Source organism: Lissotriton vulgaris, chromosome 6, assembly GCF_964263255.1.
Source record: "Lissotriton vulgaris chromosome 6, aLisVul1.2, whole genome shotgun sequence".
NCBI classification, from domain to species: domain Eukaryota; kingdom Metazoa; phylum Chordata; class Amphibia; order Caudata; family Salamandridae; genus Lissotriton; species Lissotriton vulgaris.
The window spans coordinates 1,626,860,320-1,627,148,677 of NC_141694.1; the positions used below are offsets into that span (position 1 = coordinate 1,626,860,320).

At 45.1% G+C, this 288,358-nt stretch overlaps 1 protein-coding gene and 1 long non-coding RNA gene across 3 annotated transcripts; one reads left to right on the forward strand and one right to left on the reverse strand.

Moving 5' to 3' along the window:
- Positions 1 to 30,153: 30,153 nt before the first annotated feature.
- Positions 30,154 to 213,571, reverse strand: PPM1B (protein phosphatase, Mg2+/Mn2+ dependent 1B). Of its 2 annotated transcripts, none has more exons than XM_086927796.1 (6): positions 213,381 to 213,553; positions 156,913 to 157,772; positions 111,152 to 111,269; positions 98,007 to 98,118; positions 77,925 to 77,982; positions 30,154 to 31,970 (listed from the first exon to the last, which is right to left on the reverse strand). In XM_086927796.1, the coding sequence occupies exons 2-6, from the start codon at positions 157,756 to 157,758 to the stop codon at positions 31,941 to 31,943; spliced, it is 1,164 nt and encodes a 387-aa protein (XP_086783922.1). In that variant the 5' UTR covers positions 157,759 to 157,772; positions 213,381 to 213,553; the 3' UTR covers positions 30,154 to 31,940. The 2 variants fall into 2 exon arrangements, with proteins under 2 accessions (XP_086783922.1, XP_086783921.1); XM_086927795.1 differs by lacking the exon at positions 30,154 to 31,970 and adding an exon at positions 62,575 to 63,733 and having other exon boundaries at positions 213,381 to 213,571.
- Positions 213,572 to 213,963: 392 nt separating this feature from the next.
- LOC147709225 (uncharacterized) lies at positions 213,964 to 215,305 on the forward strand. Its single transcript, XR_015296540.1, has 2 exons — positions 213,964 to 214,929; positions 214,966 to 215,305. It is a non-coding gene; the product is annotated as an uncharacterized LOC147709225 (long non-coding RNA).
- The last annotated feature ends 73,053 nt before the right edge of the window (positions 215,306 to 288,358 follow it).

Below are 288,358 nucleotides of genomic sequence, written 5' to 3' on the forward strand. Positions count from 1 at the left end.
CTGGATGACCAGGCTCTCGGGGGTGGGGTGGGTGGACAGGAAACATGGGTCGCCCGGGGCCGGGCGGTGGCGTCTGGCCACGTTCCTATCTACGGGCGAACCCGTAGCGGACCTGGACCAAGTGCCCAAAAGAATGTCGGTCAAGGCCTCATTAAAGGGCAGCAGAGGCTCGGCCGAGCTTGACTGCGGTTTAAGGACCTCAGTGAGGAGGTTAGTCCTCACGGCCGCAACGGGGAGCTCAAGGCCCAAGGCCTTGGCAGCCCTCATCAACACCACACTATAGGTTGCCCCCTCCTCCGAAGCCACGGTAGGAGGGGAGACAAAACCAGTGTCTGGAGAGGTGTCCAGGCCACTGGCCTCCCCAAGTTCCCCTGTCCAGTCCTGTGACTGACACTCTCGGGTCAGAGGGTCCTCAGACCCCTCCCAATCCTCCTCATCACCCATCTCCTGATACTCAGGGTTTTCAATTAATGGGGCCTGTTCATAGAAGTGAAAATCTCCAAATGGCGTCGAAAGCGGCGCCCAGTGGCGCCGTTCCGATGTTGGAACAGGAGCGAAGGAGGCATCGGGGGCGGCGCCGCCCGAGGACGGCGCCGGAGGCGACACCTGACGGACCGAAGCCGGGGGGGGGGGTCGTAAGGTCCACCGGCGACGATCCAGATCCCGAAGGAGGTCCAGTGGGGTCCCGCGGCACCGGGCCAGAAGGCGACGGGACCACTTGACCCTGCGGCTCCGGGCCCGAAGGCGCTGGCGGTGTCGGGATTGTGGGGCCCGAAGGCGCCGGGCCCAAAGGCGCCGGCGGCGTTGGAGCTGAAGCCCCCGACGGCATCGGGGCCAAAGCCCCCGACCCGCTAGGGGCCCCAGACGTGTCCGCTGGGCCCGAAGGAGCCGCGGAGCCCGTCGGAGGAGAGAGGGACCTCATGGCCACGAGGAAGCGCTCAATCTCCTCCCGCGTCGCGTCTCGCCCAGGGACCGGAGGGTGTGGAGCATGACGCGACGCCCACGACTCCGAAGGAGCCACGTGGGCGGTGTCACCCGAACCCCCCCGGCCGCATCGCGCGAGCGTCGGGGGGGTGGGGGGAGGGGGAGGGAAATTAAGAAGAGCGATGACGCCTCTTCGACTTCTTGTGCTTCTTACCCGACGACGACTTTGACCCGGAGGAGTGGTGCCGACTCTCGGAACTGTGGTGGCTCCGAGCCCGCGACCTGTCCCTCGACCTCCCGTGTGACCGGGACCTCTCACGGCCGACTGCTGGAGTTCGAGTTGCCTGCGGACCGCTCCCGCCTGGCTTTCGAAGAGAGGGCCCGGCAGTCGGAGCAGGCCTTGTCGTCGTGGTCGACGCCTAGACAAGTTAGGCACAGGTGGTGAGGATCCGTGACCGATGTCGTGCAGTCGCAATCCTCGCAGTGCTTGAAACCAGGCATCCCTACGGCACCGATCAGAGTCGTAAGACTTCGAGAAATTATCAAAAAATTATCCAAAAACTTAGTCAAAAATTGACTACGGGTTACTGCTTTTTCCAGATCTGAGTTTGCTGGCACGGAAAAAAGAACTGACGTCAGCACGTGGAGGCGGAGTCTAAGTACTCCGATGACGTCATCACGGCGCCGACGACGGACGCGGAGCCACAGACGGCGCCTACCGACGAGCAAGGGTACTGCTACGCAAAAGTTTCCAGATCCAGTCTGACGCCTGGGGATATTCTAAGGTAAGGAATCTATTCTAAGGTAAGGAATCTATCACTAACGTGTCTCTTTCAGATGGGGTCAGTCAGCACCAGTGAAGGACCTGCCAATAGTAGTTTAGCTGGTGGTCTGTCCTGCCAGTGACAGGCCCACTGCCAAGTCAGAGGCAGATGGCCTCTTTACAAGCCTTTGTGCTGTAGGGGCAGACTATGGTCCAGGAAACTTGGGACCCCATGGGACCAGCGTGGGAATGGGCTCTGAGTTGGAAGGTGTGTGTGAAGTGATGCCCTTTGAATGCAGCCTGTGCAGCTTCCCATCTGTTCTGGAGTGGCAATAGGTGGGACAAATCCCATCAGGCTTACTTTTATTTATGATGAAAGTTGGACATAGACTTAACCAAAGGCTTGGATCGAGATCAGGACTTAGCAAATGAAAGGTCCTGCAATTTAGAGCTGGAATAGCCCTACAAATTGGAGGGGGATTGTTAAACTGAGGTTCTCTTTACGTCCATGCTCCCCTTTCGGGGTACATTTGTCACATAACTTAAAACAGTGACCAGAACCTAGGCACCATAAACAAACATTGTGGAGACTGGTCACAGACCTCTGCTTTCTGAAGTCACAAAGTTTAAATCCTTCAGTCTTGATGGGAGACTGTTTCCCTGATACATAGTCTATTGTCGAAATGTGCCACTGGGGTAACTGGTGAAGTTGGGAGACGAGTTTTGGCTTTGTAACAAAAGGCATGAAAAGGAATTGACCAGAGCACACATTGATGATGCCTATATGTGACTCTTTGCATTAACATTCAGGGTGGTGTGAGGACACCATGGAATTAGATGGCACCACCTGCCAGCAACTGCTGTTCATAATCCAGATCCAGTCTGGTGAATTGTATTATTCTAAAGTTCAGGAATCGTTGGTTAAAGAAATCCTAAGAATCAATCTTCTATTCAGTCCCATGGTTATCACTTCATCCATCATCCTTAACAGTCAGCTGCTTCATTTTCTATAAAGACGACTTAACACTCGAGAATACCAACAAAGCATGATTCAAATAACTGGTAATCTTCCTTACAACTACCGTTATACTACCGCTATAAGAACAGGTATAAGACAAGTGCATAAGAGAGAGAATGACATGACAGATCTTCACTTGCTATGCAGTCTCTCCTACACCATTTTTGATTCAGCTCTTCAAGGGACATCTCCACACCAATTATCAGAATTTTAGCAGAGGCCAGTACGACTTATTTAAATGACTATGCCCCATTGACTCCAGTATATCATTCATATAGCTTTGACTTCTATACAAACACTAACTTTTTATACTACTCATCTACATTATGCATATTAAAGTCACCGCCGATCACAACTGCTTCAAGAGCACCTAGAGCACCAAAAAGTCCGGCTGTGAAGGGCACTGCCTGTGTTTGGTCAAATGTCCCGGGGAACCAACAGGAGGTTTCAGATCAACCACCGTGGACAGATGATGCACTCCAAATACTACAAATAATAAAGAAAAGTAGACAAGACAGTGCACCAGGACCTAACGGCATCCCTCAGGCAATTTATAAGGAGGATCCCCACTACTGGGCCTGTAACTTCAACCTCCTATTCAGGGCAATAAACAACACTAGTCGGCTCCCTGAAAGCTGGAGAGGGGCGATCATTAATCCAATCTATAAAGGCGGAGATCGTAAGAATCCAGCCAACTACCGCCTTATAGCACTTATCGATGCGGAAGCGAAATATTACGCATCCCTGGTATTAGCTGATCTTGCTCAATGGTCCGAAGACAATAATAAAATTCCGATAAATCAGACAGGATTTCGCCGTGGCATGGGCACCGCAGCAAATACAATGGCGCTAAGCTTAATAGCGGAAAAAAGCCTTCAAAATCATCAGGCACTCTACACCTGCTTCATAGACTTTAAGGCGGCGTTCGACCGGGTTAGTAGGCAACTACTCTGGTCAAAACTGAAGCAGCAGGGCCTGCCGGATTCAATCCTAACTCCTATAATGGATCTGTACACTAACACCTGGATGCAGATAAAGATTGACAACGGAAAGCGGCTAACTCTGAAGATCAGCACTTATGATGGTCTCAAACAAGGCTGCGTTCTGGCCCCACATCTTTTCAACTTATTCATGGCTGACATGTCCTCAAGGCTAGACAAGATCAATGCTCACCCACCGCGGCTAGGAAACCTACGTTTAACACACTTATCCTATGCAGACGATGTGGTCCTACTTAGCCAGACAAAAATAGGTCTACAGCGTCTCCTACATGAACTGACCGGTTACACAAAACAGAACCTGCTAGAAATAAACAATAAGAAAACAAAGATCATGGTAATAACAAGATGCCGCAAGCCTCCACCTATCCTGGAAATAGATAGCAACAAATTAGAAGTAGTGTAAAGCTATAAGTACTTGGGGATCCCACTGGACAAGCGCCTCAATTTCTCTACACATCTCAATGCCATCGAAAAGAAGGGCACCGCCCTGTTGCACGCCTTTAGTACCCTAGCCATCAAACTTAAAGGCCCTCTATTTAACCCTCTATTAACCACAATGAAAGCCAAGCTACTTCCAACTATAGCGTACGGAAGCGTGTTACACCACGGAAAGAGCGCACACCTAATAGACAATATTCAAACAAAAGTCTACAAGCGCGCATTTGGTCTACCACACAACGCATCACCTGCGCAAGTGCGACTCGAATTCGGCCTTCAGTCTCAAGTACTGCTGAAAAAATATGAGACTGTTAAATTCTGGTATGGCATCTGGATGAACCTAGACAATGAGGTCTACCGTGCAATGTGGGAAGCAATTCATAACAGCCCGAATTCCCAGTATGCCAAATACCTACGACAATCCCTTGAAACCACTGAACTAGCAGCACTCTGGGAAACCAAGCTTCCTGTACCAACGTTCAAACAGGCAGTAAAGAAGGCAGCCAACAGGCATTCATTGCTTAATGACAAGTTAGCCCTGAGCCATCGCTCACATGCCTGGATGACCATACAATCATATAAAAAGTCCATGCCGGCAGCCTACCTGGAACTCGCATTCTCATCACATATCAAACATAAATACCTTTGCCGAAGGATGGGGAACCTGCCGACCAATGCCGATCAACCCAATTGGAGAACCCCAGTGATCAAGGAGTGCGACCTATGTGGCGCAGCAAAACAAGATTTCATTCACTTGACCTGCATTTGTCCCGCACTGGACCAGGAACGCAGGAACAGGCTAAAAGCGAAGTTTGTACAATATGGTATTCGCACTTGTCGTTCCGTGATCATACAAGTCCTGTGTTCCAGGGACCCACAGTTGATCTGCAGAGCAGTTAAATTCAATACCATCTTTGAGGAAAAGAGAGGAACTTTGGTAAAGATCCAATCCATACCCTGAACTTATAATACTTGTGTAACTATTCCCTCTGTAACTGTCTCCTGAACTTCAAACGTCATCTTTTTTACTTGATTTTAACTTCTAATTCTGTATGTACCTCCGGTTCAGTCTTATTATTCCTTGTTCTTAATATTACGGCATTTTATATTTTGTAATGGTTTTTACTAACTACACAAATAAAGTAATTCAATTCAGTTATGCATATTAAATAGCTACTGGGCCTTCAAAAATGAGTTAGATTTGTAGAATTAAATGGTGTCTGATGAAGTTTTTTAAAACAAAATCCTTGCGGTGAAGTACCCTCCCCCCAACATACAATTTGGATCTGTTTGCCCTTTAAGGCTAGGTCATCTTGAAGCATGACTATATAGTACATCACAAGGAAAAGCAGCAGTAAAATTAATATCCGAAATATAAGGTACTTTTGTCTCCTCATTACAGGCCACCCCATTCCAACATTTCATTTTACTTTCCTATATTTACTTCACATTTTATTTAATTTCTGGCCTATGCCAGCATTAATCCACAAAACCGATCCTAAATATTTATTAAAGGATTTACTCTCTCCACTGGAACGTGCCCGTACATCTAAAGCACTCCAGAACCTTTTCTTTTCAACCTGCTCTTCTCAGTCACTGTAGTCACTCTCTTTGCAGGAAATATATTCTATGTAATAGTCTAAGTATGTTCAACATTTGAACACTTGATTTAACAGGTTGTAATTCACAACTAAGGTTCTTTAACTCATTTGCTCAGATCTTCAAATACTCCTTCCCCAGGAGCCTGCAATACACTCTAGCAATATTATATTTATATATTGTAAACATAATATCTTTAAAAAAGCATTTCTTGTGATTGTTTGGGGAGGGTGTGGGGGTACAGTCAAATTATTAATCAGGTTCCTCGTCCAGTGGTTCTGGTCAATAAGACATTTTATGAAGACAAGGTTTTCCCTTCACATTTTATGGGATTCACAATAAAACGCTCAATAATCTTGCACTCAACTATCCGAAGACTACTTTATTAACATTCATGAAGCAACTGCCAAAGACCAATCGCTGCTTAGATTTTAAAAAAAATACCCTCATTGTTAATTATTCTTTGTTAAGTCATTTCCTACCTAGTTTCTGGTAGTTTTTTTCTCTTTTAAATCTGGTGAAGGTTTTCCATGGTTAAAATGTTTCTTTATATCAGACAAGATTCTGCTGTGGTACTCAGACAACTACTGTTCATTCAGCAAATAGACGATAGCACGAATATGCTGGATGAAATGTGGGGCAGTCTTATTGATCTATGGAGCTCCCAGCAGCTTTAGTCAGTCATGAGGCTCTTCTAGCAGTTGCCATGAGTATTGGAAAGTCTGCCCTGAAGTAGCTCTCTTTCCCAGTGATAGAGATGGGACCTTTCAGGGCAGACTCCACTCTCCACCCTTACGCTTTGTGGGAGCCTCCATAGTTGGTTCAGTCATCAACACTTGTTAACATCAAAATGGAAACTGGCAGAACTTGTGCTCAGGGATGGCATTCCGCCCACGAGTGTGTTGAAAGTAGTTTAGAATGTCATGAATGTCAGATGTGGTCTGAGACTTCCAGTTCCCTAGATGACTTGAAAGAATTGCCTTTCAAAAAGGTACAACTTCATTCAGTATATAACCACACTAACCCCAGGAAGGTCCTGGGGGAGGGAACCAGTGGCTCAGGCAGCCTCCAACATCAAATGTTTAACACAAAATGGGGTGCTCCCAGTATAGTGACCAAGGTGTTTCAAGTATTAAATAGTGAGTGTGGGCATCTCACAAAGTTTCTAGAGGGCGAAGACTGGCCTATGATGAAGCAGGACACCTGGTGGTGTGTGAGACCAGTCCTTCACTTTTTGTGAGATGCCCACACTCACTATTTAATACTTGAAACACCTTGGTCACTATACTGGGAGCGGTCCCATTTGTGTTCAACAACTTCATTCAAACCTGATCGCTTCCTTTGTTTTTGTCCATTTACTAGTGTTTCTTATATCTCAGTTGCTCTAGCACAGTTCACTCTTGAATCTCGCCTCTACCTGTAAGCTTACATTTAGAATCTGGCAGTGTGAGTGCTTTGAGTTGCACTTGTTTAACTACTCAAAGCATTTATCAATTCCAATTTCTGACTGCATTCTAGCCCATGTATCTTCAGGTTGGGCACATATCTCACTTAAGCTGCTCCAGGTTTTAATGGTGCTGAAGGTTGAACTGGAAGGTTTTATAGCATTTCTGATATTTCATAGTCTTTACTTTTTTACACTATAAGCGGTCCTTTACTAATTACTTTCAAGGAACTTACATAGATAAGCTCTATATACTAGAAAAGAATATGTGGTGTTTCATTGCCACATTTTGGTTAGCTGTGTTTTGTTACCTTGAATTGTATAACATGACCAGCATCATTTCACGGTGCTGCATTATATAAACAAAAATACAAATCTTAAGGTCTTGAATGGCAAGAGTGACTGCCATTGAAAACAGCCAGGCAAAAGTGGCTATGCTGGAACATCCAGATGCTAGAATAGTAGTCATCATTTAGCCAAGCTACTATACACTGGCCATACCGGATGGACCCTCATTTTCCATTTCAAAGGCATTCCAGGGATACATACAGCATAACCGTTTGTTAGAAATGGGGGTCTGTCGTTGGCAATGGTTTCCACCTAGTAAGGGTCCCTAGACAACCCCTGCTCACCCCTTTAGTAGCTTGATACGAGCGTACAGGCTTATCTCAGAGGCAGTGTGTAAATCAATTGTGCACACATACAGTAATAACACTACAAATGGACACCACACCAGTTTTGAAACCTAGAGGTCTGAGCTATGCTGCCGGTCGCTGCACGCCCCCTGGACGGACCGTCGCATTGCTCTGTCTGAGATCCCCTGAGGTTCCGGGCTGCCTTGACGATCTGGATTGCCTTGTCCTACGGCCCCCGCTGCCCTACCCTGAGCGATGTCGTCTGGATCCTTTGGACCACTCTGGCTGGGGATAGGCTCCCTTTGACCTGCCCGGATTGTCCTCCTCTCGCCCATGCTGCTGCAGGGAGTGAGTTGCCTGGGCTGGTCTCCTCTGGTGACATCGCACTGAAGTCTCCGCTGTAGACACTGTTGCCGGAAGGATTTCGCCGGCCCACTCATCACCGTCTGTTGCGACGTCTCCGCTGGACTGGGGGGCTCCTTCGCCTGTGCCCGCTGCCCCCCCCCCCCGGTTTGTGCTGCAGTGGTTGCTGGATGCTTCCAATGCTCTGAGCCTCTTTGTAGTGCAGCGGGGGCTCCGGTGCTGGCCCTTGCACGCTGCTCTTCGAGGGTGCCGGATTGCTCCTTTGCCTCGAGCTGCTGTGGCCAACGCTCCGCTTCTCCCCCCGAGATGTGCTGCCTCAATTGCCGGTCCCTGGAGCCGGATGCTCCCCCTGCCCTGGGCCCCCCGTCTGATTCTGCAGGGGCTCCCCCCGAGCCGATGTCTGGCCTCTACACGCTGAGCGGAACTTTCCGCCGCACCCCTCCTGCCCGCATGACGCTGAGGCTCCTGCTTGCCGCTCCTGCACTCGGAGCCTTTGTCTCGGATTTGCCTCTTGGTTGTGCCCCAAGGTTAGTCGGAGTTCTGGGGAGGATCTCTGGTGCCTTCGGCTTCGGCTCTGTTGCAGGCCGTCCTGCTGCTGTTCCCTCCCTCACGCTCCAGCCACTTCCTCTGGCGATGCGCTGCCTGGGGCTCGGCTCTATTTCTCACAGAACCAGACGCTGAGCTGATTTTGCTCCCGTCGCCTGGGCGTGAGGATGGTTTACAATTATTTTGTCCTCTAGTACTGTCAATGTGTTTGTTCTCATGGCTCAGATGAGGCGTGGGGCTAGTTCCCCTTATGGCCCCAAACTTGAGGTTCCCATTTTGTCTCCTATTCTCAATCATTGCTGACCGGGCCTTCATTTTGCCTCTTTTCCCTTGTTGATTCTGTCCCTTGGCCTTGCTGATGAATAGACAGAGAGAAAGGACCCCTTCCTCCTCCACAAACTCGGCGGCCATCTTTTGAAGGGAGCCCTGTTTTTACCAAACATTGAAAAAGACCTCTCTCCTCATACCCCAATTCTGCGGCCATCTATGAAGAAAGCCCTGATTAATAGTCATTGTTAAAAGACTCGCCCCTTCTACAAAAATGCAACCTTACCCCCATGGTACCGGAACCTCGAATTTTAAACTCTCTACTTTTATTGTATATGATGTCCATTTTTCATTTTGTATGTTATTTTGCAAAATTTGGTTTTATATCTGTTCAATATTCTGTCAGAATCATCCCATTTTTCTGTTATTTTTTTGCATAAACTAAATGCACCCACTCCCCCCCCCCCCCTTCCTAGCTCTTCACTCTACTCCTTATGGTGGTCCTTTGCTCAGACTGCTATGTATATAGTTATGTGATTACACCGCCCCTCCATACGTTTGCCATCTGTATAGCTTTACCCACTCCTCTCATTGCCGGAGACTATTTTGGCGAAACATCACCAGACTCCCTTTGGTTGGTCATTAATTAGATTATATTGTATTTTATCTGTTCACTCTGCCCCTCCACACGTTGTCCCGCTGTATGGCTACACCCACTCCTCTTACTGTCAGAATCTGCTCAGACTGTTCTGCTTATTGTTATTGGATTACTCTGCCCCTCCTCACATTTGCCTTCTGTCTAACTTCACCTACTCCTCTCACTGCTGGAGTCTCCTGACTCCCTTTGGTTGTTCATTATTTAAATTATATTGCATTGCACTGCATATTATATTTAGATTATATTGCATTTTATCTGTACACTCTGCCCCTCCACACGTTGTCCCGTTGTCTGGGTGCACCCACTCCTCTTACTATCTGAGTCTGCTTTGGCTTAACGCCACCAGACACCCCCCCCCCCCCACACACTTCCTCATTTCATGGTCCTGTGCCATGGTTTCTATGATCTAACCTGTTTTGCCCATACCTCCTCTCTCTACACTCCTAATCATGCCTTCCCCTCTCATTTTCCCCTTCTATCTCAGCCTCACCCATCTCTAAACTCTGCCCTAACTCTTGGTCTATCTTCTACCCCTCCCATCTCTCCAAACATTGTAAGAAAACCCTCAAGCACAAACTTCTCTGTCTTCACCCTGAAACCTTATTTGCGGACCATCATAATAACCTTAACTCCTCCGTCATCACCAACTACATCTTCTTCATAAAACGCACCTCTAAATGGAAAAGCCTTTTCCTCAGACACCTCCCCATCACTAATTCCCGCAATATCCCATGCGGTCTGAAACTCTCCACCACTCCTTCCCCTTCCTTTCCGGGTGAAATCGATATCTCCATCTTCAAATCTGGAAACATTCTCATCCAAGCTTCTGAAAACCACCTCCTCATCTTTGAACACCACTTCAGCTCTCTATCACTATCCCTTTCACAATCGGTCCAGGCCCCACTGTCTCCCCTCCTGGACTCTCCTCAACTCTCAGCCCTTCATCTCCCACCGTCCCTCCAACCCCACTTTCTCTTCTCCCCGACTCACCCTCCTCCTCTTTTACACCAAACATCATCACCCTTTCCCAACAACATCCAACCTCCCCTGCCTCCATCTCTGTTACAAATATAGACCCCCCCACCTCCCCTTCCATTTTTATCCCCTATCCCCATTTCACACTCCCCCCCCCTCCTCCAATCAAGCTGACAATCCTCAATCACTACTTACCACCCTCGCCCTCAACATTATAACTTGTTACAACACCCTTGTCTCCTTGTCCCCAATTTCTCTCATTTCACGAATATCACCCAGTCCCCTATTTCTCCCAGTCCTTTAATACCTCCCAGCCCTCCAATGTACTTGTCCCCCTTACACCTCCCCTCTTGATTCCCCTAAACTGCGTGATACCATTACGTCCACCCAGGCCCCCTCCCTAACGAACAAGTTACTTACCTTCGGTAACGATATATCTGTAAGAAACATCAGAAAGGTAAGAACCAGGTTCAAGTCCCACTGAGGCATCACAAACGGAACAGGTGGATACATGTGTGTGATGCCCTTCAAGAATCTCGTTACAATCGGGGACTTGAACAAAGAAGGCTGATCAGGAAGCCTTAGGAAGGCTGAAAGGGCAGAAAGGTAGCCCTTGATAGTGCCCAGAGCAGAGCCCTGCTGGGCAAGAGAAAGAAGAAACAGAAGAACCTCTGAAAGAGGGGCAGACAGAGGATCCACAGCCTTTGCTGTGCACCATGCCACAAATCTGTTCCACCGACAGGCGTATACCGACTTTGTGGAGGGACGCCTGGCTGCCAGAATTACATCACAGACTTCAGGAGGCAAGTCAAATGGCCTCAACTGCCGCCGCTCAATCTCCAAGCATGGAGGTGGAGACTGGACAGGTTCTGGTGGAGGACCGTCCCCTGCTGCTGCGACAGAAGGTCCTCCTGAAGGGGCAGGCGGATCGGGGGACCGACTGACATGCTGAGTAGCTCGGGATACCAGTACCTTCGAGCCCAGTCCGGAGCCACAAGGATAACTTGGGCCTGGTCGCGCCTGATCTTCTTCAGCACTCTGGGCAGAAGTGGTATAGGCGGAAAGGCGTATAACAGACCGCAACTCCACTCGCGCCGAAAGGCGTCGCCGTGCGAGTGCCGTCTTGGAAACTCCAACGCGCAGAACTGATGACATTGCGCGTTCTCTTCTGTGGCGAATAGATCTAACCAAGGCTCTCCCCATTGCAGAAAGATGCCTTGCGCCACGTCCAAGTTCAGACGCCATTCGTGATCCATCGAGCACCGACGGCTGAGTTCGTCCGCCCTGGCGTTCAGAGAGCCTGCCAGGTGTTGAATCGTCAAGGTCACGCCCTGACGTTCCAGCCACTGCCAGAGGCGCAGAGCCTCCTGGCAAAGGGTCCACGACCCCACTCCGCCCTGTTTGTTGCAGTACCACATGGCGGTGGTGTTGTCGGTGAACACCTGCACTACACTCCCGTTGACAAAGGGGAGGAATGCCTTCAGTGCCAGACGAATCGCCCACAGCTCCAACAGGTTGATATGGAGCCGGGACTCCGCCGGAGACCAGATGCCTCTGATCTCTGCCTCTCCCAAGTGGCCACCCCAGCCCTGGAGGGACGCGTCCGTCACGACAACGTGCTCCGGTTGGGGAAGGGAGAGGGATCTGCCTCTGACCCAATCGCGGTCCGTAAGCCACCACTGCAGTTGTCTCGCAGTGCCCTCCGAGATCAAGACGTGGTCGGACAAGTTGCCCTGATGCTGGGCCCACTGAAACTTCAGGTCCCACTGCAGAGCCCGCATCCGCCACCGGGCATGATGCACCAGAAGGATGCAGGAAGCCATCAGTCCCAGCAGCCGCAGCGTCAACCTGACCGAAACCCGGGATAGCGGCTGAAAGATGGGAATCAAAGCCTGTATATCCCGGACCCGCCGTTCCGGAGGATAAACCCGAAACTGCGCCGAGTCCAGAACCGCTCCGATGAAAAGGAGCTTTTGAGAGGGACACAGGTGTGATTTCGGTACATTGATGGAGAACCCCAGGTCGTGCAAGAGGTCTGCCGTCATCTGAAGGTGGTGGACGACTGTCTGGGGCGAGCCCGCCTTCAACAACCAGTCGTCTAGGTAGGGGAAGACTGAAACCCCCAACCTGCGCAGATGGGCTGCGACCACCGCCATCACTTTTGTGAACACCCGTGGGGCGCTGGTAAGGCCGAAGGGAAGCACGATAAACTGAAAGTGCTCCTGGCCTACCGTGAACCGCAGGTAACGCCGGTGGGCCGGCAGGACGGGCATGTGAAAATAGGCATCCTGCAAGTCCAACGCTACCATCCAGTCTTGTGGGTCTAGAGCAGCCAAGACCTGAGCTAACGTCAACATCTTGAACTTCTCCTTCCGGAGGAAGCCGTTGACGTTCCTTAGATCCAAGATAGGACGTAGGCCCCCCTTGTCCTTCTTGGGTACCAGAAAGTAGTGGGAATAGCAACCACGCCCTACTTCTGGCCCAGGAACGCGCTCGATGGCCCCCTTGGCCAAGAGGGCCGTAACTTCCTCCTGCAGAAGTGTCAAGTGGTCCCCCGACACACGGTGGTTCTGCGGTGGCATGGCTGGAGGAGTGGTCTCGAAGGGGAGGGAGTAGCCCCTTCGGACGAGTTGCAGCACCCACCTGTCCGACGTGATTGTGCGCCAGTGAGCGTGGTGATGGCGAACCCTGCCACCCACTGGCGTCACATGGGGCCGAAAGCACGGACTAGGAGGATTTGGAGGCAGATGCTGCGGGGGGAGGTGTGGCCTGACCCCGCCGTTGACCCCGACCGCCGCCACGGCGGTTTCCACGGCCGCCACCGCGTTGGAAGGATTGTTGCGGTGCGTGGCTGGCAGCACGTGTGGGGACGCCCCTTCCTTGGCCACGAAAGGAGCGAAACGAACCCGTTTGCTGGCGCTGGGTCGAAAGACCCAAGGACTTGGCCGTGACCCTGGAGTCCTTGAAGCGTTCCAGCGCGTGGTCCGCCTTGTCACCAAAGAGGCGACAGCCATCGAACGGCATGTCCATCAAGGCATTTTGGACATCGGCCGAAAAGTTGGCGGATCTCAGCCAGGCGTGGCGACGAATCGCCACCGTCGTTGACATAGCTCTGCCCAGCGAGTCGGTCGTATCAAGACCACACCGTATTGAATATTTAGCCGCGTCTCAGCCCTCAGCCACAGCCTTGCCGAGCTTCGCCCGCACCTCCATGGGGCATTCTGGCAGCACTTCCGTGACCGTGTCCCACACAGAGTGGGTGTAGCGGCCCAAGAGGCATGCGGTGTTGCAAGACCGCAGTCCCAGACTCAGGGACGAGAAGACCTTCTTGCCATATTGGTCATACCTCTTGGATTCCCGATCGGGCGGGGCCGACGGGAATGCGGACTGGGAGGTAGAGGCCTGGATCACCAGACTCTCGGGAGTGGGATGGGCGGACAGGAATTTGGGGTCGTCCGGACAAGGACGGTGGCGTCTGGCCACGTTCCGATCAACAGGCGAACCTGAAGCGGGCCTGGACCACGTGCCCAACAGAACGTCTGACAAGGCTTCGTTAAACGGCAGCAGAGGCTCCTGTGGGCATGACTGCGGTTTGAAGACCTCAGTGAGGATGTTAGGCCTCACGGCCGCGACGGGGAGCTCAAGGTGTAAGGCCTTGGCAGCCCTCATCAGCACCACTGAATATGCAGCTCCCTCCACCGACTCCACAGAAGGAGGAGAGATAAAACCAGGGTTAGGAGAATCGTCCAGACCACTGGCATCCCCCAAATCACCTGTCCAGTCCGGGTCATACTGGCACTCACGTGACAGAGGGTCCTCAGACCCCTCCCAACCTTCCCCGTATTCTTCATCTTCTCCATACTCTGAGTCAACGATGTAGACCGGCTCCTCGGGGTTCACAGGCCCCATCGGCGTCGAACCCGGCGTCGATCGACGCCGGTCCGACTCCGCGTCCGGATTCGGGGAGGGCATGGGGGCGGCGCCGCCCGGAGCCGGCGCCGGACCCCCGGCGCCGGCCGAAGCCGGCACAGGAGAACCGGCGACGTCATCACGGCGCACGACGCCGACGACGGACGCGGAGCCGCAGGGGACGCCTGCAGACGACGCCTACCGACGCGCAGGGGTACTGCTACGCAAAAGTTTCCGGATCCAGACTGACGCCTGGGGATATTCTAAGGTAAGGAATCTACCACTAACGTGTTTCTTTCAGATGCCTAATTTCCAATGCTCTGCCACTCGTTCTCATCCTGATGATCTCCTCCTTAGTAATACCCCCTCATCCTCCACCCTAACCAACACCTCAGCTACTCCTCCAGCTTCAGCTACCTTCCCCCTTTTACCACCCCATTCCAATATCTCGCTCTCCTCTACCCTCCTCCCTACTTCTGACTCCCACTCCGCCTCACCCTCTGATGCACTTCATCGTCTATCCCCCCCGCTAAACCGTCTACCTCACCTCCCCAACAGCTCCTCCTCATCCTCCACCGACACCCCAAGTCAGACTCCCTTGTCCCCCCTTACATCCCACAATACACCATATACACCAACCCTTACTGGCTTTCCACCTCAATCACCTATCTGCCCTCTTCAATTGAATGACTGCCCTATGTCTACCTCCTTTACACCTCCTACCCATAAAAAAAGTTCCACCACCTCACCTTAATCCCCCCATCCTCCCCCCGCCAGGCTTTCCCCCCTTCCACCCCTGGCAATCCCCCCCTTGATACCACGAACCCTACCAATCTCTTTAACAAAACTGATGCACTTTTCTCCGCAATTCCTACCCAATCACTCCTTAAAGTTGAACTTTTCCTTTCGTCCCTTGGGTTAGAACTCGCCTCACTCAGAAGTGATCTCACTCCTTAAAGCCCATCCCTCAGATCCTGACCACACTTCAATTTTCTCACAATTCACCTCATCGTCGCACGTCGACATCTCAATCCGCCCTCAAACAGACCACCTATTGTCTTTACCAACACAGACACCCCTCCCCTCCAACTACGCCACCCGATCGAACCACATTGAACCCTCCTTAAGCATCCCACCCTGCAATACTAACACGATCTCCCCGCCTCAACGAGATACTCACCCTATTACCTCTGGAGCCAAATCTTCCAGGAACTCCTCTGTCTCTGTCTCTCCCTCTCCAGCCCTGAACACTTTCCCGCCCTTATATCAATCTACTATCCCTGTTCTCTTAAGAACGAACAGACCCCCCACCCTACTTCTCCTAGACCCCCCCCCCCAACTACTTAGACCAATCTCCCCCGCCCCCACCCCACTACCTGTCCCCTCCTCCCTCCACTGCATGTTGATCAACTGCAGACCCGCCTCCTGCCACGCAACTGAGATTGTGAAAACAATTCTCAGCAAAAACAGACATCGCATTCCTTACTGAAACCTGGATATCCGCCCATTCCACTCCTATCCTCGACTTGCTCGTCCCACCAGGCTACACTATTATCAAGAAAGATAGAATTGATCAATTAGGAGGAGGCCTTGCCCTTATCTTTAATGAGAAATTCGATATCTCACTCGTCCAGATCCAAGCCCTTTGAATACCTTTGCACTGACCTCTCTTTTCCTGGCTTTCCCACCACTCGGCTACACACCATTTACCATCCACCTGGAAATTGCCTCCCCTTTACTGAAGAGATGACTGACCTTATCATGCAAGCATCGCTCTCCCACCCCAAGAATCTCTTCCTTGGTGATTACAACATCCATTTTAACAAAAATGATGACCCCGCGGTCACACTTTTTAATTAAAACTTAGACATCACTGACCTGACCCAACTCTGCCTTGCCCCTACTCACATCAAGGGCGCCACCCTCGATGCTATTTTGACGTACAAGGACATGGCCTCTCTCTCGAACATACTTCCTGTAGACTGGTCTGATCACCACCTCATCCTCTTCACCTTGAACACCCCCACTACTCGCCCCGCCCCTATTAGCACTTTACCTATGAAAGCCACTCGAAACCTTCATCTCATTCCTCATGATGAATTGGAATCCACAATTAAAACTCGCCTACTTCTCCCCCCCTCTCTTAGCACCAACAACCTTACTGACCATTACAACAATTCTATTCTTGACGCCCTCGATCTAATTGCCCCAATTAAACAAAAAAAACAAAAAAACATCCCTCCAAGTCCTGGTTCAATGCCAAACTCAACTATGAAAGACGAGCCCTCAGACAATCAGAACGTGCTTGGAGGAGTCATCCCTCCTCTGACAACCTGGCTCTCCTGAGAACCAATAGAACCCATTACAAAAAACATATCTTTAACAAAAAGGCCTCCTTTCTTCGATCACAACATGACCAGGCCAGAAAACGCCCCAGAGAACTGTTTAACATCGTCAAAAAACAAACTTCAACTGGCCCTCCTAAATTAGCAGCCTCTGTAGAAAGATGCGAGGAAATTGCCAGCTTCTTTTCAAATAAAGTCAACACCATTGAACTATCCTTCTCTTCCCCCCTCTCTCTCTCCAACCTCCCCCCATCCAACACACCCTCCTTAATATTCCTAAATCTCCTTTTTCCTCCTCCTCCCTTCACCTCGACCCCTCCCAAACCCCCCTTACTCTCACCCACCCTGACTCATCCCAGACTGAACACCTACCTAAAAACAAGGCTTCATGGAGCAAATTTAGTCCAATCTTTGAAACCTCCATCATCAACATCATCTCTAAACTCAAACCATCCTCACACTCTAATTATCCTCTACCTGCCCATTTAGTTCCAGAACTCAAATACATCATTGCCCCATTATGGACCGAAATCATCAACTCCTCACTCTGCTCTGGCTGTGTTTCTGCCACCCTGCAGCTAGGTCAAATCTACACCAGTCTTAAAAAAAACACTGCTGACCCTAATGACATGAACAATCTACGCCCTATCTTCAACCTTCCCTTCCTCTCTAAAGTCCTTGAAAAATGTGTCATGTCTCAGTTAGACAAGCATATCCTCTCCTTCAATCTCCTTGACACTTGCCGATCCGGTTTCAGAAAAGGATGCAGCACCGAAACAGCTATGCTCAATATTACTGATGACATTCACCGCTCTCTTGACAAAGGTGAATCCTCACTACTAATCCTCCTTGATCGCTCGGCTGCCTTTGATACGGTACACTATCCCACCCTAAACACCCTTAAAGATCGCTTTGGTTTTGAAGGCACTGTACTCAAATGGTTCTCCTCGTTCCTCCAAAATAGATCACAACAAATTAAGCTCAGTAACTGCCTATCCAAACCGCAACCTGTCTCACTCGGGGTCCCCCAAGGATCTATCCTCTCTCCAACCCTATTCAATCTTTTTATGGAACCACTCACCCTCATTCTCAAACAAGCCAAAATAAGCTACCTCCTCTACGCCGACGATACTCTACTATACTACAAGAATAAATCCCACAATGACATCCTTCACCTCATTGACACGCTGATTAAACTCCAAAACTGGTTCCAGCTTAATCATCTCAAACTTAACCCTAAAAAACCGAAATCATCCTTTTCACTCCCAAAAACAATTCCCTGCCCATTCAACTTTGGATCAGTGATATCAATGCACTTAATTGCTCCCTCTCCACCTCCAATTCTGTCAAATCCCTAGGTATCAGCATCAATCAAAATCTTACTCTCATCCCCCACATTAAAAATGCAGCAAAGAGTGCTCTGTTCACCCTACACCACCTCAAAAAAGTTAAACCTTTCATGCCAGCTGATTTCAAAATCGTTGTCCAAGCTCTTGTCCTATCCAGGATCGACTATGGTAACGCCACTCTGGCCGGCACCCCTAAAGTCCACCTTGCACCGATTAAATCTGTCCTCAACCTAGCTGCCAGACTTATTTCGGACTGTAAAAAATGTGACCACATCTCTCCTGTCCTCAAAAACCTAAACTGGCTCCCTATTGAAGGTCGATCCACCTACAAGATTGCCTGCATTACGCATAAAGTTCTTCACCAAAACACCCCCTCTTACCTTTCAAGTAAACTACAAAAAGCAGGGTGCTCTAGGTCCCTGAGGAGCACAAACTCCCTTGTCCTTATCCCTCCTAAACTTAAATGTAAAAAGACCCAATCTTGTGCATTCTCTGGTAATGCCCCGACGATCTGGAGCTCACTCCCCAAAGACCTCCGCTGCAACCCCTCTTTCCCTCTCTTCAAAAAAAGACTTAAAGTACTTCTCCTCAATAAATATTGGGGTTCTTAATGCTACTGACTTTGAGCCTGCTCATTTCCTCTCTGCTATACAGCCCCTCTCCCCCTTCCATCTCACTCTGCCTCACTTCACCCCCCTTCTATAGCTCTAATTTCAACTCCCCCTGTCCCCTCTACTATTCCTCTTTTCCTTGCCCCCATCACTCATGTAACGCAATATTTTTATCTCCTTTTTTAATTTTACTGTTCATTGTCAATTATATATTGTATCTCATTATGTTCATGTTTATCCCTATGTAAAGCGCTCTGAAACTCTTGGGTCCAGCAGCGCTATATAAAACATTTTAAATAAATAAATCTTCTAAACCAAACTAGACCAAAATGACAAAAATCCAACATACAGTTATCAAGATATGACTTTCAAAAGGTAAAACAGCATTGGCATAGCCAATAGGTCTCACTTTTGGGACTTTATACGTATTTAGTTACGCAGCACAATATACTTAGTGCAACAACATCAACTGTTGCATTGCTAAACACTTATAAGGTCCCAAAGGCAAGACCTATTGGCTATGCCAATGCTTGTTTTTTATAGTGCTGGCTCCAATAGCTCTTCCGCAGTAGTATAGATAATAACGTGACTGAAGCACCACATGTAACTGCATTCGAGACCCCTTAGGCAAATAGCACAACACGAGCATTCAAATGATTAAGCTCAACCAAACTGCATTCATGTTAGCATAGACAGAGTTTGAGGGCAGTAGTGCATGTGCACAAGATTATATACAAGCATGAGTTGAGATGGTCCCTCTCTTCAGTGTCAGACTTTCTCAGCCTGCCTCCAAGGAAGCAGCGGCTTTGACAAGTAGTAAGAGTACAGCAAAGGTGACCTAAATATTTCAGGTAAGCATGTAGACCATCATACACATTGCATATGCACCATTCCATCAAATACTGCCTTTGGGCTAAGAGGGGCGGGTGCATACACAGCAGGTTTACGCTAAAAGAAGTCTTAGCCGGTATTCAACAGTCACTGCTACTTCAACACCAAAGATCTAAAACTAGGCAACCATACTTAAACAGTAGGCTACTACCTTTTAGCAAACCAAACAGATTTTACAAGCCAAGACTATGGCTTTTTAGGCCTTTGCTGCCTCACCTTTGAGATCCAATCACAAATTGTGTTCCACGAACCTATGCTCATCTGCAGCAGTTGGAGAACGGCCTAGACCGTAGCTCAGCTGAGTTGATTGTGACAGAAGACTTTGGGCCAGTTAAATTGGACTCGTTCAGCTTGAGAGCCCACCTCTGGCATAAATGGGACTGGGACGCTATGAATTGGGCCTTGCTGAGCTCTCAAGCAATAATCAACTATCTTGCAGGCCTGCTATGCACGTCAGTCACTGGGTCTATATGGCACCAAAATAAAGCACAGCTAATGAGAACAGCCAGTGCCTTAGGAAGGCGGCTGCTGCTCAAGCAGTCAGACACCTGGTTGTGAGTCCACACTGCAATGAAGTCTTCATAAATGTTTGAGACGGCCTTTCTTTCACACCAGTCCCTGAATATAGATTGCGGATAAACTACTTCAAGGCCAAAAGGAGTCAAGCGAAGAAATGTTTAGACAAAAGACAAGATGCTGGGTAGCAAAAGACCGAATGAGGAGAGAATCTGGGTGAAAGGAGAAGAGGAACGACCTAGCTGCAGTGAAAAGGCAGAGAGAACCCATGATGGACCAAGGGGGCCTGGGGAAGTAACGTTCAGACGTGAAGCTTTCCTTAAAAAGGACAGTGCTGAACTGCAGATTAGTATAGGTGCATAAATGTTGATTTACCAAAAGGCCAAGGATAGCAGACTGACCCTGAATGGCCTTTACCTAAAGTTCATCACATGAAATTAAATGTTATGCTCTTGGACCTTGTATCTCTCCAGGAAATTGTCACATGACCTTTGACCCTGATGACAAATTGACAATTAACTCATAAAAAGTGAATTTGTAGAACAGTTAATGACAGGAAATAGGTCTATTTTTAGATACCATCTGTAGTTTAACTCGGGTGCTACCGCCATATGTCAGGGGACCATTAAGTGTTATGCTTTGTTAAAAAAAAAATGAGTTCACAGACGTGGATGTAATTGAACACAAGAACAATGACTGAAAATATCCTCATCAAAAATATCCATGATTTCAGTTGTATGGGCCTCATGGAAATTGTAATGATAAATAGGGAGACGCACAGAAAAACTAAAATGCAGTAATGCCTCCCTGCAATCTATATAGAGCACGACGGCAACGAACTAGGATAGTGGCTTACAAACGTTTGTCATCGTTAATATTGTTAGATGACTTCCGAAGGTCAATCAATAGTTTGAGGCACAAGGAATATTTTGCTCAAACTTGTCAGGACTCAATACCAAAACATCACCAAGTTGTTAAACAACGCGCACGCTTTTCGCTCTGAAAAATACAGAAAGACAATATAAATACTTTATGTATATGTTAAAAGCCAGTGTATTGTATTATCTTCCTATTGGGATACTGAGAACACGTCATTTATGACGTGTGGTTTGAACTAAACTGCAGCTTTTTATTTAAAATTGGCAGTGGAGCTGGTTACATTGTTTCTAGTTGCACGCTTGCAACTTAAAAAAAAAAAAGTATTTACAAGTCCCTGCTGAATGCATTTCAGCAAACTGAAAGCCTATTGTTTCCCATAGGCAGTTGGTCCTCATTAGCTCTGGTTTATATCCCGTGTTCTTGGCTTGGCTCTTGTGACCCAAGGCCCAGGTTCGCAAGGGATAACTGCCCCCCTCCCCTCCCCAGGCGACACCTACATGACGTCAATGAATGGCGTCAAAAGCCTATTAGCCTACTATACGTTGTAGGTTTATTTTTTAGTTCGTTTTGACACTTGGAGCAGTAAAGTCCCACAAGTCACATAATGCAACTACGATTGGTGAAAATCTTTTACACTGAAATTAGGATATTATGCGCTATGAAAACGGAACTGGACGAACTTATGTTGGACTTGGCCGTGAAGGGTAGAAGGCTCCAGGGGTGCACTCGCAAGGGGACCTTCCGAGAGGCCCCTCCTGAGGGCTGGGAGCCTCAGGGTGGCAGGCTCTGCTGCGGCTCACTGGAGTAGGAAATACTATGGGAATTATGATGGAGGGCCCAATCAAACCCCACCAACGGATGACAAGCCTCAGTAAAGCAAGCGAGTCTGCCACAAGCCATTACTGTGGAGAGGGAGCATTGCTGCACACAGACCTCGCTGTCTCGATTCCACTGCCGTGCATGATGTGTTTTATTGCACTTCAGCTATAGCTGGTTTCATTTCAAGTAGTCTCAAGAGCTGAAAAAAACTTTAGCATATCCCAAATGTCACATTGTCTCCAAGAGCTGATCTACCTTCAGCAAAGTCCAAAAGACATGGACAAGAGTTACATGTCATGTCTGCACACTGAAATGCAGCACTGACACAAATTAGTAAAACGACAAACCGGTGCACAACAGGTGTGAACCCTCATCAAAAGGTAATGGCACAACATACCCCTCCGATCCAAGTGGGTATAAGATTGCGCCAGGCTCACCCAGGGGGCTATGCTATGTCAATTTGTGCAGCAGGCCAATCATATTTCAAATTAGAAAAACGGTAAAAACAGCTTGGAAAACGGCACCAAGGGTCAAAGTCATCCATCTTTCAAACTCCGCCCAAAATGCAAGCTGCAAACAAACACGCACCCTCTGTCTGAACATATCAACGCGCGCATTACTTATCCTAAATGTACTTAATATGCAGTTTTTGTCCCTGTTGGTCTCTGAGCCCAGTCCCAGTGCGTCCAACCATTTAAGAAGGTATGCGCAGTCTGGCCTCCTACAGAAGCACAAACGCTGGGAAAAGAGTCTCCGGCACAGCAGGCAGTGAAGAATCACTTAACACAACAATCACTGGCAGTGCGCGCGCCTTGTGTTCAAGGTTAAAAAAAACAAGCCAGGGTGTTTTGTGCGCGCGCTGAAAGAAAAAACAGATGGTAACAGAGAAACTGAACAAATCCAGTCAGCAAGGAAAATTGTGGAGTCAATAGCGCACAAGCAAGGATGGGCTTTAGCTCATAACGGTTTACCTTCGTATCGCCCATGAAAGCAGCTGTCAAAGTGAAAAATCGCACACTGGGCCGTTTAATCCCAGCCCATACACACTTCACGCTGCGGGGTGTTTCAAAGACAAGAATAAAGTTTTAGTAAAAAATGTTGGATTATGCACAGGCTTTTTTTCTCAATATTTTACGTTCCGTACTGTCAAAGCAACACCGGAACTGATGACACAAAGATCTAGAATGACTGCCAGCAAGGAAGCAGCGAAAGATGACACCCGGAAACATCACCCAGCTATTCTGTTTTCTGGCTTAAAAAGTAAACTTTCGCTAACTTACTGCAAGGAAGGCTCACTCTCGCATTTTTAGTTACCCCTTGCACAACAGCATCCTCATGTGGACATTTCCGGCGATATTGTTGGGCCTTATGCACTCGTCCTGGTTTGATTTCTACTCGTAAACAGCCAAGCCACGAAAGTGATAGTGATCGGACGGAGGCAGAGGGGAAAGCGCGTGAAATAAAAACAAGCAACTTAATGACCCATGACGGAGGAGGATGGCGGCTGCACACGTGCACGCTTGAGTGAATGCAAGTGCTAGGCCAGCCAGTAGCACTTTGAAAACTCACCTACTAAAGGTCTCGCCGAGCTGCGCATGCACTGGCTCAGCGAGACCTTAACAGTTCTGTTCATAGCAAACTATAGATGCAACACTTTCAGCACAAAGTACCTTGGATGCGTCAAAATCATAAGCAAAAACAGCCGTAGGGAAGGAGATGCATTGGTTCCCTATGCACATGGAAGGTGATGCATCGGTTCCTTGCTTCAGTGGAGATGATGTGTTGGTTCCTTACTGCCAAGCAAGGGAGGTGATGCATCGGTTTCTTGCTATGCGGGAGGTGACGAGTCTGTTTCATACTGCGGCCCCAAATTTGCTGTTGACTTGCCTCCCCGGTGCGATGCAAGGGGATTCAGGAGGAGTCTGCTCTCAATGCAGCAACGACGTTGCGTTGATCTCTCGAGCAGTAGTCCCCCCGATGTGTCGGTTCTTGCAGTCGCACAGCAGGGCCTGCATTGGAGTTGGTACGGTGATCTCAGACTTCAGAGATTGGTGCATGAGACTCAGCGTGCAGCGATTTCCCCAGGCACAGGCAGGTGCTGCGTCGGTTTCTTCAGCGGCATGGCGGTGTTGCGTCAGAAACTGGTACAGATGCTTAACGCTTTTTAGTTGCTTCCCTTTTCTCAGCTCCTAGCAGCAGGAACAACCTCCAGAGGCCCAACAAGGGGACAGGCCCCTCTTGTTTGGTCAGAACTCACAGCAATAGAGTTCTGTGTCCCTAATACTTCAGAACAGGAGGCAAGCCCTACACAGCACACAGTGAAGTCCTTGTCCTCTCCTTGGCATAAACATCTACAGCAGGCCCACTCCAGACAGCACACAGCAAAAGGACTGTACTTTTCCTTCAACTTTCCCTTCTCTTCGGCAGAAGTTCCTCTTGAGTCCAGAAGTGCTGGGGTCTGTGCCCCCAAACTTACAATGAATTTCTCTTTGTTTTCTTGTGGCAGAGAGGCTCTGTGCCCGGTTAAGACCAGTTCTGTCATCTCTGGCCCAGCTTCCTGGCAGGAGGTGGAGAAATAATTGTGCAAGGCAGACCAGTCTTATTCAGGTGCAGGGAAATCTCCTCCCAAAACTCTAAATGCAGCCCCGGGCTATTCAGCCCAGCCCAGAATCATTCAGGAAAGCCGGGACACACCTCAAATCCCACCCCTTGGCTGTCTGAGAGAATACACATCCCCAGCGCCTGTCACTCCAAAGCCAGACAGTCAATCCAAAAACCAGCAGAGGCACACAGGATGGCCAAGCAAGAAAATACCCACATTCTAAAAGTGGTATTTTCAAACACACAATATAAACATCATCTTTACTAAAAGATGCATTTATATATTCTGAGTTTAGGCTTACTAAAATCCATCTTTCTACCTTGTCCCAATGGGAAGTTATACTTATAAGATATTATAAATAAACTCTCATTCTATCCTATGGGACAGATAGCCTTTCAATAGTGAAAAACATACAATGTACTTCATTATCAGGACATGCCACACACACCAGTACATGTTCTATCTTTCAGATACACTGCACCCTCCCCACAGGAGTACCTGTGGCCTATCTTAGGGGTGACTCACCTGCTTTATTTGGAGGTCACAGTTGGAGATGAGAGGAATGCAGGACATCATTCCTATGAATGATTTGTATACCCGAGCTAAAACGGTCTTTCTTAACTAAATGGAATTTTCTTATTTCATTCTTTATATTCTTTCCTCTCATGGGAAGGCTTTGCATGAGACCGTATCTAGACGTGCTTCTAGAAAATGCTATTGTCTTGATGGGTTGAAGGCAAGAGTTCTTTGTTTAAGGTTAAACTCAGTATGGCTTCAGTTATTCAGAGATCTATTGATGATGTTTTTACATTTCGAAATGGAGGACCCTTCAGAAGCCAGTCGCCCAGACACAGGAAAATCTGCTGAACCTTCCTCTTTAAATCAGCTACAAACGATTCGGTAAAATTTCACGGAGTAGGCTGGAGGGTAAAGCTTTGCACCAACAATGGCATCTGAACCCAAACCGTAGATATTTCCAATGTTTTGAGTGAATTGGGATAAGAAAATAAGCACCCTGGAGGTATAATGATGCCATAAGATCTCCCCGATTTAGCAACTATAGGATTTCCTGCAGTGTAACCATCTGGAACGATTGCTTTAGGAATTTGTTCAGCCGATGTAGAATTTGCCTCTAGTGGCTTAATTTTTTTTCCTTATTAGGAAGAATGTGAAGTAGAAGCCTGCATTTTGCTATCAGAAAGGAACCTCCTTCATTGCTTCATTCCATAGGAGTGAAAGAATCTCCAAATTCAACAAATTAAGATATTGAGGCGGCTACCTCCGAGGTAGAGTTCGAGGTTTATGTAGAAATTCTAGCATGTCACCATAATGAATTTGATCCAGCACCCACTGATCTGCTGTAATACATCTCCAGCTCTCCAAGTAATTTGATAGCCTCCCCCCGCACCCTCGCTCTGACTGGAGGGTGTGGTGGGGTGTAGTAGTAACAGGTTTGGGTGATTTCTTTTTTTTGTTTTTATGTCTTGAATAGGTTGGCAACAGTATTTTCATGACTTAGTCATCAAACCTGTTGCTGTCTACTGTGGATGCTGATTTTGTCGTCTGTACTTTATCTGTAGATGAGAAGGTCAATGTCTTAGACGGCAATACTGTTGTCAAAGTATTTACTGTTAGTCAGTGTCTTTCGTGGCAGTCTCAATTTCTTCATAAACACTTGAATATTCTTCCTCATAAGGTAAACTAACCTCGGATTAGTTTATCTCAGAGGCTAATAACACCATAAGAGTAGAAGGCTCACATCCTAATATTACAGAGCTAGAAAGATTGTTGTTTTCTCTCCTTTCTTACCCATTTTTGAGGCAGGGCTTTTGTCGGCAGACCCTTTATGGGTCTTTTTTGGAAGTTCCTGTGAGAATTCTCTTTTTCCAGAATCATGCATTTGTCTGCAAATCAGTCAAACTTCAGCTAGCTGATATATTTACAGTCTGTGTTTTTCCGTCTCGGTTCTACCCCTTTTGGAAAAAAAACTAATCAATGTACTTGGCCAGAATAGATCCAGACCAATTGGGAGACACCTTTCCTGCCAAAATAGCAAAAACGGTTATTAATAAACCGCTTCCATCCTATATTTATTTATTTATTTATGGAATTTTTAGTGCGCAACTAATACCCTAAGGTGTCTAGGCGCAGCAAATACTCAGGATTACAGCACCAATCAGAGCACGTTCTCATTGATTGAAAAGCCAAGTCTTCAGTGATTTGCGGAAATTAATAAGGGTGGGAGCAGTTTTAATGTGCAAAGGAAGTGAGTTCCAAAGCACGGGAGCTGTTACCAAGAATCGTCTATCACCCCAAGTAGCCGTTCTTGCCTGGGGGACGGTCAAAAGATAGCTAGCTGCTGATCTTAGATTCTTTTTGGGGATGTACACCTGGAAAGCCTCTTTTAAAAACTTCGGTCTGGTCTGGTGAATGGCCTTATAGGCTATGCAAAGAGCTTTAAATTTGATCCTGCTTTCGACCCTTAACCAATGGAGATGGCGAATGGCTGCAGAGGTGGAATGTCGGCCAGGGATGTTAAGCAGGATCCGTGCTGCCATATTTTGGATGGACTGAAGTTTGTTTAAGAGATATTTGTGTGTACCAAGAAAGAGAGCATTTCCATAATCTAATTTTGAAAATACTAAGGTGGTAACTAGCGTTTTTCCTGCAGATACTGGTAGATACGGCAGGAGTTTTTTTATTTTCTTCAGTACAAAGAAAGCCGCCGAAACCACCTTGTTAACATGGCATCCAAAAGATAACCTGTTATCAAAAATCACTCCAAGATTTCTGACCTTAGTGACTGGCACCGGAGGGGGGCCCATCTGACTGGGCCACCATGTGTTTGACCATTCTGGGGAGATCGTGCCAAAGGTCATAACCTCAGTCTTCTCCGCGTTAAGTTTCAGGCAATTACTGTGCATCCATGATTGTACATCCAGTAGTCCCTCCTGAAACTTGGCTGCTACCACAGGGCCATTCTTGTGCACCGCCAACACAAGCTGGGTATCATCGGCGTAGGTGGTTACACGCATCCCATGAGATTTAATGACCCTCGCCAAGTCCGAAACATAAATGTTAAAAAGTGTAGGACTTAACGAGGATCCTTGTGGAACCCCACAAGGCAATTCTGTGGTGGGCGAGTAGTAATTGCCCAGCTTTACTGCTTGTCTACGGTTGGCTAGAAAAGAGGCTATAAGGTCTTTGGCCCGATGATTGATTCCAAGGGTCGCGACACGGTCGACCAAGATGGTGTGGTCGACCGTGTCAAAGGCCGCCGACAGGTCCAATAATATAAGAACTGCAGCTCCTCCTGAGTCCATAATCTCTCTAATTTCGTCCGAGGCTTTTATTAATGCTGTCTCAGTTCCGTGTTCCCTCCGGAACCCGAACTGAGTGTCATCTAAGAGTTTATGATGTTCAATAAACTCTGAGAGCTGTTTATTCATGATTGCCTCTATGACCTTGGACGTGAAGGGAAGACAGGCAATAGGCCTGTAGTTGGACGAAATGGTGGGGTCTAAAGAAGGCTTTTTAATTAAAGGTTTAACAATGGCCTTCTTCCAGCTTGCTGGGTAGACACCTGATTTAAGTATGGAGTTGCATATTTCAGTTAGCGGCTGTGTAATAACATTCTGTAGTTTATTCATTATAGTGGGGGGGCAAGGATCAAGAGGGGAACCTGATTTGATCTTACAAATCAGGTTTGTATTGCCAACAATCATCTTCTAGATGACACCCAATTTGGGTTTTGAAAGCGTCATAGCACCTAATGTGCTCTGGTTGTGGCAACAGACATGAAAGCAGCCCTGGATGGGGAAGGCAACGCGGTTCCGGTCTTCTTAGACCTATCTGCGGCCTTCAACATGGTCAATCACATGTTGCTAGACTGTTTGAAGGGGCTAGGGATCGAAAGTCTCGCCCCGCCTTGTTCTAATCGTTTCTATCCAATAGGCAAAAAATGGAAACAAGAGAGTTTAAGTTAAAAGCATTCCATCTGCCTTGTGGAGTCCCACGGGGATCATCTTTGAGCCCAACAATGTTCAACCTCTATGTAACTCCATTAGCCACACTTATTAAATCACTTGGCCTGTCTTACATGATATGCGGATGACACCCAAATTGTGGTGCTACTTGCCAAGAACTACGCTAAAGGTGGAGATGCCTTCAGGAACTGTATGAATGAGGTCAGTAAGTGGATGGATGGGAATTGCTTAAAGCTTAACTCCTCCAAGAAAAAAGTGATATTTGGGGAAAAAAACGTCTTTTGGAACAACTTCAAGGCACCCCCGTGGGAACGGTCACAAATCTGGGAAAAATGATAGACGGTAAATTGAAGCTCAAAGAACAAGTGAACAAGGTAACAACAGCCTTCTATTACTCCTTATGGCTTGTGAAAATATTGAAAAGTTCCTTCCTTTTGAGCTTTACAAAACAGTGGTCATCTCATTGGTATTGGGGAGACTGGACTACTGTAACAGCCTCTACTCTAATTTTTGGGTCTCCTTTCAAGAAACTTCAGATGCTGCAAAATGCTGCAGCTCACTTCTTACTAAAAATTGCCAAGTCACAGTTAGCTACAGTGGCCATAAAAAACCTACACTGGCTACTGGTTTAGACCACGGATTGCCTTCAAGCCCCTTTGCATGGCTTACATAACCGTTCATGGACAGGGCCCTCACTATTTCAGGAAACATTTAAGATGGTATATCCCAATAGGCCACTTCGTTCTGCCTCCTCTAAACATTTGGTGGTACCTCCCTTTCCGAAAACCACATGGGGAGGGAAAAGCTTTTTAAGGTCAACAGCCCTTCTGTGGAACAGCCTGCCTCAATTTCAGAACCCATTCCTAACTAAGTTCAGGAAGGTTGTAAAAACCTGGCTCTTTGCACTAACCCAGCTGGTCTTTCTGCATTCCTAAACTAATCATTCAGTTACAGGAGACTAATTTACACTAGCGCCAAGATGCCTCTGGGCATTTGCATGTTAGAATTTTTTTCATTCATTCATTCAACCTTCAAAAACACTGCTCTCCTAGCCCTCAAAGTAGACAGGAGTTGCCTAATGAGTGGTTCTTGAACTATTTGCATGTCAACCAGATATCTAAAGAAAAAAAACAATTGTGCACAACATGCACTCCAGGGGCCAAAGCAATGATTACAAAGTGGGAAGGCACAACTGGTGAATGCTGCACTGATTTTTCCAAAGGCTTTAAGATAGTAAATTGTGATTTCTGTAAAACTGCCTCAAATGTTCAATGAAATGGACTGTCCGTGTACAAATCATGTTACCCTGGGATTGCTGGAACTGAAGGCAGTTAAAAAAAATGTGTTTATTTTATTTTTTTCTAATGTTTGCAGATCTGTCTATCTCAGTGACTATTAAAGCGATACTTGGAGTGATGGAATGTGGTAGGCAGTGTTGAAAACGAAAGTATAGGTACTAATGTCTGCCAGTAATAGAGCAATTTGAGATCTAAAATGATTCAAGGTCATCTATTTACAGGTTGACTATTTCAGGAGTTTAAATATCTTTTGAAATTAATGAATACAGTACAAAGACAATCTCCAACACAAGTTTATAGAGGATATGAGCATCTACAATGTTTTAGCAATCCTTTATTGAAGATAACAAGTTGGTTATGTTCACTGTATTGTATGAAACATCACAATATCATACTGAGAAGGTTCTATCAGTACAGGGTTGGACAAGAGCAGACAGTCTGAACAAACCATTTTGCATTCTTCATTCCCAATCTTTAAACAACCCAAAAACCCAGTAACGGGACAAATACCTGTTAACATTATCATTTAGAACACTTTAACTTACAAGGCTAAAATCTAATGAATAAATAAAATATATTGTGGCAATCTTCGTTTGACAGAAAAAGAAATCAAATACACAATGAAAAATGATTGGGAAAGCTGGTTTGCGTACCAGTTTGTAAAAAAAAAAAAAAAGTTTTACAAACTCAGCAGGAAGATAAAGTTAAAGAGGATTATAATGAATTCAATTTCACACAAAACCAGCTGATGACTCATCATAATCTACACACAAGGGCAATAACATCCTCACTGAAAACAGTATAAACAAATTGGAAAATGATTACAAGGCATCCACATCATGTAAATCATGTACAGATGGATACATTCATTGCTACCCCTCCCAAATAGCATCTTTTAGATAAATACTTTACTCTTCTCCATTGTCAGCAGTAACGGGGCTCAATACATGCACAACTCAAAAAGAATAATAAAAAAAGGTTATTGCAAAAATAGAATTAAACTCAGAATCTTCAAGTACCATACGTGACGGCCACTCTGTACCATGCCCATTGCTTATAAAATGAAAGGTTACTGAACCCATGAAAATATCTCTGTAGTATTTTCTAAGATTTAAAATAGATCATTTTAACTGTATTTATAGTAATCTCAATGTGATAATTTAAGCTCTGAAATAATGCATACAATTAAAAATGATACCCATATCACACAAGACCAGTCAGTCTTGGGCTGAAAAATCAAGAGGAAACTATACAAAACCACATTTAGAACAAAATCACAATTTACATTATAATAAAGGCAAGTTTTAGCTTTTTGTTTTTTAAAAAAAACTGCAGTAGTGAGATGTCAAAAGCAAATTACAAGTAACCATAAATTAATCGTTTCAGTATGAAAAGATTCTGTCTAGCAGGGGTTGAAGGACTTGTACATCATGCGTAAAATTTATATGGTTGTATATGCCTTAAATCTTCATGTTATTGCCATATGCAGTTATCATCAAGCAAAGCAGTAGGCAACATATCACAATTTAGACACCATAGAGGAAATTCAGTCTGGTGAGACAGGTGGTACTGTAAAAGGAAAAGGGAAAAGAATGCACATCCTACAGCATATTGCCCGATTTAAATGGCCTCCAAGCCATGTAGCTGCCAAAACCTCCCAACTCAGTACAGTGAAATACACAATGTCTCATACAATCATCTGTTCTGTCCTTTCACATGCTTATGTTGCAGGTTTGGTTAAAAACTAGGATGCATCTTAAGAGTACAACTACTGTACAATTCCATGCATCTCAGGTACACTTTTTGCCATCTGTCCAAGTATAACTTCCTGTGGTTTTCAAAGACTGAAGGTCGATACAGATGTAACCCTAAAGACCGAGGCTGGAAAAAAATACTGCAGTAAAGGCAATGCTAAGAGTGGCATTATCAGGAAACACAAAAATGAACAAAGGAAGGAAAATTCTAATCATTTTGTTCTGCTCATTACATTAGAATGTTGCAGATCCACCAGAATGTTTCCCTTCTATTTAAGAAAACTGTGATTAAAGGTTTTACCCCTCCCCCGTTTGTCAGAATCAAAAACATCTTAGTAGATTTTGTAAGGCTACCACGGATCTTCTAGATCTCCACCACCCTAAAAAGAAAAAGAAAAACATATTTAAAATCTCGCTATAGCAAAAAACCTCTAAAACAAAACTCAAGTGTAAAAATAGAACGTCACTGTGAAAATACACAACACTTTAGCAGTATAGAATGAATGTCCCTAAACAAACAGTACTAATTCATTGTTATAGAACATCGAACCAGAATGAGGAAGAGAGATGATACAAGGCTGACCTAATGTACATGTATCCCTGCCTTAACCACACAAAACCAGCATCAGTTTTACCATTTCTACTCCATACATGTGGTCCAGTGTCTGGTAACGTCTTTCTGAATTAATTTGCTGCTTGTCTCCAGAGAATTTCGGTAACTGCTTACACATTTTTACAAGCAGTCACCCACATACTCTTGGCTCTAGAGATACTCTACCATTGAAAAGGTTTGCCATTCGCACAGTTTATTTTACAATTCTGCATATGCGGTTCACTCTTTCCTCCTTCCCTTTTGAGTTAATATTTTCAAATTAATGAGAGGCGACCGACCCTCCACAACATAACTTGTAAGTACTGTTAATCTCTATTTTGGCAGCCTAACTCAGAATAGAATTCAATCCGTTTTTTTCTTGCTGGATGTTCTCTTCATAAAAGTTCAAGGTACTACAGAAAAGGTGTAGCCAATGATGTGAAACATATATATATGTATATATATTCACTCCGTCCGACGCTACTGCATCTCAGTCACTCTGCTTGGACTGTTGAGAACGAATAAGTCAGACCCAATTCTGGTGCATAATCAGTGATTTATTCCGTGAAGCAGAATAGCACCCAGCAAGCCCGCATGACGCGTTTCGCCTCTAGCCAGAGGCTTGATCACATGATACATTGCTTGAAAGTGATGAGGGTACTTATTGAGCTCAAAAAAGAGGGGTGGCGCTAGTTGTACATGGCCTACCCTTGTTAACCCTGTAGTGATCAGTAATCATACCAATCTTTCTTTGTGTTAAATAAGTGTTAAATAAATGGCGCAGTGCCATTCTATCCAAACTTGGACAATTGTTTGTGAAACATATATGCAGTGCAAAATACGCAAAAATAATTTAACATATTGCATAACTTATTACATTCTTTAAAATCACAATCAGGAGGGAAATATATAAAAAAGTGTGAACAATTATTATATATTCATTATTTGCAATAAAAGACAAAAGGTCTATTTTTAGAAAAAAAAACTCAGATTAAAAGAATTTGTATTGTCCAATCTAACCGCAATTGATGTGTGCAAATTTCCTGATATATATTTACATATATATATATATATACATATATGTATTTACATATATTACCTACTGGCAGTTGCCAGTAGGTATATGAAGATGGCCCGTTCCGCTCCTTCCCTGAAAGTCTCGGGTAGATTAGTCAAGCGGGGGCCCGAGAAAAAAGGGGGGTCCCAAAACGTGTTTTCCCCATGTTATTTTCCATAGGACGATTGGACACGGCTACAGCCCGAACGGCTGAATGGAATTACAAGAAATTTGGCAAAATGGTTGAATCTGATTCGCAGATCGCCCTTTTGTTTAAAACCCTCCAGTAGTTGAGAATATCGAATTTGAAAAAATGTACATATCTATAAGCGCACACCGTGGGAGCACCTTCCAGTGCACGAGCTGCATGCTGATTGGCTGCCACTGTCTGGCAACACTCAAAAACAGAAATTGATGACAGCCATCTTGTGCCTCGGTAGACTGAGGCACAAGAAAGCAGAAAAACAAATGTGTAGAACTCAAAAAGGGGGCAGGGTAGAAGCACCCTAACCCCCTAGGCCTGCCCAAAATAAAAAAAATAAAAAATTATTTTTCAAAAATCGCGGGGTGCGCGCATCTAGCGATTCCCCCTCCAAAAAAAAAAAAAAGATTTGGGTGGGGGCCTTGGGGGTCCTTGTGGGACCCCCTGAGCAGGCTTAGGGGATCAGGGTGATTCTACCCTGCCCCCTGAATGAGTTCTAAAACTTTCCGAGCAGGAGCTGCATGCTCATTGGCTTTCAACACTTCATACCAAAAAGTGTTGGCAGCCATCTTGTGCTCGGTAGACCGAGTCACAAGAAAGCAGATAAACGTGTATAACACAAAATGGGGGCAGGATAGAAACACCCTGACCCCCTAGGCCTGCCCAGGTGGTCCCACAAGGCCCTTCAAGGCCACATTCTTTTTTTAAACCAGTTTATTTTTTTCAAATTACCCCCGGGGGAACAAAATCGCGGGGGCATTGTGATAAAGATGTGTGGGGGGGGGGGCCCCAATCCCCCCCTACACTGCCCCGGGGACCACCACCCCCCGGGGAAAAGCAACGCAGCCCCCTGGTGCATAATGGAGGCTCATGGTGGGTTAGTTGGCCCCTAGGGACCCCCAGTATGCAAGGGAAATTAATCCCCCAATTTAGAACACTCTACAGGCGTGTTTGCACAGTTTAACTTGGGGAATTAATTTCTGGTCAATACAGAGGTCCCCTAGAGGGAACTAGTCCAACAGGTATCTCCAGTAAGAGCCATGGAGCTGCGCTGCAGTGTTGTAAAAAGGGGGCGTGCCCTCTGAACACCTGCCTGCAAAAATTTAGTAAATCAGTATATAAAAAAAAATTAATACATTTAAAAATTGTCATTTAAAAAACCATTGAAATTCACTGAAAAAACCATAGGTTTCAGGCCTTATATAGTTAGGAATTAGCATTAAACAAAACTTGCAAATCCACTGAAAAAACCATAGGTTTCAGGCCTTATATAGTTAGGAATTAGCATTTAAAAAATCTTTGAAATTCACTCAAAAAATTATAAGTTTTAGGGGTGTTATAGTTAGCTGGACATTTCACTCATACAAAACCATTGAAAATGCTCATATATAGTTAGTTGTACTAACTATATTTGCGCGCAGCCGCAATCCACTGCTGATGTCACATATTACATCATTCATGACATGGTCAGTGACATCACTGCGACATCTCAAATGACATCACGGATGACATCATCCACGTGACAATCACATACACCTTTTCATACACTAGTAAAATCTTTTATCACTCTGTAAAATACAGAGTATCATATTTGAATCCATTGACACAGCAATACAAGTATCTAAAAACCCACTCAGTGATTCCTAGATGTATACACACATCTAATCACTTACCTGTAGATTCACGCATACATTCTGTCAATGAAAAATAGAACACTATCAAAAATACTGATACACCTATATCGACATTACACACCAGCACACAACCTATTCACATAAGTAATCCTACTCACTTATAAAAACAATGGATCATACTTGCATACTTACTTAGCTCCACACTTATACAAACACCACTTCATCTATTCATTTAGATAGTAATTCTTAGTGTATTAAAATTCATTATTACAAGTAGACAGTTATCCATACAGTCACTCACACGATCATTGAGTCTTATGTATACTTATTTATAGACAACAACTGACACATACACTGCCTTTTATTTTTGTAGTTTGTTGGACATGTACCATTGAGAAATATATTGGCTCATCAACACACCCATAAAGATATTCACTCACCCAAACAACAGTTAGAACATGTAGTTTTAACTTCCTATATATACTGAATCAACTCTTCACACATCTTTGGGCAGTCACACACCCCCCACCGAACCCCACACACATTCACTCTCCCATACAAACACTCAATTAACTAATCAATAACTAATATAGACTTTCACATACCTAGTAACCAACTGGAGAACCAGTTTACACAACAATTGACAAAGTGATACAGATATTCACGCAGTTTAATCACTATCCACTATATTTAGTGAGACACTATAAATTGGTAAAGTAAACAGTCAATTACACTGCTACTAAATCCTCCATCCAAATATTTATTTTTATATATACACTCTTTCTTCGATGCAAATTGATATATATTATATATATATCTATACTACTATTAAAAAGAGAACTTGCACCTTTTGGCCAGATAAACTCGGGAACCACAGCGCCAATCTACACACCCTATACATCTATGAAAATGTCAAGGTGTGTAGATGGACATAGGCTATTTAAATAAAAAAAAAAAAGTAAATTAAAAAAATTATGTTTGTAAACAAAGTAGTCCCCTGAAAGAAGCGCCTGCCGGGACCTAGCGCTTGCCGCGACACGACGTGCGTGATGACGACGAAGGGGGAGGGCGGTGCAGTGACGAGCGGCTGTGCAGTGAGGAGCGGCGGCACAGGTAAGGAAAGGGAAAGTGAGACTGATGCAGGGGGAGGAAAGAAGGAGGCAGCAGTAAATGAAAATGTCGGGCGGGAGGGGGGCGCGAGTGAGTCTGGGCGGGAGGGGGGCGCGAGTGAGTCTGGGCGGGAGGGGGTCGGGGCGGGTGTACTGGCCCCAGCCCCTTTCTGCACCAGGCAAAGCTGGAGCGGGCTGCTAGTATATATATTTAATGCATATTTAAATAACAAAGCAAACCACATTCACTGGATGATGTCATCAGTGATGTCATTTGAGATGTCGTCAGTGATGTCACTGACCAGGTCATGAATGATGTAATATGTGACATCATCAGCAGTGGATTGCAGGTGCGCGAAATATAGTTAGTACAACTAACTATATAGGAGCAATTTCAATGGTTTTATATGAGTGAAATGTCCAGCTAACTATAACACCCCTAAAACTTATAGTTTTAGGAGTGAATTTCAAAGGCTTTTTAAATGCTAATTCCTAACTATATAAGGCCTGAAACATATGGTTTTCATTGTTTCGGTACCTGCAACAAATTCAATAAGGTAGGCTGGATACTTACCTGTAAAAATATCTTGTGTGGCTTTGTAATGTATGCAGTCGATGTTTATTAAATTCCTAAATTATGACAGTTACTTCCTACTTTCCTATTTCCGGGGTTAAATTATTAATCCAAATACCAGTCTCAATTTCTGGAGCAAAAGCTGGCTTGAATATGTAGTTTTATTATGACCTCCACAAAAAATAGGATCATCATCTGAAATAGCCAGAATTTAAACAGCAGTAGGAACCTCGGCTGTGGCTGTAAAAGAAAATAATGTGGAGGCATTCCTAAAGCCAAATGCATGCAGACAGTCTTTCAAAGATGCTCGCCAGGTTTTGAGCATAGGTAACACCGGAGAATACTGTTCAGCCTACATACTTCAAGTAGGCATTGAGAATTCCTAGGCTTTTCCACTGTGAAGTATCCAGTGTTTATGTCAGGACTCTCGAAATTTCACGAGCAGCACACCGATAGTCCCAAGTATCAGAATCTGTGACAGAGATTCTAGATAAAACCGTGAGGAAACAATTTGAGCATGAAGAGAAAACCAACGTGACAAAACAGATCCTGATTTACTAGTGCTTCACAGATGATAAAAGCACATGACAACCACACTGCACGTAAATAGCCACTAATAGGTATTGGCTGCTAGAGACGACCGTAGTGGAAAAGAGCAAGAAACCACGGAGAACACAATCACTAAAGGCTTGATAGAGGATCAGAAGGTAATTCGGTAGTGGGATTATCATCTAACCTCTTATGGCAAAGCTAACTGCTTTAACTATGCATTCCTAGAAGTTCAGATAATTCTCAAACTAAACAAACCTATTTAATGGCTGCCATGAAGAGCTGTTTATTCAAATAGCTCAAAACTTTCAGTAATGCGAGACCTTTGCTATCCTTTTCCTTCCGCTGGCTATCAAGGAAGCAGAGCGACTCGGACTGAATTTGCTTTTTGTGATATGCTTTCATTGAAACCTACGAGCACTGCTGTGTTTCGGTTTAATCTAGTGACACATAGCTGTTATAAATTTATTGGACAATGAATATCTGTGTGAATTGATATTACTGAGCATTGATTTTAGATATGGTTCTGCAGCTATTCATTGAACCAATGGGATATATTTCAGGGTTATGCGGGTGTTAGCAGTGAATATGTACGGCCACAAAAAGGATGCAATGTACAGTCCTTCCACTTAGATGCAACCCCTGGAACCTGCATTTGAAGAATGCTTTGGAACCATTGACGGCGACACCTATGCTCAGGACTCTGCATCGCATTGGCGGCAGTGTGCAACACTCCAGTGTGGACCTCACACACACAAACCCTAGAATTAGGTTATTCTGGAGTCAGGTTATTCAAGAGTCAGCATTAATAGCAGTGTGGCCCCAGCCTCAGCCTCAGCTTACTGATGCTGCCCTCGCTCAGAGCTGGCGTCACTCCTTCAGACCAGACAGTGTAAGAAGCTGGTCTGACGCTCAGCCTGTAGGGGGCGCAGTCCGCCGCCTCTTGCCAGGGCCACAAGCCAACCCCCTGCGGTGCTTCAGGGTGCCCTTTTTCAGCCCAAGGTCTATGCATGCCTCTGAGGTATGGAAGCCTGAGGGCCCCTCACAATCTTTGCAGGAGGAGCGCAATCATTTTACATTACCTCACTACCTTCCTGCCGTCTGTGAGCTGGACCATGGGAGCTATGTCTTCTCATTTCGTGTTAGAGATGCGGATTTTGCTGACCCGAGCACGCGAGTATGCAACAGGTCTTCTCATTTTAGGTTAAACAGCAGTCAGATCCTGCTTACGCTCCACCCCGCACTCTGTACATGCGTGGAAATACATGTGTTCTTCTTTCGAGACATGCCACTTCCATGCAATAATAGATCGGTGTTGTGGCATGACTATAATGTAAATTTTGATTTTGTTGCTTGCATGTTTAAATGCAAGTTTTAGCTTTATGTTTAAAAAAAACTGCAGTAGTGAGATGTCAAAAGCAAATTACAAGTAACCATAAATTAATCGTTTCAGTATGAAAAGATTCTGTCTAGCAGGGGTTGAAGGACTTGTACATCATGCATAAAATTTATATGGTTGTATATGCCTTAAATCTTCATGTTATTGCCATATGCAGTTATCATCAAGCAAAGCAGTAGGCAACATATCACAATTTAGATACCATAGAGGAAAAATCAGTCTGGTGACACAGGTGGTACTGTAAAAGGAAAAGGGAAAAGAATGCACATCCTACAGCATATTGCACGATTTAAATGGCCTCCAAGCCATGTAGCTGCCAAAACCTCCCAACTCAGTACAGTGAAATACACAATGTCTCATACCATCATCTGTTCTGTCCTTTCACATGCTTATGTTGCAGGTTTTGTTAAAAACTATGATGCATCTTAAGACTACAACTACTGTACAATTCCATGCATCTCAGGTACACTTTTTGCCATCTGTCCAAGTATAACTTCCTGTGGTTTTCAAAGACTGAAGGTCGATACAGATGTAACCCTAAAGACCGAGGCTGGGAAAAAATTCTGCAGTAAAAGCAATGCTAAGAGTGGCATTATCAGGAAACACAAAAATAAACAAAAGGAAGGAAAATTCTAATCATTTTGTTCTGCTCATTACATTATAATGTTGCAGATCCACCAGAATGTTTCCCTTGTATTTAAGAAAACTGATTAAAGATTTTACCCCTCCCCCATTTGTCAGAATCAAACATGATTGCTGGCAATGCGGATTATCCAGTGTCTCTTGGAGCCATGGACAGTCTGATATACTCTATGCATCATCCTCAGAAATATGAAAGGCTACGTGGCCCGCCAGGATACAAACCAGCAACACCGACGTCAAACTCAGATCCCTGCTGTGGATGCTTTAATCCAGGAACAATGGGACCAGGCTACGTGTATATTTGCGATTCCAGTGACACAATAAATGCGACTAAGACGAGCAAGCATCGAACGTTTGCTCTTTAGGGCCAGTGCTGGGTGGAGCGGTTTTGGTCCAGGATGAGTGAGGTCTTCTTGCAGGCCCAGGTTTGTTCCTGTCCTTTCTATGTACAACTCCTTTTAGAGACCAGCAAAAGGACGACTATGCACTGGGCAGCGTACCGGTCCCTTCATGTGCAGACGTGGGTGAGGGCAGTTTTCAGCGGTGGGCACAAACCCTGCCCCTTCTCTGCAGGGGTGGGTTAGAGGAGTTCCCTGCTGCGGGCACCGTACCTGCCCCATCTGTGACTGAGGAGGGTGAGTGGGGCCCCTGCTGTAAATATAGTAGCGGCGCCTTCCTCTTCAGGGGTGAGTCAAAGGGGTTCCCTGCAGTAGGACCCTACCTGCTCCTACCCAGCACAAAGGTAAGGGGGAGGGGCAGGCGGGCCAGCCAGTCAGTCTCTGCAGGTGTTGGTTCGTTCCAAAGTGTGGCGCCTGTACCAGTCTCCCCCGTGCTGTGATTTGGGTAGGGTGCAGGGAGTTCCTGCTGTGGGCACAGTGCCCATGGGTGGGCCAGGCTGCTGACAGTTTGCTCTAATTCCCTCACAACAATAATTACCGTTGGCTCCTCGGGACTTGAGGCAGCCTCCGCCTTGCGCACCTGCGCAGGTCCAACATGGCTGCCAAGATGTTCCATCGCGAGGGGTGGGTGGGGGTGTGCACACCTTGCACAGGGCGTGGAGTGGCTCTTGGGGTCAGGGTGCCTGCTTAGCAAGAAGGGCTGCTGAAAGGGGGTGCATTTTGAGGCACAACGTCCTCGGGTTGAATAGCGACTTGAGTTCTAAAGGTGCAACACAGCACACTCCACACCCACGGCGGCCTCGAAGGAGGCCCCTTGCAAGGGGCTATCCGTGAGTCGCGGCGGGTAGGAGGGGTTGTTGAAGGGACCCTGGGCAGGAGGGGTTGCTCCTCATAGGGATTTGAAGGGCCCTGGCGGTACTGGATAGCACAGGACTGACTAGTCGAGGTGGCTGGAGTGGGGGCGGCGGGGGAGGTGGGTGGAGGGAGAACGGGTCGGGCCATACGTCGCATGAGGGTCTCAGTAGTTTTATCGAAATAGGAACCCTGTAGTAAAATTATGCGGCACAGAGCCTACGTCTGACATCTCCTGCAGGAAAACAAGATTTGCCTCAAAGAGGTGGCAGATGGTTTGTGCAAGTACACATGGAGTCAGTCCCTCCCCCAGTGGAGGGCTGGGGCATCTGTGCATTAAGAGTGCGTGGTTGGGCAGTCAGAATAAGGGAAAACACAAGGACAGCAAATTTAAGCCCGAAAACGTTACTCCTTACGCGTTCATTCCCCTTTAGATCTATGAAAGATTTTCCCAAAGTTTGGACAACGTTTAGAAATAAAATTTGCGCCCTTTCTATTTTTGATAACAGATCGGAATATCGTCCGGGCCCCAGATGGACGAAGCTGTGCCTCACACTGAGCACAGCTGAAGACTGAATGCCCCTCTGAATAAAACAAAAGAAAACCGTGCGGCCACCATGTTTTGTCAATAACTAACAGCACGCTGTGCTCACCAGGTCTTATCGCATGCAGGAGTGCCACGCCATGCAAAACTAAGGCGCATGGTCAGTTTAAACAAGACATCAGCGGTTCTTTCATTTAGTTGCTTCCCTGTGAAATGGAAGCAGAAAAAAGAACAATCCCACAAGCGAGTCATGAGGTTTTAATTATCACGCCCATGTCTGGGCACGATAATTGAAACCACATGACGGCCGTGAGCGGAGCAATGCGCCCGCCTTGGACCTATTGCGTGCTGTCTTACTGAAAAACATGCACGCAAAGACCAATAGCGTGCCCCTAAAGGAAAAGTACACGCTCATGCGTGTGCCATTCCTAAGTCAGCATTTGAAACCCCATTTTTACCTACTAAATGTCTTGCACTGCACGAGCAATGCTGCGCACTGCAACGCTAGGCGCGAGACCTAAAAAGTAAAAGCCCAAAAAAACAGGGAAAAATGTTTTTTGGGGTGGTCAGGTGGGTGTATGAAATTTGTCCTTCCCAGAAAATACAGGTGATCCTTGGGCCTTTTTAACTGGTAGCCCTCAGAACAAAAAAGAATGGAATATCTTGACTCACTACCTAAAATACTAGATGCCCTCCTTGCTATACCAATGTAAATTCTGGCCTCTTCATAAATGTCATTGCGTCCCTGTGAAGCTCTGGAAACCACTCAGCCGTGATTCGAAGAATTCAGAACCACCTACACTTCAGAAGACAGCCGAAAATACTTATTTGCAAGATAACTACATCATCCCACAAGATTGGTAAAGAACACAGAGCAATAAACACTCCTTCAAGTATAATCCATATCTGTGGACAGTAGGACAGCCAATTCTGCAAGCCTGGAGTATAGGAATAGTGCACCTGCTTATAAGCCCTTTACACCATTTGTGTTAACTGAAACGCCTGAAAAAAAAGCAAAGACGCAGCATATCACAGTTACTACAAAAGAGCCGAGTGGTTCAGAGAAAGCTAAGAAACTAGCTCTATCCAACTATGGATTTGGTGAATTGGAGGATCTCTATTCTCCTGTCAAAACAGGTTTACTTGGTATGTGGGTTGATAACATTTATAGTTCAAGATCCCCAAGATTGTGAACAGAAACGGAGAAGCAAAGAAAACTATGGCAAACAATGTAACTGTCAATATGAAAGGAAATGTGCGTTTGGTTCGGAAAAGTATATTAAAACATTCAAGAACAATAGCTTCCCTACCAGCTTTTGGGTTAGTGAAAGAGGTTCAATTTTGTAACTTGGGGTCCTAGCCGCTCAGTCAGCAACTCAGAATAACAACAAAAAGGAGAAGGTGTAGAGGGCAGTTTGACCCCACATGAGAAATTCGAGAGCCCATGTGACAAAAGCATTCACAATGGGACTACTCAGGACCTTATCAATCCCATTAGAGCTAACCAGGCTCTGGGCCTCTAGCACAAGTAGGTGGAGTAGGCAGGGAGTCCGCTTGTGAGGCAGAACCACTACTACTAACTACACTCCATATAGATTTCTTGAAGCAGCTGTCTTTTGGTTTCTGGCGTGTGAGAAAGGAGATGGCTTTTAGGAATCATTATTTGGGTATCTGGACTGTCTGAAGCTTCCATGCAACCAAGTTTATCCAAAGTGGCAGGCCAGCAGAGCTTTAGCAAGGCCTTCGGACTAGTTCTCAACCAAGTCAAAAGGGTCAGCACTACGCTCTATATTCCAGAACTTCCTCAGCAAGGTACAAACAAGTCTATATAAGCTAGTCTGCATTGTAGTACACTACAAGCAGTCAGTGCAGTCAAAATCCAGCATTGAATGTCCTGGGTTGGCTAGTAGGTACAGAACATGCTATGATGAGAAACGTTTTGGAGACCAGGAAAGCAGGAGAGGAAATGGGGTACTGCCATGCCGCTCAATTCCCAGGGGGAAGCAGCCAACCTCCGTCACAAATATTTTGTCTTGTGTGTGTGTGTGTATATATATTCCAACACTTATTGCAAAATCTATGCATATAATGCTTGAAACCAATCCATTCACTAAAACTTCAATTTTACCATATACCTTCAGCTAATTTAAACTGAATGGTAGGTGGGCAGTGCCCTTAGAAGCAGCTGCAGCACCTAAAAAAACAAACGACGTTGCCACCAGTCAGTGGTTGAGCAAGCTGCACAATAACGTGTTGAGGTGGTAGTGAGGTGCCTCATCCCACCTGCCAAGTGTACCATGTGGGCAGACCAGTCAATGTGGTTTCTCCAAACTCTGGGAACACCAAAGGAGTCTATGGGGAGCCCAATATCTGCAGCGAGAATCCGAATCAGGAGCCACAAACTCTTGCCACAAAGGAGAACCTACTTACAAATGGGGAAAAGAATTAAGGGATGGTAGCACCAATGAAGAAGGGCCCTTGTCCCCTCAGCTAGGTAAAATAGGCATACCACCAGATAAAGTATGGATCCACCTTGCGAGAAATCTAACTAAGATGACTGAACTGAGAGGGGACTTGAACTTGCACTGTAGTGGTTTATCAAAGTGCTCTGTAAGATAAAGTTTTGCATGAAGAACCAATCACCCGAAAATCATATGCTTGTCCCAAGCTGGAGGAAGAAAACTTCATCAGAGTTGGTCCAGCTTTTTGAATTTCCTATCAGGTGGAGCGTTAGGGAATGTGCCTTTGATGTTGAGGCTTGGACCACCAAGCTCTCATGGGTGGGAGTGTTGGGAGAGGAAAGTGGGGTCACCCGGTGCCTGCGGGGGCGTCAGGCAATCATCCTATCCACAGGAGCCCCTGTGTTGTGCCCAAAAGGATGTCGGTTGGGGCTTCACTGAACAGCACTAGGGGCTCCAAAGAGCTCGCTGCCAGCTGAAGCACCACTGTCAGGAGGTTAGTCATAACTGCCTCCATAGGTAGCTCGAGGTGGAGAGCTTCGGCCGCCCTACGCAACATAACTGAGTATGAAGCTCCCTACATAGCCACGTGAGGAGGAGGCAACATGCCAAGGTCTGGGGAGTCATCCTGACCACTGGCATCTCCCAGTTCATCTCTCCAGTCCAGGTCATAATATAATTGGTCAGTCAAAGGGTCTCCAGACCCCTCCAGTCTTCTTCACCCTCCTCTGGCTGCCAATCTGGCTGAAAAGAACCAGGGTGGAACACAGGCACAAAAGTACCCAACCGGGCCAGATCCAGCGTCGGTGGACGCTAGTCTGGCTCTGTGTCCACATCGGGGCAGAAACCAGGGTCGATGCCGGCTGGGGATCCTGCCGGCATTGGCTGCGGACATGGTGTCGGTGGAATCTGCGCCCGTGGAGGTGCTAAAAAATCAACCGGCGCTGATTCGGATCCAGACCTGGATCCAAGGGAGCACTGTGGTGCCGAAGCCGTCAGCATCGAAGTCCTAGGGCCCCCAGCCAAGTCCATGGGGCCCGAAGGCGTGCTGGCAGAGTCGGGCTGCCCAAATACGGCATGCATCGCTTCGTAGAACTGACTGAGCTGGGCAGGGACACTCCCGGGAAGGCCGTAGTCGACCCTGTAGGCTCTGCACGCGGAGCCGCGGGAGGGGCACCACCTGCACCCTTCGTCGCGTCAGCCGACGTAAAGCCGAAAAGCGACGATGCTTCGACTTCTTCTTATGCTTCGACTTTCCTGACTGAGTGCGACTACTTGGAAGAGGAGCGATGATGGCTCTGTGATAGGTCCCTCGAGCATCATGGAGCCGACTGCCGTGCCTCGAGTAGCTTTCGGAACTGTTCCCGCAAAGACTTCGGGCCATGGTTTGGCAGTCGGAACATGACTTGGGGTTATGATCGCAATCCAGACAGAGGCACAAGCGGTGCGGATCAGTTGCCGACATCAGTCAGTTACAGGAGCAGCAGTCCTTTAAGCCAGGTATCCCTCGTGCACCAGGAGTCGATGGACTCAAAAAACGAAGTCGAGAAAAATTCAGTCAAAAAGTGACTGGAGGTACAGCTCTCTCCGGATCTGCGCTTGCTGGTGCGGAAAAAGAAATAACCGACGTCAGCGAGCGAGGGCGACGTCTATGTAGCTACTGCAAGGTCATCCCGGCGACCACGATACCGAACGCGAAGTCTTCCAATGCCACCTTTCGACACGCAGTGTTACAACGGACGAAAAACTTTCATGATCCAGTCGGACGCCTGGGGGTAATTCTAAGATAAGGAATCTATAACTAACGGTTTCTTTCAGATGGAAATACCAGTTCGTTTACAATTCTAAATCCACACCTTGCCAACATGACGCAACATTTTCTAGTAGCAAGAGAACATTTTCATGAGGCAGAGACATATCCTCACAATGATATACAAGTTTACCAGAATCACCCTTCCTGAATAAAAATATAAAACCCAATACAAAACACATGTACAGAAACCAAAATTAAAACCTATAGCAGAATTTCAATGCAAAGTGAAAAACCCAAAGCAATTAAATTAATTTTTCTGGTTTCTGGCGAGGTGAGCATGGAGGAGCCAAAAGACCTTCCTGGCATACATAAGGACAGTCAACACGAGGAGAGGACAGAACGCCTCATGCTCTGCAACACTAGACACTCATTAAAGCTGGAGGTAAAGATGGAACGCCAGGAGCCGCTGAGGCAATAAGTCACTGCAGAAGGAAGGAGAGCTGGTGGTCTCTCCACCCCACATCGATTAGTGATTGTTACTGCCGACATTGCTAGGCATTGCCCTAAAACTGATCCCCTGTAAATAGAGCAAGGGTCAACTCAGAGTTGAGTATGAGGGAACGTTCAAAGGGACGCATCAAATGTCCAAGAAAATGATGATCGCCTAAAAAAATGCCTCAGTGCTGTGCCACTACGATAAATCAAAATACAAAACTGTCCGCCATGGCTGGAGAAATGCATTAGTACGGTTATATGATTTCTTGCTACGAATGGCACGCAATTCACCATAGGTGTCACAAACCAATGGGGAAATCCAACTACTCTTCCACTAAATGCACATTCCTCTACCCTTTATGCCCTGTAGTTTAAACCACTACATTGCTGATATTTTGACCTCCCTTCCAAAATGATCAAACGCCTAATTCCAGACCACGGTTCCAGTTTCCCTCAAGTGCAATACACGATTTGCAATGCAACAGGTCTTGCACTTGCGAGAGTTTGAGCTACTGACCTTGTAAATCACAATGCCTTTTATTTAAGTTTTGAAAACCGGCAAGTGGTGCCTAAACATGCCTTTGTACTTCTAGTAGTTGCTTGCGAGATGCAAGGCTGGCAGTAACTGCGGCTCTTTTACTGCCAGCCAAGGACTACAAGTACAAAGTGCATGAACTCCTCTAGCACCACGCAGCTCTGCTTCTCCTCCACCCTGCTGGGTGCCGCCATCGTTGCCCTCACAATACCCAAACAACGTGTCCTGTTTCATTGTCTATATCAACGTCTTCCAATGGGAAGCCACCGCACTCTAGACGGCCCAACACCGTGGCAACAGAAGCATCTGCAACCCGGCTGTGTGGACGCGGTGGCATTTTGAAACAATGTGGCGCTCTGTCAGTGTTATCATGCAGAGAGATATTTAGGCAATAAATGTTTTAACCGCAATTTTTTTTGTGCTGGTGTTTTACGCAGTGTGAACAGTCACTCCTAGGATAAGAGTAAAGAGGTCCAAGTCTCTTGGTGCCCATGTTTTTGTTGATGGGTGTTGTTTTTATTTCCGCTTAATTTAACTGTTACAAGTGAAATAGTAAAAAATAAAATCCATCCAAATATGTTTTTTTGGAGCAAAAAGAGTCTATCTTGGTGGAATATTCATGAGGCTCCCTTCTTAGGTATTCCTACTTCTGTACAAATTTCTCCTCTCCAACATGGCCACTCTTGATGTTCCGTGGACTTCCCGGCTGTTAGCAATACACAGGGGCAGAGTCCAGTGAGTTGTGTAGGCGTCCCAATTGTGAAACTGAAAGTGTGCATGGCGTTTTGAAAAGAAACCGGATTTAAAATCGGAGAGAGACACCATGCTAAAGCACTGCTTTTAAGAGGCAGTGCGGTCAGCTGGATTAGATATAAAAAAGGATGTCATTTCTCTGCCCTCGCACAGAATGTCCTGCCAGTTTCTGTAAGACATTAATTAAGCAAATAGTTCTCCTGAATGGCTAATTAAAGCTACAGAGTAACAACACATGTAGGAAGGCCTGCCCTTATGGGAGGTAACAGTAGAGAAGGAGGTACTAAGGATGGGCTACTAAGCCTATTGACAAATCAAAAGCCATCATTTACAAAGGCCAGGAAGAGGAGCCAATTGTAAAGATGGATGGAACATGGCCGGAGCTTAATCCTATATCCTGAATACAGCAGGTCTCGAAGAGAAAGGGAAAGTGCTGACTAGGCAAGACCTAAAAGCACCTGAGAATATTCATTAGAACAGCTAAGACGGTCAAAATTTCACAAAGACCTTTCAAGATCCCATTAGAATTTCTAGCATTAAAGAGGCGAAGAACATACAAAAGACTGTCTAAAGGGATACTGGCCTTGTGACAGTATGGCCTGAGTATCATCTCAGGATAGGCTCGTGAAGAATCTCATTTAAGAGTACAGTATCAAACTCCCCCTAATAGCGAATAACAGTCCTCTACGGTATATCCAAGATAAATATTTCGAGGAAGACATGGCTGCTTAAAGGGAGAGCTGCTTGAAATAGAAACGGAGCTATGTGATCTAAAGCAACCTCTGGGAGCACAGAAACCCAATCAGACCAAAGTAAGTTTCTAGATCAGCCATCAATCTAGAACGGTTTGAAAATTCCCATAAAGAGCCTTCCAAAGAAGCCTAGGTTTCTAAGGCAGTGCAGAGAAGAGATGGAGAATAGCAAAAAAATAACAGTGGAGATTTTATGGCGGCAACAGGGTCGTACAAGCTCTGGGCCATCACTAAACAAAGAGATTCTATGTAAGGGGGAAATGTTAGGAGGAGGTTAAAGATTTTGTCCTGGATATGTCACAATGGACAGGGTGATGCTTACCTAGCTAGCACAATTCAAAATGCTAAGAGACAGCCCCAAACACACTAACTGCCACAAAATAAAATGTTGAAAGACAACCCACCCAAAGTCCCTAGTTCAACATGAGAGATAACTGTTCCAATCAGAATTAAATCGCCCAAACCCACAAGTCGAAACTAACCAAGGAAATGTGTAAAACTCACAACATGGAGACCTGAGATAATGATGAGAAGAATTACAGTGTCTATATTTAAAAATGTTCTTTGGCAGACGAAAACAAACATACTTACAGAAAGGAATGTCAAGACTAAATTTGACAATGCAGAGCTTCTTACTAGCAAACTAACAAAAACCTTTCAGGCAAGAGCCTAAAAACACTTAAAGAATAAAGTGCGAGCACTGCTTCACACCAGAGTTGGTTGGGGTGTAATTTGGCTGCATGATATTAAAGTAGTATGAAGGTCAGGATAGATGGCTGAAACATCTCTCGGTGGTTTGACAGCACTAGTGTTTATTGCAGAGACAATTTTTCACACTGAAGAGTTTAATCTAGAACAGTCTTTTAAAAAAAAACATTTTACCGAAGGGGGTTCTCTGCAGGAGCACCTCTTGGAACCCAGTCAATGCAAAGGACAGGATTGAAGGACTTAGAAAAGATTTGGACTTCACCAGTACCAAGGACTTAACATTCCGAATTCACCTGTATGAGACATGAGCAAACATTTTGGTATCCTGCCGACATCTTGCTGTCCAAGCAGCCATGTTTTTGAAGTTGTCCTTGCAGACACTTGCTGCCACAATGACAACTCATATGCCTACAAAAGGGAAAACGGCTTTTACCATGCAGCCGGAACCCCACATGCCTTTACATTGAGGGGTTACCATGAAAGTCTTTACCACGCAGGATTTTACAACGAATATGCCTTTACTACCACACATGCCAATACAACAAATTTCGTTGTAAAGGCATAATTGGTAAAGTCATATTTGTTGTAAAAGTTTTAAAGGTAAGTTTTATAGCTTTTAAGTTTTAAATGTTACATATATAATGGAAAGTTTTTTTTCCGGGTGGGTAAGAGTTTATGGGTTTTTGGGATGTAGAAAGTTTTAAGGTGGGTTTGGGGCTTTGGGTGGCAATGGCAATTTTAGAGTTTAGGGAGAGTATGAGTTTTTGGGTGGGAAGGGTATTTTTAGGGAGGGTATGAGTTTTGGGGTGGCATGGGTAGTTTTAGGGTTTAGGGCAGATATGGGCTTTTGGGTAAAGGGTATTTTTTGGGCTTATGGTGGGTATGGGCTTTTGAGTGCCAAGTTGATTTTAGAATGGATATGAGATTTTGGGTGGCAAGGTTATTTTAAGGGTTTAGGGTGGAATGGAATGGAAACTGTTCTTATATAGCACATGGCTACCCAGGAGTATCCCAGCGCATGTAACATAGGGAGGCGGAGTGGGTAGGGTTTTTAGTCTTTTTAAAGGAAAGAGCCAAGTTTTTAGTTTCTTGCGGAAGGGGAGGTGGTTGGTTTCTTGACGAAGGGGTAGGCGAAGGGAGTTCCATAATTTCGATGCATTGTAAGAGAAGAGACTGCCTCCGGAGCTGGACTTCCTAATTCTGGGCACTTCTGCCAGGCGGAGGTCGTTGGAGCGCAGGCTCCTGGACGTTTTATAGGGTTTGATGAGATTGGTGAGAATGGGGGACCTTTGCCCTGCAGATTTTTATGGGCAATGCAGAGGGACCTAAAGTGTATACGTTCCTTTATGGGTAACCAGTGAAGTGATCTTAATGCTGGTTTGGCTGAGGTGCAGTTGTTCGTACTAGTCAGCAGTCTAGCCGCTGAATTCTGGATCACCTGGAGCTTGTGAATTACCGAAGTCGGGGTTCCCAAGTAGATGGCATTGACGTAATCGAGCCTGGATAAAATCAAGGCTTGGACTAAGATTATTTTGGCCTTCTCAGGCAGCTGGGGTAGAATTTCTGTATAGATTTTAGCAGACCAAAGCAGGTGGCCGCTGCTTTCCTAGCTTGGACTTTAAACAAGAGCTCCTGGTCTAACCAGAGTCCCAGACTCTTAATTTAACTTTTTGGAGTCGGTCCTGGGCCCATGCAGGCTGGCCAAAGTGTGGAGGAGTTAAAATTGCCTGCTTGCCTAATAGCATGAATTCGGTTTTGTCGCCATTGAGCTTGAGTTGGGACTGACTCATCCAATTGGCGACTTCTTCCAAACAGGCACTCAGGTTCGTGGGGGACTGTTCTGCTTGATTAAGGGAGACCACGAGCTGTGTGTCGTCGGCGTAGCTGACCAATTGAATCCCACAGGGAGCCACTATCTCAGCCAGAGGAGACATGTAAACATTAAAAAGTGTGGGGCTGAGGGAGGAGCCCTGAGGAACCCCAAACTGCAATGGTAGAGGCGAGGAGTGGGAATTCCCTTCGAACACCTGAAAATGTCTTTCCTGAAGGAACGATTCCAACCAGGTCAGGGCCTTTCCTGACACTCAGTTTGTTTAGACGAGTTAGAAGGATACAGTGATTCATCTTATCAAAGGCGCTAAGGTCTAGGAGGATGATAGCCACATCACCTCCCGCGTCCAGGATCCTCCTCGACCACTTTGACGAGCTGTCTCCGTCCCTTGTCCAGGGCGGAAACCTGTCTGAGAGGGGTGGAGGAGCTTGAAGGTTTCCAGAAAGGAGGACAGTTAGCGGTTTACAAATCTTTCCACCAGCTTGCTTGGTATGGGTTTTTGGATAGTAAGGGGACTTTTAGTGTTTATGGCGGGTAGGGGAATTTTTAGTACTTCGGGTGGGTATGAGTTTTTGGGTGTGAAGGGGTGTTAAGGGTTAAGGTAGGTATGGGTTTTTGGTTATGTAGTTTTTAGTGTTTAGGGTGGGTATGGGTTTTGGGGTGGGACGGTTATTTCAAGGGTTTGCGGGTGTGTATGGTTTTTTTTATGGAGAAGGGGTTTTTAGGTTTTAGGGTGGGCACAAGTTCTTGGATGGCAAGGGTACCTTTAGGGTTTAGGGAGGGTTTGGATGGTAAGGAATTTTTAGGATTCTGGGTGGAGGTATATATATACACATACATTTTGTTTTTAAAAACTTGAAGGCACAACTGAATTATTGTTTTATTTACTAGTCTTTTGAATTCTGTAGTACAGGTCATCTACAGGTTACTTAACTAAAGTGTCTCTACGGCAGTCATTAAATGTGTATACCATGTGTTATTTGACTTTAGTCTAGTTATTTCATAGAAAATTATATTGCTTAGTGTATCTTTTGGCGTGTCTCTCAAATACTTAAGAGTTTGATAAATGCCCCTTGCTGGGCTAACTGTTCTTTAGTTAAGCCGAATTCTAGGCAAATTTAGGCATGCATTTTTGCTAAGCATTAATACAGGTCTGTATGCATTAGCTTGTATAATTTCCAATGTTCTGGTTTTTTTTCCCAGAGAGAATTTTTGTACCATATTTTAAAGTGGATAATAGTTTTCATTTAACAACTTGAAGAAGCAGGTCAAATTTAATATTGCTGGCAGAGAAATCATTGTTTAGGAGGACTGTGCTTCTTTGTGTGTCCTACATATTACAAAATTACTCATATGAAATCCCAAATGTTGTTATTCAATAACTAAAAGCGACAATTACAACCCTCTTATGGGCAGGTGCAACAAGCTGGCAAGGCACAACGCAAACGTGCACTCTCACCATATGAAGGCTGAGATGTTAGATGTATTACCTAGCCAGCCAGCTGATACCGGTGAGTGGCTGGCTCTTCACAGATGGGCACCCCCCGTGCCTTACTTCTAAGCTGGAGATGTTGGTGTATCGAATTTCCTAGGACGATGCGGCTGTGCTGGCATTGGGTGATAATAAATGGGTGGCAGAAAGTCCTGAGTGCAAAGACCCCGCTGTGGCTGGATATGTGGTTACACCATGCAGTGGCCCTCAACAGCTTACGATAATGGGACATAACTGGCATCCCCAAGTTGGGTGACATTTGGGATAGACACCACATTACGCCAATTCAGGCAACTAATGGAATCTTAGGACATGCATAAGTCTCAATTTTATTACAACCAACTATGCCATGCCCTGGATGCGCCCATGCTGAAGACCTTGGCACCCTTGCAGAACATAGCCCATAAGAATCTAACCTCATGACCTCAGAGCATGGGAAGAAGGGTATATGTAGAATGTACGGTACCCTGGTAAAGAACATCCCAGACCCCGTGACACCTACGAAATTAATGGATACAAGAAGTCAGACTCTTAGACGTCGCACTAGGCTGAGGCAAGGATGGCACCTTGAGTATTTACTGTCTCCATGCGTCTCGGACTCACCCAAATGAAGAACCTTCATTGGATGTACTACAGTCCCACTAGATTGAGTAGTATCAAGAAGGGATTAGACCCTCATTATCTCCTATTTACCACACAATATGGGAATGTCCTGTTATACAGAAGCACTGGTCCCAAGCGCATTGCAAACTGTTCAGAATAGGCAAAACAGTTGTGCCGGACCCTAGGATGCCATAACTGGGCTTGGTGGATGAATGGGGAGGCCCTAGAAGAGCAAGACTTTGACATTATATCGTTTTTCCACCAAAAGCCCTATTGCCACAAACACTGGTGCTTAGACAGGGCTATTTCTATGATTGAATGGACACAAGGAATGGACTATGGCGCATAAGAATGTGTATGAATCAAGGGGATGCTAATGGAAGTACCACAGGGTATGGGGCCAATGGTGGGACTACCATATGAGGATTGTCTGTAAACATCCACTATCAAATTGAAGTAATGTTTCAGAATTCTTATACACTGACAACTATTAAGCTGCGCATTGTTGTTAACTGAAAAATGTATTAATAGTGTTATAAAATTAACAAACAAATGGTGTTTAAATGACGGACTGATGTTTACAATTTATGGGTTTTGTACGGCACTACTGCTAGTGACCGAGGAGGCAAGGAGATTGTTAGACGAAGGAGGAAAGGCTGCGATCACTCTATTGGACCTCAGTGCAGCGTTCGACACGGTCAACCATTCCATCTTGATCAACTGTCTCAGAATGAACGGTGTGTCGGGCGCTGCCCTGAATTGGCTCACTTCCTTCCTCAGCAATCGCCAGTTCCAAGTCTTTGAGGGAGACGTGACCTCGTCCACCTAATATCTGGAATGTGGGGTCCCACAAGTTTCAGCTCTAAGCCCAACGCTCTTCAACATATATATGAAGCCGTTGTCAGCCATCATCCATCCATTCGGCATTAAGATCGTCAGCTATGCAGACGATACCCAGCTAGTGGTCTCTGGGCCAAGATGGAAGATCGTCTGATAGGCTGGCAACCTGCCTTGAAGCAGTGGCCGGAAGGATGAAGGACTCCTACCTCCGTTTTAGCGGAGAAAAAACGGAGATTATGTTACTAGGCAACTCCTCCCCCGCCCCACTTATTCCCTCATGGCCCGCATGCCTAGGCCCAGCTCCACCGCCTAAGCCGCATATAAAGAGTCTGGGTGTGTGGCTTGATGATAAACTTAACTTCAATCATCAAGCCACTGTTTTATTATCAACTTGTAACGGCTTGCTGAGGATGATGCGTAAAATTCTTCCCCTCCTTCCATTTGAAGCACGCAAGATCATGATCCAGGCTCTGATTCTTTCTCAGCTGGATTACGGGAACTCTCTGTACCTGGGAGCTCCACTGTCCACAATGAACAAACTACAAGTGGTACAGAACAGCGCAGCAAGATTGCTACTCCAGGTCCCTAGGAGACAATCGGCAAAGCCAGCCCTTCGTCGACTTCACTGGCTACCTATGGGTGCCAGAATTCAGTTCAAGGCACTGTGCATAGCCCATAAAGCTATATGGAAAACAGGCCCTAACAGTCTTCATTCTATACTACCACTTTACCTACCATCTAGGTCTTGCCGCTCCAGTAATCAAGTTTGAGCAACCACCAGGAAGATCAAGAAAGCAAGGTGGGGAGGACGCTCCTTCTAATACTCAGCAGCCAAGTTGTGGAATGCTCTTCCCCAGCCAGTAAGAGATCCGCAGCCTGACTGCTTTCCGCAAACATCTGAAGACTTACCTATTCGATCGGTAGTCTTTGTGAAATTGAAATGGCCACCCCTGATTCTAAGCGCTACGAGGCCTCCGGGTAGTATAGGCGCTATACAAATATTCTTTCATTCATTCATTGTATGGCACATGTATCTGTGCCATGGCTCAGACAATAGATGAACCTTAAAGTTTCCCTTTTTTTTTCCTAAATCAAAAATTCCCCCAAGGTAAGAATAAGTCTGTACTGCAGTTTTTTTTTCTTGGGCAAACCAACCTCCTTCCTTTCTTAGATTATGATCACCTTTGATTTATTAATGTTGATCTCAATTCTGTCCGTTAGGCTGTCCCCCTGCAACGCTACAATTAGCCTCTGTAAGCCAACTGGGGTTTTACGCAATAAGAGGTCATCTCTGTACTGGACACTTGTTAATGGTTGGAGGGCATGCCTTGGTGGATGAGAATTATCTTTGTTATTTGCACCTGTAAGTCTGTGATGGACAGATTAAAAAGAAGTATGCCAGTATACATCCCTGATTAAATCCATCAACTGTGAATATTTTCTTCAATAAAGTATTGCCATCATCAAACTTAATTTGGACCCATGTTCTGGAATAAAATGGTTTTATGGCTCGTATTAGTTTTGATAGAATGCCCCTAGTGGTTCCGTTTGGATTATAAAATGTGCTGTGATATTGTATCAAAAGCAGATTTTAAATTGACGAAATAAGCGAATAGGATTATTTCTGAGTTAAGGAATTCCCCATTTAGAATGGATAGGGCAATAATGTTGGAAGGGCCATTAACTCCAGGAAGAAAGCTTGTCGGATTCAAATGAACAATGTTTATATCCCTCTGCCCATGCCATGCAGTAATAGACCTGCAAAGAATAGGGATTTAACATATAAGAGGGCCATCAACCTGTAGTTCATCCGATCACGTGAGGAGCCCTTTTATAAGTTGGGCAGAGAGCCGAACCACTCAACAGATTCAGCTCATATTCATTTCCAAACAGTAGCTGTACAGAGGAGACAGAAACGTAGCCCAATCATATATGTCTGACTTAGACTGGTAGGAAAAACATTGGGGCCTAATGTACTGCCTAATTTGTTTATTTTTATGATCGGCTGCAATCGCTTACTGTTGTAAATGAGAGTATTCAGAACATCCGGATAGTTGCCTTGCTCAAATAAGACTGGTGTTCTGACATGGTACTGTAGAGGTTTTCTACACGAGTTCTCCAATTAAGCTTGCTAATGTTCGCATTATTTGCCCTCATATCCTAAAAGGTAAGTTGTTAATACTGGTTCAAAACCCCTTTTATTCGTAATCCTGGCAATCTATTAATATAATTCACAAATTTAATTTTTAGTTGATATTTTTCACAGACTGCTTCCTTATAATCTTGTATTAAAACGCAAAAAAACACAAATTGTTTAATATATTGAATGAATTGGGCTTTTGCATCTTTTTTAGTTGCTTGATTTCAGAACTCTTGCCTGCTAGTAAACAGATTGAGACGTGTGGTGTTTTGAGTTTAAGTAACGGTTCGAGGTGCCAAATTCTACCAACAAGTGGACCGCAAAAATGTATCATTCTAAAAAGGTAATTGCAACGTTAGTCGACAGTGTTAATTCTTTTGAATGGTACAAATACTGTAGACTGTCACAAATAAAGATATTGGTTCGATGATCGAATCTTCCAATTTTATATGCATCTTGTTAAGTAAATAGACTTCTTGTGGTTTGCAAAACATTTTTTGATGTTGGATAAACATAAATTAGGGTAAATTACTCAGATTTTTTTATTTTAATATCCTTAATATTATAATTATAATTATAATAATATAAATCCAAAGTGGATTGCGTACTAGCTGAAATATGGGTTGGTAATGATGGGTGGTCCTTAGAAAATAAGTCATTCAATGCCCTCAGTTCTGTGAAATGCAAAAGAGACAACTAATTCTCACGGTTTGGTACTTGTCTTTGATCTCTTAATTTAATTGGGTATATTCAGGCGGTCTTGTAAGTTAACATGATCACTCCCTTCTATCCCAGTCAATAATGTTAAAGTTTCTAGTTATAAACCACGGGACACACAGGAAGGTTAATTTTAATGTTTGCAATAATTTATTCAGCTTTTTCTAAAATAATTATTTAGTGGTTTATTTGTGTATTAATATAAATGATTAACAAGGGTAGATAATTACAGTGATTGATGAGCCTGCTAATTGCGAAGTACTATTCACATCAACCAAGGGGAACTGATGTTTTAGGTGGTTTATTTGTTAAGCCACGTTGGATGCGATATATTTGACAAGTCTTCACCCTGTGGACTGTGAAATTACCTTGTGCCTTGTGTTTGGTTTTCAATATACTAAATTAATAGGAAAGATGACTCACACCAGGTTCTCCTGAAATAACAGGAAGTCAAAGGAAGGGGGTTGGAGGATCGGAAGATTGTACTGGAGGGGGAGGGGGGGTGGGATACTTGCAAATCTTTTTTTGGTGCTTGCTAAAGGCAGGCATTCCCAATTGGTTTTGGGGTGTTGTGATGTTTTGTCATCCAGATGTCAATTCAAAGTGCATTTTCAGACGGATTTTTTTTTAAATGTTAAATTCACGTGGACGAATGGCTCCTTTTCGCACCTGTGCCCCTGGAGAGAATAACAGTGGCCTAAAACTTTTTAAAAGACTTTTCTGTGATGTTGGATTTCAAGTTATACCCAATGTCCTGCTGTGGGAACAATTCCACCTCTCCTTTATGCAAGAGTTCTTACCCGCTGCTGGGGAATGAGAATGTGTTCTTCTGACTGGGAGAACGTTCCTGTTAGAAGCAAAGGGCTTTACTGCAATGTGTTAGATCATTGGTTTGTTGTAATGGTCAGAAACCTGAAGAGGAAAGGACTCCCTTTCATCTACCCTGAACAGATAACTAAAACAACTTTCTAAGTGGTGCCAGGGAACATGACAAGGGCTGCTAAGTCTGCCTGCCCTTTGCCTTGTCCTAAATTTCGCCCAACAGCTGGAATCTGCTGTTTGATGTTCTGCGAACGTTGGCACGGATGAAATGGCAGCCCCCTGGAACAGCCGCAAATCTGCTGCCACTGCCTTGGTTTCCCACCAAAATGATGGGGCTGTAGCCCGGCCGGGTTTGAACATTTCTAGGGGACAGTAAGCTTGTCCCAAAACAGGTGAGATCCATCAAATGGCAAATCCATCACATTTGCTTTGACATCCCACGAAATGTCCATTTAGCAGAGTGAAGGGTGGCATCTGATGGAAAAGAAAGATCTCATGTCTCTGTCCATTGAATCTACAGTGTACCGACCGACCAGCAGGATCTGTTTTACTGCATCCTGTCTGTTCTCCACAACCTCTGCAAAGCTGTCCTTTAGGTAGTCTGAGAGACTTGGTTCCATTTCGGTGCCATTTCAGAGTGAGAGCATACCACAAGAAAAGTCAAACGAAATTCAAGGTCCTCCAGGCTAAACTGATAAAAAAAATCTTGCCCATGACTTCCTGCTTTTTCGACTTGGGGAGTGCATACTGGGGATACAGGCCAGTGTTTTGCTCAGAATAAGACGATGCTTGCAGTAACAGGCTCTCTGGTGGAGAATAGAAAAGAAAGGTCTCCCAATTTCGACTGGGCGAGCTCATTGAGAGTGCTAAAGTAGTTGTAGCTCAAACTGCAATAACTGGCTTAAATTTGGGCTTCAATTAATGGAAGCAAAAGCTCAAACGTGGCAGGGGAGACCTCAAGAACAGATGTTAAGAAGAGGTTTACATTTATTTCTGGGAGAGGCAGCTTTAGTCCCACCACTCCATTTCCGAGTACAGCAGCCAAGAGTTTAACCTTTGCACAGGGCAGCCGTAAAGGGTACTCGGAGTTCACCTCTGAAGAGCCATTCGGGCCATTTGCATTTTGCAGTGCTACATAATATGCCGAATCTGTGTAGGCAAGGGGTACCAAACTGGCCACCTCAATGCAATTGCAGTCACAAAGTTTTACAAGGGGAGTTTGGGTGTCGTCAAAATTGGAACTGAAGAGGTCATCCAAAATCGGTCAATAGTAGTCTCTAACTAAAGGTTTGGTCTGGGAATTACTCCTTATATTGAGCCTCCTTTACCGGTCTGTGGTTCCCTCTGAGTGCTGCAAAATGGCCTTTGTTTTAGGCCCAGACTCCAGTGCCAGTGCCAGAATCAGCAAAGGTGCAACAAGTTGGGTTCTCGGCATCAGTGCAGATCCTGCTATGGTTAGAGGAGTGCCGCAAGTGGTCGTGGAGAGAAACACCTCTCAGCCATATCCTAGACTCCGCCCAGTCTGTTCCATGGGACTCATAGCTGCAACCCAGTGCCACAAAAAAGACAAGCATGAACTGTGTAAAGGCGATAACTTGCACTGGGTCACCAACCAGAAACTCCAGATAGCCCAGAGTAGCATTAGGGTAGAGAAGTCTCTTCTGCTGGAGTAAGAACAACAGTTTCAGCCTCTGAAGGAGGTCTGCTCGATGAGCAGGGGGGGGGGGGGGGGGGGGGGGGACATGGAGATTCACCTCTGTATGGAAACAAGCATCCTGATTTAAAGCCTCTCCACGTGGGGAGGTGGGGGAATCAGAAATGGATCTGTCCATGGCAGGAGTGGCAGGGTTTGAATCCTAGCTTTTTAGCTGAAGGGAAATTGCCTTGAAATGCAAAAAGGTGGAGAGCAGCTCAGGATCATAGCGAAGGGTGCAGAAAAAAAGGGAACAGATGTTAGAGTTCCGGCCTTGGGCTTCCAGGCTCAACAACATGTCTGGCCAGTAAACAACAGAGTGACAAAGCAGATGGCAATGTATTGCCATAGGAACTATTGGAAGGACATCTGGATTGAGGCCGACACCTAGGGGTATTCAAAAAGTGTGGAATCTGCAGGCAGAAGTATCTATCAGATATCAGTGTAAACGTGACTGCTCGAAAGTAAAATACAAAATTTCCTGTGGACCATACATGCTAAATATGTAGATACACTTTGTTGGACCACCAATGACAGTAATATGGATCAACTACAAATGGAAACCGGCTCTAAACTATAATACATATATTCATAAATATCTATATTCACTGAAAACACCAAAGGGTAAAGCAACATAGTTAGGTAAACTTGCCAGTGACAAAGGTTTGACTAAAAACACGGAAATTCACCGGTTATAGTTAGTAGAGCTAATTATAACTTGTGTCCTCGCCATGAAGCGCTAATTACCACATATTCTACACTTAAGGGAGTTGTTTCTATGATGGCATTAACAATGCCTCATTCTTTTGAGATATTTTGTACTTCCTTTCAGAGCTCTAATGCTAAACCCGTTAATAGAGCAATGTGTACAAAAGAAGCTTGGATGATGCAATCAGTGATGTCATCTGCGATGTCAGTGAGGTCATAGAACAGGGAGTTTTTTTAGTTCAAAATGTTAATGTTGCCACTGACATTCACCCGATAATGTTACTCGACCTTTGTTTTATTTCAGTGAATCTACTTTTGTTTTAAAATAAAACTTTTTATCACACCTAACTATAACATTACGTTAACCCTTGTTTTTTTCAGTGAATTTGTAGGTTTTTTTGTTAACATAAAGTAACTTTTTATTACCATACGTAAAGTCAACATCAAGTCACGCACAGTCTATTGAAAATGCATGGGGTTTTTGCGTTTTGGGACCCCTGCCCTTTTTTCTCAGCCCCCACTTGACAAATCCCCTCGAAACTGTCCATGCACAAACTCATAAAAAAATAGCACTTTTTGGAAAGTTTTGTGGGGGAGGGCGTCAAACGTGACAGTTATTAGCAACACAAAAAACATTTTCCTATGAAACAGCTGTGTTAACTAACTAGTGGCGACTGCCACTAGGTAACATATATGTGAGTGTGTGTGTGTGTGTGTGTGTATATTTATATATATACACACACACACATACACGAGAAAACCTGAATGGACAGGAGAGAAGCAAGAGTAGAAAGTAAAAGTGGAGCAAAAAATATGGCACGTCCTGGTAGATAAATAACTTCTGCATTGGAAACAAACTTTTACTTTCTGGGCAAAGTATGTCTACTTACAAGTAACAGTTAAATGCTGAGCAATACTTTATATTAGAGCAGGAGCATGACAAATAGAAAATGCTGCACACAACGCATGCGGAGATGTTGGGCAAAGACCATGTTACAGAAACTTCGAGATGTGGAGGGTGGAAAACAAATTCTATCAGTACCAGAAAACGCTTTGCACTTGTTGCTTCCCAATACACATTTACAGTCTGAAGCATATTGAGATAGTGATTTTACCTCAAACAAAGTATTTTTGTTGGGTGATGTACCAGGATTAGAATCCAGTCTGTCTTCACGTCCCATTATCAGCAACCTAGCTTTCGAGACCAAATCCTGGTCCTATTTAGAGTTCTTCAGTGAAAAGTGAAGCAGGGTAATGTTGTACACAGTTTTGCAAATAAAGGATAGCCTAATTAGAGTACCAAATCTTCAGACAAAACACACATACATACATATATACATATATACATATATACATATATACATATATATATATACATACATATATATATATATATATATATATACACATACACACACACACACGCACGGGTGCATGCACGCATGCATACACACGCATACATACACGCGTATGTATCTATTTCACATGGTCAGTAAAAAAAGTACACATAACTTAACACATATACGTACCAATGGTAACAGACTGTTGTGGCTGACTATTGACTTCCAAGGGCAACTTTCACATATGCGCTTTCAAGCAAGTGGCAGAAGACTGGGGCACCTATGCTGGTCATTCATAATCACTGCCATTAAAGACCCTTGTTTGGCTCATGCTTTGAGGCCTTTATATTCCTTGATCAATTGACAAAAGGAAATGTTGTGCAGTTCCTTAGAGTGGGGCACATCTTTACAAAACACAACAAACCTGCACAGACTCAGGAATCCATAATGAACCTACTTCTTCCATAGGGTTCAAGGTCTGCATAAATTTACTCTCCGATTTTCCTTTCCATGATTATCCTGGTCTCTAAGCAAACAATCCTTTCCCACAGATGCAGTAACAAATGTAAGTTCACATATAGCCTCATCCTGGTAAAAAGGAGGACCCTTGCATGCCAGCACAAATCTGGAGAACGTCCTAATCTCGGAACTAAATAGCACTTCCGCCTAGGTCAAGTCGTTCATCTCAAGCGAAGTGGTAATTACTCCTACTATGTCACGTAGTAGTGCATACACAGATTCAAAATACATTTACTTCTACAGAAAGAGCACCAATAAGCTATACTCTAGTCTATTTCCAATTCAGGCTTCATCCATCAGTGAAAAATAGCCCAGCATCATGTGTAGCCTAGATTCTAAAGCACACGCTCCTCCAAGCGCTTCAAAATAGCAGTAGGTGCACTGCTTCTGTCCGGCTTTAAGTCGTGTACAAGTGCGGTGTACCTAAAAAAAAAAGACTTATGATCCAGATTTTAATGGAGCGTTTGTTTAAAAAATATCTTTTAATTTCAGTAAAAATAAGATACCTTTATGTTATGTAACAGACTGCAAGTAAGCAGCCTTCAAAATCAAATCTAATCCGTAATATCCCCAAGCTTCTCCTAATTAAACTATTTTTCAAGTAAGAGGTTCCCAGTGGCACTGTGAAATCTACAAGAGAGATAGAGTCGAGTGTTTACATTCTCATTGGACATACTAGAGGTACCAGCCAACGCATTTGAATTCCAGCTCTTGCACAATGTAATTTTCGGACCCGTGATTGACCTGCAAACAAATTAAGGCATCTCCAAAAGCATTTTCAAAAGCTTAATGTTCTTGAAATATGTATCATGTACCATAACAAAATAATCTCACTGTGTCTTTCCTTCTCTAAACCCTTTTTTGAGCCCATGTACCCTTTATGATTCTTATCTGGTTAGTTGCAATTTGGGTCACTGCTCCACTGCAAAGGCCTAAATCCTAGAAACTTTGAAGATGCGTTTTCTCTCTAAAAGTTCTCTTGTTGAGCTCTATTGTTGGTTCTTCACTGGTTGTTCAAAGGATAAATTGCTGTTCATGGAAATTATTTCACATACAATTTCGTATTAAGGCTGTCAATTCAAAAATGACTGAGCTGCTTTACTTCCCTGCTGCATTAAGTCAACACAGTCAACTGCATGGCACTCAGGAAAGTGAATTACAACAATACTGTCACATCAGATTAATGCTGTAAATATTACTATATTTCTAAATTACAGTGGTAGTGCGTACACACGCAGATGTCACTACAAAAGACTACCAAGGAAGTCAATCTCCCATAATCAATTCTTTATTTCAGAAAATCTAACCAACAAAGTACACATTGGTTTAGCAAAAGTCACAAGTGTTGGTAGGTGATACAAACTTCAGACTAGCTCTTCAAACATGACACTCAGTGGATGCATGACATCACTTGTGCACGTCTTAGATGAGATTCCTAGGATTGAATAGGTACAGATAAAATCTTGCTAGCTTACAGAATAGTCATTACTCGACCCACTTAATGTAATTTACAAAGTATTAACCGAAAAATAGTTAGCAAAAAAGTTCTCGAGCAAAAGTAAATGGCACAATCAAGCTAACAGTTATTACATCAATATAATAAGCATGAGGTCTATTGATAATAAACCTGGTTACATTTATGGTTTAAACAGTTTAAAACTCAATCTGAACACTGTTACTTGAAGATTTACAAGTATAGTATAGAGAGAATTGTTACTAGAACAGAACATCTTCGCAGGGTTTCCCATTTATCAATTTTCACAACAGAAATATTAGCTTTTGTTTAATATAGAAACAGTTCAACACATCCGAGTGCATATCCTTGATATGGAAATGTGGACTTGCCAGTACATTAAAATAGAGTGAAAAAAGAGATACTTAAAAAAACCAACGTGCATTAAGTCACATCATGCTATGTAAGAATTTAACATTCCAGCTACTGTAAAAAGTCATGATTATTATTGCAACAGAATGTTTTCGTTAACGGGTTAAAACAAATGAATAACATTTCAAAAGTATTTAAAATCTTTATTCTTTCTTTGCTAGGTAGTAATTTGTGGCAAAAAAATTTAAACTAAGCATTTAAAATATCACTATAATGAGCAGATTTAAAAAGACCATGAACTCAAAATGCAGTAAAAAAAACATGTCACTCATTTAACGAGTATCGGAGTCCTTAGTTCAACTCTTTCTCAGCCAGATGACTTTTCGATTCAGCATCACTGCCTGCCGTCGAAGTGCCAGCTGAATTGAGTGGCGCAGCAGCAGTTGGTCCACCAGTATTTTCGTGTCCCTGTACTTTAGCTAGCCTGTAACTAGTCAGCATCTCTTCCAGAAGTTGACGGTAGTTTCCCCTATGATTAACTCTCAGTTCTCTGAGAGCTTCCAAAAGTGTCCCTCGCACTCCATTTTTCTCTGCTCCGCTTGGGTCCTTTTGAGATTGAAGACCCCGGTGTAAGTAAATGCACTTTGATAGCTTGACAAAGATTAACAAACTTCAAAGATCACTGCATTAAAATATCATGTACAATTTTAAAAGCTCAAATCGGCTTAATAAACACGGGCAAATGTAAACAAGTATGCAATCTCCTAGTGCATTGAAAGACTTAGCTGAGTTATGAAAAACGATCCTCAAACAACTTGGTCATACATGGCGATATAAAAACTCAGACCTAAAATACCAAAGATACACAGTTTCTCTGTTCATAGATCCCTTACTATAACTTAGCTTCTTTACACGGACGTAGCCTGGTAAATTAAAAAGTAAACCCACAGAACACTGTGGACATGTGGGAGAGCACATTAACAGGCCATATTTAAAATCCTGTGGGCACAGGCCACTATCCACGGCCTAAAAACGTGCAGCTGGTCGGGTGGAAAGGACTTGGGTGGAGGGCCTGTAGCCACAACTATAGACTATGTGTAGCAGGTTAAAGAGGACGGTGTCCAGGCTTCCTTCCAGAGTCCACTGTGCACAGCCAAAGAGAATGTGCAGCTGGGTTGGTTGGGAGGATGCAGGGCGAAAGACCTGGCCACAGGCCAGCCACGGCCCAGAATGAATATATTAGTTGCTTTGGCCGAGACGATGGCCTATCATTAAAATTCCTTAAAATATTTTATACTTTTGCCTCTCCAGCCAATGCCACTTCCCATACACAAATCACTCATGACATCTTTATTTACACTATAGAATCATACGACATTACTGTGAAAATGAGCCAAGCCCAAAAACACGTTAAATACTAACAATCACACTTAGATTTAAAACATAAAAATAGTCAAATTCCAGGCTATTGAGATGTTCAGAGTATGCTACACTATTACAAATGAATTGTAAATGTACGTTTATTGGTACAGCACAAAGGCAAATGTTCCTGTTATTACCACAGTGCCATGTTATTATGAGAACCCAGCATACGTAACTAAATACGTTTTACAGCTGCCTGGCTGATGGATTCCATGTTACAATCACTTCAAAGAAAAACCATCGTGTAACACTCTGATGGACCATTTAATTCGTTGTTATAATACTATAGAGTTTAAAGCCACCTGTGCATGGCTTCAGATAAAATAAAAATGTTTAACACGACTGAAACCACACTTAATGATAAACTGCATATTATACATACATAACAAACAGATACACTTCTACCGGTGGCAGCACAAATTAACATGTCCAATTGCTTGTTACTAAGAACGAGTGTAGTAAAACACAGATTCCCTAATTACTACAGAGGTAACGTAATTTATAAATTGTAATACTTTAGGGCCACTCAACTGATTAAGGAAAACACTCCTTCAATACCTTAGCTTCCATTAAATTCAAGAATCGCTTTACAAACTAGGGGCAGACGAAATGTTTAAAACTGATTTAACCCGTTATGCTCCGTTTAGGAAAAAGTATCTGCTTATAAATTCTGCACATGGAAAAACGGTCACAAACTGTAGAGGCAGATCCACTGAGAGTATTATGCCACGTATTTCCAAATTTAGGGAAGGAACTGGCTTCATTAACCACCCGCGGCTTTTCCTTTTGCAGCCACGGCCTCTCTCTATAACCATTAATGGTATTCGCGTAATACATTCTGCTGCATGCATAGATTTTATATATTACTTTTACATAAGGTCTAATTTTCTATTAAAAACCTTTAGGCTTTGCCTAATACTGCTTAATAAATCTGCACAAAACTCACTAAACAAATAGCGCTCTGGCTACGTTTCTGCATGCCAAATTTCATGGCAAACCATCCAAGAGGAGGGGGAAAAAAAAAAACATTGGCAAAGTTAAAAGGTCTCGTCTTTGCCAATGCCTTCAAGCCATGCTGTACATCATCGGCATGATACTCTGAGGATAGGTAAAGGGTTAAAGATAAAACAAAAATGGCTCGATGATGCAGCTCTGTCATTTTGTGGGTGCCCACTCTATTTTTTTATTGGATTCATAATTTAATTAAAAAACAACAATTCATGCAAAAGCACTTTCAAGGCACACAGGCCAGCTCTCTGCAAAACAATAGACTGCTGGTGGTGGCAGGAGGTATAAATGGGAGTGACTGGGAGGGTAGGGAAGCATTCGGAAGCGGGTAGGGGTGGGGCAACAAGGGGAGGAGTGAGGGTAGGGCAGCAATGGGAGGAGGGTAGGTGTGAGGATGGGGCAGCAACAGGAGAAGGGCTGGTGGCAAGCAACACTCGAAGGAGAAGCATACAATTGAGGTCGCAATGTGAGGGGGTGGGTGGGAGTAGCACACGAGGGCTAACGCAACAACGAGGGGCAGGGAGAAGGACAAGTGAGAGCAACATGGAGTGCCGAAGGGGAAAGGGGAAGAAAAGTACATGAAGTAGACAGCTGGAAAACACATACAGTATCACGAAGTGCTTAACCAAAAAGAAAAAAAACTGCCTGCAGAGTAGGCAGTGGAAGGACAAGTAATAAGGATTTGCACCCAGGGAGGGGCACCCACGTAGAAGGAAAGTCCCCACAAGCTAACAAACTGAAAGCAAGTAAATGAGTGACAAAGACAACCAATGATAAGCAACAGGCTTTAAGTGGACAATAGGTATTTTCGCAGGACAGAGAGCTTGTGCTATCTGGTAGGCACGACATAAAAAGGGAGGGGGTTAAACAAATAAGAACATTATTATCCATATTAAATTAAAAGAAAAAATGCTCTTTGCTGCAGCAGGAACTGCTGAATGGAATTACACCAAGCCTGGAATCAAAGTAGAACATTCCTCAAAGAGTGTACCTGGTTTGGTATAAATCTGTACATTAGGCTTTCAGATGTTTACTATACAAAAAAGTCTAGAGTGAGCTTCAGTGAGTTCATTACAGGGCTGTCCTGTCAGTTTTTGATTCAGAATTTTTGTGTTTGGCAGATAGGACAAAATATAGCAAACAGTTCGTTTAACTGACTACATGTGCTTTCAATTTCATGCTGATCTGTTAAAGGGGATAGGGACAATGGGGGGAACATTTGCTATTAACTTTAGAACAGTTTGACAAATCCAGACAATGTTAAAGCAAAAATTTAGCTGTTTGACTTGATGCCCATGATCATTCCACATTGTTGTTTCAATGTTAGTTGGCCTTCCATCACCTTACATTCTTGTAGTTTCATAACGTCATCTTCAGTTTTTCAACAAGATTTTCCAATTTTTTTTCTCAATTCCTTGAAAAACGTACTTGGTGCGTTGCTTGCAATACATAGTGTGTTCACTAGTACGTTTCCTTGCAACTTATTATAAAATCCTCAATCATATCACCCTGTTGCAAAATTACAAATGTTGACCCCATTTGCGAGTTGTTCTTTAGGTCTTGTCCATTTAATGTTTTCTTCAATTTCTCCACAATGGCACCATCTGAATTTCTTGTGCAAATTACTGCCCCCATCTGTGTTTGTTACAATATTTCTTTCCTTAGCCAGTTCACCATCTCTATTTGAGTATTGGAGTTCCATTCCTATTTATTCATTCAGTGTAAGAGTATTGTTTAGTTGGGAGCCTAAATATAAACGCTTCAGTGTTGTGCATGATAAGTATCCATATTCTGTCTTGGAATGCACCGCTAAGTAGTGTGCTGGAATTTGAGATGTGAGTTAATGCACAAACTATGCTGACTGTTATGGTAGCTCTGCACCTCCTGTCCCATGAGGACTGTTTAGGTTATCAGTTCAGAACATTAACCCCCACTGTCATTGTAGCTTCGTTACACGAAGATCTCATGGGTCAGAAGCAAGAAAGAGACAAAGGGCTAGGAGAAAATAATGATTTACAAATCTGTCTGGGTGATCTTTGTTACGGCTATCCTATATACAATTCTGATAATGAGTTGTCTTGAGATTGTAATAACTGAACAGTTGGGACCTTTGGTATGTCTATATTACAGTTTACCAATGCCAGCAATGTGGCAGATCTCTCCAGCTACTGACTGATTGTTTGGAAGTATACTGTTGGCAGAGATGGAATATTTGTTTATGTATGGTATAAAGTAGGATAACAGGAGCCCTGTTATGACTTAGACTGAATGTGACAGTACACTGGACCGCTGTGTGTTTAATATGCAGCCTGCACTGCTTACAGTCATCTGTGCTAAACCATAGTTGCTTAGTTTCTTTTGTAGGGCAATTAGCATGTTTTGGCGCCAGTCCAGATTAGAGGAGTGCAAGTCTTCCAAGATGCAGCAAACCATATTTTGGTTGAATGTCCATGCTGCTTAGCAGGTTACCAATGTATTACTTTCAAGCATCTGCCAAGCCTGATTCTGTGTTGTTGTGTTTGAAGGTTAACCAGATCAACAGCTGTTGGTAAGTCCCGCAGTGCAGGAGGATTATATTTGTCCAGGGTTCGTTTTAAGTCATCACAGATGGTTAATGCAGACTGCGTACCTTTACCAGGCTGGAATTCATATTGTTGATCCAAAAGTTAACCTCCACAAGGTTAGAGAAATCACCCTTTCAATAAGCTTACCCAGGAACGGGCAATTTGATATTGGCGCCAGCAATAGACAGGGATAGATGTATCCTTCTTTTTAATGACAATTTGAAGTAGGTTGCCTTCCCAGCTGGTGGGAAAGATCCCCAATCTAATGAATTAATATATTGCTAGTCAATGATCTAGCACATTCATGAGAATGTGAATGTTTTTGAACAGTTTTGCAGGAGCAGGCTCTGTTATTCCAGCAGGGTTGCTTATGGTTGATGTTAGTTTGAAATTCTTTGTTGGTAAGCATTATGAAAGAGGTAAGACGGGAGGTTTTTTAATTTTAGAAAAATTGTCCCTTGAACATGGAAAGGCTAGTGCATTGTACAACCGGTAAAAGGGGGATTATATTGCGGTTAACATACATTTCCCCAAAAGAATATTAACTGCACTTTAAATCAGTGTCCATTTTGATACTTGGCCTACTATTTATGAGCCTGGAAAATCTCCGCCTTATATGCCATTCTTTTTGATTTAGAGATATACATGGGCTAAATAACCATGTCTACACTGATCTGAATCATTTGGAATAGTCCACTAAGAAGTCACTCAACAAGCGATAATTACTTTGTTGGTGTACTTAAGGAATAAGAGATCTGTTTTAACTATTTATTCCTCTTTTGAGTAGGTTGTGTTGGACACAAGAGCATTTGCAATGTTTTGTCCGTCACTTTTCCTTCTTTACTTAGGTCCAACTGGCACTCCTAGCTAGAGTGAGGGACCAAGTTGAACTCCAGAAAAGGATCTTAATACACTAAGATAGACTACTGTTATTGGTAAGCCTTTTTGACGTATTCTATAGCGCCTTTGTTTTTCCTTTTGCCTCTCTTGTAGGTGTATAATTATGTGTACAATTTCCTTACATAAGAGGATTGTTGCCCCATGCCATATGAATGCAGTTTAAATATAAATATTTTTTGTGGTTAATTTCCCCCTTTTTTCTGTAAAGGTTTTCAGCAGGTTCCAACTATGTAAAATACCAATATATATAGTTATGTAAATATTTGTATATATATATAGCACTTTGTGATTAATTGTGAAAACATTGATTGTGTGTTTTTTCACTCTTCTCCTTGTAGGTTAATTATGAGCACTTGTTTTAAACCGTAAATATCTTATAAATCTGTCAAAGTTTTAATCTATACATTGTAAACTTATTTGTAGCCCTGAAGAAGATCTTTTGGGTCAAAACGCATTGGCTACGGTCGTTTTTAAGAAATTTTTTCAATAAAGAAACAAAGAAACAAGAACCTGCCGAATTGATGTGCTTCTCTTCACTTTGCTTGTACTTGTAGAATATACTAATCTTTGCACATGTTGGAGAGGTGCATGATTGTTTTTTTTCGAAGATTTTAATCCATACGTAAGTTGTTCATCCTGAATATGACTCACTACTAGAAGGCTTATGTTACTTACCCTGTAAGCATCTGTTCTTGGTATGCTGAGCTGTAGATTCACATACTTTGCATACTCATGCAATCTAGTGTTGGGTCCGGATGTTTGCAGGTTGTTTTTCTTCAAAGAAAAAGTTCTCTCCAGTCACGAGGGACGGCGACTGCTCCTTTCTATGACAGTGCACATGGGCATCAACTGCACTGTTCGATTGCTTTCCCGCAAGAGGGTGAGAATGGATTAAGTATGCGTTGTAAGAGATGCATGTGTAATGTAAGTAATAAGAACAGCAACAACCATAGGTGTTCGAGGAGGAGGGAGGACGCATGCCATGAACGGATGCTTACAGAGTAAGTAACCTAATCCGTTCAAGGCATGTGTGCTTTACTTAGACTGTGTACCAGTATCCGTCACAAGCGATGGCTAACGAGTGGGAGTTGCAGTTGTTTGAATAAGTGTTTTTAGCCCTGCTTGTACAAACACTGGCTTGTTGACGTGCTAATACAGCCACACAATAATGTTTAGTAAATGGCTGTGGTGTAGACCATGTAGCTGCTTTACAAATGTCATCTATAGGAAGGTTACTCAAGAAGGCCATAGATGTTCCTATTTTACAAGTAATATATGCTCTAGGAGGTATAGACTTCTTTTAGCTTTAATATAGCATGTTTGAATACATTTATCAATCCATCGCGAAATGCCAGACTAAGAACTGGGTTTTCCTTTATGGGAAGAAATTACAAGAGCAATCATCAGGACTCATGGAAAGGGGCAATCATATCCCCAATACATAAAAAAGGGGACAAGAACTCAGCAAGCAGCTATAGGCTGGTGGCTTTAATTGATATCGAAACAAAATATTATGCTGGATTACTCCTGGGCGATTGCACTGCTAGGACAGACGAAAAAGAAATCTTACCCATCAACCTAACAGGCTTTTTCAAGGGCATGATTTACAAAAAGGGGGTGGTGATGAACAGAGTGTCTGAGTTAAACAGACCACTCTTACCCAGTCCAAAGATCAGGGCTTTATCCATCACCGTTATTTATCTCACTGCCCCATCCCAGCTCAGAACCTGGCTATATGCAAATCAGTCTGTCCCTGGCCCAGTGCATCGTGGGAACAGGGCAGACTAAACTACCAAGCCAATTCTTCACCAGAAAGGAGACAAGCTACCGGGGACCGGTTTCTGGCATTTCAGCCTTCTTCGGCCCGGCTTGCTTGAATCCTGATGGAGCAGTGAGAAAGGGACTCATGTCTGAGTATACCCTGCCACACCTATAGTGGCCAAAAACGATTTACAAAAAGGGGGTGGTGATGAACAGAGTGTCTGAGTTAAACAGACCACTCTTACCCAGTCCAAAGATCAGGGCTTTATCCATCACCGTTATTTATCTCACTGCCCCATCCCAGCTCAGAACCTGGCTATATGCAAATCAGTCTGTCCCTGGCCCAGTGCCCCTTGTTGTAAATATTTTTGTCCACCCTAAGCGTGGAAGGGTATTCTCAGATGTGAGACCCTTGCTCATTGCACCATCAGGATTCAAGCAAACCGGGCCGAAGACTGCTGTAATGCCAGAAACCGGTCCCCGGGAGCTTGTTTCCTTCCCAGTGTAAGAATTGGCTTTTGTAGTTTGGTTTGCCCTGTTCCCATCATGCACTGGGTCAGGAACAGACTAATTTGCATACAGCCAGGTTCTGAAACTGGGATGGTGCAGTGAGCTAAAAAACGGTGTTGGATCTAGCCCTGATCTCTTGACTGGGTGAGAGCTTTCTGCTTAATTCAGAGACTCTGTCCCTCACCACCCCTTGTTGTAAATATTTTTGTCCACCCTAAGCGTGGAAGGGTATTCTCAGATGTGAGACCCTTGCTCATTGCACCATCAGGATTCAAGCAAACCGGGCCGAAGACGGCTGTAATGCCAGAAACCGGTCCCCGGGAGCTTGTTTCCTTCCCAGTGTAAGAATTGGCTTTTGTAGTTTGGTTTGCCCTGTTCCCATCATGCACTGGGTCAGGAACAGACTAATTTGCATACAGCCAGGTTCTGAAACTGGGATGGTGCAGTGAGCTAAAAAACGGTGTTGGATCTAGCCCTGATCTCTTGACTGGGTGAGAGCTTTCTGCTTAATTCAGAGACTCTGTCCCTCACCACCCCTTGTTGTAAATATTTTCAAGGGCATGGGCACAACAACAAACATACTTGCCCTGTTCCTAATGATTGACGGGGTGAAATCAGCAAAAAATCCTATTTTTGTGTTTCATTGATTATTCGTCAGCGAATCGACAAAATTGACAGGAGCAAACTCTGGTGCAAGGTCCAAGATGAAAAAATACCACCGTTCTCTTAAACCAGCTAATACTTCTCCACACAAACTCGTGGGTCAAGTTAAACAAGGAAATGGAAGTGCCTGTCCCGGAGAATTCCAACAACTATGGGGCTTAAACAGGGATGCGTCCTGGCGCTGACACTTAATTTGTTTATGTCTGATTTGTCCTCTGAACTGGACTGTTGTAACTCGCATGCGCAAAACATAAAGGGCTGCCACTCTCGAACTTGTTGTACGCAGATGATCTCGTGCTGGTTAGTCGAACCCCTATCGGCCTTCAACATCTACTAGACACAACCAGCAGATATTCACTAAACAAGGGTTTAACCATTAATTACGAAAAAAACAAGATAATGAGTATTGACTCAAGAAAGGAAACTTCCAAATTTCACTGGCACACTGCTAACTCAATAATAAAAATAGTTGAACAATACAAATATCTAGGAGTGATAATGGACAACAGGGGCTCCTACAACCAAAACAAAGACGTCATCAAAAAAAGAGGTAACTCCATTGCTGCAGCAATGAGATCCAGTAAGAATAAAATCACTGGCCCAAACCTTACTCCTTTTTTTAAAAGTTTGGCAAGCAAAGCTCATTCTGGCAATCACTTATGGGAGCGGGTGCATGAGGGGAAGAGATGCGGCCATATTAGATAGCAAGGTTTCAAGAGCGGCCAGAATGATTTTCAATTTACCCAAGTACCTCTCGTTTGTCCAGATAAGACTGGAATTAGGCATACTGTGCCAAGAAATAGCCTGCAAAGGAGCTTACGCCAAGAGCTGGTACAGGATAAAAAATGTCAAACCAGGATCTTTGAACTCATACCTATGGAACGGAATACATCAAAAGACTGTGCAGCTAGGAGCTATCGGACAGCATCAAAAGTGTGTTTAGACATGACCTTGTGTATTGGCTTCAAACAAATTGTAAACAGCCAGTGAAAAATCTATCCCCACTCTCAGAAAGATCCCATGAATGGTTTATTGTGCAATGCAACATTACGCCCTCTCTGCAGCCTTAACTAGGGGTTGGTTTCAACAGGAGGAAGAAAGAAAAATACCTCCACTTTTGAATGGGCATTCTACCAGTATTGCCGCATCTTCCTCCCTGGAAACGACTGCTGGGCCAGACAACTTGTCGTTTATGCGACAAAGCCAATGAAAGTGTATTGCACCTTCTGTGTATTTGCAGAGAACTACAAGTCGAAAGACATCAGCTTCTGTAGCCTTCTTTAAGTAAGGGAATAAGAACCTGCAACAAGCAGTGATGGCATGCCTCGGAGGGGAAGACGTTCAGTTAGCATGCCGTTTCGTGCAATTTATGGAAGCGGCAGGGAAGAAACTGTCGCCCTTGACCGGTATGCTTCATCGCTGCAGCAAAAAGACCTCTTTTAAGTGCGGACTCTCACATGGGAATTAACTGGTAACCCGTTTTTGCACTGAAAGGTTGTAGCCGTTTACCATTGTACCGCACTATACGACAACTATGGACAATAGCCAGTACAATGTACGGATGTTTTATGAGATGTCGTTTTCGCGTATTTTACTTAAGGTTTGAATAATTTGACATATGTTTCATTGTAGCTATTATTAGGAATGGGAGTTTATGAAATGTTATTTTTAATCTGTTTAAATTGCGAATATTGCTGCTATAATTATTTTTTTATGGATTTGTACAGGTTTTAATTAACCAGACAATAAAATTAATTACCTAAAAAAAAGCAGCTCTATCTAAACATTTATAACACCCTAAAGACAAGACCTATTGGCCATGCCAATGCTTGTTGAACATAGCTGTCCTATTGTCAGTCGGAACTAAGACAACTTTCCCAATTGGGTGAGGTAGAAATGCTTTGAGCACTAGGTGAACAGCTAGAAGCTCTAGGTAGTTGATGTGGAGACTTTTGTGTTTGGTGTCCAAGAGACCTTGAACTTTTAGATGATGCTGATAAACACCCCGCACTGTAAGGGATGCGTCCGCTGTGAGCACGACTTGTGGAAAAGGGTCGATAAAGGGCTGCTGTTTTGACAAGTTTTGGGTGTTCCACCACTGCAGAGAGCGATGGGTGCGGCTGTCTACCAACACTAGATCTTTTAGTTGACCCGGTCATAGATTTCATTGTTGGGCTAAGCATTCCTGTAGAGGACACGTTTATTAATTTTGCATGAGGTACTATGGCAATGCAGGACACCATCATCCCTAAAAGTCGCATGAACGTTCTTACTGTTCTATATTGGTTGCTTTGAAATTGTAGTAGCAGTGTTTGAAAATTGTCGATTTTTGGCTGGGATAGGCTAACCCTGCTAGAGTGTTTAGGATGGCTCAGAGATAGGGGTGGCAGCTATGTAGGTTCAAAATGGGATTTTTGTACATTGATTGTGAATCCCAATTGATGAAGATTTATTGTTGCAAACACTTGAGGTGTGTGTTGGTTTTGATGAGCCAATCGTCTAGATATGGGAAGACATTAATTTGTTGTCTTTTTAGATGAGCTGCTACTACTGCTTTTGGTGAACAGGAGCATTTTGAATTGATAATGTTTTCACGCTACCACAAATCTGAGGTATTTGCAATGTGGTGGGTGAATAGGGATGTGAACTTAGAAGTCCTTTAAGTCTAGTGCTGACAAAGTGGTTTGTTATAAAAGGGGAAGCACTTGTTGAAGTGTGACCACATAGAAGTGTTCTGATAGTATGTATACATTTGGAGGCCTGAGATCCAAAATTGGTCTTTTTGGGGATTAGGAAGTAAAGTGAGTAAACAACTGACCCTTGGTGTTGGAACTGGTTCTACAGCTCCTATTGTTAGAAGAGCTTGTACTTCTTGTTTGAACAGTTGTTGACGCTCTAGAGAGCTTGTGAATGCAGGGTGGAATATTGGGAGGATTGCTTGTGAGCTCCATGCAATAACCATGTTGGATAATATCCAACACCCACTTGTCTAATGTTATTGACTGCCAAATGGAAAGAAATTGTTAAAGTCTTCCCCCGGACAGGTGTATGATCATTGTGGGGTGGGGGCAATTGTTATGAAGTCACGGTTTGTTGGAAGATGGAGACAAACGTGTTAGGGTACCTTTACTGCTGCCTTAAAAATTGTTCCTCTGTATTTGCCTTTGTAAAATCCTCTAGAGGGGAAATAGTGATTCTGTGTTGGCATCTGTGGAGGTATTTTTGGAGCCTCCCCTATAAAATGAGCGGCAAAAGGATCCTCTGTTACAAGGTGGCTTAGTGCCTCCATAGACTATGCTACTTCTGTTATCTTTCTCCATTTTCTCAAGTTAATCATCCACCTGAGGACCAAATAGATGTTCCTTGTCGACTGGGGAATTTATTTTGGTTTAAAACTAGAGATTCGTAACCATGCGTGTCATCTAAGGAGAATACAAGTGTTGACTCCTCTAGCTGCAGTATCTAATGCACATCTAAGAGGGAATAGAAATTAGTTCTCTCTTGTATTAATTCCTGCCCTCTTTCTGTGTTCTTCTGGAAGATATTGGAGTAAGTCTTCCATTGCGTCCCAGTGGGCCTGAACGTATCTAGCCAAATGACCTTGTGTATTGGCTATACGCCAGTGGTTGGCTGATTGTGCAGGCACTCTTTTACCCAAGGCATCTATTAGTTTGGACTCTTTGTCCGGAGGATTGGTGTGTGGAGAGCATTGTGGTGCGACATCTAGAAGGTCTACTGGTGGTACAGTAGGTACAGGTGGAAGGGTAGGAGAAATAAGAAGAGGGCTAGCAGCCATGTCCTTCTTAAGAGGAATATTGTATCGAAGTCTATTTTTCTTTTGGAGATTGGTATCACTGGTTTTGTTATGTAGGTCTAGTTTCCAGATTTATATACAGTTTTTTTCTGTTTCGGATCCAACTTTTGCTGCATGGTCTCCAAAATTGGCTCTGGAGGCTTTTCAATATTGTCTTTTTGTTTCAATACCAAAATGTTTGGTGCCAAGCTGGATTTGTCTTTCGGAGCAGAATCTTTAGGTGCCGAACTATCTTGATTCGAACCAGAGAGCTTACCTTGTGCTTTTGGTGCAGAGCCAGAGGGTGGGGCATTAAAAGCAGTCTCTTGGTGCCTACCATGGCCAGATAGCAGTAGTGACCCAGAAGCCTTATGTTTGATGGATGCGTGTTTTGTGGGTAAAGGGGCTTTGGCATTCACAGTATTTTGACCGGCTGGACAGTCTTGGGATTCCAATTCTATCTCCAGCTCAGAATCTGAATCTTGGACGGAGAAAGCCTCTTCTTCCTCCGCTGCCAACGCTTCCATTTCTTCTTGTTCGATATCTTCTCTGAAGATATCAGGGGTCTCATCGGTGTTTTGTCGCTGCACCTCTTTCCGTCATGTCCAGTCGTCTCGTGGGTCTTTTTCGATCAGAATGAGCAACAAGCGTTGCAGGCTTTTTCCTTGTGCTTCGGAGATTAGCACAAGTTAGACTTTGTGAAAGTCGGTGTGTGGATATCTGGAGTGGCACAGAAGGTTAAAGAATTGAAATGGAGTGCATCCCATCTGCAGATTTACTAGATGTTGATCTCGCAAATGGAAATGAAAGAACGGGCTGGGCCCGAAGGCTGCGGTTGAAGTTTAGTCGATCCAACTATGATAGTTTTCTGATTTTCGACACGCGGAGGATGGGAAAATAAGTTTTAAACAAAGATGAGGGTACAGTGGGTTGTGTACCGAGTGGATTGCAATGAAAGCTCTCGCCCGAAGCACAGCAAACCACGCCCGAACTAGATGGCTGAAAAAAAATCTAATAGAGGCACAAAGGAAGGGGTCACCTTCACTCGAGACTGGAAAAGACTTCTTCAAAGAAAAATGCGCTAACATCTGCACTCAACACAAGATGGCAGGAGTATGCAAATCATGTGTATCTACAGCACACATGCCTCAAACACATCTTCACAATTAGGGTGAGCGTTTTAAGGGAAGGCAGTGAGCTCAGGTTGCAATGCTAAAAGTGGCACAGGTATTGAAACGTGTACAAGTGTTTGCAGACATAAGAATTTTTTGTTCCTTGCAATGCCCCAGAACACTTCCTGATTATGTGTATATATTCTTGAATAAGCTGAAAGCAAGACTGGTTTTGTTTGCTTTCAAAATAAAATGTCAACACAAAAAATGTGTTCCTTAAAAAACACATTGTTAAATTATTGTGCACTTTTAGATAAATTCAAGAAATGCTATGTTTGAAGTAAAATGTATTGATGCTAGTCACTACATAAAAAAAAAGAATAGTCTAAAATGACCACCAGCAACATTCTGAAGTAGGGGCCAATTCTTAAAGAAAAACACCAAAAGTGCATCCACAAGTATATGTTCTTGCATGGTTACAGATTTACGATTTTCAGTACCTCACACTTAGGCCTAAAAACCATACTCACAGCAAACTTGGGAATTTCATTTTCATGTACATATTTGCTCATGTAAAAATCTGCTAAGGGATAACAGATTCTACACCCCGCCCATCTTTTTCCTGTCTATGAAAACCCTTTAATGTCTTTCCTTGTCTGAAGTAAATGTCCAATCTTTTCTATTGGGGGACAAGATTACATGAGTTGGAAAATGCCCTTAAATTTGTAAGCTGGTTGGTGCGCACAGATTCACTTGTGTAGTGCAATTTTGTAAATACAGCTTCCCACCTACTTCCAAATCTTTTATGTAGATTCCAGAACAATAAGAACATTATAGGCTCGCTAAAATTCAGACCCTGATAAAATACGATGACTGACAGTCCGAGTCTTATCAGAGCTCTGATACAATAAACACTCACGGCATCTCACCAAAAGAGACAAGTAGACTTTTAACAGGACAAGTAGAGTTCTGAATCATCCTGTAGATATTTCATAAAATTCCATACCCATATCCCTAGTGATGGAATTATTTAAAGTACACCTGATTTAAATATAATTACTTACCCCATCATTCTCTCTGTGTGGATTCAGCCGGTTATAAACGGTTTCGATAATGTTGCGTCTAAAAATGCAAACAGAAAGAAAATGTTACTTTTTTTCTTTATAAACCAAATTATGTATCTGTACCTTGGAAGATAGAAAACCCTCTTTTGTCCGTTGCATTCCTCGGTTACGTTCATTACTTTAGCAGAGTACTAAATGTGAACAGGATTCCATGCCTAATTACCTAGGCAAATAATTTTAAATACGATGTAGTACCAAGAGCTAAATATCTTTCTGCACAGCAGACCTGGCTTATTTTATTTTACGAGGCTTATATTAGAAGCTTGTAAAATCTATGGACTTAAGAGGGAAAGGACTTCAGTGTAGATGTAATGACGTTACGCTGTGGTCAAGGTGAGGGTTGTAACGCTCTTTAGCTTGAAAGCCATGGCTTGGTAACAGCCATCACACAGCCGTAGTGCAACTTACAGTGCCCCCTTCATCTCAATCTATAATTCCATTTTAATAGATGGAAGGTTCACCTTTGCCTGCAGCATTTCCCATTTCGTTTTTAACTTCAGGGGCAGGCCAGGAGGAGAAGTGATGTAAATAATTGAATGGGTTGCAGGATATATCAAACAAAGTTAAACAGGAATAGGAAGTAAGCACCTCACGAAAATATCTGCTGCTGAATAGTTGTTTTACATAAGGCACAAACTAGGTACTGAAGATCACCCCAAAGCAGTAAAATACAAATATTTAAAACAAACCGTTCATTGAAGGAGGAAAATGAATTACAATAGAAGACATGTTTATCAAACAAACATATACAGGAAATAAAAGTTAAAAAAAACAACAACAAAAAACACAAATAATCCCGACTACTAGGACCTACATGCTTACAGGTATTGCCTAAAGAGCCATGTTTGTAATACCAAAAACCTAGAAATCTCAACATAAAGATAAAAACAAGTTACTTACCTGCGGTACACATTTTCCGGTGGATACAGTATCTGTCTGTTGATTCCTAATCTTTTGAATTACCCCAATTTGCAGCATTCCCACGGACTTTTCCTCAGCTAAAAGTCGACGTCACAATGGAATGGCTAGGCACCTGACTGCGTGACGTTATCGAAGCCATACGATCTAGCCTCCATGCTGAAATAAGTTCCACCCATTTTTTTCCGTGCCTTCGAGGCACGGAAACGGGTGAGCTAACAACCTTCTCACAGGTATTCAAACCAAATCCAGACCTGGAAAACAATATCAGACATTTCCTAGTACCAAATAAATCCATGGTTCAATTTATTAATCAAAATATAAATAATTTTTCGGTATAGACCGACAGGAAATTTGGAGGTGGGGGAGTCAGTCAGGAATCCACAGGCAGATACTGTACCCACCAGAAAATAATGTTACCAAGGTAAGTAACTTAGTCTTCTGATGAATATATCTGCCTGTTTCTCACCTTTTGAATGGATACCCCAAGCAGTCATGCTCTTGGAGGAGGGTGCCAGCCCGCCTAGACCAAAAGATTCGGCAACACAGAGCAAAAAGACGGTCCCTCCTCACTTCCGAATCCAAGCAATAATGCTTTGTAAAAGTGTGGAGGGAGGCTCAGGTTGCCGCCTTGCAGATGTCGACCACAGGGACAACTCTAGCCAAAGCCGAAGAAGACTTCAATCTGGTAGAATGAGCACGAATACCTTCAAGAGGCTCCTTTTGGGCCAAGGCGTAGCAGATCTTGATGTACAGGATAATCCACCTTGACACTTATCTTGTGGACAGCCTTGCCCTTCATCTTGCCCACATAACCAATGAAGTGTTGATCGTCCAACCTGAAGTCCTTGGCTATGTCCAGGTAGAAGCTGGCTGCGTTATTTGGGTCCAGATGATGAAGTCTCTCCTTCTACTTAAAAGGGTGAGGATAAAAAGTGGGTAAGATCATGGACTGCCTCAAGTTCCAAAGAGTGACCACCTCAGGCACGAAAGAATCTCAGGTCCTAAGAACCATCTTATCTGCATGGACTTATGTAAAAGGAGGCTTAGAACCAAGACCGTGTAATTCACTCACCCTCCTAGGGAAAGTGATTGCCACCAAAAATCTAGTTTTAAATGACAGAAACCTTAAAAGGACAACCATGCAAAGGTTCAAAGGATGAACCCATCAAAAATGTAAGAACCAAACTAAAATCCCATGCATGCATGATAAAAGGAGTGGGAGGAAACTTATTTGTAAGACCCTTACCCCTACACTGTGCTGCAAATTCAGCCTCAGCCGGGGAGGGGGTTGGTGGGGTGGGGTTGTTAGGGGCTTGGCGTGGAGCTTCGGTGCTTATGACTGCTCCACGCCATCCTGAGCCAAGAGCCCTGTGTGCTCATGACGGCGTGGTGCCGGCATGACCCCGCCCGCTCATTCATTCGCCCGCACAGGCAAGGAATTAGTGTCACGTGGGTGGAGTGGCTGCGCCAAGACGGCAACACGCCGTCATGAGCACACGCCTACCGTGACTCATGACAGTGTGGAGCCATCATGAACACCCAAGAGGTTAATAAATCTTGTAACTATGGGAGATTTAAACAAGGGTTGAGCTGGTAAACAGAAAAGCTGACAAGGCAGATAAGTAGCCCTTAACAGTAGCTACTGCGCAACCCTGTTGCGGCAGGTAAAGAGACACTCAGAACATCAGATAAATGGGCCTTTAAGGGATCAAGCTCTCTCTCAAAACCATTTAACAAATTTGGCCTACTTTAAGAGTAGACAGATTTGGTGGAGTCTCTTCTGGCTGATAAAATAACGTCCACCACATCAGGTGGGAGAGAGAAAGAACTCTGGTTGCCCGGTTTTATCTCCAAGTATGAAGGTGCAGGCTCTGGAGGTGGGGATGTAGAGCCTGCCCCTGTGATTGAGAGCGGTCTGCCACGAGAGGGAGAAGGAGATCTGTGTACCACACCCTTCACGGCCATCCGGGGTGATGAATAGGACTTGGGCATGGTCTTGGCGAATATTTCTCAGAACAAAAGGAATAAAGGGTAAGGGGAGGTGGGAGAATGCGTAAAGAAGTTGTGAGCCCCACTCTAACTTAAACGTGTCCCCCAACATCCCCTGCGTCAGATACTGGAGACTGCAAAATGATGGGTAGTGCGCGTTCGTGGCAAATAGGTCCATCCAAAGAAACCCCCCACATCCTGAAGATGAAAAGAACAACGTCCGGATGGAGCCAAAACTAGTGATCAGATGAATATTGCAAACAGACTCTCCGGATACACATTCAACTCCCCGGCCACCAGATCCCCCAGATAAGACTATCTCAGAAGCGGTCGCTCCTCACGCTGCTCCCTGCTGAAATAATTGGTATTGTAGCGCTTACTACCAGACTGCTCATTGCCATTGAATTGAATTGCGCACGGCTCACTGTAATTAGTTGTGCCTGATTATATCGACATCGTAGCGCTATACTGCTAGACTGCTCGTCATTTATTTTTCAAACTGTGCATTGCTCGCTTTGCCTGCTTTCATTATTTGTGCCTGATTGTGCCGGTGCCACTGCCCATTTAATAGCGATTTCAGGTTGCGCCCCAATCTCATCCTGTTTCGCTTTTGGGCTTGCTGCCATTTTGTTGTTTGTTGTTGTGCCTCCCAGCCCGGCTCTCCACCCCGCTCCCGCCTCCCAGCTGCTCCTCCCTCCCACTGAAAGTTAAGGCTCTACCTGATAGTTCAAGCGATGTGACCGTCCCGACTAGCTCAGAAGCGGTCGCTCCTCATGCTGCTCCCTGCTGAAATAATTGGTATCGTAGCGCTTACTACCAGACTGCTCATTGTCATTGAATTGAATTGCGCACTGCTTACTGTAATTAATTGTGCCTGATTATATAGACATCGTAGCGCTATACTGCTAGACTGCTCTTCATTTATTTTTCAAACTGTGCATTGCTCGCTTTGCCTGCTTTCATTATTTGTGCCCGATTGTGCCGGTGCCACTGCCCATTTAATAGCGATTTCAGGTTGTGCCCCAATCTCGTCCTGTTTCGCTTTTGGGCTTGCTGCCATATTGTTGTTTTTTGTTGTGCCTCCCAGCTCGGCTCTCCACCCCGCTCCTGCCTCCCAGCTGCTCCTCCTTCGCTCCGCCCCCTCCACGATCCATTTATGACAGATGCACTTACGCGCAGCGTTCACGCGCTGCGGGCGCGCCCTATGCGTGCCGAAGTTGCGCCAAAGGTAAGCCAGTCTACGCCCGGACCGCGCCCGATCCCCTGCCCCCCGTAAAACCCACTCCACCCGCATAACGTACGACGCCACAACCCTCTCAGCACTTAACCACGGCCGACTTCCAAACTGCTACCAAGCCGCCCCAGGACACACCCATGGACCCTTCACCTGCAAGTTCGACTGCATCAGGACCCACACCAAATCCACAAACTCCAAACAGAGCTCCGACACTAACCACCTGAAGTGCATCCTGCTCAACACCCGCTCGGTCCACAGACACGCCATTGAACTTTGGAACCTACTCGACACCACATCGCCGGACGTCGCCATGTTTCTTACAGAAACATGGATGAACGCCTCCTTAACGCCCGACATCTCCATAGCCATCCCGGACGGCTACAAGATCATCCGAAAGGACCGCATCAACCAAACAGGAGGAGGCATCGCCATCGTCCATAAGAACACCATCCGCATCACGACCAGTTCCGACGATAACCTCGCAGCCACCGAACACCTTCACTTCCAGATCCACACCGACCCCAAGACCACACTCAGAGGCACCCTCATCTACAGGCCACCAGGACCCCGCACACAATTCAGCGAAGACATCACAGACTTCATCAGCCCACACGCCCTCCCCTCCAAGGACTACATTCTACTGGGAGACCTCAACTTCCACCTGGAAAAGAACAACAACAGCAACACCACCACCACCACCCTTCTGGACAACCTCGCCAATCTCAGACTCAAACAACTTGTTGACACCCCCACCCACTATGCCGGGCACACGCTCGACCCTATCTTCACCTCCAGCAAGCACATCTCCTTCAATCACACATTGGACGGACCACAGCTGCGTTCACTTCAGCTACAAAAAGACTACGAACCACAACCACTCACAACCAATCCCCCGCAGAAACTGGAACAAAATTACCACCGACCAGCTCTTCACATCGCTTCACCAAAACCCTCCTGCCAAATCATCGGACCCAAACAAAGCAGCCATCAACCTCACACAATGGATCACCCACAGCGCTGACGAATTAGCACCCTTGAAAAACCATCAAATCAAGCAAAGTAGCAAAAAAGCCCCCTGGTTCAATGATGACCTTAAGAAATCCAAGAAGATCTGTCGCACCCTCGAGAAAGCCTGGCAAAAAAAAAACCAACCACTGACAACCTGGCCACCTTCAAGAACGCCACCCGCAAACACCACCAACTGATCAGATCCACCAAGAAATCAGCATTCAAGGATCGACTTGACAACAACGCCCAAAACAGCAAGGAACTATTCAACATCGTCAAAGAGTTTACCAACCCCACCGCCGGCACCAACGGCATCACTCCCTCCCAAGACCTCTGAGACTCTCTAGCCTCGTTCTTCCACAACAAAATCGCTGACATACATAACAGCTTTGGAGACCAGTCCACCCACCCACCTCCGAACTTAAACCCACCTCCAACAACCTTTGCGCCTGGAACCCAATCACCACTGAAGACACCATCCGCCTGATGAACTCCATCCACTCAGGATCGCCAACCGACCCATGTCCCCACCACATTTTCAAGAAAGCAGAGTCCATTATCGCACCCCATCTCCGAGACGTCATCAACTGCTCCCTCAACTCCGCGACCTTCCCGGAAAGCTGGAAACATGCCGAACTCAGCGCCCTCCTGAAGAAACCCAAAGCAGACCCCACTGAACTCAAGAACTACCGCCCCATCTCGCTCCTCCCATTCCCTGCCAAAGTCATTGAGAAAGCCGTCAACAGTCAGCTCGCCACCTTTCTCGAATCCAACAAATCCCTCGACCCTTCACAGTCCGGCTTCCGAGGCAAACACAGCACCGAGACCGCCCTCATCGCAGCAACAGACGGCATTCGTACTCTACTGGACAACGGAGAAACAGCCGCCCTCATCCTACTTGACCTCTCCGCAGCCTTCGACACAGTCTGTCATAGCACCCTTATACAACGCCTCAGCAACGTCGGAATACAAGGAAAAGCATTGGGCTGGATCATCTCGTTCCTCGCCGGAAGAATCCAGAGAGTCCGCCTCCCCCTTTTTAGATCAAAGGCCACCAAAGTCATCTGCGGCGTACCACAAGGATCATCACTCAGTCCCACCCTCTTCAACGTATACATGAATCCCCTCGCATCCATCGCACGCCAACACAACCTTAACATCATCTCCTACGCAGACGACACCCAGCTGATCCTCTCCCTCACCAAAGACCCTAACCCCGCCAAAACCAACGTACACGAAGGAATGAAAGAAGTAGCCGAGTGGATGAAGAACAGCCGTCTAAAACTGAACTCGGACAAAACTGAAGTCCTCATCTTAGGATCAACCCCCTCCACCTGGGACGACTCATGGTGGCCACCGGCCCTGGGAAACGCACCCATACCAACGGACCACGCACGCAACCTGGGCTTCATCCTGGACTCCTCCCTCTCGATGACCAGACAAGCCAACGCTGTCTCATCATCATGCTTCAACATCATACGTATGCTCAAACAAATCTTCCGTAGGATCCCCACCGAAACAAGAAAGACGGTCACCCATGCACTGGTCACAAGCTGACTGGACTACGGAAACACCCTTTATGCCGGAACCAGAGCCAAACTACAGAAAAAACTTAAACGCATCCAAAACGCCTCAGCCCGACTCATCCTAGACATTCCCCGCCAAGCTCACATTTCCGGTCACCTGAAAGACCTCCACTGGCTCCCCGTTAACAAGAGAATAACGTTCCGTCTCCTCACCCACGCACACAAAGCCCTCTACGACCTAGGACCCGAATACCTCAACACGAACCTGTCCTTTTACACCCCCACCCGTCAACTACGATCGTCCAATCAAGCCCTCGCCGCAATTCAACGAATCCAAAGATCCACCATGGGGGGGGGGGGGGGGGGGGGGGGGGGGGGGGAAGACACTTCTCCTACTTAGTGGCCAAGACCTGGAATTCTCTCCCCACCTACCTCCGCCTTACACAGAACCACCTCTCCTTCAGAAAACAACTAAAAACTTGGATATTCGATAAGTAAAGTACCCCCCTCCCTCAAGCGCCTTGAGACCCTCTGGGTGAGTAGTGCGCTATACAAATTTTAAACTTGAACTAGGTGGAGGCATCCCTAATCACTGTGGCCACCAGAGAAGGAAGTTGAAACTGCTTCTTAGGAGACAGGTTGCCTAGAACACTCCACCATTGCAAATCTTCTGCATTGTCTCTGGAGATCTCAAGCAGTTCCTCTAGATCTCTGCTGTGGTGAAACCACGGCCAGAGGAGACACCACTGGAGTGCCCTCATATGCCAGCGTGCGCATGGCTGATCAACAGTATGCAGGAAGCAAACCAACTGAGCAGGTGCAAGACCTTAAGGACTGGAATAGGCGCTCCATTCTGAAAAAGTGGACTCATATCCTGGATGTCTTGAATCCTCTATGGAGGCGGGAAGGACAACTCAGTAGTGCCCCTATGAACATGTTGTGCTGAGAGGGCACCAGGTGAGACTTGGGGACATTTATTGAAAACCCCAAGTTGAACAACAACTGTGCTGTTACCTGCATATGATGCAACACCATCTCTGGTGACTTTGCTTTGAGCAGCCAGTCATCCAGATAGGGAAACAGGAAATCCCCGACCTTCTGAGATGTGCTTCTACCACCACCAGCATCTTTGTGAAGACCCAAGATTTGGAAAGACAAAAACGGAAGGACCGCAAACTGGTAATGCTGAGACCCAACAGTAAAACAGAGATACATCTGATGCAACTTCAGAATGGGAATGTGAAAGTACCCATCCAGTAAATCTTTGAATTTCTTCTGTTTGAGGTCAAATTCCTAATGTCGAGGACTGTCCTTTCTGGGGATCGGGAAGTACTGAGAGTAGCATCCCCTACCTCTTTCCTGCTCTGGAACTACCACGATTGCACCAATGACAGAACCTCCTGCTATAGAAGCAGAAGATGCTCTTCCGGGCAAAAGCCTTGACGGGGAGTGAAAGGAGGAGGAACTCCTAGAAGGGTAGGGCACATCCATTTTATACAGTGTCCAAAACCCAAAGGTCTGTAGTAACAGACCATCAAGGAGGTAGAAATGGGACACCCGTCCTCTCACAGGAGAAGCATACTCAAGGATGGCGGAGCTAGAGCGGCTTCCCTGCAACAACAGATGGAGAGACAGAAGAGAAAGAGACATGCCGTCAGGCAGCACCCCGCAGACGATCTCTGCCCTTTCCCCTGCAGGACCTGTACAGGGATTTGCCTGTTGCTGCTGCAGTTGTTGACTGGCACGAAAGGACAAGCTTCTTGCCAAGCCACAAAACCTGAGGAACTGTCAAAGGTTCTGGGTTGGGTCTGAAGTCCTACAGATCTTGTTGTCCTTAAAGAGCTGCAGCGCCGAATCTGCTTTAGCCCGGAACAGGCGGGACCCATCCAAGTGTAAATACAGCAATGTAGCCTGGACACTGTGCGAGAATCCCGAGTCACACAACCAGGCATGTCTACTTGTTGCCACAGACAATGCCATTGCTCTGGCTACAGTTGGCTGTGTCCAGTCCAGACTGGATCACTTGGCCGGCACCAGCTTGGGCATCTGAAGAGCACGAAGCCTGGACCACCAAGCTTTATGGCCAAGGATGGGAGGACAGACATGCAGGATCCCCAGGAGCCACCTTGTATCTCCTAGCCACAGTCCTGGAAATCACTGGAGTGGACTTTGGTTTCTGCCAGACATCCAAAATGGCACAGTCAATGCCTCATTGAAGGGTAGCAAAAGTGCCTACCTCTGCTGTAGGAAGAGGCAACTCCAAAAGGTCTGCAGCCTTTCTAATTACAGCCTGATACGTGATCACCTCAGGCAGTGGCAGGCCTCACTCAGCAGGTGTCCTAGACACTAGCCTCCTGCAAAACCCTCAAACTCAGGGTCAGGATCCAAAATGTCTCCATGGTCAGCCCATCCATGTTCATTCTGGTATTCCCCCTTCCTTCGTCACATTGAGTCTCGTACGGAGCCGTTCCATTGTAATGTCCTCGTCGATGTGGGAGAGATGAGGAGAAAAGGTTCCATGGAATGCTGCGCATTGGGGTAATTCAAAAAGGTGAGGAATCCATAGGCAGATGTATCCATCAGGTCATAATTTTTGCTCTCCCGATTTACTTTTTAGTGGCTACCTAAAGACAAACTGATGCTCATCATAAAGGAATTCAATTAGAGGATGGATGAAGAGGTCTAGTTTCTGGCAAACATTGTTCTCCTAAAAGTACAATCTGACCGGCGGTGAAAGACAGACTGCTCTAAAGTAGTTGATTCCCCTGCTATGGAGCCCGTGGGCTCTTAAATCAATGGACATACACATTGCGGTAGAAACTGATTCATAAAAGTGAGCACTTACACCTAGGAATCAATGCAAGACAACTGGTGTAAAACAACGAATATGCTACTTACCAGTATGCATCTGTTCTTGGCATGTAGGGCTGCTGACATTCATATCTGTGCATAGATCGCCGCCTAGTGTTGGTTCCGGATGATTGCACATTGTTGTCCTGGAAGAGTCTTCGAAGCATCACAAGATAGGTGGCTCCTCCCCTGGACTACAGTGCGCATGGGCATCCTCTCCATCCTCAGATTGTTTTTTGCCATTGTGGCAGAGATGGAGTGTAATACAGTGCGTGATGTCCATGCTACATAGTAATTCTGAATGCTACAGCTGCAACAGGCGCCAGGGAGGAGGGTGGGCGATATGAATGTCAGCAGCCCTACATGCCAAGAACAGATGCATACTGGTAAGTAGCATATTCGGTTCGAGGCATGTGGGCTGCTGAATTCATATCTGTGCATAGATTATATAGCAGTCCCTCCTGTTAGCGGCGGCTGCCGGTGCCAGCTGCAGCAGTCTGAAAGAGTTTTGAGAACAGCCTGTCCTACAGCTGCCTGCTGTTTAGAATGCACATCTACGCAGTAGTGTTTCGTAAATGTATGTGTGGTGGACCATGTGGCTGCCTTACATATCTCTTCTAAAGGATTATTCCCCAGGAAAGCCATGGACGCTCCTAATTTACGTGTGGAGTGTGCTCTCGGTGGAATGGTTAGTGTGCGTTTAGCTTTAGCGTAGCAAATTTGTATACACTTAACGATCCACCTGGCTATCCCCGCTATAGAAATGGGGTTGCTTTTGTGTTGTGGTGAAAATGCAACAAAAAGCTGTTTTGTTTTTCTGAAGTCTTTCGTTCTGTCTATATAGTACATAAGAGCCCTTTTGACATTAATGTGTGTAGGGATCTCTCTGCGACATTTTCTGGATTAGGAAAGAAAACTGGCAGTTCTATGGTCTGGTTCATATGGAACTGCGAAATCACCTTAGGCATGTGTAGGGTTGGTGCGTAATACAACCCTATTTGCGTGGACCTGTATGAACGGCTCTTGAATGGTTAGGGCCTGGAGTTCACCAACTCTTCGTAGTGAGGTAATGGCTACTAGGAAAGCCACTTTCCAGGTTAGAAACTGAAGCTCACAAGAGTGGAGAGGTTAAAAAGGTGAGGACCACATTGAGGTTCCAGACTGGTGAAGGCGGGTGTCTGGGAGGGATCACTCTTGAGTCCTTCTAGAAAAGCCTTAATGGCAGGCACTCTGAATAGTGAGAGGTACTGCCTGTTTTGAATATAAGCTGCAATTGTGGATAAATGTATACAAATGGAACTGTACGCCAGATTACACCTGTATAAGTGCAGCAAATAACAGATAATGTTTTGAATAGATGCATCCAGTGGGTTAATGTCATTGTTGTTACAATATATGACAAACCTTTTCCATTTAGCCGCATAGCATGCTCTGGTTGTGGGCCGTCTTGACTCCTTTATGATATTCATACATTCTGGCGGCAAGTTGAGGTAGCCAAAATCTAAGACTTCAGGAGCCAGATCGCCAGGTTGAGCCGTTGCGGATCTGGATGCTGAATGTCGCCATGGCTCTGCGTCAAAAGCCTGGGTCTGAGGTGTAGCCTTTGATGCGGTACCACGGATAGTTCTAGAAACGTGGTGTACCATGGTTGGCGTGCCCACATTGGAGCAACCAGGATGAGTGTCATCGAGTTTGCGTGCCACCAGCGGTATTAAAGGTGCTGGGGGAAAAGCGTACGCAAATTTGCCTGACCAGTTCATCCATATCGCATTGCCCTGCAACTGTGGGAACCTGTTGGCGAAGCTTTGGCATTTTGCGTTTTCCCTTGTGGCGAACAGGTCTATCTGTGGATGACCCCACTGCTGGAAGTACGGGTGGAGTACTGATGGATGTATCTCCCACTCGTGCATCTGGTGGCTGTGTATGCTGAGCAGATCCGCCATCTGGTTGTCCTTGCCCGGGAGGTGTTCCGCCATGAGGAAGATGTTCCTCTGAATGGCCCACTTCCACATGCTCGGAGCCAGATGAGACAACTGTGGTGAGTGTGTTCCTCCCTGCTTCTGTATGTTGTACATGGCAGTCATGTTGTCCGTCCGGATCAACACGACCTTGTTGCACAAGTGTACTTTGAAAGCTTTCATCGCCATGAAGATTGCCATCAGTTCCAGAAGGTTGATGTGCATCTTCTTTTGGTGTGCTGTCCATAGTCCCTGCACTGTGTAGTGGAGTACATGAGCTCCCCATCCCTGGAGAGACGCATCCGTTGTCAGTATAATCTGTGGCACAGGCTCTTGGAACGGTCGGCCCTTGCAAAGGTTTTGTGGGTTCCACCAATGCAGAGAGTTGAATGCCCGACCGCTCACCAACACTAGGTCTTTTAACTGTCCTTGAGCCTGATTCCACTGACGTGCCAAGCACTCCTGAAGCGGACGCATGTGTAGTCTCGCGTGCGGGACTATGAAGATTCAGGAGGCCATCATGCCTATCAACTGCATGAACACTTTTGCTGGAAGCGAGTGTTGAGGTCCGAATTTTTGTATCAGCAATTGCATGCTGTTTATTCTCGCTGAATTTGGCTGAGCTTTGGCTGCCAGAGTGTTTATTGTCGCGCCCAGGTACTGTCGTACGTGGGCGGGCTGAAGATGTGACTTTGGATAATTCAGCGAGAATCCCAGACTGTGAAGAAGATGAATGGTGTGGGACATGTGGCTGGCACCCTGCTGAGCCGTCTTTGCTTGAATAAGCCAGTCGTCCAGGTGAGGGTAGACATGTATGTGCTGTCTTAGGTGTGCTGCTACTGTTGCCAGGCACTTTGTGAACACCCTGGGTGCCGTCGTTACTCCGAAAGGGAGGACTTTGAACTGATAATGTTGATTTTGAATAGTGAACCTGAGATGCTGTCTGTGTGATGGGTGTATGGGTATATGGAAATACGCATCTTTTAGATCCAGTGTTGCGAGGAAGTCCCCCTGACTGAGTAACAGCAGAACCTGCTGTAAGGTGAGCATATGAAAATGCTCTGACAGAATGTAACTGTTTAGAGGCCTGAGGTCAGTATAGGTCTGAGAGAACCGTCCTTTTTGGGTATTAAAAAGTACAGAGAGTACATCCCTGAGCCTTGGTCTTCTACAGGCACGAGCTCTATGGCCCCTTTTTGCAGCATGCTGACGACCTCCTGCTGCAATAAGTGTAAGTTCTCTGAGGACATAGGACGGTATCTTGGTGGGAGGTTGGGTGGAGTGGATGTTAATTCCAGACAATACCCGTACTGGACAATGTCTCTCACCCACCTGTCTGTGGTGATGGATTTCCAGACTGGCAGGAACTGTTGTAGTCTCCCCCCCGACAGGTGTTATATGGTCGGGGGGCAGTGACAGGGCGTCCCTGTTTGTTATTGGCAGAGGATCTGGAACTGTTGTTTCCTCTGCCCTTGATGTTGTTTCCACGATATCCACCCCGGTTGTTCTTATTGTAGGTGGATTGTGTACTTCCTTTATTGTACTGTGTCTGTTGTGTGGACTGGTCTCTTGAAGGGCCCCTAGTATTGGAGCGACGAAAGGAGCCACCCCGAAACTGCTGCGACTGCAGAGCCCCCATAGACTTTGCAGTCTCTGTGTCTTTTTTAATTTTTTCAAGGGTGGTGTCAACCTCAGGTCCAAATAAGAAGTCCAGGTTAACTGGCTGATTGAGGATAGAAGTTTGTGTTTCTGGTTTGAATCCCGAGATTCTCAACCAGGCGTGTCTCCTTCACATAACGCTAGTGTTGATGGCCCTGGCTGCACTGTCAGCTGAGTCTAGCGCGCACTTGATGGAAGCATTGGTTATAAGCTTCCCTTCTTGGATTAGTAGTTCTGCACCCTCCTTGTACTGATCTGGTAGGTGTTGCAACATTGTCTCAAGGGTATCATAATGGGACCTGTCATATCTGGCTAAGAGTGCCTGAGTGTTGGCAATGCGCCAGATGTTAGCCGCCTGCGCAGCCACCCTTTTTCCTGAAGTTTCCAGAACTTTTGACTCTTTGTCAGGAGGAGGAGCATCACCTGTAGTCTGGGAGTTTGCTCTCTTACGTGCAATAGAAACAACTAATGAGTCCAATGGCAACTGTCCCCTTATATAAGTAGGGTCCGCAGGTGCCGGTCTATATTTCTTTTCAATCCTTGGGTTTAACACCCTGGCTCTAGTGGTGTCCTTAAAAATGTCACCAGCATGCTTAAGGACCCCTTTTAGCATGGGCAGGGTTTTGACTGTTCTTTCTGAAGTGGAAAAGGTGTCGAGCAGAAAGTCTTCCTCCACAGGGTCAGCATGTAGCTCAACGTCATGATTACTGGCTCCCCTTTCAATAAGGGCGTTAAAGGCAGTTGTGTCATCAGTAGGAGATGTTTTCACACTGTACACATGAGTGCCAGGGACAGTCTGCGGATCCCTTGGGTCAGCCGGGTCTGCCCATGGTTGGTTCTGATCATCGGGATCAGGGTCCACATGATAAGGGTCATCTTCATGTTAGTCATCCCCTGCATCCACATCTGAGTATGTTGGTGAAAAATTTTGAGGTTCTTGTCCATAGGAATGGAGGGGTTCCACAAGAGCCGGTGACGTTGTAGAAACCCTCTTCAAGGGAATCTTATATGACTCCATGGGTGTTTCTGGTATTATTTTCCTTTTATATATGGACAGTCTACCAGTTTCCGAGTCGATGAATTGCCTCGACTCCTGTTCTTCAGGCTCCTCTGTAGCCTCCATTTCCGTTGACACTTTTATAATGGCGCCGATAACTTGTTTTGGTTCGAACATCTTCGGACGCACTGAGGGTGGCAACCCGAATTGGATTGGCGTCGACGCGGTCTGAACGTGTCCGACCAGCTTTGGTGTCGGGGCCTTCTTTGGCCCGACCGCTGTAGCCTTATCCTTGATGCGTTGGAGTGACTCCGACACTTCCTTGGCTATGAATGGACTCGGCCGCGTCGACTCGACAGGGTCCTTGGAGCCAGTCTTCGTCTTGTCTGCAGACCTCGACCGAGGATCGATCCCGTCTTTCGGTTTGAGTCTTTTGTGTGTGTCGACTCCCTTCGGCATCGGCCTTGGTGGTTCGACAGCCTTGACCTTGGTCTTCGGTGCCCCCACCGTCGGTTCGATGACCTTCTTGAGCTTTCCGGCATAGACGGCCATTTTCTGTTTCTTCGGCTCGGAGGGGTTTGAGGCCTTGGAGCCGACCAGAGTTTGTTGCACTTTCGGTTTCGGCTTTGGCATTGATGCTTTTGGTTTCGATTTCTTTGGATCGACCGATGGAGGTTTTGAAACCGATGGCTCTTTAGTAATGTTCGAAGCTGGGCCTTTATGCGGGGCGGTAGAACGAGACTGTAGATCTTGGGAACGGCCTAGTGGCGATCCCTTGACCTGATCCCTATTGAGTGCGTCATCATCGGCCCCCATATAGCCGGTTGGGCATAGCTCCTCGCCTGAGCTATCTTCTACGGCCCCAAGGGCCTCTGCGTCGTCTCCTACCTCTTCGACGACGTTTTTGTCTTCTTCTTGCACCTCTTCATCTTCGGCGTCATACTCTGAGTCATGGCCCGAAGCCGGATCGGAGGGGTATTCCTGATCCTCCAGATCAACGACCTCCTCGTCTTCGGTCCCGAAGATGTTTTCAGGAACAGGCGCTGACTTTTTAGACTCCAATCGAGCCGCGCGTCGAATCCGAAGAGTTTTTTTCGACCTGAATCGGGCACAGGCCATACAGTTGGCTTCGTTGTGATCCGGGGACAGGCACTTGTTGCACACCGGGTGGACATCGATGTGCGGGTATTTTACATTGCAAAGTGGACACCTCTTGAATGGGCTTCTTTCCATTGTAGATCGAAGATCGGGTCGAGTGTGGAAAGAAAAGTCTGATTCCTCGATGTCTTCTCGAAACAAAGTTACCGATACCGAACGAAACTATACCGACGCTGTCGAAAGCCTTTTGGCTTTGTAGAAAGCTTTCCTAACTTGAGCTAAGATAGTAACATCCGAACCCAATGGCGGAAAAAAAACAATCGGAGGATGGAGAGGATGCCCATGCGCACTGTAGTCCAGGGGAGGAGCCACCTATCTCGTGATACTTCGAAGACTCTTCCAGGACAACAATGTGCAATCATCCGGACCCAACACTAGGCGGCGATCTATGCACAGATATGAATTCAGCAGCCCACATGCCTCGAACCTAAGTAGTACTCCAACACCAAGTTTAACAAAGGAGATTGAGGCTAATTGGGGACCTTGGATGATGAACCTTTGAGACCATAAGTCAGCATCTTGCCCAGCTTTTCAAGGAAGCCCCGCTTATTAGCCCAATACCTTGACAGGAACCCATTACCTTGATAAACTTGGTCATCCAAGCCTCAGACAGAGCACCGTTTGATCATGGGTCCTACTTCACCAAGCCCTGCAGATGAACATCTTTTGACAAAGGTTCTTGTACTACACATAACTCAGTGTGCCACTGTAAAAAGAGTAATAAGAATACCTGCCATAACCAAAGACAGACCAACACTTCTGAAACCTTTTTCAGACACTAAAGGAAAGGCTAGGACAACCCAGTTCTAGACCTGCCTGGACATCACGTAACCACTAGTGCCTGTTACTGGCAATTGTCAAAGTAGCCTTTTAGCCATGAAAGGTGCAGAGATAGCCATGAAATGTGGCAGGACTGTACACACAATCTCCGCAATGAAAAATCGTAGTACTGCTGCGGAGCGAACACAAACATTTCGTTGGTAGAATATATAGCTGGCTCACTAGAAATAGGTTTGTCAAGGAACTAATGACGTATAAAGACATTATCTAAGTTCACCGAAGCCCAGTCGCTTATCAAGAGTTTGGCAGATGTAGAGATCAGTGGCACAGCTAAAAGATGGCACATTTTGCAAGGACACTAGCCTACTGCGTCTACTTTCTAATTTTGTTCTTGCGTAGTGCATTTTCCTATAAACGTGGAGAAGGACACCCTGATGAAAAAAGAAATCCGTTGTTTTCCAGTATTTTAGCAAGTGTTAAATAACACACATGAAAATGGTTTATTTTCAATGTCTGAATCCTCCAGCCATTCTAATCATACCAAATAGTTTGTCATGTAGGTGGGATCCCGTAAAAACAAGCAGTCCACCTTTAAGTTAGGAACCTTGTCAATACCAAAGACCAACGTCTTCTATTTGGGAGTAGTGTTTGATGATACCTTGAGTTGGGGCCCCTTGTTTATTGTAAGAGAGGGGACCTAGTCAAAGAGACTGCAGCGGTTTTCAACTTTGCTTCTAGAGTTGGGGGGTGGGGGGGGCAGGGGGAGGGGAACCAGTAGGGGCACATTTAAAGATTTATAAAGCGAAATGTATTTCAAAGGCCATCTATGGGAGTGAGGTATGGGGTCATATTGGGGTAGAGGCCCTGCAAATCGCTGAAAAATCCCTTCCTGCGATGGGTCATTTCAGTACAGCAGAGCACCCCGTCCTACGTTGTGCATGAAGAGCTGGGGATGCTTTTCTTTCAGACAAATTGGCTTTCCGTCCACTAGCATTGTGGTTAAAGATTTGGGCGAAGCAAGAAAACTTACTCCAAGATTTTAAAGGATTGTCTCTCTTGACTAAGTCATGCGCATCCGATGGCTTCAGTATATAAGAGCAGCCTCTCCAGGCTAGGCAGGGCAGAACTGTTTGATAACCCTGAGCTTATATGCAAGAGGGACTTTGTCTGGGCTAAAGAGTGTTTTCAAGTAGGAGCTGCTGTGAAAGAGAGGAAACAGAGCTGTGTAAGCCCAGCATGGGCAGGTGCAAACTGTACCAACCACTGAACCATATCTTTGAGGGCTTAAAAGCTTTCATGACCGTTTTATAGTGAGGAGATTTCGGTTTGATCTTTTTCACTATCTCCTGGCACAACCATGTGGCGCTCAGAGGTCAGTGCCTCATGCCCTGTGGCTGTGACGGTCTGTCACCACAGGACATGATGCACTTTTTAATGTTTTGTAGTTTTTATGAGGCTCCCAGAAAGTTATTTATTATCCCTATTCTTAAAAAGGCTTAATTTAGGAGGGTGATATCAGTTTTGATCTTTTTACAACTCCTCTCTAATGATACTGTTTTGTACATGCTTAACTTTTTATGGGTTGCTGTTAGACTGAGGTCAAGTTGTGATTAATCTTGGCAGGCGACAAAGTTGAGACCTTGCTTGGTGAAGTTTGGTATGGTTTCAGAGCTTGTTATGCTCATTGACGTGACTGTCGACGGTGCAGGCCTTACAGGAAGTGATGGATTCTGCCACTGTGTAACCTTCATCTGGATCGTCGATGGGGCCACAGTAGGTTACCGTGCGGCTGCCAACGGTTAAGTTAATTAAGTAATCCACTGTCTTGTAGATGAAGCAGTCATCAACATTTTTGACACCTGAATGGACAGATTGCCTTGTCGATGAAGAAGTCAATATCAAGCAAGATGTCGATAATGCCACTGATATTAGTGGTGGTAAGTGCAGTTGGCAGACTATAATGCTGCAATCAATGTTCTCACAGACACCTTTGCCGTTGACACATCAGGTCTATGAACAGATCCGGAGGCAGATTTTTTTTTTTTATATCTGAAGAAGCCAAAGTAATATTAATAGGTTGACCTTATTTTCCTCATTTTAGAAGACCCAAGAGAGAGGATAGATGTCTAGAACTGTGCTGTGGACGCCTGCAGTTCTCTCCATTTTCTTTCCCATTTGCCAGTTTGTTAGGCGGCTGTTTACAGGATTAGGTTTCATACCTTCCTAACTTTTCTTGGTTGGAGTGAACATTTCTGGCTCATCCGCAGGGACTCCTAATTTCTTCTTCTGTAGCTACAGAAGAAGTTTTGCCTCCCTGTTCTTTACGGTTTTTGCAGATAATGTTCTGCTATACTTAGTCTTTTGCCTTGTGACTAGGATGTAGGCAATACAGACATTCTTTGTGAGGGTCCTTGGAGAAAACCATGTTTTCCACAGGTCCAACAGAATCTAAATAACCTCTTTTTGGACCCTTTTGACATGGTGTAAAATTGTCAGGGAAATCACAGATCCACTGTAATGTGGCATTTAAAGGGCAGGAAAAGTTCAAAGCAAAAGTGGATCAAAGAACTGAATAGAGCTCAGAAGACTCCCTTCACACGAAGTGCTGTTAGAAATCCAAGGTGTGGTGACTCTTGAGGGGAAGGAGTAAAGACATTTCTGACTGGTTGAAGTTTGGTTCTTCCTAAACTTATGTGAATTCACTAACAATGTCACTCCTTTCGACTTTACTGTGTAATGATTGGCTTTCTGCTTCTTTTTGTGACTAAAAGGGGACTCCCAAGTCGATGGGGAAGATTCAAGCATGTGAATCTATGAAAGATCCAATACTGGAGAATGAGTTCTGTAGCATGAGGGAGTGTATAGTAGTGGGATGGGTCTATGGGTTGTGCAAGTCAGTGTGTCAAGGTCATCTAGATCTGGATAGGATTGTGTAAATTGCAAAATAGAGGGTGCTTGCTGAGGCACATAATTAGATCTAATCTTGTAAATTTCAATGGAACAACAGTTATGGTTTTGCAGGCAAACAGGCAATACCCTTATATGAGTCTGTCCCTTGCTGGAAATGCCTGGCGATGAGACACCCTGAAGAGTTAAATTAAGTTAGTAAAAGTGATGTAACTTCCTGTGCAGGTGCATGATGGTGGGGAAATAACACTTTACCTTTGTGGAAGATAACGTGTCAGTGTATTGAGGACGGAGCTTGCAGCAGGATTAAGAGTAGATGCATAAGAAGGTGGAACCCATGGCAGAGAGACTGACTGCTCTGTCGATCTACTAAAGTTCCCGAAAGAGGACACCAACAAAAACTGCTACAAAGTCCAGTGAAGCCCCTTTTTAAAGTTTAGCAAGACTCATTTCTGTAGCTGGTGCACTTGGTATCTTAACAGTAAAAACATGAAACGTCTGACAATACTTGGGTGTGTTCTGTATTGTAAAACACCGATTAATCTTCTGCTGCCGCAGGGTTAGTTACAGTGTTCACGTCACTTTAGATTCTTGTTTTGTGCATTTCATTGTGTAATAAATATTGTCATGATAGAAGACCTAATCAGTTGAGAGAATTCAGAGATGTGCAGGCCGGGGCTACTTGGAGTAATTTTGCAGGAGGCAGCAGTGCATCATAGCTATAGCACAGCAAGCGTCACAGTGATTTAAATCTAAGTGAGCATTTACTGTATAAAGTCCTAGAGTGCCAATGATCAGTACACTTTAAGATGAGGTGCCGAGTGGGCTTCAAGAGGCATTCCCATGATGATAATTTAGAGGGTGGCGTTAGGATACTGACACTACAGAGATCACAGCGATAGCTCAGTCATGATTCTTAGGCACTGAAAGTGCAAATATTTGACTAATAGTTATCTGAAATATTTATTTAAAGCAAATAACAGTGAATAAAAAAAGTTAGTAATTAAAGGAATCAATAGATTATTCACTTACTTGCCAGCTAGACCTCCACCAGGTGGTAAATTGGAGATATTTTCTGCAGATAAGATGCGCATTACATGAGCAAGATCTGGCATGCCTTCTTCACTAGCGCCTTCCATAATTTCTATTTGGATAAAAAGAAGATTTATAAAAACAAACAAAAAAACGAATGTTTATCTACTATTTTCAATACTGTGAAAAAGAACAGCTCATATTGTACATTCTTCCTGAATATACTTGGCTCTTAAGAAGTGCCTATCATCTCTGTAATTTAATCTAGCACCTTAGAAACATCATATGGAACCGCTTATTTCTCACTAGGCAACCCTTTCTCAGTAAAAGATTCCATAACATGGTGCACGTTTGAAGCATTGGTATTTCAAATAAACAGTGGTATTTAACAGTCAACTATCCCATAACAGACCACCAAACGAACAAGTTACTTACCTTCGGTAACGATATATCTGTAAGAAACAGTAGTTAGTATTAGATTCCTTACCTTAGAATATCCCCAGGCGTCAGACTGGATCCTGAAATTTTTGCGTAGCAATACCCCTGAGAGTTGTTAGGCGTCGTCTTCGGCTCCGCGTCAGTCGTCGGCGTCTGCGCCGGAATGACGTCGGAGTACTTAGACGCCGCCCATGCGCGCTGACGTCAGTTCTTAGCCACAGCTTTTCTGCGCCAGATACGCAGAGCCATGCTAGAACCAACACTGGTGCCAAGAAACTAGGGCCCTGAAAGGGGAAGAACCTTAACCCCAAGTATCAGTTCGGAGAACGGGGAGGATGGGTGGGGCGGTAAGGAATCTAATACTAACTACTGTTTCTTACAGATATATCGTTACCGAAGGTAAGTAACTTGTTCATCTGAAAGAAACACGTTAGTATTAGATTCCTTACCTTAGAATAGATACCCCAGCAATACCAACCCCGGTGGTGGGTCTGCGAACCAATACTCACACCAGGAAGTCCTGGAGGACGGAACGGCCAAAGAAGCCATCCCTCCGGACCAGACTGTCCAGGCAGTAGTGCCTTGCAAAGGTGTGCAGCGAGGCCCACGTAGCCGCCTGGCAAATGTCCTGCAGGGGGACTCCCCGACCCAGGGCAGTAGTAGCCGCCGTGGCCAGAGTGGAATGGGCCCTCAGCCCAACTGGAGGCTCCTTTCTAGCCAAGGAGTAGCACACCTTGATGCATAAGACGACCCACCGAGAGATGGTCCGTTTATGCACCGCCCGTCCCTTCTTCGCACCCACGTAGCCAACAAAGAGTTGGTCGTCCACCCGGAACTGGCGTGTGCGATTCACATAGAATGAAAGCGCACGTTTCGGGTCCAGACGATGGAGCCGCTCTTCATCCTTTGAGGGATGCGGAGGCGGGAAGAAGGAGGGTAAGGTTATGGACTGCCCGATGTGGAAAGCAGAGACTACCTTGGGCAGGAAACATTGTTTGGTACGCAACACCACTTTGTCCGGATGCACAGACAGGAAGGGAGGTTTGCAAGATAGAGTCTGGAGCTCCCTCACCCTTCTGGCAGAGGTGATGGCAACCAGGAAAGCTGTCTTCAAGGTGACAAGACGGAGAGGACAAGAGTGAAGTGGCTCAAAGGGAGCGCACATCAGGAAAGTAAGAACCAAGTTCAAGTCCCACTGAGTCATCACAAAAGGGACAGGTGGAAACATGTGCGTGATGCCTTTCAGAAAACGAGTTACTATAGGGGACTTGAACAAAGAAGGTTGATCAGGTAGCCTTAGGAAGGCCGAAAGGGCGGAATGTTGGTAGCCCTTGAGTGCCCAGAGCAGAGCCCTGCTGGGCAAGAGAAAGAAGGAAGAGGAGAACTTCAGATAGAGGGGCAGAAAGAGGAACCACAGCCTTTGCTGTGCACCATGCCACAAACTTGTTCCACCGGCAGGGGTATACCGACTTAGTGGAGGGACGCCTGGCTGCCAGAACAACATCACAAACTTCAGGAGGCAAGTCAAATGGCCTCAACTGCCGCCGCTCAATCTCCAAGCATGGAGGTGGAGACTGGACAGGTTCGGGTGGAGGACCGTCCCCTGTTGCTGCGACAGAAGGTCCTCCTGAAGAGGCAGACGGATCGGGGGACCGACTGACATGTTGAGTAGCTCGGGATACCAGAACCTTCGAGCCCAGTCCGGAGCCACAAGGATGACCTGGGCCCGGTCGCGCCTGATTGCGCTCGATGGCCCCCTTGGCCCAGAGGGCCGTAACTTCCAAGTGGTCCTCCGACACGCGGTGGTACTGCGGTGGCATGGCTGGAGGGGTCGCCTCTAAGGGGAGGGAGTAGCCCCTTCGTACGATTTGCAGCACCCACCTGTCCGACGTGACTGTGCGCCAGTGAAAGAGGTGATGGCGGACCCTGCCCCCCCACTGGCGTCACATGAGCCTGAAAACTCGGACTAGGAAGGTTTTGAGGCGGGTGCGGACTGGCCTCGCCTGGGACCCCGACCGCCTCCCCGGCGGTTCCCACGGCCGCCACCGCGCTGGACATTCTGCTGCGGCGTGTGGCTGGCGGTCCGTGTGGGGGCGCCCCTTCCTTGGCCACTAAAGGAGCGAAAGGCACCCAATTTGCTGGCGCGGGGCCGAGAGGCCCAAGGACTTGGCCGTAGCCCTGGAGTACTTAAAGCGCTCAAGCGCGTGGTCTGCCTGGTCGCCAAACAGGCGACGGCCATCAAACGGCATGTCCAGAAGAGTGGCCTGGACATCGTCCGAAAAATTGGCGCACTGTAGCCAGGCGTGGCGTCTGACCGCCACTGTCGTGGCCATCGCTCTGCCTAGCGTATCGGTGGTATCCAGCCCGCACCGGATAGAGTACCGTGCCGCATCTCGACCCTCCGCAAGGGCTTGGGCGAGTTTAGCCCTGACCTCCTCAGAGCATTGTGGCAGCACGTCCGCAACCGTGTCCCACAGGATGTGGGTGTAGCGGCCCAAGAGGCATGCGATGTTGACTGACCGCAGTCCCAGACTAAGGGACGAGAACACCTTCTTGCCAAACTGTTCGAAACTCTTGGATTCCCTGTCGGGAGGTGCCGACGGGAATACGAGGAACCAGAAGACAGATGCCGACTTCCGGAGCTGCGAGGGCTCCGTCCCCGCGACCGATCCCTCGGCCTCCCATGGGACCGGGACCTCGAATGGCGCGGGCCGACTGTCGGAGCTCGAGCCGCTTGCGGGACCGCTCCCGCCTAGCCTTCGATGTCAGAGCTCTACAGTCGGAGCAGGAACGGTCGTCGTGGTCGAGGCCTAGGCACTGCAGACACCGGCGATGGGGGTCGGTACTCGACATCAGTCGACTACACTTCGAGCAGAGCTTGAACCCGGGCATCCCTACCGGCACCTGAAGAGTCGAGAGCGACTCGAAGAAGATCAAAAATTATCAAAAAGTTTTAGTCAAAAAGTGACTAAGGGGTAGAGCTTCTCCGGATCTGCGCTAGCTGGCGCGGAAAAAAGAAGAACTGACGTCAGCGCGCATGGGCGGCGTCTAAGTACTCCGACGACGTCATTCCGGCGCAGACGACGGACGCGGAGCCGAAGCCTAACAATGCGCAGGGGTATTGCTACGCAAAAATTTCCGGATCCAGTCTGACGCCTGGGGATATTCTAAGGTAAGGAATCTAATACTAATGTATTTCTTTCAGATAAACAATTTAGGGGAGAAACGTCTCTTTGGAAAGCTTTGACATATGTTCTGCCTAACTATGTAAATGATCAGCTGTCCGCCAGGGCTAAGTACATAATGTATAAACACAAGCCAATAAAATAATCACCTATTTACACACACACACATAGCTGTGTTTGCAACACAGAATAATATGAATGCAATCCCACTAAAAATAACTGCGGCAAATAAGTTATTTGGAGCATGTGTACTATGAAACATCCATACATTACAAAAGTAACAAGCATTTGCAATGCAATAGGTCTCGCAGCATTAAAGTTTGAGTTATTGGCATTGTGTATGACAATGCGTTGCATACATTTTTTAGTAAACTTTGAATTGGTGAGCAGTTTGAGTGTGGGCAAGAGTATGCTGTTGCTCACAGCGGTTATTATTCACGCAGCTCTAATGATGCACCTCACCACGGGGCTGACGCAGTTATTATTCACAAAGCTCTGACGATGCACCTCAGGCACGGGCTGTGAGAAGTTGGCCTGATATGCAGTGCTCACTATTCTAGTGATCACTATGTATCAGTCCAAACGACCCTTATTGACGATTGGTTGTAAGTCAACCTTATAGACCAGCTATCCTAGTAGCATGGACAAGAGCAGTCTTTAGGCTAAACTCTAGAGGGCGTGTTAAGCCAGTTGTTATACCATCACATATACCCCTTGAACACCAAGTGAAAGGACACCACACAAGTTGTTATGAAAATAAAAGGATATTTATTTAGAACACAACAGCCCTGGACTCTTTATGAGGACAGGGCGCTAAGCACAATACAAAGCTCTTAAAGAAATACTGAAAGTCGCACAATTTACGCAAATGCCCGAGGGGCACGGAAAACCATATACTACAAAAAGTGGAATGCGAAATTACTAGCAGGTAAGTACTACTCTCAGAGACTTTGGAATCGCTAGGCCTACAATGCTGAACCCTTAGATTAGAAGCAGGAGGTCTAGGAACGCCGTGCGCAGAGTGGGAACTCTCATGCGTAATGCGGGACAAAGTCTATGGATCCTAGTAAATGCAAAAGTTAGTGTTCTCGGGCGAACCCGACTGGGTAGGTCAAAAACTAAAGTGCATCTAGACACTTAGAGAGTTGGTCTACACTGGAGCACCGTGTTACTCTGTTTACCTAGCCCAGGGGCTGCGGCTGCATAGGGTTCAAGTGTCATCGGGAATCTTCGTTGACGAACCAGGAGCCTGAAGTGGAAGTTGCTGGCAGGCGACCAGTGAAGATGTTCCGGACTGATCCAAGGACTGGGTCAGCTGAAGAAGAGTACCTGTAAGCAGAGGGGACCAAGTTCTGAATCACTAGCCAGGGATTAGGTGGGCACCAGGATGGCACCGGACGAGGTCACTCAGCCAGGCGAAGAGGTGACACTGGATTCTGCTGCTGCACGGACCAGGGGCGCTGATGTCGACCAGGCTGGAGGTCTGCGAGCTGTCCCACGTCGGATGTCTGCTGCTGGCGATGCTGGATCCGGTGAAGGAGGCAACAAGCCTTGGCTACGGCAAGCCCACGTGGCGACACAAAATGGCGTCTTGAGTGGACCAGGAGGGTCCGAGGAAGGTCCCCTTCAGGAGAAGACTAGTGCCAGTCTAGAGGAGCTAGACCAGCGGTGAAACAAACGTAGGACGTCGTCAAGAGGGTCACTAGCCAACGGGCAAGTGACCGGACAACGTGGCAAGCGACACAGAAGCAAAAGGGCCACACGCAGATCTGGTGGATGCTGGGGGGCTGGTCTTCGGTGCTCGTGCTGCTTGGGGTTGGGGCTTCTCTTACCCCAATGCACCCACTAGAGGGTCCCTCGGCGGTCGTGCTGGGTCAGTGTCGTGCTGGCTCTGATGGTTGCCGGGTCCACTGGTCTCGTCGCACCCACGGTTCTCAGCTGTGCTGTAGAGGCGGGTAGAGGGCAGGGAGTCCGGGTCTCGTTGTGCTGGTCGGTCTGGTTCCGGAGGAAGGACGTCTTAGCAAACCGCAAGATACTTAGTTGGTGCCTGCTGCTGCAGGGTGACTACTCCTTAGTCACAAGGGAGAAATCTTAGGAAGAATTCTTGAGTTCCTTTTGTAGAAAGTAGTTTCAGGATTCAAAGATGATCTAATTTGGAAGTGTCCCAGCTCCCACCTTTATTCTAAAGAAAGGGGCTGGTACGGGACTAGGTCCTGCCCATGGGTGGGACCAGGAAGGGGGGTGGTTACACCCCTCTCCCATGTCCGGACTTTCCCCAGCTCAGGGGCTGGTGTGCCCCTGGAACTGGTTCAAGCCGGCAGATGCACAGTGAGCACCGGGGTGCCACTTGCAGTCACCTTCCTATTCAGCGCTGCCTACCTAGGATACACAAAACCCTGTCTGGGATGGTGCTAGCACCGCCCCTGACAGGAAACCCTTTGTCCAAGCTCCCCTCGCTGGAAGGACTCCCAGCTGCAGGGGGTCAGACTTGTGTCTGTGGTGGCAGCATCCATTTTGTGATGCTGAGGCTCGAGTTAACTTTAACCGGGGTTCACAGTTACATACATGTCGTGTCCCTCTAGAAGGGTGAAATGCTAACCCCGTCGCCAGAATTGGCGAAGGGTTAGTATTCCAAGTCGTATGACATCTTACTCGACATGTTTTGATAAAGCGATACCAAAGATAGCAAATAACGTGAGGATTATAATGCACTTAAGAGTATATGGTACGCGTTATCATAGAACAGCTATTAGGACTTGGTTCCGCAAGCTGCAGACGGGCTCAGCTCATACCAGAGCACCATCTCACATAATTCCAAGCACTCTGCCTTCAGGATTGTTAAGGCCTGCCATAGGAGTGACTGATAGGAATACATGTGTCCATTTTAGGGTTAGATATAGGTATACTATATCTAAAGCAAAGGGTGTTTACACCACCTTGCCCCAGCTCTCGTGCAGCCAGTTGTGTCAGATTTAGATGGCCAGCCAGGGGTGGCATAATACATGCTGCAGCCCCTGGTAGGCCCTGGGTACACCTATGCCCTGGGTACAGGGACTGATAAGGTGGCCCAGTACCAATTGGTAAATGCACCTAAGGTACATGGAATCCATTTTACAGAGAGCAGTGGGCCTGGGGCCCTGAATAGCAGGGTCCCAGGTCAACTAAGTCAAAAAACCAGCAAAACACCAGGCAAAAAGTTGGGGGTAACCATAGTCCGGTATCCACCCTCCTACACGGGCTCACAGCTGTTATTATTCACACAGCTCTGATGATGTACCTCCGGCACGGGCTCACAGCTGTTATTATTCACACAGCTCTAATGATGCACCTCACGCACGGGGCTGACGCAGTGCCAAGGCAGTGCAGCATCTTCGCTTGCTGCGCTGCGCTGCATGAACTCTTTGCAAATATACCCCTAGTTAAGTATGTTGCGAGGATTATTTGCGAACATCGCCTAAGGCACCATTAATTTGTCAGCTGTTTAAACTGTCTGTGTGCGTGTGTGTGCGACGGCGGAGGGATGGGGTGGGGAAGTCTCTCCGTGCGTGTATGTGCGCTTGTGTATGTGTGTGCGCATGGAGAGGTGTGCCTGTGTATGTTTGCGTGTGTGTGCCACGGCGGAGGGGTGGGTGGGGGGGGGGGGGGGGGGAAGTCTCTCCGTGCGTGTATGTGCGCTTGTGTATGTGTGTGCGCATGCGTGCAGGGAGAGGTGTGCCTGTGTATGTTTGCGCTTCCCAGGAGACAGCCACGACGAGCGCGTTCGCGCGCGCGTGGCCTGCGCCGATCGCCTTTTGCGAGATGCGCGTGGCCAGGTGCTGTCTCCTGGGAAGCAGACCCAGTGACAATAGATCTCTGGCGAGACAGCGCTTATGCGCTGTTCAACGCCACGAGACCTAAAAAGGTAACATTCCATGTTAACACAGTAAAATGACTTGAGAAAACAATGAATCCATTTCTAGAATCATTCACAGAATAAACATGGGGCATACTCACAAGGGCCAGTTGGTGAGTTCTTTCTCACTGTAGTGATTTAACCCCTAGTGATGCTGTTAAAATTATAGGCTTTTAAACTAGTTTGCTTGAAATAACTGCTCAACTGCATGTAAGGTTAATGCCTTGCAAAGTATAATGTGCACTTTTGCAATTGCTGTTGCAGGACGCGAGGGTCCTCAAAATGCACTTGAGATTTCGCCTTGCAAATCAAGGTTTCTTCAAACAGAAAAATTCCAATATATGGCATATTACACTATGCACATTTCTGTACTCTTTATATGTTCACTGACAATTTTTTAGAAACTGAGTTAGGGATCTTTCACAAATGCGCAAAACCACTGAAATTAGCCCTTTCTGCGCTGCAACGCACACCACAGATGACATAACTTGTGCGAGCCACAATGTTGCTCTATTGATAGCTTTTTATTTGTTTTTGTGCTGTTGGCATATTGGTGTTATGAGCATGGTGGGCAGCATAGTTGTGGTGTCTGTTGTATGCCTTAGAAACCATAACAGGCATATTTCAGTGGTTTCATATGTTTGATCCACAACCATAACTCCATTTTAATAGTTTTAAGTAAATTTCAGGTTTTGTTTTTAAATGACATATGTATTACCGGTCAGGCACCACACCTAATTCCTTGAGAGGTCAACCACACAGCACATGGATGTGCACAACAAGGGCTGACTGCAGGGCTCTGGCAGTGGCCAGGCCCTAAACCCATCCGGCAACAGGTAGGTAATCTCCTCCGTACATAGCCAGCAGCCTTACGCAGCAGCAGGGAGGGACTGTATGTAAAACCACAGTTGTGCATAAGCCGTGTCCCAGAATGCCTGCGCATTAGGCAAGATTTTGTTTCCTCCCCACCCCAGATTTGCAAATCTTAAACAGTGGCACTTGCCACAATATACCTATGTTTCAGATGTGCTTAGAATTGTAAAGGTTTTTTTTATTTATTTGCCTACAACTAACTCCATGGATGAATCTGCACCAAATTTTGTGGACTCCGCTAAGGATCAGCATGCCAACAAGGGGTGGGTGGTGTATTTTTCTCCAATTTAACTCCCATAGGACATTTTGCTTATGTCTACAATCAAAACCGCTGGACAGCTTTATATCAAACTTGGCTTGAAATCAGGAATTGACTCAGAAAGTGTGCTTTCATTTGTGTGATATAATCCCCCTTTTTTTTAAGGGCTTACAAAAAGTAACAAGCACTGGCATAGCCAATAGGTCTCGCCTTTGGGACCTTATACGTGTTTAGTTATCCAGTACAATATTCTTGGTGCAACAACATAAACTGTTGCATGGCTAAACACTTGTAAGGTCCCAAAGGCGAGACCTATCGTCTGTAGCGGAGAAGTGGGAAAAGTACTGGTTAGGAGAGGAGGAAGTTGGGGGAATATGACAAGACAGGGAGCAAGGGGCACAAAAGTGGGGTAGAAGGCAGAGCAACATTACCAGGGAGAGCAATGAGAAACACCAGTAACCAAACAAGCACTAGGAGCTTCAAAGAAAAGCTTGCAGTTTTGCTCTCACAGTTCTGCTCCTAGCAAGTGACAGAGTACACACGACCACATTAAAATCAGGACGAAAAAGCAGTATGCACACAAAGGCTTGGAGCTGCTAAGGTAAGCTTGCAGCTCTGTCACTGCAGCTTTGTTTCCACCACGCGATAGAAAACAAATGAATACAGTAAAAATCGGGACCAAAAAAAGTCTCCAATATACACATGAAAGAATACACAATAACATCAATTAAAGGTGGTAAGAAATAAATGCCTTTTTCTATACAAATGTGATACAAAAGCATTTTAAACTGCGGTATCTGCTTTGAATAAATAAAAAATTGAAGGCAATGAAGCTGTTTATGTTTTGAACAAGTTTCCTCTTTTGGATAAGTGCTCAAAAATGTGCTACATAAGTAGAAATATGAAGAGCTGGTCATTTCAAGAGAATACCACTTTCTTAAAAATAAGCGTAAACAAAACAATGATACTTGTTTATCCTTCCATCGCACAATATAAAGGCGACTTCCAATAAAGCCATCTCTTAACAGTCCAGGCTTCAGCTTGTTTCCCTTCAAGTAAGCCAAGGTCACAGTATTTTAATTCAGTAAAAGACATAAAATGTACAAAGCAGAAATGCAGTCAGCTAACATCCGACCAATGAGCATGCAAACTCTCCTAACTTTGGGTTGTCAAATGAGAATACAAGTAGTCTAAGGATCTCAAACATGAATGAAAAATGAAGGATAGAGGCAGAATCATATAGCCACTTCGCCCCAGCCTTAATCTATCACTCATAGTCTATGTTCTACATTTAGAGATTGGATTACTTGTGTTTATCAGTCCATTCTGTCCCTGCTATCAAAGATTCACAATAACTGCTGGGAAACGCAGATGCAGCCTACAGTGTAGAAGCTCGCAAATGGGAGTGCCTATCGCTGAGGGGTACAAGCACGCTAAAAATAGGCTTGCAAGTCGGGCATTAACACGCTTTTCCCTCATCTGGTAACATTCTACCATATCCTCGACGCCTCGGAAAGTGGCAGCTTTGGATTGCGTACCGAATGAAGTCATTCTCAGCAGCGCCCCGAATGAGGGGGCAATGGCGCATATGTTGTACACACAGCATTGGCTTTCCAAATAAGGTCCTTGCACGGAGGCAGGACCACTGCTGGCTACAAATGTACTTTGTCATAACACCACACAAGGGAAATACTTACAGCGCGGACTTGCAGGAGGTGTGATATGATAGTCTGCAGTTCATCGCTGTAATGTTATTGAGAGAGAGGGAGATGAGGTAGGGAGCAGGAGGTGAGCCTGCGAGTGGTGCGTGCGCCTAAACGCGATACTGTTATGAAATTGTTCATGACGGTGCGTTTTTTGTACATAAGAAATGGAAAAAGATAAAGAGGTGAGAAAAAGAGAAGGAGAGCAAAGAGGGCCAGAGGAAAGGAAAGACAATGAGATGAAAGCGAGAAATTAGAGTGAAGTCAAAAGGGGAGTGAAATATCAAGAGTGAGAAAGATAAAAGAAAACGTGTGGGCGAGGAGAGAGAGGGAGATTAGTTAAGGAGCAAAAGGTGAGCCCGCGAGTGGTGCGCGCGCTTGGGAAAGCAGTCTTAATTTTTCAAGCACTGCACTCGTGGGCGCTGCTGCTCGCTCCCGCAAGGTGGATGCGGCCACAAGTACAGTGCTTGAAAAGTTAAGACCGATGGCTAAAGGCCCTCTTAGAGCAACGCATGCGCGCTGCCTAAGCAAGACCTAAAAAGGGCTTGTGGTCTCTTAAATGTGGAGAAACTGCCTTACACCCAATTGGCACCTTTATTTTACTTGTAAGTCCTTAGGAAAGTGGTATTACATGTACCCAGGACCTGTAAATTAAATGTTCCTAGTAAGCCTGCAGTACTAATTGTGCCACCCACTAAAGTAGCTTTTTAAACATGTCTCAAGAGTGCCACTGCAGCCTGTGTGTGCAGTTTTAAAGTGCCAATTTGGGGAAAAGTTTTTTTTTTAGATAATTGCACCCCATTATCAGTGAGGATTGATGGAGGAATCCCTTCCATACCAAACAAACAGTTGAGAACTTTAATTAGATTTCTGCTTTCTACGGAGTAGGTTAAGAAAATTTGACCATCCGGAGAACATATCCAGCACTACAATCAGTTCAGATCGCCTTTCTTGATCAATGATGGGACCCACAATATCCTGCCAAGGACCGAAAGGCAAGTTATTCCTCAACACCATGGGTTGAACCCTTTGTTGCTTTGACTTGTCACTCCAGGCACATATGGAACAATCGCGCACCAAAATGTGCTTGTCCTTGCAAGGCCAACAATATGACATTCACACACGCTCTTTACATTTGGTCATGGCTTGGTGCGTTTCATGAGTAAGATCCAATATTTCACTCCTGAGGTTGGATGGAGGAAAAAGTTTGGCCCCCCCGAAACAACAAGTCATTAACAGACAACTCATCACGCACCACCCAGTCATTTTGACACATATCAGAGGCTTGCTTCTTTTTGCTCCAACCCTCAGTCATGCACCTCATCACCTCAACCAGCACATCATCCTTAACCAATTCTTCACGCCATCTATCTTCAGAAAACGTGCTGACCGCACATACACAGACCACTGCAAACCCATCCGAATCAGAACCACACTCAACACTGGGAACCAACCTGGAAAGAGCATCAGAAACAGTGGTACAAACACCAGGTAGGTGCTCCACAATGAAGTCACACGCCTGTAACGCAATGACCCACTTGGTAATGCGACTGGATATCTGGTCCACACCTTCCTTTGTGAAAGTCTCCACAAGGGCTTTGTGATCAGTCCGTATAACAAATTAAGACTAACTCATTTTAGGGAACAATGCCCTCACTGGACACTATGTGACCAAGATATGTTATGGACTTGATACCAAACTTGCACTTTTCAGCTTTCGCAGTGCGATTCCAATCAGATAGCCTGCTCAACACCTCCTTTAGTCTGGCTTTGTGCTCCACAGAATCTTTCCCAAAAACCAAGATGTCGTCTTGAGAAACAAGGTAAAGGCATCTGTTGCAGGAAAGTACCTCGACTTTCCTGCAACAGATGCCTTTCCTTACGACACGGTTCGTTGAATACATTTGAATAACAACGCATTGAAGAGCATTCTGCCATTCATGCTGGGTATCCATACGAAATTTATCTGTACCGTCCATCAGTGACTATCACGGTCCTGACCGCAATCTCAAGTTTGGGCCACATTGTATGTGTAGGCCTCACCCAAGCTTTTTCGAACACAGAAGGGTCTTTCTTTGCAAAAAACAATTGTCCTGATGGTCTAACGGACTGTCGCCATAAAGACCGAAACGTCGACCTTTCCATTAACTCCAAAGAAATTCACTGTCTTCTAAGTGACATTTACTCTCTTGTGGAGATCTGTTACTTTTCGATTATGTTGGAAGTTGATGTTTGTTCATGAACCGTTTGATTAATTTGATTCTACATCTTTTCATGACATCTTTGCTGATGTGTTCCTTATGTATGTACTCCTTTTAATTTTGGTATATAAAAATATAAATATTTCTACATAATTAGGATTTCTCGTGTGCTCTGTATCATCAATTCCCATTCAGTGTTGTTGTCTCTAGACACTTTGGAGTTTGTTCGTTTATGACTTACCCCCTAAATAGATTCTGAAAAGGACTTCCAGCAGCTCACTTGAGTTTTCCGTATTTGTGGAAGAGTCTCCTTTTAGGATGACAGTGAGCAAAAAAAGAAGCTAATTCGGTTGACACTACAATCCTGCAATAATAACTGCAGACACAAGAGATTTTATGAGAGCAACTGCTTTACAATGAGAGGCATGAACAGCTAGATATCAAGCCAAATGAGAGAGCCAAGATACAGAATGTGAATCCCGTCCCCATCCATTAGATTTAAGAGTTCATTGATGATAAAAATGCATTCTTGGGTGAAAACCGAACAATAATTGCTGTTGCAAACAATTGCTCATAAAATTATAGAAAGTTTACCTTCAACTCTTGATTCCAGATGTTTATCTAATTCTGCATCTTTTTTCACTGCTTCGTCCAAGACCTTTGGGGCATTTGAGAAACAAACTAGTACAATGCTCATGTTATCACGGCTCCCCTGCAATTAATAAGGAGAATGTAGAAAATAAACAACTCAATTGTATCAAGAATAATATATATCGAAACAAAGATTACTTACGCATATATATATATATATATATATATATATATATATATATATATATATATATATATATATATATATATATATATATATGTATATGTATATGTATATATATATATATATATATATATATATATACACATATATATACACATATATACACATACACACACACACACACACACAATTATATACACACACACAAACAATTTTAAATTTAGTTTAAATAAAGGCAATTTGCTTTAGATCCAAAGAAAACATCAACTGCCTAGGAAAGTCAGTCTTCGGCCAGGTTTTGATTTTACCAGCACAGGTGTTTTAATATCCACTAGCATTGAAGGCAGATATGCAACTTTTGTAGATTTAACGGGGAACCAGAAGACTATCAGAGGTATGAAACTGTAAACCAACTGTCCTAAAAAACAAGAAAACCTGTCAATGTCTTTTATGATTGGAATTCTAACCAATAAAAAGTTGATTTGGGAAAAAACCCTGTCCTGTGAAACAATTAAAAAGAGAGTCAAGTTTTTCCGTGCAATTTCTAACTGTAAACGAAACTGATTTGGCTCCCAAATTGTTCTTAACATAATTTTTACCAGTTTCTGCTAAATGTTTATTTTTTAGCTATATATGGTCAACTGTTTTTCACCTCTTTTGTATGTTACACAATACCATGTGTTCTACACCAAAATATTAAATCAATTCAACAGTATTTTTTGTTGCATTTTCTCATGCAAAAAAACCTATGTAAATTGCTTTGTCGCCGAATAGATCAAATTTGTGTTGTACAGGCCTCCAAAAAAAAAGATTCCTACCAGACATGCAGGTTAGTGACCTGAATAATCTACTTGACCCAACTATAGTGTGTTGTATTCCTAAATTGGTCTCAAATTGTGTGATCCTAGCAAATACTTTTTTTTACCAAAAGAGCACCTTCAAAAAGTTCAGCAGGTCTGCTGTATATAAAACACTTTTGTTTGATTTAATAAGCGAAACATTTGCACAGTGGATAATAAGAATCTAACCGACAGCTAGAGTACACATGAACCCATGACTTGCTTTCTTAATTCACAAATATTATGGTCATCAGGACGGGGCAGAAACGTGTCAAAATAGGTTTAAAAACTCACTTTTAATGAATAAATTACTAAAGCATGTGGTAGTGCACTGTGATTTACAGACAACACATTTTCCATTGAAATGGCCATAAACTTTAACGCCAATTTTACTGATAAAACTATACAGCATTCAAAAGATAAATGTATGGAAATAGTTTCAGCAAATATTTATAATTAGCAAATCACAAAGTAGTGTTCGGATTTATTTGGAGCCTATTAAAATCTTTGTTTCCGTTAGACTTCAGAATTACAAAAAGGGTGTACTTTCCTAACTGCCAACATATTTTGAAATATTTGTATAACTAATATACATGCTATTTAAATATTGTGTGCCATCCTACACCCATTTATTTCACATTCCCTGTACCCCAGCAAGATTGTCAGGCGGTTCATTTTACTAAATCTACTAACTTAGCAGGCAGAGAAAGAAAAGCAAATACCAAGCTCCAGGATAAACAAGCATTAAAAATGCAATAGGTCTCGCCTTCGATTAAGTTAAAGCGATTTGATCTGCTTTACAATACCATTAGCAAAGCAAATGGCTTTAACTTAATCAACGTATTTGCAATGCAATAAGTCTTGAATTTATGCGAGTTTGAGCTCTTGACATTGCAAATAACAATGCCTTTTTTTTGTTTTAACTTCTTAGCCGCGGCTTCGGGGTAGTGCAGCGGTTCTGCGAAATGGGCGGGGCCGTGTCGGCCGTTGGACGTTCGCAGCACCACGAGGTAGTACTTGCGACGGCAGCAGGGAAGGGGTTAAAAACAAATAAAAGGCATTGTCATTTACAGTGCCATTAGCTTAAACTCTGGTAACTGCGAGACCTATTGCATTGCAAATGCTTGTTGCTCTTTTCATAGACTCCCATGTACAGCCCACCGCACACAGCCCACTCGTGAACATCTGCCATGTTGTAAGGGATTCAGAAGGCAGTCAGCACTTCCATGGTTAAATCAAAAATCTCCCACTACCTTGTGACGAAAGCAAGTGACGCGAGGAACTGTGGTGTCAAGAAACATGCAGTTTGCTGAGATATTTTATGAAAACCAGACAGTAATATCTCCTTTGACTAAAAACGATATACAATTTATGTGGACGATAGTAAGAACATACGCTTTCAAGAGCTGGACATTCCGCCACATATTCAGATACAAGGGGCACCAGTGTGTTTTCTGAAGTGAACTCAGTCCTTTACATATTTTTTAAAGGGGTCTAATTCCAGGTTCCAAGGCCACAGCGCCTGTATGTACAGGCCTGCAAAACTCAAAGAATGAGACAACCCACTAGTAGATTAATTGAAGTGAGGATGTTATTTAAGCAGGGGCGTGGCTTTAAGTGGTGCAACATGTGCAGTGGCACCGGGTCCTAGAGGCCCGGAAAGTGCTCTGAACCCCGATTACTGATGTATTTTGCAATTCTAAACTTAGCCAGGAGGACAAGTTTCTTCCTTCGCACTAGGGCCCATGACACACTCACTGGCTACGTCACTGTGTGTGAGATGAAAAGATGTTGACGGAGACTCTATGAAGGTATGTTACATTACTCCGTTTGAAGTATTAAGCTTTTGAAGCACGCATACACAGTATCTGTATGGTCCCTACGCACCCATAGAAGAGATGAGGACCAGAAAAAAAGAAAGGTATTAAAAAGGTAGCACATTATGACTTTGTAGCTGGGAACACATCGTTAGAAGGAATATAGAATGCAGGGGTGAAGATGGAAATTAAATAAATACATCTCTTAATAGGGTGTTTTTGAAAGCACTGATAACATACTTTCCTATAGAAGAAACCGATTCAATTCAACAATAGTTACAACTCGGCCAGAATGTTTTTCACCCACTTATTTTAGTACTAACAAACTACTTTCTTTTTTTTCTTAGAGGAGGGTAACATAAAAAAAAAAAAAGTCATTACCCCAGATACTTTTGTTTTGGAAACAAACCGAGGATTCAGCCAAATACGCATTTCCACAGAGTAGAAATTAATTGTTTAAGGCATATTCCCCATGCGTTGACCTCCTGCTGAGTTCCACTGATTGCTGCCCAGCCGCGGAGAGGAGGTATGCAGGAGAAAGAAAGAAGAGAGGCTCTCTTGGCATTTTATTAAAATAAAAAATAAAAGGGACTGAAAGTCTGACGCTGTTACCCCTACCACTTGTATCAGTCCAGAAGACACAGACCAGTAGAGCTCTCGTCGCCATCGTATAGTTCGTGCTTGGACACTTAGCACAGTGACATAAAATACTGGTTAAGGAACGGGGACACACGTTACACTGCTCGTTCTAGTCTGTTTTCTATGTCATTAATGTATCTTAACTCTTCGCAATTCTTTCCCATTGCATGTTTGCTTAAAAAAGCCGCCACAATGTAGAAAATAAATTATTACCAAACTGAGATCAAACAGGTTTCTCTGTGTGTCCTCAGGAGTAGTGGCAGCGCGAGAGCCTTCAGTCTTTCACCCCTGGAGTGACAAGACTGCTTCAAGCACCACTGCCCCTCACCCCTTCCAACGCATAACATGCAGCCGGAGAAACACTGGTCATGTAACATACAAATCTGGCATTACGCGCACATATGCCAGCTACCTACGATCAATACAAGCAGCAAAGCCATTAATTCATTATCTGCACACAGAGCACAGATTATTCTGTTTCTTTAAGCAGGCAACGTACTCAATGACATCCGCATGCGACAAGCAGATCCGTGTTACCTGGTGTATGGGATCCATCGCTGCCGAGAGTGACCAGCGGAGTACGGGGCTCTGGTTGCCAGGAAGAAACAGCGAGGAGCAGAGGAACATGCTGAGGAATCGCCAGGAGGAACTGCGAGGTCAGCGGCTCCAAGCAGGGAGTCGTCATCGGGAGGCCTACGCAGATCGAGGAGCAGCGGCGGCTATAAGTGGCGGGGGCTGTGATCGGCGGCTCATCAGCGAGGAGTGCAGCTGCCTCGAATGTGTTTCCAAGTCCTGCATGGCATTGATGCCAAGCCTGTGGGGTGGGTTGCAGGCGTGCGACTGAGCCAGCAACATGAGCAGGAGCAAAGGAAAAGCCAGCTGTAGCAGGTACGGAACAGTGGTTCAGCCTCGCCGACAACCCGGGAAGTTTGCTGCTCACCAGAAAACCACGAGGGAGGCGGGCTCCTCCTACAGCACGGGAACAGCTGGGGAGCGAGCCACAGGAAGCAGGTACGCGAGGCTCGGATGTATCCTTGTTGCCAAATGGAATATGGGGTATTGAGGAAACAAACAAAAGCACGCAGACAGCGATACTAAGTAGCCTGAACATTTGCACTCAAATCTACAATGAAGGGACTCTCAGTTTGGTACAATGATAGTCTGTCATGAAAGTTAAGGCATCTTGTCTTAATGGATGCACTTAAATACACTCGAAATAAAGCGTGTTCGAGGAAACAGTCTCTTTAACAGATGTCAACTTCGTACATTTTGTAGGCGGTCGTATTTCAGTTTGTCGCAAAAGCTTTATCTTTATGGGGCCATGTGTTTGAAACACATGGCCCCATAAAGATAACAAAGCTTTTGCGACCAACGTAAAATCAGGCGACCTTGTCCAAGTGGGCCGTCTGAAAAAGAGAAAAGAATACATCACACAAGCTCTTTCCCAAAGGCTGGCCACCATTTAGCATAAACGGTGACGCCGACCAATGGGAAAGAGGGGCAGGGCTTAAAGCCCCCTAGAGAAAGCTCCTCAGATCATAAGATCTCGCCAGTGAGACTGCGCATGTGCACAGTCTTGCGCTAGGCTTCGACCTAAAAAGCAGCAATTTGTAAGAAGACATATGCTGACATTCAAGCCCAGTCTTTCAATGCACAACTTATGCGACAAAATAAAAAATAAAAATAATAAGATTTTTTGCTCATTCACTTTTTGAATGAGCAGAATGCCCGTTCTTTGGCAGCACATTTGTCTAGCCAGAATGAGCAAGTAGGCCCTAAATAATAACTTGCCATAGCTTTGGGGGGAGGGTTTCTTTTAAACGATTTTCTGTGGCCTGCTGTATAAATGTGTTAATATAATGGTCCTGATCCTACGTCCTGGGACTCCTGAGGATTTGCAATGCCTACTGAGGTCTGAAACTGCTTATAAACGTAAATATTAACAGAATAAAGTGTATATAAATAAAAAAAATAAAGTGAAAATGTTAAAACATTCCGTAAATGAAAAGAAATAGGAATTTGGAAGCTAAAAATTAAGGGACAGATTAAGATGGGGGGAAGGCCCACCACCACCAGCCGTGTGGTGGCGAGCCTCCGAACGACAATTCCCCGCCGACCAAATTAGGAAGGCGGGGCAAGGGGGCCAAATCAGACCACGACTGCGACGGGCGCAAAAACCGTCTGCCACAGGCAATCATACCGATTGCTTGGCGGAGCAGTCTGAATCTCTCAAATGGTGGCGGTGCCTGATAAAAATATGATGCAGCCTGTTTCCAGCCTTTCCATGGCAGCAAAACTACCATGGAAAGGCTGGCGAGTATTGGTTTTGGAGGCCCATTGCAGGCCTCCCTTGTGTTGGCACCCATGGTACCCCCCCACATTTCACTACACTAAGTGGAAGGTACCGCGTGGTGCCTGGCAAATGGTGCAGTGAAATGCAGGACATGCATTTTTGGGATTGCGGCGGGTGCTGCAGGCAGCAGCAACCGCTGCAATGTTAAAGTGCTGGATGCGACCGCGATGGTGGCTGTCGCATCCTAATGTGGAGTGGGGGACTTCTGCATGACTGGCTGGTGGTCCTAATCCCCGCTACGATGGCGGGCGGACTCAAGTCCACCCGCTATCGTAATCAGCCCCTATATTGTGTTCTCAGATTTGCGGGAACAGTGCAAAAGCAAAAAGAATACAGGATGGGTTGTGAAAGTTGAAGAAATTGATGTACATAGACAGCATTCATTCCCCTTCTTCTCCCACTCCTCTCCCTGTGAGCACCATGAATACCGTAAACTATTGACCGTATCACTCTGCCAGTGAGAGCCCCTACCCCTATACATATGTACAGCCAGTTTAGGCACTATGGCCTTTTTTACCCATTAGGATCCCCGGTTTCCCTCCTGCGCGTATCTTAACCCCCCCCTCTCCCATGCATAGACCATGAAACCCTCTCCCTCTGCGCGACCCCGCTGTGAAAGGCAACTCTCCCACTTGACTCGCACAAAACCCCCCCCCCCCCATCCCTTCTTGGAGAGGCATCCTTCGCCTTAGCTGACGCTGCCCTCCCCAGCTGCACCTGACTGCCCCCGCTCTCTCATGTACGGGTCATAAGATCTCTCTCTCTCTCTCTGTGTGACCCTGTCCCTGTGTCCACCCTGGCTACCCCTCCCTTCTCCTCACGTGGGCAAGTCATAAACCTTTTTCTCTTGCAAGACCCTGTCCTTGGGAGTCACGGCCGCGCCTGACCAACGCCTCCTTCCCTTCCATGAATGCCCCTCTGTTGACAAGCCTTCCCTCCGCGCTCGACTGTCCACGCGGCATGAATACCACTCCTTTGATAACCCCTTCCCCCGAGTCCGGCTGACCACACATGTCCGAGGCCATCGCCTGAGTCAGGAGATACCATTTACTGCCCTTATTGTATGCCACTATTGATCCTAGCCACCCCACCCCCTGGGCTATGATCAGGCGTACACATCCTAAACAGTTGACGGAACACTCAGCTGCGTGATTGCCCTCCCCCCTTATCAGCAGGTCAAGGGTCCCCATTGTGAACACATGTGGGGTAGGATCACCACGAGGATTATAGGGATGTCCTTCTCTTGCGTCATACAGTCCTGATTGTGTTATCGAGTGTTCTGTAAGGTATAAAACCAAGAGTCTCAGCTCACTTGTTAGAGCACCTCCCGATGGCACCTTGTTTCGTGTCTGACATGACAGGCTCTCCTCATGAGAATTAAACTCTGTTCTTGATTCCTGCTTCCAGCGCCCGTCTCTTTATTTTGGTAATTATTCAGAATGGGAACTAAGAGGCGTCTTGCGCCAGCAGCCTGGGCATCGATGGTAATATGGGCTCCTGTTCCACAATTGGCGTCCCAACGCGGGGTCCATCAGTGACATAAGGTCCAGTAAGAGAGATCCAGACGATGAGGTGAACATCTAAATGATCGGAGTATACCTGCCTTGAGAGGGCCCTCGCCCGGCTGCCGATTGAATGAACTTCACCGATTCTGAACGGACCTCTCTCGAGTGACCTACTGTCCTGACTGGAATCCCACAGGACTGCTGCGGTAAAATCATGGAGTAAGAGAACGATCGGGCGCTGGAAGGAGGAAGGCGAAGAACTGCCCACACGGTCCGGTCCGGGTAAGGTCGCGTAAATGCGACAAATTGTGAAATGATTGTTTTGGATAATACTAGTATTACGCTTTGTTGAAACCTCTGGAGATTCACCGTCTGCAAACGGAGAAAACAACAGGCTCTCCCTTTGCAAGCAGTGAAGGATAGGTAACGCAGACTTTTGTCCCCGTTGTAATCCGTCGTGCCTATCTTCCTCCCCCACTGTTTCCCGAACTGTCGTTCGTGGATTATTGTCTGGAGATTCTTTGTCTGCAAACAGGGAAGAACAAGGTCTCTCTTTGCAGGTAGAGAAAGAGTAGGTAACGATAACTTTTCGTGCCCACTTATTCTCCCCACTGATTGTTTGATTGACCGAACATTGATTGTTCGATATTGGTTCTTTTGAGGTATTCACCGCCGCCAAACAACGGAGAATAGAAATATTCTGCCTAGTCTTTGCCCGCTGTGATAAGATAGGTAATGCAGACCTTTGTCCCCGTTGTAATCCGTCATGCCTATCTTCTCCCCACTGGTTGGTAGCCTGTTTAGCCCGGACCGCTTATTAGAGATGAACCATCCAGCTCCACTGGAGGGTACACCTAATAAGGACATGTTCATTAAGTGTGGACTAGTCGCTATAGCTTATAATAGGTTATGGCATAAAAATACAAGAAAAAGAGTTGAGCGAAATCAGTAGGCCACTGATGAGTTATCGACTTCACTAAAAATAAGAAACATTAGACACAGTTCGTAATAAGAAATATGAAATGGCGGAGATTTGACAGCAAGACAGCCACGCGGTAGCTAGGTTACGCTGCCTACTCCTGCTCCAAACATGTCTGCCTCATTGCCCACCACGCCCAAATAACGGTCACATGAAATAGAAACAATTCAATAGGTACCTACCCCCATTCCGGAAGCTCCCGAAGTGCAGCGGGTCCGCGGTTACGCCCATCCGGAGGGCGAGGCCTCGAGGCATGCGGGGCTCGCCTGGCCGCGGTCAGTAGGAGATGCTGTTGGGCAGGCGGCCCAAAGAATAATAAGGACCTCTCCACCTTTCCCTCTTCTGCCGCCCTGCAGGCCACGGGGAGAGAGGGGGCTGTCTTGCCTCGGCCACCGACCACCCCTCTCTCTCACCTGATCCGGCTTTCGTCGAAGGCCGAAGCCAAAGCGAGGATGGCGGCATTTCTTTGTGCTATAATGGCCGCAACTACACCCAACGCCTGACAGTTGCAGGTAGTCCCGCCACATGCCAACGCCTGGATAGTTGCAGGTAGTCCCGCCACATGTCAAGGGGGGGATGTCTTGCCTCAGCCACCGACCCCCCCCCCCCCCATCTTCAATGGCTGGCACGGCCCATACCGAAGCGCTGGAGCCGGAGAACGGCGCGGGGTCGCTGGAAGGGGGAGGTGACGCGAACGAGCCTCCCCCACCTCCCTCCAGGTGAAGGCTTCCAGCGACACCCCAATGCTCTTACTTAAAGAGGGTCAACATCGAAAAGCGGTCTTTTGCCCAGGACCGGCACACGCCCCATGCCTTCTCTCCTCAACTTTGAAGATTCTATGAGAGCCGGGGGGCACCCTGATCCCTCCGCATGGGTGCCCCCGCCCCCCTCACTGGGAACCGCGACATCGACGCACTCCTGCCAGCGCCAGCTTCAGTTTGGAAATGGCTAAGGTGCAGCCACGGCACAGACTTGTTCAGTTCCGGAGGAACACCAGAATGACCCGGTAGGAAAATTGTTGCCGCCCTCCCCACTCTTTGACTATCGTTAGACTGTTACCACATGATTCAAAACTTTTTGAACTACCAACGGAAGGTTCTGGTCCAACCACGAGTCGTTGGAGACATTCTGACTATGCTGGAACCTGCCTGACCTCGCCCAAAATGGCGCCGATACACAAAACAAAACTTTCAAACTCCCTGTTCACCCGGATTGCTCGAATCTTGATGCTCTGAGATACGTGTGCATTTTTGGACAATGAAAGTTGATAAGATGGATAGTGATTATGTGCTTAGAGAAGAAAGCAATACAGATATTGATCATATGTTTGGACAATGAACTGACTTAGGGTGGGTACTAATTATGATTTGGAAAATGAATTGGTGTAATTTAGACAGTGAATGAGCATTTGGATAATGAATTAATGAATCAATTGAAAAACTGAATTCTTGACATGCATCATGCTTGCTCTGTAGGGAAGTTTAATACGATTTTATTGCACTGCTGCACTTTATGCAATGAACTGCCACCAATTTCGTTCTTCTTATGTACAGTTTCAATCTGCTTTGTAGCCGGTCCACCGAGTTGCAGGCCTGTATTTGTACATCAGCACTTTTTATTAAAAGTATTTTGGAAAAGAAAGCATGGTTGTAGCAGTTGCATTAATGAGTTTTGGATGCCTTGCTACTGTGAGCGAAGAATAAGTATGATGAAGGATGTAGATCAGAAGGGATCAGATATTTAGCAGCTACATTCTGTGTCACAAGCAGCCGGAAAAGTGTTTCAGACACCCTTAAAATGACACCACAGAAATGCCATCTGACCGCCACCCTTGCACCCGATAAAAAGAGGGTTACGACCAAGTAGCTCATGTAGATACGCAGATCGTCAATGATTATCTATCTGACACCACTGGTCCCTCTGGGCTTAAACGCCGAGATGGCAAGGGAATGCAGTACGAGGAGATAGGGCGAGTATGTAGTAGGTAAAAACATTTTCGGATTACTGCATGATGATGTGCTTTGAATGCTGCCCCCCCCCCCCACCCCTTCTTTTCCTCCCTTCTGCAGGTCACGTCAGAACGTCGACTGAAGTGTGGAAGAGCGACGGTTGGACCACCGACGAAAAAGGGAAAAAGGGAATATGTGTTTAGTCGTTATAACGATAAGTTTTTAAAAGACGTAGGCTTAACATGACTGTTCCTCCTTAGAACATAGCGACTGAGAGGATGGACTGACATAGGAACTGGACAGGTACTGAATGACGGAAAGTTGACTAGAAATGACGTGTTAAATAATGTAACTGGACGTTTGACTAGGTAGGGAAAGGACAAAGAAAATTATACAGGTAAGGGTTGCCACGGCACCACCCGTCTAGGAAGTTAGAAATGCTGCTGATGTTCAAAATGCACTACCCCCTTTCCCACACTTTTATAGATATAGCCAAGCTGTCCGACTGTTCTCCCGATCAATGCTTGCCGTTGCCTCAGCCTGGAGAACTTCCCGCCAAAGGAGGGAACAGAAAAATGGCTTAAAATCCAACCGTGGGTAACTAGCACGACCAGGTTAATTTCTGATCGACCAACCGAGGTGTGAGTATTGGCAATTGGGAACGCTCGCAGACATGACAAGCGAGAGGAAAAGGGGGGAAGGGTAGAAAGAGCTAAGCACGTAAATAAATAGGATAGTAAAGATACGTAGGATATAATATGAATTTTGTTGGCCACCTGTTGTTTCCTGTCTTGTCGTGAATGTCTTATATATGTGTAATACATGTGCTGTCTTCCCTGTCTGAGTTTGTGTGTGTGTAATGTATGAATTTATGTCTTCCCTCTGTCTGTATCTGCATGTCACCTGACCTTTGCTGTTCCGTGTTGTGAGCGCACTAAATGACCTATTTTTGTACACGTCTCTCTCTCTCTCTCTCTCTCTCTCTCTCTCTCTCTCTCTCTCTCTCTCTCTCTCTCTCTCTCTCTCTCTCTCTCTCTCTCTCTCTCTCTCTCTCTCTCTCCACCCCCTTATCTCTCTCCCTACATGTCATACGTGTACCGAATGGCTCGTTTAGATTGCGGACGACTCTCACTCTCTATGAGAGTCTCCCTATTTTTTCCTCCCTCTTTTTGGTAAAATTGTGCCCCACCGGCACCAGTCTGATTTGATACATATTGAACGCGAAGGCGTTCAGCGAAATTGACCGAAACTAAAATGATTGAATCTCGCCATATTACTACCTCTCCTTTCTGTAAAATGAACGAACTTGAATTGGCCGAGAAGGAAAGGACAGGTAAGACGACTAAAGTCCCCCAAATCTGGCCATTTATAGGGGAACTGTATGTCAATGGCACCTTATGTCTGTTCTTCAGAGACGAACGCCAACGTCTAGATTGACCTCCAATGCCCAGATTGCCCCATCCCCTTTTGCACCCAAGCGCGAGCGCCCGAAGCATCCCCGCCCCAATTTTTGATAGAACCCGGTTGCTGTCTCGGAGATAAGCACGATGACCATGAGTAACTGGTGACCCTCGAGAAAATCTTGTTTTGCCCGACTCTCGATAATGACACCCCCGCCCTGTTTGAAAAGGTTAGCCAGTCCTGGAGGGAAATGCTCCGTAATGTTGAATATGATGTAATGCACAATTGATGGGAATATTATTTATCCTCACTTGAGTTATAAATAGGACGATGATTAAACCTGCTATAAACTCAGTAGGAATGCTGACACATGCACTGCTTGGTAATAGGACCTCTGACTGACCAATGAGCGTATCTCCCAAATGCGTAGACTTGAGGGAGGAGTTCACATGCGTAGATATCTTCTTTTGTCATTTCACTGAAACCTTGTCTTGTACCTATTCAAAGATTCACGATCACCGAAGGAGATGGGTCAGATGTGACGTACAGCCTGACTGCGGATCTTGGGACACGTGTGACCTCGACCAAAGGTGGAGCCGCAGAGCAACAGGATACGGGACGAGACCGCAATTTCAACGTGGAAAATGAAAAATGATGGGCCGCCTTAAAGCCCTCCGCCTGCTAACCCACGTGTGCCTGGAGTCTCCGTCCCCCTTCTTTGGGCCCGATTGATGGGCCTGCCTGCTTGTTATCCTTTGCTCCCTTGGTCCCTTTTGTGTGTCCCAGGAACTCTGACCCAACTCCGCCCTCTTACCTATCGACTATTTGAACAACACTCACCCTCTTTTCCACGTGACTTTTTGCCAAGGGAAAGAACTGCATTCCGCTGGGAATAGGGTGTTGCCATAGAACTATGGGTGCCGAGCATAAGGCGCCACCAACCGGATTGTTTAGGGAACAGGACTGTGGTCTAACAGCAGAGGACTGACCACACCCTGCAACGCGTAAGGATAGGACTGAGCTGGACCTATAGCTCCACCGCCGGTGCTCAACAGCGCCAACGACAGTACACGGACTAGAGCCTACCAGTGATGGCTCAATGATACAAAGACACTGTGGCGAAGAAATATTGTGTATTGAACTGAATTCCGCTCTCAACTACCTGGTCAAAGCTGTTCATTGGTCACATTTTTTTTAAGTTAGAAAGATTATTGCTATGTAGTGCGTTTAAATTATTAGGAACTCAATGAAATGTAATTTTCTATGTACTGCATTCTGCCCATCACCTTAACTGTCTAGGATTGTACGCCAAATGTTAGTATCGACAAAACGCTAATTCATCAACGATGCCTGTCTGCCTGTAAACCCATCAATTGCAAATATGACTGCTGCTATGTAAAAAGGGGCGACTGTGAAAGTTGAAGAAATTGATGTACATAGACAGCATTCATTCCCCTTCTTCTCCCACTCCTCTCCCTGTGAGCACCATGAATACCGTAAACTATTGACCGTATCACTCTGCCAGTGAGAGCCCCTACCCCTATACATATGTACAGCCAGTTTAGGCACTATGGCCTTTTTTACCCATTAGGATCCCCGGTTTCCCTCCTGCGCGTATCTTAACCCCCCCCTCTCCCATGCATAGACCATGAAACCCTCTCCCTCTGCGCGACCCCGCTGTGAAAGGCAACTCTCCCACTTGACTCGCACAAAACCCCCCCCCCCATCCCTTCTTGGAGAGGCATCCTTCGCCTTAGCTGACGCTGCCCTCCCCAGCTGCACCTGACTGCCCCCGCTCTCTCATGTACGGGTCATAAGATCTCTCTCTCTCTCTCTGTGTGACCCTGTCCCTGTGTCCACCCTGGCTACCCCTCCCTTCTCCTCACGTGGGCAAGTCATAAACCTTTTTCTCTTGCAAGACCCTGTCCTTGGGAGTCACGGCCGCGCCTGACCAACGCCTCCTTCCCTTCCATGAATGCCCCTCTGTTGACAAGCCTTCCCTCCGCGCTCGACTGTCCACGCGGCATGAATACCACTCCTTTGATAACCCCTTCCCCCGAGTCCGGCTGACCACACATGTCCGAGGCCATCGCCTGAGTCAGGAGATACCATTTACTGCCCTTATTGTATGCCACTATTGATCCTAGCCACCCCACCCCCTGGGCTATGATCAGGCGTACACATCCTAAACAGTTGACGGAACACTCAGCTGCGTGATTGCCCTCCCCCCTTATCAGCAGGTCAAGGGTCCCCATTGTGAACACATGTGGGGTAGGATCACCACGAGGATTATAGGGATGTCCTTCTCTTGCGTCATACAGTCCTGATTGTGTTATCGAGTGTTCTGTAAGGTATAAAACCAAGAGTCTCAGCTCACTTGTTAGAGCACCTCCCGATGGCACCTTGTTTCGTGTCTGACATGACAGGCTCTCCTCATGAGAATTAAACTCTGTTCTTGATTCCTGCTTCCAGCGCCCGTCTCTTTATTTTGGTAATTATTCAGAATGGGAACTAAGAGGCGTCTTGCGCCAGCAGCCTGGGCATCGATGGTAATATGGGCTCCTGTTCCACAGGGTGACCTTGGTTGAATTCAGAAAAGCCCCAACTTTTCCATCAACAAGCATTGGCATAGCCAGTAGGTCTCGCCTTTGGGACCTTAAAAGTGTTTTGCCAGAGCTATTGGCTTTGCAAATGTGTTGAGGCTATGTTGTGGAGCAGTGTGGCTGCTTTATTACATATCAAACTAGATCTAGCAGTTATTGTTTCTTATTGCGGTCTAGCTGCATGCAGTCCACAAATCTGCAGCCCCCAATACCATACTGTGGAGAAATTCAGGGTGGAGTCTGCTGGTGAGCTTGCGACTATATTTATTGTGTCGTTTGCACTATTGCCATTCGTAGGTTTTGAAGGAATGTTAGGTATTTGGTGGTCTCAAAACTAAAAACTGCAGTGTGGTGACCCCTGCACACTTGGCAGGGGTGGTCTGGCCCAAGATGAGTCACTGATAGCATAGCATAGCATTCCAGTTAAAAACTGATGAAGGAGCATAGCATTCTAGTTAAAAAACAATCTCTCTAATCTCAGAGTTAATGACATGCGGGGGACTGAAACAGAGTCAAAATTAAATTTCCATTCCGATATTATTACATATTCTAAATGGTTATATATTGAAATCTACTGTGGAATTTTGCAACAAACCCCCAGGAGAATGAGAAGAGGAACAGACACGAACCCCACGCACAGCTTGGTAGAACTATATTGAGTAATTACTGCTCAAACTGGTATTCTGAAATATTTTTATGCACCAGAATGTGCCATACACTACCATTACCCGTCACAATGCCCTGGGCTGAGCTAGCTGCTCAAAATCTTACAAAAACCTATATAGGCATTTTGGCAAAATTTCCTGTAGACTGGTCAAACGCTTTGCCTGTATTATGCCATTTCAGAATCAAGTGCATCAGATCAAACCCTCATCTGTGTTACTGCGTGCATTCGCGCATAAAATGAAAGCATCAAACACGTTGAATAACGCACCTCTCTCCTGCATGACAAGCCCTGAACTTAAAAGTTTGAATCCTCAAAGGCGGATGAGAACAGGTTTCCTGCGTGACGTCCTAGTCCACGCCACCTCCCCGCACGAACATGGTGCCCCACACTTTGTAGAAATGGGGCATAGCAAAAGTGCTTTCTTTCCCCCCTCTCCTCCGAGTAACTTTAAAGAGACTGGATTTTGCACAAAAAAAAAAAAAAAACAGTATTAAAACAACCCCATTAAAAAATGCAGGACACACGGCCGAATAGAATTGAAGCTCTCTGACTCTCTGAATACAGAGGCACAGGGAGGATCTGCAAGAAGATTGGTGCGGAGATCTTTTATGATGTCTTACATATTAAGGAGCTGGGGTGTTGATTCCCGAGAGGGCGCTCTTTGTCGATTGCTTGTGGCGTTAGGTAAACTAAAGTTTATTTGAAGTGGGAAAAGTGTGCCTGCAGAAACTGACAAGCAAAAAAATACAGCTTTGAAAGAAATAATAGAGTGCCCGAGGCCGTGAGTGTGGAGTTAGTTAAACCAAAGTTTATTTAAAGTGGGGGAAGTGTGCATGCAGAAACTGACGAGCAAAAAAATAAAAAAAAAGGACCACAAAGCGTTTCCCTTGCGGGAGCGAGCAGGGGGACCATCTGTTTGCAAGTTAATTACAAACAGATGTCGCCAAAGTTCGCTCGAGTTGCCATTGAAAGCAATGCAAAGCGTGCACATTTTGGGCGAAAAAGCGAATAGATTCCAAGAGCGCGCTACATAGGCGAGACCAAAACACAAAATTATTATTTTTAGACTGGTTTGTGAATGAAGAAGAATTATTTCATCAGGACGAAACTCCCACGGGAGCCGGGTCAGGTGATTTAGCTTATGGTTTTTGGTTGCATGTTACTGATGGACTGGCTACGCTAGCTTTAAAACAAACACGCCCTATACTGAAACATAGGAGTTCCAGTCTTGGTATTTTACTTTGGTCCCTCTTAATCTAGAATTTCAAAGCAGCATTTTTCATGTGCATGTTTTATATAGCAGTTTTCATGTTTAATTCTAACGGCATATGACCATGCACTGTCCATGGTGGTAATGTAATGCAAAACAGGCATTTCTGTTCAGTAATGTTCTATGAATGTTATTTGTGCCTTAAATTTGTGACTTAAATATGATTACTGCATGTACTGAGTTTTATAATTCTGAACATTAAGAACTCTTTAATTAGCCACTTTTAAAGCTCTTTACCATGGTGTCATTTCTAGGACTTGAAAATTTCTTGTGACACCATGGCAATATATAATTCCGGTAGTTTAGGGAATTTCTAATGACGGATATTAATCCTTGAAAAAGTCTGTATCAGACGAAGCATGAGTTGGCTGTTTGCACTTATTTAGAAACTGGAAGCACAGACAACAACAAGCATTTTGCAATGCAATAGCAGTTACAAGAGTTTCAGCTATTGGCATTGTAAATTACAATGCCTTTTATTTAGGTTTTTAAAACAAAAACAACAAAAAGGTATTATTTGCAATGTCAATAGCTCAAACTCGCATGATGCAAGACCAATTGCATTGCAAATGCTAGTTTCTCTTCTCTCAGCTCCAGTTAAAGCGATTCCTCAGTGACGCGCACTACCAAAGCCCATATTAGAGGGCATGTGTGACGCTCTGCCTTCCTCTGGGCAGTTGCAAACACGCACTGGTACCAGCAAGCAAGCACAGGCAAGTTTAAATACTGTTCTCCACGAGCAGCTACAGGTATCACAGAAGTGAAATACAAGCATCTCTGTACAAGGAACCACAAATTTCCTTTCAGAGGAACCATATGAGTCACCATTACAGACCTCCCCATTTTGAGGCAATATAGGCCGCCCGGCATAACGAACCTGACAAGAAACCAATCACTCCATCCAAAGAACTACAGACACCCCCCTCACTATGAAACACAGACATCGATCCTTGAGTAGCTAGCTAAAGACATTCCACCCGAGGAACTACAGACATCCCCATTTACAGAACCGAGCTGAAACATGCATCTCCCGCAAATAAATGTAAGTTGCATTTTTTTTCATGTAAAGTCTGCATTATAATTTGTATGCATTTACCTGGCCAACAAAAAAGTTACAGAATAATTTGTTCTTTTTAGCCACATCTCCGACTCACACCAGGCTCGCTGACCCCGCTTTCCCGCAGGATGACAGTTTACATGTACATTTTATGCACTTAGACCACTGTGTACCATCCAGCATCAGACCCGCTTTTAGCCTTCAGTAAATAGCCGGCACCCCGCGTGTATAACCATTATCGGTACAGGTGTCCCAGGCTCGCTATAGGGGTGGTATTACTAGATTGAGGGGTGGTATTCAAAATATTGATTTCAGCATCCACGGACTGCAAATGGTTTCAGTAAGAAGACACATAGAGAGGTGAAAACTGTGATGCTTTGAAACATGCGGTCTGTGTTTAGACTCTTTTCACATAGAATAAAACTCTGCATGATTCCAAGGTTAATAAATTAATAAAGCATATCTCTGTTGATGTGATTAAATGAAAGAATAAGAAACTGCTTACCTTCCTGGTGCTTCTGCCGCCAGTGTTTATATGGAGATATAGCATTTTGAAATAAGCGTGTGGCACTCAGGAAGGCGAGGTACGCTGTGATGTACTAGTAACACGGGAGGGAGGGATCTGGTAGACGGCGGGAGCCCTGCTCCGTTAAAAAAGGTTGCGCTGAGAGGCAGCCATCGGCCGAGCAGGACCTCTAGTGGTCACAATAACATTGTGTGCCCCGCCTCACAGGATGCCTTGCGCGAGACGCACGCCGGCAGCCCTCGATCGTGGGTAGTGCGTTGACGCATACCAAGAAAGTTACAGAGGACGGCTCTAGCCATAACAAGCTGAAAGAGACGCAGTGATCGTGTGAGCGTGCACATTGGCTGTCCAGAAGCAAGCTGAAAGACACGCCGTGCGCGTGCCCTATGTGCTGTCCGGGGCCAAGCCGATACAGATGCCGTGAGCGTGCACATCGCCTGTCCCGGCGCGCACATGTTTTGTCTCCCTTTGCGCACCATACCGACAACAATAGTCTCGCCAAGTCAAAGCACCGCATGCGCTGCATTCGCTAGGCGAGACCTACAAATGGAACTCAAATGAAAATCTAGTGAAGTACCTTAATACAATATCTACTACTTGTTGCCTTTGTTGTTGCACAGTGTTCCGGTGTCATATTGCAGTTTTGTTTGCCGAAAGCTTTTTTCTCTATTTGTCTATTGCTATGAGGTTCTAATCATCAAATGTTCTTAAGCCAGGGTTCCTGGCTTCCAGTAATGATTCAGTAGGTCTGCCCGTATTCCACTAATGATTGAGTGGGAGTGGACAGAAGTCAAAATGTAAAGAACCACTGTGAAAATACAGAACATGAATTGGTTAAAAAAAAAAAGAAAAGAAAACCGGTCCACTGAAGAATGTAAAAGTAAGATGGAATAAGTCGACTAAGGACTCACTTTGACCAGTTATCGGAGGAGAGATCCTCGTTGTAATGTAATGTAAAAGGAGCTTGTAGAGCGCAGCTAACACCTAGCGGTTTCTTGGCGCTAAAACATAAGGAAGACAGACATTCCGAGGGGCAAGAAGCGTTAATTAAAAGCATTGCAAAACAGGTGGGTTTTAAGAAGGGACCTAAAATGGGTGTAGGGGGAGGCTAGAAAGACGGGGCAAGAAATGAGAACCTCAGTCCTCCCTGTTTTTTGCGTTTAAAGGTCGGGACCTGAAGTAAGGCCAAATGGGAGGAACGGAGATTGCGGGAGGGGACGTATGAGTGCAGTAGTGAAGAGATATACGAGGGACCTATACCAGCAAGGGACTTGAAAATAATGCAACCCAATTTGAACTTGCAGCGCTCAGAGACAGTAATGTAATCCCCCTCCTCTCAGAGTGTGCTTTCTCTCGTTCAGGAGTATTGAACTTATCCTTCTGTGGGCAAGCTTTTAACTTACTTTTGTTTCATTGTAACACCTTCAGTGTGGGAAGTGCCTGGCTCCCGTGTTTCCGTTTTGTACTTTTAACCACTGATTTTATTTCCTTGGAGCACTTACTGTGATGGGAGGTGCCTGGCTCCCCTCCTCTTTGAACCCCATTTTCTCTGCCACACCGCCCGTGATGAGCTCTGACGTCGGGGGACTTGCTCTCCTGACGTCTGGGTGGTGCTCGCCCTCTGCAGTCTTGCCCTGCCTCTTTCCCTCCCTATATGCCAGATTCTGAACACCTCCTCTGAAAAGGCTACTTCAACATGGCAGATGTACGGACACACAGCTAGCGCACAATACGTGAGCGCACCTGCACCTGTCCGCGGCCAGTGTCTCTCCCCCCCCCCCCACCTTCCTGGTTCAACAGCCAAATGAGACAATTTTCTTCTAATACCCTCTAGAACCTGGCCCCCTCCCAATGCAAAAGGCCTGCATGAGTGCCATACAGGTAGGTGATGATCGGATTCAATGGAGCCACTGCACATTCTTGATTACTCCCTTTAGGATAAACGATTGACCGTGTGCGAGACCAAATTCCCAGACCATATCCTTTAAAGGCATAATGCTTAACTGTTGCTTCCTCCCAAAACACAAAATAGAAATTTGTGGTATACTTAGCGAACAAACCTCGGATGTGCTCTTTCTATCTGAAACTTGGTTAAAAGAATACTCTAGACCGGACATTTAATGCCCTGCCACCTGGATATGGTATAGTGAGATGTGACTGCCTAGTGCAAAGAGGAGGCAACATTGCTCTTATTTGCAAACTTACCTGGAACTGCTCACTAAACAAGATCGATCTTCTCGATGGGGAAGTGGCGCAGTTCTCGATAAGCCTGTCCAATCAATCAATCTCGAGAAGGCCTTTTGGTGTATCGCCCTCAGAGGCCAGTGAATAATTTCATATCCAAGTTTATGGAATGTTCTACTCAACTGGATCTGCGGCACAAAAAAATTGATTATGCTTGGGGATCTAAATCTTCATCCAGAGTCCGAGGGCCGTCAGATAGCCCCATCTCTAATCAGAGACCTGAAAACCCTTCAATTATCGGTTAGTGGTGGGTCCCACGCATGAAAAGGGACACACTTGATTCTATTTTTTCCTAACGACCCCTCTATTCAGGTCAAAGATTCGATTAGACTACCTTGGACTGACAATTTTTTGGTCCCCTTCTCTCTCCCACTCAGACTCCTGGCCAATACCTCTGCTCCTCCTGTTCGGACAAGGAAATGGGCCAGAGTGGCACCTGATAAGTGTATGGCCCTTTTGTCAGACACAAAACCCAATATTGAACCAGAAGATCAGATTTCGGATGAAACACTAAAGTAGGAGGCATGGTTGACAAAAACCATTGATATCATGGAACCTATGTCTTCTAGACATAATGTTAGATCTACTCCCTCAGCCCCCTGGTAAAATGAACATTCTGCCTCTTTAAAATAACAATGGAAACGCCTTGAACGCAAATGAAGGAAGGATTATAGTACCTCCAGCCGTGCCAGGCTAAAAGAAGCCTTGAATGCGTATCATAAGCGTATAAGAGCAGAACACAAAGATTACTATGCACAGAAGATAGATTCAGATAGAAACTCTACTAAGGAATTAGTCTCCTTACTTAAGCCACTTACAGCCTCAGAACGAATTTCAGCAAGTATTACCACTTCTCGCGAATTTAGTATTAACATTGCAACTTTGTTTTCTGACAAAGTGACCAAAATTTAGGAAAAATGTACCGCATTCTGTAATAAAGGAAGACAACACAATTAGTGAACAACCAGGTGAAATGACTGAACGTGCTATTCCTTTTATATCAGAAGTGCACTCCATTCTCTTATCCATTAAATCAGGCTCTCCTTTAGACCCAGCCCTACCTAGAATTCTGCAGCTAGGAATAACCGTGATCATCCCCCTCTTACTAGAAATTCTTTGGCTATCCATCACATTAGGATCAGTGCCTAGACCGTGGAAGTACGCCACGGTAATTCCGATTAGGAAAAATCTCTCCTTGGAACCTTCCATCTTGGAAAACCTTAGACCCATTTCTCACCTTCCGTTTGGGGAAGAAATACTGGGGAAAAATGTAAATAATAATCTTACCAGTTTCCTGGAATCTAGAGAGTTATTGGACCCTAATCAATCTGGCTTTAGGGCAATGTACTCCAAGGAGTCTGCACTCCTCCTATCGGAGGAAACACTTAAATAGAATGCGGACATGGGCCAAACTTCCACCCGGATACTACTTGACCTTAGTGCAGCCTTTGAAGAGTTGTCTCATGACATACTAATTCAAAAGCTTCAGGATTTTGGGATCAGTGGCAATGCCCTAAATTGGTTCAGATCCTTCCTTCAGGATCGGTCATTTCAAGTAACTCTTCAATCATGCATCTTGGACCTGTTCTGCTCCACTAAAGCGGTCCCTCAAGGCTCTATCTTGAGCTCTACTTTGTTCAATGTGTACATGAGACCTCTGGCGGACATCATTCAAAGGAAACAATGTTGAAGTGGTGTCATATGCCGACGAGACAACTTATAGTATATCTGTCTGAACCCACCTCTATCTCAACTAAACTTTTTTAAATCTGTTTATTGAATGTTGCTTCATCGATGACGGACAATGGTCTAATATTAAATGCCAACAAAACTGAGATTCTGCTGTAAGAAGAAACACCTCAATATGGACATCAACTTGATGGCCAGCAACCATGTGTGACCCACCAGTCCAAGAATCTGGGAGTGGTATTGGACTTGAAACTTTCTTTCGAAGATCAAGTCAAGAAAACAGAGGGAAAGTGTTTTGCCACCCTCAAGACTCTGAGTAACATTCTTTACCCAATTCCCACTAAGTTGCAGAAAACCATAGTTCATGCACCCATTACTTCCCAGATGGCCTATGGGAATGTACTTTATCTGGGTGCTTCTAAAGATAGTCTTAAAATGCTACAGCGAATTCAAAACGTGACAGCAAAGCCGATATGGAATCTCTCAAAAAGATAGTCCGGTGCACTTGATCAGCTTCATTGGCTCCTGGTGTCCAAATAAATCTGTTTTAAAGCCTTGTGCTTCTGTTGTCGTATACTTCATAAACAATGTCCCAGTTACCTCCACTCTCTGATTCAAGCCAATATACCAGGTCGGAACCTCAGATCCTCAGATGTGAAACTTGCTAAAATGCCCAAGATTAGGAAATCTAGAATGGGACCAAGATCTTTCGCTTAAGTAGCTGCTAAATAGTAGAACTGTTCCATTTGCCCTGAGAGATTCTTCATCTGAAACTGACTTCAGGAACAAATTGAAAACCGGGCGGTTCATTAACCCAATTAAACTCTAATCAGGTCCTCTGATCCTACTGCCTCTTGGCTCCACCTCTCCGAGTTCTCTGGTCCAGTGCGGGGACACACACAATAGGCGTAACCAAGCGCTTTACAAATGATATTATGACATAGGGATATAATATATGTTTGCTACGAATGCCTTAATGTAAAAACATACCTACCTTCGCTAAAGCTATATGTTTATGTTTGTGTTTACAGATTTGTAAAGCGCATGGCTGCCGGTGAGCGTCCCAGTGCTAGTGATAGAGCAGAAGAGATTGAGGGAAGAGTAAATTAAGGAAACAGCCATGTCTTAAGAAGTTTGCGGAATGAAGGAAGATTGGGCTGGGCCCGAATATCTAGAGGCAGTGTGTTCTACAGTCTGGAAGCATTGTATGAAAAAAAAGTCGGCCTCTGGCGGAGACCCTGTCTAGCCGCCGCAGATTCCTTAACTTTGAATTTTCCCAAGGTGCAAGTCTGGATCTGGAAATTTTTCAGCAGTACCTCTGTACGGCAGGGGACGGTGTTGTACAGCTAGACAGTGACGTTGTCTCCAGATAAGACGTCAGTGGAGCCATACAAGTCCCCTCCGGGACGCCGATGTCCGTTTCTCCTGTGAAACCTTCAGTGCCAGTGCGCGGAGCAACTAATGAAACTGGTTGTGGGAACAGTGCGCCAAAAAAGATCAAAATTCTTTGAAACATTAAGAAAAACATTAAATGGTATATTAATACCAGACATGGATGTTAAAGAAAACCCTCAGTAAATCAACAAATAGAGGGCTACATTTGGAAAATAACGCTTAAATGAAGGAAAAGACCATGCACCCTATACACCATACTGCAATGAAAATAAATGCCATGGCAATAGTCAAACAGAACCTACAACAACACAAGGTTGTGCATGAAATCACACCATTATGTGATAAACTGACAGTGCCAATGTAAAGGTATACCAGAAGACTTTCATAGAAAGAACAAAGAAATTAATACTACTTTCCGACGCAGCAACCAGAGGAAATGAGAAAACACACCCTCACTTTACCAACCACACTCCATTGGAATTGGAGGTCATTGCAACATCTAAACAAAAGCTACGCGGCCAGGTCAAACGACTTGTTTAGTCTTCGCCCTGCTTTAATTTCTGCCTTTATTGCAGTTTATTTTTTTAACAAATGTTTAAAGCATTTCAGCCCTGGCCCCCAGTGACTTACAACACTGTAAGGCACCTCCCTCAGGTGACGCACGGCAGTCTGCCTAATTGCAAGCAGTGTTTTAAGCATAAGCCCTGGGTTTTCAAGGCTGCTTGTCAATCAGCGAGGGTGCACTGTGTATTACTGCCAGTGACCCCACCCTTTTCCTAACTCGTCACAGCACAGGGTGGAACAAGCTTTTACGGCCCCACCCCATCCTGGGAAGAGCTGGTAAAGGTCAGAGGTGCGCAAGAGGCTCAGGCCGTCTACGAAATGGTCGGTAGCACTTGCTTCATGTACAGCTGGCAGTTGGTATCCCAGGCAAGTGCGGGAGGGGACATACAGCAGGTTTTTAATGGAACGTATGATTCAGGAGCTAAGCATGGGGGGGAAATGCGCCTTAAAAACATGCTCTTCCAACCCTTACGTCTTACTAATAATCCCTTTGTCCCGGTGCTGTCCGTTTTTAATTCCTTCTCTCCGTTTTTTTCTTGCTATGGGATTATTTAAGAAAATAAGCATTCATGGTGTCATTTCGCTTTCGTGTCTGGGTCACTTGTGACTTAGCAACACAAGACAGAAAAGAGAGAGTCAAGCGGCACCTCAGCATTTGACAGAGGGATGAATATTTGTGCAATGTCAATGTATAGGTGTAAATACTAAAACATTTCAGTACATAGTCAATGCGTAATTTTTTGTGTGCGAGCAGAAATAGATTTGCCATCTGCTGCGAGGTCTTGGGTTGTAACCCAATATAGAGAATAGAGTGAAGAACAGTAGTTTAAGCAGCAGTGAGGAGATGCAATTGTTATTTGTAGGTGTGTGTGTTTGTGCAAGGACATCTTAAGGATTTCGGTGGTCCTGGGCCAAAAGTATTTTGGGGGGCTCTGTTCGGAACAGCTTTGAATTTATGATACAATTTCAGCTCTTTCATGCCAGTGCGTTAGTCCTCTGAGGGTGATTGGCTTTGCAGGTATTCTAGCCAGCTCTGACATAAAAAAACAACAGGTAAGCCCCGCAATGTAATCAGCCGCAGGCACCTTTGCAACATTTTTCTTTGATCAAACCCTAAGACTGTTACCTCGCCTCGCACACAGGACCATCATAGCTGTGTGGATTTTTCTAAGGCATCACTGACCAACTTCTTCACACTGAACACGTCATTTGTGTTTTTTCAATTTCATTTTTATCAAAGGTGACCATTCATGACTTGCTGGTGTGAAATAGTTTTGCCATGGCAGCTAGTAACTAACAGCACTACATATACGAAGATACACAACTGCATTGCGGGTGGGGGTGGCAGGTGGTAGATAATCTATAGGTTATCCCTCACTCATTTCAGCCTGCTTACTGCGATTGATTGAGAGCCTTCCTCTGGGCTTGGATCAAAATATACTACTCGCATATCAACCTATAGATCACTGTATTAGCTGATCACTAGGCGGACGCTCTGTGTTCTGCCGGAGAGGAAGGAGGTGGTCCAGTCCAGGGCCTTCTATTGGATCCCAGCGTTGTGGAGGCGTGTTCGTAGTGTGTGGTGGCAGACCGCGTCGAAGGCGGCTGACCGGTCCAGGAGGATGAGGGCTGCCGTTACTCCGTTATCCAGCAGGGACTTGATGTCATCGGTGGCGGCGATGAAGGCCGTATCTGTGCTGAGGTTGCTTTGGAACCCGGACTGGGAAGGGTCCAGGATTTTGTTCTTAGAGGTAGCGGGTCAGTTGTTTGTTGACGGTCTTCTCTATGACCTTTCCCGGGAACAGGAGCAGGGAGATGGGCCGGAAGTTCTTGAGGTCCACCTTGGATTTCTTGAGTAATGCGTTGAACTCGGCGTGCTTCCAGCTCTCCGGGAAGGTTGCTGTCTCGAAGGAGATGTTGATGGCTTTCCGTAGATGGGGTGCGATGGATGTGCTGGCTTTGTTGAAGATGTGTTGGCATGGGTCTGACCGAGATCTAGAGTGCATGGTGTTCATGATCTTGATGGGGTCGTCGTCGTTGATGTTGGTCCAGGAGAGCAGGCGGTTGGTGCGGATGGTGGTCGTGGGGGAAGAGGTCTCAGTGGTTGTCAGGAAGGTCGCGGCGTTGAAGCTGTCGTGGATGTCTACGATCTTGCGATGGAAGAAGGTGGGCAGCAAGTCACACAGGTCTTGCGAGGGTGGGACGTCTGTGTTGGAGCTGGGGTTGGAGAGTTCCTTCACGATGTTGAAGAGCTCTTTGCTGTTGTGCGCATGGTTGTCTAGGCAGTCTTTGAAGGAGGCCCTTTTGGCAGATCTGATGAGGTGATGGTGTTTGCGGGTGGCATTCTTGTGGGCTGCGTGGCTGTCCGGTGTTCGTTCATCGAGCCAGATCTTCTCCAGCTTTCGGCAGGTTTGCTTAGAGACCCGGATGTCTTCAATGAACCAGCTGGTTTTCTTGTTGGTGTGACTGTTGGAGGCTTTCTTGATCTGGGCAAGGGTGTTGGCGCAGTAATTGATGGACTGTCTGAGGTTGCGTGCGGCGGGGGTCGGCTCTGTGCGAGGGTGGTGGTTAGCTGGTCTCCGGTGACTTTGCTCCAGCAGCGGCGAGGCATCTGTTGGGTGCGGTGGTGAGTTTCTTGAAGTGGATGCAGCGATGGTCAGTCCAGTGGAGTTCGGTGGTGTGGTTGAAGGAGACGTGGGGGCGTGCGGAGAAGATGGGGGTCAAGTGTGTGACCGGCGGAGTGGGTGGGTGTTCTGACGAGTTGTCCGAGTCAGAGGTTGGCCAGGTTGTCCATCAGGGTGGTGGAGTTGCGGTTGTTCTCAAGGTGGAAGTTTAGGTCCCAGAGGAGGAAGTAGTCCGTGGAGGAAAGGGCGTGTGTGCTGATGAAGTCGGCGATGGAGACGCTGACATGTGGTCAGGTCCGAGGTGTCTGAAGATGGGGGGTCCGAAGAGGAGGGTTCCACTGAGGGTGGTGTTAAGGTTGGTGTGGATCTAGAACTGCAGGTGTTCGGCGGTGTGGTTGAGGTTGGTCGAGACTCAGAGTGTTCCTGTGGACTATGGAGATACCTCCTCCTGCTCCGTTGGTGTGGTCCCTGCGGGTGATCTTGTAGCCCTCCAGGATGGCTATGTCGGGTGCCGAGGCAGGGTTCAGCCCGGTCTACGTCAGGAAGGTGACGTCTGGGTAGGTTGAGTCGAGTAGGTCCCAGAGTTCAACAGCGTGTTTGTGGGCGGAGCAGGCGTTGAGAAGGATGCATCTGAGATGGTTGGGTTCTTTCTTGGTCGGCAGCAGGGTGGGGTGGATGCTTGTTGCAGTCTGGCAGGTGAAAGCTCCATGGGTGCGCTTCAGGGCAGCCAGGAAGCAGGTGTGTGATCGTCCGGTGTGGAGGGGTTCTGGCATCGTAGCGGTGTAGAGCGTCGTGATGTTCGCGGGGTCCTGGCGCTGGGCGTGGTCCAGGCGAAGACGGGCGAAGACGGGCTTGCCTTCGGCGCGCCAATTATGCACATGGCACCCTCGCCGATTGACAAGCAGCCTTGAAAAGCCAGGGCTTATGCTAAAAACGCCCAGGCTGCTTGCAATCAGCGAGGCTGCCGTGCGTCACCAGAGTGAGGCGCCTTACAGTGTTGTAAGTCACCGAGGGCCAGGGCTGAAATCAGGTCAGCTCTTAAAATCCTGCGACGCCCAGCACTAATTAAAGTGCCTGGTTTTGCCTGACACTCTCGCAGAGCGAGGGTCAAAGCTCACAGGTGTACTTGCTATTTCTTGTTTTTTGAACAAATGTTTAATGCATGATAATCATAAGAAATAGCAATAAAGGTAGAAATGAAAGCAGGGCAGAGCCCTGCCGCCCTAATCAAGAAACTGCCCCTGAGCTAAATGTCTCTATCAGATGTAAAAGTTACTTACCTTTGTTTACGCTATATTTGGTAGAGACACAGTCTAGCCTCAGATTCCTTAATTCCCTGTCCATTCTCCCTTCTCTGGGAATTATCTTTGGGGTAAGGGTTATACCCTTTCAGTGCTGGGTTTATAAACGAGTGACCACCATCTTATTCTATTATGGGACTAAACAAGTTGCTTGACCTGGGTGTGCGTTTTTGCTTTTCCTCTGGATGCTGCATCGGAAAGTAGTATTAGTTTCTTTATTCTTTCTATGAAAGTCTTCTGGTATACCTTTACATTGGTACTCTCAGTTTATCACATAATGGTGTGATATCATGCACAACCTTGTGTTGTTGTAGGTTCTGTTTGACTATTGCCATGGCATTTATTCTATTGCAGTATGGTTTATAGGGTGCATAGTCTTTTCCCTCATTTAACCATAATTGCTTTATTAACCTTCTTGCTTTCTCAGATTTGCTTGAAAATGCACCATTTTCTCACTTTTTAAAAAATAAATCTCCACTACCCCCCCCCCCCCCCCCCACCAGCCCCTCTTAAAAAGGTTGTGCTCCCTCGCCACAGGACACTTATCCTGTCCTTTTACGCCTCACCATTTTCTAATCTCACAAGCCGCCACTGCTTTAGATACACAAGCCTTAACTTTGATTTCATTACCATAGCTATACTCCACTGGAGGAGGTTCTGCAAACTAATCCTACAAAAGTTCTCATAGAGAACTAGTCGGTCAAAGTAACACCCGGCCAAAAGTATGTAGGAATAGCATAACCAGAGCTAGACACCAACAGCATCCATGATCACGGTCATGTGACACAAATAAAAAACAAAACATGCAGGTCTGAAAGAATCGGCCCTAGAAGGAAAAAAAGTTGAAAGCCCCTGAAGAACCACAGTTGAGTGCCAAACATTAACCCATGTCCCCTAAGGGGGTAAGAAAACTTGATGACCAAGAAGAGTCATTGATGATAAAAGTGATATAGTCTGAATGGTTCATGACAGTAAGGGATCAGAAATGTACTGTCCTGAGGAAATTCTAAAACAGGACTTTCATAACTAATTCCCCCACCCCCCAAAAAAATTAAGTAAAACATCTCATCGGTATAAATTGTTTAGACAAAATAAAACATCATTCATTCTATGCACCAACTGTATAATATCTGGTCAGATAGATATTATAATCAAAAACTACAAAGTTTGCCCATTAAGGAGAGCCACAAACAGGTAGGTGTCATCTCGTTTAATGTGGAAGCTGCAGCCAAGTGGAACAAAAGCTTTCACCAAATTTATCAGCCTGACGCGTTTCATGCTCTAAAAGCATTTCTTCAGAGGCAGTTCGAATCGTGCAGTGACGCAAGAGGTAGTACTTGTATCTTCAAACCACCCGCCCCAGTGGGCATTGGCTCGCGCTGAGCTTCATGGTCTTTGTAGTGCTGGTGATACTCAAGTGAGCTGCTGCACTTCACGAAAGAACGAAAAATAAAACCCATGTGGATATATATATATATATATATATATATATATATATATACATACATATATACATACATATACATACACATATATATATACATACACACACACACACACACACACACACACACACACACACACACAAAAACACACACACACAAACAAAAAAAAGGTGTCCTCAGACACTCAGATTGACTAGCAATTCACAGGAGTTCACTAGTCAATAACTACTGCCAGTATGCAAGAACGTATAAAGCTTACATCCCTATAGCCTGAAGTGCCATAGTCCGACATACATTTTAAGCTCTGAATTATTTCATAAGCCAAGAAAAAGAAAATCAACTGCATCTTACGACACTCGATATAAAATAATATATGAAACACAGCAGCACATTATATCATGCATACAAAATAGCACTCTGAAATGAGAAGTTCGGCAAAAATACAGAACCCAGAGACAAAACAAGCATTGAAAATACAATAGGTCTCGCCTTAGATAAAGTTAAAGACATTTGCTTTGCTAATGGTATTGTATAGCTGAGCAATGGCTTTAAGTTAATAAAAGGCGAGACCTATTGCATTTTTAATGCTTGTTACAGGCTGCTGTAAAGACTAGAATGGACTGCCACTACAATGGCAGCTTAGGGAGACAGTTAACGTATAACCCATGGATAAATGCGTAGATTACTTTTTATGTATTTAACGCTTTGTGAATTGATGGCTGTGTTTGGCTCACCAGCTAACCCATCTATACAGCACACTCTCCTTTTATGTAAACGAGTGTATATCGGAATTTTTTTCAAATGTCAATGATATCTGGGTGCGTCGTACTGCATAGGATTTTTGAGAAGGTTTTAAAGAACCTTTGTATATTTGAATCGGAATTGTTGTAAATTTGGTTATATATATTTTTTATTGTTTTAGAAATTGCGTGGCTACTCAACTATTGTAAAAACACGAGAAATTAAATTGTATGCACTTGTATGCATTTTTAATGCGAAATAAAGTTTGATTTTGATTTGACTGTCTGATTGCATATGACGATGTCTTATTAGAGGCAGAATAAATGAGTGACGTGTCTGATTAGAGACAGGTTATACGGTGGGGGTGTCTGAGTAGAGATAAAATAGAAGGTGACTGATTGTACAAAGTTGAAAACGGTGTCTGGTTAGGATAAAGTAAATGAGTGGGCGCATCTGGTTAGTGACAGAGTAGACAGATGAAGTCTTAGAAAAAGAATAGACAGGTGAAGGTGTCGGATGGAGGACAGACTGATTAGAGACAGTCGACGGTTCACCGTTTTTGATTACACTTCGAAGGAATCGACAGAGGTGTCCGATTAGGGACAGAATAAATGGGTGAATGATTATAGAGAAAAAAAGATGAACGAAGATGTCTGATTAGGGCCGAACAGATGGAGGTGGAGACTGATTAAAGAAAGAAGAGACTGTTTGGTGTCCGATAGGAGACAGAATAGACGGTCAAAATGTCTGGCGAGAGACAGAAGGCGGTCTAAGGTGTCTGACTAGAGAGGGAATAGATGGTCGAGAGTGTCTGATAAGAGACAGAATGGATAATCTGGGAGATGTGGATATTATTTACAAATCTGCGGGCAATCCAGTTCTGTGAGGTCGCTTTGAAGGGAGATAACATGGCCCCTCTTCACAGGCAGACTGTAAACAACCCCCGGCCATCCTTCTTGTCGACCAACCTCTAAAAGGGGGAGACAGGGGCAGCGGTTAAGAATTAGGCACTCTTTAGCTATAGCCGAGACATAATCACCGACTGAATCAAAACGGGAAGAGGGCTTATCCTTCAAAGCTTCAAAAACATCTACCAGCACCCCCAATACCGCAAAACTTTAATCCTGTCGCATGCGCCCTTTTTTCTGATTGGCTGGTACCTCTATAGGCAGGAGGTTGATAGGAGTGGGGAGGGGCAGGGTCAGGCTGCAGTACCTATATAAACCCATGTGTCCTTTGGTTTGGGGTGGACCGCAGCAGAGAGGACCTCCTCCCCGGAGGTGCTTGGCAGGAGAAGGCGTCGACCCCCGCAGTGGACAGATTAGAGAGCACAGGGCGACAGAGCCCGATCGCCTAAAGCCGGGCCCTGTCAGAGGACAAGGTGCCAGGCTGACACCTATCCGTGCGAGCCCCTAGAAGAAATTCCCGGGAGAGATTATTTCCTCTTCGCCTGCCTCCCTTTCCCTCCACCCCCCCTCATCCACTCCCCACTTCCCCAGGGAGTAACTGTTGTGTTCTTGGTGCCTCCCTGATGCCGTAGTGTGTGTGGTAAACGCTGTAATCGTGGTGTTGTTCGTGTAACACTGGTGCTCATGAGTGTCACAGTGACAGCATCAGTGTAACATTGGTGTGACACTGTGTCACACTGGTGCGGTCCATGTTATGAGTAGTGCTGTTGCTATAAGTGCGAAGCGATACCAAAGGGGATGATGGACGGAGCGCTTGAGTAAATCAAACAAACACTCACGCCCAGTCAACTGATCTGGGTTTAATTCATCATCCTTCTTTAGCTCACTCCCCCACCCCAGTTCAGACATGGCCATGTGCAAATCAGTCGGACCCTGGGAACAGTCCAGCCCAAAATGCGATGCCATGTCTTCCCTGGACCGGAAACAAGCATCCTGGGACCGGTTTCGGGTTCATAACCCTCATCAGCCAGGCTATCCAGTGGCAGAGTGAGCAAGGGACCCACGTCTGGGCATACTCAGCCAACTTAGGGCGAACAAAGCAATACCAAAGGGGATGATGGACGGAGCGCTTAAGCAAATCTAACACTCCCCTCCAGTGCATATGGCCATGAGTTGAACCAAAGAGTCACCATAAACCAGCCTACAACTGGCATAACCATAAGTCCCTAAATGAACACTGAAACCATATAACTTGCATACTGAACTGTTTCTAAGAAGCCTGCAACAGATTCGCTTTCAACAGGAAGACACTTCTCTTAATGATCGCCTCTTGAGCAGAAAGCTCATTCTCAGAGGCCAGGAAACCAAGGGAACCTCCCTCAGACATTGAAATCATTAGCCATCAAAAAGAAATGACAGTGAGGTCATAACCACCACTCCTGACCGGAGTACACGTGGTAGTACTGATAACCAAAACTGGACCTACACAACATGCTAAATAAGGCTACGCCTAGCCCAACAAAAACCTACACCGCAAGCAGAGGGCAAGCAAAGAACACAGTGACAAATGCAGGACTATAGCTGTAGCTCTCAGTTTTCCTTGGAAGACTTTTTAACGCTGCATCTGCCTGATATCCAAAAAGACGGACACCGTCAAATGGTATGTGGCCAAAGCCAACTGGATTGCCTCCGAGCACCCCAAAGATGCCAACCAAACCCAGCGACCTAGTTCCCCTGCAGATGCCATGGCCCGTCCAACAGAGTCTGCTGTCTCCATGCCACATATTATGGCAAGCCTAGCTGCTTTCTGAACATCTCTAACAAAATTGCCTACCTCAGCCCGGAGGTTAACTGGAAGAGATGGGAGCATGTTCTGTAAAGAATTCCATAAAGCATAAGAAAAGCGCCCCAGCGTACAAGAAGTGTTGTTGAATTTCAATGCTGAGCTGGTGGAGGCAAAAATAGGTTTACCACAAGCATCACGAACCCTAGCATCCTTACCTACCGGAGTCTTAATAGTAGAATCTATGTCCTGAAAAAATATTGCAGCCTGCGTGACTAGGCCACTAGTGGAATGATGCCTACGCAAACAAACTGGGTAGTCATGTGCAAGCAAATGCCTGCGCGCAACATCACTGTCCACTGAGACCACTCCGACTCTGGCTTGGTCCAGGCATCTATCAAATAGTGCACACTATACAGAAGAAGAACAGGCTCTTCTCCAGTCTGCCCCTGCAAAAAGGATCTCCTAGAAAGGTCTCTAGACCTCTGCACTGTTGGCAGTGAGAAATCTAAACCAGCAGCCACTTTTCTCAGCATGCCTGCAAAGGAAAAACTTGCCTCCGAGGCAAGACTAGGGGGAGACAGCAACCCCGAGGCTGATGAAGAATCCAGTCCACTAACCTCACCAAGAGCTGTAAGCCAGCTCTCCTCCAACTGAAACTCAGTGTCTGAAATGGACTGAAAAAGCCCTGCCCCAGTTGACAAAGGTGGACTTCCTGACGCCTCTCCCAGAAAAAGGGCAAACAAACTGTAAAATCCCCTCAGGTAGCATAGCGGATTCAGCTTCAGACGCTGAATCGGCGCCATCACGATGTCGACCAGGAAAGGAGAGGAGGCTCCGACCAGCGCCACCGACGTCAATTTCTGAGTTGGTTTGTCGTCAAAGAACAGCATCAACGGCAAAGATCCCGAAGGACTGAGAGCCTGCACTAAAGCCGACGTTAGCCGACGCTGAAACCTAGACTCCGATGGCCCACCTGTCACTGAGGACAATTCCTCAGACGGCGTCCCGCTCACCTCCTTGGGGCTAGGAGGCGCTCCAGAGGGAGATGGAGTCCCAAAGATGAGGTTAAGGAATCCTAATATTTCCTCATCAGAGCTATTGATCCCCCAGCTCCCAGAAATAAGGGGAGAAGGCTGCAGAGTCGTATCTGGCTTCCTCAATCGTGGAGCAGGAGGAGCCATAGGAGAAGGAGTTTCCACGCCGTTAAGTCTGAGACTGCTGCGACTTCAACAGCCCCATACCTTTCGACTTCCCTGGAGAACGTCGTCTTCTAGACTGGCTTCGGCTCCTAGATCAACGCCGCACATGCTCTTCCCAGGACAACGAAGACAGAGTCTTCTGGGAAGCCTCCGAGGATCGCAATACACGCACCGCCATCAATTTTAAACACCACTCTTTCAACGACTTCGTTTTTAACTTCTGGCAGGAACCAAAATCTTCAGCGTTGTGGTGTTCACCTGAACATCACAAACAAATCATACGCGGGTCAGTCACTGAAATATGTTGCTTTTAAGACCCACAAAGTTTGAGACTTCGACATCAGACAAGGGCACGCTGTTCCACTGGCACCAGGTGTTTAAGTAGGTCAGGAAAAAACGACCCGAGGAACCGTGTCTCCAGATCCGCATTACAGCACGGAAAAGAAGAAACCGATACCTGCGCGCCAGAGGGGACTTATGTACCTCCATTGACATCATATCTGGGGACGTTGTCACCGCAGAGCTGTACGACTCCGTCCCCTGGTGCGCAGAGGGACTGCTGAAAAATGTCAGGATCTAGACTGGTACCTGGGGAGAATTCAAAGTTAAGGAATCTGCGGGTAGATGTCTCTATCAGATTGCCAAAAATCAATGTGCCAAAAGGTTCCAGGACCCATTCGGAAAGGAATGGTGACATACTTTGGGAACAGAAAATGAATCATTTAAAATCTGTCATGCACGGGGGTATTTCTTTCTGTCTACTTAATAGATTTAGTCAGCAAACTGGTCACGTACTTCCTCTGGGTTCTGGTCAAGAAGAAGGTATCAGAATGTTTTGGGAATGTGAGGATGCATCACCGATACAGTGGATGAGGAGTGTCACCATACAACTATGAGCCGTACAGTGAGATCTTATATGAAATGTCTATTTACAATGAGATAAACTACAACTTTTTGGTTAGAGTTTCAATGTCCTGCTAAATGACAAGCTGCAGATTTCCTTCACCTGCTAGCAGGCCCGAATATTTCCTTACCCATGCAACAACTGGTTAGACATGATCACTCTGAAGTCATCGCTGCCTGCTGATGAAAGTCTTTTAAACCCCAGGTTCTAGATAAAGTAACGCCTTGCCGTGCACTTCTTCAGGGAAGAAGCTGAACAAAAGCCCTTCTATAATTCATGTGCAAAAAGAACAAATGCAAAAAGAACAATTGATGGACAGAATTCAGAACAATGTCAAGACTGATTTGCTTATGTCCAGATCTCACCTGGGGTGGCATGGTGAGCATAAGAATGATCTCTTGAATGGGGGTGAATGTTTTGATTTGTTCTGCATTCCGTTCATCAATTGTGTGTCTTTTGCTTTCTCGCCCTATGTGCGCCAGGTATGCCCAGACGTGGGTCCTTGGCTCACTGTGCCACTGGAATCAAGCTATCCTGTATGAAGAGAGGTGAAACCCCGAAACCGGTCCTAGGATGCTGGTTTCTGGTGCAGGGAGGACCTGGCTTGGCAGCTCGGGCTGGACTGTTCCCCTGAGGCACAGGGTCAAGACTGATTTGCATATGACCAGGTCTAAACTGGGGGTGGCATGGTGAGCAAAAGAATAATGGATTTAAGCCAGATTTCTTGACTGGGGGTGGATGTTTTAATTTGTTCTGCATTCCGTCCATCAATTGTGTCTTTTGCTTCTATAATTCATTGCATCCAGACAAATACAGCCCCAGAGTACTGAAACTCATCTATTGATTTACCTCTACTGGGACTCATACCGCGCACAGACAACATGTCACCATTGTAAAGAGCTTTATAAGTGGCGAATTATAAAAAGAGTTCTTATGTTCAGAATTATAAAACCCGTACATGCAGTGATCAGATTTAAGTCACAAATATACATACGAAGTCCATTACTTAACAAAAATGCCTGTTTTACATTACTAACATGAATAGTGCTTCGTCATATGCCGTTAGATTTGAACATGAACATTACTATATAAAACAAGCACATGAAAAATGCTGCCTTTGAAAATGTAGATTAAGAGGGAAACCTGGGTTGGGATCTACATTGATAACAAATGTGTAAAACGTGTTTGCATCTATATTAAGAATGTCATTGCAAATTATAACTGTGAAAGTTAAAGCGGTTCCTGCATAGAAGCGTTTCCTTGGCTTAACTAAATTTGGTTAAGACGCCTTTGATACTTTTAGGAATAGCAAAGCACTGCTGGGAAATGCTTTAAACAGAGTTCCAACATACGGTGTGTTAATTAAATGGCATCCAACTAAGTATGTCGAAGTTCATCTTGGGTTGAGTGTTCAGGGTAATCTCAATTTACTTACGGATGACGTAAACGGACTAAACGAGGGCAAGGGCTCTTTGATAAGGAGACGTTTCTTTAATTGTGAAAAGGCTGGACAGGAGACACTGTTATTGGCTATCCTTTGTTGACGATGCGTTCTAGAGAGCCTTCTGATTTATTGCACGAAGCAGAGACCCGGTATCAGAACGGCAACCAGCTTTAATGACCTCAGGAGCATTAATAGAGTGCAGCGCTCCAACCTTTTCTGAAGTGAGAAATACTTCTATTTGGTAAAAATCATCGTGACCTACTATGGGACAAGCAAATCGCACATTGCTCTGAGAGACACACCCAGCTTCAGTGACTTCAAGCCCAATTTCCATATGTACAGTTCGTTACAGTGCATCCTTCGGAAAATGCCACCATGATAGTATCACTTTCAGGATTGAGTTCTGCGGCCTTATCACAGGCATTTGGGAGGGTTTCTGAGAGACGTGAAGCAGCATCTCGTCTTGGGACATATTACAGCCATCATCAGCCCAATAGAAGAAATTTCGACGGGAGCGAGCTGTGTACCGTGCAAATGCCCAAAGGGAAAACAAGGCTGTGTGTGCACACCTCAAAGAAAGCGCAGAGCATATTGATGCAATTTCTCCAAATGGTGAATTTTAAGTTCTGAAGTTCACATGGGTTCAACAGTGGAGATTCCGGCAATCTCATCCTCTAATCTAGTAGGAAGGGAAACCCGGTCTGAACCGTATAGTGGAGAAGGAAGTTTTATGTGGGCATTTGAAGATAGTAAATATAAATATTTCCATCTCATCTTCCAGTGAATTAAAAACGAACCACTTGTTTGCAGTTTTATAAAACACTGCCTCGATCTCATGTTGGCATTCTTTACATGAGCACCAGTTATGAAAGGGTTATTACTTATTTATGGACGGGAATCGTTCAACCAGGTGGACATCAGATTTAAGTTCTTCGGTGATTGTGTGACTGGCAGTTATAAACACAAGCTAGCTAAGAAGATTCTCGATTCTGATATTCTGGGTAATTCTCATGTCTTGCAAATCACAGTTATGGTTCTTTTATCGACCCTCTCTCTCCGTTCAGTGTACATGCCCATTAAGGTAATTTCTAATGACGCTTGTCTCTTTGGGTATTTTATGAGACATTTCATGAAACCTGAATCACTGCCCCCTCTTTCTTAGTGAGCATCTAGGTTTGAAGTACACACTTGAACTCACTACTAGGTAGGCTGGTAAAAATGGTCTGGAAAAAGTATGTTCGTTCCCACATGTTTTGTTATAGAACTGGATAATTTATCTGATGAGCTTCTGGTACATGAAAGAATTGGCAGATCAGGGGACATCGCCTAACCATTGATTTAATTGCAAGAATCTAGACAGTTTTAGCTTGTTAGCAATTTGAATGGCAACATTTGTAGCTGCCAATTTTTGGGGATTCAGTGGGAATATACAGTGACATGGAGCGCAACAGCAATGAACGTGGGTGACTCGTGAGAATAACAAATTAGTTATATTTCATAACTTGCATTGGGAGAGTAAATTAAAAACTGACGCTCCAGAAAACCCAACACTGTGCCAAAGGGAAATTCGGCATCAGTTATCGGGTATTAACTCTGTCCAGCTATTCTAAAACCTTATTAATGTTTTATTTTTTTTTCAGCAAGGGCTTTCTCAATTTCTTCCGGATTTGCCTGCAGATGAAAATATTCCTATAGAATTAGAAAAAGAGCAACTGAGATCTACTAAGCAACCCTGAGGAAAAGCACTCAACAAATAATGGAAAGGCAGGAAAAAGACTTGAAGCCCAATGTGCGAATCCATATGATGCTCAAAACCTCGTCTGGTGTGGAACCATATTTCTTGGCCACTAACAGCCTACGAGCGTTTTTTTATTAATTGGGTTTAGGTTTAATTTGTTTCATCTCTTAATAGCAGTCCGAAGGGGTGTCATAGAGGGACAGTGTTAGCACCCTGTGGCTGCGACTATCTGTCTCCACAGGCTCTGCTGCACTTTATGTTTCTTTGTAAATATTATGAATTCCCCAGGGCTTTTTTTAATCTTAAACCTATTTTAAAATGACTGCAATTTGTACAAGCTCGCTCTGCACTACTTTATTTACAATTGTTAAAACCTGATTGCATACCCCATGTGGCCGGCTTTTTAAAAATCTCAATGAAGTATAGAAAATGCCTGGACACCTAGAACTGTATAAGTAACCCCCCGAATGATGTTCTCCTTAACGTGCAATATCTGGATTTTAACGTTATGAAAAAACTTTGTGTTAACTGGTGTATATTGTATCATGTATTTTAACTGAAAGCTTGAACTAAATTTTGTTCTATGAACTTTTATGGTTTTGTACAAAAAAAAAACGAATAAAGTATTTTGAAATGAAAAAAATGACCCTGAGGAAAAGCACCCAACATAAAAATCATAACTTGTTTAATAAATGCAGGGAAGAAAAGCTTTTTTCCCCTGGCAGTTTAATTTTATGTTGCAAGAAATTAAATAAAACAAATAGCATGTTGTGGTTCCTCAGGGATTGATGGAGGTCTAAGAAGCCTTTTCTAACTAGGACTGTGTCCCTTGAGTAATCTACGGCAATGTTGATTTTGGGGCAATTCCAGATCACCTGTTGAGGTTCTCATGTGCAAAAAGAACAATTGAAGGACATAATGCTGAACAATGTCATACATTCACTCCAGTACACGGGTCTGGGCCTAAATCAGTTTATTGTTTTACTCACCATGCCATTCCAGTTTGGACCCAGCCATATGCAAATCATCTTGACCATGCGCCCAATGGGAACAGTCCAGCCCGAACTGCCAGGCCAGGTCCTCCCTGGACTGGAAACAAGCATCCTATGACTGGTTTCTGGTTTTGAGCCCTCAGCAGCAAAGATAGGTTGACTCCAGTGGCATTGGGAGCACGGGAACCACATCTGGGCATACCCATCCCACTCGGGGCAACAAATGCAAAAAGAGCAAATGATGGAAATAATGCAGAACAATGTCATACATTCACCCAAGTACAGAGATCTGGGCCTAAATCCATCATTTTTAGCTCACCTTGCCATTCCAGTTTTGCCGATGAAAGGTAATACCCAGAAACCGGTCCCAGGATGCTGGTTTCAGGTCCAGGGAGGACCCGGATTGGCAGTCCGGTGTCCGGACTGTTCCCATTGGGCGCATGGTCAAGACTGATTTGCATATGGCTAGGTCTAAACTGGGGTGGCTTGGTGAGCAAAAGAACAGTGGATTTAACCCAGATCTCTTGACTGAGCGTGAATGTATGATTTATTCATCATTCCGTCCATCATTTGTTTGCGTAGCGAGGTTCTCATGTAGGCAAGAACAATTTTGGTGGCGATCTCAATGGTTTGAATATCACGGTTCTGGGGAGGAGTTGCCAATTGGGACACGGGCACCCAATGTAGCTCGAACTCACAATCAAATGGGATTCCCAGAGTGCTTGGCAGCCAAGCTTTAAGGAACTAGACACATGAGTTTGAGTCATCCTACACTTTTTCTGGCAGTTAAAAGATGGGCAGATTCACTCTGCGATTGGAGTCCTCCAATTCGGACAGATCTTTCATGAGAGATGGAATCTTGTTGGCTGCCACGCCCACGCTCTTTGTTTCGTACAAGGTGGTGTCCTCTAGTGTGCCGATTCACGTTTCTGCTTCTCTGAGTCTGCTGGACACGTTTTGAAAGGCGTTCTTAAAAGCTTGGATGTCGTGATGCATTGAATCAGTGTTTGTATTTGTATTGGGGATTCGCCTTCAAACGTGTTACGGAGGATTTGCTTTCCTTATTTTTCCTTGGAGTCTTTGCCCCTATGATTTGCCATCTTAAGGTCAGTTGGGGGAGACCCACGTGCTGGAGAGTGAGTAATCTTGGTCTTTTTCTTTTGCTGGTGGTTAAAGAGTCTGTACTAGAGACTTTGCGAGTGTGCGATCAATGAGCACTTGGTGCATTAAAGTCACTTGGTGTTCAGTCCACAGAGTTTGTGGTGTTTATAGGTTTAGGTCCAGCTACTTAAGTTACGTGGCGTGGGTAACAGGAGGCAGCGAAGTTCCGGATAGCCGAATCCTGTACTCTATTCATGTAAATTATAGCAAACACAGTATGAAGTTCCTAACGAAAAAAGCAGGCGGAGGTCAGATTAAACAGGGCGGAAGATGAACCCTGATGTGCGAAGGAATGTAAAAACAGGAGAAGGGGATTCCTCCTAGAGGAGGCAGACACTAAGAATATAGTGTCCTGAGGGATAAGGGTAAAACAATAGACATCTTTATACGATCGCAAGGGGTCTGAAATCTGTAAGCAACCACTCAAGTAGTCCCCAAGAAGGGGACGCACACACCAAGGACGCTCGAAGCTGACACTGTAAAAGAAAGGCGTCTGGGTGAATGCTAAGACCCGTTTACTGTAGTTGTAAAAGCCGCCGTTAAAACACTGAGAGGGCAAGGTGTCCGGTGACTAGGTGTGGCCAACTCCAGATCCTTCCAACAACCAATTGTTATTGTCGGCCCCGGACCTAAGAGTGACATGTCACTAGACACCAACAGACCTGCTGCCCCCGTGTATCTCATGGTACGAATGCCACAACTCAATCCGCCATGATCTCGAATTACATACTCACATACCAAGACAGAGCAGAGCACATTTGGATATCTTTGAGAAGTTGGGTCCTTAACATTTTGACTCTGCAGAGTTCATGTCCTAATAAAATCTAAGTGTCCAGTCTTTTAAAGAATGCCATGTCTGTGCTCGCTCACAATAATGGCAACCACGGATATGGAGTAATGGAGAGATGAAGTGATTTGCTCAAGAATTAAACAAGGTTGTCGAATCCATAAATTCAGATTGAGCGGTCAAACTGATCCGTTGTTGGGAAACTAGATATTACCACTTTTTTTTTTTTTTTTAAACACGAGTAAAATGATTAAAAGTTAATTAGCCAGAAAAGTTTGTAAGACACTTTATCAGAAACTAAAGAAAGAAATCATTGATACTATTTAGACAATGTAATTCCATGAACTCTGCAAGAATCTAAATTCTGGAAGAATGTACATGCTTGCATTGTGGAGCCCTGTAGTGGTCAGAAAGCTTATCCTGGAAGGATCACAAATAAATCCTACTCCCAAGCAGAGCCCCAGAAGTCTATGAATATTTAAATGCTTAGAATAGTCAAAATGTTACCATAATCAGAGCCTTGTTCGAAATCAACCTCTTATTTAAATATGAACACTGGCATAATCAGAGAAGCCAGTATTACAGCTCTAATTTAATGAGAACATTGTATTCATAGGTCACTTCACTGATTGGCACCATAAAGTACAAGTTTTTTGTAACCGGAAAGTAGGTTTCTAACCCATCTCATCCACTTGTTCAAGTAGATATTTTGACGAATACCACACTCATTGGAACAAAGTTATTTTAGATTTAAGAGTGGGAAGATTTAACAAGAGCTTGTCTCCATCAGGAACGTAAAACATGTTGGTAAGAGGTAGTCAGAAGTTCTAATGCTACTTCATTTGCTACCTTGTTTTTCGTTCTTAGAAGCCAATAGTCCTGGGTTATCAAAGGATAGTACACTTCCAATCATTGTATGCTGATCTCAACTGTGGCCTCACCCCTTCACTTGTTGATGTGTTAGCCATCAAATTAAGCCCAGCACCTAGATCTCTCAATCCAGACAGTGTCTCCAAGGATAGGTAAAAGGCAAATTGTGTGCATTTCATCTGACTGCTTAACAGAGTTCTTATGATAACCAAATTGTGACCGGCCACTTTCTTGGTATAAATCTATTATGACTAGACTAACAGTCGTACTGTATTCTACCAATTCATTTCAATGATCGACTCTTCTATGGAAGAGATTATGTGGGTACTTACGAACAGGATGGCCCGGACGGGTGAAAATTAGGTCTTGCAGGACATACAGTGCAGTTCATGGGTTGTGATGCCTAAACGAGGTTGTCAACTTCCTCTTTTGATTAATCAATACCTCGTACATTACAAAACATTGTGAGTATAATGACTTGAACAGAACCACTGACCAAGTAAAAAGATACAAGTTATAGTACTGTCCAAAATGTGGGAGACTGAATCAGACCTTGCAGAATGTAGTACAGATAATTAATTCCTCACTTACTTTATTAGTCTATTTTTATTTGCTTAGAGGTATATGGCAAGACACAGCCTACTCTTGTTCTCCCTTCCGATCAAAGGCTGGGCGGCAAGCATCATGGAATCAGTCAAGAACTAGACGGACAATGAAGCAAACATGACCTTTTCCATCCTTTAAGCAGATGATGCAGAATCAGGAGGCCGCGAAAAAAGAAGTCAGTGAAATGTCACAGAATATGAAGGAAGATTATGAAGGTACTGGATATGCCTTTTTAAAGTATGAATGCTTTTAGAAACCTGTGCCTGATCTCAAGATATGCAATTGCAACAATTGATAACTCTGAGGTACACATAATTTGTCCAGGCACTGGGTGATGCATTTAGGTGTGCAATAAAAGTTAGTAATAAACTTTAAGCACTGGGACTATACGCTGATCATGCAAAATGTACCACACTAGTATCATATGAAAACATTAATTCTGCTCCTATTCCATGAATGACAAGTAATCTATTCTCTTAACTCCCCCACATTGATTTCAAAACTACTCAATTTTTTTTTTTGCTTGTAAAGAAAGACTTTTAAAAAGCACTTAAGTGCTCCAAATCCACGGAAAAAGTGATGGGATCCTGGGGCATCAGTGGAGGCACCAAGAGGTGCCCTGCGGGCTGTGATCACAGGATCCTACAGCTGGTAAGGTAGCTCAGCGCATTAGTGCAAGGGCTGTGGAGAGCTGTAGTCAACAGGTTTAAGTGGGGTCTCCTCCGTAGACTTGGTTTCATTAGTGTGGCACTCCCATCCCCTCCAACACTCCCTTGAGTTAAACAATATTATTTACAGAGTTGCAATTTGCGACAGAGCTGCGCAGGCGCATATCAAAAGTATCAATACAGCAATATCTCAGAGTTGGCCCGTGCTGCCTTTCACCAGTTTCACGCTTTTCAGCACATGCCTCTCAGTTGTAATTTTCAAACTGATGTTTCAATTTTCAGGTCAGATCAGACTTTGTAATAAAGAACTAAATATACATACTTCGAGGCTTTTAGTCAACCTTAATCATCACTAGTTGGTTGGCATGTCATTCACATTTAGCACTGTGCACCTGGGTACCCTTTCAGGTGATAAGTTGCGCTCTACAAATCCAGATAACAATTCACAATGCATTTATCTCCAAGAATGGACATGGGCTCTGAAAGCTATTTTTCATGGGTTTGTAATTTTGATGAGGACAGTAGCTTAACAAGTGTAATATCTGGCATTGTAGAACATATTCTGAAGTGTAAGAGATTGGTCGTGTTCAAGGAGCAAATGCTGTGTGAATGGCAATGTAGCCATCTTAACATACATTTCTGATTTGGTCAAGATTATGTATTTTAGAGATTACAAACTCTAGAGCAGCTAATGATGATGATGCTGAAATAGTATCTTATTTACCATGAAGAAGGGAACCTTTCACTGGCCAGCGTTAAGATAAGTTCCCATGCTAAAGTAAGTTTAGACTGCAAGAACTAGTAAGGTATCTTGGCTATTATTATGTAATGCTGAATGGCGAAACGTTAAAGCATTGACTCCGCTGGTCAAGCATATGGAAAAAAATGCAATTAATTTTTGTTTGATACTGGTGTGAAATGTGTTCATGACATATGTTTTATGATTTTATACTACTTTATTTTACTTCCTAGAGAATCAGCACATCTTCCAACACAAACCTCGATGCGGCTACCACTGAAGCGGTTTGATAAAACCTAATTCAGCAACTGCTATCTTGCAAATTCTGGAAGGTGGGTGCATAGTATCAATAGTTCGGCCACCTGCCTCTTAGTCTTACGTGGTCTCATCAGCATTTGCAAAAACAGACAATCCAATCACAGTTAAGATCTTAAAGCAACATAGAATTAGCTGGCTGAAGTGAAAAGATTGCTGCCTCCTTTAAAGAAAGTCCAATACCTACAGAGATCACAGAGCTTCCTGCAGATTCCCTGCATACCTCAGATGTCAACGTTCCATCGCTCCTTTCAGTATGGGATACTACTTAAGAGACTGATCTCACAAGGAAACAGAATAACTATTAAACAGTATGCAGAGGTTACTTGGTCACACATCAGGGGGCTTGTTCACATATGTTGAAAAAACAGATTGCTACATTCTACATGAAAGCGTTCTTGTACACTAATGAGGTAAGACACCCTGTTGCTTCAGCAATCCTTATTACAAGGAATCACATACTCATGTTCCAAAGTTAAATCATTCTAATTCACCAATATCGAACTTTCAAGAATATACTGGCAAAATATTAAAAACTACGGTAAGCTAGCTGAGACTCCACAGATTTACAGACCTAAATTCAGTAACTACCTTTGGAAGCAAGAATATCAGCCAAAATTATCTACAATGTTTCCAAAGTTTTAGTTCTCAACCAATTATCTCACCTACTCACACTCATAATAATACTGGCAAAACAATGAGCAAACAAGTATACTTCTGGAAAACCAAAGAGACGTTAAGCCTGTAATAGTTCCAAATATCTTTATATTAAGTTTCAAAATTCTGAAATGTTCTACTCTGAAACTTGACTTGTACATTCATTTCTCGAACGCAGCACTAAAACACAATCTGCTAGAAAATCATTGATAAAAGCTGTAACTACAAATCAGACATATTACCCAACAGATTTTAAGTATTTCAGTTTTATAGTAAGTGCTCCATAAACCACCGGTCAGTTTTGTGCATACACATTTATCCAGATAAGATTACTTTCAGCTTGTTTGAGTTGTTTTATAAAGTGCCAAACATATAGCACAACTGACTCCTCACATGGCACTTGTCCTCTGGTAGATGTCTATATAGTGGCGAGACTACAGGCTTGAGAGACAAAGTGCAGTTGGTGTCATAGTCCAAGGCGAGGTTGTAGATTCCTGGCACAGGAATAATATCCAGATGTATGTTCGGGTATTAATGCAAGTGTCAATTTTTTTGATTTTCAATTTAGATATTTCACTTGCAATCCATGGTCAGTCATTCAGTGACAAATAATTATTTCAAATAAATTACTTTGTAAAGTACAACAGACAGGGAATTTGGGTGCCAATATCATGTCAATAACAAATAAGAAAAACATTGATAAATCATACTACTGGCTATTAGGGAACCAAAACCTGTGCTAAATTTGTGATTTTTTTTGTTCGTTTAGTCTATTTATCCATATTTATTTTCACTCATTTCATGTGCGTTTATCCATATTTGAGTTGGGGTGTGCAAAAAAACAAAGCTGCAACTAGTATTCACATCTAATTGATAAATGCACACCAATATATGAATGGCTGATGGTTTTGATTGCTGCAAGCACCCTTAATAGATCAACACAATAAAGAAAACAGGAGTTGAAGTACATACAAATGTGCACATCGGTGCTCTTTACGCTTCTTTAAGAAACTTTATTATTTTCTCTGAACTTGTAACCTGGCAATGTGAGCTATTATCCTAGCAGTGAGGACTATCACCTAGGAAACTAAAAAACTAGATCCGTTTTTAATAATACATATTTACAAGGATGAATTGAGGACAGATTCACAATAAGTTCTTCAATTCATACAAACGAATATTATTAATAGTTTCTTACCTTATGTAAACAGGTGTCCACTACCCAGTTGCACACTTTCTCCAGGTCATCACTTACTTCAAGTCTGGACTTGACAAATTCACAGAGCTCCTCGTTGCTCATTACATCCCAAATTCCATCACAAGCCAATATTATAAATTCATCTTCTTCTGCCCTTAATATTTCATAAACTTCAGGTTCTGGGGAGACAAGCTGTTCGGTGGGCCCCTTGCCATCAACACACTTGTAATCATAGTCTCCCAAAGCTCGAGAAACTGCTAAGGAGCCATTAACACGCTGTATCATTACACTGCCCCCAGCATTCTGGATTCTCTCCTTCTCCCTGGGATTGCAGGGTTTATGATCCTGGGTTGAAAAGCAGACTTGTCCATTCCTATAAAGAACAGCCCTTGAATCCCCACAATTGATGAAGTAGATATGATCGGGTGAAATCATAACTGCAACTGCTGTGGAGCCACTTCTGTCCATGCCATTTCTGAGGTCTGCAAAATTGCGCATGTACTCATCAATTTTTAGGAATCCAGTTCTAATACCACTCTTGACATTCTCAATAGAAGGTTCAAGAGTAGATCCAGCCTTTTGTGCTGCCCTAAAATCTTCATTGTCGGTGATGTGGTCTAATAAGTGCGTGGAGCAATAATTTGCCACTCGAGACCCTGCATGACCATCATATACTGCAAAAAATGACCAGTCTTTCAGGCCATGTGGAATACCAACAACAGCAGTGTGAGCATCCTCCATTTCCACTCTCCATCCTTGCATACTGCTGAGGCCATACTGCAAACCATTTCCGCCACCATGGGCATTGTGTTTCTCAGTTTTTGGTTTGTCCAGGAATGCCCCCATGTTCAAATTTAAATCTGAAACAAACAATTAGAACACTGGTTTAGCATGAAAGTTTCAAACACAAAGAACTAAAGTGAACACCACAAACATTAAGCACTATTGATAGCTTTCGATAAACAATTAACATGTACTGGCAAAGCCAATGTGTTTCACCTTTAATACCCAGTGCCAGCCTATTTGCTTTGCTATTCTGATTTTCCCCAGATGGCCATGGTGTGCACAAGCATGCACAAAATCGATCTAATAATGGTTCTTAAGCTTTAGGAAAAAACATTTCAGGATGGCTGATGAACATATAGTACAAGCATGGCAGCCTTCCCGTAAAGGTTTTCATAGAGAGTAATAAATTAAAAAAACAACTCTCGAACCAGCTGATTATGCACTACTGGACTCCTCTGCCAAGCAACGATGAGACCAGAAAGAAGTGAACATGTTGAAGAAGCAGTTAAAGCGATGGACAATATTCATCTTAACTGCATTTTATAAATACAAACTATGTCTAAAAATCCATTATATAACAATGTACTGCTTCCAATGAAAGATTATTGCTGCTACAGAAAACCAACAGTGTATGCAGTAATGTTGGTTCTGTCGGGTACAACAATTGCTTTAACTCTTCATCAAAAATGAACTCAAAGAAAGAAGAACACACTTGTAATGAATGAATCAAAAGAATATATTGACAGCTTAATCACTTTTTTCTTTTTCCATTTTTCAGTTAGTGTGGTGATAACTAGGCCTGGGCGGTAAATTCCGCTCCGTTCACGGACTTTGGGTAATTTCACGTTCCGTGGAGAACGCGAAATTGCCCAAAATTGGGGGTTCCGCAACTTTGGTAAAATTTTTTGCTTGTTCGCATTCTCAAATGCGCATTCGCGAGATCTTTATACCCGAGCACTCAAACAGCGATTGCGGACAGTAAAAAAGCATCGCGAACAAGCAATTCCGCATGTTCGCGGTATTTCTGCGTGTGCGCGGAGATTTGCGTAACGAGATTACGCAAATTCCGCCCACCCCAAGTGATAACATAGTCTGGCTGTCACAAGCAATCAAAAACTTAATGAAAAACGGTGAATGAATAACACAGTTGATTAAGTGATCTAGAAGTGACAAGGTGCTGTAAGTGAGTGAACTATATACAGTGCTGTACAAAAGGTATCTAGAAATGTTCAATTCAGTAGACATCAGTCCCTAAACAAATGAATCTCCAGTCCGTCTAGGGCTTAATCTGCCTTTCACGTCGAGTGGAGAGAGTATGGTATGGATTGTACAGGCACATCAACATTTCTGCCCAGAGGAGTGCATTATTGAAGATGGAATCATGGCAGGTCTTCTTCAGGACTCGGGGGAACGGGGTGGGTGGGAACACCATGTGCAGATAAATTAATCAGACCGCAAGTATGTTGTGTATAACATGAGGCAGGAAGGAAAAGGCGGATGGCAGTGGGACCTACAAGTAAGGGTGATATTGAATGCCAATAGACGTCTTCAGAAAACCAACATTCAATTCCAAGATCATTGAGCCAAAGTACGGCCTTAACATTTACACTATAGAATTATTGATTGAGAAGTCTAAAAATGCAGCTGTGTTTGTGGAGAAGTGATGGTATTCTTCCCTCTATTATTTAAATTTGATAAATAATTTAAAAATTAAAGTATCTAGGCTGTTTATAAATTTATATAATTTGCCTCAATGGTTAAAAAGGTGGTCCTCCAAAGCACATGGGGATGCTTCTACTCCACCTTTTACATGCATCACATTATTTCTATTCACCACCTTTTACATGCATCACACGATTTCAATTCAATCAATATCAACTTACCTCACAAGGAAACCAACGGTACATCCTTTTTAAATTCAGTTAACTTTTCAGGTATGTACTCAAATGAATTTCTAAACCCCGCTTACTTTGCAGTTATTATTTTAATAAATTGCTATGTTAAACTGCTACTTTTTAAGTCTTGCTAGAGTCAGCTTTAATTCTCTGCCAGAACTTCCATAATAGCGAAAAAAGAGTATCGATTAGAGCAGCTATTCAATTTGCGTAGCTTTTTTTGTTCTAGCAAAAGAGGTTCAAAAAGTAATTCCTCAACGGCTGTACTACAGAACCTGCCACATCACAGAAGCACCCACCAGTGATGTTTTACACAACAGATGGTTCTACAGATGCAGTAAAATGTTGTTCCTAAAGTATCAGGCACAGCAACCTCCATGGCAAGGGCAATCACAGTTGACAGCATAGCAAGAACAACAGCAGCAGCTGGAACCACTTAAATCAAAGTAGGACAACAGCAGGCACAAGAATAGTAACCACAACACAGATCACGGTTTACACCACCTTAGTCAACAGCATGGATTGTCAGCAACAACCCTAGCTGCCATCAGCTGGTAATAAGGCTGGGGAAACAGGTACCTTGGATGTACACACAACAGCTGTTATCATAGACAATAATAGTTTCAAAAACTATAAGAACAACTAATAGCACAGCAGTGACTAAAGCTTCCAAAATCAACAGGGAGAAGTATAATAAACAATGCTGCAATCACCCCGAGTGGGATGGGTATGCTCAGACGTGAGTCCCATGCTCTCCATGCCACTGGAATCAAGCTATCCTGGCTGATGACGGCTGATAGCCAGAAACCGGTCCTAGAATACTTGATTCCGGTCCAGGGAAGACATGGCTTGGCAGTTCGGGCTGGGCTGTTCCCATGAGGCACAGGGTCAAGACTGATTTGCATATGGCCATGTCTGAACTGGGGTGGTGTGGTGAGCAAAATAACGATGGATTAAACCCAGATCTGTGACTGGGGTGAATGTTTTGCCATTATGCGACATTCCGTCCATCAATTGTTGTTTTTGCATTTATCACAACAGGGACAACAGCAATGACCACATCAGGGTCCACAGCAGAAACATAAAACTAGTAGCGAGGAAGAAGAAAAGGTGGTGGTATTGGATGGATTAAAAGTGATGACACATTAAAACAAGTCGACAGATGAAAACAGAACTGCGAACAAAGTGAACTTAGCATAGTTGAAGTTCTGTTTTTATATTATATTTAGGAAAAGTCCTCCTTGGTACAAGATAAGTTTTCCTTTTGGAGATGAAAAGAAAACAGACTATGAGAAATAAAATTGCCACTTGTCAACCAAAGGCGAATGTAATGCGTCTTTATTTTGCGCTTTTTGACACTTATCTATTATTTAATTGAGATGAACTTTTAAAACAATTTAATGAATAATGGACAGCAAAATCTTATTGAAAACATGTTTTAAACTTGAATATCAAAATAGATTATATATGCTTGCATCCAAACATTGGTATGTGTGTGTCGCAAGTGCCTAGCCTGGGTCTCCCCTGTGTTCAGGCTAGTCGGCAGTGAAGGAAGAGGCGACGCAAGGATGAATTAATAATTGCCACTGAAGCCTGGCGGTGTTACAGTCCGTGCAGGCGGGGGCTGCCCCTGCCTCCACAGGAGAGGCCCCTCTCCCTACCTTAAGTGCATTATGGAGCCTTGGATGTTGCAGACGACGCTCTGCCCCTCCCCGCCACCCAGCAGGGTTATAAGTGCTGCTCCGTTGGCAGCCTCTTTGCGCCTTAAATGCTATTAAGGCCCGCAGGCCCCGGCGCTCTCCTGCACCCACAGACAATGCCCTATTCACGCTGACCTGGGCCTGGCGCGGCTTTCATATGTTAATAGGGGGCTTGTTTTGAAAGGGCTGGGACAGCAAGCGTGGGTGTGGGGGGTGTGGGTGGTGGGGGTGTGCGAGTGTGTGTGCTGTGTGTGCCGTGTGTGTGTGTCTCTCTCTCTCCAGATGACCTCGGCCTCTGCTAAATTTGTATATTTTTCTTTTTTTTAAATAGGCGCAAAGTATTTAGGTTTCTGTGGTACCACTGGCACGCTGCCTACTGGCTTGTAGAGTATTATGCTATGTGAGGCCATCCTATCAGTCGCTGTATTTTTGGACACAGTGGTCTGTACTTTGCAGATGGCCACCTTTACTGTGAGCATATACGCAAACAAGGTGAGCTCTGAGAGAGTAATAGGAGAGAGGGCGTGCCACTAGAGAAACTGAAGAGGGTGGCGTAAGGGCAGTGGCTAAGGGTCTAGGGGAGTGTTCGAAGAAATATGAGGGGATTAACTGCAGAGAAGCCTAAAGGTGATGGAAGAGCAGGGAAGAAAGGGTAGTGGGTTTTGAGTAAGGGAATGGAGCGTGCTATAAGGTGAATGGTGAGATTGTGGGTAAAGAAAGCGATGGAGAAGATGTTAGGGAAAGAGAGAGTGAGAATGGAGGAAAAGGGAACCGCGAATGAGAGTAGTGAGGTGGGTGTGAAATGAGAAGGGGTTTGGAAGCGGCTGAGAGGTGGGGTGGGAGGGGGAGGCAGAAAGTGAACTAAGGGAGAACGGGACTGAGAGAAGTGAGTGTCGGTCTGCTTTGTGTGTAGAGTTGAAGCCTCTTTATGAGAGTTTGAAGTTGGGCGGCAGCAGAAGGGGAGGGGGCAGCAGAAATAAAGAGCGGGCTGTATTAAAGGTAGGGGCAGAAGGGGGAGACTCGAGCTCCAGTTAGGGAGGGGCAGAAGAAACCGAGAGAACGCCGAAGAGGGCAGTACATATGGGCAGAGCTAGGCTCCTGTCTAATATACGAGGGGGGCTCACAGCTTGGCAGGACCCTACAGGACGGGTGGGAAGCGGTAGCAGGAGGCGGGCAGTTCCCGACTTTGCACGTGATGTTTGCATACGTCATTGCACAAGGGCACTTACGTTCGAGATTGGCAAATGTGCGCCTGCATGGAGTTGTGAAGGCAACTGAACTCTATTTGGAGCTGCCTGTCGAAAGTTGCTTTTTGACAGACATGAGAGAACCAGCTCCGTACCTTCCGAATTCCCAGTAGTTCAAGTTCTCAGGAAAGTGGGAATTACTTAAATTTGTCCTACACTTACAATGCTTAAATTTGAGTGGCCCTTGCTGAAGTGTTCCTAATCAACAAATGCCTCAATAAACCAAACGTGGCCTCCATTTCATGCTCCCGCCAGCGCAAGAGAAGTGTTTCATTTGTAATCACCCTGCAGCAATTAGCATTATGCGCCGGGGGGATTGTTAAGCTCACTAACATGGTTTTCATGAAAATTAAACGAAAATCCGCTCACCCTGCCGATCATACGTACGCCATATTGGACATCGTACGAAGCTCGCATCCCCTAAGGGGGGTTAGTTCCTTTCTTTCAACGTTATTGGTCTTTACCAGAAAAAAAACCCAGGGGCACGCTTTTGAGATTGAAATGGCGGCCAGTCAAAGGCTCCGCTGGGTAAGCCCTTAGCAGAGAGCGCTGGGTACCGGGAGCCCGAGCAGCCCCTTCGCCTGGGTTCAGTATCCGGGCGACGCTGCAGATTGTGCCCGGAATATGGAAGCCGTAATGAGAACAAGCCCCCGCACGGTTATGTTAAAAGCACCTCTTGCCCGAAGCGGCGACTGTAGTGATCCGCGAGGGGGGGCGGGAACAAAGACACGGACAGCAGGAGGGGGGACGGACAGCGGGAAGGGGAGCAGGATACAACCACGCGGGACCGGGACAAGGTTAGCAATGACGAAAAACATCGGTGTAAAAAAAAAAAAAAAAAAAGTTAAAAAAAAAAAGTAAACGTCCACAATGGCCCACCTCTGAATGACGAAACAAAGGGGGCGGGGCTTAAAAAAGACAGAAACGCCCACGAATCTGCTCCAAGAATGATTGACATCATTCGCTTCCAATGGCTAGCCTCCATTTATGGAGCTAGCCAATGGAAGAGGCGGGTTCAACCCCAGTAACTGAAAAACAAAAATTCTCGAGCTGCGCGACACTGCTGCGCAGTGTACGCCAGTCGAGACCTAAAAAGGGACTGCAGCAGCAACATCTACCATAACAGAAGCAACAGCTTTAACCTGAGTAATACCTACAGCAGCAACAGGGGACCCCAGCTGCCACAATGACCAAAGCAGCAGCAACTACTACAGTTGCCAGCAAGGTACAGAACAGCTCTGACCAAAAATAAAACCACACAGCAGGTAAAATAGTAACATCTGCCGTCACATCAGGCACAACTGCATTGACAACAGTTTAAAACATGGAGAGAAAAAACAATGTTTGAATAGTCTCTACCACTAGTCATGTGCATTTTTAGTACCTAGGACTAACTGTTCTGACGAACGCCTCGCACCCGGAGTGGCCATCTGAAGTGAACTGAAACATGCAGATGCATAATAGAGTGTGTGTAAACACATTCCCTTTGATACACCCACATCAACTCGTTTTTTAAACCTATCAGAGGCACCCAACATTAAACAGAAACTGAGGTGCTCCCTTCGGTATGATCTCACAATATTAAGACCCCGCCATCGGTGAAAGCATCAAAAATACGATTGAGCCCATCCAGGTTTATAATGATTAGGATGAGATCCCATAATGAATTATGAAACCAACAGGGTGTGTGCGGCCACAAAAGAACCCATTTTGAGCACCACCTTGGAGGCTAGTGAGAGAAAACCTGGATTCTCTTCCAGTAATGAGGGTACAGGATATTTCGGGGTGATATTTAGTGATTTGGGACTCTGTATCCTGTGATCCCACCTTACAGTTACAACACCTCTAACCTTAGAGCGTGACTATGAACACTCCCTAAAACTAAAACGACTGAATGTGCATTGTCAATCATTCCACTGTTAGGCTGAGCTCTCCCGGAATTATAACTTCATCTCAGAGGTGGTATTTCGACAAAACATGAGTTCAAGATTCACATATTTCCTCTTTAAGAACGGGACTCATCTAGTAAACATGCTTTTTTTAAACCCTTTAATCCAAGGATAAACTAAAATGAGAAAGGGTCATGAGGGACCCGAAAAGCAGCTACATGGAAACAGAATACTGTCAGTCACAATTTGTCATGCCATATACAATCCATAGACAGTTAAATTAAAAGTGCACCATAGATGAACATGCCTTATGCAGCAATTTTACAATAAAACAAAAAGGCTCAGGCTTCGATTGAAAACAAAAAAATGAGTAGGATAAAAGTATATCGGCTGTTATGAATGTAAATCCTAATTGATCTTTAGTTGAGACTTAATCACTGGTAAAGAGAATGAAAATAAGATAATATACTCGCAAATTAAACTTCGACTATGATGCTAACTGACTTTAAAGAACACAATCGCAAAAATAATCAACCATTACATTCTGATCACTATCCTGTCAAATCTGAGTTAGGGCTCTGTCGGGCCTGTTCAACTGTCCTTTTCCTTAATTACCAGACTGATTCAAGGTACTTAGAAACAAACGACTATACGAATTCCACTGTTATATGTGCATATCATTAGAGCAATTCTGTAATGGTGGACACCCAAAGATCTACAGAGGAGGGAGATTCCAGTGTTTCCTTTGCATCATTGTGCTGTGCAAAAGAACAGAAGGTGTTCTCTGTTTCAATAGCATCATTGCAGACACGACATTGCTCTGAATTATGTGGAGGCTCTCTCCAGGTGCCAGTTACGGGCAGTGTCCTTTGTCTGAACTTTAAGAAAAGTGACACAGAAAATGGGGGATTAATTTAATCCAAAAAGACTTGGAATTTGGAGTCAGGTTTGGTTGCCAAGAATTAATATGTCAATGGGCCATGCAGATTGGAGCAGTTTCCCAATTCAGATGCCCAAAAACAGTGCTTGATTAGCTTGCATGAAGACAGGGCAATGGCTCTAGTGTTAGTCCACAGGTTGCTAAACCCTAGATCACTCAGACATGTTTTAATATAGTTTAACCATGGTAATATAGAAGCACCTCAACAATTTGGTATATCCTGGAGACTAATCCTATAGCTTTAGAACTCTTCTGATGACCTCAGCCGGAGCCAATAAAGGATGTGCTTTATTTTAATCTGGGCTTCTACAGGTTTCAGTTTGAGGGTCATTCTTATTGGGACGAGTGGAGTACTCTGTGGGAGTCTCAGAATAGTAATCTGAAAGTTTTAATGTTGGTGAATCAACTAGTTAAAATGACCAGGTTTACTGAAGCAGAATAATACATGCAGTCAATGAACATTCGGGGTCCTGGAGTTAAATTTTGTCCAAGCTATATTCCACAAGGTTATAATTATTTTATCTGGAGTAAGAGTACCTTTTCTCTGGGAACCTTCATAGGTACTAATTACAATTGCTTCATTAAGAGGCATTACTTGAGAAATGCTTGGATAATCACTACTTGTTGTAATGCCTTCAGTGGCCAGAATGTCTACATGGTCATTGCTGGTCGTACTCTGAAGGATAGTTGGTCTAGTCAGTTTCCACACACTAGCGGGGATTCTTCATCATCTTCTTTTGGCACTGAAGTGGTCGGAGGCAGTTGGCTTGAACTGAATATCGGAATTTGGTGGTGGGCTAGTACAGGCATCTGGCGCCAGAAGCCCATTGGACAGTGTGACTGATTTCAATATTAAAAGTAGCAAATTTTGTCTTGAATGGAGTGTAGCTTTATGCACGTCTGGCTTAATGAAATCCTTGAACTGAAGAACCTCTCATTCAGTGCACTGCTTTGTTAATCCAGGAATTCTCCCTTTTTCTGGACAGGAGAGGAAGTTTCCGAACATACTGAGCATCCGACCGGTTATAAGCTATTCCCAGGAGGATAGAATTTAACCTGTAACTGCCATCCTCAATTTTGTCCAGCTGCTAGGCTGCAGAAGGGGTATCTTGTGGTGGCATCCTAGATTGTTGAGATCGGGGAATGTTGTGAAGGACCATGAGTGGGGGTGGGCCTTTCCGATACTGGGTACATCGCCTGTGGAATATTTGTTGACTTTATGAGTGATTACGTAACTGCTAGCAGGAGATCCTAGACTTACAATAGCTGCTGTACTTTGCCAACAAGAGGTGGTGTTATGCGTGCATTAGTCTTTGCCCTCCTATGTCCTGTTTGCGTGTTTTTTTCTACCTCCGCCACCTTCCTCAACTCCAGAAGTTTCCCATAGATGGGAGAGAAGGCTACTTCTTCCATTGACTTTATTTGGTACAATATTTGATTTGTGTATTTAGTGTAGTGTCTGAAGTGTGGATTTTAACTCTGATCTCAGATTTTAACATACTGATCATTTGTCATAGCTCTTTGACATCCCCCTTGACAGAGGGGCCGGTATGATTTAAGATTTCACTTTGGGTAGCTGGTTTCGCTTCAGATATACTAACCATTGCAGAGCAAACAATTGGGGGTTCATGTGGTATACAACTGCAATGTGATCCCTGAGCATTAGGATTCTCTACAACCCCTGCCATCTGCATCAGTACTACTACCTACTTGAAGAGAGGGAAATGAAGTGATTTTTTAAACAGCTTAGGATTTTTGTTTGTAGGTTGTGAGCAAGTGGGAATATCAGAGTATTTGTTCGACCTCTTCAATTAAGTTATTTCACATAAGGTGCAATTATTTTGTAGACAAGTGGATTGCTTATTTTTTTGCACTAAGAGTCCTCCTGTTGGTTTGTCGCCTAGCTTTCTTTTGCCTATTTTAGGATCAACCTATTGGCTTGACTAATTAGGATTGGTACAATTTACCCTGCCTTGGCTGCAGACAGTAGAGTACACGGTCTAGTTCTGGGTGTAGATACAACTTCTAGGCTATTGAACAGGCAACTTAGAATTAAAAAATTTTTTAAACTAATTCAGCTATGGGTATTTGGTTACTTTATTGGTTATTGCGAAACAATACAATCACAATAAAAACATCTAATGAAACTTTTCAATACACTACTGCAGGACAGACAGTCCCATTTAAAAATATATACTTACTACTTACAGAAATGTATGGCTACTATTTCACAAATATTGCCATACGAAATCTATCGAACAAATTACTGGTTGTAGATCTGAGCTTTTATAAGGACCTCTGTCCCTAGTTATAGCAAACTAGAGAAACCGCACGTGCCGCCTTACTCATTTAATCATGCTTGGTGATTATTAAGAGATGATCCATATACCCAAAAGCAAAGTAAAAAGAGGTAATACAGTACCAAAATATATAGATCATATTTTTGCATAGGACAGACATTACCTCAACGAACATTTTCCAGTTACAGGAAAAACAAGGACTAAAAAGAGGGGCCCATCTTAGCCTCAACCGGGCTGCGCTCCGGGGGGGCAACAGCAAGAATTTACATGTGCCCAAGCGGCGCAGAACAGCAGCACCCACCTCTCATCCTACTGCTGTTGGTCCTTGCAGTAAGCTCCTGTAGTAGTCCTGTGCTGAGTGTAGCACCAATAGTGATTTTGTGTGCAGCTAAGTTGCACTCCCATCTCTTGCCCCAAGGCTGTTGGTCTTTGTAGTGAGCTCCTTCCTTACAGCTCCCAGCTGTAGCCCTGCCCCAGTAAGGAGTCAAACCGGCAAACAGTAGGCTCCTCAAGCCTAACCTCGGCCTCTTCTGTACTCCGCCGGGGACCTAGTGCACCAACCGCTTTGCTACACTTGACTGCACAGCAATGGCTATTTTGCAAAACAGCACTGCCTACAACTGCTGCAACTCTGGCTAGCTCACTGGCACTCACTGCAGCTTCCTTGCCGTTCACAGTCCCACAAGTCACTCAGTAGGAGAGCACCACGGACTGCTCAGGGCCGCTTTAGTCGAGGGGGGCGTGGGGGGGGGGGGTCACCCATGCACAAGTCAGCCCAGAGGGTGATCTGGTCCAGGGACACCAGCTACTCTGCTTTATGAGGGAGCCGGTGACAGTCACTTTGTGGAGCAGTCAGTGCTTGCCCCATGCAAACAAGGTAGGCAGTCCCGCCCTGTGAGCTTCTGCAAAGTTTAGAGGCTCAGGTTGCGCTTTGAACGGAGAGACGAAGAGATTGGAGGAGCCCTGGCGTGAGTCTGCTAGAATATTGTTAATCCTGCTACCAGACGAGAAACAGTATGAAGAGGAAGAACATGCTGGAAAACTAACAGCATAGTCAGCAAAAGAAACAAGGTACAGGAAAGAAAAGTAGTTCAGCAATGCAGGAGACATTTTTTAATAACAGATGTACACCACACAGATCAGATCATTTCCCACCTTCGAATTAATAAATTCAAGTTTTGTTTGACTATCTCCTACTTTTCTGAAAACATGACGTCCTCAATCTCTCACAGACATTTCAGAAATAATAGCTTGTCTTCAAAAGTAGAAAGACGTGAAATGTTGGATTGCCCTAGAAATTTTTTTATAAAATTTTCAACAAATGCCTGGCCCTTTAAACAAAAGGTCAAACGATCTAGTAGCAGGTAGAGACATTTCTCTTTCATTTAAATCTGGGTGCGGTTTTCCTTCCCAAAATCTGAAAAACCGAGAAACAATCTGGCCTCTAGAACTGTTAAACAGTGATTATAAAACATTTGCCAGCATTTTAGCCAACAGGCTTGCATCTCAGATTCTCTCAGTCATCCAACCAGGCCAGAATGAGTTTATTCCAATCATAACATTGTTACCAACAACTTCTTGTAAGTTGTAAATTATCACTACATGAAGAAGATAGCAGTAGTTGTTGTGCTACTGGAGGCAGAGAAAGCATTTCACCTTGTGGATGAGAACGCCCATTTGTTATTTTGTAAAGGATGGGTGAGCCTTCCTATCTCACGTATATAGGATCCCTCCACATTCACACTGGTAATATTAATCAAAATCTGTCGTTCAAAATGCAAACCCGAACGACCTTCAAAAAGTGCCCACTATCACCTGTTCCTTTCTACACCTTCAGAGAACATCTCGTCATGGTCTTGTATTTGGCTTAAATTCTTCCGGTTTCACTTTACGGCAAAACAAATTACGTAGAAAACATGTGTCTGTCCCTAAAGCTCAATCCTGGAAATGTCAACTCCTTCCACAATTTAATTCAGGTGGCTATCAGATCGATACAGGGAGGTCCCAGGTTTTAATAAAATCCTTTTGGCCATACTTCTAGATGGGATGCGGATGAGCTATTTGCAACACCCCAAGTGATACTTAGGAATCTGGTTCTCTGATAAAAGTATTGATCAATATAATGATATCCCATTAGCAGGATGACAGAGGGTGGTCTTAAAAAATGGAGACCGCTTCCAAACCCTATTATGAGCTAGCTAGTTCCAATTTGGTCTCATTTTATACCACCCACTGCTATCTACAGGCAAAATATTTCAGTACAAGACCGCACTATTTATCATTTTATTTGGGACAGGAAAACAAAACACGGATTAGTTTAAACAATAGTACATGCCTACGAGTGAGACAGCGATAGCTGCACGATTAGCTGTACTCAATTTAAGATGCTTTTATGAAGACTTGTACTGTACAGAATTTCATCCCCAAGATGAAATGTACTGTTGTGATAAGTTTGCACATACATTTGAAGAGCTGCATACCTAAATATACCCCCTTCTCCAAAAAGGGACAAAATCCATCAAGTGAGATAATCTTTGGATGGCGCACTAAAAATAATAGCAGCGTTGTGCAATTATACAACATTGCTAGCATTCAAGCAGAAAAGAACTGGAAATAACTGTAGAGTGTAGCCTCCTGCTTGATGAAACAAAACACACAAAAATAGTTAAGGCAAAGGATATGAAGTCAATAAGAGTTCTGTCTGACTAAACTCCAGTATGGTATTCTGTGAAAGAAAAGGATGGCCAAGCAGGAGAAGTCTCGCCACATTAGCAAATCTTTAGTTATATTATTTGCCATTCCATAAGGGACATGAAAGAATCATGAGAAACAATGGGTAACCTCTTTTCCACTAATCAACTGTTTTTATTGCTGGAAATGGAGGAGTAGTGGGGTGGAAAAATAAAACAATCACATTTGTATCTTTCATCAATTAAAGTGAAACCACTTAATTACATTATGGAACAAGCTTTGGCAAAGCAAATATGTCTTATCCTTGGCACCTACTGGCTTTGTTGATGGTTTTCAGCCGTACAGCATTCCTGGGTGTAGTGCAGCAGATGTAATACAACATGACTAAAATATATATATTTCTAAACTATTGCATCAATCTGTAGGCACGTGCCTATAAAAGTGAGATGGCCTTTTTATTTGCCAATCCAACTTGGATTGGCAAAGAAAACATTTTTTTAAACCTAGTGTTTTTGGGGAAATCTGGTGGTAGTGAAAGCAACACGGGCATTGGGGGGTGCGGGTAGAGAACACGGGGCAAAGTAGGTGGGAGGAACAACACAGTCAGGGTGCAGTAGCAATGAAACCAACCAATGATAACCAAGGAATTGTCTCCAAGCCCAAGGCAATCTAATAATACGTCTCGCAACAGACACCGCATGAGCTGTCCAGTAGGTGAAGCTTAACAACAGCAAAGCAGCATTATTGATTACACCTTCTTGGGGAGCAAAAATCTATAATTTTCTATTCTCCTTCCTCAGAGGCAGCACTAACTTAAGGCAAATGTCGTTTTATTCTAGTTGGATGCTTTATTGTACAACTGTACTGCACAATAAATTAGGAAATCCAAATCTAATAAATGTCTGAGAAGAAAAACATTTACGATACAAGAGGCCAGCTGCACATTGCTTGGGACTTGTCCATATATGAAAAAAATATTAGGGCGATAACACAATTTTGGAAGGAAGTATAGGTGTTCAACTCTATCTCATTGATTGATCTTTGTATATAGGTAGATGTGTGAATGAGATACTACATTCGTTTTAATGGCAATGTTAGTGGTCCCAGCATTATCAATACAGAACCAGAAAGAGGCAGGCTGTAGGGCATTACCAAGCTGCTTTTACAACGCAAGATAAGTCTATGAAAGATAAGTTAAACCTGTATGTATGTGAATATATAATATATATAATTCTTTTTTTATATATTTCAGGTTTTTTCTTCTTTGGGGGTAAGTGCCCCCCACACCAAACTAGTCTTAACTTACTCCTAAGCTTTCCTTTACCAATACGAAGTCGCAAGCCCTAGAATTACTCATACCTCCCTTACCACTAATCTACCCTTAAACCCCACAGTTACCATTACCTCCCTTTACCACTGCCCCAAAACTTTGCCACTTACCCTAAAATGACCTCCATTTGCAAAATATTTCAATTATTTCAAATATATATTACTATGAGTGGTTCAGGCATGCCTATAAAAGACAGCTTGGTAAAAGGTGTTTTCTGAAAGAAGCTTACCCTCCTGCGGTCTGTTTACAGAAAAGGACTAGCATGGGAAAGCGACTATTTTTTATACTCCAGAAATGAAAACAAAATCTAGAGAAAAGAATGAACTATCAAGCATCATAGTAATGCAAAATAAATATGATAGTGCTTAAAGACTGAAGATACACTGGCTTTGAAATCTCTTTGATCTGACTGTAATGATGAGACAATTTACTGAAGATCAGTCTGGTTTGACATGGACTAAAGTAACATGCAAACTAATCTGTCAGGTACAGAAGAATATGAACTTCTTGAATATGCTATAAGCCTGGATGCAAGAGCTTGTACTGCAAGTAGTCACTAATGTAACCTTTTAGAAATCCCTCCATTTAGTAAGGCAATACTAGACTTTTTTGATACTAATGTACGCCATTTTAGGAAATGCATGTCTCTCCCTATCCTACCTATGAAAAAGCATCAATAATTAAATTTGGGTCTTAAATTGTGCATTTTCTTTCACACAGCTTTCAAGCCAGCGCTCATGAAATTGCACTCAAGTTACTGAAGTCTCTCCAAAAGAGCTGCAGTCTTTTATTTTGTGCTCTTTTTGTTGACCAACAATCATCATAATCACACATTTTAGGCTAGGATATGAGCATCCCAGGCGTTACAGGCACTTATTTCATATTTGGTTTTAAAGTATGCCTCTATTACAACTAACTGATTTTTTTTTTAAATCAATTTATTCGACGGGCAGTCTGTAGTTTTCATCTGTTATTATTTGCCTTGGCTATTGAGATGTAAATAGATGCATGGTTAAAGAATAGTAATAAAATTCAAGTCTACCTCATTTGAGCTTTTATTTGATAATAAAAGATCAACTCTCGACTGGGAATTGTGTAGGATTTAGGAGACATCCTGACAATAATCAGCCAACCTCATTGATATTAAACACCAAAAGTGATATGTTAAACTCTTACAACATAGCTTGGAACTGGTTAGATGAAAAAAAGTATCATGTTGGACTCACAGTATGGATTTGGAAAAGTGGGAAACGGCAGAGCAAGCATTCTGCCAACCCATCGTTATTTTCAAATTTGATAGAGATCAAAAAAAGGTCCATTTATCATGAAGTACCTGGATTCATAAACCGCTTGTAATAAAATATGGGAACGCTTGTAGTCTACGCATGAGGCAGTGCCAGAGGACTTACTAGGAGCCAGAAGGACCTCAAAAAGCTTCCACATTAGCTCAACTACAATCTGGCATCAAAGATGAGAGAAAGCTATTCAGGGGGCTGGATCTTAAAAGGTAAACATGATGCACAGGATGTGTCAGAGTGCACATATCAAAATTCGAAAATATTTCCTAAACAACAAAAAAAAAGCTGAACTCAAGAACTGGTCATGGCTCTGTACAGTCCATTAACTGATATATTCCTCAATGTTTCTACCACTAAAAACAAGAATTGCTGGGGAACTATTGTCAATCCTGTAAAATGCATCTATCCAGAACTAAAATCAGTATACAGAATTTGGTAAACAGTGTTTCCTGTTACTATCAATTAAAGCCATTATTAGAAATATTCGAAAGGTTAGGTAATTGCAAGTTAATAGTCTACCAAGATGCTCAAAGTTATTTTAAATTTGCAAGTGGTGCTCTTATTTAACATTGACTGGCATTTGTCAAGAGCACTTCATACCACATGATCAACAACAATTTAGAATGGACCCGGAATAACAAAAGAGCATTTCTTGGGGGGGGGGGGGGTTGGAGAATCATATTTGGAATCCATAGAAGGCAGCTGGGTGCCAAAAAGCGTGTTGTACTAGCATTTGTATATCACTTACCTAACCGAGAGGCCTAAAGGGCTTTTGGTCACTGTAAATAGCTACTTTGTTCATTATGTACAGTAGTTAGTTGGCTTTTTCCCCCCTTCTTTTTAGAGTGATCTAAGTGACAAAGTTTTGTTTTCATGATAAAAGGTTTGTACGTGTGCTCCAAGTTGTTACAGCAAACGTGTACCTGCATGATGTGGAGAGGTGTTTGAAGGATAGGCACTTTTTATTGCACCCAATGATTATCTTATCAGATTTACAACTTTAGGTTACTACGCAAGTCCATATGAAACAGGGCTGTGTCCATAAAGAAAAACAAATAGCAGAACGTCTTCATAATTAATGACATGAGAAAGTCCTATTGGGAATCTGTACATAGGAGCTTGCAGAAAAATTAGCAAAAGACAAAGTAATGTACTTACATTAAAACCAAGTTACTCAGTCAAGAGAAACATTTTGATGATCTTATTTAACCATTCAGCGAAGTGGCATTTTTTACCGGAATGTTTGGCTACTAATGCTAGTACATGCAAAACAGTTGAAACAAGAAACAGGTGTGCAATGCTCTGTCTGGTCGAAACAAGAAACTCTTAAGCATTATGCAAAAGGATATTGATAAGTACAGCATTAAGTGGTAATTGGTTAATAATTTAGGACTTGAATATACTCTCTCCAGTTGCATGTGTGCACAAGACCAGCCGACAGCCACTGGTTTCAAACTGTACATGTAGTGCATAGGTAAATGTGTTTATCAAGCAGGAGTCAAAGCAAATCCCATTTGGCGGTGTAATTATGAAATGCGAAGGTAACTCAGTTTTAGGGCAAAAAATTAAATGCCTTATGAATACGCTGTGCGATGTTGAGACATATCGGAATATTTGTTCTTAAAAACGCTAGTAGTACTTACTAAATTTTATTAGGTGGTTATAATTAGAGATGAACATTGTTTAGAAGAATATCAGCAACTACTTCAAATTTCATACAAGCAAACTATATAAAAAAGTCAAATACAGGAACACCCAAGTTGGTGTTTTACCAACATTACTTATTTTGATCCATTGCCAGTAACTACGTACTCGGGCAATACAAACTGTGTTTTCGGTTAGGTTTGAAAGTGATAACACCACTCCAACCCCCACTCTTCCATCAAAGTCCTACCTGTATATATTTCCTCTAGGCACTTGTTTCAAGTTTCATCAATGAACCCTTCAATTTATGAAATTCAAGGTAGTTGTAAAAGACCAGCTCAAATGACATGCCGTGCATAATATTTGTGGCAGATACTTCACTTAGCTAGAGCTCTTATTCTTTTTCAAAAATAGATAGCTGCCTCGTCTCCCCAAATTTTAGCACTTCGGAATTTTAGAGATCCTAGAGTTTCCATTCCCTGCCCACTTCGTTCAGCCTTCAGGTACCCAACTTACTCACTTATCCATGAGTGCTCATAATAATAGCAGTATCGAGGCAGTGCATATCGGTTAGTCCTATTAAACTTCTAAGCAGCTTTGGTAGGAATGTTCATCAGGAAGTAATGGCTATTTTGTCAATGCAGACAGACAAACGAAGGTTATGGAGTGGTTGCCATTTCCTTTTGGGTATGATATAGCTTATCAAACATCTATCTCAATCTCTCCTCTAATTTATGTGCAGTGTGGCAAGATGTTCACCACATGGAAGATATGATTGGGGTGCCGCTCGTGACAGACTCCCAGCTGCTGACAAACCGGGGATTGGAAACTGCATTTGGAGGAAAACGCCGGCTTGGGGCATTACCATCGGAACAGCGAGGACCAGGTAGCATAGCCATCGGCCGCACCTGGGTCCTCTTCCCGCCACTCCTCCCTGCTCTTCTTAGCGCCTCGCGGCCCCCGCTACGCGGGAGCCGCTCGTGACAGAGACTCCCTGCTACTGACAAACCGGGGATTGGAAACTGCATTTGGAGGAAAACGGCGACTTGGGGCATTACCATCGGAACAGCAGGACTGCGAGGACCAGGTGGCATAGCCATCGGCCGCACCTGGGTCCTCTTCCCGCCATACCTCCCTATTAAGCCACTCCTATGTGCGCGCACGCGGGACACGCCGGGCCCGTTTTAGCCCGGACCGGGCCACCCCTCTTGTCTTTCCCCGGAACTACTGTAGCTACATACTTGTGAGTACCTTTTCCTCAGCGAACGCTTTCTTTTTATTTATACTAAAGCACACAATTGTAACATGGCTGCACGGGAGTCCAGAAGTAAAGGACTTACCAATAAACTTACTGGAACACTGGATGATTTTATAACAAGAACTAATCTAGCAATCGACCAGGGTATTAGGCAATTGGAACGCAGGGTGTCGCAGGATCTAGCTATGCCCAAAAGATCTTCCTTGGGGCACCTGCCGAACGCCCAAACACCAGAGGTAACCAGGGATATAAATATGGATAATCCACATATGGTCACTGATCAAACCACTGCTCAAACTGGCTCACCTAGACAGGATCTGGCTCAAACTCCTCCAAATACCCAACCGATCCATCAGGACTCTTCAGTGCAATTGGACACATCCACCCTGGGAAAAACCCCGGAGAGACCGATTAGCCGCCAGTACTATGGTAACCATAGGGATGCAATTCCTAAGAAAAAGCAGCCCATTGTAAAAAAGATTAGATTTAGATCAGTCAAAAGACACAGAAAACATGTAACTCCACCAAGCCCAAAGGACGTTGAGACGCAAAGCCTAGCTGCAGTACTCGACCCACCTATGCAGCTGGGTAATTTTGATGAAAAACGTGTCAGGCACAGGTCCTTCCAGGGAAGAACTATTGACATGGGAGGACTGCCTATGCACGAAAGTAATTGCACAATTGAGTGCCATACTACATCCACTGGAAGAAAGACTTGCCAGTATTGAAAGCTAACTATTTAACTTTGAACAAGTAACAGTGGCCACCTTAAATAGTTTGGTTAAGAATGCACTAGTTCAGGGCAATAGGAATCAGTCAATAGAAATGAGAGGAGTTGCGACGCAGGAAAACCTTGCCTCATCTGTGATAAAACAAGTTGCCGTTAATCCCATTGAACTCACGGGGGGAGCAAATGTATTGCCAAATTTATCGGGTGGCGGGTTTAGGGCTGCCCAGCACATAGTGCCCAGTGGTGTAGGAGGAGTACAGATTGACAATACCTCTCACGAAGGGCGAGCCACTTTGGATGTAGGTACAAGTAAAAGAACTCTAACTGATCCCCAAGTGGACTTGCCACCTGAAGTCAGTCCTTATTTAATTGTTCTTACAGAGGTGCCAGAAATTAGAACGCCAAATGTTGAATCATACTCAACTTTAAAAAAGAAAGTTATTCACTGGCTAAATGCGTATAGACCCCTCCCGAAACACATGAGTACTGAAATATCTATGGTCCGAAGGGTGGGTTGGGTAGGGCGTACTCCTAAAACCCTAACTGGCGATTGTATATTGGTCAATTTCAGAGACCCATATATTACAGACTATATATGCAACTGGAAATCAGCTAGCGCAGGCACAAAGATAGAAGTCAGACCTCTTTCCTATTTTTACCCTAGTAAACAACTGAGAAACCCTGATGAGGGCTGGTCCCTTGTATCTCACCGTCGAGCGGCGAGGGGAGGGAAGAACTGGGATGGCCACCAACAATTCGTTCAGAATCAGATTCAATGTTATCATAGGTTTAGTGGCCTGGACCAGGTCGACTGACTCACTAGGGTCTACCGGGATATACAAGATGAGGCCCAGACTAATTGTGTGGTCGTTGAGGATGGCCAGACTGTGGTGGAGAAAGAGGAGCTATGTAAATTGCCAGGAGCACAGATTTCCCCAACAGGGACCCCCAGAAGTGGTAACACGCATAATCTGGATAGGACAGTTGTTGATTACTCATCAGTATTGTCCCCTCCTACCACTGGAGTTTATCGTCTAACGGGGAGAGCCAATACCACAACGGATCGTACACGGTCCAGTCTAGGGAATTCAAAGTGTATGTCAAGTCTATCATGGAACGTGGCAGCCTTACCAAACAAACTGGCCTGCCCAGAGTGGAGCACCTTTGTGGATGGCAGTGATATATGTGTATTTCAAGAAACCTGGGCTAGGGAGGATCAATATAGAGTAGGTTTTGCAGCATATAATATTCCCGCACGGTGGGGAGGCAAGGGACGGCCATCTGGTAGCCTGACCATCTGGGTTGGCCTACCCTTGGGCTGTTCGGGTGAGATTATCCCGACACACTCCGATAATATTCAGTGTGTTCTCTTGTCCTGGCAAAACCTTTACAAACTTGCCATCTTAAATGTCTACTCACGACCGACAAGTGTGGTAAGCCAGTCAAAAACCATTGAAGAGTTATCATTCTTCCTTGGCTCCCTTGGCAGGAACATACACCGTTTGGTCGCTGGGGACCTGAATTGCCTCTATGAGCCACTTAATGGTCTAAATGAGGGAGCCTTGATGGGCGAAGATGAACCCTGGGGAATTCCGCCTTGCCAGTCCCCACACCCGAAGTCGTGGCCCCCCTCTGGCCATTCAAATCACGACCCTAACTAACTCTGAAAAATTCTATCAGGGCTTGCAACGGTCGTATGCCATCTGACATCCCTTCAAAGTGCACCTTTAATAAAAGGGGCCATGAGTCAAGACTGGACTACATTATGGTGGAGGCATGCTTATATGTAAATGTAAATGTAGGTATACTTATATAGCGCGACCTGTCACCACAAAGGGCATCCTGGCGCTTGCCTAGGGAACCCGTCCTGGTATTCCCCTGTGAGAGGCCCCGGCAGGGTATCCACAAGGTGAAAGCCCGGCATCCCGCCGCGAGGGGCCGTTGTGGAGATTAAGCAAGCTATTGCCCAGAGTCGCAGAGCGTGAACCCGTGAGTCGAGAAGGCACCGGAGCGAGAATTATCGAGACCGTGGAATTTTTAGCCCAAGACCCGCCGAGGCGGGGAATTGAACCCTGGTCCAGGGCCGATCTCAGCTTCTGGGTCTGCCGCCTCTAACCCCTGAGCCACACTTCTCTCTTATGGCCGAAGGTCGTTGATTCCGAGGTACTGTCTAGGATGGACAGTGATCATAACGCACTGGGCCTGAGGATAGAGTGCCCACGGCCCAAGGCGAATGGAAAGGAAATAGCCCTGGATGCAGTAGAAGGGTTGGTCATAACCAACAACAGGCGCAGAATTAAGTGGGATAGACTGGTTGTATCACGAGATGCATTACCCAAACTATATAGTGCAGTTGTACCTTTCTTTGAGATGGTGGGCTCTTTAATTTCTCAGCCCACGGTACCAGATTTTAACGATAACATGCAGTGTGTGCACCGGGATCTAGTAGCTTGTTTAGCAGAATTTCTTAATCCCCCGGGCTCCAACAGGAGGCGTAGGGTGCCAGTTTCTTCGTGGTACAACACCTCTTGTAGGAAGGCAAAATCAGAGCTTATCGGGGCCCTTAAAGATGGGAGAGATAAAATAATTATTCGCTCCCTAAGATCACAATACAAAGAAATAATGAACCATGCCAGGAAGGAGTGGGACATGGATAAATGGTCCAATCTCTCCTCCTCATTAGATGCTAGAGATGCACGTAGATTCTGGGCTATAGTCAATACAGGGTCAGGAGAGCCCAGACCCGCAGTTGAACCCAATATAGAGGCGGGGGTCTGGGAGCTCCATTTTAAGTCCCTGTACGCAGTAGCTGCATATGTAGAGAGTCCACTGGTAGATACATCCAAACCGGGGGAAGGTGAGGAGCATGAATTCTCAGTCGAAGAAGTCTCCACTGCCATAGGGCAATTGGCCATGGGTAAGGCCCATGGCCTAGACAGGCTTCCCGGTGACTTATTCAGGGATCAACCGTTGATTTGGGCCCCTTGGTTGGGAGCGGAGATTGTCCCAATCTTTAAGAAGGGCTCTCCTCTGCTTCCAACCAATTACAGGCCCATTAGCCTCATAGACTTACCTCAAAAAATCTTCTCTCGACTAATTCTGGATTGTTTGCAAGAGTGGATTGAGGAGCATGATATCCTCAGTCCCTACCAGGCTGGATTCAGAAAAAAAACATCTACTGTGGACCAGATCTTCCGCCTCATAATGCTATTCTGGAAGACGGCAATACTGGAGGGTGGCAGCCTCTATATGGTCTTCGTGGACCTTCGGTCCGCGTTTGACCTTGTACCAAGGTGCATACTGTGGGGCAGTGCTCTTGGACATGGGAGTTCCAAACGCGATATTGATGGTACTGATGAGACTGCATACACAAAACTATGCACAGGTTAGATGTGGGAGGGAGGGGTTGCTATTGTCCCGGTTTCCAGGGGGGTCAGGCAGGGGTGCGTTTTGGCACCCACCCTGTTCTGCCTTTATGTGAATGGTGTCATATCGCACCTGGATGCAGTTCCCGACAACGATGCACCCAGATTGGCAGGCAGGAGGGTGCCAGCGATAATGTTTGCGGATGACACCCTTCTGCTTTCCAAGTGCCCTATGAGGATCCAGCGTGTGCTGGATGGATTTATTGACTTTTGCCATTGTCGCGGACTGGAAGTCAACGCCGATAAGACTAAATGTATGATTTTTAGTCTTCCGGCACTCACCCGCCCAACACCACTCCTGGGCACGGTCACATTGGAGATGATACAGAGTTTTCAATACCTGATGGTGACTATCAATGAAAATCTTTCCCAGGGTCCCCAACAGGTGAAATCTCAAATCAAACTCTTCCAACTAGTGGGTGGTATTCTTAAAAATGACAAAAATGACAAATACATCCACATTCAAGCGAGTGAGCCCCGCACTGGAGATATACAAGGTCAAGGTGAGGGCATCGGCCCTCTACGGTGGGGAACTTTGGGGGCACTCCTGTAGACTGGAAATTGTTAATGGAGAGAATAGGTTTATGAGGCAGTTATTTGCACTCCCACAAAGCACTCCTCTCCTCCCATTGAGATCGGATTTAGGACCGAGTTTTATCCAGGATGAGCTAGCCCTGAAACCTTTAAGGTTTTGGCACAGGTTATGGATAACCCCAGAACTGTCCAAGTACAGGCTTGAACTAAAGGATGTGCTGTGTCATGGTAGAGCGGAAAAAATTCCCTGGCTAGTATTCGTGAAAAACGAACTAGGGAAAATGGGACTATCGGACCTCTGGTATGATCCAGCACGGGCATGCAGGGGGGTTTCTGGTAAAATGCTTGTGAAGTCCTTCATGGATTACAAACAGAATATATGGCTGCATGACTCCAAAGCTGGCTCTTTGACAACAACTTTTATAACACTCAAACACTCTTATGCCTTTGAGGAGTTTTTGTATGTTATTTATCCAGTAGGAGCAAGGAAGCTCTATATCCAATGGAGGCATGGTACATCAATAGGGGCATTTGTGGGTAAGTGGTCGTCTTCCACGTGTAAATCATGTCCTGGATGTGGCGCGACCAAGGAGGATGAACTGCACATGCTCTTCTGTCCCGCTTATAGAAAGGCCAGAAAGGATTGGCTAGTACCCCTATGCAAGAATATGGGATTTGATAAATGCTCTGTCGCATTGAGAGTCTTTAAGACCAACACATCACCACAAATAGTGTTTGCACTCTTTAAGTTCCTTTTAGCAATGTGGTCCAAAAGATGTTCCCTTATCACAGCGGTACACAGGGGAGAATCTACACATTGATTGCATAAATTGAATGTTAATCTGCTTTTATGAAATGATACTTTTATCCTTTTTTGTCATGTACACTGTTTTTAACTGTAATCTTTTATGACTGAAAAACGTCGAAATAAAGATCCAATGAATGAATGATTGGTTTGCAGAAGATGCCCAATTACATATTCAAGTGTTCTATTTGCATGATTGGAAATGTTTTCTTCAGAGACTTCACACTCAACAGAATTGGACAGACCTTTACCATCAGACCCAATATAGCTAAAACTGATTTTCTTCTCGCTCTAAACAAAAAGTCTTAGTAAATGTGGTATAGCAAACTATACCACATTTGTCACGGCTGAAAACCACTTTTTTCCCCTCTGGATGCCACTCTAACACTGCAATGGTGCATCTGGAAGACAACCCAGCCAGCTACAAACAAAGAAGCGTTTTACCCTCTTAAATACGGTAGCCGAACACCACCACAGAAACAATACTAGGGTTAATTTATACGACGGACTGATAAAGTCTCAAAACACACCTGTGCCAAATAGAAACACCATGGATGGGACCAAGCTTCAGGACACTTCATGAACTGGTGTGAATAGACTAGTATCGCTGAAAAGCCCCTTACACCGTGTAAATGAATAAAGCTATTAAACACCGCTAGGTAAAAAACAAAAACAAATGGCTGCTAGGTGACAAAGACTCGTTATTGTCTTTCGCCAGCGGGAATAGATAGATTAACTAATATGTGCCGACATCCAAGATTACGGAGAAGATATTGTGTGGTAAAAAAATAAATTAAAAAAATTAAAAAAAATAAAACCCTTACGTTAAGGGACAAATGGGAATAGGGGAAAGTTAAAAAAAAAATACATATATATACTCAGCATTTTTAGGGATAGATTTCTGTAAGAATAGTTTGTTTCCCGAAATGATTAGCAACGACTGCAAGCACGTACGTGTATAATTAGATTGCACCCTATTCTAACACACACGGTAAAAAGCACTATTTGAGGGAGTTTACCTTCAGTAGTTACACCGTGGTTTTAAAATGTGCTCATAACCGCTTTAAAGAACAGAAAACACTGGACCATTACTCTCAAAACAAGCAGGTTTCTGAGTGAAATAGGGGCGGGCGAGAGCAGCCGGCTTACCTGGAGGGGGTGCGCTGAAGCGAGGCACAGGCACTGGGTCACCTCTGTACCAGAAGTGAACAGAGGATAGGGGGGAGGGGGGGCGGGAGGAGAAATGTGAGACACGGCCTGGCAGCCGTGAAAGTACGGCCGGCCAAGGGAAGGTTATGACGGAATCTACTGGAAGCACAAATGGGCAGAGGAACAAGAGCTACACGAGTGCGAGAGTGCTGAAAATCACCAGATTACTGCAAAAAACAAGGGAAAAACGAGTCTAACTGCGGGCAGAAGGGCACAAAAAACGAGTCTAACAGGGGGCATAAAAGGCACAATAAAATAAGCATTGGCGCTGCGCGACCTAAAAGGGACGCCACGCGGCAATAAAACAAGCTAGCATTGCTGTGGGGGCGGGAGCGCATTGGCGGGGAAGCAGCAGCCTTTGATAAGAGAGTGGGAGGGAATGCATGTGAGGTACTCAAGCACGCGCTGGGAAAGCGTAGCGCTATAGTACCTCACATGCATTGTGGACAATCCTCAGTGGTTTCAAGAGCTGTTTTGCCCACTATAATCTCGCAGAACAACGCATGCGCGTTGGTTCAGCGAGACCTAAAAAAATAAAACCAAAACATAAACGCAATAGTCTTTATATTCTTGTGATCGGCATCAATTTTATTTGTTTAGTACAAGAAAATCATCAAATTTAGCCACTGGTTTGCTACAGGACATTAACATTTTCAAAACACTTGTCCGATTTTTAGAGAGTTTGATTGCTCCTATCACCTTGAACAGAGGTCTAGGTTTGAGGACTTGTTTTCAATAAAGTCTGCCTCAACTCTATTCCCTGGCCAAGCCACAAACTGAATGATGACCTATGCCAGTTATACAGTAACCAGATAATATGCCTGGAGATTCAGCCAAGAAAAAAACTGTTTACTATTATATTAACCCCTTTGATGCTTGTGCCGGAACCATTCCGTCATCAGTCACGGTTGAGCTGTGCTGATGACTGAATGGTTCCGTCACGACCACACCCAGTTATGGAATGTCCAGCACCGGGGGGAAATCGGGGCAGCAAGCAAGGTGTTAACTGCTGCTGACCAAAATGTAAACAAAGTACTGTAGAAGTGTGACTGCTACTTTTTCTTCACTCTCTTCAATGGCATGTGATCAATTACAAACGGTGCTAAAGAAGTACGGATTGACTCACTGATGCAATGCCCCAAATAAGGCAACCATCAGGCATGTTAAAAAACAAAAGCCAACTGTGAAGGGTTTAATTATTTATTTATTTTATTTTTGTGTTTTATAGAGCGCAAACTTGACCCGTGAGGGTATCAGAGCGCTGTACATGGTATACAGAGGTGAACAAACAAAAGTTTAAAGTGCAGAAATATGCAAAAAGGTTGGCGAGGGGCAGGGGTTATTGTTAAAGTTTTAGGCTGGTTCACGTTCTACTAACAGGAGATTGTGAGGTTTTCTTCAGTGGAATAGATACCTTAGTTATGAGTCAGTGGGAGGTGGGGGGGGGGGGGGGGAGAAAAGAAAAAGGAAGATGGCACCCACTTACACATTAGGTTTAAATAAAAGTTGAATCAACCATAAACATTATACATGTCTATCGTCTCTCTTATTTAGGTCTATGACTTTATACACATTTCATTACTTCATTCATATGCTCTCTGACATCCTTTCTGGTTAAGAAATTCACCATAATAAGTTACAAATAAATTGAAAACCAGTTTCTTAAAAATAATTTTTCCAACTCGTTTACCTTTCATTTGTGTGTGTGTGTATATATATATATATATATATATATATATATATATATATATATATATATATATACACACACTGAAAAAACCATAGGTTATAGACCATATATAGTTAGGGATTAGCATTTACAAAACCTTATTTTACTCGCATAAAACCATTGAAATTCGCATATATAGTTAGTTGCGCTAACTATATATCGCGCACCCGCAATCCACTGCTGATGATGTCACATATTACATCATTCATGACATGGTCAGTGACATCACTGATGACATCTCAAATGACATCACTGATGACATCACTGATGACATCACTGATGACATCACTGATGACATCACTGATGACATCACTGATGACATCACTGATGACATCACTGATGACATCACTGATGACAACATCCAGTGACTGTATGTTTCTGTAAAGCTAAAATATGTCTTACATATTGAAGAATGAGTGGATGTATAAGTGTCTGGATGAAGGATTTAGTAGGTGCATGACTGACTGTATGAGAGAGTGATTAGATGTGTCTCACTGAGTGCATGGGTTAGTGACTAAACTGTCTTAATTTGTGCATCATTATGTCTGTTGTTCTGTAAACTGCTGCATGTGTTGATCAGTAGCTATATGAGTAACTATATGGGTTATTGATTGGTTGCCCAAGTATTTGTATGGGAGACTGAGTGTGTGTGTGTGTGTGGGTGGCTGGGAGGTGTATGACTTTGTGCATAGATGTGTGAGCAGTTGATTCACTAGATGTATGGGTTCAAAAGTGCATGTGAAAACAGCTGTATGGGCGGTTAACTGTGTGCATGAGTGTATTGGTGAGTGAATGGATATCTCAGTGCTACCATGTCAAAGTAAGTACATATGTAAAACACAGTACATGTGAGAGTTGACATATATAAATAACTGTGCATAAGAGCCAGTGAATGTGTGAGTGGCTGTGTGGATCATTGTGAACTTGTATCAGGGATTGTATAAGAGAGTAAATATGTGTTAGTATATGTTTGAATAAGTAAGGTGTGTATAACTGTATAGATGAGGAAATGGAGGTGTGATTGATACTTTGCATGACTGACTAGGTGTGCGAGTAACTCCATGGATGAGTGACAGTCTGTGAGTGTCTGTTTACACTGAGTGGATCTAAGGTTATATTAGAGTCTGAAGAGCTTCATCGTATTATCACATGAATGATGTCATCAGTGATGTCATCAGTGATGTCATTTAAGATGTCATTAGTGATGTCATTTGACATGTCATTAGTGATGTCATTTGACATGTCATTAGTGATGTCATTTGACATGTCATCAGTGATGTCATTTGACATGTCATCAGTGATGTCATCAGTGATGTCACTGACCATGTCATGAATGATGTAATATGTGACATCATCAGCAGTGGATTGCGGGTGCGCGATATATAGTTAGCGCAACTAACTATATATGCGAATTTTAATGGTTTTATGCGAGTAAAATAAGGTTTTGTAAATGCTAATCCCTAACTATATATGGTCTATAACCTATGGTTTTTTCAGTGAATTTTCAAGGTTTTGTAAATGCTAATTCCTAACTATATATGGTCTATAACCTATGGTTTTTTCAGTGAATTTCAATGGTTTTTTAATAGCAAATATCTATAGCTGTAACATATGTTCTTATTCTAATTCACAAATATATTTTATATTTTTTAAATTTAATTTATATTATAGTTTAAATTATGTTTTCTTGTTTCGCTGCCGATCCGCGAAACGGTAAACGTTCCGTTAGTGCAAATACCGCGTTAGAAAGGCACATCGCGATGCGTCCCGTAAACGCAACATATCGCGTTACTACGTAATGTCCCTTAAGACGTTCTGCATTAGCGCACCCGGAAGCGTTCTGGAACCAAGGCGCGAAACGTAATCTGAAAAATAAATTTTTATTTCTTAATTCAAAAATTGTTTGACACATTATTTATTTTTATATGTATATTCAAAACTAGTAGCAAATGTATTATAACGTGAAATCAGACTTTAAATATACTGTGCAACTTTTTGGTGTTACATACTAGCTTTGTTCATAGTTACTTCCTTTCTCCCACTATATAATCCCCAATGTGTATTTAACATCTCTTTATCATCTCCTGCCACCATGTTGTTTCGGCTTTCCAGACAGACTATGGTATGAATTCCATATACCACAATAACTTCTATAACAACAGGCAAGATATTTACAAAGGAGACGGCGTTTATTAAATTATAGACTCTGCATTGGTACCTACATGTAGCTACGTAAATAAAAAAAAACAAAAAAAAACCAAAACGAACAATCAATAAACATACAATAAGTTAAAAGTCAATCATTCTTGTTTCCTTATAGTACGCTCCCCAGACCGCTTTCCGGTACGCGAACCGGGCGCACCCCACGAAAAAAACAAAAATGTTTTTGGGACCCGCGGGGCACTTTAATATCCCCCTCATCAATCCTAGGGGGTCAGAAGGGGTCTACCTTGCCCCCTTTCCTTCATTTCCCCCTTCGTTTTGGCCTCCTCTTGTCTCTCGATCCTACTGAGAGACAAAATGGCAGCCGCTCCGGACTGTTTACAATGTTGACAGCCAATCGGCTTCTCCTCAGACTCCCGTTACGCTGCCGGTTAGCTGCCTGGTTAGCTGCCCGGTTCACGTACCGATTTGCGCCTCTACGACAAAAAAACGCAATTTTTTTTTTTTTTTTGGCCCCGAGGGGCACTTTAATATCCCCCTCATCAATCCAAGGGGGTCAGACGGGGTCTACCTTGCCCCCTTTCCTTCATTTCCCCCTTCGTTTTGGCTTCCTCTTGTCTCTCGATCCTACCGAGAGACAAGATGGCGGCCGCTACGGACTGTTTAGAATGTTGACAGACACCGGAGAGCCAATCAGCTTCGCTTCGCAAAGCTCCGTTACGCGAAAAGTACGCAAACTGGTGCGCTATCCAGGACGCTGTCACAGATATATAATTTTTTTTAAACGTTAATTTCTCAAAATCCACTGGAGCACATATATTGAGACCCAGCAAAGGCACATCGGGCTAACAGTCCCTACAATTTTGCCAAGTTTCGTGCAAATCCATTCAGCCGTTCGAGCTAAAAGTGAGGCCAAACGCCCTATGGAAAAATGAATGGGAAGAACGCGTTTTGGGACCCCCCCTTTTTTCTCGGCCCCCCCTTAACGAAACCCCCCCCAAATTTTCAGGGGCTGCTCAGAAACAAAATGTGCCATTTTCCTGAAAATTTCAGCCGATTCCGTCCACAAACGCCAAAGTTATTAGACATAGAATTTTCAAAAGTCCCATAGAGAAAAAATCGTAACTATATATACCTACTGGCGACCGCCAGTAGGTAATTATATATATATATATATATATTTATTTATTTATTTATTCAGGGCACCCTCTCCAAAGAAAAAGGCAGAGACCACGAAGGGGAACAGCTTGGAGTCTCTTTAATTGTCGACATGGGCAATGGGCGTATGCATTACGGCCGTGTGGCCTCGTCAGCGCCCAGTTTGTAACAGGTAGGTATGCTGCTAAAGGGTCCTGCTCCCAAGAAATAGTTCTGGTTGGCTCCTCCCATAAGCGGAGAAAAAGGTCACCTGCTTCCGTTTAACGATGGTAGATTAAACTACTGATCCCAGCATGCAGTGGTTTGCCGGGATGGACCACGAGAACTGCAGGCACCTAGAGTAGCTCTCTCCCAGTGCTCCGTAATGCCCTGCACAACATCGATACTCCTTGCGTCCCCTGACTGCATAACCGCCGCCATCAGGTGCATTCTCCGCGGGGACAAGTCCGACAATGCGCCTCGCCCAGCGCGGAGTACAATGACTCCGACACCGCTTCTGTTGCTCCTGAGTGCAGTGGTGGGCCTGGTCCTTCCGATAACTCGGACTCAAAGAAGGATTTGCCGAAACAAAACAACGCCAGTGAAGACCAGGTCAGCTTGTATGCAGGGATCTCTGATGCACGTCGCTGGCTTGCCGTGCTAATATATTCAGGGCACCCTCTCCAAAGAAAAAGGCAGAGACCACGAAGGGGAACAGCTTGGAGTCTCTTTAATTGTCGACATGGGCAATGGGCGTATGCATTTCGGCCGTGTGGCCTCGTCAGCGCCCAGTTTGTAACAGGTAGGTATGCTGCTAAAGGGTCCTGCTCCCAAGAAATAGTTCTGGTTGGCTCCTCCCATGAGCGGAGAACAATGTCACCTGCTTCCATTTAACGATGGTAGATTAAACTACTGATCCCAGCATGCAGTGGTTTGCTGGGATGGACGACGAGAACTGCAGGCACCTCGAGTAGCTCTCTCCCATATATATATATATCCTTTTTGAAACGGCGTTCCTTAGCTCTGTGGAGTGCGAAACGAGTCACGTTGATTTATGGAGTAATAAATTCAACTCTTGTGGACTGGTACATGGACTGTGGTTTTGTTTACCGACGCCCGAGTGCTCGCTAAGGAACGCCGTTTCAAAAAAGATATTGTAAGCCGGTGGCTCCGCCGAAACGAGCCACCCCAGCTGAAGGCGAGGGGTTGTCAGAAGGAGCAAGTTGTTGGACAAATATATATAACACGATCTCAGCTTTCTCTCGCCAGGAGCCCAATTTCCGGATACCAGCGGCGCAGAAGAAGAGAAGGAGACCCAAGTGCAGGTGAGCAGTGATTTATTCAATCAAGTGGAAGGCACACCCGGCATAACGTTTCGGCCTACACAGAGGCCTTGGTCACATGACGCATGAAGAGGAAAGGCAAAATTTAAAGTGCAAGTGAAATTAAATTTGAATTGTGATTGGTTGCAAACAGTCACATGCTATTTACAAGGAGTAATGAACATAGACAAAATCTTGCTCAGCTACTTCGAAAATCGCGGGGTAATCCCCATTTAAATAGCTGTTCATGTGCAAAAAACAGGGTGTAAACAATTTCATCCAGACATACCACTGTATTTACATTAAATAATAATATATATATTCAACTAAAGATTTAAATTTCAGATACAAAAATATATAATACCATCAATAATAAATATATATACAGTAATTACATATCACTATATACAGACTGGATAAAAAGAGTTGTTTGAATCAATTACATCTGCATAAATGCAATTAGTAAAACAGTAGAAAAATACTCCCTGATATATACAAATAAATATATTGCACATTAATAAAAGTCTATTATTACTATGGTTGACAAATACGGGGAGGAGATAATATCTGTTTGAATACATTATCGCAGCCTCCCCCCTGAATACTGTGGTAGATTGTACTAGACTATTCTACCCATAGGGTATGTGATGTTGCAACACTAGTGACAGTGAACAAGTGATATGTGAATCTCAATATTTTTTTCTCTTTTTCTCTTTGTTTATGTTGATCTGTCATTCATTTATTTGTAACGCATAGCCTAAGTCTAGGCTATGCAACCCAACTAGATTGTCCACAATGCACATCAGTACGGGGGCTGTGATTTTTAGAACACAGGACATTTTTAATCTTTGTAACACAAAGAAGCAGCAAGCTCTTGAACCATAGCTAAGATGTAACCGCTAATCAGGGGGATCCATCGGACCTAGAGATGTTCAGAGGCAGGTATAAAAATACTCTGTGGAGTTAAGACCTCCCGGAGATCTGCTGTCCATCTCCAAGATATATCTTGTCTCTAGTGTTCTCAATGTCCCCTCCCTATCACCTCCTCTTCTCAAGGGACCTACAGAATCTATGACATAGTATTTCAGTAGGAATTTGCAAACAAAACAGGTGATGGACCGAATGTGGATCAATGTCACACATTCAACCCAGTCCGAAGATCTGGGCCCAAATCCATTGTTTTTTTGCACTCCACACCACCCTGGGTTAGACAATGGCAATATGCAAATCAGCTCTGACCCTGTGCCCCATGGGAACAGTCCAGTCCGAACTACAAAAGCCATGTCCTTCCCAGAACGGAATCAAGCATCCGAGGACCGGACCGGTTTCGAGGTAACACCTCTCATCAGCCCGGCTAGCTTGACTCCAGTGGTGTGGAGTGCCTGGGACCCACGTCTAGGCATCCCCAGCGCACTTAGGGCGGAATTTGCAAACAAAACAGGTGATGGACCGAATGTGGATCAATGTCACACATTCAACCCAGTCCGAAGATCTGGGCCCAAATCCATTGTTTTTTTGCACTCCACACCACCCTGGGTTAGACAATGGCAATATGCAAATCAGCTCTGACCCTGTGCCCCATGGGAACAGTCCAGTCCGAACTACAAAAGCCATGTCCTTCCCAGAACGGAATCAAGCATCCGAGGACCGGACCGGTTTCGAGGTAACACCTCTCATCAGCCCGGCTAGCTTGACTCCAGTGGTGTGGAGTGCCTGGGACCCACGTCTAGGCATCCCCAGCGCACTTAGGGCGGAATTTGCAAACAAAACAGGTGATGGACCGAATGTGGATCAATGTCACACATTCAACCCAGTCCGAAGATCTGGGCCCAAATCCATTGTTTTTTTGCACTCCACACCACCCTGGGTTAGACAATGGCAATATGCAAATCAGCTCTGACCCTGTGCCCCATGGGAACAGTCCAGTCCGAACTACAAAAGCCATGTCCTTCCCAGAACGGAATCAAGCATCCGAGGACCGGACCGGTTTCGAGGTAACACCTCTCATCAGCCCGGCTAGCTTGACTCCAGTGGTGTGGAGTGCCTGGGACCCACGTCTAGGCATCCCCAGCGCACTTAGGGCGGAATTTGCAAACAAAACAGGTGATGGACCGAATGTGGATCAATGTCACACATTCAACCCAGTCCGAAGATCTGGGCCCAAATCCATTGTTTTTTTGCACTCCACACCACCCTGGGTTAGACAATGGCAATATGCAAATCAGCTCTGACCCTGTGCCCCATGGGAACAGTCCAGTCCGAACTACAAAAGCCATGTCCTTCCCAGAACAGAATCAAGCATCCGAGGACCGGACCGGTTTCGAGGTAACACCTCTCATCAGCCCGGCTAGCTTGACTCCAGTGGTGTGGAGTGCCTGGGACCCACGTCTAGGCATCCCCAGCGCACTTATGGCGGAATTTGCAAACAAAACAGGTGATGGACCGAATGTGGATCAATGTCACACATTCAACCCAGTCCGAAGATCTGGGCCCAAATCCATTGTTTTTTTGCACTCCACACCACCCTGGGTTAGACAATGGCAATATGCAAATCAGCTCTGACCCTGTGCCCCATGGGAACAGTCCAGTCCGAACTACAAAAGCCATGTCCTTCCCAGAACGGAATCAAGCATCCGAGGACCGGACCGGTTTCGAGGTAACACCTCTCATCAGCCCGGCTAGCTTGACTCCAGTCCTCGGATGCTTGATTCCGTTCTGGGAAGGACATGGCTTTTGTAGTTCGGACTGGACTGTTCCCATGGGGCAACAGGGTCAGAGCTGATTTGCATATCGCCATTGTCTAACCCAGGGTGGTGTGGAGTGCAAAAAAACGATGGATTCAGGCCCAGATCTTTTGACTGGGGGAATGTGTGACATTGATCCACATTCGGTCCATCACTTGTTGTTTTTGCGATAGTATTTCAGTAGAGCACTGTTATTGTTATGGCACTCTTTGAAATGGCGTGCTACTGGAAACGCGGAATCATTGGTGTTGATGGCCCGTATGTGCTGGAGTATCCTTTTATGAACCTGCAATTTGGTACTGCCAATATACCGCAGGCCACAAGGACACTCCAGCACATACACCACGTATTCACTTTTGCAAGTCAGTTGTTTATTGATCTTGTGTGCAGTAGCAGCAAAGGGAACTGTATACTCCGATTTGTTAACCCCATGGAGACAGGCCTTACAGTTAGCACATTTCCTAAAGCCTTTGCTTTTATCCAGCCAGTTTTTATGCGTCACCACCTCAGGACTGGACTTAACCAGGGCATCCTGCATTGAGTAAGCTTTCCTAAAGGTGATTGACGGTTTAGCCGGAATTTTTTCACCTATGAAGGGGTCACATTTGATTAGGTCCCAATGCTGGGTTATGATCTTTCTAAGCGCGCCATGTTGCCTATTGTAGGCCCAAATCAGTCTACCTGATTGGTCTTGAGTGGCTGAGGGTCTAGGTTTTACTTTACGTTCCAGGGTTTGATTGCGAGGTAAAGCATTAGCTTTAGATATAGCCTTATCAATCTGACCCGGCTTGTACACTCTGGCAAGGAATATGATTTTACTGGCCTCCTGCGCCAATTGGCACTGGAAATCCGTGCTGCTCAGGCGTCTTATACGCAGCATCTCCCCATAGGGGATGCTGCGTATAAGATGGGCGGGGTGATGGCTGCTGGCATGGAGTACCGTATTTCCTGCTGTGGGCTTCCTGTAGAACCTAGTCTCTAGCTTACCCTGGCAAATCTCAATGGTCATGTCGAGAAAATGCACCTGCTCCTGACTGATGTCTGATGTAAACGCAAGATTGAAATTGTTACAATTGAGATTCTCAATAAAATGCTCTGCTTCTGTGCGTGTGCCACTCCAGATAAAAAACACATCGCCAATATAACGATACCAACGCACAATTGACCGTGTGGCAATGTCAGAGTGTTCACCATAGAGGACCTGTCTCTCCCAATAGGCCATATGCAGGCAGGCATAACTGGGAGAGAAACAGGCCCCTATGGCTACACCCCTGACCTGCTGATAGTATCTGTTGTTGAACATGAAAAAGTTGTGATTCAAACAAAAGGCAATCATAGATAGGAGCATGTGATTGTGTTCTACCATCATAACCGGTCTATGTCCCAGGTAAAATTCAATGGCTCTTATGCCATCTTGGTGGATTATGCTGGCGTACAAAGATGTAACGTCTAGCGTTACCAAGTACCAACTAGGATCCCAATCAATGTCTTTGATTTTGCGCAGAAAATCACTGGAATCCTGGACAAATTATGGTAAACTTTGTACATGTTCTTGCAGGAAAGAATCCACATAAACAGTTGTTTTTTCCAGTAATCCCCACATGCTGCAAAAATAGGTCTTCCCGGGAGGTTAGCTGGGTTCTTGTGAACTTTTGGGATCAAATATAGAACCGGCATGATTGGATTGTCATTTTTCAAAAACTTTAGTTCATCCATGCTAATCAGTCCATAAGACCTCCATCCCATCAATAATGAGTAGAAATCTGCCTGGGCATCACAATGTCTATAACAATCAGAATTGTTCAGTTGAGAGAGAGCTTCCTCCAAATATAGTTGTCTCGGCCATAACACTATATTGCCCCCTTTATCCGATTGCCTGACAATGATGTTGTCATTCTGCTGAATCTTCTTGATCAGTTTCTGATATTGGTCATTTTGTTGGTGTTTCTGTTGTTTAGTACTGAGCATTTTAGAGTAAAGCACCTTAATTTCTTTGATTGCCGCCTCATGAAAAATATCAATGTTGTCATACAACATTACAGGAGTAAATGTTGAGCGTGGTTTGAAGGGTGTTATATATATGACCAGATTGTACTAGGACACAAAAACGTTTTTAAGGACCCTAGGGCCAGTATAACAATATCTCTGCCCAAATGCTGGCTTCTGAAACATGCCAATAGCAGCGGACCCGGGTGTCCAATTTTCAACGTTTGTCAGTCTACCACCCTTGTAAACCTTCTTGTTAGTGTATTCAAGAAGAAAAAATATCCTTGTAAATTCAGAATGTGGTCACTGAAGCCAGCTGACACAGCGAGAGAGACGGAATTTTAAAAAACACAAAAAGGTCAATACCAGACCAACTTAGGGGCCCATTTATTAAAGAAAGACTCAAAAGTGCACCCATGGTACAGGTCCTTGCATTAGGTGCAGCTATACGGCTTTGTGAATGTCCAAGAACTTACATTAGTAGGACAAAAAAATAGTACTCCTAGAAAATATTTGTGAACACATTTTAGCATGAGCAAATATGCATGTGTAGATTTTCTCATGCGAAAATCTGAATGTTTGTAAGCTGTTTCCCTCCAACCACTTTTTTCCAACTCTGGAAGAAGGTGTACGTCTGCTATTGTCAGGAGTACATTTCAAACATTTTTCAGCATGGGAAAAGATTAGAAAAAAGTTGTTGAAAACCCTTAAAAAAAAATGCAAGTTAGTAGGTTTGCACATGCTCAAAAGGGCATTCTAACCCTGGAACTATTGCTTACCACTACCTTCAGCCCAATATGTAGATCTGCGGAAACGTGCCAACATAAGGGGATTGCAAGTATTCAAACACTACTATGGTATGAGCCCTAGCATACTCAGAGGCTACATAAGAGCTCTTATATAATGAGATTGCTGTCATAATTTGGACAAGTGGATTTTGTTACAGGACAAGTAGATTTATGAAGCAATCTGCCCCATGGACAAGCAGCTATTTTATTAAATTCCACAACCCTGCAAAATCTAGAGTCAAATGAATCCCATTCAGCACTTGCCCGCTGCCCCCCCCCCCCCCCCCCCAAAAGATGCATGAAATAGATAGACCTTCAAAGATCTATTCACAGGGAAGAAACTTCTGCCCACAAAAATCTACTTTGACCCAGTTTTCTAAAAGCTGTAACTTCAGCAGAGAAAAACTTCCCAAGACCAAATAAGTCGGTTGTTGTCAAAGTAAAAGGCGAAGACAGAAAATGCTGTTAGGATTAATACAACAAAAGAAGGGATGGTTGGGTATCAATTGCGCAAAGTTGTTATGTAATTAATTAAATATATTTCTTTGCTCCAAGGATAAGGTAATGGCCACACACCAATTACCAGATATGTAGACCAAGTCTACACCATTATATATACAAAAGCGGCTATATCCCGAGCAAAAATCACAATAATCAAGCACAGTTCTTAAGTAAGTGTAAACACAGATGATCTTAATCTGCTTTATACTTTCACATTCCTTCATAAAAGTCCTTGCCTCCAACACGTGTTTCGACTTCACAGACTTCCTCAGGGCTTGAATTTATAACAAAAAAGCCTAAATTACAATCCTAAAATGTTTCCATAACACATTAATTTTACTAAAAAACGGAAAAACACCATTAGTATTGAGGCAAATGTGGCAACAAATTATAGTCACCAATATGTGAATATTCTAGTTCAAACCACTGATTTCATGTGTCACGTTAAACCCTCAGAATTGATTCAAGGGTATGCGAGGAAGAGAGAGCAAATAGACCAAATTCCCAATTCAAAGCGATACCACTATGGGGTGGTAACATTGTTGAAATGGATAAAGTGAAATATGATGCTGAAATTTTGGGTCAAGTGAGTAACAGCAATTGGTATACGGAATTACCACACAATCCTATTTTAGGGATATTTAACATCATTAACAGACATCTTAAGGAATAGCAGACATCAGGTATCATCAATGATGATGAATACAAATACCCGACAGTAGATCAACCCCGTTTCCCCTGTTTTTATGCCTTACCTAAGGTACATAAGGACGCTGCAACACCTCCCGGCAGACCTATTGTGTCGGGGATTGGGGGGGGGGGCAACAGGGAGATTGGCAGAGTTTGTAGATGTTTTTTGCAACCATATGTAGGAAACTTGCCCTCACATGTAAGGGATACTAAGCATGTTCTTAATATTTTGAACGACTTTATCTGGAACCAGACATTATTATTATTATTATGCTGTTTTATAACGCGCTCCATTACTGCCGGAGTATCCTGGCGCGAAGAAGAAAAAACAGAACAAACAGCCTACCCTACACAGAACAAAAAAGTAAAAGGCTTGTCGAAACAAATGGGTTTTCAACCCTTTTTTAAAAGAAATAAAGTTCACAGTAGCTCGCAAGGATAGAGGGAGCTCATTCCAAGCCAAAGCTACCTTCACCGCCACTGATTGCCCTCCCAGCCGAGAAAGCCAGAAGAGCGGGACCTGAAGCAGATGTTGAGCGGCAGAGCGCAAAAGTCGCTTAGGAGAGTAGCGCCTAAATCGTTTCATCAGGTAGGCGGGGCCTTGTCCATAGATAACTTTGTGGGCCAGGGTCAAAATTTTAAAAGTAATCCTCTGGGAAACTGGCAGCCAGTGCAGACTCTGCAGGTGATTCCTAGCGCTGACCCGACTGGGGATATTACCCAACAGTCTGACTGTTGCGTTTTGGATCACCTGGAGACGTCTCACCATATAAGCCGGGGATCCACTCAGCAGGCCATTGGTATAGTCAAGTCGCGAGAGAATTAAAGCTCTCGCAACTGACTCTCTTGCTGAGGCAGGCAGATAGGGGAAAAACTTCTGCAACGCCTTAAGAGTCCCGAAACAGCCTCCTGCCAGCTTCTTGATATGCCCCTCAAACCGTAGGTCTTCCCCAAACCACACCCCTAGGTTCTTGGCGAGGACATTGACTGAACCGGGCATCGGGAAACCGGCCGGCCAAAGTGCTTCTCTAAAGTTAGGGGGGAATTGACCGTAGAGCAGTATTTCCGTCTTATCCTCGTTGCACTTCAGTTGCGCGGAGGCCAACCAGTTGAAAACCGCGGATAAACAAAACTGAATCCGCACGGTATCTAAGACAGCACTGGGCCAGGTGAACAACAGCTGCGTATCATCGGCATAGGCGATGATTTTGGCCCCCAGATGTTCGGCAAGCTCAATCAAGGGGGTCAGGTATACATGATGCTTGTAACAATGGAAGTTGTATCATTGTATACAAATATAAGTCATCAACATGGTCTTAATGCCCTATAACACTTTCTCTATAGGAGACCGATTGAACTATTGGAACATATGGAGATGCTGATCATGACGTCTAAACTTATCCTTGAGCACAATGTTTTTTTGTTCATTGGTCACTGGTATAGACAAACGTTCGGGACGGCCATGGGTTTCAGGTTTGCGCCATCCTTTGAGAGCCTCTTTATGGGGTGGTGTGAGGCAGCGCAGATCTGGGGCCGAGGTGGTGCACAACGGCATGAATACATCTGCTATTACGAAAGGAACATTGACGACTGTTTATATGGACAGGTAGAGAGGCTGAATTAAGATTTTTCTCCTACATGAACAATAATACATTTAATATGTCCTTTACATTAAATTACAATAGGGAGAGCATCATCTTCCTAGACGTTGTACTTTTTGTTAATCAAGGAAAGCTCTGTAGCAAATTATACAGGAAAGGAACATAGGGCAATGCAGTGTTACACTCAGATAGTGCCCACCCGAAGTCACAAGTTAATGCAATCCCTTTTGGAGAACTCTATAGGGCACGTCGTAATTGTAGTGAAGACTGACTTTGTCCTCTGTGCTACCGACATCGAAAATAGATACATTTCTATCAAGAGGTTATGCCAGAGAGGTTGTAAAGCTAGAAAGAGAGTGGCCAAACTAGCTAGGAAAGATACTCTTCAGCCTAGTACTAAGTCAGCCAAGGGAAGTTAGAATCCTGTAAGATTGATAACGGGCTATCATCCGTGGAGTCCAAAAATATACCAAATTCTGATAAGATATTGGTTTTTACTTACCACAGATTCCCTATTAGAACCATATGTTGTGAGCCATCCCTTGGTTACATACCGTAGAGGTAAAACAATAACATGATTAGTCCAAGTTATCCAAGATCACAGACACAAAGTGTTACATGGCTACATAGGCTTAATACAGTTTTTTTCAGATGCGGCAACTGTAGCCTCTGTAAGATGACATTACATGGGATACGAAGCTTCTGTTACAATGGTTCCCAGACATTTCCAATAACTACTCACATAGATTGTAATACAACCTATGTTATGTTATTTATGTGGTTATCTGTAGAAGCAATAATATCTAAATAGTTAGAACCATTAGGAAACTTACGGATTGCATCTCTGAACACTTCAGGGTGCTGAAGAACATTAGATATGAGCTTCAGTACTTCTTAACCACATTGCTGCTGTGCATTTTCCCCTCCTGTGCTGCATGAGGCTCATTCCCATTGTTCATGACGAGCTCAGCTCGTCATCAGCACAGCTCCACTGTGCCTCATGACGAGCTGAGCTCGTCATGAGCATCGAAGGGGTTAAGGAGCTAGGTAGTCAGTATTGCATTGAATGTTTGATTTTGCCTGATCAATATGATTCTTCTACCTGTTGACTGCAGCTCAACTGTACAGACCTTCTGAGCTACCTATTTGAATACCCTCTATTACCTCCCTTCCTTACTCGGTCTGACAATTTGTGGTACTTAGAAACAAAATGTTACTTTGTAAAACTGCTGGATAAGCAATTGCTTCACAATTAATGACGAGCTGTAAATGTTTTTATATATTAATGGGTGTTTATTCCTATTTATTACGGTATGTTTCAGTGGATAAGAATATGTTAATAACGACTGCCATTTTATTCTTATAAGATATGTGAGTTTTCGTTATTGAAAATAAGACTCCTTTCTACGTTTACTATGTATAATCAATATGCTGGTTGATTGCTGTGTATATCTGGATACTTATAAGATTATAAATGTATCAATCAATAAGATGTGCCGGAAATAATAATTGTGTATTTTATATAGGACATCTAGTAGTACTTACTTCTGATTATTGCTACAAGAGAACATATTTTTCACGTTTTCCTGTATCTTGTGATGAATATTCATATATTTCATGCACTGTCTGGGTGTTTGAATCTGGTAATTTGGGACTTTCTGATTTGTTTTTCTTTGAATGTAATATTTTTTTGGAATCTAATCTAAATTCATTATGAATGTTACGCTATGCTAAAGCTGAATTAGCCTTGAAAAAAAAAAATGTAGTATTGGTTAGTTACATCAGCTAATAATAATAACTATATCAAGTATGTCTTTAGAACTGGTTAGATGCATATTTTCAGGCTTTTGGTTTTTACTTATACTCTTGGAGTTACTCGATCTCGGTCTTATACATGCTTTTGACCATTCTGAGATGGCGGAAGTTTCCGTGCCGCTTACAAAGAACATCAGCTATGTCCTTCATTGCTGTCTGCTTACTTCCTTTAAATATCGGAGGAAAATATGGCGCTGTTGCTAGACGCCGTCCTACAGGAATATATTGGGAGCATACAGTATTTTTGACTATGGTAAGTTCTTTGGTTTAATTTTGACCTATTTCTCTCTAGTAAGATTCTAGTTTACATGAGTTTTGCTAAATGCACTCGTTTGTCCCGGGTTTGATGTAATCTCGGTTTCTGCTGGGCAAATGGGGGCATGCTGATGTGCTACATTTTACAGTTTTTCATAATATTTTGACAGACGGGTCTCTTTTGAAGAATGCTTCTAAGCGCTAACGCTTATACATACACTTGGGTTTTCTAGCCATACCAATATGATGGCTGGACATTTTTCTCAACTCTAGAATACTTGTGTCCTTTTGGATACATATAAAATACGTATTGATCAAACCAACGATTGCTTTTAAGTTTATATCAAGTCTTTACGAGTTACTTAGGAGGGTCTCTTATCCCTTTCAAAGCCTTACTACGTCAGATATGGCTGTTTTGGCTTTTGAAATGTCCCATTATCTGTGGTGCATTTTTTTTTTTTTAACACTGGCGTTTGTTTATATTAAGTTACGAGATGGACTTGATTTACAGAAATGGTGGATATACCCCTACATTGTCAATTAGATCGAGATACTAACACGGAGTAATTTTTTTATTGGATACAGGGCGATTTGTAAACATGAATTTATTTTGCTTTGAAATAATAGTGTCTTATTGAGTTTTATTCATGGTTTTAGGCAGAATAGGAATGTGATATATGGACAATATTTTAACACAGGATAAACTGCCTTTACATTACATTTTGGAATGCAACGTGTACTTTGGTGAGTTGTTCCTTACACTAGGTTACCTTTAGGCTTCTGATAACATTGTTTATTCTGTGCCCTGAGGAGGCACGGGTATTCGGCTAGCCTTTGCCATTATGGCCTTATATAGGTTTGAATCTTTGGTTCTTAGTGTTTTTTTTCCTGTCTGTTTACTTTCTATTGGTTCTTTTTATCTCACACCTTTTTTTTTATGGTTTCAATTCGTCTGTACTAATAATCAAATTTTAAGAACTGTGTGGAGTGGTATCCCTTTGAATTGGGCGATTTGGTCTATTTGCTCTCTGGTCCTCGCATACCCTTGAATAAATTCTGTGGGTTTAATGTGTCATGACATGAAGTCAGTGGTTTGAACTGGAATGTTCACATATTGGGGGCTACAATTTGTTGCCACATTTGCCTCAATACTAATTTTGTTTTTCAGTTTTCTGTAAAATTTATGTGTTATGGAAAAATCTTAGGATTGTAAATTAGGCTTTTTTGTTATAAATTCAATCCCTGAGGAAGTCTGTGGCTCACACCACAAAGACGAAACACGTGTTGGCGGCTAGGACTTTTATGAAGGAATGTGAAAGAATAAAGAAGAAGATCATCTGTGTTTACACTTACTAAGAACTGTGCTTGATTATTGTGAATTTTGCTCAGGATATATCCCCTTTTGCTGTTAAGATTAAGCAACATAGGTAAAGCATATTTCTCCAAAAGTTTAGATATCTCGAGATTTTTTTTCTAATCCTGGGTAGGGTTGTTTTTGCTAGATGCCAAGTCTTGAAACTTTAAGACAGTTCCCTCGGTCACTAGATCTTGGGTTCAAGTAGCACAAAAGCTTTCCAGAGCATCAGTTTAGGTCTAGAGAAAAATGCCAAATTTTATCTTCCATTTTCCTTTGTCCTGAGGACTTGCAACACCCCGTGGACACATGAGAGAAACTCTACAAAAACAGGCAGAAGAAATGTCCAGTTGCAGCTGGTCTACAGGATTTCTTTCAGGCCCCACAGATGCAAGCAAGCTTTATGAAGGTTAGAGGGATGGACATCCTACAGGTGGTGAACAAGAAAATAAAGCAACAAGCTCTCAAAACAGCCTTTCATGCACAGTGGGGGCAAACATCTTCAAAGCCCCTTGAATAACCAGACATTTTTCAATGCAGCAAGCTGAAAAGTTCCTTGTTCTTCTTGGGATTCAGATTTCTCTTAACTGGGAGTGCATCAAGCGGGGTAGTTTTGGGGTGAAACCGGTCCGGATATGTAGCAACATACCAAGCATATCAGCCTAAAATTGACAAATCCTTCTCCCTCCTACACAGCAATAGATACGAGACCCAGTTTGAATTCTAGATTGTTTTTCTGGCATTTATACTTGGGTCAAAGAGGTGCAGTCGAGAATGTTTTGACACATGTAGAATTGAGAAAAAAGTCCAAAGAGGTTACCGAAAATAAAGATACACCCTTCTAATGATTTCCACTGGATTTAAAAGTTTGAGAAAAATATGTCAGAACTCCGTGTACCACTTAACAAGGAATATAAAGAGTCTAAATGGGGCTACCTGAACTTTCGTAGTAAAACAATTGTAGTGGCTGATCTGAAGATTAGTAAAGCATAATAGACAGGCCACATAACTGATTCTATAGAAGAAATACCTACAAAAGGTTACCTTTGAACTTTAAAAATAGTTTTACTTTCTTGGCTTTAGTTGTGACAACCAGAACAGGCTGTGGACAGTCTTGATAAACTGAATAATAGCCCAAACCTTCTATGACTGCTGTAAGGTTTTTGCCCAAATACTTGGGTGAAAGCGGATACTGTTCAGGAAAACCTCTGATATAAAATTATTTACGACAAGGGTGTATTCTGTTCCTCTGTCTGTTCACTTTGTACATCTCCGATTCTCAATGGCTCTGACAAGCATGGAGCGTTTTGCCCCAAAACTGGATCCTTATTTGACAACATAACATACTGATTTACACAGACAACCTTGTTCTTTTAGATAGTACTTCAATTACACTTCAGAGACTTTCGTTTAGGCTGGAAGGTTCCAACAGCGATAGCTTTGTGAAAACCAATCTAACAAAAAAAACAAAAAAAGTAAAGCTCTTTGGCAAATGTTAATTGGTATGCAGAAGGAGTGAAGCGGTAGTAGGAGGGGGAATAGACTGGGTCATGTATTTATATTTACGATGAGCTACAGACAGAGGACTGTATTAGAAGATTCAGATGAAGACATTTAAATCAAAATGTCTTGAGGGTCAATGATGAAATTAGATGATTTTGTAATACATACAGAACAGTCTCACAATATCAGAATGTATATGGTTCAGTGGTGTATGTTTGGTGAATGAACTAAGCTCCTAAAAAATTGGAAATACATTCACTGAAGGAAGGTTCTAAGTTTAGCAGCAGCAATCCTCATGTGGGTGCACGACTCAAATTTGGGCACGTTGCTGAAGATGCAAGTTGCTGCAAATTCGTAATAATTTTTTTGCCTTACGAATGAGGCATTGAAGGGTCATTTAAATAACTATGCTTTTATGGAACAGGATTAGGCATGCAGACGCGTTCAGGATGCTTTGGAGCCGTCTAAGGAGTTTGGTCTAGGCTCCTGCGTAGAGGGAGTTTCCGTAGTCCAACCTGCTGCTGACGTGGGCCTGGGTGACCGTTCTTCTCGTTTCAGTGGGGATCCACTTGTAGATCATGCGGAGGGTGTTGAAGCAGGAGGAGGAGACTGCGTTGACCTGTTTAGTCATAGAGAGGGTGGAGTCAAGGATGACCCCTAGGTTGCGTGCGTGGTCGGTGGGTGTTGGGGTGGTTCCCAGTGCGGTCGGCCACCAGGAGTCGTCCCACGCAGAAGGAGTGGATCAGAGGATGAGGACCTCCGTCTTGTCAGAGTTCAGCTTCAGTCAGCTGTTCCTCATCCATTCAGCGATGACCTTCATTCCTTCGTGAAGGATGGTTTGGGCGGTGTGGGGGTCCTTGGTGAGGGAGAGGATCAGCTGGGTATCATCGGCTTAGGAGAGGATTTTGAGGTTGTGCCGACGGGAGACGTAGGCGAGTGGTGCCATGAATGAATGAATGGGTATTTGTAGAGCGCATGGCTACCGGGAGGCCTACCAGCGCTTAGGCTGAACCAATTAGTCTGGAGCAGGACGAAGGAAGACAGAGTTAGGGAAATAGGAAAGTTTTTAACAGTTTCCTAAATGCGAGGTGGTTGGGTTCCGTCCGGAGATAGAGAGGCAGAGCATTCCAGAGTTTGCACACATTGAGGGAGAAGAGTCTGCCGCCACTTCGAGCACGTTTTGTTCTGGGGGTTGCCATGAGGTGGAGATCATCTGATCGCAGTGGTCTCCTTGATTTGTAGGGTTGAACCATCGCGGCAATCAGAGGGGGGCCAAGACCTTGTAGGGATTTGTGAACAATACAGAGGGATTTGAAGCTGATTCGCTCTCTTACTGGGAGCCAGTGAAGGAGGCGGAGGGTGGGTTTTGCGGAGGACAGTTTGGACGTCCCAGTCAGAAGTCTTGCTGCGTAGTTTTGGATGACCTGTAATTGTTTTACGACAGCGGTGGGGGAACCTAGGTAGTGCGCATTACCATAGGCCAGTCTGGAGAGCAGTATGGACTGGACAATGGTTTTCTTGGCTTGGGGGTGGGGGGGGGGGGGGGGGGGGAAGCAAAGGGAGCACTTTCCTGGCCATTCTGATTAGGCCAAAGCAGGTGGCCACAGTCTTGTTGGCTTGTGCGTGGAACGTTAGACTGCGATCCAGCCAGAAACCCAGGCAATTAATTTCGGATTGGGGGGGGGGGGCTGGACCCATGCAGGCAGGCCGGATGGTTCTACGGGCAGAGTTATCAAAATTACCCAGGGTCATGATGTCCGTTTTCCCACCGTTCAGTTTCAGGTGAGAGGATCCCATCAAGTTCACCACTTCCGTTAGATAGTCGCTCAGGGTCGAGGAGTAGGGAAAGGCTTGATTTAGGGCTACTACTAATGGTGTCGTCGGCGTAGGTGGCCATATGGATCCCAAAGGGGGCTACAATGGAGGCGAGAGGGGCCATATATACGATAAAAAGTGTCGGGCTCAGCGACGAGCCCTGGGGGACGCAGCATTGGAGGGGGTCGGGGTTTGGAGCTTATATTGTCTTCGAAGACCTGAAACGTGCGGCCTGTCATGAAGGAGCGCATCCAACTCAGGGCGGTACCAGCTACTCCCACTTGTCAAGGCGATGGATCAGGACCTGGTGATTCACCATGTCGAAGGCTGCGCTCAGATGTAGTAGAATAATGGCTGCTGCACCTCCTGAATCTAGCAACTGAGGGATGAGCCCTGGGGTTCGCCAGAGATGATCTCGGTGGCTTCGGAGCGGAAGGGGGGGGGGGGAGGAAGGCGGACGCTCTGTGTTCTGCCGAAGAGGATGGAGGTGGTCCAGTCCAGGGCCTTCTCTTGGATCCCGGCTTTGTGGGGGTATGTTCGTAGTGTGTGGTGGTAGACCGTGTCGAAGGTGGCTGTCAGGCTGGACATCAAGTCCAGCAGGGACTTGATGTCATCTCTGGCGGCGATGTGGCCAGTCTCGGTGTTGTGGTTGCTGCAGAACCCGGACTGGGAAGGGTCCAGGATGTTGTTCTCCTCGAGGTAGCGAGTCCGTTGTTCGCTGCCGGTCTTCTCTATGACCTTTGCCGGGAACAGGAGCAGGGAGATGGGCCGGAAGTTCTTGGAGCAATTTCTAATTGCAAAATGCTCCTAGAAAGGTCACTAAGTGCCTACTGTTAGCCACCCATTGAGAAGAATGGCACGGTGTGACTCTTTCAGGCAGGCTTCAGGCCAGACGCACCAAGTCACTTATTGTCTCAGAGTTTTCCTATATAATTTGGAACACTTATTATGGGGGAAATATCACTGCTTTAATATTAGTTTAACACTTGTGCTGCAGTTAACAGTCATCCTTAAGGCCTTTGAAAGATGTGGATTCTTCCTGGTTTCCTAATCCAGGGATCTCAATACGACCAGTTGCAATCTTCCTTTAGTCGTTACAGAGGCTAACACTATCAACCATGATTTTAAAGTTCATATGCTTCACTATCTAGCCAGTCCAAATAATTCGTGTTTTGGTTGCCATCATGCCCATTTGTTTGGGAAATGCTGAACGTCTACCTGGAGACTCCAAAATACTTCACAAAATGTGAGAGCACCAGAATGCAATGCTCTTTCTGGTACGGTTTCAGAAGCCCTGCATCAGCGAACTATTGACAAATGTGTAGATCTTAAAATGTGCTGAATTACCAGTCAGCCTTTTTAGGTTAAACAATAAGATTGAGATCAAACCAACAAATCTGGTTAAAGGTTTGAGGGGGGAGGGGGGGGCGACAGGAGACGGACACAGTTTCTTTAAAAAAAGTTGTAATAATTCTTAAACCTGTCTCAGACAGCTGATCATTCTTTAACTTAAATGCTCACCCATAATACCTACATAATTGGGGGGGGGCTGATTTGAAAGGATTTAAAAATACAGTTATCTTTCAAATGGGATGTCATCACTTTCAATTTTTCTTAAAACTAGTAGTGCAAAGAGACCATAGTTTGGCATCTGAGTACTTTACACATCACAAAAAAAGCAGGAACAAGATATGATCCAAAAGCTGTGCAAACAATTATATCAAGGAGCAAATTAAATATGAAAATTATACTTAAAACAAAAGAGAACACAAATAAAAGATTACCTTTAGGAGGGGGATAAAGAACGTAGGATGTAGGTATATGCAAGACCCGGTGTAGTTGGACGAAGAATTCCAGTGTACACCAAAATGTTAGTTTTAGTAGTACAGATACCAAAATAAACTGGTTTATATTTAATAATAGAAGTTTATTTGGATAAATATCCATATGTACTCAAACATACATCAGTACCAGGGGCTTTCTGCATTCCACTGGGAAACACCTGGGACAAGCATTGGCAAAGGCAGCAGGTCTGGCTTTAATGTGCCAACATGTATTAAGACAGGCATTTCTAAACGCCTGTGTTCACGTATAATGCACGTGCAATTATGTTTTATTGCATTCAAGCCTGTCCTATTGGCTTTTTACAACTGTAGGACAGAGTACTAAAGAGGACTGCTTTCTGCATTGAATATATACACTAAACAAAGAACTGAGTGCAATAAACAATGATGATGGAGTGTACTTTACAAATGTGTAAGAATCCTTCACGAGTTCTAAAGGATGCTCTATAGGCATCCAGAATTCCGCTCTGGCCTGGCTCCAAGATTTCCTCAGCAATAGAACGCAAACTCAGTATATACAGAGTGGTATCGAAAAGGGGTAACAAAAATGGGGGACGTTATGGGGACACAAGGGGTGAAACAATTTGCAATCATACAGAAAAAATTTAATTTGTCAACAAATCACTTCTTCAAATATTTACAAGTAAGAAGCTTCCTACAAAATAAAAGAGGGGGGACAAGAGGATTTGAAAAAAATAACATATTAGAGGTAATAGAGACTGGAGTAGATTGTACAATTAAAAGGTTTTATGCCGAGCTGAATGAACATAGACCAGACGACATGGTTAAATGGGGGGAAACCTGGTCAACGAAACTGGACATAGAACAAGAATGTTTTAATGTATCATTAGAATTAGGGACGAATATTCTATGCTCTGCGTCATTACAGGCACAGCATTATAAGACCATGTATTGGCTATATTACACCCCGGCTAAATTAGCACAATGGGGGGCGACAACCGGTATAAACTGTCCTAGGTGTAGGAGTGTAGATGCAGATGCTATTCATATGTTTGCAACATGTCCATGTTTAGGTACAATACTTAAGGAGATAGAAATGTTTTCACAAAGGGCATTAAAACTAGCTGCTAACTTAACACCTGCGATTATCTTGCTAGGGGTAGATGGAAGTTCTGTAGATGAGGCAGGGAACTACTTTATTTTTATTGCCATGGCAGTGTATAGATTATGTGTCGCCTCTGCATGGTTAGAACAAACGGCACCATCATTCCAGCAATGGTTAGCTAGGTTGTTGAGTATATATAATTTAGAAAAAGCGATCTACTCAAGAAGAGGGAAAAAGTCGAGAAAATTAGGTTTGAAAATATGGGAGTTAATAACGAAATGGAAGGAAGAAGGATGATTTGTATAGGAAATGTATATAATTGGGTTATAATGTATAATGTATATAATTGATATCAATTTGTAAGTATAAGGAGAGTGACTCCATTCCAATAAGGATTGATGTTATATTTTGGTATGAAGAAGAAGTTTTCTGTTTAGGGCATAATGAACCATATGGCGTAAATATCTTATGATTATGTATTATTGTTCTCTTTATTATTTGCTCCACGCCCCCTCTGGGTTCCAGAGGGTGGAAAATATCTAAAAAATCTGTCAATAAAAAGAATTTAAAAAAAAAAAAAAAAGAACGCAAACTGTGAATATTGGACCTGTCTCCTCTAAAACTACCCAAGTCACCAAAGGGGTACTGCAAGGGTCCTGCCTGAGCCCATCCTTGTTCAACGTATATATTGCTCCTCTCTCAGCGCTGCTTCATCCCAATCTCTTACGCGGATGACACCCAACTTATCCTATCTTACAAGAAAGACACTCCTGACCTCTAAAACATGTTCAAGGAAGGGATGAGAGCCATAACATCTTGGATGAGCAGTAATTTCCTGCAGCTGAATGCACGAAAGACTGAAGTAATACTCTTTAAAGACGCGATCAACAGCTGGTCCCCATAGTTGGTGGCCTGATGATTTGGGGCCATCGCCTCTGCCAAAGGCTGTTAAAAACTTAGGGGTGCTTATGGACAAAGATCTTAACATGGATGAAAACATAGTTGCAACCAAAAGAGCTTGCTTCTATGCACTTAGCCTCCTTCGCAAGGTCTTTCACTTTTTACCCGTATCTACACGTAAAACCCCGGCTCATGCCGTGGTACTTAGCCGCCTAGACTTCAGCAACGCTCTGCTGATCTCCGCTAAGGAATCAGAATTGCAAGGTCTTCAGGTGGTCGAGAATACAGCCGCACGCCTGGTAACAAGTGCCCCTTACCGTGCCCCCTCACTCCCCCTGTTGCGTAAGCTTCATTGGCTGCCTGTTCGCAAAAGAATACATTTTAAAATCTATTGCATTGTTCTCAGAGGCATAAACCAGATGGGCCCTGCCTATCTTGCAGACAAGCTAATAAAAAAAATACCACCTCGCTCCCTTCGTTCCGTAGGGAAGGGCCTGCTCATTGTCCCGTGCATAAGGCGAGCCAGGTTAGGAGGAAAATCTTTCTCCCACCTGGCCCCCAAACTGTGGAATCAACTGCCTCTTGAGATTCGTCTCACCACTAATTATCTAGGCTTCAGAAAGAAGCTCAAATCTACTTTTTTAATCCTGTTACTTATCCCAACGGCGGTCCTCAGCACGGAGATACCCCATTCAGGGTGATTCAGGCGCTTTATAAATAATGTAAATAAAACAAAATGTATGTAAGGATTAACAATAGACCTAGCAGACAATAGCATGAATTATACTCCTGTCGGGCAACCAAAGTCCATTCTATTTACACTTTAAAGAATGGTAATAATATGTTGAGTGAACAGCTGCACTTGCCAAACCAGAGCTAAAAGGCTCTTGTTTTTCTACACAATCTTTGCTAGTCAGGTAGTATAGAGTTCTGTAATTAAAATATGCAGACAAGAAACAAATCACAGAACCTGGGAGAGTTGTTTATCGACTGGTGAATAAGAGCACCGGTATAAAACCAGATCTCATAATAAATGTTACCATGGGGGTTTACGAAATCAAAAATTAACTAGTGAATGTTACTTGCCCAAACCAAAAACAGAGCAGGAGGGTATCAATAACTGCTTGCACTAATGGATAAAGGCAACAGAGGGGAAATATGAAACAGGCAGAGGAGGGCACTGAGGCATAAACAAGTAGTTACGGCTAGCCAACTGCGCAGGCAGGGATTTGCATAGCTTCATCAGTGAGATTCAGATGGGGTGTAAATGTCAAATTTCCAAACTAAAAAATAAATGGGCCACAGGGTGGAGGGGTGCGATGACCGTGGTTTGGAATGGACTGCTCACATGAGGAATAAGTGGTATGCAACAAGAATTGGTTCTGTAGGGAAGTGCAATATTTCTTTTATACTAGACTTATTCAACTCCTGATAGACTAGGAATGGCCAATGACATATCTAGTCACTAAATAGAAAACCAAACTGACACAAAAAATTAAAATGAGCACAGCATATGAAGCATATCGTGGAGCAACACAGATAATGACATATCAAAAAAACACACAGGACTGTCATGTAACATACACAATAACAACAGTAAATATTTGGCAAAGTGTACCAAACATGAAACACACAGGAGAATTCACAATTGAACGCAAAATACACAAAATGACTCCGTTGGGGGTCTGTTGGAAACACAAATGTTTAGGAATATATGCTTATTTCTTGGATGTGAAGTATGCGAGACACTGATATAGAACACCTATTAGTATGGTATACGGTCAGTATTGTTTTACATTAGCTGGATCTCTTGTGTAAACTGACAAAGCGGGCGAAAAACTGGTTGGAAAAGATGGTGTCATTTGCTTTCATATAATTACTTGAAATTACAAAAAAAAAAAAAAAAATCAGATAGGTCATTTTGCTCTGTATTTTATGCATCCTCGTCAATTTTTGGCTCGAGGATGCATTTAAATAACCACTACGAACAACAGACGCTTACGTTCTGTTCCTGTGCTTTCGTTGCAGATTTTTGTTGCGATTTGCACTATTCACTGTAAATTTTTACAGCGAATGACAATTGCGTGAAGTGTTGTAATTTTTAAAATTGAGAGCACCAAAATTCCAGAAGTTACACCAGCTTCTTATAAAATTTCACCCAGGCCAAGCTAGAATAATACCACAAGCAACTGCAAGTGGTTAGACACTTTTCAAGGATTCATTCCATGCACTTTTGGGTATCTGATTGCCAGTACCTTGCCTGAAGACCTGAGACTGACACAGCTTTCCAAGCCTAGTGCTGCAAAGGTTTGTGAAGTCCAAAAAGTAATACATTTGCAGCCATTCAATGAATAATTCTATGGGCCCAAAAATAAGAAAACAGAAGTCTGTATGGGGAGGGTACTGAAATTAGAAGGGTAACCAACTTCTCATATCTGGGGCTCCTGTTGAATGAAAGGGGAACTTGGGTCTGGCAAAGAGACATGCCAAGTCAAGAGCTGCAGTTGCAATTCTGGACTTTGCCAAAAGGTTGGGGGCACAACCTTTTCAAGCCATGCCGAAAGTCTACGGGGTAAAATTAATTGGCATCGCCCGTTATGGGTCTAATATCTGGGGATAGAAGGATTTGGGAGACATCCAAATAGTGGAGAATACGTTTTTGTGTAATCTGCACCCTCCTATATTACCCATCAGGAACTGGGGGTAGGGTATATTTCTGATCTGGTGGTATTGGTTCCACTACTGCATTGAATCAGGATGTGATCACCCCTGAAGTAGAGCTAAATCAGAAAATCGTTAATGATTGCTTGAGCTTGAAGAGGGTGAATATTATTCCCTGGCTCCTCTATATCAAGATTCTAGAAGAGAAAGAGGGCCCCCTAGGTTTGTGTCCCCAAACGGTCTCGCCAGGCAAGATCTGATCTGGGCCAGAAAACAATATTTGTCTAGTGTGTGTGTGGAGAGAGAACAACTTATGAGCTTATATTTTACTAAAAAGTGCCTGACAGTAGAGCCTTAACTAATCATAACTACAATACCTTATCATTGCTTCCTTCAAACGAGGTTTAGATTACATTTCCTGTATTGCTTGCAGAACCACAAGGGTGGCATAAGGCGGAAGGATTGGGATCTTGTTCATGCAATACATTTTCTACTCTGGACACAATGCATTTTCTGCTGTTGGGTGATCATAATTGCTCCCTCCGTCAATGTTTTATAGTAACATTACTAAAAGAAAGGGGTTTTTTTTGCAAGCAAGACCGTCACTAATTTATATCCAAATGTTAACCTGCGTCCTGGAATGTTTCAGTGTTGCTAATTGTTTTAGCTATTGCTGTCAGAAAGATGTGCAGTTTAAAAAAAATAACAAAAAATATATATAAGATAATGGGTATCATGCAAGATCTGTTTTTTATTATTTGTATGTTGTGCTGTTTTACCTGTGAGATTTTAATGATTGTTTATTCAGTGACTATTTAGGATGTGTGTATTTTGATTTTATTGTGTGTACTTTTATGGTTTTATTCAAGCGAAATAAGTATTCTTATGATTAAGAAATACTTCTATAGGCACAGATTCACTACTTTATAGGTAAAACAACCAGTCACTATGTAATACGTTCAGTGGATGACGACCAGCCGCCTGAAACTGAACTCGGACAAGACGGAGGTCCTCATCCTGGGCTCTTCACCCTCCGCCTGGGACGACTCCTGGTGGCCTCCCGCCCTGGGCACCGCACCCAAACCGACAGACCATGCACGAAACCTGGGCTTCATCCTGGACTCCTCCCTCTCCATGACCAGGCAAGTCAACAGCGTCTCCTCGGCGTGCTTCAACATCCTACGCATGCTACGGAAGATCTTCTGGTGGATCCCCTCAGAGACCAGGAAGACCGTCACCCAGGCCCTCGTCACCAGCCGACTGGACTACGGCAACGCCCTCTACGCCGGGACCACCGCCAAGCTCCAGAAGAGACTCCAGCGGATCCAAAACGCCTCAGCCAGACTCATCCTCGACATCCCACGATCCAGCCACATCTCCGGACATCTGAGAGACCTTCACTGGCTTCCCATCAACAAGAGAATCACCTTCCGCCTCCTCACCCACGCACACAAAGCCCTACACGACCAAGGCCCGAGCTACCTCAACAGCCGAGTCAACTTCTACGCTCCCAAACGCCACCTCCGATCAGCCAACCACGCCCTCGCCGCCGTCCCCCGCATCCGAAGAGCGACTACAGGAGGAAGGTCCTTCTCCTACCTGGCCGCCAAGACCTGGAACTCCCTCCCGTCCGACCTGCGCCTGACCCAAGACCACCTCTCCTTCAGGAAGAAGCTGAAGACCTGGCTGTTCGAGCAGTAGCGGCACCCCCCCTCCCCAGCGCCTTGAGACCCTACGGGTATGTAGCGCGCTTTATAAGTGCCACTGATTGATTGATTGATTGAAGTTCCTGATCCAAAAAAATGAAGTTAAAAAAACTCATCAAAATCTGAAGAAAAACCAAAACACAGAAATAGGGGTCACGTTTTTTGCATACAAAGCCGATATTCAGACTCAAGAGAACTGTATTCAGAGGCTGTGACAGGGTGACAACACTGCTGCCAACTTCAGTGCGGTTCTGTATCTCGAGCCCTAGCACTATCAGCTTGTGACAGAGCACCAAAACACTGGGCTCCTTTCATCAATTAAGTCGCCCACTGTTACCACAAAGGGTGATTACATGAGGGATGCTGGATTGCACACCAGGCAGTGGGCGCGCGCGCGGAAGAAGTGAATTGGCAATAAAATGCACAGCATCAGCTAATGGTAAAAATTCTTACATTTGGCACAAGTGGATAAACATGTCGCACTCCTGTTCTATATGCAATTTTTCTTAATGATTATTCAATACTGGCTGATGTGAACCTGGCTTACATGGACAACCACCACACAGAGTGCTAAATACTGACCAGGATAAAAACAGGAGGACAATCACGTGTAGAAGAGTGGGTGTATGCTCAAGGCAGGACAATTGAGATTATTTTCCTGCATATAAAACTTGGCCGTCCGTGTACAGGTAAATACACTGCAGAAAGGTATCCAACATCGGGCTTGTGTGCGAGCATATAACGGTCAATTTAATTTACACTGTATATGTCAACTCGAATAACAGGGTAAAATCAGATGTTGGCAGTTAATGTACGGGCGCGAATGAAACAAAGCATTTTGAAAATGGTGAATAATAGCTCGTAAATTGAACCCACTGTCATATACGTTGATACCCTGCTTGCTGACTGGAAGAACTTCAGTTTGAGGAAAGTGACAGACCTCAACTGACATAAAGCTGAAAGATAGGGCAGAGGTCCAGGCCTGTGCGGATCTGACACTTTCCCACGCATTAAAGTTCACCTGGGGCCTAAGACACTGTTAATCGTACTGAGAGGCAGTAGATGAGCGTTGCACCAGTGGGAGACAGCGATGCCTCGCCGGGCCCGACGTGTAGGGAAGCAGGGTGACAGCGATTAAGTGGGCCCCTCCCCTGATGTGGAAAGTGGGGCGGATACATCTTGGCCTCAGAAATCCGTGGATTCTCACCTGTGCCTCGTGGCGGCTCCCGGGCGCAGTGGGCCTGGCAGCAGGCGGCGCTCCGCTCACACGGGGGCTGCGGGGTCGGCGGTCGCGACTAGTTCCCATCACAGGAAACGACCTAGCGACGACGTTGTGTCACGTGACAAGTACGTAACCGTCAAGGACAACGCAGGCGCGCTGACCCCATTCTCGGACCCTCCCCTTTTTGTCTATTCAATGATGTCATGCAGTCTTCGGGTTTCAGTTGGAGAAAATCGGGCGGAGGGACGGGCTACAGAAGCACACAACCATAGAGCGGAGATCAATGCTAGAGTGTATGTTTGGTACAACGACCTCTACTGCCGGGTGCAAAGAGTACGTCCGGGGCTTGTTTGCTGTTGTGTGACGCAACTCGAACTAGTTCCTGTCAGTGAATTACCCCTCCCCCAGCTGGTGGCGTGCTTGCCTGAGACACCTGATGGAGTGGTAGGGAAGCGAGGAGAGACTTAGGGGTATTTTTAAGGCTATACGTCGGTAAGATGAGGGTCTGGCAGAGAAAATGAGAGCTGTTGGATATCCGAGCATAGAAATATTTTGTGAGTTTGTAACCCTCATTTTTAATGGGCACTTTTATATAGTTCAAACTCTAGGTATTTTAGCACCAGTTACATTTTACGCGGACAGATTCATTTTTGGAGGCACCGGGGCATTAATTCATTTCTACCGAACTTCACAAGATGTTCAGGCGGCCGGAACTCGGTTTCCCAGTTGCAAGGCTGGCACCTCTAGCCATTTTCGCCACATACTCTTCTAGTGAGGAGAAGACCGGCTGGTTCAGGAGAGTCTAAAGTTAGTGGATCCAATAAATGCTGTAGGGTGGATGGCAGATGAATACTGACCTTGGCTGAAGGAAAGGATGAGACTAGAGTGGGGGTCTGAGGAAATTTAGAAACTTGGGAGGGGGCGCATAAGTCTCGGAAGTTACCGTTGTGTAGTATGTGAGTAAACTGGGATCTCTAATGCGAGACTGACTATGTGGGTGGCTTGAGAAATTGGCTTGAGGAACTAAGGAGAAACTGGCGACTTAGCCTAGAGAATAGAGGTCGGTGATCTGAGAGTTGGGAGACGACGAAGGAGGAGGTTAAAGTGGCCTGAAAAGAAAGCGAGAGAAGATACTGGAATTGTGTTGTCTCACAGGAATACTACTTACTACAACATATTCCAATCTTAGGCTTTCAAATCATTGTTTCAGCCGTTAGTCAAATATAAATGAGCCTGCCCTCCATGTTTTTTAAGTGATAACGTGGGTCTGGAATATATGGTGACATGGGGTCAGCATTTACACAGGTGTCTGCAGAGAGTTTTCAAGCTGAATGTCCGAGTAAAGACTATCGGTTAGGCTGCTAGGTAAGACTGAGAAAGGGGCTTGATTTTAGGGTAAAGAGAGAGTCGGAGTCTGAGGAGGGAGAAAGGTGGGGCAATGAGGATCAACGAAGGTTGGGACTGTGAAGATACAAGCGATCATGAGGAAGGCCTATCTGATCAGATTGGTTATAAATTTGTAAGGTTCCTTTCAGTTTGTATTCTGAGGGTGGGGGCGTCTTACAAACAGTTAGATTGGGATAGCTTATTTTTGTCTGAACATGGAGGTACTGACGATATACGAGTAATGGGAATTACTGTAGGGATGATCCTGAAGTTTTAGGAATGATATATGGCAACGTGGGAGGCAGTTTGTTCACTATGGGTGCAATGTTGGTATGATGGTTGAACATTTGTAGGATGTTTACTGAGTAGGATACTTATTTGTCTATTGTTTATGATTCTAATTTCTGGAGTCAGGAACACTATGCCCAGAGAGTCTACAGGAACGTTGCTTCAGCAGTTGCTGTTGGCTTTTTCCGCTGAATGCTCAGCTGTGGTTGTTCATGGAAATAAACTTGGATTTTTCACATATGCGTCTGTGATCCCTTGCTACAGTTGGCAGTCTGCTTAAAGTGCAGCAGTGACCCATTGACTGAGGAGGACAAATACATACATGCTGTAAAAGTTCAGCAGAAAAGCAGGAGATCTTGGCACATTCTAATCTTTTGTCTCCTATATAAGAACTGCTTATAACAATCTGTTGCTGAGAATTTGGAAATGCTTTGGACACTCTGGTCCTGAGGCAAGGGAGGCATATAAGTGTGCTTTTATGCTCTCTATTTCCCTTTGGGTCATTAAGAGCCCCTCTCTTTTCTTTTTACCAGGCATATAAGTGTGCCCTAAAAACATCGAAAAAATTATGGGAAGAGTCGATCTGGTCAGAAATGTTAATTGCTGCAAAGACTAATGACAATGTTGGCTTTTGGAGGCTGGTGGCAAACGAGGGGCATGCAGGTAGAGCTGTAAAAGACACGTTTTTGGATGAAATGACATGGGTGACCCACTTCACATCCCTTTATAAACATTATGACGGTGATGACAACAAGATACCATGGTTCCCCCCTCCCATTGAACCCCTCGAGTTCACGTTGGAGGAAACAATAAGGGCGATTAATGAACTAAAAAACTGCAAAGCACCAGGCCCTGATAAAATACCGGGGGATCTATACAAACATGACATTGAAGTATGGGCTCCTTATGTAAATCGTTTATTTAATGTTTTGTCTACAAACTGTCGCTTTCCAGATAGTTGGCGTGCAGCGGAAGTTGTTAATTTTTAAAAAGGGGAACAGATTGGTACCTTCAAACTATAGACCAATTAGTTTAATGGACATCTTGCAAAAACTCTATTCTAAACACCTACTATTCCGGATTAATGATTGGCTGGAGGACTCAAACATAATTTCCAAATTCCAAACTGGCTTTAGGAGCAAGATTAGTACTATAGATCAAATATTCAGATTCTGTTGTTTGATCTGGAAGTACGTGCACATTAGGAAAGGTCATTTGTATGTAGCTTTCGTAGACCTGAGAGCCGCATTTGACCTTGTCCCCCGCAACTTGCTCTGGAGGACCTTAAGTGAGGCAGGCTTGCCAGGGTGTCTTTTGGCCCAAATAATAGAGTTGCATGCTGGAAACTATGCAAACATCAGGTGGGGTCCTAATGGCGAACTGACACGTAATATCCCTATTGAACGTGGGGTTCGTCAAGGGTGTGTCTTGGCCCCTACCTTGTTTTCTTTGTTTGTTAATGATGTTCCCAATTATTTGAATGGTTGTACTAATGATTCCCCGCAGCTTAACGGAGAGAGGGTGCCCGCGTTGCTCTTTGAGGACGATACCATTCTCATATCACAGACCAAGAAAGGACTCCAGACACTCTTAAACTCCTTTAGCTGTTATTGTATGACCAAGGGCCTGGAAATAAATGCTGATAAAACGAAATGTATGGCATTAAACCCTAGCAAACCGGACAGAGGGTTTTTGACTTTAAATGGCCAGAAACTAGGAACAGTGGAAAACTTTTCCTATCTGGGCGTTACACTTGATTCCAAACTAAGTTGGAAGGCCCAAATTGAAAAAAGTAAGGTATCATATGCCCACAACGTCAAACCAATCATATGTAGACTAAACACTAGCACAAGCAAGAGTGTAACCCCTGTCTTAGAGCTTTTTAAATTTAAAATTCAATCTGCAGTGTTGTACGGAGCAGAGATTTGGGGACCGTGGGCCAGAGATAGCTTTCAGGGTTTGGATAACAAATTCATGAGAGCTATTGTAAGGGTCCCAAATAGTACACCCTTAATACCCCTCCAGCTAGACCTGAATCTTAAAAGAACAGATTACTTTGCCATTATAAGACCATTATTGTTTTGGGTTAGGTTGTGGTCTACCCCAGAACTGCTTGAATACAGAAATGGCCTCCAAGAATTGTTGATCCTTGATTCTTTCAACTCTATTCAGTGGTTTGTACACATTAAGAAATGGTTCACGCTTCTGGGCCTGTCCTCAATGTGGGAGAATCCAGATAACTTACCGGCTTTCTCCAAATCCATACTAAAACGAGCCTTTTGGTCTTACATGAGTGACAGGCTCATACATGAAAGCAGAGTTGGATCCCTAACCCAAGATTTTTTATCTTTTAAGGACGAACCCCTCTTCGAATCCTTTTTAGATGAAATAGAGCCACCTATTGCTAAGTCCCTTTATCTGAAGTTTAGATATGGGATTCTTATGTTGAGCTATAACACAGAACGTTGGTCACAGAAAAGATTGGGAGGCCCGAATGTCAATAGCGGGTGTTCTATGTGTTTAAACCCCTGCAAGGAGAATGAGGTTCATATGTTGTTTATATGTAGTGCCTATCTGAAGGCTCGAAAGAAATGGTTAAAACCCATGTGTAATCTCCTAGGAACCAGATCCTGCTTTACAGCATATAGGATCATAAAAAGCAATACAACTCAGTTTATTGTATTTAGCATAAGTAGGTTCCTCTACTCTGTGTATATTACTCGCAGGAAACTTGGACAGACACTTTGAGTAGAACCTTTGTATATATTGATAAAAATCTATTGCCAAAAAGAAATCTGTTCTAAACTAAGGAGATGAAAACTAACTTTTGTATTACATTTTTAACCTTATTGTTTTAAAATGTTGATGTATGTATGTTATTATAACTGTCTGTTTTTATTATACGTGTCTTTTATGGTCAAACTGGCCGAAATAAATAAATAAATATAAATGAGCCTGCCCTCCATGTTTTTTTAAGTGATAACGTGGGTCTGGAATATATGGTGACATGGGGTCAGCATTTACACAGGTGTCTGCAGAGAGTTTTCAAGCTGAATGTCCGAGTAAAGACTATCGGTTAGGCTGCTAGGTAAGACTGAGAAAGGGGCTTGATTTTAGGGTAAAGAGAGAGTCGGAGTCTGAGGAGGGAGAAAGGTGGGGCAATGAGGATCAACGAAGGTTGGGACTGTGAAGATACAAGCGATCATGAGGAAGGCCTATCTGATCAGATTGGTTATAAATTTGTAAGGTTCCTTTCAGTTTGTATTCTGAGGGTGGGGGCGTCTTACAAACAGTTAGATTGGGATAGCTTATTTTTGTCTGAACATGGAGGTACTGACGATATACGAGTAATGGGAATTACTGTAGGGATGATCCTGAAGTTTTAGGAATGATATATGGCAACGTGGGAGGCAGTTTGTTCACTATGGGTGCAATGTTGGTATGATGGTTGAACATTTGTAGGATGTTTACTGAGTAGGATACTTATTTGTCTATTGTTTATGATTCTAATTTCTGGAGTCAGGAACACTATGCCCAGAGAGTCTACAGGAACGTTGCTTCAGCAGTTGCTGTTGGCTTTTTCCGCTGAATGCTCAGCTGTGGTTGTTCATGGAAATAAACTTGGATTTTTCACATATGCGTCTGTGATCCCTTGCTACAGTTGGCAGTCTGCTTAAAGTGCAGCAGTGACCCATTGACTGAGGAGGACAAATACATACATGCTGTAAAAGTTCAGCAGAAAAGCAGGAGATCTTGGCACATTCTAATCTTTTGTCTCCTATATAAGAACTGCTTATAACAATCTGTCGCTGAGAATTTGGAAATGCTTTGGACACTCTGGTCCTGAGGATTTGGAAGTTAATTGCTCCCTACTGTGAGTGGTTTATTTGATTTCTGATTGGCCAGCTGGCGTGCTTTCCGCCTGCATAGCATTAGCATGAGCAACAAATCAGTCTTTAACAGTGCCCAACCTTTCAGGAATCCTTTGCACAGTACATAGTATAGGTTCAGTGCAACACATTAAGGACGCAAGAAACGTGACTTCTGGTCTGTCATCGTGTTCTTGTAATCATAGCAACCTGACCAGGAAGTCAAGTTACACATATTGCGACAGAGGCGCACTACTGTTATTTTAAAACATGTACAACTTACAAGCATATACAGCAGCATGGAAAACACAATGTTCTTTAAATGTGGTAAGATTCAAACATTAATAAATTCAGATCTCAGCATAGTACTGCTTAAAACGTGTCGTTTCCATTACAAGCCTGAAGAGAAGGAAAAAGGCTCCTTTTAATTATTTCTGGAATATGTTCCTCAGTACAAAATGAATAATCTGGAGAATTTCTACATTTTGTGAAACATTTTCATAACCTGTGTTCAGGTCAACATTTGAGTTCAAAGTATTCAAGACAGAAATACCATGACCACTTCTCAACGAGCAATTTAAATCACTGATTGAATGGAAACACTGATTGCATATATTTGAGAATCACTTAGGTGCAATTGATTCTATAAAATGTGAACTTCTCAGGAAGATGACAATTATATTTAGCCGATTGGAACACGCTTGACAATAGGGGTTTGTTAATCTGCCTGAGGTAGATAGTATGCACAGACTAAGTTTAGGGAGTGGAACCAGTATGTAAAGACAAGCTCTAGGTTGCAAAACCAGTACTCAGCAAACCGAGAATCATGCTCAAAGACATATTTTTTTCAGAAGAATGCACACTTCAGATGAAAGTGCAAAAGAGTACAATTCTGCATTGGTGATACTTGCATCAACTTGTACATTTTGAAAATTGTGTAGATGTGTATAATAGAGTTCACATTGTATTTAATTGATCCTCTGAGAAGATACAGGAACGTCTTCATAGTATTAGAAATCACTCACAGAGGTCATATATTGAACTAAAGGTATTGCACAGTCAATATTATCTAGCAAGATAATGAGCAGTGAGCAGAACTCAACCACAATGAAGACATTACAGGATACAGATGCTGGGTGTGCTTTGTCTCATAGAGACAACACTTTAAGAAGTCTACAAAGAGAATGAATATAATTACTATAGGTGTGGTTCTAGATCTCATTTAAGAAATGATTATAACTGTCGTGTTCAAAGGAAGAAATTCTATTTGTGTAATAAAATAGGTCAATTTCAGTCCATTTGCAAAAGCAACAAAAATCGCGGTAAATCAACATTGTTGATGTTGAAAGAGATGCATGCAGTTCAACACTCTCCAAATTGGTGTTTACTGTTGAAACTTAGCCAAATCTTTCTGGCTTATCTAAAGGTAATGGTGCGATGCAAGTGTGGATCAAGTAAGATTGATGATGATGGCTGATTGACGATCGCGAATCTCAATAATTTCAGATGCAACTTTAATTTACAGAGCACAAGTATTATTTTGACTAAAACAGATGTGCACCCTGAGGCATTTAGTATATGTTACCGACTCATTGTTTTGGCAGCACTACTAATACTTAGATATATGTGGCCATCAAAGACCGTAATATTACTGGATGGCAAGATTTAACCTAATTAGGTTTGTTTTTGAAACCTTGTGCTGACAGTCCTATCATTCTGTTTTGTCTGTAAACAGTGATGTGGTTCTTAGGAAAATGGGTAGGTTGAGGCCATTGGGCGCACATTTTTGGAAGTATTTCAAGACGGGATGCGTTTTAAATCGTTTTGAACATATTTTCCAATTGAAACGAGATACAACACCTATTGTGCGTAAAGTACATCCTATTCCCCTTGGTGCAGGATTCTTCAAAGTGGGGGACAGGCCCCTCCCTAGGGTGACCTCAACTATTCCCAAGTGGGGTGCCAGGGTTTAGTTAAAAGAAGAATCATGCTGATAGCAGTGCTTTGTTTTAAGCTGAAAACAAAGGATCAGCAGTACGCCACTCTGTAATGGGCCATAACTAACATGCTTTGTCATTTATATCTGACTGGGAGTATTTGTCAAAAGGAAAGGGACTCCAAATATTCTTTAAACCTCTCCACCCCCATTTCGGATAATCACACTGTGGATACTTTTACATGTTAGTAAGGCTTAGGTAACCATAATAGTTTATTTGGTAATCATTTATTTGATTGCAATTTTAAAAGGTTTAACATGACTGCAATGTTTATATAATTATAGACAAATTTAAACATTGCAAACTTAATAGAATAATGTCGAAAAATTACGGGGGGCCAGCAATGATTTTGTTTTTTATACTGGGGGAGGGGTGCATCGTTTAATGGTTTGAAGGCCACTGCCTTAGTATGAGATCAGAGCCTAATCAATTTCTACCTAAGGGATCATTGTAAAAAACAGAATCCTCTGAGTGGGTATGTCCTGTTGTGAAAGTAAGGAAAAATTCGGGTGAAATTCGCTTGCGTGTAGATTTGCGCACCATGAACAAGAATTTAATAATTGATTGACCCTTTACCCAAAATATATGACTTGTTGGCAAATTTGGGGCAAGACAAATACTTTTAAATTCTGGATTTAGGATTAGCATACCATCAGATTCCATATACCTCCAAGTCAGAAAAACACATTTTTCTTTACTTTGTTTGGGGCGTAAACATTTTTGCATCTACTGTGTGGTATGGCTTCATCTGCAAGTGTTTTCCAAAAATTAATGGACATGTTGCTTAGCTGTATTTCCAGTCCAAAAGCATTCCAAGATGATCCATTTATATTTGCTCAAGTGTAGGGGGGAGGAGTAGCTCCTAGACGTGAAGAGTCTGGATTGCTGTCATAAAACAATGGTCCAATCTCCTGCTGAGTGATTGAGAATCCAGGCCCCAGATAATCAAAAGAAGGTGTCACTGGCAGGGAGGTGCCCAAAATTGGTTTGAACAGTGGTCAGTGCCCCCCTGAACACAAAGACTTCAAAGGCATTTAGGGGTAAAACTATGAGACCTGAAGCCCCTGAACTTTGGAGAAATGGATTGATCAAGACTGTAAAGGAGTGAAACAACTTCGTGGTCAAGAGGAACCTCTGCTGAGGAACAACCAGCTGAAGAGACTGAAGGAAAGGACTGACCCTAGCTGTGTGTTCTGGAGCTGGCCTGCAGTTTGCTGCTTTAACCGAGGTGGGTAAATGGACTTTGCTGTGTGCTTTGTCCCCCTGCTTGAAAGCTGTGCTGTGTCCGGAAGTAACTTATCCCCAAGGGCCTGAGGGGAGCTGGCTTCCTGTTGTGGAAACTCAGGAACACAAACGTTTCCAGGAGAGTCTCCGCGACGCTGTGTGCGTGTGCGTGTGCTTTTTGCAGCCTGAGACCTTCGTAATCATTGCCCTGGCACTGTGTGGCCCGAAACCCTACAGACTCTCAGCGAAGCTTTGTGCGTGTGCAGCCTGAGACTGCGTGGGGTCCGTGGTGCTGGTTGGAAAGTGCCCCATGACTGCAGTGCCCCCGCAACGTGGATCATAGTCCACGCTGCTGTATAGCTGTTTGTGGCCCGAGCCGTCATCGTAACAGAGGCTGCAGATCAAGATCGCCACGGCCGGCCTGAGCTGCAACGTGCTGAAGGATTTCGTAAAGCTAAGGAATTCGTGAGGTAATGTGTACTCAATGTTCGCAAGCGGAATCTGCCCGAGATCGTCAGCAACGGAGAAGGCAGCACCGTAACCTGTCCGGCTACAGCGTTGCCTTGCATCAGAGCTGCGTTGTCATCGGGAACATCCAGCAGGACGTCAGACAAGCTGAGAGACCGAGGCAGCGCATCCCCCAGGGAAGGCTTGGACTCGGGTCGGGAGCCGCAAGCGTGTGTGGCCTGGGGAGGCTTGCAGGAAGAGTACAGGAGTGCTCCCGTCTCTCTCCCGCTGCATTGCATTAGACTCGCTGAGTCCTCGAGCTGCCCGGCAGGATCAGGGCCGCTCTCTGAAGTTCAGGACTTTTGTCTGTGGTTGGGGCCTAGTGGTGTCCGCGCTAATCGAGTCGATTGGCCTGGTATTATTCCTGCATTACTAACTCCCTTATTACTTGCATTAGGGATTGTATTATTCCTGCATTACGAACTGCCTGATTATGTGCATTGAGGATTGAATTATTCTTGCATTACGACCTGCCTTTATACTTGCATTAAGGAGTGCGTTATGCTTGCATTACGAAGTGCCTGATTACGTACATTGAGGATTGCATTATTCTTGCATTACTAACTGCCTAATTATTTGCATTGAGGATTGCATTATTCTTGCATTACAAACTGCATTGGTCTGACAATACGAACTGCATAGCATTGCATTAGGACTGCATTTGAACATCGTGAACTGCTCATTAATACCGCAAGAACCTACAAGTGTTTGTCGGCCTAATAACTGGCAAAGTGAAATATTATGAATATGCATATGTTGGATTTTTATTGTTTGGTCTTACTGTATTTTGCGAATCCTTTGAGTCCAGGCTTTTTAGTATTGCGATCTGCAGGTGCGGATTCCTCTTTCATTAAAATGTTTCCTCAGCAAACAACGCCGGTGGTACTCTAACACTGGGCAATTGCAGATTAAATGTATGAAGTCATGTGTTGGTGACCCATATAGGCTACATGCTTTTGAGCTCTGGAACTTCCAGTTCGGAAGGAAGTTTCCCCATACGTAATTCTAAGAATTAGTTTTTTAGGTAAGGGGAAAAAGCGAGGCCCAGATATGTCGCTGGCTTGAGCCTATTGTAGGAGTCTAATATAATCCATGCGTGCGCACGACCACTCAACTTAGTTTTGTCTTCCATTAGTGAGTGTGTTTTTGCCGCCTTTTTCAAGATTGACTGGAAAGAGGATAAAGGTAGTTTCTGGTCCCAGAGATCTGCCATCCCGGTTATACTCAATGAGGCATTTAAATACTTTGCGTAGTGAGATTTTGGATCTTTTTGCAAGGCTTCCCAAAGTGCTGAATTGATTTCCAGATCACAATTAATCCAAATTTTGTACCAAGTTTTGTTCGACTCGTTCCTTCTGTACAGTGCTTGTTGCTGTAGTCCAAACTCCAGACGTACCTGAGAAGGTGAAGCGTTGCATGGTAGACGGAATACTCTTTTATACACTCACGTTTGGATGTTGTCTAGAATTGCTGCGCTGTTTCCGTAAAGAACCATGCTTCCATAGGCGATGGTTGGAAGTACTTTTGCTTTCATAACTGCGAGTAGTGGAGTAAACAGTGGACCTTTTAACACTTTAGATATGCTGCAAAATGCAAACAATAAAGCGGTACCCTTTTTTTGTAGTACCTCATAATGCACAGAGAATGAGAACCTGCGATCCAAATAAATTCCATGATATTTATAACTCAAAACTACCTCTAATTTTGCGTTGTTAATTGCAAATGTCATCTGTTTCTTTCGGTAGTCTATGAGTAATGACAATGACCTTTGTGTATTTTTGTATTAATTTCCATCAGATTTGCTGTGGTATACTTGGCTAATTCGTTAATTGATCGTTGCAGGCCGATTCTCGTCTGGCTAAGGAGGACGATGTCGTCTGCATAAGACAGGTGTGTTACTGGTAATGTGCCCAGACGTGGCGGATGTGAATTGACCCCGTCGAGCCTTGGTGTTAAATCGGCCATGAATAGATTGAACAGGTACGGGGCCAAGACACATCCTTGCTTTAGCCCCTCATTTGTGTAGATTTTCCTTGTTAACCTTTGTCCGTCAGCGATTTTTGACCTGCATCCAGGTATCTGTGTAAAGATCCATCATCAGATCCAGAATTGCGTCTGGTAGACCCTGCTGCTTTAACTTAGCCCATAGTATACATCGGCTGACCCGGTCAAATGCCGCCTTAAAATCCACAAAGCATAGATGCAATGCTTGTCGTTGTCTTAGGGTTTTGTCGGCCATTAACCCTAATTCTAATGCATTTGTAATTGTACCTAGGCCCCCGTCGAAAGCCTAACTGGCTTATTGGAATATTTTTTGTTTCTCATCGGACCAATCATATCTGTTAAGATCAGCGATGCATAATATTTGGCCTCTGCGTCTATGAATGCTATCAATCGATAATTTGCGGGGTCATGGCGCTCCCCTCCCTTATATATAGGACTGATTATTGCACCTCTCCAGCTCTCTGGGATGCAACTGGATGTGCCAATCTGCTGAAACAGACTATACATCTTGCTTGCCCAATAATTGGGATCTTGTTTGTAAATAGCCTGAGGCACTCCATTCGGACCTGGTGCGCTATCAAGCCGACTTTTTCTTATGATTTGTAAAATTTCTTCTTCTGTATGGGAAAAGTCTAATTCTGGTGTACCCACAGACTACAGTATGCCATTACCGGCTATTTTGGTCATTGTAGTACACTGTTCTTTCTTGGTACTATAGTTAGTTTCAACCGTTACTGGTTTTTGCATTTCCTTTACAGTAGTTGCAGCGAGATTCGACCGGTCCACTATTTTAATTGAAAATGTGGTGATTGTCCTGTGTGCACTGGCTTGTGTGCAACAGTATGTGTGCAACGTCATGAGTGTATCGTCCTGTGTACCTTCCTGTGTGCATGGTCCTGCATGCACTACCCTGAATGCACCACCTCTGAACACTGTCGCATGTGTACTGCCCTGTGTGCACGTCCCGTGTGCACTGCCCTGGATGCACCACCTCTGTGCACTGTCCTACGTGTCCTGTCCTGTGTGCACTTTCCCCACTAATAACAAAGCCTCGCTATTGTGTTCAATCTCGGGGGTGCTACTGTGGCTGGGCGATGCTCGGGGGCTTCCGTCTGTGTTACTCCCTGCCCCCACAGTTGGCAACACTCCACAGGCACTTAAAATATGTCCAGCATACAACCACACACACACAGCCACACACCCACAACCACACACCCACAATCACACACCCACAACCACACACCCACAACCACACACCCACAACCACACACCCACAACCACACACATACAACCACACACATACAACCACACACATACAACCACACACATACAACCACACACATACAACCACACACACACACACAACCACACACAACCACTCAACCACTCAAATGTGCGAAGGTGGAAGATGGTAAATATATCTCGCCTCTAGGCAGATTTCAAGAGCAGTTAACAGGAAGGTAGGACAGAGCACATGGTAGCACATGGCTGACAGAAATACAAAATGGATTCCACAAAACGGACAAGATAGTCTCTAAATACAGGATGTCTTCTGCTAATGCTTAACCTAATTGCTGCTTAATTACAACATGGATGGACCAAGTCTTGCAGATGGGGATGGAGATTTATTTTGTTTATTTTATTTTGAGATTTGTAGAGCGCCTGGTGACCCAAGGGCATCCCCGCGCTATAATACTGTAAACTCCAGGGCAGGCGAAAGCCAGGAACTATTTGGGGAAGAGGAGGGTTTTGAGTTTTTTGCGGAAGAGTGTGTGGCTAGGTTCCAGACGCAGCAGGCGAGGAAGGGCGTTCCATGTGGATGAGGCCTTAACCGAGAAGCGGCGTCCTCCGGTGCGCGACTTCTTGAATCTTGGGACTGTGGCCAGATGTTCGTGGTCCGAGCGGAGGTTTCTGTGGGCTTTATAAGGTGTAATCATATCTTTGGGGATGGGGATGGAGCCGCTGGGCCACCGCAGTGGCGAAGATTTTGACCTCTGTATTGATAAGAGAGATAGGGCACTAGTCCGCACAGTCAAGGGAGGGTGGCTGTGTCTTTGTGATGACCACAATAGTGGCCAGATCAGTTTCGGACGGGAAAGACCCTTCGTCTACCACATGCTTGAACAGCTCTGTTAAGTGGGAACCTATTCATCACGATAGGTCGCGTAATACTCTTGTGGGTAACCGTCGGGCCCTGGCGTCTTGCCGGAGTGCAACAGTGAGATGGCCCCATGTATCTCTTCTGTGGTGAAAGGATAGTCCAGAGTCTCTGAGACCGTCTAGGGAAGGCAGGGCAGCTGGGTTCCAGTCCCAGCCAGGGAGGTCCGAGGAGGGCGGCTGCATAGAGGGCCGCGTAATATTTAGCGAAAGTTTGGGCAATGGCATGGGATGTCACGTGGTGAGTCCCGGTTTCATCCAGAATCTCCGGGATGATGCGGTTAGCCTTGGGAAAAGACACTAAGTTATGAAGCAATTTGCCATTCTTGTCACCCCAACCATAAGGATCGCCAGAGAATTTTAGCGGCTTCTAGAGAGATCCGGCGGATGAGTGAAAGTTGCTGAGTGGAGTCGTCGCTGTTGTCTGTAGTTTGAACTCCCTGGGCTTTCAGCCAGGGAGAACCTGGCTTGGCAGTTCGGGCTGGACTGTTCCCATCGGGCACAGGGTCAAGACTGATTTGCATATGGCTGGGTTCAAACTGGAATGGCATGGTGAGCAAAAAAACGATGGATTTAGGCCCAGATCTCTGTACTGGGGTGAATGTATGACATTGTTCTGCTTTCTGTCCATCAACAGTTGTTTTTGCATTTGCCTGGGCTTTCAGAGGCACGAGTTGAGCAGATTACTCCATGCGTTTCGCGTAGACCAAACTTCTAGCCACACCCCGGACTATGGCCTTGCTGGCCTCCCATATTGTTCCTGGCGAAGGAACCAAACCCGCATAGGCTGAGAAATAAAGTCGCAGTACTCGTCCGAGAGACTCTACAAATGTGGCATCCTGCAGGAACCAAGCGTTCATTCGCCACGTTGCATGGATGCCAGCAGGGGAAGTCCCGAGATGGAGGGAGACGGGGGAATGGTCAGAGATACCCCGGGGCAGTATGGAGGCCCCTAACATCAATTGACAGTCCGTCGCGGGCAGCAGAAACCGATTGATACAGGAGTTGGTGTGATGGGTGGCCGAAGTGTGGGTGTATTGTTCCTTACGCAGATTCCACACCCTCCTGGTATCACATAGATCTAGGGCAGAGGACAAATCAGATAGGCGTTTTGCAGAGGCAAGGCGGAATGCAAGTCTCATCACGCGATGGTTGCAAGATGGCGTTAAAGTCTCCTCCAACAACCGTCAGGCCTTGTGGGAAAGAGGAAATCACTGGCGTGAGGCGGCGAAGGGTAGAGGCCATGGTGGCAGGGGGGATGTATGTGCACAGGAGACTAAGTGGGTGACCTTCGATCGGGGAACAGTAAAGCTGGATCGCCCCCATCGCGGGGATTTCAGGGCAGTCACACTGCAGGAGCCTCCAGAAAGGTATTCCCATCCTCATCGGATCCATGGATCACAGGGCTCCTAGACAAGTCAGAGTCTGACACGGCGTGTCGCAGGGTTGTGGAGGAGCCCAGGATAGTGACCAGGTTGATCAGGAAAGTAGTCGGGCCAGGGGAGGCGGACCGCCGAGGCAGAGACCGGGAGGGGGAGTGCGGAGTCTGCACACCCGGGAAGTGGGATTCCTCCCCGAGGCAGTCGTTCTTCCTACGGGACCTGGTCCGGCGCTGCTGCGGCTTAGGCAGGGTTGGGTGTGACTGCGGGGGGGCCAGCCGGGCGGGAGAGGGAGCCGGTCCAGGCAGAAGGGGCTGCTCTTCTGTGAGGCAGGTCCAGGACGCCTGGGGGGTGTGAAAGAAGAATGTCTTGTCTTGGAAGATAACTTTAAGCAGGGCCGGGAAAAGAAGGCCATAGAGAAGGTCCATGGCACAGAGTTTTTCTTTGACTTCATCGTAGGATCGGCGTTGAGTTTGTACCTCCCTGGAGTAGTCCGGTAAAACCATAATTCAGGAGTTCTGAAACTGCAGTGGACCATGAGCCCTGGCCGCCCCCAGGATAGCGTCCCTGCCCCAGAAGTTGAAGATTCTCAGGATAATGTGTCGAGCAGTGGCTCCAGGTGGGGGCGTGGGAGTCATAGAGCGGTGGGCTCCCTCCACGGCAAACTAGGGCGAAAGTCTCTCTTTGGGCATCCAGGAGCGCACCCGGGTTTCAACAAATGTATCGGCATGGCCTTGCTCCACTCTCTCAGGAAACCCCAGAAGGCTCAGGTTGTTCCTCCGCGCCCTATTTTCGGCATCTTCGGCCATTCGATGGAGTTCGAGGTCTGGGTCTGGAGGTGGGCCACCTCGGTTTTGAACTGGCTGATGCCGTCTTCTGCGCTGGAGATACGCGATTCCCTCCCCGCAATGCATACCGTAGCATTGCGCAGGTCTTGGCGGATGAGAGCCACATCCACCCTCACCTCGCCAATCTTGTTCTCCACCGAGGCCTGCGACGTTCTTATCCCCTGAAGGATTACGTCCTCTATTTTTGAACTTGATGGATTGTGTGTTTACTGGCTTAGATGCTTTGGGCACTTTGCCACTGCTGATCAGTGTCAAAGTGCAAGTGCTCCCTGTATAAAGTGTTATGGTAATTGGTTGCACATAATTGGTATGCTTGCCTTACTAGTAAAGTCCCTAGTAAAAAGCACTTTGTGTGCCTGCAGCACTTATTGTGCCACCCACACAAGTAGCCCTAAAGAGAGATCCCAGGCCTGCAATGCAGTGCCAGCGCGCAGTTTGCTAACTGCCATGTTGTCCTGACAAGTGTACCCACTTGCCAGGCCTTACCCTTGCCTTTCCAGCCACATCAGACACCCCTTTGGTAGTCCCAAGGTACCCCCCTGGGCAGGGTGCAGTGTCTGTGAAAGTTTGGACATGTACTGCGGTGTGTACCATGTCCTAACAGTGAAATACTCTCCATTTTGTTTTTCACTGTTGCAAGACCATCTTGCCCATAGGACAGAATGGGGAAGGCTGTGTAATATGTTTCCAGTTTATCTTCCCATAGGCTTTCGGTGGAGAGGTGAAGTTTAGTGTGCGGAACTCACAATTTACTAACACATCTTTTTGTAAAGTTGGTTTTCGAATTGTGTGTTTAGAAACCACACTTTTAGAAGTGGCTGTTTTTTTTGTTCTAACAATTCTGTGTGTCTCTGCCTGGTTGTGGATTGACCGTCTGGATTTGAATGTGATAGCATCTGGTAATGTCTTGCCCCAGGGTAGGAGTAGGTGAGACAGCAAAAGACTGACCTGCATCTGGAGTGTAGGGGAGAGAAGTAGCCCCCTGGATGTGAAGAGGCCTGGGCTGCTGACATAAAAGAATGGCTCCACCTGCTGCTGAGTGATTGAGGAACCAGACCCCCACTGTCAAAGGAAGAAGGTGTCACTGGCAAGGAGACACCCAGAACTGGTTTGGACAGGAGTCAATGCCCCCTGAACACAAAGACTTCAAAGACATTTAGGGGTATAAGTATGAGAGCTGAAACCCCTGAATGTTGGATTGATCAAGACTGAAAAGGATTGAAACTACTTTGTGGTCAAGCGGAACCTCTGCCAAGGAAGAACAGCGGAAGAGACTGAAGAGAAGGACTGACCCTTGCTGTGTGTTCTGGAACTGACCTGCAGTTTGCGGATTTAACTAAGGAGAGGCTAAGGGAGTTAGCTGTGTTCCCCTGCTTGAAAGGACTTTCCTGTGTGCTGTGTCCCAAAGTAACTTGTTTCCAAGGGCCCGAGGAGAGCTGGCTCCCTGCTATGGAAACTCAGGTGTGTCTCAGCGACGCTGTGTGCGTGTGCTTTTTGCAGCCGAAGACTTTCGTAAGCATTGCCCCGGGACTGTGTTGCCCGAAACCCAATGAGTCTCAGTGACTCTTTGTGCGCGTGCAACCTGAGACTGCGTGGGGTCCGTGGTGCTGGTTGGAAAGTGTCCCGTGACTGCAGTGCCCCTGCAGCGTGATTCATCGTCCACGCTGCTGTGTAGCTGTTTGTGGCCCATGCCGTCATCGTAACGGAGGCTGCGGATCTAGATCGCCGCCGCCGGCTTGAGCCGCAACGTGCCGAAGTATTTAGTAAAGCTAAGAAAGTCGGGAGGTAATCGTGATAGTTGTTCGCAAGAGCAATCTGCCCAAGATCGTCAGCAACGGATAAGGCAGCGCCGTAACCTGTCCGGCTACAGCGTCACCTTGCTTAAGAGCTGCGTCGTCATCAGGAGCGCCTGGCAGGACGTCCGACAAGCAGGGAGAGCGAGGCAGCGCATCACCAAGGTAAGGCGTGGCCTGGGGAGGCATTCAGGAGGAGTACAGGAGGGCTCCCGTCTCTCTCCCGCTCCATCACACTAGACACGCTGAGTCCTCAAGCGGCCGGACCTGCCCAGCAGTATCAGGCCGCCCTCAGAAGTTCAGGACAGTTGTCTGTGGTTGGGGCCTAGTGGTGCCCGCTCTAATCGGGTCGATTGGCCTGGTATTAATCCTGCATTATGAACTACCTTATTAATTGCCTTAGGGATTGTATTCTCCCTGCATTACGAACTGCCGGATTATGTGCATTGAGGATTGAATTATTCTCGCATTACGAACTGCCTTATTACTTGCATTAAGGAGTGCGTTATAATTGCATTACGAACTGCCTGATTACATGAATTGAGGATTGCATTATTCTTGCATTACAAACTGCCTGATTACTTGCATTGAAGATTGCATTATTCTTTCATTACGAACTGCATTGGTCTGACAATATGAACTGCATAGCATTGCATTAGGACTGCATTTGAACATCATGAACTGCTCATTAATAGCGCAAGAACCTACAAGTGTTTGTTGGCCTACTAACCGGCAAAGTGAAATATTAGGAATACGCATATGTTGGATTTGTATCGTTTGGTCTTACCGTATTTTTCTTCTTGATAAAGATACCACTATTTTCATACATCAGTGTGGTTTCCATTTGTGGTGTTATCACTGTGCCACTGGGAGTGTTATTGCAATACTTTAAACATTGCCTTTAAGATAAGCCTGGCTGCTCGTGCCAAGCTACCAGGGGGTGAGCAGGGGTTATCAAAAAAGGGTGTCCCTCCTTTCCCAGACTAGAAGCAAGGGTCCCTAGTTGGACTAAGGTAACTGCCTCAGCCAACTAGAGACTCCCAGTTCTAACAATAAACCATTCACTTTCTTTTTAAAGGAAGTTGCTCAGGAAAGGCTTCTGCTAGGTTTGTCAGATTGTCTCCAAGAATACAATTTTACTTACTGGTTTTCAAGGATGCCTTTAAGTAATGGGAAATCTGAAGTTCTGATGAAGCTGTTTGTGTGGTGGCTAGAATTCATGCAATATAGAATCTTTCCTGATGAGGGATAGCAGAAAGTTACTCGGAATTTGCAAAGTCGTATGATTGTGGACATCGAAGTATGACATTTACAATAGTTTTGGTAGATTATTATTTGAAGTGGATTTACTTTGATTTTGTTGTGGCAGCTTGTACAGATTGTGTTGTCAATTGTTTGATTCATGTTGAAGTTCCACAGAAGAGTTAGTAACTGTCAATGGCACACATTTTACGTCTTCCCATAAGAAACACTTTATAAAGTTTCTGGGTATAAAACACTTACAAGTAGCTCTTTATTATTACATGTCTAATAGTTTGGAGGAAAGGGAAAACACATTTTTAAAAGGAGTAAAAACAGCTATTACAGTTGGGTTACAGGTGGAATATTTTTTTATGTCAAAAACATTGAGAATACCACTTTACCATACATCACTGGAGTGTCTTGTTTCAGATTTTTAAGGCAAAGGCACACAAGATCCAGTATATTTCCAGACTAGATCAAAGATCTACACAGGAACATTTCGGAAAGTGATCCTGACCTAGAGTTTTCTAATGTATGTAACAGGGTAAAGCAAATTCAATGTCATAGCAAGAAATATTTTGATAAGTATTGTCAAGTAAGGAAAACAAAAAGGGTTGCTAAAGGTAACCCCAGGTGCACCATTCCAGTGAAAATCGAACAAGTGTTCAAACTGACTTTGTTGCTCTCAGTAAAAGGCTGATGGAGCAGACAGTTTGGTTAGACGTGTGTCCGGACAAGCTAAAATCATTTTAGTGTAAACAAATAGAAAAGGTAATATTGACAGATTTGATTGGTCTATGGATTTCGGGGACAAGGCTTTGACATCTATGCAGAGAGACGAGTATTTCTCATCAGCCGTCTCAGATGCTCAAGGTGATTAGTCAAACATGTTTACTGATACTGAATCACAAATGTAACGAGGAAACTGATTATCATATCAGTATAACTTAAAGGAGTGTTTCCAGTGGTGCTAGTTATGTTCTGGTGAATTTAGCACCTCCATCAAAAATGCAAGAGAAGATAGATGGTATGCCATACATGTCATACTTTTTCGTATTGAAATGAATTGTAATGTACAATTGTCGTGCCAATTTTAATTACATGTTAATTTTAGGTTTTTCTTAAAAGGGGGAAAGGTGCTGTAATATGGGTGTAAAGTTAGAATGATGGGGTGTTATCTTAGAATGATGGTTGAGCGTTTGTAAGATGTTTATTGGGTAGGATACTTACTTGTTTATGGTTCCGCATTCTGGAGTGTGGACGATGATGTGCAGGGGAGTGTACAAGAATGTTGCTTCAATAGTTGCTGTTGGCTGTTTGCTCTGGATGCTCTCTTCTGATACTGCAAATTTTTCTTGGAAGTAAATTTGTAGGAGTAGGATTTTTCGCATCCCTCCTTCTATGGTACCTTGATGCTGGTATGTTTTCTGTTTGGCGTATTTAAGTTAACAAACAACTCTTTCCTGCTTTTAATTGCTGTTCATTTTATAATGTACATGATATTCAACATTGTTATACCAACTGTGCTTCGTATGATGCAAAGCATGGTTTGTATTCTTCTTGGACATTTTTAAAATTAGTAAAATGATTCAGAGCTTCCTAAATGAGAGTAAATGAAATAAAAAATGTTTTTAAAAGCTTGGGAGAATCAGACTCTTAATCTGTCTGGTGCCTGTTTTTTAGGTCGAGCCTAGACAAAAGCAAAGCTCGGCTCGACAACTTATGTGATCACTTTTGGGGGAATGTGGACAGCAGACTGTCACGAGCTTCTCCTGCCGGAGATGTGACCTCGTGAACGCGCACGCTTTCGCGTTGGTGAAAAGGCACGCACGCAGGCACACACACGCGCGCACATGCACGCGGGCACACACACACACACACACACGCGCAGGCAGGCATGGACACACACACACACAGGCACACACATACAGGCAAACTCACCCGCGCCCCGCCCCCCCTTACCAGGCTCGCACCACTGTGGCCAGCGTGTCCAGGTCTTCCAGCCGGTACTGCGGCGGCTCCTCTGGAAGCGGCGGAGGCGGCTCCTGCAGAGAGGTAGGTGGGTACCAGGCTGCCTCCTCTCCTTGCTGTTTGCCAGCGCTGTTCGCCGGGCCGCCCGGCGCTCTAGCCGCCCCAGCCTCCATCGGCGGGGGTCCCCCCTTACAGCCGCTGTCCTGGCCACGGAGTCCCCCGTCGGACGCCGCCCCGTAGGCCGGAACACAGCACTAGGAGCCCGGGGCTTCTGCGCCACATTACCTCGGCTCACAGGGAAGGCATGTGGATCTCGCCGGGGGACAGAAGCTCCAAATGGAGACAGCGCACCTACAGCCGGCAGCGGCGCCCAGCTACACACAGAGCGGCGCGGAACACACAGCCCCGCCCACTCAATAACTAGTAGCCAATACCAAACTCCCTAGGTCTCAGTACAGGCTCTATTGGCTGCGGCACGTTCCCACTCCTCCCAGCCCGGATACCACACTCGCTTTTTTTTTTCTTTCATTCACGTCCGCCAATGCTTTTTATTTTTTTTTCTGTGCATGGATTACTCTTTAATAATGCTGTGCTGGACAGGCTGCCCTCTGGTGCGTGGGTATTGTCAGGGCGTGCTTTGGAACGTAACTGTTGCGTGTTTTCTGGTTTGTTCATCTGGCTTGGCAATGGCGGCCGCGAAGTGCGATGCAAATATAAACAATCGGCTTTGCGCAATGGGGATAGTTTGTTTACTTTTGAGTGACAGTAGGGGGGAGGAAGTGAAGTTCCAATACCTAAATACAGAACACCAGGCATTGATGGTGCGACGTGATGGATTTGTAGAAGGAAAAACCACAACAGCTGCTTCTCTGAGGGAAGGAGGGGTCTGATCCAGCAACTCGCACTGCAAAGGGTGATCTATCACTCAGTGTTGTGGAGTAGAAGTGCAGTAAGGGAAAACACACAGAGGAGACTGTTTGAAATATTGCAGTATGCACAACATATTTGAGTGCTGGTGGAAAAAAATGCCTTTCTGTAAAAAAGGTCATTCCAGAAACCTATTCACAATGCCATGGAACCCCTGTTTCTTACGAATGACATCAGAGATGTGAAACCTCACTCTAAAACTCCCTGCTGAGAGAGGACGGGTCAATTTGTCTCGGAGTGTGACGTGTTCGATTAGAAACTCGCACATCAGAGATGCAGAGTTTGCAGCCTCATAACGTAGCGCCCATTCAGCGATGTTTTTGAAAGAGCGAACCCGGGTCTGGAAATCTGTTCAGGATGGGCACCTGCGATAAAACTCCCAAACTTCAGGAGTTCCGGTTTGATAGTTGAACGGAAAGACTTCCGGCTTGACTGTACATATGTTCTGCAGGCGCGGTTGTAGCTAACTTTTATGGAGCAATTCTTCATTTAAAAAATAATTTCCTTTAATGTAACCAGGGGCGGGCAGGGGCAGAAAATAGTCCCGGGCAGCAAAAAAAAAATATCTCACTTCGTGAATTAGATTACTAAACAAGCATTTGCAGTACAATCAGTCTCATTTGCGAGAGTTTGAGCTATTGGCATTGTAAATGACAATGCCTTTTATTTATATGTTTTGAAAAGCTGTAGAGGGTGCGTAAACATGCACTTTTTACTTCTAGTCCTTGCTTATGAGAAGCAAGGCTGGCAGTAAAAGAGGTGCAGTTATTGCCAGCCTTGCATCTTGTAAGTAAGGACTATAAGTACAAAGTTAGCCCTCGCAAGTTTTCAAAACACCACAAATAAAATGCATTGTCATTTACAAATCCAATAGCTCAAAGTCTCGCAAATGCGAGACCTATTGCATTGCAAATGCTTGTTTTTCTATAATGTCCGTTTTTTCTTTGAAGGCCATATTTTCCTTTGAGTGTCTTACTGAGCTTACTTTTCCACCACTAGTATCGAACTTCGCCTCTAATTTTGCCACCTGCTGTTTCGCTCTTAGACTTCGAAATAATGAAGACCGAGGGGGGTTTGCCCAGAACCGCAACCAAATTTTAACACCTTTTATTGTCATGGATGTATTAAGGGTTACTCAATAACGTAGGAATTTTTAGCCATGGAATTTTGTGACTTATCTCAGAAATGTGAATCAAGGGTAAATAAATGTTGTTAAGCCATTCACAGTATAGATCTGTTTTTGATGTTATGGTCACAGTGTCAGATCATTGTGAGCCTACCTGGCTACCATCATCATTCACAATGCCCATTCAGAGATCAGTAGTATTTTTGTCATGGAGTTGACGAAAAAAGATTCACTGTTTTTAATCATTAATTGGAAGATTCCTGTATGTGAGAATGATTGTTCTACAGTTAGAATACAACATGTTTCAATATCTGCATTTATTTTTTTAAGAATGCAAAATACCAGAAAGATGGTGTACTTTTTAGTGACTATCCGGGTTTTCAAAAATAACTGCAAGGCTTTAAATTGCAAATTGGTACCTTATAGAGTTAACAAACAGGCATCATTTTTAAAGGGATGAAAAGCATATAGGGGCCAAGATGGAGGAGTAGCTAGCGTGTCTCCCTACTTTGCCCCTGCCTACCAGTAAACAGTTCCTAGGAGGAGGCTGAGGGCTGGTACACTCAATTACCCTATAGTGCGAATGAGGATCCCACTGCAGGTGCTCCCTAAGGTCAGAGAAACATGAAAATAGAAAAGAGGGATAAGGATTAGCAAGAATAGAGCGGAAAGGGTGGAGACAGACTAAAAAGAACTGCCAAGCACAGGAGGAGGAGGGCAGAACTAACAGTAGAAAGGACGCTGTAAGACACAGAGAGAAAACCAAGAAATAAGAGGCCATGAGGAAAAAGCAGAATACAGAGGAACCGCACCCAAAGATGGAGAGAGATGCGAGGGGCAACAGCAGGATACACGAAGCAGCAATCCATCAGACAGAGCTTACCAAGGAGAAATCTCAGCCCCACCTGCCACCTCAAGACGTAGCAGTGAGGCCATAAGGAGCGAGGAGGAAAGGTGGACTGATAGGAAAACTAGCCGTACTTCTAGAAATACTTGGCATTCTAGTTGTCATTATCACTCACAAGGGCATTCTTCTGTTTTCTGAGGGGCGCCGGTGGCACCAGAGACTACCACCAAGAAGAAGTTTTAGAGAACATGTATCTAGTGTAATTATAGAGCTCACTACATCCCTCTGTAGTACAGAAGTGGATAAAGCAGCACAGCTAACTAACATTGGAGACCGTAATAGAGATAATTGGTGCCAATAATCGTGCCCAAGATAGTAGGGGTGGGACGAGAGGAAGGGGAGACAAAAGGGAAAAGATTCTTCATTAAGCTGGGACCCAAATCAACGGTTCCTAGAAAGTCCTAAGGAGCAGCAGTAAGTCAAGGGAGAGGGTAGATACATCTCCCTACTGGGCCTCAATGTTTCAACTCAGGGGGTTTGGGCCACATAGCTAGTTATTGTCTCCAAAAAACAGAACCTAGGGAGATCCGGGTGTGCAGACCTATATTACCATTTCTGAGCCCACAAGACCCTCTATCATCGTTCCTTTAAAGTCAATGGAACTCCAATAAACGCCCTTCGGTACATTATTTGCTGTCAACGTGGAATGAAACCCTATATCTTTCATGGAGAGCCTCCACCCCAATAAGGGAATAGTGACAATCCAATGTGTCTATGGAGACAAAGAAAGAGTATCCTGTAGTTCAGGTGAGCATACAAAAAATGTAGGGACTTTGATTCCACTCAAGGTGGGCTTGATGCCAATGGCAGGGTCCGAACAAAATAACAGAAAAATCATCCCAGGTGACCTATAGGCTCAAGATTAATAAAGAGAAAAAGTAAGTGCAATATATCACGAAAATGTCCTAAACAAATTAGAAGGATCAAACCCAGTATTATTTTCTGGAGTGGTAAGATGCAGCTATGGAAAACCTACAATATATTGATCAGGATTTGAGCAGCATAGAGCAACAAGACTTATTCTCCTGTTTAAAGTCTTGACAGGGAAAACTTTCCACAACTCTGGGTCACACCCACATAATTTAACATTTTATAGTCATAGAACCAGGGAGGATAATAAGGTTAAAACCTTCGCCCGCCATTTATGATGACTAGTAAGTCAGCACCTCAGGCCCGCCTCACCATGAGGTGCACCAGGGGGCACAAGCAGGCCTAAGGCATAGCTGGCCAACTCTCAATACAATTTGAAGCCAGGACAGATGCGCAAACAGACGTGTCCCCTATCCTAAGGAGACCATGTGGATCCCGCTATCATTGGACTCCGGAGATGGTGGCCAAATTTGGCTAACCCAGTGTAGGCAATAAATGGGCTGGTTGAGGTTCGGCCCTCCAGAACCTGTAGCCAATGGCATTGACAGTCCCAAACACTCCTTGTGTTTCCTTAGTCCCAAAATCACGGCGCACTCAAGGTGTTGTCTCCTGCCATTAGCTCCGGGCCCTGTTGACTCACTGACCAGGCAGCCACTCTTGGTCCATCCATTGCGTCACGGAGGGTTAGATGGCCAGCGGGCGCCCAGAGGTGAGAATGTCAAATCGGGGCCTTCAGCGGTATCTGCGCAGCTGGTCAGGTCGGGTCCGCTCCTACCCGCAATCCGTTCAGGGGCCCAGCAGACATCAGCTGTCAGAATACCCTTCACCCGTACAGCGCCCCGCATTTGGGGCAAGGCAACACAGCAACAGACCCAGCAAAGAAGCACTCTGCAGTAGTCCGTCCCCGGGCCGTCAATAGGTGAGCCCGGTTAATCATTTCTTGCAGCGATAGGCCCAGACTTCAGTGCAAAGATAGCGGTGGCCCCAGCCCTCAGCATCCGTCCTGAGGCATCGTCCAGCCACCAGCCGTGGTAAATCTGCTTGTCGCCCTAGGGGCCTCAAGGCCCAGCCCCCTCGCCACACAGCGTGCCCGCCAGACACCCCCCCGCAGGTCCAAGAGGTAGGCCCAGGCGGCTGCCCCTGCAGCCTCAGTGAGCCTGCCGCTCACACAGATCTTCCAGGCTCGAGAGCGCCCCTTCACCGTCATGGCCGCAATTCCCAGATGTCTCTCCCGAAGCAGGGGAGAGTTACTGCAGTGTCTGTGCAGGATTTTGTTGGATTTTGAAATCCAGTCGGCAGAGCCTCCTAACGAGCGGCCATCTTGCTGCTCAGCCAATCTCCGCCCCCTCATGATAATTTCCTTGCTTACTTCTTATCCACACCTCCTCCTCAACTCCGTCTTGATCTTGCGCTTCGAGTCTTCATCCTGCCGTGAAGTATTGCTTCCAGTGGACAGTGTCCTTCCACTGCGCGGCTCCTGCAGTGTAGGTACTCTTTTTAAAAACAATTCCTCCTCCCCCTGTAGTGGGTTTTTGTCAAAGCCATAGAAATGGGAAATTCAAACTTGTACTGCCTCACTCTGCATCGCTCCATGTTGCCCAGACATTTACTGTCATGTATTGGCAGCCCGGCCCTCACAGTCTCTTGTTGCCAGTGCCTCCGTGTGGAGCCGAGAATAGAGCGTGGCGTCCTGGCTGCCTGCTTTTGTGTGCACTGGCAGACTCCATGGGCACGTGGTGTGATCAGCAGCCCTGTCCAGGGAGCTGACTTGGCGTGTTTTCTCCTACTTGCTACAGTCAGAGGTAAGTGTAGTATCCTGCATTTGTTATGTAATATATTTTACCACTCCTGCTCAGCCAGTGCCTGTGCTCTGTACTCAATAGAATGTTGGAGTCTTGATGAGCCTCGGAATGTTGGGACACAGAGAGGTGAAGTGTCAGTTGGGCATGGACTGAGCAGCAGACAGGCTGCTCCTGGTGGGGCTCTCCTTCACAACTTAACTACTTGTTATTGTGAACTATTCAACAAGTTACCTGCTTGAATAAATCATCTTTGATTACATCATTCCTGTGTGGACCTCCTCACTACAGTAAGTTTTCCAGGGTGCTTCCACCACTTCTACAAACGGATATTGTGTCTATCTTATTCTCGTGTGCCACACCGTGCTGATTGGCAATAGTGTGTGCATGAACCAAGGGCAACTTAAAGTTAGAATCTCACTGCTTCATGAAGTTGTATTCGGACACTGATTGATTGATTCTCGGTGCAGGTTGTTCTCTTCTGTGAAATGTATGAGTCTCTGACAGAAGACGTATACAAACCCGTTGACACGCTAAACATTTGCAACTTAAAAACAGTTTTGCTTAAATATTGTGCAATTTTAAATACCTTTTCTGAGGAATAAGTTTATAAAACATGCACAAGCCATGCCAATAATAAAAGATTAATAATGGAGAACCAGGATAAAACTATTATGGGTAGCAGTAAAATAAATTATTGGCAGAGGTCTTAAAGTCACAAAAGTGCAACTGCAGGTGCCTAGCTGTGGATTTCGGGCCCTAGCTCAACCAGCACATAGGGAAACCTAGCAATCTAGTACATTTTTGAAAAGTAGATACCAAGGGGAATCCAGGATGGGTTGACTTACTTGTGTGGCTCTCATGAAGTTCTCTTACCAGAATCCCAGTCCATAACACAACATTGACACATCACATTTTTGACAGAAAACGGACCCTTTTTTGCTATGTGCCTAGCTGTGGATTTTGGCCCAAGCTCAGACGGCACCTTGTAAAACCTAGCAATCCTGTACATTTTCTAAAACTAGGGAAATTCAGGATGGTGTGACTTGTCTGGCTCTCACCAGGTTATGTTACCCAGAATCCCTTGCAAACCTGTGGGGTATCATTTCACTCTGGAGATCAAGGGAAAAATTGGGTGATAGGAAATTTGTGCCGGTGCGGTGATTCCACACAATAATGTGAGAAAAATTTGATTTTGTTTTGTAGCTAAATTTAAGGTTTAAAGGGGATTCTGGGTAAGAAAACGTTGGGGATTCATGCAAGCCACACCTTCCTGAACTCCTCCGAGTGTCTAGTTTTCAGAAATATCTGGGTTCTGTAGGTTTCCCTACATGGCTTCCGAGCCCCAGACCAAAAGTGCAGGTGACCCCCTTGCAAAACCAGGTCGTTTTGTGATAGATTATTTTTTTAAGCCTCCCCAATACGTTTGGGCCCTTTTCCTGTCACTGGCATTTGGCTCCCCACACGTGTGAGGTATAATTTTTATTGTCAGGCCTGGGGGAACACTGGGTGGTAGGAAATCTGTGGTTTCTTTCTGATTCTGGAAGAATATGGCACAGTAATGCAAGGAAAAGGAGTGACTTTAGTCACATGTTGAGGTTTGCAGAGCACTGTGGGTAAGAAAACCTGTTTGGATCCATGAGAGGCACACCACCCTGTCCTCCCCAGGGTTTTTAGTTTACGAAAAGAACTAAATTGGTAGATGTTCCCTAGAGACGATGTACAACTGGCAGAGAAAGACAAATATTACTTCCCATTCATCTATTCCTCAAGTACACACACATACTAGTTGGATTTGGCACGAGGGTGAGTAACAGGTTCAAAATGTGTATTTTGTTAACAAGAGATTTCACAAAAGTGAAATAAATATAATAACTGAAAGTTCCCAAAATTGAACCAAGACTCAGAGCTCATTAGCTGTAATGCCGTTACAAGGCACCAACCTCTTTATAGGCCATTCACACCCCTTTTCATATGTGACACACACAAGAAAATTCACACCGCCAGCCGCGTGCCCAGCACATTACAACACTCAAATCAACAGAGTATGTAGAGACAATGTACACCCTGGCAGAGAAAGACAGAAAATAAAAATTTTGCTTCACATTTATTTATTCCTAAAAGTACACACACATACTGGATGGATTTGGCACAAGAGCGAGTGAAGGTTCAGAACACCATTTTTAATGCTCGCAATGCGGTTAACTTCACATTTACAAGACTTAGCAAATGTGCATCACAGGGAACAAAAACAAACATTAATTGTAATTTAACTTAAATGTTCTTCCTTTGAAAAGTCATTTTCTCTTGGAAAATCTCGTAGTATGCGTATTTAAAAAAACAAATAAGTCAAAATCTAGCCATTAATGTATTCCTTTATTTGAAATGCAAATACTGACCGCTTGCTATTGCAGTTTGTAGGGTGCATTGTGTGGGCAAAAGTCTAAAGATAGAAACTGGTGACTATGTGGTAATTAACTTTTGGGATCCTAATTTAGTGGGATTTATTCTCAACAGAATCCAAAATTTATCAGGATTTGCTCAAAGAATATCTCCAGTTCTCTTGGGTGTTTGTTATAGGCCAAAACACAACTATACCATGGAATGCAACAAGAATTCCCCTATACCAATACATAATTGTATCTCTGTCCTGGATTTGGTGGACTAACATATGCATTGGTCCCTTAGTCGGCATCCAGATTACAACTTTATAGGATGTGGTGGCCATCTAAAGCCAAAAAATGTCATTTCTGATCAGGTTACTTTAAACTGTTTGTTTAACTCAAGCCATGCAAGGAGGAAGAGGACCAATTATCTCTCCTCACCAATTGATAATGTACAAGTTAGGGATACTGCTATATCTTTCCCATTATATGATTGTACGATGACCTTACATGATGCTAAGAATTATCCAGCGCTGCGAGGCCTCCGGGCAGTTATGCGCTATATAAGTGGAATTTTTCATTTCATTTCATTATCTTCCTACTGAACAGGTTAATCTTCCTCAGTTGACCGAAAAGGTTTTTTGGAATATAGCAGGTATCTTTAGTAAACTGTATGATATTAATTGGGTGTCCACTGTAGCTGACCACTGGGCAGCAATCGCGCTATATAAATGACAATACAATACAATACAATACAATACATATTGTATGTCTACAGGAAACCTGGTCACGGACTAGTATGCATATGAACGTATTTTTGCCTGTAATGTTTTCTTCTGCTGGGCATCACAGTGACAAACTCTTAACACTAATAAATGTTACATATTACTTCAACAGCCAAGGAGGTGAGGACTTGGCTGGACTCTCCGTTTTTACAAATAATTTCCCTGACTTTGACCGGAGTTCCCTTTTTGATTCACATTAATTCTTATCACAACAATTGTATTAGGTCTAATGTACAAATTGCTGATTTGCCTGCATGTATTCTTGCCACAATTCAACTAGGTTTGAAAGAGGACTATGTGATAGTATTGGCGGGGGAGGCGTGACATTAATCTTAGACTTTGGCCTATTGCAGATGATGATGTTTGCAGCCTAGTAGATGTTTACTTTCCCAATCTCCCGCATTTTACCCATAATTGTTGTGGTGGCAAATTAAGTAGTATCTTGAAGGTACATGATTTAATTCTTGGCAGCGATATAGGGACAAGTGAAACTAAAAAACAGGCAACATTTATGGGCAAACATGGTTGAGAAGAAACGTTTGCAAATTCCAAGTTTTAAATAATGTTTTAAGTGAGCACAACGCTCTAGAGTGTTAAGTGTAGCTCTAGGGTTGCCTTGGTTACTTGTGGACATTATGCAATGCCCCATTAAGCATACTAAAAATGGGGGGATACAGTACAAATAGAGGGCCGTTGATCCCAAAGATTTTCTAGTGCAGCAGGTAGAGAACTGAAAGTGCCAGTTTGGAATTAGTCTTGCGGAGAAACCTGGTCCGAATGCGATGGAACAACTAACAGCACCCAACCGGCCACATATACAGAGACCTAGCAAATAGTTTCATAGGTCTTGTTCTAGAGCTCATTATTGCCTCTTACTTGCCCTTAAATCCTTTCCGCGAGATCCGATACAGATTAGGAAGTGTAGGGGATTATACAAAGAAGCTAATAAGCTCAGGAAATGTGAAATAAGGGGGAGGCCTGGGAGCATCTTGCTAACGCTTTATTCAAGCTTAATACGAATGAATTTTGGAAGATAGTCAATGCACCTTTCTTTTCCAACCAACCTTAAATAGGCATAGATATAACTATCCCTGAGCATGAGTGGGACAAATATTTCGCCAAGTTGTATGATACCAATGAACAGGTGGCCGATGACTGTAGCATAAGCATTAAGGCAGCTAGTTCAGTAAGGAGGTAACCGTCTCCCTTGGGGATGTTGTCTTGGCATTAACCAAATTGCCTAGGCACAAAGTTCCAGCCCAGACCGGGTATTGGTTGACCTATTTAAAAACAACTTGGAATTCTGGGCTACTATATATAACATTTTAAGGAGCACGATTAGTATTCCCTAAATCTTGGCCCAGGGCGACTGATGTCCCAATTTTCAAAAAGGGGACCCGCAGGGATCCTCACTTTTATCGGCCAATATCACCAATTGATGCTTCTGCAAAGATATTGGGCAGTGTCCTGCTAGAACAACTAGAAAATCGGGCATGTGAACAGTGTGCTTAACATATGCACAAAATGGTTTTAGATAGGGCAGATGGCAGATCAGTGCCTAACTTGCCTTTTAAAGTGAGTAAATATGTGGTTGCCAAAGACCTGGCATTTATGGACTTATGTGCAGCCTTCGATAATGTATTTAGGGTAAATTGGTGTTCCATGTTGCTATATAAAGGGGCCAATCCCAAAATTGTTTTATTTCCTTTCTCAGTTACATGCAGATATTGAAGGTAGGATTAGGTTTGGCCCAAATGGAGAATTTACCCCTTATAAAAAATAAAAAATGGGGTAAGGCAAAGTTGTGTGCTGGCTTCCTTTCTCTTTAGTTTTTACATTAATGGGTTAGAGGACTATCTGATTGGAGTCCTAGCTGACCCTGCTTGGATGGGAACACAACAGCTACCGATACGTATGTATGCAGATGACTGCATACTTATGTCCCGTATGGGGAGGAGTCATTAGAAACTATTGAATAGGTTTGTGATGTTCATCACTGATTTGGGTCTTTCCACAAACATACCCAAATCCTATACTATGGTTTGTGGTCAACCATGTAGTTTGCCAACTCACTTTCAGATTAGTGGCACCTCGCTGAAATGTGTTTCCACATTTACTTACCTGGGAGTGCTGTTTCACAGTAGGAGTTCTTGGGTACATTGAAGAATATAAGAATTATACAATTTGAGCAAGCCTTGGCATTCCTTTTTAAATTTTCCTCTAAGCGGAGTCCCCTGCCATTAGAAGCAGCGATTGCTATTTACAAAGCTAGATCTGTAGCAATTGCCACCTATGGTGTTGGGATCTGGGGGTGCACGGAACAACAAGCATTGTATGTATGTATGTATTGCAACTTATATAGCGCACGTATCACCCGAAGGCATCAAGGCGCTTGCCTTGGGAACCCGTCCTGGCTTTTCCCTGTGAGATAACCCCTACTGGGCATCCCCAAGGTGAAAGCCAGGCATCCCGCAGCAGGTGGGCCGCCGTAGTGGAGATTAAGCAAGCTATTGCCCAGAGTTGCAGCGTGGAACCCCATGATTAGAGTAGGCACCGAGGCGAGAATTATTGAGTCCGTGGACATTTTTGGGCTCAGGACCCTGCCGCGTCGGGAATTGAACCCTGGTCCCGGGCCAGACCTCTGCATCAGGGTCTTCCGCTCTAATCAGTGAGCCACACTCCTCCACTGGCAGGTTAGTGAGAGTAAATTCTTACACAGACTTGTCCTTCCCGCCCAGTGTCCCTTCTGTAATAATGCACTAGGAATTGGGACTAGATTATTTGGGAGATGCTGTAAGTATGGCACCTAAACTGCTTTGGCTGTCAATCTGGTTCAGGCCAGAAGCAGAACTGACACATGCTGTGATATCTGATCATTTAAGCTTATCAGGGGATCATAAGATTAAATGTCTCATGTATATCAAAAATGAACTTTGTGCTTTAGACAGGGTGGAGTTATTCACACATCCTTTGTGTATTGATGTGTGTTGCTTCAGGCTTGAAACAATAGGACACACACAAAAAAAAGGAACTCGGCACTTTCAAAATGAGGCAGATGAATTTATCAATACACGGTCAAAATGAAGCAAATGCCTTTATTAATGCAGCACTCTTTAGAGGAAGACTAAATGTACTTATTAAGGCACTTTCACCAGATATCAAATGAAAAATCAAATATGCATACAGAGCAAGATAGAATATATACACAAAGCAAATAATCAAGACTTTAAATATATCACCGATAGTCTCTTTCAGCATCCTGCACAGCACAACTGGGAAGCCCTCACAGTCAGGCAGAATTCTGAATCAGGATCACAAAAGGTCCCTGGGCAACGCGTCCGTTGCACAGGCGAGCTCCTGTCTGAGAGCCCAAAGTCCCGTCTTTCACCCCTTTAGTGCTGCCGTCGGCCAACGGTCGTCGCAAGCACTACCTTGCCAGTGCTGCGCATGTCCGTTGGCCGACACGGCCGCACCTGTTTCTTCGAACGTTCAGCACTGGCGCAGAACGTTCGAAGCAGCAAACGGGTTAATAACTTTACTCAACTCAAGGAGAAATTTCTAGAAACCTACCCTCCTTCCTTTTTTTGTGCAGTCAAAGCTGTACCAGTCTGCTTCAAGGTCACTCACAGTACTGGCCATTCTCCAGTGATTGCTCCTAGGTAGAGCAGTATATTACTCTCTTACGCTTGTGAACTGTATCAAATACATATCCCACACTATATGTTTCAGAAACTGTTTTGCTCTGTGCTGTAAAGTGTTGTGACGAATGAAAACATTCCCACCCTGTAGCTGCAAGAAAGATGTCAAAATAAAGTTGTGCACGCAAAATGGTATCAATGGTCACCATTGTACTAATTGTATTACAATCGGCAAACTAGATCATTGGTAAAAAGGGAAAATCTGCTCCAGATTATTGAAGAAGCAAGGGGGGGGGTCAGGAAGGGTATGGTAAGGGCATGTTTCCCTTTATGCACTACACAACATATTGAGCAATATTTATTAAAGGTTCCCAACATCACAGATTTCTTCAACTAAGGTTGAGACTCGGCCTGGCCCATTTTATGGTCTCCTATCCCTCAAATGTAATCATTGAAAAAAAACTGGCACTATGCCCATATACTTCAAGCATGCCAAAATCCCAGGTGTATATGTTTTCTTCTGTGAGCTTTATAGAAAAGAAAGAGTATTAAAATATTGAAACTTCTTTTGAAGATCGTAAATATTTGGAAATTTATGAGGCTTTACTGTATCTTCAATTGCTCCATACTGATTGGGGTAGCAGTGTATAGATTTACTTCCGCTGCTATAAAACAAAGGAGAATAGTTGGGAAGTGATTATAGTGCCATGACCTACTTTTTTCTGCAGGCAAATGTTTTAAAAAGCTGTATTATGCCTTTTAATTGTATTTGTTAAAGTATTTTATTTACAATTTTATTGATGAATTATTGTATGTTGTTGGAATGTTTTCTGTATTTAAATATGAATTTTATCTTGTTTTATCATATTTGTATGCTTTTATGTTTATTAATAACTGAATAGCTCTTTTGATGAAGATGATGACACATTGCATTTTAAAGGGTAAGAAAATGATTGAGCAGAAAATAATAGGCTTTGCTTGATTTATATGCTACATATTTTCAGATGAAAAGAGATCCCAATGGGTTTCTTGCCATGTCCAAACCCAACCCATGCCCTGGGATTTATATTTAAAATTCTAGTGCAGTATTCTGTAAAAAGATAAAGACCAAGCTAATATTTTTTCATTATCATGGGTTCATTTAATTATCCTTCTCACTGGTCTATTCAAAGAAGAATATCTTTGCCTCAGGGATTCTAAATGGTACCAGAAAATTTTGTATATACGCAATATGGACTACTCAGACATGGCAAGATCAATCATCAATGTTTTGTTATGCAGATTTATAGAGCGCATTTTCACCTGGTAGAGAATCCTGGCATTGAACAGGAGTTTGTATAGCATGGGGCAGTTAAAACAAAACCTCTCCATGCTCTACAAAAAGTCAGTAGAATGTGAACGCATAATCCAGGCAGGTTGTATATCTAAGGCAGGAATGCGTCAAGGACTGGACACTTAAACGGTCTATTGAGTGCCCTTTTTAATTGCCCAAGTAAATGTGAGTCCCACCAGTAGCCACTGTGCCACATTGTACAGATCAGTACATGTGAAAGGCGGCAAATTATTCATTAAGGGGGTTCCAGTTTAGATAAAACCACACAAAGGGTGAAAACCATCTGGGTAAGCTTACAAGTCTTGGTTGAAGGTGAATATCAGTACTGAAGACTGTAGCAAGGCACCAAACTCGTCTTGACATCAAGAACAAGAAAATAGCCTGTCAAAGGTATTTCAAAGTTGGATTTATTAGAAAGTTTCAACTGCACAGAGGAAAATCAGGGACAAAATTGGAAGCAAAAGCAGTGATACATGCAGTGAAAAATTAAGAGAACAAATGCCTTGCAACTAACTTTCCTTTGGAAAAGCTTCCTTATATATGGTACTAATGAACTGACATTAGGCATATATGGTACTAATGAACTGACATTAGGCAAGAGAATTCTGCCTTTCTCTGTTAAAAGTGATGGACAAACCACCATCTTGGAGAGGCTTGTTCTTACCCCTTTTCTGCGTATCCTGGTGTTGAGGTGGTAAGTGAAGAAGTAGCCCAGGTTCGACATCTTTCAACTGGTGCAGTATTTCTCTATCCTGCTGCTGCTGTGATAGTGCATTACTCCAGGCAGCTTGTGGAGCAGTATTCCATGTGGATGCGAGTGTGGAGATACTAAAGTGGTTCAGGTAGTGTAAGCATTCAGCATGTGGCTCAAAACATACTGCCTGACAATTTAAGCGATGCCTTCACCACATTTGCCGCATAGGGCCTTCCATAATCATGCCACTCAGTTCTTGGCACAAACATAACAAGACATTATGCTCCCCAAACATGGGGATCCCTTCAGAGATTGCAAATATAAAATTAATTCTGGCTTAAAAGCTTCAGAAGTGAACAGCTACGAAATAAAATTGTGTAATATTTTTTAAATCTTGGATTCCAATCAGATGTTCGAGTTTGATTGATAAGGAAGTAATTTGCCTTTGTAAAAACATATGAAATACACCTTGTCAGCTACTCAATTATATGGCTCAAATATATTAATTCAAAATTCAAAGCAGATTTCCCGAAGCCAGTTCTTGGGGCAAGAGATCCATAATACCATCCCCACAAATGTTCCCCTTGGGAATACTCTAGTTGGTTTGATTTTCGATGCCTGATGAGGTCATTTTGATACTGATTATTGAGGAATCTCATTACGGAAATTCTTGCACTGGTATTGGGATAGCTCAGTGCACTGATTGGACTTTGTGATGTTTTTGGGGCTTCTCTGATATAGTAAATTTCTTAAATTGATGGACTTCATGTAAAGATAATTACCAACATTCATACCATATTAAACTATCCTTTTTACCATGATACTGTGCAGGTTGCAGCCCACAAAATGTTGCTTTAAAAAAAGCAGCCATTGCTTTGTGAAACGTGTTTGGCTGAATTTGTTCTGCACAATAATACAGTCTAATATTCGGGACACTCAAACTTTTGGCGGGTGCCAAGTGTTGCTGCACAGGGGGCCGTGTTTGATCCTGCGCCCCCTGGCCATCTGCCAGTCACTGCGCATACTCCTCCTGCTCCCCCACAAACCCTCGGACGATCTTCACACTCTGGTGAGACTTCCAGTCCCAGGGTGCAATGTGTGGCTGTCATCAGCTTCAGCTGGGAGGGAGGCGTTACCCCAGGCCACTTAAGCGCCGGCTGCATCCCGCGGCGCGGGACATTAGAACTTGTGGCAGGCGCCAATTGTTGCTGCACAGGGAGCCGTGTTTGATCCTGTGCCCTTCTGGCCATCTGCCAGTCACTGCGCATACTCCTCCTGCTCCCGCACGAACCCAGGGATGATCTTCACACTGGTGGGATTTCCAGTCCCAGAGTGCAACGCGTGACTGTCATCTGTTTCAGCTGGGAGGGAGGCGTTACCCTAGGTCACTTAGTCGCCGTCTGCATCCCGCGGCGCGAGACACGTGTGGGCCACGCCTAGGCAAAGGGCGGGCCCGTCCTGCACCAGATATAGGCAAGGGAGGGCCACCCCCCATGGCAGCATTTATTGATACCCATCCTGCTCTAAAGCCAGTGGGTAAGACTTACAACATTTATTCTTCCTTCATTAACCCTGAGCCACAGAGGCAGGGACAATATTAACAGTTCTGACCATTCGCCGTGTGCCTGTGACAGCATAATCTCAATCCTGCTCTGCCAACTGCACAACCGGTAGCTGGACAGGTGTACAAAGCTATTATAACTGGAGAGTTGGTGAGGCCACGAAAGGGTTGCGCATGTTGAAAACTGGAGTGTATAAGGGGTTACTCAGATACTGACTTCTGCTCCAATTGTGGTGTTTGGTGAGTTTTTGCCCAATTACAGGTTAACTGTGTGTGTACAAGTAGCTTAGGGATGCTGGGGGCCAGTGTGTAGACCGTAGGAGGACTAGATTGACAGTAAGTGAAAAAATGGGAAAAAGGGTAGGTACAGAAAAAAAAAACTACAAGTGTTGCCCTACTCCCCCCAACATCAATAGACAAAATGCTACAGCGGGCCATTGGGGTGGTGGACACGGAAATTGAGCTTACGGAAAGGCGGCTGTCACCCCCGATATATTTGTCCCAGCGTCCGACCCAACCACGCTGACAAACATGACTAAATCCCAGTTAGTTGATCCCATTATGTCACCCTCACAAGATGTCCCATCAAAGAAAACACAGTGCATGGGTAGATCAGCAACAAGCATCCCCAAGGATGGTAAACGCAAACTAACAACTGAGGTCGGACCTAAAAATTAAATAAATGCGAGGGCACCACAGTCGACCAAGAGGGCGAGTCAACCAATGAGCGAGAACATAACCAGGGCAATCCTCAAACTGATAGTGCAGACATGACCTTCCCACCTTGGGCATTTAATCTGATTGCAGAACTGCATAATAAACAGAGCCACTATTAAAGCAGAACTGGCGCCCCTAACTAGTTGGTTAGATAAATTGGAGAAAGTATTGGCACCAGGCGATGCAGGGTCAATAATTCAATAAAACCATTCCTTCAGCAAGCAGATAGGAGGGATTGATAAAGGCTGCCAGGTGTATATCTCAAGCATAACACATTCACTTGGGGTGGGGGTGCGCTTGAATGAGGGTCCCTCCACCAGCTACAAGACAGGGGAATTGAGGACCAACAAGGAGATGAGAAATAGGAGTGTTAGCCTGGAGCCCAGTGCTAAAACCATATTGTAGGATTCCCATACAAATGAAGAAACATTGTAGAATTCATTAGGAGTTTAATCAGGTACAAAGGATCCCATCCAATAGCCGCCAGAGTAAGCTTCAACTGAGCAGCATCCTTCAAATCATTAATGACATCATAACATTCCATACCATACTAGGATGGAACCTAAACACACGTACAATTCTGGTAATAGAGAATAGTAATAGGAATACCACACATCTCCCTCCTATAATAACTATATACAAATTCCAACATCTTTTGGCAAAACATTATACATAATCCTTTAGATGTGTTGGACGTCTTGAAGTTCTTAAGGAATGACGAAGATAATTGTGCTCACCTCTGTTATTAGATGAATGTTCACCTTGGCTTCCACTAGTAGAAGCACGTTGACTTTCCCCAAAAGGAGCATCCTTTTTTCCCCTAGAACTATCAACACAACTATCATTTCCATGTAGGATATCATTTGATTTTGATCTTACAATGACCACTCTATTAAGGTTCCATATTCTGTGATCCTGAGTTTTCACAGCGTTATTGAAAACCTTTATGTCTAACATTGGTTTGAGATATGTGGAGTTCCCACCACCAAATAAACAAGGTCGCCTAATGGCTACCTAATCTCCCACCTTAACCACCGTTCTTTTCACAGATTTATTTGCACCAAAATTTCTTTTCATTTGCTGAGCCTTATGTTCCTCTCTATCATTCAAATCTTGACCTTCCAACTCTATCTGGTGATACACAGATGTTAAATCAATGGTGCTAAATACCTTAGCACCACCCAATAAAACTAACAGTTCATTTATATTTGGTAAAGAATATTTGTCGATTACCACATTTTTGTTTAATTGGCGCAAATCGATGCACAGACGATGATCGCCATTAGGTTTCCATGCGGCCACCACCGGAGTCAACCATTCCGTTCCCTCAACCTCCTCAATAATTCCACCATCCATCAATTTCTTTAAGTCCTTTTGCATATCATCTTTTACAGACAAAGGAACATTCCTCACCTTGCAACATACAGGAATTGATCCATTCTTTAACTTGATTTTGTGCTGATACCCTTTCAAGCAGCTCAACTCATGTTTGAATACATTAGGAAAGTTTTCAATGAGGGTTAACACAAATTCATTGTCCTTACCCTTGATACAGACAGGTGTGGATGTGTGTTCATGCTTCAAATCTAGAACCTTACTGCTATTACTTCCAGTTGTTGAACTGAACTAGGTTTCTGAATTACCGAAACATTTTCTCTCATTTGTATAGGAGGATCCACATTGGGATCCAGAAACACACCTAAATCCCCTTGATGTAGCAACTTATTAAACTGTCTCATTTCTTAGATATATAAATCTTCCCTGCAATTATTCTCTTCTTGTACTCAATCACGCCCATAAAGTATCCATGAAGCTTGATCGGTTCACCTCCATAAGCTAACGGAATAATATCAGGTTTTACAAGTTTGATTTTATTCTAAAGCTTTAAGTTATAAAATGTATTAGAAACTATAGTTATCTTTGCCCCAGAGTCAAAAAGAACTCTCGTAGATTTACCTTCAATGAGAATATCTTCAAAGGGACAATTTCTCTTCTTAGACATATCTTGAATCTGGACATCTGTCTGCCCGCACTCAAAGTCGTCCTGAGGAGACTGAATTACTTTCGTACACCTCTACTTTCTTCACTCTGGGAGATATTTTTGTCCTACATGTTTTAGAGAAGTGACCCTTTTTCTTGCATTTAGAGCAGATGTGATTTAACACAGGACATCTGCTATCATTAGCTAAATGCCCTACCTTGTCACATCTAAAACATTTCAATGTGGTGAACTTTTCCTTATTTTTAAATCTCTCATTTTTAACTTCCCTTTTAGTTTTATCCTCCACAACTGTATTAGATGTGTGATATAAGAACTCTGGATCAATTTACACCATTGGAGATTCCAGAATTAATTTGGGGTTTGACCCAAATTTGATCAGGAGCCCCTATTGATCCTTGCCCTGCCTGGGTCATCAAACAAATACCAGAGGTTATAGGGATAGCCCTGACTCCCGTGCTTAATAATGTTTTTGCCTCCGGGATTTTTCTTAAAATCTGGAAAGTAGCTTCTGTCCTCCAGCTCTTGAAAAAGCGGAATTCCGACCCTAAAGAACCCAATAATTATAGGCCTACTTCATGGCTTCCTCTCCCCGCTAAAATCCTGGAAAAGGTGATGAACACCCAACTCAGTGCTTTTCTTCATTGTTACAACTCTCTGGACCCCTCGCAATATGAGTTCAGGGCTGATCATAGCACTGAGCTGGCTCTGTTGAAATCTACGGAGGGAATCAGAGAAGCCGTAGATGGAGAAGGAAGTGCCCTTTTGATCCTGCAAGACCTGTCGGCGGCCTTCAACATGGTCCATCATAAAACTTTGATGGACCGGTTGTCTGGGATCGGTGTGGCAGGACTTGCATGGAAACTCATATTGTCCTTTTTAGCCCACGGGTCCCAAACAGTGGATCTGGATGGCAATTCATCTAAGCCATTCATACTCCTGTGCGGGGTGCCACAGGGCTCTTCTTTGAGCCCCACGCTTTTTAATATAGATGTGGCACCTCTAGCTGGAGTTATTAGATCCTTAGGCTTCCAGTTCACCTCCTATGCTGACGACACACAAATTGTGTTGCCCATAAGCAAGGGAGGTGAGAAAGAGACCGGGAAGCACTTTCATGAGTGCCATATCCCATTGGATGTCCTCCAATTGTTTGAAACTCAACTCTAATAAGACTGAGGTGTTAAAGTTTGGGAGCAATCCCTTGGTGTGAACACCAGAATGGTGGCCAGAAGAATTGGCTCCCTGTCCCGAACCAACCAAGAAGGCTAAAAACCTGGGGGTAGTTGTGGATGATAGGCTTATTATGGGGGACCAGATTAGCCTGGTGACCTCAGCCTGTTTTATGATTCTTAGAATCATAAGGAAAATAAAGTTCTTTCAGACAGAGACCAGTTTAAAGACAGTGGTCATGGCTCTGATAACATCGCGGCTGGACTACTGTAATAGCCTATACCTGAATCTGCAAAAATGTCAGATGTATAGACTTCAGTTAGTCCAGAATGCAGCAGCCAGGCTGCTGTCTGGTATCCCCAAATTTGCCTCTGTCAAAGGCGAGCTCAGGAAGCTACATTTGCTTCCCTTAAATCAAAGATCTCGCTTTAAAGCTCTTTGTATAATCTTTAAGGCTATCAAAGGTATTGATCCAGAATTCTTCAGGCATAAGTTCCAATGGTATGTGCCCAGGAGGACATTGAGATCTGCCAGTGCCAAATTAACACAAATTACCAGGATAAAAAAACTCAATTGGGGAGGCAGGAACTTTATCCACTGTGCCTCAAGAGCCTGGAACGAGCTTCCATTAGCTCTTAAAAACGCTCCAAATCTCATTATGTTTCGGAAGAGCATGAAGATGTGGCTTTTTTCACAGTGATACCTCAGCTAGCTTCAGGGGGCCAATGCTTAGCGCCAGGACACCCAAGGGTAATCGCGCGCTCTATAAGTGTTAATAACATAACATAACATATTTACCTTTAACTGAATGAACTTTTACATCACCATTCTTCAGAACATCTACACACTTCAACGAGTGTTCTATTCTCTTTGCAACCCCAAGAACCTCTTCTAGAGTAGGCTCATCTCGAAGCCACTGGCCTAACTTTTGAGAAGCAGACCAGAGCTGTTGCTGCTGTCTACTTTGGGCTCCTGAGAGGACTGAGGCCTTTGCTTGGTCTCTTTCCGCCCAGCGTTCGCCAAACCATCATGAAAGCCTCCATTCTTGCGAGGCTTGACTATGGCAACGCCTTATATTTAGGTGCCAATAAGGCAAGTATCAAACGACTGCAGCGGGTCCAAAATGCGGCAGCCCGCATGCTAGTGGGACTCCCAAGATCTCAATCTGTTGCGCGAGTACTTTTGAAACTGCACTGGTTACCGATTGCAGCCCGTATTCAGTTTAAGGTGCTATGCACTGTACATAGAATCTTGAAACAGCAGGCCCCTACTTGTCTATCTGGCCTGCTGAAGCCCTATCTTCCTAGGCGCGCTTTGCGCTCCGCAAACCATGGTTTAGTCTGTGTCCCTCGAGTAAGGAAAGCAAGGGCTGGGGGGCGCTCTTTTGGTTTTATGGCAGCTAAACTCTTGAACTCTCTTCCAGTTAGCATTCGAGCGATTCCCAATCTTTTGACATTTCGGAAATCATTGAAAACATGGCTGTTTCCCATTCTGTAACTTTCCGCATTTGTTAGTTTCTTAATCGCTCTGACGGTTTCTGGTTGCTCTGGGACGCCTCGTCGCTGGGGCAGCCATGCGCATTATAAATCTTGTATAAAATAAATAAAATAAGTCCTAAGTAGTCAAAGGTGTGTACCCTTTCTAACCGGACTCCATCTATGACAGGGTTTGGGCGTGTTGTTGCGGGGGGGGATTAAAAATCATAAATTTGGTTTTTAAGATGTTTATTTCCAAACCCCGCTCTTAACAAAAGGAGACAAACCCATCCAAGACTCGCTGAATACCCATGGGTGTTTTAGAAAGTAAAAGGGTATCGTCCGCGAACATAATCGCGGCGATCCGGGACCCTGCAAGCCTTGGAGCGTCGCTATCTGGAACCACATCCAGGTGTGCGATTACCCCGTTGACATCGAGGCAAAACAGGGTAGGCGCCAAGACGCACCCCTGTCTTACCCCTGTGCCAATGGGGAATCGAACTGTCAACGAACCATCGCTACCAGACCAAGCCTGTGTAAAATTCTCAGCGTGGAGTCGGATTATCATATTCAGGAGTGGAGGTGGAATACCAAGCTCCCCGAGTACCGTCCACAGCTTTAGACGTGGGACCAGATCGAATGCCGCACGTAGGTCGACGAAAACAGTGTATAGTGACCCTCCCCTGATCTTGACGGTCTTCCAGTAAAGCATATATAAACGAAAGATCTGATCCATGGTGGAGACATTCTTCCTGAATCCTGCCTGGAAAGGGCTCAGGGCAGAATGCTCCTCAATCCAGTCTAACAGACGGTTTAAGATCAGCCTTGCAAAGAGCTTTTGGGGCACGTCAATAAGGCTGATTGGCCTGTAGTTGGCTGGGAGCAGAGGTGAGCCCTTATTAAAAATAGGAACAAGCTCTGCCCCCAGCCAAGTACTAGGTACCTCCATGCCTCCCCTTATGGCGTTGAAAATAGCCGCCAAATAAGAAGCCCAAACCACGGGTTCATGCTTTAGAAGATCGCCTGGTAATTTATCTAGGCCCGAGCTTTACCTAAGGGCAATTTTAGGATAGGGTCTCAACCTCCTCCACAGTAATCTAAGGCTCTTTTGGTCCGCTCTGGATATTGAATGGTACCAGCAGGTGCAGAGAGCCCGGAGGGGTGTCCGCCCGGTATAAGGTGAGGAAATGCTCTTCCCACACCTCGGCAGCGATATTGGGGGCCACGGCCGCAACCGGTTCAGCCGACCCAGTGTTTACAATTTGCCAAAAATTCCGGGCGTCTCTTCCTGCTAAGGTCGATATTAGGTTAGCCCAGTGGTCCATCTCCCTCTCGGCTTTTGCATGATGGATTAGCTTCCTGTACGCAGCCCTTTTTACTTTAATCAGTGCTCTATTATGGTTTTGTTTCAGTGCACTGAGAAGCTCTAGTTTCGCCCTTTTGCATGCTGGGTTAAACCAGGTAGGTTTGTTAGCTGTTTTTTCCCTTTTCCCATGGGATTTAGGGTCTCAGCTAAGCTAGTGGTCAGTTCTGATACAGAGCCCCGAGCTTAGTGAATACCGAGCGGGAGGTGACCTCAGAGGTTAGGGCCGCGACAGCTTCCAGTGCTGTGGCCACTTGGGCATATATCTCAGCCACTAACTCTGGACGGGTTACTGCTTTATCCCACCTAATTCTTCGTCTATTACTGGAGAGGAGTGCCCGGTTATCTGCTCCACACCCTCTCTTGAGACTATCTTTAGTGCGTACAGGAGAAAGAAAATCCAGGATTAAGGGGTTATGGTCACTTTCGCCCCTTGCTTCCACCTTGAAGTCAATGACCTTGTCCCAAGCACAGGTCTCGACAAATATATAATCCAGGCGAGCCTCTTGGCCCGGTTTATTATAAGTGTATTTTGCGGGTGTATCTTAAATTACACGGCCTTTACATGCCCTCATTGAGTGGTTTAGAGTCATGGCAAGGATTTGTACAGCCAGTGGCGCCCATGACTTAGGGGGAGGACCCACCACCGGAGGTATTTTCCAGTAGTCATCCTCTTCCAAAATTACGCCATCCGCCAGATCTGTCAGTGGCTCAAAATGGGAGTTTAGGTCACCACCTACCACTAAAGTGGCCCCCTGGGGAATCCTAGTTAGGAACGAGGAGAGCTCATCAATGGTTTTAGACTCTGCTGCGAAGCTCACTGGTCTAGAATAAACATTAACCAAACCGAGTCTGGAGGAGTCAGGCCATTCCAGTAGGATGCATAGTATATCCTCCGACATAGTCTCCAGAATCCTGGCGCTACACCCCAGATGAGTTGTCACCCAGATTGTTAGACCCCCTGACGGCCTTCCCTCCTCCCCCCCCCCACATGGGCGATCACAGCTTAGGTCTGCCATGCTACTAAGCTGAACTTACAGACTTTAAACAATATTTGTGTTCCAATGAAACACTTAAATGCTACTACTTTGTTTATACCATACAACCTCACAAAAGAACAGACCACCATGGCCAGAAAAGATGGGACTGTGAGAGGGACGGACGGAAAAAGAATCAATCAATCAATCATAGCATTTGTATAGCGCACTACTCACCCGGAAGGGTCTCAAGGCGCTTGGGGGAATGGGTCAGCTATTGCTTGAACAGCCAGGTCTTGAGTTGTCTCCTGAAGGCGAGATGGTCCTGGGTCAGCTGAAGGTGGATGGGGAGTGAGTTCCATGTCTTGGCCGCCAGGTAGGAGAAGGATCTTCCTCCGGCGGTGGCTCTTCGGATGCGTGGTATGGCGGCGAGGGCGAGGCTTGTCAAACGTAGCTGACGGGTGGGTGTGTAGAAGGTCAGGCGGTCGTCGAGGTACTTGGGGCCCAGGTCGTGGAGGGACTTGTGTGCGTGGGTGGGGAGTCTGAACGTGATTCTCTTGCTGACGGGGAGCCAGTGCAGGTCCCTCAGGTGGCCGGAGATGTGGCTGCGTCGGGGTATGTCCAGGATGTGTCGGGCGGAGGCGTTCTGCATGCGTTGGAGTCTTTTCTGTAGCTTGGCTGTGGTTCCGGCGTAGAGGGTGTTTCCATAGTCCAGTCGGCTTGTGACGAGGGCCTGGGTGACCGTCTTCCTGGTTTCGGTCGGGATCCTTTGGAAGATCTTGCGGAGCATGCGTAGGGTGTTGAAGCATGATGAGGAGACGGCATTGACTTGTCTGGTCATCGAGAGGGAGGAGTCCAGGATGAAGCCCAGGTTGCATGCGTGGTCTGTTGGCTTGGGAGTGATGCCCAGGGCAGGGGGCCACCAGGAGTTGTCCCAGGCGGAGGGCGATGGTCCCAGGATGAGGACTTCCGTCTTGTCTGAGTTCAGTTTCAGGCGGCTGTTCTTCATCCACTCGGCGACGTCTTTCATCCCTTCGTGTACGCAAGTTCTGGTGGTGGCGGAGTCTCTGGTGAGGGAGAGGATCAGTTGGGTGTCGTCGGCGTAGGAGATGATGTTGAGGTTGTGTTGGCGTGCGATGGCTGCAAGGGGTCTCATGTAGACGTTGAAGAGGGTGGGGCTGTGTGATGATCCTTGCGGTACGCCGCAGATGACTTCGGTGGCCTCGGATCGAAACGGGGGGAGGCGGACTCTCTGTGTTCTTCCGGCGAGGAACGAGATGATCCATTCCAGTGCCTTCTCTTGGACACCTGTGTTGCTGAGGCGTTGGACTTGGGTGCGGTGGCAGACAGTGTTGAACGCTGCGGAGAGGTCCAGGAGGATGAGGGACGCTGTTTCCCCGTTGTCGAGCAGGGTTCTGATGTCGTCGGTGGCTGCGATGAGGGCGGTCTCGGTGCTGTGGTTGGCTCGGAAACCAGACTGCGAGGGGTCGAGGGATCCGTTCGTCTCGAGGAAGGCGGCAAGCTGTCTGTTGACGGTCTTCTCGATGACTTTGGCAGGAAAAGGGAGGAGCAAGATGGGGCAGAAGTTCTTGAGTTCGGTGGGGTCCGCTGTTGGTTTCTTCAGTAGGGCGCTGAGCTCGGCATGCTTCCAGCTCTCCGGGAAGGTGGCGGTGTTGAAGGAGATGTTGATGATGTCCCGGAGTTGGGGTGCGATGGTGGAGTCGGCCTTGTTGAAGACGTGGTGGGGGCAGGGGTCGGTTGGAGATCCCGAGTGGATGGTGTTCATCGTGCGGGCTGTGTCTTCGGTGGTCACCGTGGTCCATGTGCGGAGGGTGGCGGTGGGGGGCGTTGGTTCGACGGTTGGGTGCGTGGATGGTGCGCCGAAGCTGTTGTGGATGTCGGCGATCGAGGCGGTCTTATGCGTGGATCAATGATGGCGTGATTTTATTAAGGAACAACACAAGGTAAGTAAATAATATTCAGGGCTGGTTGGTGGTCTTCTTTCTTCTGTCTTCCAGTGGTTTTTCCCCCCAGGCGAGTGGTGGTAACGTCCCCAGGTACGGAAGGAAAAGAAGAGATGGTATGTTGTAAGTATTTTATGTCCAATATGCAACAGGTTGATGGAAGGATAAAGTGCCATCACGAAGGTCAAAGGGAGAATGGAACACCCGATTGCACGTACTTGGTGGAAGTGCAGTTTGAACTAAGACTAGGAAAACCCTAACGAAAAACATATACACGAGTCTCTGCCCCCTTAAGATCAGGTGGCCGTGGTTTGTAACTAACTATAACTAATTCCTCAATTCACAGACTGGCCCTGGGCCTGCCTCGCACTGCGTCTGTGTCAGACTTGTCTCAAAAGCACCAATAAAGAATACACAAGCCTACTGTGGCCCTGTCCTGGGTGCCTGCATGCAATAAAGCCCACCCCACCCAAAATACAACAACAAAAAGAGGTACCCGATCCTCATGGGGTAATTAACGCAAAAATCAATCCCTTCCTCCCCCTCCATCCATTCCCCTCTCCCTGATTCGCATACTGCGGGAGCCCTAACTCTTCAGAGTTAGGGCGGCGTGAAGGCGTCCTCCAGGGGCGTTCACCAGTCCTCCGTCCAAGTATCCGGTTCCGCTTCTTCTTCCTCGATGATGCTGGTTTCTGGTCGGTCGGCCGTCCGTTCCGTCCAATAGCGCTTTCCTTCTCCGTCCACTGTCCTCTCCAGGCTCTCTTCCTGTTCCCTTCCCTTGCCCACCTCGTCGCGTTCTTGCTTCCTCCTTTGAGGGACTGGCCCAGCCTCTTGAGGCTCTTCCAATTGGTTCCCCTCCTCCCGGGGCCAATCCTCTTCCTCTTGCAGTGTTGCCTGATTGGTAGCGTGGCGCTGTTTTGCACAGCCCACATCGTGTGTATTGGAATCTGTGCATATTAGTCCTCGTAGCGCTTACTGCAAGTTCGCATTGCTCCTCATTCAATCTGAGCTTGATTGTGCCTGTGCCTCTGCCCACATCATAGCGCTATCCCTGCTTGTGCCCCAATCTCGTCCTGGTTGCTTTCGTTTTGCTGCCATTTTTGTTGTTGTGCCTCCCAGCCCGCCTCTCCACCCCGCTCCCGCCTCCCAGCTGACCCTCTCTCGCTCCGCCCCCCTCCACTATCCACTTATGTCAGATGCACTTGCGCGCAGCGTTCAGGCGCTGCGGACGCGCCCTATGCGCGCCGAAGGTGCGCCAAAGGTAAGCCCGTCTACGCCCATCCGCGCCTGGACCGCGCCCAGCACCAGACCCCCTGCCCCCCGTAAATCGCACTCCACCCGCATAACGTATGACGCCGCAACCCTCTCAGCACTTAACCCCGGCCGACTCTCAAACTGCTACCAAGCCGCCCCAGGACACACCCATGGACCCTTCACCTGCCACTCCTGCAAGTTCGACTGCATCAGTTCCCACACCAAATCCACAAACTCCAAACTGAGCTCCGACACTAACCACCTAAAGTGCATCCTGCTCAACACCCGCTCGGTCCACAGACACGCCACTGAACTTTGGAACCTACTCGACACCACATAGCCGAACGTCGCCTTTCTCACAGAAACCTGGATGAACGCCTCATCAGCGCCCGACATCGCCATAGCCATCCCAGACGGCTACAAGATCATCCGAAAGGACCGCATCAACCAAACAGGGAGGCATCGCCATCGTCCATAAGAACACCATCCGCATCACAACCTGTTCCGACGATAACCTCGCAGCCGCCGCACACCTTCACTTCCAGATCCACACCGACCCCAAGACCACACTCAGAGGCACCCTCATCTACAGACCACCAGGACCCCGCACACAATTCAGCGAAGACATCACTGACTTCATCAGCCCACATGCCCTCCCCTCCGAGGTCTACATTCTACTGGGAGACCTCAACTTCCACCTGGAAAAGAACGACGACAGCAACACCACCAACCTTCTGGACAACCTCGCCAATCTCGGACTCAAACAACTTGTTGACACCGCGACCCACTATGCCGGGCACACGCTCGACACAATCTTCACCTCCAGCAAGCACATCTCCTTCAATCACACCACAGCTCTCCATTGGACGGACCACAGCTGCATTCACTTCAACTACAAAAAGACTACGACCCACAACCACCCACAACCAATTCCCCGCAGAAACTGGAACAAAATTACCACCGACCAGCTCTTCACATTGCTTCACCAAAACCCTCCTGCCAAATCATCGGACCCAAACCAAGCAGCCATAAACCTCACACAATGGATCACCCACCGCGCTGACGAATTAGCACCCCTGAAAAACCATCAAATCAAGCAAGGTAGCAAAAAAGCCCCCTGGTTCAATGATGACCTTAAGAAATCCAAGAAGATCTGTCACACCCTCGAGAAAGCCTGGCGAAAAAACCCAACCACTGACAACCTGGCCACCTTCAAGAACGCCACCAGCTGATCCGATCCACCTAGAAATCAGCATTCAAGGATCGACTCGACAACCACGCCCACAACAGCAAGGAACTATTCAACATTGTCAAAGAGTTTACCAACCCCACCGCCGGCACCAACAACATCACTCCCTCCCAAGACCTCTGCGACTCTCTAGCCTCGTTCTTCCACAACAAAATCGCTGACATACATAACAGCTTTGGAGACCAGTCCACCCCACCCACCTCCGAACTTAAACCCCCTCCAACAACTTTTGCGCCTGGAACCCAATCACCACTGAAGACATCATCCGCCTGATGAACTCCATCCACTCCGGATCGCCAACCGACCCTTGTCCCCACCACATTTTCAACAAAGCAGACTCCATTATCGCACCCCATCTCGGAGACGTCATCAACTGCTCCCTCAACTCTGCTACCTTCCCGGAAAGCTGGAAACATGCCGAACTCAGCGCCCTCCTGAAGAAACCCACAGCAGACCCCACTGAACTTAAGAACTACCGCCCCATTTTGCTACTCCCATTCCCTGCCAAAATCATTGAGAAAGCCGTCAACAATCAGCTCGCCGCCTTCCTTGAATCCAACAAATCCCTCGACCCTTCACAATCCGGCTTCCGAGCCAAACACAGCACCAAGACCGCCCTCATCGCAGCAACAGACGACATTCGAACTCTACTGGACAACGGAGAAACAGCTTCCCTCATCCTACTTGACCTCTCCGCAGCCTTCGACACAGTCTGTCATAGCACCCTTATACAACGCCTCAGCAACGTCGGAATACAAGGAAAAGCATTGGACTGGATCATCTCGTTCCTCGCCGGAAGAACACAGAGAGTCCGCCTCCCCCTTTTAGATCAAAGGCCACCGAAGTCATCTGCGGCGTACCACAAGGATCATCACTCAGTCCCACCCTCTTCAACGTATACATGAGTCCCCTCGCATCCATCGCGCGCCAACACAACCTCAACATCATCTCCTACGCAGACGACACCCAGCTAATTCTCTCCCTCACCAAAGACCCAAACACCGCCAAAACCAACCTACACGAAGGGATGAAAGAAGTAGCCGAGTGGATGAAGAACAGCCGTTTAAAACTGAACTCGGACAAAACGGAAGTCCTCATCTTAGGATCATCCCCCTCTGCCTTGGACGACTCATGGTGGCCACCGGCCATGGGAACCGCACCCATACCAACGGACCACGCACGTAACCTGGGCTTCATCCTGGACTCCTCCCTCTCGATGAGCAGACAAGTCAACGCCGTCTCATCATCATGCTTCAACATCCTACATATGCTCAAAAAAATCTTCCGTTGGATCCCCACCGAAACAAGAAAGACGGTCACCCATGCACTGGTCACAAGCCGACTGGACTACGGAAACACCCTTTACGCCGGAACCACAGCCAAACTACAGAAAAAACTCCAACGCATCCAAAACGCCTCAGCCAGACTCATCCTAGACATCCCCCGCCAAGCTCACATTTCCGGTCACCTGAAAGACCTCCACTGGCTCCCCGTCAGCAAGAGAATAGCGTTCCGTCTCCTCACCCACGCACACAAAGCCCTCTACGACCTAGGACCCGAATACCTCAACACGCGCCTGTCCTGTTACACCCCCACCCGCCAACTACGTTCGTCCAATCAAGCCCTTGCCGCAATTCCACGCATCTAAAAATCCACCATGGGGGGAAGATCCTTCTCCTACTTAGCGGCCAAAACCTGGAATTCTCTCCCCACCCACCTCCGCCTTACACAGAACCACCTCTCCTTCAGAAAACAACTAAAAACTTTGATATTCGATAAATAAAATACCCCCCCTACCTCAAGCGCCTTGAGACCCTCTGGGTGAGTAGTGCGCTATACAAATTTTAAACTTGAACTTACCTTGTTACACATAGAAAAGTTATAATTTACTTTTGCAGAGGTTGCATCAGCAGATTAGATAATACACTAGTTTATTTCTTTGCCAATTTCAACTTTTCACTACAAATACTGCTTACATAACTATCAGGTAGGAAAATATGAAGTGCTAGGGGAGGGATTTGACACGAGACATGGATCGTACCTTTCACTTATTGTTGTAGGAATAGTGTAACTGAAGTTTTTCCAGTAGTACAGACTACGAGAACACTTTAGGGCTTTCTCTAATGTCAGGGAGGTCACACTCGACGGAGCATGTAATGCATCCAGGGCGAACTTGTCCTGTTATTTGAAAGGTTCCCAAGGTGCTGTAATTCATCCAGCATTCAGATTACTTTTGAATGGAAGCTATTTGATGTTGAATTATCAAGGTTGCTGTGGGTTGAAACCGGGAATACCATATCTGGTGATGGTTTCTTCAGTCGTGACCTGTTGTACACAAGTGCTTTTTCCACCTGCCCGTACAGTTAGGGATGCAACAAATTTGGCATTTAATTACAATTTTTAATGTGAACTTTGATGCTTTGAGAAGACTGAAAACAATATTGTTTCAGAAGAAAGTGGCCTTAACAACTGCACGGGAGATGTTTGATCGTCAAGTTGCAAGGTTCTCTTCTGAGATACTGTTGTTTCTTCACACCAATCTCCCACACCCTTTTAGGGAGAGAGGGCCATATGTATCAAGCACTAATGCGTTTGCAAACGCTGAAATCCGCAGAATTTCGGTGTTTGCAAACGCATTAGTTCTAAATGGTATGTATGAAAGAAATCTGTGTGAAAAATAAGGAATCGCAAAATTTGCGAATCCTTATTTTGCGATTGCATTTAAGGAATCGCAAACTGTTGAAAGGGGCGCCACCGGAAACATAGTCTGTGGTAGCTGGGAACAGCCATGCTTCGGCTGCTTCTCAGAACATTGAAACAATCTGGCAGTTTTGAGCAGTGAAGATTTTGTTTTTTAATTCAGCCATGTTTTTACTTGCTAAACTGATTTTAAATGCAGTCATTTTTATTTGCTTTTTATAATTGACTTTTAAATACAATTTAGCTTTCTCTATGCTTTTATTATGAAAGAGCACAATGCTCTTTAGGTTTTTACTACACATTTCAATCTATAATTTTAGAATAGTTTTTAGGAAGTTTTAGTCCCCTTACATCCAAGCAGTGAGTGTTATGTGTTCATTAGGCCCAGGCAAGAACACCACCATCTTACATGCTCACGTTCAAAGTTGCCATCTTTCTTGAACGTTAACCTGAACACACGTTTGCTTGCGTGCCTGTATGGAATAATATTCTCTGAAATAGCTTTGCTTAGAGTTACATTTCTTCATAGGCATATTATCAGAGCCTTGAACATTTTATCCGAAGGCTAAGTTCACCACGCAAATTGTTGATGTTTGTTATTGTCTGGTAGGTGATAGCTCTGTAAAGATAGAATCAATAATGGTGGCCCCACTGGGGCTTTGGCATGGTAACATGGGCGAAGTTCAATATATAAACATCATCACTCAAAATGCTTCAATAAATGATTAAAATGCCAATTCAAGTATTCCTTGGGTCTCCCTTTATGTATTGCATGAATTACTAACAAAACAGACAGATCTGTTTCCACGATTTCCTTGAAGAGTGAGGGTTGCCATGTTCTGAGGTTGCACATGGCCTCCAGTACCTTGTAAGGTTTAGAGGTCCAGAGGGTACTCTGTGAGCTAGTCAGGAGTTAGGCCAACATAGCCTGATGGTGTGCGTGGGGTCAGGCTCACTCAGTTTTGACATTTATGTTATCCAAACGCAGTCTTACTGATAAAGTATGAACCATATAACAGAAGGAGATATGGAGGGTTTTCCACCTAGATCGGATTTCTCTGAAGATGTTGGTGCGTGTGGTCAGTCTTTTGTCTTCAACAATCCAGGCTATTTTTCCAGGACCTTTAAATTATCGGACATTACATAGGCTGGAGGCGATGAATGTAAGAGGTGTTTTGAGATATTCAGAGGAGATTGTTCTTCCAGAGGAAGCGAGAGATAAGCTAAGGTGGTGTTTTTTTAATATTGAAGCTTGCAATGGAAGAGTGATTTTTAGAGAGAATCCAGAGTTGGAAATAGAGGTGTCTGCAAGCTTACATGGTTGGGGTGCATGGTGCAGTGCAGTTATAACAGGTGGTGCTCTTATGAATGGACAATGTGTCGGCAATTAGGTTTGTGAACAAGGATTTGGCATATCTAGTGAAGGTATTTTGGGAATATTGTCTGAAGAGGGAAGTCTGGGCTCAGGCGGAACACAATTCAGGATTGAGTAGTGTGATTGTTTTTCACAGAATTTCAAGGATGCCAGTGATTTGAGGTTAAAAAATGCAGTTTTCTGGACTTGTTTGTGAACAGGCTAAATGCACAGGTTTTTTTAGTTGGCGACCAGATCCGGAATATCCAGTAGGTATAGAGGCTTTGCAATAGGATTGGAGAGATCTACGTCCTTATTCGTTTCTTCCCTTCTCTATGATTGCTCCGGTAACCATGATGGTGCATAGTTTGAAGGAAATGATGGCGGTGATACCCCACTTTGGAGAGCTCAGATGTGGTTTCCTATTCTTCTGGAGTGAATTTTCCAATTACTTTACCAATGTTTTTCAGAAAGTGTTAGTGGGCCCATCAAGACAAATTCACGACTTGGTGATCACAGGTCAGCCAAGGCTAGTGGCATGAAAATTCAGTTTGGGATGCTTCAGGGTCTTCAAAATCTTAGAAAGTTGAGGATCAATTGAGGTATTGTCTATAAGGGATTTATCGCTGAAATTAACAATGGTATTTTGTTTAATATGATTTAGGATGTTGTCGGATATGGGCCATTGATGTGGCAAATAAGTTGTTTTTCCCTTGAGGGAGTATGGTTTTATTTGACAAAAAGGACAAAATTGTATTGTATTGTGGTATACTTATATAGCACAAACCTGTCACCACCAAGGGCATCCTGGCGCTTTGACCCATGATCCAACAGATTCAGTAGCTCAACCTGTCCTTGGAAAAAGGTAAGTTTTCAGCGCCTTTCTGAAGGCTAAGAGATCCTCAAGACTTCTCAGGGATATTGGCAGGGAGTTCCAGAGTTTGGCCGCCGCTACTCTGAACGAACGGCCACCCATCCTCACTCTCTGGAAGCGCGGAACTACAAGTAGCCTGGACGATGAGGAACGTAAAGCTCGGGATGGAAGGTACCAGGCAAACATTCGCCGCAGAGGGATTGGGCCCAGGCCATGGATAGCCCTGAACACAATACACGCTGCTTTGTATCGGACGCGTAAATGGACCGGCAGCCAATGGAGTTCCTGTAACGCTGCCGTAGAAGAGCTGTGGTAAGGGCGGGAAAGGGCGAGTTTGGCAGCCATATTTTGCACCCTTTGAAGCTTGCCCAGAAGTGTTACCAGGGCCTCCAGAAGCAGTGCGTTACAATAGTCAAGTTGACTTAGGATGGTACTTCGCACTACTTCTGGTCTGGCTTGCTCAGGGAGGAGGGGTAAAACCTTGAGCAGCATGCGGATCAGCATCATGCACGTTGAGGTGGTCTTATTTACGTGCAGATCCAGCTGCAGGTTGGGCCCAAAAATGACGCCCAGATTACGCGCCGATTGTGCGGCTGACACCGTCTCTGAAAAGGACGGGGGCCAAAAGTCATCTGGGAGATCTCGGGGAACTCGGTCAGTGGAGCAGTGCAGGACCTCTGTCTTGGTTCCATTGAACTGTAACGAGTTCAGACGGAGCCATTCCGCTGTAGCCTGCATGCACCGGTGAAAAGTCTCCAATGGGACTGCATCCTGTCCCTCCAGAGAAAAGACCAGCTGGGTATCATCCGCATAATTAAATGCGGAGATCCCAAATGATTTAATGAGCTGGACTAGAGGGCGGAGGTAGATATTAAAGAGTATAGGGCTGATGGCTGAGCCCTGGGGTACTCCTTGTCCCACTCTCCGCTCCTCTGAGCTGAAGGGAGGGAGCGAAACCCGTTGCTGACGGCTGTCCAAGTAGGAGATTAACCAGTCCCTGGCCTTGTCTTTGACCCCGCATTCTTCCAACCTCGAAATCAAGGTAGGATGACTGACCGTGTCGAACGCGGCCGACATATCGAGCAACACCAAAAATGCTGCCCGACCACTGTCGACTCGCGCCCGCAGATTGTCTAACACGGTCACCAACGCGGATTCCGTCCCGTGAGCTGGGCGAAAACCGAATTGCGTCTCATCCAACCAGGTGTTCCCTTCTAAGAAGCCGGACAGAGTGCGGGTAACCAATTTTTCCATGATTTTGACTGGAAAAGGAAGCAGGGAGATTGGCCGGTAGTTGGAAAGGCACACAGGGTCGAGCGTAGGTTTTTTTAAGAGCGGAGATACCACTGCCTTCTTCCAGCAGCCCGGTACAGTCCCTGTTTCAAACGACTGGCAACAGATGGCATGCAAGGGCTGGAAGAGATCCTCTTGAAACACCTTCCAGAGTTTTGGAGGAAGAGGATCAAGAGGCGAGCCAGATGAAATCGTGAGGGCTAGACTGCCAAACTCCTCCAGAGAGGGAAGGGGAAAGCTGCTCAGCTGGGGTCGACTGGCCTCAATCGCCGGAGCTCCCAGGCTGAGAGCCGGATCCGAGGAGGGAGGAGAAAAGCTACTCAGCTGGGGTCGACTGGCCTCACTCGCCGGAGCTCCCAGACTGAGGGCCGGATCCACAGAGGGAGAGGGAAAGCCACTCAGCTGGTGTCGACTGGCCTCAATCGCCGGAGCTCCCAAGCTGAGGGCCAAATCCAAAGGGGGGGAAGGAAAACTACTCTGCTGGGGTCGACTGGCTTCCATCGCTGGAGCTCCCAGGGTGAGGGGCTGGTCCTCTGGTCGGGGTCGACTGGAGGGCGTGGCCGGAGCTTCCAAACAGAGGTGAGCGACCCTCTGCAGGGGTCGACTGGCCATCTCCTCCGGAGCTCCCACACCAGTGGTGGTATTAACTGGGTCCTGCAGACCCTCCAGGATTTTACGGATTTTCTCCTCGAAGGCATCCGCAAGTGAGTCACACAGAGCTTGCGATGAAGGGACTGCGCTAGCCACACACGTAGGGTGGGCAAGGTCCCTAACAATTTTAAAAAGGGCCTGTGCCTTGTTTGGGGCCTGATTCAAGGTGGATTCAAGATAGGTCGCTTTAGCCATCTTGATCTGAGCCTTGTATTTTTGTATAGCAGACCTAAATACCATTTTCTCAGAGTCTAAATACTGTTTCCTCCAAGCCCTTTCTGCGCGTTTACAGTCAAGTTTAAGCTGGCGGACAAAGGGAAAACATAATCAGAGAGTGGTCTGTCCAAAACTGGCACTTGATATCATCTAATGATACCCACTGTGGGTCCGCAAACACTAAGTCCAGGGTGTGGCCTTTTCGATGCGTGGAGGCGTTCACCAACTGTTCTAAATTGATATCTATACAGGCTTGGCTAAGGGAAAAGAATGCATTGTCCAGCGAACTGCCTGCCCACAGATTAAAATCTCCAAGAATCAGTAACTTGGAGTGGGAGCTAGAGAGTTCATAAATCAGGTCAATGAAGAGAGATATGGAAGGTGCCGGTCCCGGGGGACGATAACATAGGACACCCGAGCAGAGTATCAACTCCTGCTGTTTGACTGTAAAACCCATCAGTTCAAATCCCGGTACTTGTCGAATCTTTAGCTGGGAGAGGGTCAGCGAGTCTCTATAAATGTACCCGATTCCCCCTCCTCGATTGAGTGGGCGCGGGGTGTGGCTGATTTTATAGCCTGAGGGGCAGGCTAGGCCCAGCTCGACCTCGCAGTCCTCCCGAGTCCACGTTTCTGTAAGAAAGAGGACATCGAGTTTTTCTGAATCGATGAGGAAGGCTATTTCCGTGTAGTGCTTGCAGAGGGATCTGACATTAAGCAGCCCACAGGAAATTGGCCTAAAAATTGGAGGCCTGACCGGGTCCTGACATGGTCTGAGTCTGAGTAGCTCAGCCCGAGAGTAGGCTATGCGAAGTGGGCCAGAGGGGCCAGAGGTAGCGGCCCTAAGCGCGTCCGTTGCGCGAACGGGCGCAAACGGGCTTACCTCTGGCGCCCCTACGGCGCCCCCGCTGCGCACCGTCGCTGCGCACTTGTCTAGCGGCCATCTTAAGTGGCCGGCGGGGTGTCGCGTGGGTCCTGGCAGGGCGAGTGTCTCTCCCTCACCCAAGATGGCGCTCAGTGAGGAAAGACCTTCTCCCCACTCCAAGATGGCGCTCGAAACCGGCGCGATGGTACTACAGTGCCCCCGAGTCCCTTCTGTCCCACAAAATGTGGGTGTGCAGCAATTACAGTGCGGGTAAGAGCTCCCTTAATTCCCCCTAAGCGGCGCTAGCAATATACAGTTAAAAGCGCGAAGCGCTCGGCGCAAACAAGATAAAACGAAGTAAAGTAATACATTTTAAAAGTTACAAGGCAGGAGGAGCGTTATGCACGCAGCGCTAATGCAGGAGTTAGAGTCAGACTGAAACGAGGTAGGAGGTCCTACTATTATTACCTCCTCCTCCAATGCGTGGGTCCTGGCAGGGCGAGTGTCTCTCCCTCACCCAAGATGGCGCTCAGTGAGGAAAGACCTTCTCCCCACTCCAAGATGGCGCTCGAAACCGGCGCGATGGTACTACAGTGCCCCCGAGTCCCTTCTGTCCCACAAAATGTGGGTGTGCAGCAATTACAGTGCGGGTAAGAGCTCCCTTAATTCCCCCTAAGCGGCGCTAGCAATATACAGGTAAAAGCGCGAAGCGTTTGGCGCAAACAAGATAAAACGAAGTAAAGTAATACATTTTAAAAGTTACAAGGCAGGAGGAGCGTTATGCACGCAGCGCTAATGCAGGAGTTAGAGTCAGACTGAAACGAGGTAGGAGGTCCTACTATTATTACCTCCTCCTCCAATGCGTGGGTCCTGGCAGGGCGAGTGTCTCTCCCTCACCCAAGATGGCGCTCAGTGAGGAAAGACCTTCTCCCCACTCCAAGATGGCGCTCGAAACCGGCGCGATGGTACTACAGTGCCCCCGAGTCCCTTCTGTCCCACAAAATGTGGGTGTGCAGCAATTACAGTGCGGGTAAGAGCTCCCTTAATTCCCCCTAAGCGGCGCTAGCAATATACAGTTAAAAGCGCGAAGCGCTCGGCGCAAACAAGATAAAACGAAGTAAAGTAATACATTTTAAAAGTTACAAGGCAGGAGGAGCGTTATGCAAAAACAAACTCTTTTTCAATATTTCATCCCCTTTTCAATGAAAATGAGAATTTATGTGTAGTTTAGTGTGTAAAAGAGTTTAAGAAGAGAACATTTGTTGTCAGACCCTGGCAGTGACTCAGTTGCTTATTTTTTTTAAGAAACAGTTTAAGGTGGTGTCTTCTCCAACACTTGCTAGATGGGTGAAAGAGGTGATGAGCAGAGTGGGAGTTTATGTGAGTATGTTTGGAGCTCATTCAATGAGAGGAGCGGCAGCTTCTAAGGTCTTTATGATGGGAGGTGCTTTGCAAGACATTTTGAGATGTGGTGATTGGTCAAATAATGTGACTTTTAGAAGATTTGTTTAAAAGATTTTGAGAATGCAGCATGTTTGTTAGAAAGGCTTTAATCTTTCATAATGTTAGCCTCTGGGTCTTGCCATAAAATGTAGATTTTACACAGCCTGGTAGGCTGAAAATCTGGGCTTTTATAAAGTCAAGGAGGCTAATATATCCTTTAATTCAACCCTGAATTCATTGTTATTCACTCAACTTGTAGCTCGAGTTCAAGTTTAATGCATGGAGAAGCTTTATGTTTTGGAAGATGGAGATGTTCCGCCATCAGGAATGATTAACAAGTATATTGACTAGATTTCGGAGGAGTTTTCTTTATCAGAGACTGTTTTAAAGTTTAAGATATTCTGTTTGTCATGCTGCTGTTAGCTAAAAAAGAAAGAGGATGGTTGGGGGTTCTGTGCTTTTATAATGTTGGAATTATTGTTTTTTAAGTTCTTTTAAAAGGGCTGCTGTGAGTAGTGGCAATAAAGGAGATTGCATAATATTACCTTCCCTGTCTTTAATGAAAATCCAGATTTTCTGCCCACCAGACTGTGGAAAATGTAAATTTTCCACACAGAGTCAAAGCCATTGCCTTACTAACTTTGTTTTCTGAGTTTTTTTTAAAGTTATCAGTTTGTAGGCCTGGATTTTGCCTTGGATATTCATAGCTCCTTTCAATGCTAGCTCTGTACAACAGGCCTCAGGTATTTTACTGTGTACAATTTTACACCAAATATATATGCTTTCATTGAGAGACAGTCTTCAAAGATTGTGGTACTGGGAAGAGGAGTGTATCCTCTAGTCTCTTGCCCCATTGTGAATAATCCTTGCAGGTTTGTCTCAGTAACCGCTCCGTCTCCACTACACTCTACCAGGGGACTGCAAGCTATGCAGTGGGCTCCCTTCACACCCAACCAAACTCACTGGAGCCACCCCTGCACATACAGCGCCCTCCCCCTTTCTTGCTCTCTGCAGATATCCCCTAACCCATCCTGCATCGTACTGCGATGCAGGGTGGTGTGTCAAGACAGTGGAATAGATAGGTGAACCTCTGGGCAAGAATAACTCCCCAACCTCTCAAGGCGAAGCCAGGCACAGAACGTGGCAAAAAGGGTTTTCTTACGAGCTCAACACTGAGGGAGGAGTTTCTGTCTGTTCCAAATCTGACTTCTCTCTATTGGATTTCATTTTTTCAGTATTCGCTGCTAAATTACAACAAGTTGGAAGATAGAAAAGATAATAGTGGCGGAGCTTTGTGCCGCTGGTCATACTAATGCCTAAACAGGCCGCTTCTGGGTCCCGTGGGTCTCAACCCTGACGTAGAACGACTAAAACACCTCACCTTGCTCTTTCCAAGTGCAGCTCAAATACCACCTGAGCATAATGTCCTTATTCTCGGTACTGGCTACTGGTCTCCGTCCTCTGTATTTGGTTCAAGCGGCCAAATCCCTCACTGCGGCATCTCCACTATCTCCGCACTTCAAGCACCACCTCCTTCCTAATATTAACAGACACAATAAATAAACATAACATTTATATATCAAAATTATTAAAGTAGTATAATAAATATGAAAACACATTTTAAAATAAATCATTTTACAAATATTAATATTAAAAACATGTAACAATAGAGAAGCAGGGGGCGTGGCTGGAAACGTCAAGATGGCGGTCGCACTCTAAGAGTGCTCCAGCCCCTTCCATCGTCCGCTTTATATCCCACCACCATCGGCTGCCACCCATCCCCTGATACTCATCCCTGGTTCCTATTGCAACTTTGTGCTGTGCGGCGAAGACGGAAGATTGCTGCCTTGTTGGGCGAGACGCCCGTTCCGACACCTGGATCCCTGAGGCCCGGAGGCCGCAATATGGCAGCTCCCACTGGGCTCTAACGAGTGCCAGACGCTGGGTGCCTGACAGCGGCGCAGCTCCTGCTGTGGGAGAGGGTCCTGAACACTGAGTGACCCGCCTAAGGGGAGGACGCGGCGTAGCGGCGTGGTCCCGGGACAACCCAGCAGCTGGATGGCCTGGTACGAGGTGTCCTTCCACACTGCAGGAGGTGAGGCCTTGCTTTTCCTGGCTGCACCCTGGGGCTGCAACTGAGTCATGCACTGTGAAGACGCCACCCACCTGACAGGCGGAGCGGGGGCTGGTGATTCGGCTGCCGTCTCGGGCAGCGGGTGGAGACCTGTGGCTTGGGCCTCTCCCTCCTTATGGGTGCAGAGCTGCAGGGACCAGAGCAGCCCAGATGCTAGCCTGGGTGGACTGGGGCCGCCTTGATGCGGTGAGAGCACTCTGTGCGGTTCCCGGTCGCACGGGTGGCATGGAACATTGATCCAGCATTGATTCAGCAGGAGCCATCTCCTGCGTGTCCTCATTGGACTGATGTGGCGTTGGCACTAGTGTCGAGGCTCTGTTTTTGTGGGACGCTGGTGGTGGGCCGATCGGCTGCTGAGGCTGTGCAGTGGGGGCATTAAGAGAGGCTCCCTGGTCCCCCTGTCCTCATCCCTCTTTCCACCACCATTTGCCCTCACGCCAAACACCGGGGGCCGGGTGCGGGCTGAACGGCTGTAGAGGCCACGTAGCGGGGGCCTCAGGAAAAGGCTCCCTGGCCCCCGCTGCCCTCCTTCTCCTCTGGCCTTTGCCCTCTTTCACACAGACTCTGAGGGATGGTGGCGGGCCGGTCGGCTGCGAGAGTTGCACAGCGGGAGCCTCTGGAGGGGCACCCCTCTCTCCCTCCACCTCTGCTCCACACAGTTCTCTATCCTCACGCCTGCTCTACAGACATGTCTGACTGGACATCTTCCCGGCCCTGAGCATGCTGGACTGTGCAGTGTCTAGAGGGTCTCCCCCACCCGCCTGCCCGGGGCCCAGCCTGGAAGTGTCCATCCAGCCGGCCCCCAGGGTAACTCAGCGGGTGCTACCCAACCGACTATCCTGCAATATTAAAGGTGGGCCGCTGCCGGCGGCACCCCACAGGCGTGCTTTGGCCTTGGACCCGATCCCCCGTGGAGTCCAGCAGGTGTCACAGAGGGAACATGCTGAGCCTTGAGAGAGGCCCCCCGGCACTGAGTCCCCTTGCCTGAGATGCAGATGCTCGAAGCCGGGGAGACCTGTTTGGGCTGGAGGGTGGCGGTGGCGGGCTTGATAGAGACACACCACCCGAGACCTCTACACTGGTACACCCCAGTCATCATTTAAGAGTCACTGAGCAGCCGGGATCCCAGGATGACCCCCTGGGGCCTTGCAGCTCGCGCTTCTGTCCAGGGGGAGAGGTAGAGCTCCCGCGTCTCAGCCCTTGGTGTCAGCACATTGCCGCCTGGACAAGCACACCCACCTTTCAGCATCCACTATGGGGAGAGACTGTGTCCCTAAATTTTGAACGGCTCCAACACAAACTAAAATGGGATGTGTGACGTTACAACGCATGCTTTTACCACGCATGCCTTTACAACGCGGTTTTTATATCGCAATCCATTACAACGCATAGCGCTTGGAGGTGCTGGATAGTGAAAAGTTTAATTTTCTATTCCAACTCCAGTCCCCGTGGACACTAGGGAAGGTGTTGGATAGAAAATTAAACTTATTCCCTATCCTAGAGCGCCCCCCCAGTGCAATGCGTTGTAATGGTTTGCGTTGTAATGCCTGCGTTGTAATGGTAGTGCGTTGTAAAAGTTTTGTTGTAAAGGTTGTTCACCACTAAAATGGATCAATATACCACAAGTGACCTCTTGGGGGCTACCCCTTCCGGGGTCTGACCTGATGACTATCCTGCAGTCCATCGGCACCTCTCAGGCCGCTCAGGGCTTGGTGGAGAACAAGATCGGCGAGGTCCAGGTAGACATGGCCCTCATTCACCAGGACTTGCGCAACGCCACAGCTTGTATTTTGAAAGCAAAATCTTGAATCTCCACAGTTGAAGATGAACTCAACCAACTGAAGGATCAGTTAACCCACCTGCAAAAACACACTAAAGAGCTGCATCGCAGAGCTGAGGATGTAAAAAACTGATTGCGTCTTAATAAACTCCGCCTGGTGGGCTTTCCGGAGGGGGCCAAGCAGGGTCGAACAGCTGCCTTCGTAGAAACCTGGCTGAACACTTGGATGCCCAAGGAAGCACTATCACCATGGTTCGCTATCAAGCGTGCCCATCACTCCCTTGCTCCTAAATCGCCTCCCGGTGCTCCACACAGGCCCATTATAGCCAGAATCTTGAACTTTAAGTACAGAGATGCTATCCTGAATCCAGCTCAGGCCCAGGGTAACTTGAAGTTTCAGAATCACACTGTAATGCTCTTCCCGGATTATATTAGGGAGGTACAGACACACCGTCACTCATATAATGAGGTCAAGCAGAAGCTTTGTAACCTGGGTCTGAGATACAGGCTCCTCTTCCCGGCCCGCCTCCGAGTCGTCAAAACAAGGCACTCTTTTTCGAGACCCCACAAGCTGCTTGGGCATGGCTTACCAAGGAGCGACTGCTCCGAATCTGCTCTACAAATATTTGAACGAGCCGTTCGGATCACTGAGGTCTGATCCACTCTCCACCGGCAGTGGAGGAGGCGCACATGGTCCCGCAGGGGCCGACGGCCATGTAAGCGGACATCTGCATCACCTGGTTCAGAAGCCTGAGGTCCCAAAATTAAAGTGATCCCTCCAACCTCACAAGATCACAGTCGGGCAAGCTCTGTGGAAGACCTACACCAAGACCTGGACCCCTCCGAGGACCCGGACCCTGCGGCTAAGGACACTGACCTTTCCAAGATCCCCACAATCTAACTACTCCGCCGGATGTACAGAAACACTATTCCGAAAGCTCCTGAATGGATGATGAAGGGTGCGATATGTCCCACGGACAACCCCAAACTTTGAGGCATGCCAAGAAGACTGATATATCCGATACTGTGGAGGGGTCAACTACCCCCACGCAGTACCCAGCTAGGCATTGCAGCTTAGCTTGTTGTTGCTACCTTTTTTCTTTTTCCTTTTCAGGGCGACAGATGCTTCAGTTCTGGAAGTATAGGGCGGGGGATGCAGGGAGGGGAGGGCTGGGACCGTTGTCCTCTGGGTAGTTTTAGATTTGAATTTGACATGGAATCCTCTTTTTACGAGCTACTGCACCTTGATATTCATTTGAAGTGACTCCGCAAAAACACACAACACACCGTGCGCACCACGAATAAGCGTTTGTAATGCATTGCCCATACCCCACTGGGGCCCACTGCCCTTTGGCCCACTCATTAAGCTTGCCAGCCATGATGCAGTCGTCTACCCATGGTAAGTCCCTTCACGTTCTGTCCCGGAATGTGAACGGACAACTGGATGGCATCAAGAGAAAAGTGGTCCTCAAACATGCCCTATGCCACGCGCCGGACATACTCCTGCTTCAGGAGACCCAACTCCTAGGGAGGGACCCAATGCATCTTCCTCACCCTGTACGGTTTTGATAAGGTATGGCATTCTGGTTTCGTGCGCAGTTCGCAAGGGGTTGCAATCTTAATGTGGTGAGGACTCTCCTTCACTCCCGACCAAATTGCAATGGATCCCCAGGGTAGGTTTGTTATTGTTTCCAGGAAGCCAGAAGGGATCACCCTTAACCTAGCGTCCACGTATGTCCCACCCACCACACTCACTTCCACCCTGCAGCACCTCACAGACATACTCTCCTCCCTACCCACGGTGATTGGGGGAGACTTTAATACAGTTCTGCAACCAACACATGACGCGACCGGCATACCTTCCCCAACGATGCTAGCCCATACAAAGAAATTGACAGCCTGGGCGGCCACCCTCGGCGTATGCAATGTCTGGAGGGTCTGGAATCCTGGAGGTGCTCAATATACTCCTACTTCTGCAGCCCACCACACGTACTCATGCATTGACTTGATCCTCCTGCCTGCCCAGACTGCCACAGGGTATCTAATATAGCTATCCTTCCCCGGAGAATCTTGGACCACTCAGCCCTATCCCTGCACCTGGGTGGGATCTCAGACACAACCCGGGTGGTGTGGAGGCGAAATGCGTGGTTCCTACAGGACAAACAAGTCAAGAAGGCGATAGAGGTGGAATTGCACCAATATTTTCTTACTAATCGGGGATTAGTCCCTTCCCCGAGCACCCTCTGGGAGGCAAGTAAAGCATCCATGGAATAGCCATAGGTCGGCAACAAGGCTGGAAACAATCCTAACTGGAACCCTTGATGTTCACCATGACAGGCAACTCACGGTCATTCGAGAAGAAATCAAACAGATCTCCTTGGAGTAGGTCAAGATGCTGTGGCACTCTTCTGTGTCCAAGTGTACGGTTGGGGCGATAAAAATGGGAGACTGCTACACAGGTTAATTTCCTACTCTCTAGCCAATGAGATAGTCCCTGAAGTCCAAGATCCCTCGGACAACGCCCAGCACACCTCACCTGCAATTGCGCAGGCGTTTGCTGCCGACTATGCCCAGTTGTACTCTACCCTCACACCGGAGGCTACCCTCCCAGACATGCTCTGCCAGCCAGGGATTCAGCTCCCTCGTCTCACCGAGGAGAAGACTTGGACCTCCCCATTACCCCAGAGGAGGTACACAGCTCAATCTCCCTGGTGAAGGCCGGGAAAACACTGAGCCCCGACGGCTCACTGTGAGAAGTTGGCCTGGCATATGCTGTCCACTATTCTAGTGGGCACCTTGTACCATTCCAAATGACCCTTATTGATGGTAGGTTAAAGACAACCTAATAGAAAGCTATCCTAGTGGTAACTGTGGAGAGCAGCCTTCAGGCTAAGACTTGAAGGAATGTAAAGCAGCTTGTTTTACCAGTCTATAATCCTGTAAATGACCAAATGAAAGTAGAACCACAGCAGGTACATATATAAAATATATGTATTTATTCTAAACACATCCCTCCAGTCTCTATATGAGGCTAGAGGCAAAAGTACATTCAGCAAACTTAATTAGCACACAGTAAATTAGCACAATATACATTGAGCCCTAGGGGCGTACCAAAGCATATATTAAGAAAGTGGTATAAGAACCACAACTGACATAGATGCAATGCCTAGGGCAGCTGGGGCCACCAGGAACCACCCAAGGTAGTGACACAGGGGACCCACAGGGGACGCATGCAGTGTCTAAACACAGCCGCGAATCACCATTAACTTCTATGGGGAGAGTTGCGGTTGGAAATTCAAAGATAAAGAACACTTAGAAGAGGACTTGGAGAAACCCCCTTTAGAACTAGAAGGTTCTAGAGTTAACATCCATGGGAGCATTCGAGTACTCGAGTTACCTCACCCAGGAAATCCGGATGCATAGGTGTCTTTTCGTGTCAGGTTTCGTCATCATTTTCAATGAGCGATCTGCTGCAAAGTGCTGCTGGCGTCCAAATGGAAAGTGTCCGGGTGGGTCCAAGCCTGGATCAAGGATGAGAAGAACCTGAAAGCAGAGGGGACAGAGTCTGGGTCAGTTGCTAGTGATCAGGAAGGCGATGAGCGGATGCCCACCAATGTCGGGTGCTTTCAGGTGAAGAAGGTGAAGCTTGACTCTTCAGCCACGAGGACCAGGAGGCATCGATGATGACCAGGTTCTGGCTTTGTGCTTTCCCACAAAGGATGTCGAGGGCTGCGGTATCGGTTTCCGGATTGGACCCACCAAGCCTTGGCAACAGCAACCCACGCAGAAAGCAGAGATTGGCTTTGGTGCGGACCAGCAAGGTCTGAGGGACTCAACTCGATGGGGAGTCAGGGCACGTCCAGAACAACCAGAGGAAAGTAGAGTTACCTTTGTGGGGACCCATCAGTCAACGTACCAGTGATCACGAATGGGCCTCAAGCGGTAATGCTTGAAGCGGGCTCACGGAACACTAGTGGAGTGTAGGCCCACAATCTTCGGTGCATATGGTGCTCAGGGCTTGGACTATAAGTATCCCAATGCACAACTTCGGGGAAGCTCGAGAAGTCGATGCACTTGCAAATGTGCATGGTGTCCAAGAGTTCTGGTTCCACGTTATTCGTGAGGGATGTGGGTCTCAGCTTTGCTGGGATCGCGTGTCGGCCTCTGAGAAGTCTGGAAGTCTGTGTCCTGAGTCGCAAATACTTCAGAGTCCAGTGGGAGCTTCAGAAATGCAGACTGGCAGGAAGCTTCTTTGGTTCCTGTTTGAACAGGGGAGTCACTCCTTGACCCCAAGGGAGATTCTTCCATCTTCTAGTCGTGTAGAATGTCAAAGTTCCAGGATATATGTTGCAGAGTTTCGGCCAGGTGTAATCTAAAGTCATAAGGACTGGGGTCCCTTACTTATACTAAGAAAAGGGACATACTCCGGGGACCCACCTATAGGAGGGGCAGGAAAGAAGGGTGGTTACACCCATTTCCTTTGTCCAATTTTGCGCCAGAGCAGGGGCTGAGTGGCCCCTGCAACCGGTTTGAACTGGGGTATGCACAGGGACACCAAGTGTGCCCCCAGCACTGTCTGAAAAGCATTCTCTGAATGCACCCACCCAGCCCCATTACACTAAAGCCTGTCTGGGAGGTGCTTACACCTCCCTGTGAAAGGAAACCTATTGTCCAGTCCTCCCCTGCCGGAGCTTTGTCCAGCAGCAGGAGGTCAGACCTGTGTCTGTGGCATCCATTTTGTGATGTTAGGGCTCATTTAAACTTTTACCGGGCAGACCAGTGTGTACATGTCTTCTCCCTCTAGAAGGGTGGAATTCTACCCCCAACGCCAGGACTGGTGGAGGGGGGGGGGAGTAGGATTCCAAAGTGTTTGACACCAAACACAGCATGTTTCCATGCAGCCATTCCAAAGTTAGCATTTACCGCGAGGTTATAATGCACTTAAGAGTATATAGTCTGGCTGCATCACAGAACAGCTTTAGAGAATAGATTCCGAAAGCTGCAGAGGGGTCCAGCTCATGCATGGGCAACCTCTCACACAAAACCAAGCACTCTGCTTTCAGGATTGATAAGGCATGCCATAGGAATGACTGATAGGTTTATATCTGTCACTGATTTAAAGGTAGATATAGGTAACTAGGCTACAGTAGCAGACCTATGGTACCATTTTGGAAGGCTTCTCAGGGGTGGCATAATACATTCTCCAGCCCCTGGTAGGCCTCTGGGATACCTATGCCCTTAGTACCTAAGGTACCATATACTAGGGACTCACAAGGGTAACCAAGTAGCCAATCCGGAGTGTACCTAAAGTACATGCAATCATTTTAGAGAGGAAGCAGCTAGGCTGGGGTCCTGAATAGCAGGGCCCCAGTCAGACTAAAGTCGAAAAACAGTGAAACACCAGCAAAAAGCGGGGGTAACCATAGTAAGCAGATCCTACTCTCCCACACTTCCCACAAGAATACTACACGGCCTACAGAGACTTACTGGTTCCCCATCTCATACACCTCTACCAACACGTTCCTGGGGTTGGATCCATCCTTCCCGAGACTGACGTGGTGACTGTTGTGATTCCCAAGACCCAACCACCCTCTCCTGTTTGCGCGGACTACTGCCCAATTTCACTTATTAACACGGAGATAAAAATATATGCCACAATCCTAGCCCAGTGAATTTGTCCCTTTCTTCATGAGATGGTCCACTCGGATCAATGTGGCTTCTTGCCAGCACAGAGTATCAGACACTGCCTGAGAAGCCTCCATCTGGCCCTGGCCTACCCCCAGATCCTTACACCCTATCTCACACTCCTCCTTGTCAACTTTGAAAAAGCCTCCGACATGGTGGAATGGCATTACTTGGAGGACGTCCGGCAGAGGCTGGGTCTTGGACAACAATTCCGATGTCTTGTCCAGGTCCTCTACTCCAACCCCAGAGCTAGGGTACTGACCAATGGACCCCTCTCCAAAGCATTCCCAATTCAGAGGCACGAGGCAGGGGTTTTCCATTTTGCCTCTCCTATTTGCGCTGGCATTGGAGCCCTTGGCCTGCCTCATTCGATCCGACCACCGGATCCAAGGCTGGGCTTGGGGAAACCACCAAACCGACAAAATCGCCTTGTATGCGGATGATGTCCTGCTCTACCTGTCGGCCTGGCCAGCTCTGGCCCTAGATGCCTTAAGGTTCTCCAGTCCTTTGAGAACGTCTCAAGCCTTCGACTCAACCTGGCAAAACCAACTCTAGTGCCCCTCCACCTCTCTAGGGAGAGCTTCGACTGGCAGTCCACCATCTCCATCAGGATACAGTCATTCAAATATTTAGGGATATGGGTCGCTCTGCTTCCCAAGTTGGAATGGACATAGAACATTACCCTGTTAGTCCAGAAAGCCAAAACCAATCTCAATCGCTGGCAAACCTTGCCACTTAACCCACTCAGGAGAATAGCGCTGTTCCAAATGATGATCCTCCCACGCTTCTTATACATCATTCAGACCACCACTTTTCACTTACTGCGCAGCTGGTTTAGTGAGACAGGTGGGGTGACCACGAGGTTTCTATGGGGAAGAGCGAGACCCCGTATTGCTCTCACCCGATGCAGGATCCCACCCTTCGACGGAGGCATGGGTATGACCGATCTCCACCCATACTACCTGGCCACCCGGCATCTTGTAATTCATGATTGGTTCATCGAGGTGGTCTGACCCGGCCTACAAAACGGAGCTCAGGGACATGGAGTTTCCCCAAATGCAAGCATACTTATACAGGAGTCCCATACCCAAAGCAATACTCCTGATAATCAATGGTAGTCCAGGTGGCTTGGCGCACTGCTTTGAGACGCGCATTGGGACAAACGCCGGAGCCAACACACACCTCTCTGGCAGGGTGCATGCTTGAGTGAGGTGGCAACACTATCTCAGTTCTAACAATGGGACCACATGTGTATCTCACTGTTTTTAGGTTGGCGATCACATTAGGACATTCCAGGACTTGCAGGTGCGCTATACTCTCCACGTCTCATAATTTTATAAATGCCTGCAAGTCCGTCATGCCCTCAACACGCACATTTCGACAGGCACGTCGCTCAACGAACTCAGCCCACAAGAAGCTTAGGTCATGATGGAAAACCTGGGAAGGGGAGGGGTGTCCTGAATATATTGTGCCCTTGTTAACAATGGACCGGCAACTCTCGATCCACTCCGGACCCGTTGGGAGGGCTTGGTGGGTCCACTGGAGGAGGATGATTGGCGTGACGCCCTTATGGCCCCTAAACCCATAACGGCCTAAGCCAGACTCTGCCTTATTCAATTATAATATCTGCATGCAGCCTATCTCACCCCAGCTGCCTACACAGAGCAGGATTGCGTCCCTCCGCAAACTGCACGCACTGCGGCCAAGAACCAGCAGACTTTTACCAGATGATTTGGACATGGCCTAGCCTTGCCCCATATTGGACGGCAATAGAGTCCGAGCTTACACAGGTCCTGGGTTGGCCAGTTCCTCACAACCCCATGCTTCTTATCCTAGGGGTAATGGATGGCCTGGGCGGTTCCCAATCAGAAAGAATATTTCTCGGGACAGCAATTGCAGTGGCCAAACGTGACATTGCAGCTACCTGGGCGCAAGCTAAACCCCCAAACTTAGCAAAGTGGCCCCGGGGAGCGGATTGGTGTGCCGCACAGGAGAGACCTCTATTCGAGGCCCGGGGATGCCCAATCAAGTACACCAGAGTCTGGGCCAAATGGCTAAATCAATTGGACTAATTGAACTAAAGCCCTCTTATGTATGCAATTGTAATGCTAGCGCGTCATGGTGGTGCTTCCATCTGTTAATCTATATGTACTCACAAATGACCACTACGGTAATTGCCTGTAACATCGACCAAATGTTTTATGCTTTTAATGTGTTTGATCTTAAAATCAATAAAACTGATTATCAAAAAAAGTAACAATAAATCAATAAATAAAACAAATAATATTCACATATACGTAATTATTTATCAACAGAAATTGAATGTATTTTCAATTCCCACCTTATTCCGCTAGAAATCCAACAACCTGCTACTAAAATATAAATTACTAACAAAAGTATAGAAATAAAATACAGATTATGATTTGCAAATTCATTTTAAATAAATAAAATATCAAATCATAAAAACGTTTAAAAAAGTACCAATTAAATATTTAATTTACAATAAAACATAATTAACATATGAATTACTGTATTTATAACCTAACCTACAAACCCAACAAACAGCTCTTAAAATATAAATTTCTAATCTAAAAATTTAAATTAATAAATTAATTTTAAACATAGAATAATAATGAAACAATTAAACAATATTCATAAAAACGATATTACATTTAAAAACATGATTGTCTTACCTTAGATATTTTGTTCTACAATATTTTGGTAGTTATGATACATTTGATTGCATATTATATAACCCTATATTTTGAATCAGATTTTTCAGTCACTCTCCGGCTGAAGTGTGCTGGTTCATTGACTTATGCTTCGTGCTGTTGTAAGAATGCACATAATTTTAGTAACATTTAACAGATAAATGATAACAGAGTGTTAATGGAAGGTCTTATGTATGTGTATGCATTTTTGTATGATATTCTTTGGAAACTTGAGGCTAGCAAACAAGACCCACCTGGGGAACCCACTCTGCAAATGTTGTTGAGGGCTGCAGGGGAAGCCCCGAGACCAGTCGGCTCACCTTGCGAGCTCAATTTGCTGGTGGGTGCTCCAGTGCCCACCTGAGGCACCCAAAGCCCCAGTCTGCTCCCTAGCCTGCACACTTTGTGGTACTGGCGGGAGCCGAGACTTTCTCTTTGTTCCTGCCAGGGTGGGAGCAACATTTTTTACTCCTCTCACTGGGAAGGAGCAAAGTGGAATTTCCCGCCCAGGAGAGTGCAGGTAGGGTGTGCCTGCATTCTCCTGGGCAGGGAACCACTGTGTCCCCCGGGTGGACGTCCCCAGGGAACTGTACAGAATCTCACCACAGAGGATGGGGTGAGCGGCCCCTCTCACCTTTTATGTATGTTGGGCCTCTGGACCTTGAACTGGCTCCGGGAGAGGGGCTGGATACCCCTACTCTTTAATTAAATAGTAGCCCTGGGGGGATGGGGTTCCCGGGCCCTTGCTGAAGCTTGGCCACGAGGAACGGAGTCCCTGGGGCTTCCAAGAAGCTTGGGGAGGGTGGGCATGCATCCTTTCTCCTAAATAAGCAAATGGAATGTTCCCGAGCCCTGGCTCAAGCTTTTTCCTTACATTTTGCAGCAGAGTCACCATGAAAATGGCGCAACATTTAAAATGAAAATGTTTTTGGCTTTGGACCCCTCACCAGGCCAAGGCTATCCCTACTTTGCCCTTTTATATCTTTTATTTTAGACTTCTAACAGGACTCTGAACTGGGTTTCAAGTCCTATCGATGGCTGCCGCCACATTGTTGTTGATGTGCGAGATCTGTCGGCTCCACTTATCTTCCGCAGCGTTAAATATCTATATTTTGTGGGCTTTTATTTCCCTGAAACTATTCAACTGATTTACATCTGTCTCCACTCCACTCTACCAGGGGACTGCAAGCTGTGCAGTGGGCCGCCTTCACACCAAACTAAACTCACTGGAGCCACCCCTGCACTTGCAGTGCCCTCCCTCTTTCCTGCTCTCTGCAGATATCCTCTAACCCATCCTGAACAGGGGCTGTGTGATAACCTTGCCCACTTCTTTCACAAAAAGATCACAACCATTTACCTAAAGTATGAACTCCAACCTACGCCTACAGACATTCTCAACAGATACGCCAACACCTGAACCGACATGAACCACACACTGACCACCTAGAACATTCTCTCTATCCAGGACACCAACTCCACCATGAAATCAACCCAAGACCCATACCCACACCACATCTTCAGCCTTGGAAACCAAAGAATCTGCGAGGAACTCACCCCCTGCTCAACAACTCTATCACCACCACAACATTTCCTAATGCCTGGAAACATGCCGAAGTCCGACCCTTACTCAAAAAACCCTCCGCCAACCCTAGCAAACTCAAAAACTACCAGCCAATCTCCCTACTCCCATTTCCCAGCAAAGGTACTGGAAAAGATCATCAACAATTAACTCATGACACACCTGGAGAAGAACCAGCTGCTCGATGCCTCCCAATCCAGCTTCTGCAGCAATCACAGCACGGAAACTGCCCTGATCACAGCCACCAACGACATCCAAACCCTCCTCGACCAAGGAGAAACAGTAGCCTTGATCCTCCTCGACCTCTTGGCAGCCTTTGACACCGTTTCCCACCATACACTGATCAAAAGACTCCACCACATCAGCTTCCAAAGGGATGTGCTCAGATGGATGACCTTCTTCCTCACCAGAAGAACCCAGAGAATCCACCTCCCACCTTTCACCTCTGAACCCAAGGAGATCACCTGTGGGGTCACCAGGGCTGGGCCCTCAGCCCCCATACTCTTCAATGAATGTATGGCCTTGCTGGCAAACATCGTCAGATCTCTCAGTCTCAACATAATTTCCTATGCAGACGACATCCAACTTATCCATTCACTTACCAATGACCCCACCACCACCAGAACCAACTTCCACAGACGCATGACAAACATTGCTGACTGGATAAAAAACAACGGCCTGCAGCTGAACAGAGACAAGATGAAAGTACTGATCTTTGGCACATGGCCGGCTCCAGGGCGGTGCAATCAGTGCCACTGCACCGGGCGCTAACTTGGGGCGTCATTTTTGTAAATGTATTAACATTTTAAAAGCACCTGCTGCCCTGTTCCTCGCCTCCAGCAAATTTCAAGATAACTCTGTGATTAACCGTCTTCCTGAAAAGAGACCGGAATTTGTCTAGTGGAAGTTTTTACTTATCCTAAGGTAGCCCAGAGGGTTAAAATGCGGGCTGCTAAGAATTTGTACTATACAGATAACAAAGTGCAAATAAAGTAAATTGATCTGTAGGTTACTGCTACTGTAAGAGAGCTGTTTTTGTAATTTGCCGTTTATAAGTCAAAATCCTAATACAGAACTGCGAGGTATATATGTTAGAGCTATATGTTTTTTGCCCAGTCTTTTATTATCTTGATCTTGCGAACAGGGTTCATTTGGGTAGAAAACAATTCTCATTATTAAAGAGAACCCCTAACAATGAAGTTATGTTTTAAATTCTGAATTTGTGCTTTTCCAGAATAAGGACTCTTAAACTTTATTGCCTACCAGTATCAATGACGTACACCTTGTAGTCCTGTCTGATGTAACATTTCCTATACACTGATTTACACACGTATATATGTGCGGTGTAAAGTGCTCCGACACCTTACACTGGTATGAGCGGTGCTACAAAAGTAAATTAATCTGAGAGTCAGTGGTTATGGACACTTGAGGGACACTGTTAAAGGGTGCTAGTGATGGTATCCATGGCAGAGGTGGTCCTTGGGGGTGCCAACAGACAATCTCGCACAGGACGCCACCAGTGTTAAAGCCGGCCCTGCTTTGGCAATAGCAGCAACACCTGGAATGACTCCTGGTGGCCATCAGACCAAGGACTCACACCCACTCCCTCCAACCACGTCAGAAAGCTCAGAATCAACATTGACAACAAGCTCACCGTGAAATCACAGATCAGCGCCATCCCCTTCCCCCTCACTCTGCGCATGCTACATATGATCTTCAATTGGCTACCCCTACTCTCTATGTAGGAATCCCCTCAAACCTCCTACAGACATTTCAAACCATACAGAACGTCACAGTCAGACTCATCCTTGGCTCTCCCCGGCGAACTCACATCACACCCCACCTTAGAAAACTCCACTGGCTTCCCATACAGAAGAGCTGCTGACCCACATGCACCAGGCTCTACACAACCAAGGCCTCACCTATATTAACCACTGCCTTAACGTCCACTAAATTCCGCTCTGCCTCCCTTTCACTTGCCCATACTTCCCGCTTATACAGAAACAGATGTGGAGGACGCTCCTTCTCCCACATCGCAGAAAAGACCTGGAACAGCCTCGCCTTGCACCTGCGGACCATAATCTCACTTCCAGAATTCAAGACCTGGCTGTTCGAATAAGCCTCCGGGACCTGCAAGCGCCTGGATACACTATCGGGTGATTAGCTGTGCTTAATACATTTTGATTAATTGATGCTTCATCTTTGGAATATGATGTCCTATAGCCGTAATATGTTAATGTATGAAAACCTGAAAATGAGGTGAATCAACCTTTACATCGCACTACACTTACAACACAGGCATTACACCGCAACAGCCTTTACAACGCATGACACTACAACGCAGTCATTACAACGCATATCATTACAACGCATGACACTACATTGCATGTCACTACAGCACAGGCATTACAATGCATACCATTACAACGCATACCATTGGAATTAGAATAGTAATTTTTAACCCCTATACTATCCAACATTTACCCTACTGTTGCACCTCCTAAAGTTAGAATAGTAATTTTTACCCCTATACTATCCAATACTTAACTTAAATGCAATGTAATGGAATGGAATGCTTTGTAAAGGTAGTATGCGATGTAATGGAATGCGTTGGAAAGGTAGGTTTTTAAAATGTGATGTAGTGTCATGCGATGTAATTGAATGCGTTGTAGTGGATGTTGCTATGTAAAAACGTTGTTGTAAGTGCATGTGTTGTAAATGTATGCGTTGTCACGTCATACATTAAAAATGAGAAAATTAAAAGGAAACGTTTGTTATTTGCAATTGACAGTCGGTCCATGTTTCGAATTTTTGGATATTTGGT

Bases quoted from the DNA above. Each gene is read 5' to 3' on its own strand.
- PPM1B (XM_086927795.1), bottom strand. From the start codon at position 157,758: ATGGGGGCATTCCTGGACAAACCAAAAACTGAGAAACACAATGCCCAT. The intron at 98,119-111,151 runs GTAAACTTTCTA...TTATCCAAATAG, and splicing joins TCTGGAATCAAGAGTTGAAG to AAATTATGGAAGGCGCTAGT. The intron at 63,734-77,924 runs GTAAGTAATTAT...CAATCTCAAAAG, and splicing joins CACACAGAGAGAATGATGGG to GACCCAAGCGGAGCAGAGAA.